The sequence below is a fragment of the Protomyctophum bolini genome (assembly GCF_963924005.1).
Source record: "Protomyctophum bolini genome assembly, chromosome: 24".
NCBI lineage: Eukaryota > Metazoa > Chordata > Actinopteri > Myctophiformes > Myctophidae > Protomyctophum > Protomyctophum bolini.
The window spans coordinates 15,738,306-15,949,658 of NC_137885.1; the positions used below are offsets into that span (position 1 = coordinate 15,738,306).

General features: G+C 43.4%; 5 protein-coding genes across 10 annotated transcripts in view; 3 read left to right on the forward strand and 2 right to left on the reverse strand.

The window, feature by feature from the left end:
• The window catches only part of creb3l1 (cAMP responsive element binding protein 3-like 1), a 55,792-nt gene extending 48,032 nt beyond the window's left edge, over positions 1–7,760 (forward strand). For both annotated transcript variants that reach the window (XM_080758402.1, XM_080758403.1), the window contains 4 exons: positions 2,774–2,876; positions 3,085–3,268; positions 4,143–4,311; positions 4,448–7,760. In XM_080758402.1, the coding sequence (XP_080614528.1) occupies positions 2,774–2,876; positions 3,085–3,268; positions 4,143–4,311; positions 4,448–4,484 (493 nt within the window). In that variant the 3' untranslated portion in view covers positions 4,485–7,760. The remainder of the gene's footprint in view (positions 1–2,773; positions 2,877–3,084; positions 3,269–4,142; positions 4,312–4,447) is intronic.
• Positions 7,761–11,282: 3,522 nt separating this feature from the next.
• harbi1 (harbinger transposase derived 1) lies at positions 11,283–17,028 on the reverse strand. The gene is made up of 7 exons (XM_080758770.1): positions 16,974–17,028; positions 15,870–16,035; positions 15,236–15,438; positions 14,683–14,770; positions 13,091–13,298; positions 12,360–12,535; positions 11,283–12,184 (listed from the first exon to the last, which is right to left on the reverse strand). Exons 2-7 carry the CDS (start codon positions 16,032–16,034, stop codon positions 11,984–11,986), a joined length of 1,041 nt encoding a protein of 346 aa, XP_080614896.1. The 5' UTR covers position 16,035; positions 16,974–17,028; the 3' UTR covers positions 11,283–11,983.
• A 694-nt stretch (positions 17,029–17,722) lies between these two features.
• atg13 (ATG13 autophagy related 13 homolog) lies at positions 17,723–34,284 on the forward strand. Of its 2 annotated transcripts, XM_080758794.1 has the most exons (18): positions 17,723–17,906; positions 18,773–18,859; positions 19,780–19,860; positions 20,544–20,663; positions 21,646–21,692; positions 21,840–21,980; positions 22,151–22,191; positions 22,319–22,415; positions 23,074–23,181; positions 24,032–24,122; positions 24,476–24,565; positions 24,886–24,972; positions 25,068–25,177; positions 27,789–27,948; positions 28,686–28,760; positions 29,348–29,458; positions 29,960–30,091; positions 30,371–34,284. In XM_080758794.1, the coding sequence occupies exons 2-18, from the start codon at positions 18,785–18,787 to the stop codon at positions 30,446–30,448; spliced, it is 1,644 nt and encodes a 547-aa protein (XP_080614920.1). In that variant the 5' UTR covers positions 17,723–17,906; positions 18,773–18,784; the 3' UTR covers positions 30,449–34,284. The 2 variants fall into 2 exon arrangements, with proteins under 2 accessions (XP_080614920.1, XP_080614921.1); XM_080758795.1 differs by lacking the exon at positions 24,476–24,565.
• A 13,306-nt stretch (positions 34,285–47,590) lies between these two features.
• Positions 47,591–51,199, reverse strand: LOC308311980 (ras-related and estrogen-regulated growth inhibitor; the record flags this gene model as incomplete). Its single annotated transcript, XM_080758812.1, has 7 exons — positions 47,591–47,702; positions 48,354–48,425; positions 48,778–48,871; positions 49,778–49,916; positions 50,468–50,541; positions 50,864–50,920; positions 51,148–51,199. The coding sequence occupies 7 exons, from the start codon at positions 51,197–51,199 to the stop codon at positions 47,591–47,593; spliced, it is 600 nt and encodes a 199-aa protein (XP_080614938.1).
• A 5,194-nt stretch (positions 51,200–56,393) lies between these two features.
• On the forward strand, positions 56,394–196,822 carry dgkza (diacylglycerol kinase, zeta a). 4 transcript variants are annotated; one of them, XM_080758791.1, is made up of 36 exons: positions 56,394–56,505; positions 57,224–57,357; positions 122,529–122,637; positions 123,504–123,599; positions 124,167–124,244; positions 128,832–128,888; positions 129,266–129,334; positions 130,286–130,357; positions 130,832–130,948; positions 131,206–131,277; positions 131,423–131,521; positions 132,258–132,340; positions 132,917–132,977; positions 135,266–135,379; positions 135,749–135,886; positions 136,125–136,203; positions 136,322–136,377; positions 136,630–136,692; positions 137,380–137,453; positions 137,786–137,897; positions 138,136–138,222; positions 138,436–138,548; positions 139,033–139,133; positions 146,023–146,102; positions 152,035–152,101; positions 157,138–157,178; positions 158,332–158,474; positions 161,125–161,217; positions 172,054–172,143; positions 172,351–172,407; positions 177,221–177,270; positions 184,964–185,013; positions 187,086–187,206; positions 187,471–187,507; positions 187,639–187,738; positions 195,808–196,822. In XM_080758791.1, exons 2-36 carry the CDS (start codon positions 57,308–57,310, stop codon positions 195,922–195,924), a joined length of 2,946 nt encoding a protein of 981 aa, XP_080614917.1. In that variant the 5' UTR covers positions 56,394–56,505; positions 57,224–57,307; the 3' UTR covers positions 195,925–196,822. The 4 variants fall into 4 exon arrangements, with proteins under 4 accessions (XP_080614917.1, XP_080614918.1, XP_080614919.1 ...); XM_080758792.1 differs by lacking the exons at positions 56,394–56,505; positions 57,224–57,357 and adding an exon at positions 86,432–86,644; XM_080758793.1 differs by lacking the exons at positions 56,394–56,505; positions 57,224–57,357 and adding an exon at positions 87,985–88,096.
• The last annotated feature ends 14,531 nt before the right edge of the window (positions 196,823–211,353 follow it).

The window sequence follows — 211,353 nt, forward strand, 5'->3', positions numbered from 1 at the left end:
CTAGTTTTGAATTTGAATCAACGGTTTTGGACAAAAGCGGGTTTCCACCTGACAGAGGCAATATGAGACTTAGTTGGTTAAATTGCGATGCCAAATGAAAGTCTGTGCTCCACACAGGAGTATTGTCTAGCACTGAACAGATGCGTGTACACACACACACAGCCACACACACACACACACACACACACACACACACACACACATTTTAATATCTTGTAATGTAACATGATCGACTTGAACTTCATGACTTTATTTGCCTGCTCAGGTATAGTCAAGTACAGTATGCACACAAAAACAACAAAAATAATCATAATTAAATATATAAAATAGTAATAAATATGTTGCATTATATAAGTATGTGCAGAAGGTGTGAGTGCATGTGCACGCTGTGTGCGTCTGTGTGTGTGTGTGTGTGTGTGTGTGTGTGTGTGTGTGTGTGTGTGTGTGTGTGTGATAGTATAGTATAGTGCATGTATGCAGACCTGGTTCGCTCATTTTGTTCCCACTTCACCAAATGTCTTTGCCATTAATAGTAGCTCCACAAGCTCCCAACACATCACGTTGCGACACTTTGTGAGCTTGTAGATCTGCTATTTTCACAGAATGTTCACCTTATTAAGTTTCTGCATTCCCAGAAGTGACAGCTGATGGCAAACATTTCAATAAATGTTTCTATTCTCATTTCTGTCCTTCAAAACAGCATGTGCTGTCTCTGTCTCCATCTAGTGGCCATAGGCTGTCATTAACATTGAGCGGTCTCTGGATACCATTAGAACCCTGCTCCCCAGATTCTACTGGAAACCTCCATTGACTTCTATTGTTGACGCCGCCGTTTCTCAACGCCCGGGGGAGGGCCCACCAGGGGGTCCTAATGGACCCTTACGGGTCTGTAACTCTGCGAATGTACAAACGGAACCATTTTTGGAAATCTTCGTGACCCCAAATCTACACTGTAAAATCCTCAGTGTTCGTTTAACTCAAATATAACCAAAGGGACAGGTCCCTTTGGTTCCATTCTTACGCTCGCAGTTACAGACCCGTATAGGTCCGCGGACAGGACATTAAGAACCACCTTTTAGAGTCATGTTCAGCTCAGTTCTATTGCCATGTAGACCCGTTCTTTCTTAATTGGGAATACTATTTGAATCCTCAATGAGACTGCACTACTGTCTGGAACCCTGCTCTCCAGATCGCGTTGCAGTACTCCGTTTAATCTGAACCGTCTTCTCTTGCTGATATCACTCTTAAGACTTCTATACGGATCAAGCTTCTGGAACCCTAAAGAACAACCTCTGCTTAACCCTATTTTAACTCTAAAGAACAACCTCTGCTTAACCCTATTTTAACCCTAAAGAACAACCTCTGCTAAACCCTATTTTAACCCTAAAGAACAACCTCTGCTTAACCCTATTTTAACCCTAAAGAACAACCTCTGCTTAACCCTGTTTTTGGGCAAACATTTTCAGATTGTGGTTCAATGTATCTACTCAACTCTATACTATTACTATACTATACTAAATTAATTTACCCGTGCGAAGGCCCGCTATACTACTGATACCGTGTGTGTGTGTGTGTGTGTGTGTGTGTGTGTGTGTGTGTGTGCACGCGGAGTGGCATGGGAACCCTGCCAGAGCCCTGCAGAGTTCCCTCAATGTGTACAATAGTGGACCGGGTCCAGATGTGTAAATCCCACCATGGCACATAGCCTAGTGATTATCAAGAATAAAACCCCTTAAGAGAGAGAAGAGAGCATTCTTTCCACACACCAGAGAGAGAGAGAGATGTGTGTGTGTGTGTGTGTGTGTGTGTGTGTGTGTGTGTGTGTGTGTGTGTGTGTGTGTGTGTGTGTGTGTGTGTGTGTTGCGTGTGCGCGCATCCTGCCTCCTCCACACCCACCACTAAATACAGTATACGCTGAATGTATATAGCCATCTTAAAACCACAAGAACACACATGCAAACTGTACACTCACACACACACGCACGCACATACGCACGCACGCACGCGGGGGCTCTGCATTATGTAATTTCCCTGTCCTAGTCTGCTCTTTTTGTCTGAAAGCTGAACTGCAACTGAACTGAACTGAACTGAACTGAACTGAACTGCTCCATATTGCAGCCCTCTCTCTCCTTAAAGCCAGCGCCGCATTCTTGCCATTCCTCAGTGACACCAAAGACATAGCGCTAGGCTAGCTCTCTATGCTAACATCGGTTTCTAATGAGCGGCAGTTTAGAAATGCTAAAGCGATTCGCACTGGCTGGACGACGACGATCAGTTGAATGCCTGAAGCAGGGATCTTCAATGTTTTTCAGGCCAAGAACCTCTTTAAGCTGAGAGAGCAGGAACCCCCACTACATATATTGTATTTAAAGTTTTTTAATATAGATTTCATAGATAGCTTCATAGACTTGTTTAACAGCACAATCCATGTGTGGCATTGTCTTGGATTCATGTTGTGTATATTTCAGACAGTTAAACCACTTAAACCCTTTGGTCTGCTCTTTTTTTCCCCCCATGCAAAACCTCTTTGCCGAAAGCTCACAGTGAAGCGTTGTGTGCTTTTTTGATTTTTGGGCTAATGTTCCCCTCAGAACATGGATGCTACGGTTCAAGTTGTTAACGTGAAAAAGGTTCCTATCGCACGAAAATCTGGCGTTACCCCCGACCCCGTAGTAGCCCCTGTTGAAGCCTGGCCTAAAGTGTAAATTGTAATTGATCTGGACATGCAGAGAAACATCTCTCACTCTCTCTATCTCTCTCTCTCTGTCTACAGGTCTCTCTTACAACAGCTTCAGAAGCTTCAGTTATTGGTTTCAGGGAAGGTCGTTCCACGGTCCTGCAAAATGGTCTCCACTCAGACTGGAACCTGTCTCATGGTAAGCAGTAAAGCACGCAACGCACGCACAAGGCCATGCTCATCAAACACGGACACGGCAGAGACATACTGTATATAAGCTGCAACAATGCCAAACGTACCATTATCATTATTATTGCCACTAATAATGACGTTAGTATCATAATTAAAATTCCTCTCAGCAGTATAGCAGTATGGTGACAGTGTTGCTGTGCCCTGTCTTTGTGCAGATGGTGGCGCTGTGTTTTGTTCTGGTGCTGGGATCCTTCTCCCCCTCCTGCCTTCCTCCCCTGTCCTTCCTCTCTTCTCAGTCCTCGTCCTCATCCTCCTCCTCCTCGCCTTCCCCTCTCTCCTCCTCCTCCTCTCCTCCTTCCTCCCCTCGTCCCTCGGCGGACCACTACACCACCAGTCAGGGTAGGTGTAGAAAAAAAACCACCCAACTCATGCCGTCAACACTGCAGGCAACAGATCAACATCTGTTTTGCTCAGTTGTGGTTATTGGTTAGAGTAAACCGTTGCACCATAAGGATATTGAGAGACGTCAGGTGAGACAGGCAAACTTGAACAGGTCGCTGACGATGATGTTGTGCAGGCATCGAAAATAGACGATCAACAAGCTCACAATGGTTCCTGAGTGTACCTGCTTTAGTCGTGCGGAACTATCGCACGGCAAAGTATCAGTTGGCCTGACGCTTTCAACTCCTTTCATCTGCAAGGATGAAAGTGGATGGTGTCCTCTTTGCATTGCGCTGGTTCCAGGTGTCATGCCCGGAGTCCTGTGTTTGTGTGTTCATTGGTTCAATAGAGCAGTGGTTCTCAAAGTGTGCTGTGACGCAAGTCCAGGGGTGTCGTGGAATAGTTTAATAATTTTATCACTTCAGTCTTTAGACCCTCTGAACTTTGTGAAACGACCCTGGGTTGCACTGTACTTCAATCTTGCAATATTTTTCAGTCTACAGTAGAGTAATCACCAACAATGAAAATCTCTTTGGCTCATGTTAGTCACAGACCTTATTTCCTTTGGAAATCGTACAAATGCTTTAAATAAACAAGAAAATGGCTAAATAATAAGCTAAACAGACAAAAAACTAACATAACCAAAATACAGCAATGAGTCACAATAAAACGATTAATACATCAGTAAGAGATACAGTAGACAGTCACCGATGGACCCTTGTTTTACAGTCCTCTGACATTTAGTTTTATAATGCTATTTTGGGTCATGGGTGGGATGGCCGACTTTATAGTATCAATAAAGCGTCTGTGTTGTTTTGTGTGTATCGTATAGTCCGTTCCCGAAGCCTGCTCTTCTACGACGAAGGCTCGCCATTGGAGGAGAGTTTTGTGACATCAGAGGGGGAGGGCTCTCAATCATCAGGCCACTCCCACATCCAGGGCAGCCGCAACATGGGTGATGCCAATAGCAACCAAACCACTGGTCCTGAATATCACAAAAGGTATGCATGCATGCACACACACATGTTTACAAGCAAACATTTGCACGCACGCACGCATGCACACACACACACACACACACACACACACTCTCGACATGTATCTGACAGTTTGTCCATCTTCTCTCTGTCTCCCCAGAGAAACGCTACCAGAAGGAGCGACAGATTATCTCTGACAGACACCCCGGTCCCCCCTCCTCCTCCTCCTCCTCCTCCTCCTCCAATGACCAAGCACCTCTCTCCTTTGACCCCTAAAGACCCAGTGACACCTACCGACTCCTCAACCCCCCCATCACCTCCTCCACCAACAAAACACTGACTCCTCAACCCAGAGGACATGTGGTCTCCCCCCCATCACCTCCTCCACCAACAAAACACTGCCACCACTTTTCAACTTGACCAAAATATGAGAGACGAAGTTTAACCTCGCCCTCCCCACAAAACACAAGTACTGGACCCCAAGCCCCCCCCCTGCTCCTTAAAGACAAGACAAGGGACCCTACAGGCCTCCCGTAGAGTGCCATATCCTGTGGACATGTCCTGTATTCTGCACTGCGGCTGTTGTTTCTCCAACTGACCCCACACTTCAGCGTCAAAGGGGGCATTGTAGTATAGCAGTTTTATTTTTACGTGTAATGATCGATGACGGATCAATTTGTCAGTTAATTGGGGTTTGTTTGAGTGGCCTGGTTTACAGTTTTTACCGTGCGTTATTTAAAAAGAAAAAGAAAAAAGGCATATCCATAAAATGTGTGAAGTTTAAAAACAAAAACAAAAAAACGATGCCCATGAAAGAAGAAGACATTGTGACGTGTTTTGGAAATGACACTTCCGAAGAATGAGTTTTGCCACAAGGTCTGCATTTTAAAAGGAAAAAGAAATATTTTCAACCTGGTCCCGAAGTGCCTTCTACCTGCCTCAATCCAGTAACCAGAATACATACACACACACGTTTGAAAAAGCAACTGTATACTGTACACTGGAACGATGACAGTTTTTATTTTTGTAGTCCGGGTACAGTTTTTATTTTTGTAATCCGGGTACAGGTACAGTTACCAGCCAACGCTGCTGTGTGTTTTACTTTGTCACAGTTATTTTTAGGGGCCCTGTTTCCACGCCAGGAGACCACATACCACGGTTGGGAAAGCCTGGTATAAAAGGTATTTTTTATTGAATCTAAAATCATATATATGTAATGTAATATATTCTCAGCATCCACAAAAAAAGAGCATATTTATTTTATGCAACCAAAAAAAAAGAAGAAAGACATAACTTGTTTGTGCGTTCAGTTGTTTTTAAATTGTCTTTTTATTTTGTTTTTCTTGGTTTATTTTTATAAATTCAAATCTCGCAAGTGGAAAAACAAAACAAAATGTACAACTGAGACTACTATAATATATTCTGAGCATCAAAAAGAGCATATTTATTTATGCAAAAAAAAAGAAAGATACTGAAGCTTTAGTTTTTTTTTGTTTCGTTGTAAAACGTTTTTTTTTTTTTTTTTTAGGATGATGTAAACTTTTACACAGCCGACAAAAAAAAAAGAAGAAAAACAACACGGAGATGCAACAGTTCACCGTTTGGCACGGCATGGTGTCGCTATAGGTGCACTGCCAACGTGTTGAAGTCTTGAGCCCAATTCATTCTTCTTCGCACAACGGTGCGGCTGACAATGGCTGCTCTACAAGCTCACACATTGTGAGCTTGCACATGTGCTATTTTCAGAACGCCATCGTGCAATGAAGCATAAATTAGGCATCACATAGCATCCTAAACCATTGGTTCTCAACCTTTTTAGGCCGCAACCACCCCCCCCCCCCACAACATCATGTTTGAACTGGGGACCCCCGACCCTGATAAGCACTTGGGATGTAGGAGTCAAGCCAGTACATTTTATTTGAAATTGGTTCCATAGATCTACAAGCAGATCTACAAGCTCACAAAGCCTCGTGTTGCGCGCATTGTGAGCTTGCAGATCAGCTATTTTCACACATTTATTTCTTCTTATATTATTTGACAATTTGGCCAATGTTTGACCAATTTTATAGTATAGCTTCTTGATTACTTTTGATGCAGTAATGGTCTTTTGTTTTAATTAGGTATTAAAAAGGGTCTTAAAAGTCCTTAAATAGTCACTTTACTGTCACTGGGGGGAATCATATGGGGACCCTGCTGGGGGTTCCGACCCACAGGTTGAGAACCACTGTCCTAAATGTTTACTACGTGATCTGCTTGTGACTGTATTACAGTGTCTGACTGCTGTCGCTTGAATAACTCACTCAAACCTCCTTTTATTCCTGCAAGTAGACCACCATTTAAAGTGTTGCGCTGACCATGCAATCTGAAACGTACTGAGTAATATAGATATGGGAAAAGGAAATCTCAATTCTGGTCTGAAAATGAGGTCATTATTCTTATTTATTTAGTTGAATGAAATGTTTGCATTGAACGTTAAAGCACTGAGTGTATTGACCCTAGGGCCTGTTCAAAAGTAGCCATATAATTTCAAAATCGCAATCGAGTGTTTAATGAATTTGCCCATCAAAGGAGCACATTTGCTATAATGTACAAATGTATCAACACGGCATACAATAGACTCTTAAAACGTTGACTTTTTTATTGTGAGGTTTTATGCGACAGCAGTGTATGATGTATTTATTCCTCTCTGTAGAAAGTATGTATATATTGATAAAGACAATCGGGGGGGGGGGGGGGGGGGGCTAATCCATTCCATCAACACAGATCACCCAAAACTTAGTTTTCGCCACAGAATGTAAAGGAATATCTTGACGTTTTATTTTTTTTACAATTTTAGGCTTTTTCCCCTCATCTGTTTTTCTCCTGTTCACCATGTGTAGGAGAAAGTATCTCCATTTGGCATTAGAAGTAACCTAAATCATTCCATAAACATTTGTCATTCAAACTTCAACTGAAACAAAGTTGTTCTCAGGGCAGCTGTCAGGCAAATGTAGAGCATGTTTCGTCACCGTGAGACGGGTGCCTCCAATTCTAAACATCAGAAGCATTCCTTTAGATAAACAATCTGCTGTTCTTTTTTTAATTTGATCATTTGTCAGATTCCTTTGATGTCGATCTTCTAGGCGAATCGGACTTCTCTTCCATCTGGAAGCAGAACGCTCAAAAAGAAAGTCACATTTTGACCTTTTATTGAAAAAAATAAACATAAAATGTTTACAAATCGTTAAAGGTTTTCTGTTGAAAGAGCGGAGGCCATCGGTTCTCGATTTCAGCTTGACATAAGCTCCAGTGGCCATTTTGTGCCTGTCGTCCAAAAATAATAGTTTCATTCAACTGTGGACACAACATGGTGTGACTACAGCCCACTGCACGAAAATATCCCTTACAAATGTTCTTTTTTAAATTTAGTTTTACGTTTTCCCTGCAGCTGTCTTGGCGTCTTAATGTACATAAATGATCAGTGTAACTTGCAATTGTGTAAATAGGGGCATTGTTATTTTGTAATGTGACACATTCACACATGTTAACCTGTGGATCCACTGGGCAAGAGGGGAGGGAAGGGGGGGGGGGGGGGCTTAGGAAGGAGATAAGGGTTGGGAGGAAAGGGAAGGGTGTGATGGAGAGAAAGAGGATGGGAGGGAGCAAGGTAGAAGGGTTGCTCTGTCCAACTGTAAAGCGACCCTGGCCGCAAGAATGGCTACATACCGTTTCAAAACAGTTTTACATAAAACCGCGGTGTGGAGCACCTGATTTGTGTCACCAGTCAAGTGATGTGCTCAACTGTTTTTTGTTTTGTTTGTCGTCGTTGCTCCAGATCAGGGATGGGTGACCTTTTTGGGCACATGGCATGAACTCAGTGCCAGCTAGTGAGAAACACCACTGGTTTTACATACAACCATGTAGGCTGTTAAATAGGATAGAATAGGTCAATAATATAATAATAAACCCTAATAAAGGATGAATTTAATATGAATAATGAAGGTGAGATAAATTCAGACATTTTATGCACATCAAATAATTGTTATTAATGGTTGTCTTTTAATTAAGTAAATTGGCCAAATCAATTGCCCAATCTGATCAACTAGTTCAAAAAGAGTGTTTCCCACCCCTGCTCCAAACCGTGACTGTTTTGAAACTGTATTTTGGTCCATGTTGCAGTCCAGATTTATGTTGTATAAAGAGTCCTGCATGTTTCTGCATATATCCCTAATGTATCGTAGTCTAGTCACGTAGAGTAGAACCGAGCAAAATATTAAAAACTGCATCAGCAACACTGTGTTTGTGGTCCATCTTTACCATGCCAGACTATTTAGTGAACCGCATACAGTGCACCCCAGTAAGGAGGAGGAGTCGAGGTCGACCCAAAACCACCCGGCAGTGGCGACGAACCGTGACAGCCGAGCTAAAACGGATGAACCTTAATTGGGGCGAGGGAGGCACAACCTTATATACTCTAAGGGCACAACATGCAGCACAAGACAGGTCCCGATGGAGGCAGATTGTGTCCCACTTGGGATGAAGAGGATATTGAGTAAGAAATACAGTGCATGGATGGTGAGAATAATAATATACAACATAGGCCACAGACAAGTGCTCTCTCTCTCACCACCACACACATTATCTCTTGGTAATTCTCTCCCTCTCTCTAAGGCCGATTCTACGAATGCCTTCTAAAGCCGTGGTTCTCAACACTTTTCTAAGGGCTCCGACAAAAATAGCAGATGTATATATATATTTTTATGATGGTGATAGTTGTAACTTGATTCAAATTATGATTTTGGGTGTCACGGCCTGAAATGGTTGAGAAGCCCTCCCCATGCTACTTCAGTCTGGGTGGCACATTGGCATCGTCGTATGAACGTCTGGCTGGGACGGCGACCTGGACGTACGTTTTGGGGTTGGGTTTGTAACATACTGCATGTATTTACCACCACACGATGGCACTGTCGCACAGACTACCTGTTACCTGTTGCACACTGGTATAGTCCCGCGAGACTTCGGGACGGGAGTTCATGCGAGGATGAGATGATATCCAAGATGGCTGAATAAACAAACCTATGCTGTTACACCTATGTGTTACACACGTCTTGTGTTTATCATTATAAAAGGTTCACAACCCAACCAAAGGGTAAACTAATACAGGGTTTAAAGAGGTCTGTTTGACGTCGTATGGACGTCCCGTCCCGTTGGTTATGCGCTCAGGTTGGCGTTTACAGAGAGGTCTGTTTGACGTCGTATGGACGTCCCGTTGGTTATGTGCAGAGTGCATGTCGTAGCTGAGGAGTTTTGACTGTCTGTCAGTCAGGTCGTCTCGAAGACGTCGTATGGACGTCGTATGGACGTCTGGCTGGGACGGCGACGTGGACGTTTTGGGGTTGGGTTTAAAGAGGTCTGTTTGATGTCGTATGGACGTTGTATGGACGTCCTGTTGGTTATGCGCTTATTGAGGCAGAAAGGATGTCAGTCAGTATTGTATATTTTAGTTTTTATTGAAAATTAAAGTTTGTGATTCCAAAAATCAGGCACAGCTAGGCGGTGACAACCTAGCCAGCCCCAGCCTGGAAAGTTAAGGTGAGACATGGTAGGTGAATAGGGAAAAAAAAGTTTAATAATAGATATCACAATGAAACTTCTCCAGTTGATTACTTATATTAAAACTAAGATTTTTTGTATTACAAGTTTTCTGAAATGATATGTTTAAATATGCAAATTAGGCATTATATGCGCTAATTTGCATACATTTCGGGACTTAAATCTGAAGATCGGATAAAGCCAGGTTCTAAATTATCATTTCATTTTGTTGACACATTAGAGACAAAGAAAATTACAGATGGGATTTTAGATATCTCTAATTATCACTCCACAAGTCAGAAAATAGTGTCAACAAGCATAAAAAACCCAATTTTCGGCATGTTTTTAGGTATAAAATGTGATGTAAATCAGGCTGTGAATAATATATCAACAAATCCCTGGCATGCCACAGGCATCGACATTGCGTTTTTAAAAAGTTACTTTATCTTTCTAGGCATTCACAGTTGTCTCTCATTCCCCTATACCCTTAAATATTGTCCATTTATACCATTTGTCCTCCATCTTTTCTTCTTGTAGCCTCAGACTGTGTGTTAGTTTTTCCATAAAATGAATCTCCTGAATCAAGTCCTCCCATTGTTCCTGTGTTGGAGGTTCCATCTGTCCCCATTTTCTTGTGATAGCTTTTTTTGCTGCCGCCAATAAAATGTTTATCAAATATCTATCCTCTCCTCGTATCTGACCCCCCATCAGGTTTCCTAAATACAAAACATCACACTTCATAGGCACCTCGTATCCCAATATCTTTTGTATCTGCTCATGTATCATTTTCCAAAACACATCCATTTTGGGACATTTCCAAAAAACATGTGAGTGACCCTCTGTAAATTTCTGCGGAATATAGTTATGAATAAGACTGGAACGTTTGGTGTTTGTGAGTTCAACTGAAGTGGAGATTCTTTGTCCCAGGTATGAGGAAAACTCATTTTGAGAAAACAGCCTTTAAAGATTTGTATTGTAAAATTCCAAAACGTTTTATTTGAAGCCACTATTTTGAGACAAAATATCTCATCCAAACCTTGGGCATGTAATGGCATATTATGTCATTGGAAAGGTCTGGACCTCGACCAAATATGGTCACTTCCTCTTGTACCAACAACCAATCATGAAAATAGAGATGGTGGATTTTCACCCAGAAAAACGACCACATTGGCTAAAATAAACTATCAAAACATCTAAATCTGTATTTTTAATGTTTTTTTTGCTTTAGTTTGTAAGAAAACATGTTTAGGAAGCAAAATAGCACAAAAAAAAGAACATATCATGATTTCACCTGCCATGTCTCGCCCTTAAATCAATGATTATTTATGATACACTGACTGAAAGTGGGATTTGAACATGGAACCTTAATAATACAAACAAATGCTTTCCCGGTTTTAATGGGGATACATAAATATGTACACTCGTTTGAGAAAATGAAAAACTTTAATGAAGCGAAACTTTGCATTGCATTGTCATTAAGGCCCATGGAACTTTACAAAAAGCAAAGGGGGAAAAAAAGAGGTTTAGTTCCAACACCGCTCCTGTCATTCGCACAAAGTGATCAGCAGTGATGATGTGCACCTGCACACTGTCACCTCCTCTTCAAAAGAAACAGACACTTCCAACTCCACACACTGAAGCCCGGAATCATATCCTGGAACGTTTGTCATTTTGTTATGTTGAAAATAAGAGTCTAAAGTCACTCTTGCCACTGTGCGAGCCAGTACCTTTTATTTGATGTTGATCAAAGAGGATGGCACGGTGGTTACAAGAAAAGTATTGTGAGAGGGTTTCTTCCCTCAACAATTGGTAAGTTAAATAAATGTTCAAATGTTCACATGACTGCAATGTTTACGTCCAGATTTCAGTTCAGTGGCTTGGTGTGTGGCTCTATGTTGTACACCCCCCCCCCCCCCAAAATGTAATTCTTTGGCTGGAATCAATGTGTACTTCTTGCTCAACGGCACTTTGACAGTAGTGGTGTCTTAAAATGCTACAGGGTATTGAACCCGAAGCGTTGTCTCTGACACACCTGGCAAATCTGATCCGACCTTAATATTAGCATTACAGTGACACAAAACATTACAGGTGCATTGCAGGCTTGCAATGCCAAGACGGGTGAAGTTCAGCTGAAGTTATTCAATATGAGCTCCTTCCGTCTGGCCTCCGCCTCTGGGTCCCTGTCTTCAGGACGCTGCTCCAACGTGTCGGGTTGTTCCAGAGGGTCTGTCCTCTCCAGCGTCCAGGCGTCCAGTCCGGACTGTAGGGAGGCGTTGTGGAGGACACAGCATGCCAGCAGGATGTCCGAGCTCTTCTCTGGGGAATACTGGAGGAGGAGAAGGTCATGGTGAACACTAAAGCAGTGGTTAACATTGGTGGTCTGATGGAGTCTGACTGAAGGATTATGGAGATTCCATAATCCTCGTGTAATTAATAGCAATAGTCCATGGAACTAATTGGCAAAAGGAAATAAAATAAAAAACTCTGACAGAATAGTGCACCTGCAGGTATCCTTTGCAGCTGTCCAGACATCTGAATCTCGTCTGGATGGCCCGGAATGTTCTGTCCACGATCTCATGCGTGGCGGAATGAGCAAGGTTGTACTGGACCTCCGCCGGGGATTCTGGGCAGGTGACTGGAGTCATCAGCCACTTTTTGAGAGGGTAGCGAAGGTCACCTACATGAGGATTCGGAGAAGGCTTTTTTTTTTTTATAAACTATTTTTGGATCCCAGCTGTGAGTGATAAGAGACTTCACCTCCATAAATAATATCCCTCTCCTCTTTCTGCGTAAGCCAGGGGTGGGCAACTTTGACGATGGAGAGGGCCACTATATTTCCACACTCACTCCCTAGGGCCATATATTACTGTCGTAGCAAAAATAGCCGATCTACAAGCTCAAAACGCAACGCGACACGTTTTGAGCTTGTAGATCGGCTATTTTTTGCTATATTCGAATTTAAATCTTGAATTATTTTTTGCTCTTTTTGAATTGGAATTCTGAAAATTAACTTTTATGTAATTTCAAATGCCTTTAATTATACTTGTGTTGAGCAATGAGCTACTAATTTAGACTGAAGTAATTAAAGCAGGTCATGTTTGCATGTTGCGGAATTGTAACAGCTGAAATCAATAATATATCAGAATTCTGAGGGCCACATTAAGTGAAGGTGGGTGCCGCATGTGGCCCCCGGGCCGCCAGTTGCCCACCCCTGGTGTAAACCGTGACTCACCCAGTAGCCAACCTTCCTCCGTTCCCTGCAGTGTTTTGTAGACGTGGGAGCGTTCCAGGACCTCCGTGTCCTTGAGTCCACCGGGCCAGTGGGTCTCGGCGCTGAGCAGCAGTCCCCTGGCGTCGCACACCAGCTGACAGCTGATGGAGTGGAAACCCTTTTTGTTGACGTACGCAGAGTCCTCGCTGTTGGGAGCTTTGATGGCCACCTGGAACAGAAGAGGACAGAGAATGGAGAGGATGAGGAAGGATGCCGCCTTCTCATCTCATTCTCCATATTCTAACACAAAAGCATCCAAAGTATCAGATCCACAAGCTTCAAAATGCAGCGCGAAGAGACATGCTTTGAGATTGCTACTACTACAAAGTAACAGTTTTGGACAAATGTGTGAGAAAGAGAGTGGGTGGGTGAAGAGGGACAAACATGAGGGGTGAGAAGAGCAACGGACACAAGTACAGTGCATCCGAGTATTCACACTCCTTCACTTTTACTACATTTTGTTTTGTTACAGCCTCATTTCAAAATAGATTAAATTCGTTTTTTTCCTCATCAATATACACAATACCCCATAATGATGAAGTGAAAAAAGTTCTCAAATATTTAGTTAATTTATAAAAGATAAGAAACTGAAAAAACATAACGAAAGTATTCACACTCTTGACTTAGTACTAAATTGAGGCACCTTTGGCAGCAATTACAGCCTTAAGACTTTTTGGGAATTATCCTACAAGCTTGGCACACTTGAATTTGGGGTATTTTCCCCCTTTTTCTCTGAAGATCCTCTCAAGCTCTGTCAGGTTAGACGGGGAGCGTCGCTGCACAGCTATTTTCAGGTCCTTCCAGAGATGCTCAATGGGGTTCAAGTCTGGGCACTGGCTGTGCCACTCAAGGACTTTCACAGAGTTGTCCTAAAACCAATCCTTCATTATCTTAGCTGTGTGCTTGGGGTCGTTGTCCTGTTGGAAGGTGAATCGTTGACCAAGTCTCTCAACTCTCAGACCATCATTAACAAGATTCTCTGGTCTGATGAAACCAAAATAGAGCTTTTTGGCCTGAATGCCAAGCGTTACGTCTGGAGGAAACCAGGCACCGCTCATCACCTGGCAAATACAATCCCTACGGTGAAGCATGGTGGTGGCAGCATCATGCTGTGGGGATGTTTTTCAACGGCAGGAACTGGGAGACTTGTCAGGATAGAGGGAATGATGAATGGAGCAGTCTACAGACATCCTGGATGAAAACCTCCGACTTGGTCAACGATTCACCTTCACAACAGGACCAAGCACACAGCTAAGATAATGAAGGATTGGTTTTAGGACAACTCTGTGAAAGTCCTTGAGTGGCCCAGCCATAGCCCAGACTTGAATCCCATTGAGCATCTCTGGAAGGACCTGAAAGGTCTGCAGAGAAGAAGGGGGAAAATACCCCAAATTCAAGTGTGCCAAGCTTGTAGGATCATTCCCAAAATGTGGTAAAAGTGAAGGGGTGTGAGTACTTGCACTGTACGTAGGATACAAAGACGAGAAAGAACGGCATATATTCTGTTCCATCGTTATAGTATAGTATACATTATATTAATTTACATTACATACCTGAACACAATCCAGCACTCCAAGGACCCCTGGAACCTCTGCCACTCTCTGAAACTCTTCTATAGACTGATCTCGGCTGTTCGGGTCCCTGATGAAGAAAAGGCTTTAAAATGAACAGGCATGTGTGGATCCTGTCGCATTTACTATCCTATGGCCTGGTTGTGGAACTTGAACTTTGACAGCGAAAAGCACCATATAGTCTGAGCCAGGAGGACCCCACATTTGGGCCATGGGTACCATCTGGGGGGAATAATTCTCATAGTGATTTTTGGGAAGATATAGTCCTAGTGCTAGGGAATGTGTGATAGGCATGACATTATGAGTATATAATGTACAGTATACATCTGCTGCTATAGCCTATGCTCACATGTCTTATCTCAGGTACTGTTACGTGTAAATATGTCTATTTTTTTTGTTTTGTCTTGTATTATTGTCTGATCCCCTTTCCCACTGCCCCCCCTTCAAATGATAGCAATGGTGGAAATTGAAGAAGTACGTGGCACTGGTAATAGTAGTGACAATAGGGGTTCATATTTCTTTGTCTGTTGCTTACCGGTTAAGTGTAATAAATTCCGGAGCCTTCTCCACCAGCGCTCTGGTGACATTGGTCACACATCTGGACATGGACGCCTGGCTGATCCCTATGGCGTCTCCCATGGAGGTCTGGAAGGAGCCCGAGGTGTAGAAGCCCAGCGCGGCCAACACCTGAACCTCAGGACTGATGGCCCTAGACCGCTGGGTACGCCTGCACAGAACCTGACACACACATGCACGCACACGCACGCCAATCTTACAAATGCCTTCTAAATCAGTAGTTCTCAAATTTTTTAAAGATTGTAAAAAGATGCTCATAATTCCAACAGACAACAACAATAGAGGGTATGAGGGTGACATCATCATTCATCATACCCGGAAGTTATGCAGGAATGCCACTTTATGCATGCGCATACCCTAGTCTATTCCAACACTTACACCTCACATTGCGAGGCACATTGAACCTAGTCAAATGTATGCCTCAACTCCTACAATTCCAAGTTTGTCAGGGTTTAGGTCCCCGGTTCAAATATGATTATTATGGGGGTATAATAATTGACCCAACAGTACAGCTCACACTATTCAGCGATAGAGAGTGAAGAACTCTTCACAGTCAGGACTCCGGAGAACGGAGTCAAACGGAATCAACTCACCTCTCTGAGTAACTCCACCAGATACAGTATGAATTCCCTTGGGAAGCCAAACGTGGTGAGGAGGAAGTGATCAGAGACAGAGTCCAGGTCAAAGCGGTCCAGAGTCTTATGTCCTCGCCCATGGAGCAGCAGGTCACAGTCCAGAATGGCAATACCTATAGCCATTCTGTGGGACAGTCACACAGGAGGAGACTTCTACAGTACTGAATTGATATCTTACATTCTGTATTAACCTGCCTATGTACCACCCCATTCGCCATGGCAAATTGGCAATCACCAGCCTCCACTTAAACATTTTGGAGCTGTAGCCAAACAAAAATAAAAGCCTGGGTACCGAGGCATCCACTTAATATCAGTGTAAAATCATTTCTGTGTTAAGGTTTTGAACTTTGATCACAGCGAGTCATGTCAAGTCCTAAGATCGCTAAACATATTTAAGTTAAAGCATGATGAAGTAACGGAAGTCAACGGTTCATGAAAAAGCATAAATATCCACAGAAAGATGAACATGTTGCAGTGTGAAACTGTGAATCAGGATTTCTAGGTGAAAGTAGCCTAGGAATAGTTAAGTGACAAGTTTTGAGGGGATGTAATAATAATAGAGGGGATGTAATAATAGTGAGAAGAACACACAGTAGGTGAGCAGTGAGCACACTGATGCCCAGAAAACCGAGATTTTGGTGGCTTTGTCCATGGTAGCTCTGGTCCTAAACCCTTAAGGACCTATGGACCAGAACTACGCCCATGGCCTTTCCTATAGCGCCACCACCAGGGCAAACGTTCAAATGAGCTCTAACCCGCTTGGAAATCTGCAATGTATTCATTGTGCATTAAATGAGTATACAAAGTCATGCCTTTCGGTTCCAACTTAGATTTCAAATATAATCGAATTAATCAATTCAATTAGGCAGTTATCCAAATGCGGAACCCAAATCTAGCAAGCCCATTTAGCTTCAATGCAAATATCTGTAGCTATGATGGGGGGGGGGGGGGTCTCAACTTCTCAAGCAACCAAAACATACAGCTTAATGTTAATTGTTAATACAGGTTAACCGCCAGTAATCGAAATTCTATATTTGTATGCGATCAAAGGAACAGCCTTACCTTTAACGAAGAAGCAAACCGTGTAAACAAAACGCACTTGAGCAGAATACATTCACTGTGATTGGAAATCGCTGTTTCGGTGGATCGTGGCGTCAACAATAAATAAATAATAATAACATAATACAAATATATATACCGGTATACACATTGTTTGGTTACATGAGCATGATACGTCAACATGTACTTTAATAAAGTCCATGTTTAAAATGTTAAATTGTTTTTTTCCCCTCCTCGAGTACGTTGAGGAGGTAGAGCGAAAGTGCTGTTGCGAATGTAATGCTAACTAAACACGTCGTCAAGCAAAGTAAACCCAATGGCATAGGGTACTTATTTTCCCTGAATATATTTTTCCAGACATTTGTATTTCATGTATTTTTGGTCTACATAAACCGTAGAGGACATTGGAATGTATGTCGTCTTTATTCTTATTATTGTTGTTGTTGTTGTTGTTGTTGTTGTCCTCTTTAACAATCGATCCACTGCATAGTGGAATGATGAATTGAAAAATGTGAAAAGATTGTGCTTGAAATGTACTGTAAATTGTTAATAAAAACGTAAATCAATCAGACTAGTCACAGGGATTTTCTTTCAGAGTCATGAAGCAGCAGGGAATGTATCTTTAGGTTAATGTTTCTTTAATATTCTACTATAATACAGGTATCTCAATTTGCAGAAGGAAGGGAGTCTTGCAATAAACTGATATGGGAAAAAACGTATCTCATGCGTGTATTTGGTTTGGGCCAGCTGAGCTCAGCTGGGCAGAAGAAGAGCTGCAGTGTGTTTGTGTTTATTTTATAGTCTCCTGTTCTCCAGTCATGTAACCGTGTGTAATATAGACATATCTCGTTGTTTTCTGTATTTAGATACTATATTGTGTTGCACAGGTTCAACACGGGAAGACAGACATCAAAGAGATTCTCTCCTTTGTGATGTGTAAGTAACAAAATAAAACGCTGCTAGCATGATGCTAACGTTAGCCACCACGGGCCACCGTTGGTTGGTTGAACAATTGAGCAATGTTTACACAACCACCAGGAGCTAATAATAGTAGGTATAAACATGTAAACTCTTTGCCAATGTCTTCACACACTAGTCCATTTCGACAAATTTACCCTGCAATGCTACACTGTGGTGGTACTATATATGATTTGACCCACGTCAATGATTTCCATTATTATTGTTTATCATTTTAGCATAATCATCATTCACAATCACAACCCTGGATTTTCTGCCATTTAAATCTTGAGACATAATGGTAAATGTATACCACAATGGAGCTATATATGGGTTATATATTATTTTGATGATGTAATGTTGCACACAATAATATAATTTGTATGTTTATAATGCATTATAGACATGGGATAAGTGTTACCAAAAAAGGGTATTCACTGGGTTCTGTAGGTGAAGTGATTCAGTAGTTTTTAGGCACTTATTTAGAGCTATTGTTGAGTTATTGTATAGTAAGTGAGAGTAGACTTTATACAACGTTGACGTCATGTCTATTATTCTTTTGGATTCCTCCCGTAGAAATGGAGAGGAGACATGTTTGAACAACAACAACCTTGACGAGCAAGATTTTGACTGTTAAAATGACTGTACAATATGAGTTGTCTTAGTGTTGTAGTGTTCCACACGTCCAAATAATGAAATTCAGTTCAATAAACATGGCTACAGTACAAATAGTTTGTATTCCTTTAAAGAGAGAAAAGTCTTGGACATGGCAAATTGTGAATGTTGGAAGAATGTTCTCCCTGATCGACTTATTTTCGTTTTGTCATGATGTGGTGTTGTGCCAGGGTTGTGACATCATGGATGGTCACGGTGACCTGAGCTCCCAGGACAGGAAGGACCTGGACAAATTCATCAAGTTCTTCGCCTTGAAGGTCAGAGAAGAGATGGCATTTTCTTGGATAAATATTGTTGCCGTTCAATTGTGACTTACTTTTGGAGGGATGTCTATCGTCTGCTAATCGATAGATTATTGCTATCTTCTGTGCTCTCACGATGTATCATTAACTTTGAATGAAAGACTTTTCCCCCCTTGCCTTCAGTTTTACTCTGATGTTTCTGTTTACAGTTGCTATGGTTATGTGAGGGTATTTTATTTTATTTTAGACCACCTGAAAATATGTGCTAAGAAAACGCCTTTATTTATTTTTGTTTATACAACATCACTGTTGTTCTGACAGATTCACACTGGGTCTTTTGAGAGGCACAGCGTCTTATCAAGTGACTGTAGATCAAGTAACTGATAAATTAACTCATCTAAACCTTGTGATTGCACTGAGGGAGAGCTCACAACGTAAAAACAAAACCTTTGTTATAAATAAATGAATACAGTTTAAACCACATGATCCCTGGTAGCATCTCATTTGGCAAAATAGCAGGTCTACAAGCTCACGACAATTCGCAACGTTGTGACAGTGAGCTTATAAATACATACATATTCTATTTTCAACAAAGAGATTTGGTGTGTAGAGGGGGAAAAGGGACCAGGGTCCTGACTCCTGGAGAACCCTGGTCAACAATGCATATACAGTAGAGTTAAAGTTGTTAATACATTTTGGCACAATGGACACAATTTAAATGACTTAAACCTGTTACTTGATTCTCTATTTGTGTTTCTAAGCAGTTCCAAGTCCAGGTCTTTCTGTGTCTTTGTCGAGAATGTGATTTTGAGATGTGTACTGTGTACTGTAATTTCATAACTGGTATGCGCATTTCCTGTGTTATCTGTTCCCGTGCCGTTATTGGTCGGTGTGTTATTTCCTGATTGGTGAGACCCTTCATTTCCTGTTCTCAGACTGTCCAGGTGATCGTCCAGGCTCGTCTGGGAGAGAAGATCTGCACTCGCTCCTCCTCGTCACCCACCGGCTCCGACTGGGTAACCACGCTATTCGTAACGTAATGTCTCCTTCAATGCTGTCCTTAAGCCCTATGTCCTTCATTCCTATCTCTCATCTTTGCACCTCTCTTCTCTGGAGGAAAGCTGCCAGGCTGTCTATTAACCACATACTGTGAAGATATATCACATCTACAAGCCCACAACTTGCAATGCTGTGAGTCTGTAGATTGGCTATTCTTTGCCGAAGAGATTTGGTGTAGAGGGGAAAAAGGAGAAGGCCAAGAAGGCCAACCTCTGTCAGCAAGGTATAGGGTTTAAGCTCATGGGGGAAAAAAATAACGGGACTCGAGTTTGCTTTTATAGGCCTGAAATCGTAATGGAAAACAACAAACGCCCAGAGAGTTTGGGAAAAGCTTCCCCTCCACCCATTCATTTTTCATCTCATTCCTCCATTCCATCTATTCAATCCACCTTCACTTTGAGCAGGTTAACGTAATACGCAACACACTGTAGTGTCAAATGATAATGCAACCGTTATTGCCTCATGACTCCAATGGACATAGATCCATTTGCACCAGCGCTTTCTCTCCCTGTCCTGTTTTCGTCTCTGTTTTCATGTCTATTTTGAAAGGTCTTCCAAGTTAAGGGTATTGTGTTACCCTTCTCGGCTTTCCACCCATTCCCTATTCTTTGTGTCTCTCTGCCCGTGTGCTTTCCTCCAGTTCAACCTGGCAATTAAGGACATACCGGAAGTAACTCATGAAGCTAAGAAGGCCCTGTCCGGCCAGCTTCCAGGCATCGGTCGATCCATGTGTGTAGAGATCTCCCTCAAGACATCAGAGGTAAAGATCCGATTTTTGCGAGAGAAATAAAGCAGCCCTGTCTATGAAGACGAGCCCAAAATAAGCGGCTATTAAAGGCACACAAGCACTTTAAACCTATATGCATCTGCTATTTGAACAAATCTACAAGCTCACAACGTGTCACATGGAACAAAAAAAACATTTTAAATACACAAATCTGTTGGCCAGTGTAATAGAGGTAAAAGTGGGTCCATACCTTCTGTCTTGACGTGTGTGAGGCGTTCACATACTTGTGCGCGGACATAAAGAAATCTCTTTATTTTGGGGTATGCTGTCACTTTTATGAATGTATATTTGTTTTCTGTGCTAATGTCTACCTGTTCTTTAATGTGTGTGATTCAGTACCCCGTAGGGACAGAAGCAGTCCAGCTGGTGGTAGTGCGCAGCTGCACAATTAATCGATAAAAGATTCGAGATCTAGACTCAGACACCTATGAGATCTCATTTCTAAATTTAAGCAAGAATCGTGCAGTTGGCTGTCCAATTCATTTTAGTTGCTCTTATGGTTTTGCTACTATACAAGAGATATTCTTTAAGAGAGGTTTAAGTCGAGCACTTTGATGTTGTCTGTTTAAAGCCACAAAAGACAATAATATATTAATGGTAAAAATGAGAATCGTGCAGCACTAGCTGATAGTTGTATAGCCGGATTGACACTAGTTCTGGTCCACAGCCTTGCTGTTATGTATCAATTAAGAAACACCCCATGTACTGTAATTGTTGTTGACTGGTTTGAAATGAGAGAATTGAGATTGTGGGCCGGCCTGCTGTCAGCATGTACAAATAGTATGAAGCTGATTGAAAATAATGCAAACACACATGGAAACAGTGGTTTCATTCTAATTAAGTCTCTCGCTCTCTCTCTCGCTCTCTCTCTCTCTCTCTCTCTCTCTCTCTCTCTCTCTCTCTCTCTTTCTCTCTCTCTCTCTCTCTCTCTCTCTCTCCCTCCCCCCCACACCAGGGTGACTCCATGGAGTTGGAGACTTGGTGCGTGGAGATGAATGAAAAGTGAGTGGGGTTTATTCATTGTGTTTTTCACCAGTGGCCTTGACACTTGACACAGCAGCTAATGACAGTAACAACACAAAGAGTATTCCTGTATGGTTGCAGTGTGTACAGAATTGTCACATATATGTTGTTTTTGTCCCTCTGTAGATGCGATAAAGATATTAAGGTGTCTTATACTGTGTACAACCGTCTGTCCCTCCTGCTGAAGTCACTACTGGCTATCACCAGAGTCACTCCTGCATACAAACTGTCCAGAAAGCAGGGACATGACTATGTCATATTATACAGGTATGTACTTACTGTGTGTGGGTGCTTGTGCACATAAAAGAACAGTGGTGTACAGTAGTAGGTCTGTAACTATTGATTATTTTAGTAGTGATTATTCTCACGATGACCTTTTCTTCTTTCTGAAGAATATCTTTCTGATAATTCTTGTACATATTTCTCCATGCATCTAGGATATACTTTGGTGAGGTCCAGCTCAGTGGACTAGGAGAAGGTAACCTTGTTCTAAACCTCCCTGTCTGTCCTGCACACACCAACACGAACGCACGTTTGTTCAAGGATGTTTTCAGTTTCTGTTCGGCTTCATCTGAAAAGGTCTGTTGTGTGTTTTTGTTGTGTAGGTTTTCAGACGGTACGTGTTGGTGTAGTGGGCACCCCCATTGGCACCGTCACCCTGTCGTGTGCCTACCGCACTAACCTGGCATTCATGTCGAACAGGTAACACACACACACACACACACACACACACACTCTGGTCAGTCATACAGACTGACATCGTTTTTGGTAGCAATGCACTGTACAGTATGTATAGTGTGTGTTGGTATGTGTGGCTCTATAAACTGTTGCATGACCCAATTGTTACATAGCTTGTATCAGCACTAGGGCGGCAGTGGATCAGCAAGTGGGAAGGCATTCTGGGAAATGGGAATCGGAAGATCCTCCGTTTGGTTCTCAGCTCCTCCAGGCTTTGTGACAAAATTACCCTGACACTGCAAATAACCTTATTTCTAGCCCACTAGCTTTCTCTCTAGCCATCATTTCATTGGTTTTCTTTTCAGTGCAGGCGAGGACCTTTGTGTGGATTTGTAGAAGGCATGGATTACGACTGATTTCAATAATTTGCATTGAAGCGTGTTGCGCAGCGAAAATAGCCAATCTACAAGCTCTCAATGCGTCTGTGACATTTTGTGAGCTTGTAGATAGCCTGTCTTCGGATTCAGCATTTGTTTAATTGTTGAATCAACACTTTGGTGTGGGGCTCCTTTCACACTGTTTTCATCACACATTAGGTCATGACATTTTATTTTGCTTTAATCCATGGTAGAAGCTGATATTCAGTCAAATGTCCTGTGGTTTTGTACTGCTTCGTCTGCAGACAGTTTGAGCGCTCGGCTCCCATCATGGGGATCATCGTGGACCACTTCCTGGACAATCCCTATGGCAACCATCTTGCCCACCACGCGGGTCAGCCCTGTAACTACAGGTACTAGAGATCATAGATATTAAACAAATAGATCCTCATTGGCCGCTGCAGTTCGTTGGAGCCATGTGTGTCGACGGGAGGGCGGAAGAATTTTCACTGGGGGAGGAAGTACGCCGGAAGAGTGGAAGGCACGCTACGTCACGCTGCCACTCAAGTGACTACAGGCTAATCAGAGCGCATCTTTTCCGGGACTTATCAGACCCGAACATGTGCTCTGTAACGCACACTCATGCTTCCGCGGTGCTTCACGAGGAATCTCGGGAATCTTTTGCCCTCCCTTGAACACATACGCTCCACAGCCGAAAGGGGCGTCTACCTTTATATAATATCTATGCTGGAGATGGTACCCATACACAGCGTCAGCCCATGTACGAGGCCCTGTCAGTCTTATCAAGTGTGTTCTGTTCACTGACCTGTCACTATTGATCTGAGGTAACTGTTTGGTCATCCAAACACTACGGTACTGTACCCTCATGGTGACTGTACTATGAAACAAAAAATCGGAAACCTCCTTACATCCCTCCATCTTTTGTGATCTTTTAATGATCGTACATTGTCTGAGCAATGTGCCTCCCTCTGTACCAAAATTGTGTTACTTGATGGTTGCTACACACACACACACACACAGTAAAATTCATACTCTTATCTTACGTGTACATTTTAGCTCTCCACCGAAGCGGCGGCGGTATTGGAAAGTGCCAAAAATATGTTGAATGGGTGGTGGGTACACTGTAGCGTCCGGTTGCAAGTTGTAGAGCTTTGAAAGCCGATGATCAAGCTTGCTTGGCTACCTTTACACTCATAGAGATTTCTCTCACGCGTGTGTTTGTGTGTGTGTGTCTGTGTCCAGAGCCCCGGGCGAGGAGGAAGGAGTGTTTGGAGCAGTTGAAGACTCCCAGGAGGTGTGCACCACCTCCTTCTCCACCTCCCCTCCCTCTCAGGTATGTCAAACGCACTCTAACACAAGCAGTGACAATCACGGACTCTTTAGTTCTCTTCTTCACAAATCTATATTCTGTCACCTATTCTTTGTCTTTTCCTCCCACTGTTTTACGAATGTTTTTCATCTGCTGTTTTTCTCTCTTCTGTCTGTCCCCCTGTTTGTGTATTTTCCTTCTCTCTGCCTCTGTGAATTGCCTGTCTTTGTGTGTGTGTGTGTCTCTGTCTGTCTGTCTCTCTGCTGTGCATCTGGGTTTGTGGTCTGTGCGCGTGTCTTTGTCCGTTCATCTCTGCTGTGTGTGCGTGCGCGCGCGCGTGTGTGTGTGTGCGTGCATGTGTGTTTGTCTTGTCTCAGTGTGTGTGTACGTTGACTCCCTCCCCTGCAAAGGCGTCTAAGCCTCTCCCCTTGGACAGTTTGCAACACACCGGACCTGTCACTCACACTGTGAGTCTTATTGTGTGTGTGTGTGTGTGTGTGGGTGTGTGTGTGTGTGTGGGTGTGTGTGTGTGTGTGTGTGTGTTGTTTTGCACAAATCTGTATGTAAACGATTAGCGTCTTCGCCATTTGGTGTCTAGACTGAAGTATGAATAGAGATCTCTGTTAAGTTAACTCTACAGACTGGTCAGCCGTCCTCTAATCGTGTTATCTCTGGCTTTCCTCAACCCCTGTTTAAAATATCCTTGCATGTGCTCTCTTTTAGCCCTTTTCTGTCTCTATCTCTCTTTTAAATACGAGTTTGTCTCTCTGTCTGTCTGTCCCTCCAGTTGTACAGTTCAAGGTTGTCATATCAGCCCAACGCTGTAGGGGGAGCTGCTGACCATTTTCACCCTGGTGCTGTCAACCTGCACCAGGTAACACTGACACACACACACTCACAACTCACTCACCCACCCCTTTGTATTTGGCCACTCCTGGTAACTCTCTTCATCTTCCTTCTCCTCGCAAGGTGATGCATGCTGGGAAGGAGGGCGGGGTTGCGTTGGGTCCTGTCCAACCAGCTCATGGGACTGATGCTCATGTGACCGTTGACCACGCACCCAACACTCCTGGCAGCAGGTGAGCGGTTTCTTCTACCATTTGACGATATTAGGGATGTATAATAAGTTGAGTCTTCTTGCTTGGCCCCCAGAGATTACTGTCAGCAAGTTAAGGGGCCATCTTTTTTATATCACCTCCATTGAAGTTGAAAATTCACCCCACATTTTCTGCCACTCTGAAAACTCACTTGTTAAGACTAACACTCCTCAGCCCTTATATCCCTTCTGTCGCACACTGTAAAACTCTAGTAGTGATCGAACGTTAACCAAACGAGCAAAACAATATATATATATATTTTTTTAAAGATTTATTTATTGAAAATGCAGATATTTACAACAATGAATTACAGAATCATGTTTTTTTTTGTTTTTTTTTTTAAACAAGACAAGACAAACTCAAAAAGGAAAAGACAAAAAACAGTCAAAACAAACCCCCCCAACCCCAGAAAGGAAAACTACACAGCTCTCATTACTCTGTATTGTACACAACACCTCTTGACAGCATCAACTCGGAAAAATATATGAAAATAACAATATAAATAAAACTAAATCAACCCAGAGGAGATATTGAAGGTAGAACCTCAAAGAACCTGCCCCATATCTTTTCAAAAGTATCCATGCCTTCTTCTTACATTGTACAGTATCTTTTCAGGGGTACAGTATGATGAAAGCTCATTCAGCCAGTGTCTCTGTGAAGGTGATTTTTCAGATTTCCAATTAACCAAGATGATTTTCTTCGCAGCTGTACTGGCGAGTAACACAAAGTATGCTTTGTTAAAATTTGTGTTGATCAATGTAACGTCACCCAGTAACCAAATTCTTGGATCATGTGGTATTTCAACCTCTATGATTTCCGAGGTGATAAGAGTGCAAAACATGTGATCCTCCAGGGGGGATTTTTCCGGGATATTCGGGAAATCTATAGATTTAGCTTGAATCCAATGTCTAATTTGAAGATATTTAAAGAGGTCATGGTTACGTAAATTAAACTTGGCTGATAATTGTTGAAAGTTTGATACTACATTGTTGCTGTATAAATCACCCACAGTCCTGATTCCATTATTAACCCATCTCTGCAATACACCATCAGCTATGGGATAAGGAATATTAGGGTTTTCCCATAATGGGGTCTTTCTCATTAGAGATGTATCCATCCCAGGGGGGCAGTCAGACGTATATTTTGTGAAGCCACTAAGGAAATGAAAGTTCATATAATGGCCTGTTGTGGCGCTCTCATTGGGCTCAAAAAAACCCATAGCCCCATAGAAGTCCATGTATTTGGGCCCAACTTCACCTAGACTGTATTACCTTAATAAACATGGTCATGAATACTTTTTGCTTCCAGTCACTAGTTTAAAGTCTCATTTCTAATGTCATAATATTCTTTTTGGAAAATTATGGTCCCATTTATTAGAAAAATTACCGTAAAGTCGCGCATGTTCTGAGGGGCGTGGCTACCGTTACAGTCTATGAACGGGATCCCCCACCCACTCGAGTCAAAATAAAAACCAACGAAGAAGAAGGGGGAAGTCCCGCCTCGTTGTCTGGGCCAGCCAATGGGCCAGCTGGCCTGAACTGGGCCAAAACGGATCTAGAAAGATGGCGACTTCCATTGCAAGGACTGACAGGCTTCATTTTACGTTCACGTTAGACCCGCGGAACGCTTTGTCCATATTTTTTACAGTCTATGATCTATCCCCAATAATTTATGAGATTCCTGCCATGCTTCAAAAGCGCTCAATATAATAGGATTTTTAGTAAGCAAAAAAGGTACGATTTTCAGGGGAGTTAGGCCCAGGTCTAGTTGTTCTATACGTAGCCACCTAACCTCACCAATTTCAGGGTGCAACCATATCCATAAAGGACGGAATTGCGAGGCCAAATAGTAACATCTAAAATTAGGGAGATTAAGGCCACACTTATTGTAAGGGGCTTGGAGCGTACTTAATTTGACCCGCAGCGTTTGGCTCTGCCATAAGAAGGAGGAAATAATTTTGTTAAGATCTTTAAAAAACCTTTTAGTTATAGAGAATGGGATGCATTGAAATAGATAAATATATTTTGGTAACACTATCATCTTAACTGTATTCACTCTTCCGATTAGAGACAAAGGCAAACCAGCCCACCTTAAAGTGTCAGACTAAGTCTTCTCCATAAGAATTAAGTAATTGTCTTTAATTACTTTATCCCGCTCTTTTCTGATATTAACTCCCAGATATTTGAATCCGCTAGGACACATTTTCGGAGGATCGATAAGATCACTTACATTTAAGCAAAACAATATTTCTTCCCACAGAAGTCAGGCATCTATAAGTCTATAACTAAAACAAATATCACTAACACAAACATTTCTAATTAGTCACTCAGTCACGCTATGTCACGATCAGAAGCAACATTATTGTCACGTCCCAGTAAGTAAAACTGTGGGTGAAATTTGTTTTAGTGCTTAGTTCCCACAGAAAGTACAAGTAAAGCATTTCAGATCATTTAGATTCGAAGCTTGATTCTCTTAATATCTTATCTGTAGTGAAACACAAAGTAAAGCAGGTAGTTATTAAGCCGTATCAAGCAGTGGAAATGTGACATTAGTCTTTGACACTGATGTAATCAGTCTCTGGTTCTCTTTCCAGTGGAGATGACGAGGGTCTGTCCCAGAGCCCAGGAGGGAGGAGTGATGGAAGGAGAGATGAAACGGGGAGGAGGAGTGCGTCTCCTTTTTGTGACCCGGTGGAATCACTGTCCGCGTTCACCAGGAGAGTTGGGGCGTTCGTCAATAAACCCAACGCACAGGTGGGTCTCAAACCATTTCATGTCAATGACCCCCAAATTGATTTGATATGTATTTGGTCGCGGACCACCATCTGAACAGGCTTTGTGCCAGGGACCTCCAGAAGATAAGATTTGTGTTAATAAATATATATATATATATATATAAAAATCCTAGATTTAAATAATTGCCAAAGGGACTTTTGTTGTGGCAGACTTTATTTGTCAAGCTTGGGAAAGAAGACAGAGTACTCTGTATGAATCTGAGGTGTAATATAATGAATTATGTAATGTAAACATGCTGGAAATGTGTGAATTATGTAATGTAAACATGCTGGAAATGCAATTGTGAAATGGTGTCTTATAAACTCATGAGGGTTGGGCACATTGTGTGCAGGACACGGAAATAAATAAACAATCAATCAATATATATATATATATATATATATATATATATATATATATATATAGTAGACAAAGTTAAAGAAAAGTCATATTGCATTATGTTGTTGGGAATATCAGTTTCTGTACTGTTATAGAGATACAGTGTGGTTAAATAGGTTATATTATTATTAAGACTTGGTCCAAAATATACTTAATATAACAATATTACTCATCAGTCATAACGTGACATGAAGCCTCAATATTCCATACCATTAAGTAGTATCGTATCACAAACCTTTCTCGATGTGTGTGTGTGTGTGTGTGTGTGTGTGTGTGTGTGTGTGTGTGTGTGTGCGTGTGTGTGTGCATATGCGTAGGTGGCAGCAAGTCTGGACTTGCCGTTTGCAGCCTTTGCACCCAGAGGTGTGGACAACGAGGAGAATGACCACATGGTAACATTTATTTCCATTAGCCTCGTGTTATTGACTTCACCGCTCGACCAATGAGTGTCAAAATTATTTTGCACACCGTCAGTATTCCGTTTGAAATATTTACTGTATTGTGCCGAATATAAGACGACCCACATTTTTCAAGACTCATTTGTGGAAAAAGAACATTGACTATGAAGTAGTCTAGTCCCGGTTATAATACGACCCTATTTTTTAGGATATTTCCATTGAAAAAATCTTATATTCAGGCCAATAGGGTATCTTATTTGAGAACGTAAGCCAGGGGCTCTGTTGGGGCTGAAACCATGCCTGAATTTGGAGCCGTGTATCATATGACTCAGTATGACAAGTAAGACAATTGACATCACATGCTGGGCAAATCTTGTTGAAAATAATTCTGCGTCTACAAGTCGGTGTAGTATTTGCAAAGTATGAAAAGTTTTAGCGGCAAGTATGTCATAGTTGCATCAAACTAAGGAACATGTTAACAGAAATGTATATCGATGTGAAGCAGGAGAGAGCCTTATAGTGTAGACTAGAGTGACACTAATGTGTGTGTGTGTGTGTGTGTGTGTGTGTGTGTGTGTTAGGTTCAACCCCCTGACTCCCCTCAGGCGCCCTCCCCCCTGCAGGGCAGTCTGCACTCCCAGGAGTCTGAGGGTTCGGGACAACAACCAGACGACTTCGTCATGGTGGACTTTGTAAGGATCTCTCCCTTTCTCTGCATGGATTCATTGTATCAATTGATGGTAAATTGATTGTGGTCTGCATCGTTATTATATCCAATAACGAGTGGTAGAGGTGAAAATTTCCATAACTCCAAACGGAGAGCCCCCAGGAGCTCAGAGCATGCGCGCTGGGTCATACATAGGCTTGTTCGCCTTTTTACAGAAGCCCCTTTGGGACAAAACACTGCAGCGTATTTGGTCATTATGAAAGACAGATGTATGGTGGGGAAAAAAAGATTTAGCGTATGAGCCAGTGCGCCCTTTTCACCTCTACCACTCGTTGGATATCATCAGAGACATGGCCAAAGTACTTTTGGGGTCCCCAGCCCAAAAGCTGATAACCCCTGTTCTAGAGCAGGTTATTTAAGACTCATGTATAGGGTAGAAGTGGTGAAACAACCAGAAAAGCTGGTAAACTGTAATTAGGCGAACAACGGACAGTCGCTGATGTTCATCCTTGGTTTATTCTGTCAGAAACCGGCCTTCTCCAAAGATGACCTGTTGCCCATGGACCTAGGCTCCTTCTACAGGGAGTTCCAGAACCCCCCACAGCTGGCCAGCTTGTCCCTGCACATCAGCTCTCAGGCCTCTATGGCTGACGACCTGGTATGTATATTGAAGCAAAGCCATTTTATTTTGGGTGTGAGGCGCATTGGAACCCCGTTTCAGGTGCTGCCAGCCACTAGCCCTACTGCTGCCAGTTTGACCCCCCCTGATTTAAACGGTACAAGCTTTATCGGCATTGAAAGAAGTGCAGAACGAGTGTGTACACATCGTTATGGAGGCTATTATCTCTGTCTGAAACTAGCACACACACACATTCTACACACAATGATAGTAGGGCTACTGCTACTGTTAATCCACTGCAAACGTTTCTCCCTCCAGGACTCCCTTCCAGAGAAGCTGGCCGTCTACGAGAAAAACATTGATGAGTTTGATGCTTTCGTGGACATGCTACAGTAGCGAAGGAATGACTGGTTTGTATATACTGGTACCAACTGGTTTTGTATACCGGTTTTAACGGGGGTATGAGAGGACCCGAGAACTTTGTATAGTGTGTCTGCAAAGGAACACCTCTCTGTGTATGTGCGTGTCAGCTTGTATAGAAGAGGCTTCTCTTACATGTAAATAAACTCTCTTATTCACACACGCTTAGAGCTTTATTAGAGGATGGTCAGTCTTTTTCTGTCTGGTGGCAGTTCCACACAACTCATGAAGTGATATAGCCTGTATCTTTGATAAATCAATCCTTCTGCACTGCTATCGGCTGCATAGCATAATTCGGTATGTATGGAACAGGCTGGTTTGTCCACTCTCAATACATTGTTTATCTAAAAGTACAAACTATAGGAATTATCTTTATTTAAATACATGACCAAACGGGAAGGGGCAAGTACGTGACCGCGGTTGAAAAACAAAAAGAAAAAAACAGGGCCCACCGGTAGTCAGCAATCGCCATAGTTCTTCTATTGTCAGCAGCGGTTTCACTCCAAACATTCACTGTACCTATACGAGTAAGACGCGGGAAGCGAATGCAGCTCGTACATATTTGGGTTTTGGACGTATAGCTGCTTTGGGGACTCCTTATATGGTGCCCCTTTTGTGCCCATATATGGAGCTGAGTGGACCTGGCCCCTTTTGTGCCCATATATGGAGCTGAGTGATTGCTGATGCAACACACTCCATATTTGGATAGCGGGACAGACACACACACACACACACACACAGACAGACAGACAGACAGACATGATCTGCTAGGTCTCATAGTAAGTGCTCACTGCTTCGCAATCACTGCGTTCGCAATAAATGAGTCACTGATAAATGCAATATAATCTCTCTTTTGTATATTATTGTGTGTTAGCTGTATGATTGTTATTGCTGTATATCACATTAATTTACATGCCCCCTTTGCCTTAAAGCGGCAGTATGTAACATCTGTATACTAGTATAATTTATACAATTGCAGTGGTTGTATTTTGTCTCCCTGCTCTTCTGTGGAGGCATTTAGATTGTGTCAAAGATTGAATTTTATCCCCTGAGCAAGCAGGCAGGCTCTATTAGCTCAATGGTAAAAACAATTCAGCACTTCTTCACCTCTGAATCCTCAGTAGCCCCCGATACAACTGGTTTTCTACATTAAAGAATACCAGCTAGCTCACCAGCTGAATTGAATTTAAACTTGCTATTAAGATAGAAAAGCAGTGGTCAAGAAAGTGAAGAATCCTGGTTTGAAGGGCAAAAGTATTGAGAAGGCAAATGACACCCTCATTGCACAGCTCTCAGCCATAGATGAGTTATGCACAGTAATCACACTAAATCACACAGAGCATAAATTAAGTATTAGTGCAGTTACACTAACCAAGAGAGGACATCAACAAACATACACATTACAATTATTTTGCTAATACATCAGATAAATGATGAATTGAGTGGAGTGTAAACCAGCCAGTGAAGTTCCATACAGACGGTATTAGCTGGAGCACCACAGAGCTGATGAAGTATAGGGTGATAGACAAGGGCAAAACAGATCATTGGTTTCTTGTAATTTGCTTCCCCCCCCCCCGCCCCATCTAATTAGTTGGCAAATATCGTAAAGTACTCTGCTCTGAAGAGAGTACTTAAACATAAGTCAAGGCCTGCAAACCACTTGAACTCCTAGCATAGTTCTGAACTCTGTGCCTTAAGACTCCCTTACTGCTGTTTTTCTATCCTACCAGAAATCTTGCATTGATTGCAGTCATGCGGTAGTCCTATGACACCAGGTGAATTATGTCGTAGAAATATAAAACCAGCAGTGGTGGCAGCGTTAAGAACCATTTAAATGAGGTGTCGGCCTACAATCCATCTGCCCTGGTCCAGTGCGTTAGCGTGTCTCGCCAACGCCCTGACAGGAAAGCCTCTGCTGCACACGGGTAAAAAATTCACTGCCGCGTGCGAGGGGTCCAACTTTACGGAAAATAAACAAAACCATTTAGCTACTCGCCGAAACAAAGCCTGCTTTGTTTTGGAAAAAGTCTATTTTCTAGGCTGGGAAGCATCTCAGGTCCCCAGCTTCTCTCTCTCAAATGCACTTTGTGGCATTTTAATAAAGATATCTACCGGACAGAGTAACTTCTACTACTACATTTCCGGGTTGTGCCTGCACCGATCCAATTGGTTGCATTTTATTTCATGACAAAAACAGTGCTAGAAGCTGGGGCCTGGAACGTGAGACGCTCTGAGCCAGCCTGGAGAATATACTTTTTCCAAAACATAGCAGGCTTTGTTTCGGTGAGTAGCTAAGTGGTTTTGTTAATTTTCTGTAAAGCTGGACCCCTCGCACAGCTATGGAATCTTTACCCGTGTGCACTGTGCAGCTTTCCTGTCAGGGCATTAGTGAGAACTCTCTAACGCACTGGACCAGGGCTATCTACCGACCAGCCAGTAGATCAGTATGACAGACTATTTTCAGACTATGGTAGGCCAAATCATTTGGATGAGAGTACATGAATATACTTACTGTAAGTTGAGCATTACTCATGTTTTATTTCGTTACCACAGCATCCAATGTAGCTGGGTGGACGATGTCTTGAGTACACACATTGATCTGATCACTAGCGAATGGCCTATTACATTACAGGAGACAGCATGAAAGTCTGTCCTCTCTGTATTACGTCATCTTATATTCCGATGGGACCCCTAACAATACTGCCTTTCTATTATCGGAGAGAAAATTTACCTGACATTTTTGTCACTCAATTCTGTGAGTGGTTCGACTTGAAACACCAGGTGATTACACTTAAAGAGGTTAAATGAAAAATGCGTTTAACCCTTTTTCGATCACATCCCATTAAAGTTTTGTTCTATTCCGTTTTCATGTATTTTTTGTATCGATATCCAATTATGATTTCTTACAGCAAAGGTGTTTCCCTGTTTAATTATTTCAAAAACTGTCAAATGATCAGAAATGGTAAAAAAAATCCATTGATTGATTGAACAATACGTGATACAACATTGTGCTGTTGCACAGGGGTCTTCAACAGGTGTTCCGGGACCCCTAGAGGGTCCTCAGAGTTACTACAGGATCTTTGGGTGATAGGAACTCTGAGACAAGCAGCCACTTAGCCACATATTAACATGAATCCAACACAACACAACGCCACACACACAGGCAGTGCTCAGACAAGTCTATGAAGCCATCTATGAAAAAGTTGAATCTGCAACACAATTTTATACAATATGTAGTGGGGGTCCCTCCCTGCTTCATCTCTCTCACCTAAGGGGTCCCTGGATTGAAACACCATTGAAGACCCCTGCTGTAGCATATTCTCTGCAGCCAACATAAAGGAGACACCTTGGTAAACGAGCGGGGTAGAAAGCACACGTAGAAAGCACTGTTCTCTTCTGGCCATGGACATTGTGTCAAAGTGTCCTTGGTGGCTTGCATTGGTTGCCTTTGCTATGTGGGGAAATCTCACATTCTAAAGCGTTTTGGATTAAGGCGCTATAGAAATGCAGACAAAGTATGCATGTACATTTTCTTCTCTCATCTTACCATGGTGTTTGCTCTATTTTGTTTGCAGCTTAGCTGTACACTAGGGTTTTACACACTGAGACATTCTGTTTGTAATGCAGCTTTTAGTGGTGAGTCAGCGCTGTTTTCTACAAGCAGCCCAGGTGCTAACTTGGTTACAATGCTATTGTTAATCTGTCTGAACACAGAGATCTTCAACTTGCACTTTCATTTTTCTGCTGTTATTACTAGATGTCCTTACACACAGCATGACTGATCTGTTCCATTTCAATAAATCTACTCTTAATTCACCTGACTTCTAGTTTCTTGTGTTTGGTTCTGTTTGCCCATTTGCAATTACCACCTAGTTAGGGCAGATGCACACCGAGTCTGATTGAATCGAAGTTTTCCCGAAAATGATTGCCTGGTCCCCTCCCTGCTGGCCATGATTCACATTGGCCTTTTAGTACGGATGACTTTCACATGGCAGGGCTCCGTATCCGAGTACACTTCATTCAGTCCATCTGCCAGTTGGTCCCGAGTGACACAGCGAAGGAGGTGGTGGTGTGGAATGTGGGTCCTCTCCTGTTGGACTGCACGTGACTGAAGGAGGCACTGGAGGGGACTGATCCTATGCTGCCATACAGTCTCTGCAGCATGGCGCGTGTGTTGGGGAGGAGGGAGATGGCCTTGGGTGGTCATCAAAAGGTGGTTTCCACCAGGAGGATAGGAGAGTGTGATGTTTGGTAAAATGTTTAGGAGTAATTTAAACATGTTTGTGTGTGTGTGTGTGTATGTGTGTGTGTGTTTGTGAGACACAACTTGGCCTGTTGTAGTGCTGATATGAAAACTGTCAAGTGGTATTTCTTCCTCAGCCTATAGTGGGAATAGGCATGCACGGCTTGTGATACACTGCCATGTCTTCCTTCTCAGAATGCGTTTCTTTCATGTGGATTCCAAGGGATTTGATATCCCAAAAGTTGCGTAACTGATCTGACAGTGCCTGTTCCTCTTCGAAGCTGATGTGAATCACTTCAATGTCCACAACTTCAGTTATGATATTTAGCGTGGTGACTTCTCCTTGCACCAGCCATCCAAATACACTTTCCAGTGCAACTAGTCCTTCATTCAGTCTCTCCATTTCCCCTGTGACCATTTTCCAATATTGGTCTCCGCCAATTAGGACTCCTAATTCCACTGCATCCATCCCTATGATGGTAATTGGCAGCCCTGATTACGGGCATACCAACATCATCTGAATATCCTGGGCATATCATAATTCTGAAAATATGGTTGATAACATATTAAGATCTCATCTTATTTATCTTATTACTCTGTGTTCACAATGTGATACCATATATTCTTCATTACATGAGGAGTAATGGCCATCTTTAGATAACATTATATGTATGTTTGTTTTTAAATGAAGTTGTTATTTTTATTATTTTATTGTAAAGCACTTTGGTACAACTTGTTATTTAAATGTGCTATAGAAATAAAGATGGTATGGTATGGTAACATTACATAACATTTGTGCTAGCTGTTACAGTGTCAGTGGATATTTACATGGACTTACATGGATTTTGAATAATGCATGATTAAGCTGGACAAATATGTTTTTCTGTTAGACAGCTGAATAATCCTGTAAAAATAGACTTTCTTTTGAGAAAGTTGGCAGGTGGATCCATAGACATACCGGTATATAAAGGCTAGATGGCTCAAGGCGGAGTCCCTGACGTAGTTCACCCGCGGCCATCTCGCTGAGGGGCTACAGTACAGTATGTTCAATGGCAGCTCAATCAAAAATAGTCATAACTCTTTAATACAAACGTGGCTATGATTCAGGACGCTTATCTGCTTAATTTTTTTATATATATAAATGTCATATAAGTATGTGGACGTCTCTGACGTTTATAACAAACCAACCCGTTTGAAAATCGGTTGAAAATTAAGCAAGTTATGGTTATTTAAAAAGTATATGCCCATAGACAATGTTATGCTGCAAGGCAAGCAGCGCGGGTGAGCCTATCTATGGGTAGCCTCGATGCCCAGGCTTTCATTTCTGGGTGGATCATCAGCTACCGGCCTCGAATTGTGATTGGCTGAGACAACATTTCGAACCGGAGTGCGTCGGCCGCCATTTTGTTTAGCGGAGCAGACCAATAGGAACGGCGCCCGGGTAGCAGCGGGCCAATAGGAAGGCAGCTAGCAGGCTAGCAGCGGACCAATAGGGAACGGTCCGGCGACTCGAGCAGGTGTTCAAACTAACTGTCTTGCTTCAGAATCAGATTTCAGACTTCTTCAGTGCGCATCAGACTCTTGTTGGAATCAGTTGTGCATTTTCAGAGCTCCGCCAGATAAACCGTTTCACACGACTTACTGCCTGCTTTCATTGTAGTTTGTCATCCACCGTTGTTATTGTTTCAGAACTTATTGTTTCAACTTGTAATTTCTGCTAATTTGTACATTTACTAAACACCTTTTTAGTTTTTTGAATTCCATCGTCTCCAGGTTAACCAACAGAGGTAAGTTGTTTTATTTTTCAAAACGCTCTTAACGGATGTGTTTGTAAAGTTAATGTACACCTTATGGCCTGTCTGTCTACAGCAGTTGTGGATAATTTTAAATTTCAATCGTTGTGTTACTTGTGTAGCTACTAGTATCTAGTTGTTTTCATATGACTGAAAGCCTTAACTTGTCGTTATCATCCCTCAAGTTGTCCTGTCGCTCGTCAAAAAGACCAGATCTAAGCTAAGCTTTGTAGATCTGTTTTTATCTTTGATTTGGGGGTGAATTTTGTTTATTTAAAAAAACGTTAACGGGCGGTCATCGCATTCTGTATATCCAACGTTAACCACTGCCAGGATGCAGACGGTAGTTAAGCTTTAAATAGAACGTTTGCCGCATATTGTCGTACGAATTAAAGCTAACAACTGTCACTTGTTAGTTTGTAGATATCTTCCTTTATGCCAACCGTCACGGTGGTACTGCGGGCCGGAGGTTTAAGTGGGCTGTGAGTCAAGTGCACCGTCCGGCGGCCGCCATGTTGCATCACGTTATGATGACCAACCGAAAATAATATGCGACCATAGTGTGGACTTCATATATATTAACGTCGATGTTGTAAACTAATGTTGTTTATTAACAGAGTCAAACCTGGTCGTGTTTAGTCCACCACATTTACACAATACAGCTTTCAGTTGTGGAAGAAGTAGCTACTTCATATTTTGGTTATTAAAAATAGTTGTGAGCTTGTAGATCTGCTCTTTTTTAAAGTAGTTTACTTTGGTAATATAAGTATATTTTGTTGCTTGTACTTTTACTCAAGTAACATTTGGAATACAGGAATTATACTTGTAAAGTATTAGTAGCCTACTATATACAAGTATTAATATTTTTTTTTAAATCGTTTAGTGTTTTGTCTACATTTGAAAAGTAACTAGTTATGTTATGCGTTTTCCAATGAGGCCAGCATTGTGTTCTTGTCATCTTCTTACAGCTATGCGTGTTTACTTTTTACTGACCTTTCTTTCTTTCTTTCTTTCTTTCCACAGCTAAAGGAATAAGGAGGACCTAGCAGACACCAGTAGGTCAACACACACACACACACACACACACACACACACACACACACTTGGTGTTTCAGAGGACAGCCATGCTACCTCTGCAGTGTTCCACTGCCACCCTGTGCCTGTGGCACCTGTCCGAGGTGGATGACAGTCTGACGAGCCTGCAGTGGCTCCAGGACTTTGTTGTCGGTGCCAACAGCGGAGGCCCCCAGCCAAGCGGAGGCCATGGCCGGGAACCTCTGCTGTCCGGCCACCGTCACCAACCACCACCTCCCCTCTCCGTCCCGGTGGCTTTGTCCCCTCTGGTGGGGGACATGGCGTCCGTGGGCATTCCCCCGGTCCTGCCCACACCAGTCGTGGTGATGCACGGCCACTGCCCCGGTGGGGTGGATGCTGGTGAGAAGCCGACCCAGTCCTGTTCCACACTGCTCTTCATGGCCATACAGGGCAGCGAGAGTGGAAAGCTCACACTGTCCGCTATTTACGAGTGGTTCAGAGTGAATTTCTCCTACTACCGCTGCACAGCTACTGTAGCACAACCTGGAATTGCACCATCCGGCACACTCTGACCGCGAACAAGGGCTTCATCAAGCTCCCGAAGGAGAAAGGCGAGTCGGGAAAGGGGCGCTTCTGGACGGTTGACCCGCAGCATGTCGACCACTTCCGATGCCATGTCGACAAAGTCCAGATCGACCTCCGGTCCGGCTCGCAGCAGCTCCCCGGGCACTCTGATGACGTCACTTGCGCGGAACGGAATCTGCCGAGCCAGGCTGTCAGTGGGCGCAAGAGGAAGCGGCCACAAGATTCTCCAACTAGCCTGGCCAAGGTCACTCGTCGCTCGACTCGCTCTAGCTCCCAGCTGCTTCGTGGAGACGAACAGAAAGAGCTGGAGTCGGTCAAGGAGCACTTTGACTTGGGCGCCTTTGTGAAGTGGGCCTCGGGCAAGGAGCCCAGTGCAGACAGCGGGGAGCCACTGTCTGGACTGAGCCCCACACACCCTCCTGTCCAGTACCAGTTTATGGAGCTCTGCAATGTGGATAGCTCTGCTGTGCCTGTGCCTCCTTCCCCTCCTAGCTGTGCCTTGGATTGGCTCCCACAGAGTCAGTGCACCATGCCCATCCTGGATGACCTGGTGCCTGACTTTGACTGGGACGCCGCCCTTGATTCAGTCTCGAGCGAGGAGTTGAGCCAGGACAGCGGGGAGCCACTTAGCTCCGTCCCCACAGAGGAGGTTGAGATGGTGAACTTCAACCCGATGTTCTGCCTCACTTCTCTCTTCCCCGGGGAGCTGATTCTGGACAGTGGGGAGCTGCTGAGTCCCATCTTCTAAGAGGAGGACCCTGGCTGGCTAGTTGAGTTGAGGCTTGCTGGAGTTTTCCTCATTGATGTCCTGCGGGCATGTAGGGTCTGAGGTCAGCGTGTCATGATGGGATTGGGTTGGCGAACACCAGGGCTTGTCCACACACCGGTGGGCCTGCGCACCTCGCCTCTGGGGCCCAATGCTGCTAAATTTAAGTTGGCTTAACAACATATTTTCAAATGGGGGCGGAGGCATATTACATATAATTTCTGGGGTCCTTGACATGAAATATTGAGCACCACTGATACAGAAACATATGGTTTTTCAGAGAATTGACAGGATTTTGAAGATGTCAGGCCTAAATGGCTTAAACAGGTAAGTAAGAACCTACATAGAGACACTTGTACGTCTGTCTAGTGTCTATCGTGGACCACGCAGGTGTTTCCCCCGACTGGAGGCGGAGGTCCCCCCAGTCGAAGTCGGTCAGTCGAGCCTCACTCCTGATTGCTCCTGGTGCGCGTGGACGCGCTTCCAGAAAGGTTTGTTTGAAATAACCTGAGGTAAGAACATTTACTTTAGTTTGTTACTTTATATGGTTTAAACGTTTTAACATGTCTGGCTGTTGTGTACCACAGGAGTTTCCCGGCACTGGAGGCGGAAGCCTCAGTCGATCAAGGTCAGTCGAGCCTTGCTCCTGATCGCTCCTGGTGATGTGCTTCCAGAAAGGGGGGGTGACTAATGCAAACAAGGAAAAAATATTCTGTCTGTCTCACATAGGAGTTTCCCCAAACTAGAGGTAGAGGTCCCCCCAGTCGATGTTGGTCAGTCGAGCCTTGCTCCTGATCGCTCCTGGTGCGCGTGGATGTGCTTCCAGAAAGGGGGGTGACTAATGCAAACGACAACGAAAAAATATATACTGTCTGTCTGTACCACACAGGAGTTTCCCCGAACTGGAGGTGGAGGTCCCCCCAGTCGATGTTGGTCAGTCGAGCCTTGCTCCTGGTGCGCGTGGACGTGTTTCCAGAAAGGGGGGTGACTAATGCAAACGACAACGAAAAAATATATACTGTCTGTCTGTCTGTACCACACAGGAGTTTCCCCGAACTGGAGGTGGAGGTCCCCCCAGTCGATGTTGGTCAGTCGAGCCTTGCTCTTGATCGCTCCTGGTGCGCATGGACGCGCTTCCAGAAAGGGGGACGACTACTGTAGGCATAGGCCTACTGTGTTTGTTTTAAATAACCTGAGGTAAGCAGTAAAGCAGTAATTACTGTTACTTTATAGTTTAACATCAAATTGTCATTAGCATGGTAGTAAAAGATTATGTAATGGTACAATGTAAAAAAGAAAAAAAAAAGAAAATATATACATAAATCAATTTCCTTATGTCTATACTGTATCTATATTGTGTGTGTGTGTATGTGTTTGTGTGTATACAGTATTCATATACGGTATATCACGCAGACACAACATTCTGGGGCGTCTGGGTGTGGTGAGGCAAAACGCTTCCCCACCACCGCAGAGGCCTGGGTTCAATACCCAGTAGCAGCAGCGGTGCATTCAGCGTGGCTGGGCGCTCCAACAAACACAATTGGCCGTGTTTGCGGGTGGGAAGCTGGTGAGGATCAAGTGATCAGGTCCTTTTTGCTGCACTGCAGATGCATATCAAGGTTATTATAGTTCTGAATACTTTAATTCGTTTGTATTTACTTTTGACTTATTTTCAGTTTAGTTGTAATTAGTTTATTTTAAAGTGGGTTTGCTAGATTTTTTTTAATGCTGACTGGATAACTCTGCCTTGTTGATGACTCGGTTTAGTTTTACTTACTTACTTGGTTTGTATTTAGTTTTAATTTTTATAAGAATTCGTTTTTAAAGTGGGTTTGCTAGATCTTTTTTATTTAATCTTTAATGCTGACTGGATAACGCTGCCTTGTTGATGACTCTGTTTAGTTTTAATTCGTTTTTAATGTTGGCTTGCTAGTTTTTAATTTGTTTTATGCCGACTGTCGACTGACTACCGGTAGCTGACTTTGCTAGTCCTTACTGAGGCCTATACATCTACAGGGTAACACTGTACATATAGGCCGTTACATTGCCGCTCGCTAGCGAGCCTGGGTCTTTACCCGACTGATAACATACACACCTACGACCCCAGAAATCCTGGGATCGTATTTGTCAGGGCTGAGAGATGAAGGGGTTCTAGTTTTGTTCTTTTGCTCATTTCATTTACCTATAATAACCTTGATGCATGTAGTAGTTTATACCTCCACATGTGAGTGGAGGTGGCAGCAACAGGGACTCTAGGATACTTGGGGGCAATTGGGAATTTGCAACGACTAAATTGGGTCTCCTCTCATGATTGTCACCTTGCCGTGGTGGAGGAGCTTGTGTTATTCCTGTGACCCAGAGGGCTAAACTGGCATGGTCCAACCATGCCAGACGGCTCACAAGGGTAGGAATACAGACTAAGGACAATCCAACAATTCATATCCCTCCTTATTGAGGGTTGGGCAAGACGTTAACAACTGTCCCATTATTTTAAATGAGTGGGTTACAGAAATCAAAGCACTCCAGTCCAGACATCCAAGGAGATGCCAGCCACAACAACACAACCATGCTAGTATCCCCACCTAGGAAGCCTTGAGCATGAAATGGAACCTCCTGGACCCAAAAGAAACCATCAAAGATTGAGCATTGAATGTAAGGACTATTATTTAAACTCATGTCATTCAAAATAAGTTTTGAATAGTTCAACTAGCCGGCTATTGGCTATTTTAACTATTCAAATGGGTTTTCAAATTAGTAAAATAAGGCAAAGTAGTTTAGGGATAAGGGGTTTAGCATGGACAAAAATGGAGCCCCTTGTGCCTTGGAATTCTGCACTTCTAGTCTAGCAGTACTGATTTTTGTCATACACTACTATGCTGCAGTGTTTTCGCCAGCAAATTTTGATTTTAGTCATAGTCTCTTCAATAGTTTTTATTTAGTTTTAGTCACCTGGAATGTTTTGGTGTTAGTTTAGTAGTTTAGTCGACTAAATCTACAGTTGATTTAGTAGACAAAAAAAAATGTATATATATATATATTAAAGTATTTTGGCGGGCCTTGATGCAGTCTTTACACTTGCTGAAAATTACAGATCTACAATCCCGCGACGCGTTGTGAGCTTGTAGATCTGCTATTTTAAGCATGCAACTAATTGTCTAGTTTTTTGTTGACGATTGTCAGTATATTTAGTCATCAGCTTAGTTTCGATTTGGTTTTCGTCAGTGGAAAAAGCTAGTCGACGAACATTTTTCATCTTAGTTTTAGTCGATGAAAACAACACTGCACTTAACCATACTTTTTTTTTCTTCCTCTGTCTGTTGTGCTCCAATGTCCAGGCTCCTCCCAGTTCTCTCAAGGTTGATGGCTGAAAGAGTGTCCTGAGAGCTCATCTGGATGGAGAGATCCCACACCTACCAGACAGGTCATCATCATCATCACACACACTGACACTGACTTGGTGACTACACACTGGGTATCTTCTGTAGAGTCATACTAGTAGATGGAGGTCATCACACACTGACTTGGTGACTACACACTGGGTATCTTCTGTAGAGTCATACTAGTAGACGGAGGTCATCACACATGTTGCTCAGCCAACTGCAAAATTAGGCTTCGTCTCATTCAATGTGCCGTGATTTATGGCCGTTTTCATGGTCGTCGTTCTATGGTGTCGGTCAGGAAAATGTTTGATTTGCATTGTATTGTGTGTTAAACCCAGGGTACAGTAATGTTTATTATGTAAAAGACTAAATGAGTTGGCGTGTTTTTTGCATCCCTGACATCCCTGTCGTCCTGCATTCATTCATTCACCTTACATAAACTTTCTGTGTGACTCTTCAGTCTTAATATTAACCCATTTAGGGGAAGATTCTACAAATGTCTTCTAAATCCTGACGGTTTTCTGAAAAAACCTGTTTCTGTCAGTAAGTTCTCAAACAATTTCACGTCAAGGACCCCCAAAATTATATGTACTTGGCTGCCGTCCCCAATCTGAAAATATGTTGTTCCAGGGACCCCCCAGAAGCAAATATTTGGTTGTTCGCTCTGAAATAATATATATTCAAAGATTTGCAGCACATTTTCACGATTTTTCAAAAATAGCAGACCTACAAGCTCGTAGTGCGGCACTCAGTGCCGCTCTATGAGCTTGTGGATCTGCTATTTTTCAATGGATAAAGTTTAAAATAATGGTTGACACCAAAAGGCAGACATGCAAAAGTGTAGCTTTTCGGCGAAAATCGCCGTTTTTATCCCAAATATAGGACCTGTGTGATTCATGCAAATCCGTTAAAAAAATGTTTGGGGGGGGTGAGGGGGTCTGTGGAGCCCGAGCTCGCTGCCCGGAGAATTATCTGACAGACTACTCTCGTGAGTCACTAATGATTCTGAGCGATATTTCTGCTTGCATCTGGGCGGCATGATGTGCGCAGCCGCTGGTCGCTCCGCGGAAAAAAAACCTGTTTGTGTGGACTCGGCATGAATTTTGACACACTGTCTGTGACTCGCCAGTCGATCCATTAGTTTAGCTGCTACAGTTAGCATTAGCAACGTTAGCACTTTGCGTTATACTGTCTGTGGTGTGGACGCGCCGGCGTCAGTTTCTCTCGCTGTGTGTGTGTGTGTGTCTGTCTGTGTGCTCGTGTGTGTGCATGCATGCGTATGAGTAAATAAATAAAGCACGCGTGTGTGTGTGTGTGTGTGTGTGTGTGTGTGTGTGTGTGTGTGTGTGTGTGTGTGCGTGCGTGCGTGCCAGCCAGGGCTTATACTAAATGGATATATTAAAAACGAAAACATGCAGCTCAACTGTTGAATAAGGAGAGGATGTTACTCTACATGTCTTAAATTGACTAAGGCTAAAATAATGAAGTAAACTGACCCTGTTGACTAAACCATCCCAAAACATTTTATTTGTATTATAATTCATTATTTTGCCAGTGAATATAATTTTCTATTTTACATGATGTGAAGAGTGTAACTGTAAGGGATTTTGAGATGGGAGTGTGAGTGCTGGACCAGTTTCTTTCTTTAAATCACACCTGTGTGAAGTGACCCTTATCATCATACATCATCCATTCATTGTCATTTTTGTGACAATGAATGTGTAGGATTGTGTAGGACAAAAATAGCCGATATATGACAATTCATTCATTGTCAATGGCATTTAGGACACAAATCTACTGAATATAGGAGGGGCTAGTGCTCCTCGAGGGGCTAGTGCTCCTGTTGGAGTAAATTAATTGTTCTATGACTATCAGGACATGAATGTTAACATCTTGCTCAATACTGACTAGATTTGTACTGATTTAGTAAATAATCATCTGTCATTTTTGAGTGGTGCAGCCACTCAACCACACTATAGACAGCTACAGTATGTGTCCCTGTGTCTGTCCCTGGCTGGGTCCCTGTGTCCCTGGCGGTGTCCCTGTGTCCCTGTGTCACTGGGTCTGTTCCTGGCTGTGTGCCTGTGTCACTAGGTCTGTCCCTGGCTGTCCCTGTGTCACTAGGTCTGTCCCTGGCTGTCCCTGTGTCACTGGGTCTGTCCCTGGCTGTCCCTGGCTGTGTCCCTGGCTGTGTCCCTGTGTCACTGGGTCTGTCCCTGGCTGTGTCCCTGGCTGTGTCCCTGTGTCACTGGGTCTGTCCCTGGCTGTCCCTGTGTCACTGGGTCTGTCCCTCGCTGTCCCTGTGTCACTGGGTCTGTCCCTGGCTGTGTCCCTGTGTCACTGGGTCTGTCCCTGGCTGTCCCTGGCTGTGTCCCTGGCTGTGTCCCTGTGTCACTGGGTCTGTCCCTGGCTGTCCCTGTGTCACTGGGTCTGTCCCTGGCTGTGTCCCTGTGTCACTGGGTCTGTCCCTGGCTGTCCCTGGCTGTGTCCCTGGCTGTGTCCCTGTGTCACTGGGTCTGTCCCTGGCTGTCCCTGTGTCACTGGGTCTGTCCCTGGCTGTCCCTGTGTCACTGGGTCTGTCCCTGGATGTGTCCCTGGCTGTGTCACTGGGTCTGTCCCTGGCTGTCCCTGTGTCACTGGGTCTGTCCCTGGCTGTCCCTGTGTCACTGGGTCTGTCCCTGGATGTGTCCCTGGCTGTGTCCCTGTGTCACTGGGTCTGTCCCTGGCTGTCCCTGTGTCACTGGGTCTGTCCCTGGCTGCCCCTGTGTCACTGGGTCTGTCCCTGGCTGTGTCCCTGGGTCCCTGGCTGTGTCCGAGCACGAAACATAGCGTTATAGCATTTGTTCACCACCAAGTGTCACTGTTGCACAGCCTAACACACAGACACACAGGCCGGGAGGAGGGCTAGTACAGTACAGTGTAGTATATACTGTCCCCCATGACACCCCCCCCCCCCCCCCCCCAAAGTGGGTTTAGTACCGATAAACGCTTAAAAGATTTGCGCCGCGGTTTTGCCCGCGGCACAGCGTTGGCCCCGCACACTGTCACCTTTTTCACCTTGGGCCTGTTTGCATGCCTGAAAAGGGGTTCCCAGCCCAGAATGGGTTAAAGAAAGGACTTTTATTAATTATTTTTTTTGTTCAATGGGCAATAGGCTCAATTTCAATGTCATTTTGTATATAATTTGCTTAGCAACTCAGTCAGTAGTGAGTTTCTACTTCATTATATATTACCGTATGTTATTATATCAAAAATAATAATAAAGACTCATATCAATCTTGAGATTATCTAGCTCCTGCACAAGCAAACTAATGGGGAGCTGTTGCTGGGAGGTTGGAATGTGAACAGTGATGGGAGAAGATCTCTTCTCAAGACGTGACTCACTTGTCTCCCCAGGTTTTACTCCTACCACAGACGGGGGGGGGGGGGGGCACACACACCCACTAAGACACATGTTCAGAGTTCAGACAGAGGTCAATCATCATCACACACTGTGTACATTATACAGATGCCCTCCTAATCACTCCATCCATTGTGCAACTGAGAAACATTACCGTAGATCCCCCGTTTCCCAAGTACTCTTTGGAGATAATTTGCCAGGATATAGTTTTTTTTTTTAAATATGTTTTATAATGTATTTATTCACAGTGGAAACATTCTAACATCTCAATTGTTAAACATTAAATGTCCAGTGAAGTTTTGATTTATTTTACCCCCTTGAGCTGCCCAACAGACAAAAAAATGAACACATGCAAGTATACTGAGCTGAGGTTTTCCCCAACCTCAAGACGCAATTGGAAACGAGAATAACAAATATTATGTCTAAAGGAGGGGTGATGGACTCAATGCATATCCGTTCAACTTCTGTAAAGTAATGACGTTTACTACTAACCTGTGTAGGTATAGATGCAAAATAATCCATGTGGGGTTGCCAGACTTTCACAAAAAAACCTGCTTATTAATGTTATGATTTTAATGTTTAATCTAGAGGGGTGAACAAATATGAAATGGTAGGATGGAAAGAAGGCTTCCTAAGTTCCTATGTATGTCATACATTTCTTGGCGTTCTCAATAAAATGAGAAATTGCATCTGAGCCAGTCTTGCATGTTTTATTTTGGAATGCTCTTTTTTCCCCACTTTGTTTTATGAGTAAAGTACTGTACATGGGTCTGACGATATTCCTTTTTATATTAATTCATATTTAATATATATTTTTAAATGATATGTTTGTATATTAATGGTTAAAACGAGTGTTGCATTGCTCTATAATAATCATTGCTATAGCGTTTTTTTTAATTAAACACTAAAACAGAACAAACATTTTCAGGTCAGGATATTGATTTCATCAAATCAGAAGAAAGAACTCATACTGTACAATGATACAGGGATAAACTAGTGAAATTGGAAGTGATTGAAAAATAAATGAGCAGACAAATTAGAACCATACACCATCTGCAATTTAACTAGTGTACCTTTTCTGCATACTGTTAACTTAATACATCTTTCAATCAATTACTATTAAAAGCCCTGATACTCTAATGTAATTATTTTCTGTGAATATTTGAATCCAGCTTGATTGAATACTTATTAGACAAATTGAAAAACAGCACAATTAAGGCACAGTCAGACATCTAACACTAAAAGCATAACACAAAAAGTCCTCTTTACATTGTGTAGTGTGTATTCAATTCAACAAAATGAAGTCCAGATAAATAAACGGACATAAAAACTACATGTGTGCTGTGGCTAGTCAACCAAAAACCAACATGCTAGCCTGGAGGAGAAGGGAGACATTTCTCAGTGAGTATGGACGTTAGCTGAGACTAGTGAGAGTTCTTATGAGTTATGACATGAAAATGTATTAGTTAAAGGATAACATGTTTAATAGTATTGTGGAAATTGTGGTGTGTTGGATAGTATGCTTCAGGACCCTGCTACCAAAGCTGTTGTATTACACTCAATGATGCTTGCAGGACTCTGCCACCCCATTCGTTTCTGATTCTGGTAATTATCTGACCGCATCATCACTATCGTGCAAATAATGGTAAAAGCACTAAATGAAATCCCTTTGAGGGTCCCCAGACCCCACATTGTGAACCACTGACTAAGGACCGCTATGGCAGAGAATGATACAAGCCACCATTTTTACCTCTATATTAGAGTCCTATCGTTTGTCCTGCATGGACTCATGCATGGTAACTTTCATTTCACAACATTGTATTTAGGCTTCATGCGTTCTCAATAACAAGCCAAACATGGCAGCCATAAAAATAAAAAATAAAGTCTCGCTAAAAGTACTGCCATCATGATCATGGTCACCATTGCATGGTTTTGGAGCGGATTAGTTTCCTAGTTAGAGCGTGTCTGACGCTCAGCATGTAGGAGCGACGGTCAGACGATAGAGGGCGATGTTGTTCCAACACCAACCTAGAGAGAGACAGGATTCAAACAGGGTGTGTTACTTGTGTGGTACTTGGTACTTGTCATTTTTTGGACAGTCTCTACAGAACTTTACTCAGCTGGTTTTGCCCTTAGGGTATATATTAATATATACTTTTGCCCAGCAATAAACCCGTGTTTTTAATCTGCCGTTTGTTTTTAACCTGAACTAGAAACTTCTATTTATAATGCACACTATATTTTCGTCCATGCTAAACCCCTTATCCCTAAAACGACTCACGTGAGCTTGGCTATTTTAGCTATTATTGTTTTCTTCAAAATAGTAAAAAAAAAAAAAAAAAAAGACAGAGGTTTAGGCATAAGGGGTTTTGCATGGACGAAAATAGTGCCCTAAATCACTTATCCGAAAACAGATGATGTACAAGCTCACAATGACACGTTGTTGTGAGCTTGTAGATCTACATCTGCTGAATGTTCCCCATCAGAATGGAAGGTATGCACGTGACACCATCATACGCGGAAGTTATGCGGGAACGCCTACCGAGTGGCAAAAACCTACTTTCTGGCCTTGACAGCCCATACGTCCAAACAGAAATTTCCCATGTAATTGCATTAAAACGACATTAACGGAGGCAGCTCAATAAAGACAGCCTCCATTAATATGCGACGAGAACACACCTTATCAGCTGGAGCACTGCAGCTTCCACGGTAACCACAGCTTCTGCTACTGACAGCTCAATGAAACCACATCTACTCGCGCACACACACACACACACACACACACGCACGCGCACACACACACACACACACACACACACACACACTTGCCATGCATACAAAAAGTAGACGGGTTTCACAGGTTTAATATTTCTAACTTTTAAATTTATGCAAACTTAAATTATATCCCTATATCCTCCAATAGCCCACTGTGTGTACGAATTATATTACAACACAAATCGACACAAATTATGAATATAGTTGGATACAGTATGATAAATAACACACACATTAACGCAGGCATCCAAACACGTGCACACACATGCACTCACACACACACACACACACACACACACACACACACACACACACACACACAGCATACCTGAGATCCTTGGCTAGTTTCTGTCCTTCCTCCACTGTCACCTCTCTACCAATCTCCATGTCAGCTTTGTTGGCTACCACTACAGTAGGAACAACTGGCGCATGCAGGCACACACACACAAAGAGGGACACCGAAAAGTTGGTCTACCAAACTTTAAAAGCCTGTACATTTGTGTGTGTGTGTGTGTGTGTGTGTGTGTGTGTGTTCTATTCAAATGACCTCCAGTGACCTTTCTCAAAGTTGAGTGAATAGCATTACTATTCATTCCTGTAATTATTAATTCCATTATTATGTGTGTGTGTGTGTGTGTGTGTGTGTGTGTGTGTGTGTGTGTGTGTGTGCGTGCGCATGTGCGCGCACGTGCAATGCTGTGCGTGTGCAACGCTGTGCATGTGTGCACATGTTTGCTGTGAGGAAGATGACAGCTTACAGAAGGCACAGACGCCCATGCAAGATGACATGCAGGTCGTGTGCTGAGGCAGAGCAGAGACACACAGAACACACTGTTCCTGCTCTTAAAGATAACATCTGCACACATCGCGCCAGCGTATGCACTCTGTTTGGAAAGGACTCTCTCCAAACGTTGGAGAATGCCTACCAGTCGCTAGAGTAGCTAGTTAATCAGCCTGTTAGGTATAGGCATTAGTGGGCTCTGGCAATGGATGTTGTTGTTGCTCTCTGTTGTTCAATGCGAATCATTATGTTGTTAAAAAAACGAAATGCAGTGAGTGAGTAAACACCTAGCCATATACTGTACTTAAGCTATATATATATAAAGAGTATGCGCATGCATAAAGTGAGTAGCAAATCGAGTGGCAATTTGAGTGGCCAAGTGAGTCATTTAATGCAATCAGATAGGACTTTTCTGTTTGGATTTATGGGCTGTCATGGCCAGAAAGTATTTTTTTTGCCACTCAGTAGGAGTTCTCGCGTAACTTCGGAATATCATTCCCCATCATTAGTTATGTCCTCTTTTCAGCACAGACGGTGGTGTTATTACCGAGGCTCTGCTTGGTGTCGTCTATGAGCTTCTTCATGCTTGGAAGCTCCAGGAAGCTGAGGCGCTGGGTGATGGAGTAGAGGAGCAGGAATCCATCGGCCCAGCGGATGGAAGCCTCCAGCGAGGCCAAGGAACTGTCCTGGAATGGTAAGTGGAGGACACTCATTTTCTCTTTGGCAAAAAACCACATCGTGTCATATTGCTAAGAATAGAATAACTGGCATGTGGTTAACTTCTTAAACCCCTGCATCCATATTTTGGTTGAAACATTAGCCAAAAATATAGCCGATCTACTAGCTCACAAGCTACACCAAGCGTTTGGTGTAAAAGAAAAAAGTGGTCCAAGAGCCAACTCGGGTACAGTTGACTATAAGTCAACAGGGTTTAAGTGGTTAAGGAGTAGTGATTGTGATATATATTTATACCTAATGAAAAGTGTATCTTTGAAATACAAAGAAGAGGTCCCACACACTGTCAGACACTTGCCAATGACAGACTGTCCTGATGAAGGTCTAAGCGACCGAAACGTTGACCTAAGAAAGAGCAACATTTTTTGTGTCTGACAGTGTGCGGGACCTCTTCTTTGTCTTTCAAAGATACCCTTTTCATTATGCTCTATTACCCTACGCACCTGTCACCCGCCTTTAGAGGTGTGCATCGGCCTTTTGCTATACAATTATTGTTATATACCTGACAGGCTGTGTCCAAGATCTCCAATTCAATAGATTCCTGGTCGACCATCCTCCTACACCTGTAGGTCACCTCTATAACACGCGCACACACACACACACACACACACACACACATACCGCACGCAAGCAAGCCAGCACGCACACGCACGCACACACACAGATACATGATTAATTGCAGGTGGTTGCAGTCTAGCAGCTCTTCCATAAAGAACAGCGCTGTGTTATTAACATCTCGATTCTTTTTATGGTCACATTCTCCTTCCCTCTTTCTCCAAAAGAAACACGCACGCACGCAGTGCCACACACACACACACACACACACACACACACACACACACACACACGCACACACACTCAGTCACACGCACACATGGCAAGATAGCATCGTCGTTACCCTTTTTATGGTCATATTCGCCGATGAATCGCTTCGTTAGGAAACGAACACACAGGGCTGCCAACACAAAGCAGACACTGTCACTAGAGAACACACGCACACACATACACACACACACACACACACACACACACACACACACACACACACACACACTCACGTGCTCTCAACATCACACACACACACACATGCTGTACAGAAATGTGTATGCATACACACACACACACACACACACAAACACGGCAGATAGTCAGCAGTGTGTGTGGTTTAGTGTTCATTTGAACCTGTTTTCCCCGTGTTCTGTGAACCCAGGACGAGTAACTTGACTGGAACCATTTTCCTACGGATTCCACTTGTACACCTAGACGGGAGGAGAGAGCTTCTAGTAGAGGTGCTTGGTTCACATTTTTGAACCCATTTGATTTGGTGTTGCGACCACATGATGCCCTCGCTGATATCGACCCCAGGCAGGCAGACAAAACACATGCCAAATTGTCTCCTTGATGGACTGCATGGCGAAAGGATATCTAAATTGTGTATCACAATAATAAAAGAAGACTACAAGCCCCACTAGTAGCCCTCAGTAGCTGAACCAGAGAGGTTGGGTGTGGAATATTACAGTATACCTCTATCACACCATCAGTGGACATTTTGGCTTGATGCAAAATGTCCTTACTGAGGGTACTTCCTCAGCAAGTACCATGGCCATCTGCCAGTTAGATTGTTGAGATTCATGAGCTATCTTATGTACAAGTGGAAGATTTCCCCCAAGATGGGGTGCTCAGAAAATGTCTTGGCAATCCAAGCACTCATTTCTGAGATATGTTGTTTGGGTCTAAAGAGTTGGTTGCTGACCAACCATCTGACATTGCTGTGCTTTGACAATAGATAGAGGAGAAAGTATGGATGTAATATTGTAGCCATATTATATAGGACAGGTAATTCTGCAGAACAAATGCAGCACACAACTACACATTAAAAAATATATAATTTCAGATATTACACAATCAATTAGTAGAACTAACACTAAACGGTGTCATTGCAGAATTTACAGTTATGCATATATATTAAAAAATAATATGTCATTAAAAAATCATGTACATAAACTGACTAGTAGGGAAAACATCATCCAGAAAATTCTAAAGAAGCCATGACAGAAACCTTTCAGTCAACTGGCCCCATGGTTCATAAATAAACAATTTCAAGCACTATAGGCCTATGTATATATAAAATATTAGAAGTTTAAACACTGATTGATCAAAGGTTTACATACCTGGAAAGACTTAGCAGCCACAGGCAAACTTGACCAGTGTTTGGTTCACAAATGTAGCAAGATGTGCTGTAATGTTACGCAGCCTTGTGAAGCTGTGGCATCTGGTGAGGCTCAGCCAAAGGAAGTGCTGAAACGTTGAACGCTGTGTCCTGCTCCAGCCAATGAACCATATGCAGAGACAGAGAGGAGAGAAGGTTCTGCGTCTTCTGTCCTGTTACAGTTTCTGCTCTCTTCGCCTCACTCCGTCTCTGCTCCTGTTCAGTGTCACTATAGGCTGTTTATCTATAGAGAAGGCAGGTAGAACTATTTACGAAATATCTATCTAGTATCGTCTGTCTGTCTGTCTGTCTGTCTGTCTGTCTGTCTGTCTGTCTGTCTGTCTGTCTGCCTGTCTGTCTGTCTGTCTGTCTGTCCATAGAATGATCTATCTTGATTCATTGCCTTTTTTGCTATTACCGGTATTTAAAAAAAAAATGCTTTGTTGTTAAATTCTTTTAGCTTTTTCTGTAAAGCACTCGTGCTTTATCCTTGTTCTGTACTTTCATCAATCAATGTGTGATTTTTATTATTTTTTTGCTTTCACTGTAGAATTCATTCAGTGTAACAGGAACAATAATGTATTTTTAGCCACTTTAACAATGTCCTGTCCTGGGAATCATTTTTCAGACCTTAGCAGTTGCATTGGCGACCTCTAGTGGTTAAACATCATATTGTAATGTAGGTAGGGTTAACAGGGGCCAGCAACCCCTGCTGCAACACTCGCAATAGGGCACCACGCAAGCTACAGATCGTACAAATGAGCAATACCCCCAGAGTCTCCCGAGAGGACGGGAGGAAGAGAGACTCGCTAGGACAGATTCAACGGCAACAACGACAGTGACACAGACGCAGAGAAGGCTCAAACAACCCACCTTGACTCAACAACACCAGAGTAAGGCCAAGTGTGGACAAGGACGGATCGATGCATGCACATCGCACAGACTTCTAGTCTGGTGAGACGTAGGAGGACCCTAGGCAGGACGTAAACTACAGTCCTAAGTGCCTGCAATCCCCCAAGAACACACAAGGCAGGTGGAACCCCATGTTGGCTCTGGCATAAGAGAAAGGACAATTGCTGGAAGCCTGGATGAGAGGGGCAGTGATTTGACCAATCACTGCTGACCCACCAACTGGAGAGTGTTTCTGTGTTGTCGTTGAGGCCCTCAACTTGAGGGTCGAAACACACAGAAGGTTGGGGACCACCTGATGACCTCTCTTCCAGGCCAAGGTTTTATCCATTATAGATCAATTATAATTGCATCTTTGATGTATTTACAAACAGCAGTAGTATAGTCTACACTGTAGACTATACTACTGCATATCCTGCAAGAGATGCACCTGGATAGGTTAGCTCCGCCTGAAATATGGGGGACTGAGATTGTGTTTTTGCGTGCGCGTGTGCATGTGCTTGTGTGTGTGTGTGTGTGTGTGTGTGTGTGTGTTTGTGTGAGCTAAACTCACAAACTACTGCTGTACTGAACAGTGGCCACTGGCCAGACATAATGCATGCTGCCAGTAGGTGAAGCATTCACTCCACCCCAATTGTTTTTAATACGATTTCGGACTCATGGTGACACTAGAAGTTCATGCTTCATGTTTTGGCAAAATGTTTTTGCTAAATGTTGGTGTGGCATGTTTGGCAAGACTGTGCTATTAATAGCCGTACAATATACCGTACGTACATTGTAATGAAAACCTAAGTAAAGGCAAAAAGGAAAAAATATGAGATTAGAAATAAGGTTAAAAGGTGCAGATTAGACATTCACTTAAACCTCTTAGCGGTGCTGCAGTATTGGGTAATGTGCAATTGGGGGAGAGGGAGGGTGGGTAAGAATCTGGTAGTGCCACAGTGTGCCACGGGTTCGACTCCTGATCCCGACGGCCTTTACTGCATGTCTTCCCCCCATCTCTCTCTCCCCATTTCCTGTCAGCCTACTGTCTGTCCCTCCATAAAAAATATAAAATAAAGGCGAAAGCCACAAAAAAACATTAAAAAAAAAGAATGTGTGGTGAGATAAGGTACACACGCAATCGCATACAACGTATACAAGTACACTCGTCTTACTTAGTACAACAATAGTGACAAGCATAGTTATAGATGCCTGTAATTGCATGGATTCCAAAATAATGCTCAAGGTTTATATTTTATTTTGACCAAAAATGCCCTATATATAGGAATCATCCAAATTGACACCAAATTGGGAAGTCACATTGAGGGGCATCTATATAGTGAAAGCACTAACAACCATCCAAGTGGCACTTGTGTTTAAACGCGTGTCGTAGGAGTGCTGTATCACCCCTGCGTGGCTCATTCGGATCTTGGCTGCAAGCCTGCAACCCACAATTTACACATGCAGCTCTGACCTGGCAGAGGTTATGCGCTCGACGGAGTACATCAGGGACATGCACACATAGATAGCAAAGGGGGCTTCGGCCCCTGCCCTTTTACCCGTCTGTAAAACAACTGCCCTCTCCAGACCACGAATGCAGCATTTACTATGGTGAAAGAAATGCACATGCCCTCCTCTCCTTTCCATGCCATACCGGAAGGCAGCATTCAGGAGAATAGTTTTTTTTCCCGAAGTCTCCTGAACCCATTTGTTTCAAAATCCATTCCGTACACCGCATCTCCAGTAGATAAAGAGTGCAGCGTTGCGCCCCGAAAATAGCTGATCCACAAGCTCTCAAGAAGTCCATTTTATTTCATTTCAAGTGAACCTGTAACCATGTGACAAGATGGAGAGATCCGAGGGTTATTGTCACATGGTTACAGGTTCACTTTTCATTCATACAACCGGGTTTACATACATAAACCTATGTTTTTCTCCAGCAGCCTAGGAGCAAACACACACACACACACACACACACACACACACACACACACACACACACACACACACACACACACACACACACACACACGACCAGATATTCCTAAACGTAACCTATATCAGTAAAATCATATAACCACTTGTCCACTTCAGTACACGATACAAACGTGTATTTGCGTCTTTGCATGTGAACACGCTTAACAGCCCCGTGTAGGTCATCAGGCCTGGTGGAGATATACACTCTGTGAAGCACCCCTTTCTAGTTATTATTATTATTATTATTATTATATAATGTAATTCAGACATTGATTATTATTACTATACCAATGGAAATCAATATTGCCTCATATCTCTTCTCATATATCTCTTCTAGATTATTTAGAAAGAGCCCCGGGTGTATTGTGTAATACATTATTACACAATAGACTGTATTATTACTTATAATATACAGTGTACTGTACTCTCTCTCTCTCTGTGTGTGTGTGTGTGTGTGTGTGTGTGTGTGTGTGACTGTGTGTGTGTCTGTCTGTGTGTGCGCGTGCGTGTAGCCTGTGTAAGGCGGAGGCGTGGCCCCACACAGCTGCAAATATCTTAAGTATTTCCTCACTCTCTTGTCTTTACACAACAAACAAACAGTTCACCGTCACCGACCTCTACAGAGAAAAGGGACAAAAAAAACCCTGCACGTGTTGTGTGTATGTTCAAGGGAAAGGGGGACCTTTGATGACATTTTCTGGAAGTTCAAAACTCAGCAAAACAATGACTGACTGTCGGAATTAACGTAAAGTTTGCAATATTCGCAGAAGAACTGTTTTTTTTGCAAGCAGAGCAGCAGCAGGGGGGCTGCAACAACACAACACCGTCACCGACCAAAAACCGTATCTTCTTGTTGTGTGTGCAGGTTTATTATGTGGTTTCCGGGGAGTGAATCAGTGAAACATGTAGGAGAGAGACTAGAGAGGCAGATAGAGAGAGAGAGAGGAGGATCGATGCGGATTCTGATTTTAAAATAACTCAACCCGACTGTATGTCAGTCCGCCTCCACTGACTCGCCCACACGTACCACTTGATGCACTGGCAGCAGGGGAAAGCAAAGCAGCAGTTTTATTATCTGCCGATTCTTTATTTGCATTGCATTTACACCTCAAATAAATAATACAGCTAAACAAAGAGTAGACTACTACTAGTACTACTGTAATTTGCCAGCGCTATACTTCCACAGAGAAAGCTGCCTCGGGAATTTATCTCCCCCCCCCCCCCCCCAAAAGAAAAACGAAGACACCTCCGTCGAGGGCGGCAGCCGGGAATCCAGCAGAAGAAGCACCGACCGACCGTCCCTGTTCGGGATGAGTGGCCGCGAAGCCCACAGCTCCACGGACTCCGGTGGTGCTCCCGTGCTGGAGCGGCCCGGGCTGGAGGACGTAGCCGAGGAGGAGGACGTATTCCACGGCGACGCGGGCTCCCCGTTCCCCCTGGAAGAGACCCGCCGCGTCTTTGAAGTGAGGGTCTCTCTCTCTGTGTATCTCTCTCTCTTTTTAATTTGCTACGGATGTTAAACATAAACATCAACTTCTCTTTTGGCCCGCTAATAGTAGCATATAAGTATGTGGTCATAGTGGTTAGCTGCCATGAGTTTTTCTTTATTATCATTATTTTATTGTTAGTTAGTATATAGTTCTGTTTTTCATTGTTCCTACTGTAAGTCTGTTATTTATTTATAATGCACAGAAGTGTGAAGTGCAGGTCACTGACCTGACAAAGGTTAAAAATGTCTTCAGTAACTCTCTACGCAAATTATTGTTTAATAAATTGTATACACACACACACACACACACACACACACACACACACACACACACACACACACACACACACACACACACACACCTCATACAGGTAGCCTATATACTAGTGTTTTTTACATCATTCATTAGAATGACAAAGTCAGACAAAAATGTTCCCAACTTCCCAAACCTCCTAACTCCACCTGAGCTGTATTTGGGTAAAGTGATACTAATATAAGCCAGGACACATTGAAGTATCTGACAATGTATTAAGTCACTGTATCAACTTTGATGAGGCAAGAGGCAGTATTATGTTGTTTCTTTACATGTTTTATATTTTTCCATGTCCTGAAAAGGGGCATAGATGGTTTCTGCCTTCAACAACCACATACTACCGTACATATGATTTATTATACTGTATAATTTATTCCAGATACCTGGAGAAAAGAAGGAGACGGACGTGGAGAAGAAGAAAAACAAGGAAGATGCTGATGGGGGGAGGCTGTCGGTGTCCCAGATGGAATCAGAGTTCCTCCACCTGCCCATCAGGAAACAGGTGTCTTACAGGTAGGACAGCTGGTATACAGGCAGTACAGTGTATAGTAAGGCTGTCACGATTTATACACACTAGACCTGTACGTGCCCATCGCAGTCGGCCACCGGCCGTTTTAACTGTCAGCCGGTGTCCCACATGGAGATCTGTGTATGTGCCTGTGTGTGTGTGTGTGTGTGTGTGTGTGTGTGTGTGTGTGTGTGTGTGTGTGTGTGTGTGTGTGTGTGAAGACTGTAAACTGAAAGGTGTACTTGGCAATCAATTCAGCCCACTGGCAGAGCCTGATTGGTTGAGCCTCAATTGGCTGAGGCAGAGGCTGGAAATTGCACAGGTGAAAGGAGTTGGCCCAAATAACTGAAATATACCAAGAAATGATTGGCATTGTTTTTGTGGAAATTGTATATACGTTAAAAAAGATACTTTAAAATTCCGCTTTTTTTATGAACATCTTTCAACATGGAAAGACTATGACAAAACAATTGTGATTAGACAATTATGTATTGATTGTGACAACGCTACGGTATAGGAAACAGCTGTTATACATACAGGTACTGTAGGATGCTGCAGGGAGTCCACAGTGGCTCCAATGTGGGAAAGGGGACTGCTTTCTAGTTGACGGACATCAAAGCACCAGCTGAGAGTGTGCTGGTCCGCGATATTCTGTACCTGGTGTCTGGGTTGCAGAGAGTATGTGACTAGATTAGCTCTATGTGCAAGCGTCCTGAAGCTGGACAAAATCTGTCTGTGGGCTGTATCTGTCTAGTTTCTCGCTGTCTTCCAATTTCTCACACTATCTTCCATTTGTTGTGTACTTTCTCTTTCTTTTTTTTTTTATAATATTTGTTTTATTCGGAAAGTGCAGTATAATTGTACATATAGCATTTCTACAAACGATATAAGAGCAGTTCCCAAGATTTTCTTCTTTTCTTTTTTTTCCCCACCCCTCTTCCCTCCCTCATCCCCCCTCCATGTGGCAACATCTCCAATGTCTCTGTATAGTATAGTCCTTTTTCCTATATAAGACATCGAGTCCACACTCAAACAGAGACAGGCACGTCAGTAATACTTCAGGTGGTACATTTCAGGAGGACAAAGAAAAAAGAAAGAGTGGGCGGAAAAAGACATAAGAAACAAAAAACAACAACAACTAAAGTATATACATTTATGCTGAGGGGGACAAAAACAATATAGCTTTGGTCTTCGACCACGAGAGGAGGAGAGGTGTCTTATACATTTTATATTTATACAATCAAACAGCAGGCAATGAACCAGTGAGATTACACGAAGTCCGCTCTCAGGGGGGCAATATGCACAATCCAGTTGTTCCAAATTTGGTAGAAATTGTCTAATCTAGTTCTTAACATGTATGTTAATTTTTCCATTTTGAAGATGTCTAGGACTATTCCATGCCAATCGTCCATTGTGGGTGTGATTGGGGATAGCCATCTTCTTGTTATTGACTTTTTGCTGGCTGCCAAGAGAATCTGCAGTAGCTTTGTGTATCTCGACTGGTTAAGACATTCAATGTGGCCCAGGTACATGGTTGTGAAGTTGAAAGGTATTGGAGTATTAAATACTGAGCACAGTGATTTGTGAATATTGTTCCAAAACACCCCCAATTTGGGGCACCCCCAGAAAATGTGGAAGTGGTTGGCTTTCTTTGCCCCACACTGCCTCCAGCACAGCCTATCGTCCCCTTTGTATTTTTCCTGGTATGGGGTCTTAAAATATCTAATAATATTTTTCCAACAGTGCTCTCTCCAGTCCATAGAACAAGTTGAGGTAGACTGGAACTCCCAGATCCCTCCCCATACTTCCTCTGAGAGTTCAACTCCTGCGTCCCTCTCCCATCTCTCTTTGATGTACAACGTGCTTTCATTCTTAGCATCTGAAATGGCGCCATATAACTCAGAGATGGACTTACTTGGCTCCACTGTGAGAGCTGACTTTAATATGAAAAAGAATTCTGATTCAACTGCAGAAAACTCTTTGAATTTGCATTCTTGATTGATATAGTGCCGCACCTGGAGGTATCTGTAAAAGTCAGCCTGTTCCAGATCATGTTTGACTTGTATTGATCTGAAACTATCAATTTCAGTTCTTTGCATAAATGACATGTAAGTTGTGATTCCTTTCTCTATCCATGACTTAAATCTAATGTCGCCTCTATTTGGGACAAAGTCTGTGTCGAAGGCACACCATCTGAAAAGTTTCAACATTTTTTTTAAACCACATGACCTCACAACCTTTTGCCACACATTTAACGTATGGTTTATCCATGGGTTATTGATCCTCTCTAATCGGTCCGCCAAACCCCTGTCCCCTATTGCAGCCTGCAGAGGGAAGTCAGCAACTAGACCAAGCTCCAACTCCTTCCATCTCGCTTTATACCCCCTGTTACTCCAGTATAACAGAGGAGTTATCTGGGCTGCATAATAGTAATTTCTTAAACAGGGAAGAGCCATGCCCCCTTTGTCCTTTCTCAGTTGTAGGGTGCTATATTTAATTCTTGGTTTCTTCCCTTGCCAAATGAACCTAGAAATCCATTTGTCCCATTCTCTGAATTGTTTATCGTCCACTTCTACTGGGAGATTTCTAAAGATGTAAAGTAAGCGGGGAAGAATGTTCATCTTGACTGAACTTATTCTTGAGTTTAGGCTTAGGAAGGGGATTAGGTTCCATCTATGTAAATCAGATTTAATTTTCATCGATATGGGACCATAATTAGCTTGCCTTAACTTTGAAGGATCTTTCGTCACATTTATTCCCAAGTATTTGATTTCTTCGTTGTCCCATTTCAAATCATATTTTTCCCTCAGTCCCCTTGGGGCATTAAAGTTTAGAGCCATGACCTGTGTTTTAGAAGTATTGAGCTTATAACCGGATAGTTCACCATAACCTGTTAGTAGTGACATCAGTTCGTTAAATGACCTCTCAGGGTCCCCCCCTAAGTACACGAGGACATCATCTGCGAACATGGCAGCCTTGTGTTCGATACCCCCCATACTTATGCCTTTGACGGCTTCACTCTGTCTTATTAATTGGCCTAGGGGTTCAATAAATAAGTCGAAGAGGAGAGGCGAGATTGCGCACCCCTGCCTCGAACCACGTTTCAAAACGAAAGCATCAGACAAATCTCCATTAATCTTGATACGAGCTGTAGGTTTGTCGTATAGGGTCTGAATAACTTTTATAAATGTTTCATCAAAACCAAATTTCGCCATTACTTTGTAAAGGAAGGTCCACCTTACGGAATCAAAGGCTTTTCTTGAATCCAGGGCTACTAGGATTGCTTTGGATTTGTCCTCAGTGGTTTGACTTAAGATGTGTAGTGACCTCCTAATATTGTCTGAGGTTTGCCGGCCGCACAAAAACCCTGCCTGGTCCAAACTTATGATGGAGGACAAAGTGTTCTCCAGCCTCCGGGCCATAATAGAGGTGAAAAGTTTATAGTCTAAATTTAAAACACTTATCGGTCGATAATTGTCACATTCTAGTTTATCTTTTCCCTCTTTTGGAATGACTGAGATAATGGCCTCCTTCCACGAGGGCGGGGCATCGCCTCCCCGCAGGATCCCATTGAAAGTATTGAGCAACAATGGTGACAACTCCGCTCTCAACGTTTTATACCATTCTGTGTTAAAACCGTCTGAACCCGGGGACTTCCCTGCTTTTAGCCTGGAAATGGCTGAGTCCACTTCTCCGCTTGTAATTGGTTTTATCAAATTTACATTTTGTGGGTCAGTAAGGACTGGTAAATCCAGGGAGTTCAAAAAAGAATCTATCTGGGTTTCATCTGCTGCTTGGGGTTGAGAATATAGTTCTCTGTAGAAAGTTTCAAAACACTCTTGGATTTTTTCTGCTTTGTTTTCGATATCCCGGGACACAGGATTTCGTATTTTATAAATTGTGTTTTCTTCTTGTTGTTTACGCAGTTTATAAGCCAGATATTTAGCTGATCTACCACCCGTCTCATAGTATCTCTGTCTTAGGAAAAGAAGCTTTTTGTGAGTTTCTTGTGTATAGATGTCATTAATTTCCCCCTGCGTTTTCCTGATTTCCTGTTTCAAGTTGGAACCTGCAACATTACTGTCAGCCACCTGCAGCTGTTTTAATTTATTTTCTAGTTCCAGCAGCTTTTGCCTCTTGAGTTTTTTTTGATACGAGGTTAGAGAAATGATTTTCCCCCTCATTACAGCCTTTAATGCGTCCCACAATATTGCAGGTGAAACCTCCTCCGAGGTGTTCAGCTCTAGATATTCTTTAATATCTTTTTTAATCTTTGTCAATGTAGTCGGATCATTTAATATGTATGAATTTAGTCTCCAGAGGGTTTTTCTAGCTTTCCTCTCCAGGAGCAGGGACAGATTAACTGGACTATGGTCTGACAGGTCAATTGTTGCAATGTTGCAGTTCCTTATCTTGAATCTGTCTGAGCTGAACATGAAAAAATAATCTAGCCTAGCATATACAGAATGTGGGCATGAGTAGTGAGTGTACTCTCTATTGCTAGGGTGCAGTTCTCTCCACACGTCAATAATACCCAGTTCCACCATTAGTGAGTTCACCTTCCTACTAATGGGGTTGTTCTGATTTGCTGTGCCTGAGGAGTCTTTTTTAGTTAACCGTATGTTGAAGTCACCCCCCGACAGGACCACCCCCTGAGAATTAACCATTAAATCAAAAATACGTCTGTATAGAGCCCATTCGCTTCCCGGTGGGATGTATACATTTATTATTGTTATCAATGAACCCTCTATTTTTCCTGTAATCTTGATAAACCTTCCCTCGTCATCCCTGGTTTCTGAAATATGTTCGTAGTTAACTGAGGCTGAGATGAGGGTTGCAACCCCTCTCCTATGGCTTGGAATATTAGATGATGAAAACACATGTCTAAAACCCATCTTTTTTAATTTTTCGTGCTCAGATTGATTCATGTGTGTCTCCTGAAGGAGAGCGATCTGTGCCTTTTCCCTCCTTAATTTAGCTAGTATCTTAGACCTTTTAATAGGATTCAAAACCCCATTTACATTGAAAGAAATTATTTTCACCGGCTCAACCTGCATATCTGTTATTATGTGCAACGGTCAACACCCCTCCTCTCTCCTTAAATAAACAAAAAACCCTCAGCATAAGGAAAGAAAAAACAGTCAAAATACACACAAAATAATAATACCGTACTTGGTCAAAAAACATTGTAAACCTGAGTTCCAGCAGTGGAACCCTTCCACTGCCCATTCTCCTAATAAAGGGAAAACCTCTCCCTGCTTGTGCTAGAGGGCCCTTATCCACCCTGATGACAGCTATGAAAGAAAGATCTTGCATAGTAGTTTGTCTCGGTCGTATCAGAACAAATGCAGCAATGTTGTGTCTATTAGAATATAACCCACCCCCCCCCCCCCCCCCCCCCTATTTTATCAACTAGCTTTCAGTGATATGACATTCCACATATTTAGTCCCACTTAATTTCAAGACAGTGTGTTGAAACCCATTCCTTCATTCCCCCAGATTATCAGTTTGATTTCAGTGATATATTAGTGCCCCGGACACACACACACACACACACACACACACACACACGTCACTCATCCCCCCATGTTATCGGTTAAATTTCAGTGATATATTTTTGGTGTTTTGGCTCCCCCCCCACACTCATTCCCACATACCCCCACACACACACACACACACACACACTTGTCATTTCAATTGCATCGGTACACCCCCCCCCCCCCCCTTTTTTTTATCCCTTTGGAAAGAAAAACAAAGGAAGATTAGTCTGTGTCTTCACGTCTGAATACTTGCAGCCTCTCTCTGTATCCTGGAACCCCGCTGGCCCGCGGTGGGCGCGCTCCCCCTGCCGTCTGCCACGCACCTCTCCTGATCCTCTCCCAGAGCGTTGTTGGTTTCTTGATCACTGCAACCGCCAGTCCACGCCTCGCCAGGTCTGCCGTCGCCTCTTCCACTGTAGCATATGTCTTCGTCCCATCGGCGTGGTGGACTCTTAGTCGTGCAGGAAACAGCGTCTGGAACCGTGTGTCTTTTGTTTTCAGAGCTCTCCGTGCCTCAGCATACTCCTTTCTTTTGGCCAATATTTCGGGTGCATAATCATGGTCCAGGCTGATTTTACAGTTTAGCCATGTAAAGCCCTTCTTCTCCCAGGTCTGCTTAATCACTTCTTCTTTCATGGTGTAGCTCAGGAACTTTACCACGATCGATCTGGGTTGGGCACCATTTGGGGGCGTACTTTCTCTTTCTAAGTGTGTGTGTGTGTGTGTGTGTGTGTGTGTGTTGAGAGACGAAGAGAGAGAGAGAGAGACTGTAGTGAATGGAGTGAAGAGATGGATAGGTTCACATAACTCATATTGTTCACTCGTTCATTTTGGACGAATGTCGAATAACCAGTACGTTGAACCGGAAGTTTTAAAATACAGTAACAGAACAGGCTGGTGAGGTTGGAAGCGTGTCCTTGTATCAGGATGAATCATGAGGCCGTTACAGCTGACAAAAGGTCATTCGCGGCGATGTCACTGTGACACAGATCTGATCTATTCCGGTGGGGAAAGTGCGCCAACATTTTGTGTCACCGAGTGAAGTTTCACATTCGTATATTTGGATAGTTAACGCAGTAGAAGTAAGTCATGATGCAGTGTGGTGTGTGGGAGGGAGGAGAGGTGGGTGGAGGCTTGGTGGAGGAGAGCTCAAGATGCTTGGAAGTGCTTCGAAAAAGATGCAAGATCTGTTGTGTTGACCTCTTCCCTTCCAGCCATAAGTCATTGTGTAACAAATGAAGTCTTCAGCAGGAAACTAAACTAAGAGTTGTGCATAACTGGTTCATATAGTTTGCATATATTATATTATAGACCTTTCCATAACCCGATTTTACAAATGCCTTTTATGATAAGGAAAAAGATACACTCGCACACTGATTATCTGCTCGGTACCGGAGGGACCGAAACGTTGCCTTCATTAAATAATTAACTCATGTACCGAGCAGATAATCCGTGTGTGGGTGTATCTTTTTCCTTGTCATTTGGCCTACTGGCCTACGCCTTATCTCTAGGTGTGTGGAAGTTTGTTTCTACAAATGCCTGTTTTTTCAAAATCAGTATTGTTTTCAAATGTTCTCGTGCCATGATGCACCCCCAAAATGCTATATAATGTACTTGGCCGCGGAATCCTATCTGAAAAGGTTTTGTGCCAGGGACCCCCAGAAGAGAAGACTTTTGTGTAAAACATTCAAAATGATTCAAAACAAACAAAAGTAGCAGATGTGGCATGAAGTCAAGTGATGACGCAATGTGAGCTTGTATATCTACTATTTTTGTATTTTGCTACAGTATATATACACTGGTAGCTAAAATCTAGTTTTAATCATAGAGCTATAAAGGATAGAGACCTTAATTTCAGTGGAAGTTGCTCAGTGGCGTTTTGAAGCACTCAGTGGCGTTTTGAAGCACCCGGAAGACTTCCGGAAGTATAATTATAACTCAATGGCTCGAGCGAGCGGAAGATTAGCCTAGCCTAGCCCCGGACCAAAGTTTTGAGGTCCGGGCTTACGCACGTGACGTCATGACAACGTCCGTCCACTTCCATTAAAGTTCCACATTTCACCAGTAGGTAGTGGCATCTTCAACGTTGGATAGCCTTACTGGGGGCTTGGTTTTAATGGATATTGAAACAAGAAATGTATTGTGCTGGAAAACAGCCAACGGTTACCTACAAGCCCGTTATTGCTATTGTCAGCAGTTAAACGGTAAACTGTTAATTATGTGGACTGGAGTAATGCGGGATTGCACTCTATCTCGGTCTCTCACCACATCAGTTTCATTGCCATGTCAGATTTGCCATGTCACGTCGTCGACTACTGCTCTAGGTATAGTCTGCTCATCTGCTGTGATGGTGGCATCGGGAAGCTATTCTGGATCTCATTAAAAGGGTATCTTTGAAAGACAAAGAAGATGTCCCGCACACCGTCAGACACTTCACTAGACCTTCATCAGGACAGATGATGACTGACAATTGTCTGTCCTGAGGAAGGTCTACTAAGCGACCCGAAACGTCGACCTAATAAAGAGCAAATTGTTTTCGGCAAGTGTCTGACAGTGTGCGGGACCTCTTCTTTGTCTTTCAAAGATACCCTTTTCATTATATGCTCTATTGCCCTACGCACCTGTCACCAGCATTTAGAGGTGTGCATCGGCCTTTTGTTATAAAGGTATTCTGGATCTCGCCAGGTGGTTGTCTTTCAATGCATTGTTGTCTTTCTTGTATTGTTCTACATATCCTGTTTTATAATAATAATAATAATAATATATTTTTAATAGATTGCATTTTTGAGCCTCTGCTCCAATACACAGCTATGTGTGTCCCTGTGTATGTTTGTCTGTCTCTGTGTCCGAGCACGGACAGCTGAAACACCTCGGCAATACCACTGTTGACACACACACACACACACACACACACAGGCCAGGAGTACATTACGTATACAGTTACACCGCTCAGTTCACACAGGTGGATTTTATAGCACTTTTCCATGGTCCATTCATTCACACATTGGGAGGTGAAGCGGCAAACAGTCAACGCCAGCGTCCTCACTTCCCAGTTCCTACATTCACACACCAATGTTGGCAAGCTACTGTGCGAGGCACTGACCGACTCATTGGAGGCAATGTGGGGGTTCAGTGTCTTGCCCAAGGACACTGCGACATGTGGACAGGAGGACAGGAGGAGCCGGGATTCGAACTGCTGACCCATGGATCATTGCACAACCTGCTCTACCTCCTGAGCCACAGCTGCCCCTTAACCCATTCTGAACGGGAACCCCTTTTGGTGTTTTAAGCATTATGTTATGCTTTAGCTGTTGAAAAATAGCAGATCTACAAGCTCATAGGCCCTGAGTGCGGCGCTACAAGCTTTCAGGTCTGCTATTTTTGAAAAATCTTGAAAATGTGGTGCGAATCTTTGAATATATATTGTTGCAGAGCATTTTTAGCTCAAAGCTTCTGGGGTGTTCCTGGAACAACATATTTTCAGATGGGGGTCGGCGGCATATTACATATAATTTTTGGGGGTCCTTGACATGAAATATTGAGCACCACTGATGTAGAAACATGGGTATTTCAGAAAATTACTATACTCTCCACAGCAATGGGCAGCCTTTTCTGCCTTGTCAGAGAACTCGTATTTTAATAAGATTTTAAATTGGTCATTATCTCTCTCTTGAATCTGCTGCAACTATATTAAAAAAAAACCAATTTATTTTGTTTTGTCTTATACGCAATTGTCCTATTTTTTACGCTTCTAGTCAAAATGAAGCATTTCTCATATTTCTGATTATTGTGTGGACCCCAGGGAGCCTAGCTGTGGTTGCTATGGCTGCCAGCTAATGTGGATCCGTAATAATATAACATAAAATCTGATCATAACAAATCAAATCACATCTAATCTGAACAAGCCTCTGTTCCTCTTGACAGACGGTACACTACAAAACCCTGAGTGTTAATTTGACAAACTCAGGGTTTTACTGTGTAGTGAATCACTAAACCATAGTTAGTACCATCCTCTATTCTTTAGTTTACCCACACAGACAGAACAAACAGAACAAACATTTCAATATGCTGTTGCTCAGTGGCTTCTATATCCACCTTTCAGCTGGTAGGCCTTGAAGAGCAGTCGTTTGATTTGCATGTGAAACACTGCCAGTATTTCATTTTGTTTGTTTGTTTGTTGCTTCAGTTGCTGTTTTTTTGAGGGGCTAGCCCCTTAACCCATAGACCCGTAGACCTGAGGACGATTCCACAAATGTCTTCTAAATCATGACAGTGTTCTGAAAAACCCTATGTTTCTCGTCTCAAAACATTTTCATGTCAAGGACCCCCCCAAAAATATATGCTGCTCTGAAAGAGTTCGCTCTGAAAGAATATATATTCAAAGATTTGCACCACATTTTCAAGACTTTTCAAAAAGCTTGTGAGCTTGTAGATCTGCTATTTTTCAATAGCTAAAGTATAACATAATGTATTAAACACCAAAAGGGGTTCCCGCCCAGAATGCGTTTTTAGTGTCGATTTTCGTCTTACACAAACATTAAATTCCTATTGACAATGAATGGAGAATTTATGTCAAGCCTGTGCTCTGGCCACTCCGGGCCAGTATTACGTAGTTGCAGTATTGTGAAAATAACAGATCGGCTATTTTTCGAAATGGTTTCCCATTTCTTATATTATTTGACAATTTGGCCAATGTTTGACCAGTTTTTGTACTAGCCTATAGTTTGTTGATTACTTTTGATCAAATCATGTGGGGACCCCCCTGGGGGATCCCGACCCACAAGTTATAGAGGACATGGGGCCCCCATACCTTTCCATGACACGGGGGGCCCCTCATAGTATTTCTTTCTATGATTTCTTTCCCCCCTTGCCTTTCCAGTTGTGCCCCTGGTCGACCACCACTTTGAAAGCCTGCCATGTAGTGGGCGGGAAGGGACTCAACTATTGAGCCCCTGTCTGTCAGAGAACTTCCCCAGTGTTCAAATGCTTGTCAATACATGTCAGAAATACAAACAATGCAACTTCTGTGTTCTTCGAAACCTAGACGGATGTCTGTCAAAGGGATTCATGCTTTCTCTGCGATAATTCAATCATACTAGAGCTTGTTATCAGCCCGTGGAAAAGAAAAGTACAATAGTCCACGGTTTCCCAAACAGTGGGCCTGAACCCATCTTTGGGTCGTGGACCAATTTGTATAGGTCACGAGTAGTCAACTACAGAGTACAGACAACTACACATTGCAACACATTCTTCCATATATAGACATGCTGTGGAACCCAGAGTCATTTCCAGGAATTACATGTTTGACATGTTTGCACCACTCGGTTCACACGGGTGTGATTTCTTTCTCAGTGTATGGATTTTTGGCCAGGCAGAATTGGATTTCGACAGGCCTGTCCTCGCCTTATTGTAGATGCGCCATATGGTGGCAACGTAGCATTTGATAAAACATCACTTCACTAATGTTCCAAAAATAAACTATCCATATGTCTGCAAACTGAGTTTGCATTTACATTATGTCCCAACATTTGCAATGCTTTGCAAAATTAGTTAAGCAGCAAGTGTGCAGGTGATAAAGAAAAAGCATTATTACACTGGTGTGCAAGATACCTTTTATTTTTATATGATGTGCAACCTGAGTCTGCTAGTAGTGCCACATATTCATATATCTTCTAGCCCACAGGTTTTCAAAGTGGTGGCGACCAGATGGCACCAGTCGGGGGGGGGGGGGGGGGTGTGTGTCTTTAAGCCATTTTGCAATAGGGTGGCCGCAGCCCGTGGCTATGGCTATTTGGGGTTCCTTGGCATGGAAAGGTTCTGGATTATTGATTCATTAAGCTTCGGGGTTCTACAGTAGCTAGCTACGACTCCTTTTTTCCCCCTCCAAACTGTTTCTCTTGACGTTGCATGCATGCAGAAGCCCAATTAAACAAACACCGAATTGCTCACGAACGCGTGGTACCAGCCTCGTGCAAGTTAACTTGCAACAGGATGTGAGTCATCATCCCATAAACAGCAGTGGTGGTGTTACTGATAAGTGGTCTGTTGATAACAACTGAATCCGAGTTATAGGATGTTATTCAGAAATGACATTTATCACAGCAGAGAGGGTGGTCTACTCACTCTCTGAATTTAACCTTTAGATTCGGATCAACCGTTAAGTGAGTGGGGACATTAAATGGGTGCATGATGGGCGTACGAGGTCATAATCTGTTTTACAAGAATTGCTCAAGTGCTCAAAGTGCTTTACAATGGTTCATCCATTCATACATTGGGAGGTGAAGCGGCGAACAGTCGACTGCACTTCCCACATTCACATGATCTCATTCTATTAAGAAAATATAATTTTTTTTGCCATTCTGAAAAAAGGCTTATAAACTCTGAATTTAAAAATGTTCCAACTTGTTGACTCTTTTGAAAGCTTCCCCAGAAAACATTGATAACATTTATTTTCCAACGTAATTATTAGAAAATAAAATATCTGCTTAAACCAATATATTATTTTACCGATTACGATTACCAATATCAGCCGATACCGATGTGTTTGCCAATTCATCTCCCATCACTAGTTACATCACGAGTGGCTATTTGTGCGCCTTTTCATGTCACGAACAGCCGTCAAGCCACACATGATGCACTGCACTGCACAGCACACGGCCAGTGAGCACAATTTGAATCCAGAGAGTAGACCCTGTGTTCTGGATCATGGCGTGCTGCCGCGATTAGCATTTCGGCGCCATGTCCTGTCGCTGCACGGCAGATCGTGCCGGCTCCGTTTTCCACGAACATGATTGCCTGAGTATCACTGGGCTTATCAGGCGGGGATACTCTTTTATCTGGCCAGAGGCCGCCTCTCTCTCTCTCCACAATTAGGTGTGTCTACATCAGTCAACAATACACCTCTCTCTCGCCACTGTGGGCGCTTCAATGTGCCACTCGAGCTTAGGTCCGTCGTTGCTTTGTTTCCATCGCTTCTCCTCGGTCTGGAGTGTGTAAACATACGTTGCCTAACCAGGGTTAATTACTTACAGTAGTTATCCGTGTCACAGAGGTCAATGGGAATGTGAACATGTATACCAAATGAAAACCGACCCATAAGGATGCTGTGGATTAGAGTTCGTGTAGTGCTTGTCTAGTATGTTAGTTATGTTGCCTTTAAGCCCTTGTTAACACGCAGATCCCCTGGTCATCCCACTGGGGGCGTGAAAATGTAATAATAACACAACATACCGGTAAATAAAATACTAAGTGCTTTTGTTTTCACCACAGCTCTTAAGAACAGGAAACAAAACGGTAAATTAATGAAATACCGTGAATAAATGAAATGAATGTCCGAACGAACGTCACGGTTTAGGGATTTTCGTGCAGCAAAGCCCACGGGGGATGAAAATGTTTATGGTTTTAATCCTATGGCGGATAATCAGACCATTGCTAGGCCATGCATTCATTCATGTCATGCGTTCATTCATCACAACATGAGCCCACAGCTGTCCACACGTCTTTACCTGAAGGCCACCAGGGCTTTCCCTGTGGTTTCCACAGCTGTGTGCACAGTGTGAGTGTTTGAGTGTGTGTGTGTGTGTGTGTGTGTGTGTGGGGGGGGGGACTGTGTGTGCAGGGCTGTCACGATGAATCACACACGACGATCGATTAGCATACAAATAATTGCAATTGACGATTTGACTATATTATTGTCGTTGAACACTGGAACATATCTGAGTGTCCGTCCGTGCACACGCTGTCAGAGACTAAAAGCAGACGAACAGACAGACAGAAGGCTGCATAATCTAATTCTAACTGGGTTTAACCAGTAATCCCGATTGTGTGTGTTTGTGTTAGAGACCTAGGTACTGTGGTCGATTTTACCGACTCACCACAAAAGTTACATAAGGATCAGTTGTATAAAGTATGTGGTACTGCAGCACTCTCTCTCTCTGTCGAACAGCTTGTGGGTATTGCGGAGTGTGAAGCACAAGAGATGAGAAGGCAGGGGGAGACCATGTCGACGTGGTACATCCTCATTAAATATAGGTCCTCCTGGCTCAGAAGTGAATTAGGTTGCTTATAATCTAAAACAGATGGCAACACCACTAGGCCAGTCAATCTAAAGCTAAAAAGGGGCGTGAGTCGTGACCCACAATAAATTGGAATAGTAATCGTTCAAGGTTTTTTTTTAATGATCCTTAGGGTCATCCAAATAACATACAGTATTAAAAATGGATTATAATATACATTTTGGATCATGGTATATTCAGGGGTTAGCATGTGGCATGTCAAACTAGGGGTTATTCATGATTCTGAATCCATTCCAAGCATTAGTTTTGCACGAAAAACACTCACATTTTTGAGGGGCGCTAGCCCCTCCTATATACAGGTTTAATGTTTGTTTTTAGTTCAATGTTTGTTTTAAAAAGGCCATTGACAATGAAGGGAAGATTTACGTCATATTGTCCCTCATTACGTCATATTGTCCCTCATTACGTCATATTGTCTCTTTATTGTTAATGGCGTTTAATGTTTGTGTTGGCACTGTTTGTTTTACATCACCATTACATCACCTAATCAACATGAGTTAGACTTTAATATATTAGCGCCCCTCACTTCACACAGGTGTGATTTTTTATGTTATTTGGATGACCCTATTAGGATCATAACAAACCTTGAATGATTACTATTGCAATTTATTTTGGGTCAAATCTTAGATTTACTGGCCTACGCCATCAACAGCCATACTTGGTTAGGCAAGAGTTCACAAGTTCTCCCTAACCAATGTCATTTCAGGGCGCTTGTTCCATTAAGAGTTCAGCCGCTCTTTTCAGCTCTCAGCTTTCATACAGTATGACTTATCCTATACTTGTGATCTATGCACAACTAAGTATGAATCAGACGTTATGCTCCTTATGTAATACGTTGTGGTGGGAGACAAAGTAGGAGGAGGAGGAGCAGAGAGGAGAGGAGAGGACAGCGGAGGAAAGAATAGAACAAACTCAAAGAGAACACATTCAAAAAGCAGATATCCGCAAATTACATTTGGACTTGGATAACTCTATCCCCCAGAGAGGCAGTCGATCACACTCCCGTCAGCTAACTGATGACGTCTTCCTCTGCCTTGGATTGAGTACATTAGGCACACAGAATAACTCTTAACACAATCCATGTCAGTACACTACAATAGAAACGCAGACCAGTGGCCAGCGTTTCTAAAAACAAAAACAAAAAAAGATTTGAAAAAAAAAGAAAAGTAAAAAAAAATCAAAGACCCCCATAACTCTGAGTTAGAGAAACTCTGAGTTACACGCCTGTACGGGCCGTTTGGAACGCACTCAAGGACACTTTGAGTGTTTCCAGTGAGCCAACATGGACAATATAGCAGCACCCTGACTGTTTGACCAGAATGGAACAGAGCCTTCATTAGTATCATCGGTAACACCTGTGAAGGAAGAAGGGAAGGGGCCCAAGTTCTTTCCAAAATGGCTGCATAGAGCTTATTCAGCGTGGTATGAAAATCAATACAAATAATGTGTAGAGGAAACCTTAAACCTTTAGGACCCCCAAATTGATATGTATTTAGCTGCGGAACCCCCATCTTAAAAATAATTTGTGCCAGATTTGAGAAGGAGAATCTCAAAATAGTCACTGGAGGAAATATGGATTTGAGCAAAATTCTGTGATGTTCTGTTGCATTTCAGTTCAGTTCCCCCCAGGGGTGCTTGAGGCAGTTCCAGGGGGTCCCCAGCTAATTGATAGTTTGGAACTAAATGGACCCTTATGGGTCTGTAACTCTGAGAGTGTACAAATGGAACCAAATGGACCCGCTCAGAGTTACATTAACACTGATTTTACAATATAAATTGGGGTCTCACAGATAGAAATGCCATTGAATGGGGGCACGTAGACCTTGAAATTAAACGGGTAACTTGAGAATCACTGCTAGAGCCGTAAAAATTGTCTTCTCCTTGGCATATCTTTTCAATTAGGTGTCCGCGGTCTACTTTGTGTCAATTTGGAGGTCCTTGACATGAAAAAGTTTGGGCTAGACGGGGTCATCCCTATATGTTCCCCAGCTTCTATGTTCCCCACTTGCCTTAGGGTTTAGGGTTAGCGTTATAGGTTTCTGGTTTAAGGACTTCAGTGTTTTGTCATCTTTGTTGAAGAGTCTGAGCAATTATGTTTTAGTTTATTTTATGCCAATGTTAATTTTTAGTTGGCTTACTAGATAGTTTAAGTAGCCTAGGCAGGCCTAAAGTTCAATGGATTGTTCAAAGACTGAGCTTAAATCAGAATTTGCTACTAAAAGTAACACTAAGACTAAGTTGCTAAAATACGTTTAGTCTTACTATAGAATTACTAAAATGACTAGGTTAGGTTTCTGGCTTAGGTTTAGGTTTATGTGGGGAACAAATAACCTTTTGTTGCATGGTGGTGGGGAACATAGAACCTGGGGAACATAGGTACGCTCCCGGTTAGACCCTTCACTCAGTCCGAGTGCTGCCACTCACACCACCAGGCTCCTGCAGATCCAACCAGTACTCTGAAAACTGATGTTAATATAGCATATAAATAAATAATACATATAAATGTCTTTTCATTGCATCAGATTAAGGCTCAGGATGCCCATTTCATCATGTTTCCCTCTTCCCCAAATCTGTCAATTTTGAATAATCTTTCTTCTGTCGGTCCCTGGCACAAAACATTTTCAAATGGGGTTCCCGTGGACAAACATAATTTTCGGGGTCCTACTTGGCACCAAAAGGTTTGAGAACTACTGATTTAGAAGGCATTATTTTGTAAGTTAAGTTAATGGCATTTATGTATGTCCATTATCCAGTTGAATTACCACCAGGCCACGTCAGTACCCACAGCTAAATAACAGCACAGTAGATGAATTGTAAGTGTCCCTGCTGGCTACTTAATAAACATGATGAATGTGTATATTCATTCAGACGTGTACCGTAGCCTCCCCTCCCCCAGTGCTGAGCGGAGAGGTGTCTGAGGCTGGGTGTATAGTGTTGTACATCAATGTAGGCTAATCAATAGCATTGGCCCCATTTACAGTAACACTGCAGTCATGTGGCGTTAACGTTTACGCTATAACTTTCCTGGACGCTTTCATTATGACAGAAATATTGAATCGAAGTTAAAGTAGAAATGTCGATAAAAAACAAAGCCTGCATAGCGTACAGTAGGCAGCTGTCCTTTTGTCCTTTTTGTGTGTTGTTTTTGGCAGCAAATTTCTATTTTAGTTTTAGTCATAGTCTCTTGAATAATGTCACATTTTAGTCACCCGGAATGTTTTAGTCTAGTTTTAGTCGACTAAATGTCATGAGATTTTAGTCGACTAAATCTACGGTTGATTTAGTCGACTAAAATGTATTTGGACGGGCCTTGATGCCGTCGTAATGGCTGATTTTACACTTGCTAAAAATAGCCAATATACAACCTCACAACGTGTCGCAGCACGACGAGTTGTGAGCTTGTAGATCAGCTATTTTCAGCATGCAACCAAGTGTAAAATGACTTAGACTGGATCTTGTCCACTAGTCCCTTCCTAACATTTTAGTCTAGTTTTTATTTATTGACGTAATTGTTGATATATTTAGTCTTAGTTTTAGTCATCATAGCTTAGTTTTCATTTAGTTTCCATTTAGTTATTGTCAGTGAAAAAAGGTAGTCTAAGAACATTTTTCGATTAGTTTTAGCTGACGAAATCAACACTGGTGTACAGGACTGGACAAGAGCTCCACGTGTCAGAGTTTGACTTAAATAAAAATAATGTGGGTGATGAAATGCTTTGTACCGCAAGCTCCCGTCATTTGCAGTTTCAAGAAAGGGGTGAGGTTGAGAGAAAGAAAGAAAACAAGGGAAACGGATCGGTCAATCTTTCCTAATATGAGTAGAGTGAAATATATATATATATAAGGTGCAAACTGCATGGCTAAAATAAGAGTTCATCATCATTTAACAAGTTTATATAGCAGCCGGCTCATCAGTATGGTGGATAGATACAGTAGATCAGGGGTGTCGAACTCAACTTGGGGCGAGGGCCGCATTGGTCAAAAGGTCACTTGATGGGGGCCACAACCAGTTGCGGACGCACGCTCGATGTCTCAGTCAGTCACTGCTATAATATCTATCTATCTATCTATCTATGCTCAGACCCAGCCAGCCAGCAAGCCACACACATAGTGCTCAGACCCAGCCAGCCAGCCACACACATAGTGCTCAGACCCAGCCAGCCACACACATAGTGCTCAGACCCAGCCAGCCAGCAAGCCACACACATAGTGCTCAGACCCAGCCAGCCAGCCAGCCACACACATAGTGCTCAGACCCAGCCAGCCAGCAAGCCACACACATAGTGCTCAGACCCAGCCAGCCAGCCAGCCACACACATAGTGCTCAGACCCAGCCAGCCACACACATAGTGCTCAGACCCAGCAAGCCACACACAGATCCGTAAGGGAGTGGTTGCACCACTCAAAAAATCTTCAAAAAACTGAAGAGGCTACTTCTATTTGGACATGATCTGATGCAGGACAATGTCACTATGACAGAAAGAGAAGATGGGTCTTCACACAGACACACACACACACACACACACACACACAACTTTGTCCCTATAATGTGCACGGGCTACTGGCACCGTTCCACTTCATCATATCACGCAAGAGACGCCACACACCAGTATGGAAGAGAGATAGTCACTTACTCACTTGTTGTAACTTGTAGGGATGCCACAAAGTGACCATCAGCCAAATCGAATAGTCGACAGCTCTGCCGATTGATAATCGATTAATTGAACCCACCCCCCATATTAATCAATATCAGATAAAACGTATAAGATTTTATATTATGCTCATGCCATGGTCACATAACTGCCATTCAGGATGGAAAATGAAATCCATTTGGATTTGGGGAGAAGTAGTTTCATAAGGGGCTGGTACGAAGTACTTGATAAAGAGAACATGTTCAGTTCACTAGTCTACACTCTAATCTACACCTGCCTTCATTTCATCTGATTGTCTGTCTGGCATGCACTTAACAAGCGATCGTTAACTGTGTCTGCTAGAGAGAGGGGCAGAGAAGAGTGGCTTTGCTCAACTTGATTTATACTTATATTCTCGACTCTGATGAAGGTACATGTTCGATATATCATGCAGCCTTACTTATAAGCCTATATTTTGGCAATTTTTTGCTTGAGGCAGGCGGGCCACATAAAATGACATGGCGGGCCACGGCTTTGACACCCATGCAGTAGATGGATAGATGGATAGATTATTTCTTTGCAGAATAGCATCAAGTTTGATAATGGACTCATCATCCAATTTCAGTTAATTTGGCAGAGAGAAATGCACGTTAATTATATTGTGATGTATTTTTCTTGATTGGATTGCGCACGCGCACGCACGCACACACACACACACACACACACACACACACACACACACACACACACACACACGCCAGCCAACAAATAAGTGAAAGGGGGATGGAGCTCAAACACGAAGAGGCATATTCAACGACGGAGCGGTTGTCATGACATTCTGAGCATTCTATGAGTAACAAGCTACTGATTGGCTGCTAACAATAGAGGGCCTGGCCGCATACGGATTACAGACTGCTTTTACTGACTGACTGTCAAAAGTAGTTACGACGATAATGACTTTCTGCCAGGCTTGTTAAGAGAGGACTTGTTGACATGAGGTGGTTGGGCACAGTGCACTCGTTCATAGCGTGGGGTCCAGGCCAGCTGGGGACTTCTAGGGGTCTTTTGAAGAGGTCCCAGTCCGTCCCCAGCTACATGTCCCATAGTTAGGAAAGTTGGAAAGTTGGAAAGTTGTTCCATTATGTACACTGACAGAGTTAAATTAAAGGACCACTTCACCAATTTTCAACCCATCTTCATATACAGTAATTGGCCCTCACTAATGTAATCTACGTGGCCTGTGTCTCATAAGAGGCCTGTGGACAGTTCAGAAACCCGTCCACCAGGCAGATTCTTTTTGAAAAGATATTTACATTTGTATTATCGTGAGCTGAGAACGATAGATTCCATTTTCACATTGCAACTTTTCAGGAATAGAAAGCCTGCAGTTTCTATTAGCTTGGATTCCCCATCGATGATGTCACTGGTGGACGGGTTTCTGAACTGCCCACAGCCCTCCCATGAGACACAGACTGAGTAGAAAATAATTGTGTCATTTTATAATGAGTATTAGTGAGGACCAATTATATAAAGTTAGCTTGAATAGTGGTGAAGTGGACCATTAACACGGAGGGTTTTGCAGTGTAGATTTGGTCTGAGAGATTAAAAAAAACAAATAACATAAAATATAATTGTATCAAATGAGGGGTCTGTCTGTGGCATGGCCTAATGAATAATAAACTAATAAAAAAGGTTGATCAGCAGTGGTTTCCTGTTTCATGTACTTTAGTGTTGACATTTCAGGGTTAGGCCCTGGTCCAACCGAGGGACGAGACACCGGCTGCATCTCCCCAAAACGAAGCGTGGCTTTCATTATTGCTGCCGTGTGAGATACGATGGAGCTTTAAACCATTTAGGCCTGACATCGAAATGTTATTTAGAAATGTCTTCTAAATCCTGACAATTTTCTGAAATACCTGTTTTCTATATCAGTGGTGCTCAATATTTCATGTCAAGGACCCCAAGAATTATCTGTATTTGGCCGCCGACCCCCCATCTGAAAATATGTAGTTCCAGGGACTCCCCCGGAAACAGAGATTTGAGTTACAGTAAAAAAACAAAAAGAATATACATTCAACCATTTGCGCCACATTTATACGATTTTTCAAAAATAGCAGATCCACAAGCTTGTAGCGTGGCACTCTGGCGATCTGCTATTTTAGTAGAATGGGGATATTGGAGCGGTATAACAGCAGGCAATGCCAGGATGTGGACACAGACGGATAGCAGCAATAGTACGGGAGATGGAGCGTGTACACATCTGACGTCTCGGCAGAAAAGATAAAAACGTCGGGAAGGTTGGATGGAAATGTTAAGTGAGAGCGCAGATGAGCAGAGGACAGTGATTATTTATTTATTCATCTCCTAGAATGTTATTAGACGGACTGAATGCTCTCATTGGAGTTATGGGGGTAATATTGCACGGCGCTCTGGGCCATGTGTGTCTTAAGTGGAGTAATGGTCATACAGTCAGTAGCAAGGTATTAGCTGCATCCATCATTTTATCCACAATTCCCCTTAGAACCACCCATAGGCACACTGTGTGTGTGTGTGTGTGCGCATGCGCGCGTGTGTGTGTGTGTGTGTGTGTGTGTGCGCGTGCGCGTGTGTGTGTGTGTGTGTGTGTGTGTGTGTGTGCGCGTGCGCGCGTGAACAATGAACAAAATGTGTGAGTTTTGAGTCCATGTATTTTTGTGTGTTGATGCAGGTACATGTATGTGCAGCACATCCACCTGTGTGTGTGTGAGTGAGTGTGTGTGTGTGTGTGTGTGTGTGTGTGTGTGTGTGTGTGTGTGTGTGTGTGAGTGTGCGTGTGCATGTGCGTGTGTTTTACCTTATTAGGTGGTAATGTATGGGTCCGTTGTATAACATAAAAGGACACAATTTTGGTATAATTCTGCAGATTCTCATTAGGATAATGGTCATGGCAGCTTTTCAGTGTGAATGGTGGACTGACTGATCTAGTCAACACAATTATCTGGGTATATGAAAGGCGGGAGCGGGGGGAAAGTGGGTCATTTGTGGGTGGCGCCGTGGGTGTTGTATTTTGGTAAGTGTTTGAATCGCCCCCCCTGTTTCTCTCTCCTGTTCATCCTGGCGGTGCATCGTGTGCCTGCTATTGCTGTGGAGTGATGCAAGTCATGCAGAGACTGAGTGGGTGTTGGAGAGAGAGGGAGAGAGAGAGAGAGTGGATGGACAGGAAAGGTCATCCAATTGGGGTGGATAGGAAAAGAACCATAAAAAATGACAACGATATTACATACTAGGGCTGGGTTTTGCCTACAAACTCACGAACGATATGTATTTTACAATTTACAATGTAGGCATTTAGCAGACGCTCTTAATCCAGAGAGACTTACATAGTAGTTATCATGAAACATGTGTAAACTAAGAATGTAACAGTGGAATATCTATATACTGAAACTATACATATAAACTCAGTGGCGGAAAGTTCTTATAACGGCAGGGGGTTCATGCAGCCACGCCCCCTCCCCCCAGCGGTGGAAAAAAAACGAGTTTTTTTTCTTTCGGTTGGTACCTTATTTACAGTTTGTTAATGAACACAGTGTTTCAGTTCACAACGAAGAACACATTAAATTGTTTCAGCAACATTTCAACATGATCAATGATAAACAGTGGGTTCAGTCGCGCCTTTGCCAAAATGCCAGGGGGTTCAGTCGCGCCTCTGAACCCACGGAGTTTCCGCCCCTGTATAAACTATACATAATTGCATACTATACTATTCATATATACTATGAAGTGCTATGCAATTCTAGTGCTGTCTACGTAACATGCTATAAGTCTGATGTATCGCGATACGATCGATATGCATCACAATACGTGTTGATTTTGAATGTGTGTCCTACTGATTTTACTTTTGCCGATGTCTTGACAAATATCACAAAAAGCAAGTAGATAATACAATATATATATATATATATATTGATGGATAAATTCAAAAGGTTTATATATAATAACTGTCGGGCATAAACCGATGCCGAAAGCCACGTCACACACGGCATGTCCTCCCGTATGGATGTGGTATAGCCTCTGTACCGAGGTCACATCCCAGGCTAATTCAACGGGTGCTCGGAAACAATAAGAACAAACTGCAAAAGAAAGAATACGTTTTGAAAGCTCCCCAAAAACATTATTTACCAAGGCGGCGGGGGAAAAAAAACATACAACGTTGATTGATTGATTGATTGAAATATTTATTAACAGTTTGCAGAATTACAGTACATTTCCAGGACAACTCAATACAAAGACTGTTAACTGTGAGTGGGCCCAATAAAGCATTACACTTGTTTACAAGAGGGTCCACCTTGTTCAAATCATCAAAACATTTAGAGACAAATTGAAAAAGAAAAAAGAAAACAGGAATTCATCATAATGGTCAAAATTTAAAAGAAACATATTCAGTGAGTTGGTGGCCATTTTATCACCGGAAAGATTAGCCTCTAGGATGAAACCTAGGTAGGTATATATACCTGACGAAGGTATATATACCTGACGAAGGTATATATACCTGACGAAGGTATATATACCTGACGAAGGCCACAGAGGCCGAAATGTTGTGTGTTTGTTCCCCCGCCTTGGTAAATAAAGTTTTTGGGGAGCTTTCAAAACAGCGTGCAGACTTTATTCTTTCGGCAAGGAAGTGCGATACGATTATTGCCGTATTGATTCATTGAACCCACCCCTAATAATTACAGTATGTGTATTCCTTCTGTACACACAAATGGATCAGATGCCATTGAATCAGTGGCGAATATATGGACCGTGCGACCAGTCAGTGGTGTTTTTGGCAGCAAATTTCTATTTTAGTTTTAGTCGTCGTCTCTTGAATAGTTTTCACTTAGTTTTAGTCACATTTTAGACAGTCACCTGGAATGTTCTAGTGTTTAGTCTAGTTTTAATCGACTAAATGTCATACGATTTTAGTCGACTAAATCTACAGTTGATTTAGTCGACTAAAATGTGTTTTGACAGGCCTTGATGTCGTAATGACATATTTTACACTTTGGTTGCATGCTGAAAATAGCAGATCTACAATCTCGCAGCGCGACGCGTTATGAGATTGTAGATCTGCTATTTTCAGCATGCAACCCAGCATAAAACTGGATCTCTTGTCCACTAGTCCCTTCCTAACATTTTAGTCTAGTTTTTATTTGTTGACGAAATTGTCAGTATATTTAGTCTTAGTTTTAGTCAAGCCACAATATTTGCACTGGGGCCCATTGCCAGGTCCTTTCGCCACTGCATTGAATATATTACTTCAAGAATTGCTTCTCCTTATCTATTTTCCAGAGGCAAAAGGGAAATGTTTCATCTTGTATTTTTTACTGTTAGTTCGTTTGTAGTTTGTTTAAGCTTTGTGCCTACGATACTTTGACTGCAAGTTGCGATGTTACACAGCTCAGGGCTGTATCTCTAACTTGCTTTACCAATGTACATTCATTGGCATGTTTCCCATGCCAATAAAACCCCTTGGGGGGAGAGAGAGAGAGAAATCAGAGTTAGGAATAAATACCTAATTAAACCATTTTGACCTGAGATCAGATTCTAAAAATGTCTTTTACATCCTGACAGTTTTCTGAAAAAGCTATGTTTCTATGTCAGCTCGTAGCGCGCCACTCGGTGGCACGCTATGAGCTTGTAGATCTGCTATTTTTCAATAGCTAAAGCATAACATAATGCTAACACCAAAAGGGGTTCCCGCCCCAAAATTGGTTAAATGTTATATTGTAATCACTTGACAGAAATTAACCCTGACACGCTCCATACAAACCCTCACCTGAAATAAATAACCAGAGCAAATTTTAAATGCCATTTCAGAATCTGAATTTGACTCTGAACAGAGAATAAAAACACAGTGGCATATAATACCTATCTAAGAAACCAAGAAAATCCTTAAAAGCTTACTTGATCTTGAGAGATTACGTGCGCACCATGCAGAAGAAGCCGCACCAGACAGCCCTTAACGCATCCTTTTGGTGTTTTAAAGCATTATGTTATACTTTAGCCATTGAAAAATGGTCCCCCCTGGGACAACATGTTTTCAGACGGGGGACAGCGGCCAATTACATATATGTTTGGGGGTCCTTGACATGAAAATGTTTGAGAATGACTGACATAGAAACATAGGTTTTTCGGAAAACTGTCAGGATTTAGAAGGCATTTATAGAATCGTCCTCCAGGTCTAAATGGGTTAAGTTCCAAGAGAGGACGAGACTGTGGGCACGCATTGCACATAAGATGAGGCGGAGACACCGAGCTGCACATCCTAATGTATATATCAGGCCGTCAGAGACACACACATGCCTCATGAAAAATGTACAACAAATATTTTGTAATTAAAACATCCCGTATCTATCTTGGTTTGTGAAGTACAGCACAGGTCGAACACACCAGCAAGATTAGTTATGCGTCACCGAGAACGGTGGTCCCTTATTGGCCAAGGGTTTCCGCCGACATACAGTCGGTTTGCTCAGACAGTAAGACACATAATTCTCCATTCATTGTTGTCAGTGGCATTTAATGTTTGTGTTAAGAGAGAATCTACACTATGGCTGTTTATAGGAGGGGCTAACGCCCCTCAAACATATGTCCAATGTATTACCTGATCTAGGTGCATAGACCCCCCTAAGCAGATAGACACCTCGAAACCCATGGAAAGTAAAGACAATTTACACAAGCTGTTAAACATGTTCTGCCTACTATATTTGATTCCTTCATTCTAGTACTATATCTGATTGTACAACTTCTTGTTGAGGGGCGCTGGCCCCTCCAATTCCCATCTTTGTCTGTTTGTGTGAACACAAACACGATGATTTGATTGGCTGATCACCCCTTAGCGATGATTTGATTGACTGAGCATTTTGAGTGATAAAGGTGAGGGCAGAAAAAGTGAAGACCCCAAAAGAGATTGGGCGGAATGGCATTTATGATTGATGATTTGATTGGCTGAGCACGGAATGTGATGTATGATGATAAGAGCACACGCGCCACGCACACGGCATCCCTCAGTTCACACGTTGGTGTGATTTTTTTTCCTAAAGTGTTCCTCACGGGAGGAAACCAACCAATCACATCACACAACCCTCCCTCAATAATGGATGTATTAAATTAGAGCTGTCAACTGAAATAATTTCCTTGGCAGTCGGTGGTGGCGATGGATGCAATCCTGTCATTCTTAGCTCGCTGTAATCAAACCGCTCGCTCGACCTAAAAACACCCCTACCTACCTCTCTCTGCTGCCTGGGAAAGGCTACTTATTGGTCTTCAGTCCAAGAAGCCCACAAATTAATTCACAAAAACAAAAAGCAATTAACTTAATTATAAAGATTTTATGCATAGCATCCCTGCAGTGGTTTTCGATATCAAGGTCCATTATTTATTCTGTATTTGAGCCACGGAGTCACGTACGGATATTTATTTTGTTGTCGTTGGATTTTGTCCACAATTCCATGCTGTGTTGATGTTGGCATACCATGGGAGAGATAATAGGCACAGTGGAACACAAATAACAATTATTCTACATTCTCTAATTGTGAAGACTTCTTTTAATGATATAATGCAGAACAGATAATTTCAAACCACTGCTGTCGTGTAATCATTAGTCTCACAAGACATGGCCAATGTTAGATTTTGTTAACAATTGAGTGGAGTCCAGTCTGGCACAGATAATGCTTATGGCGCACTCTGCTGGGCAATCTATGTAACAACGCTCGTTCAAGATGTGAAGAAGCTTATACTGTCACTTTTCATACGTCTACAGATATATCTGCTACAGACAAATATCTGCCTTTTTTCGGGGATTTTAGTTTTTTACTTTGTTTGTTTGTGTTTGTCTGTCTTGTATTTAGATTGATTTGATTAGCCAGCATTTTCCTTTCTGCTGCTTTGCATCTCATTCATTCTCAGACCTGACATATTGCCCCCAAGCTTGAACATTGTTCTGCTCCTCTGGCCTGGTTAACCACTCCCCCAAGGGGCAACGGTTAACCACCCTAGGCTATTGTTCCTCTAGGTGAAGCAGCAAGACCATAACATGAAGGCCTTTGAAGTTAAACCAATATAACATCACACAGCAGCAGCCTCTCTACCCCATCGTGTGTCTCTCCACAGCACACAGCGTCAGTGTCTGGAAGGCGGACAGTATGGGGGCATGGTGGCACAGTCGGTAGTGCTGTCGCCTCACAGCTAGAAGTGGTCCTGCATGGGTTCGATTCCCGCTGGGGACGCTGTGGTGGACGCTGGGGGGCGTGTTCTCTCCTTAGTTCTCTCATCAGTGCCCATACCCGAGGCGAGGGTTGGCGAAAGGGCCTTTCTGTGTGGATTTTGCATGTTCTCCCCGTGTCCCCTATAGGGTAGGTAGTAGGTACCCGTCGCATCGCGACGCATTGTGAGCTTGTAGATCGACTATTTTCACAATATTTTGAACACATTTGAATTTGTGAAATGGGACGTTCTGCAACACGAGTACTTTTACTTTTAGTACTTTAAGTACATATCAAAGCCCATACTTTTGTACTTTTACTTGAGTACATTTTCAATACGGGACTTTTACTTGTAACGGAGTGCATCTACATTGCAGTATTTATACTTTTACTTAAGTACTTTTTTCACCACTGGTAAGGTGGGTGAAAAACTTGGTTGGTTTGGTAAAAGGAGTCCCTATGAACCCATTTCGACCGAGACCGATTCTACAAAATGCCTTTCTAAATCATGACAGTTTTCTGAAAAACCTATGTTTCTATATCAGCGGTTCTCAAACTATTTCATGTCAAGCACCCCCAAAAATATATGTATTTGGCCGCCAACCCCCATTTGAAAATATGTTGTTCCAGGGACGTGCTATGAGCTTGTAGATCTGCTATTTTTCAATAGCTAAAGTATTTAGCTTTTTGTGCATCAGACTTAGCTCTTGTTCAGCAGTCTAATACATCTGTTGCTAGAAATCAGTTTTTTTCTTGTCGCAAGGAGTTGCATTGGTGCATGTGGACTTGGACTTTACTTTGAGTGTGTGTGTGTGAAGGGCGGGAACCCTATGATGCGGTTATGGCTATAATCCAACGTGCCGCGTTACACAACACTACACTAACACACAGTCTCAAACAGGACACGGGCTTTGTTTCTTTTTTTAAACACTTTGTGTTCCCCGTGTCAGTAACGTTAGATAGACCGCTTCTGTTACCTTTAGTATACTTTCCTGTCTGACCTACTAACAGAGTGGCTAAGAATGCACTGCCACCTCCACCAGGATGTTGGGTAAACCACCCATTCTGGGCGGGAACCCCTTTTGGTGTTTTTAAGCCTTGTGTTATCCTTTAGCTATTGAAAGAATAGCAGATCTACAAGCTCGTAGCGCGGCAGATGGGGGTTTGGCGGCCAAATACAGTTTTTATAGAATTTTTACGTTTCTTCCACGTAAAGATGAATCGTAAATTGTATACAAATAAAGTAAGACAAACTAGAAAAGTGTAAATTAAAAGCACAATACAATGAAAGAGACAAGGAAAACAAAAAAAAGAGGAAAGGTCGAGCAGCACATACACAATACAGTCAGTTATTCATTAGGAAAAAAATTTTTTTTATACACAACACACATCAGAAGGCATTGCACAGCGGGGGCTCTCTAATCCCTTCCTTTATAAATCAGAGTAGATAGCTCCCTGGGCAAGTGATCTGTCAGCAGCTGCCATATATCCCTAAAGTTGTTTTCGCTCTCTTTTAACCCATTTTGGACTGAGGCAGATTCTACAGATTCTTGAAAAACCTCATGTTTCTGTGTCAGTTACTCAAACATTTTCATATCAAGGACCCTCAAAAATATATGTAATTGGCTGCCTACCCTCATCTGAAAATATGTAGTTCCAGGGACCCAGAAGCAAAGATTTGAGTTAAAAAACATTCACTCTGAAATAATATATATTCAAAGATTTGGGCCACATTTTCACGATTTTTTCAAAAAAATAGCAGACCTACAAGCTCGTAGCGAGGCACTCAGTGCCGCGCTATGAGCTTGTAGATCTGCTGTTTTTCAATAGCTAAAGTATAACATCATGTGTCCAGACCGTCCACTCTGGTTAACCACTTCCATACCCTCTGGCTCTCACTGGTTCCCTAAACGTTTTAGCTTGAGACCCAATAGATAAATGTGATGATCTCCCCAGCCAGGACCCAAAATAGTGAAAATAGCAGATCTACAAGCTCACAATGTGCCGCAAAGTGACACCTTGTGAGCTTGTAGGTCTATTCTCTATTGCCACGACTTCTCAAGCATTTGTTTTCTAAATTCTAATTTATGGAACTTCTTGGTATTTTCTTTTTTTAATCATGAAATGAAAATAGCCCATCTGCAAGATTGTAGAATAGATTGGCTACTGTATGGTACGGTGAATGATCCCCTCAGAATAGGCCTGAATCAAGTGGTTTACGGGGAGAAGAGACGGTTATCAGAAGAATCTGACAGGTTGTCTGTCAGACAGACAGACAGACAGACTCTCTGTCTGCTCTGTGAAAGCCATGGACTCCCATTGAAAATTAATTGCGAGCTGCTCCCCCCCCCCCCTCTCCCCCCGGAACAGAGAGAGCCATTTAGTTTCAATAGTGTGTCAGACTGTCAGTTATAGCTCAACCAAGTCGGCTTATATCAATCAGTGAAAGAGTTTTGAGACAGGCAGCTGATTGGGACAGCTAAAGTGGGGGGGGTCCTGACTGTTATGATTCTCTGCTTCCTGGTTCTAGCCGGGTGGCTAGAGAGGATCTGTTAGGGAGAGCGTGTGTGTGTGTGTGTGTGTGTGTGTGTGTGTGTGTGTGTGTGTGTGTGTCTGTGTGTGTGTGTGTGTGTGTGTGTATGAGCGAGTGAGCGAGCGAGCGTGCGTGCGTGCGTACGTGCGTGCGTGCGTGCGCGAGTGTGTGTGTGTGGGCACAGGTCGAGCGCGAGTAAGTAAGTGGACAGCAGACTGCTCCCCCGGGCAGCACGTTCATCTGTCAGCGCGCGACTCGGGTTTTGTGTGCGTGTCAACGCGGGACTCAGATGTGAGTGTGTGTGTGAGTGTAATTAACTGCCTGACAACTAGACACAAGTAACAAGAGCATAGGAGAGGGAGGGAGGGAGGGAGGGAGGAAGGAAAGAGAGAGAGAGAGAGAAGAGGAAGAGAAGAAAATAACAAGAAGAACACGACAAAGGAAGAGAGACACTGGGACAGAGAGAGAGAGAGAGGATAATAGCACTGACTGGAGGACTGGGGAAGTGTTGGAATAAAACTATTTCTGCTATTCTGCAGTACTGCTACTGATGACGGTTGAGACTGCAAGCGATTCAACAGGAAGACTGGAGAGAGAGACCTACAGAGAGAGAGAGAGAGAGAGAGAGAGAGGAATGCAGGCAGGGATTATGTCCCTCAGGGCTTTGTGGTACATGGACACTAATCACACACACGCCTCGCCTTATGGCTTGTGAAGAGACCTTTGCCTCCTAATATGTCGTGTGTGGATTGTTGACTTTGTAGGTGGCAGCCATGTTTGTAGTTCTCTGTGTGGTCCTGTAGTCCATCTTTGTGTGAGTGTACAGCTGAGGCCACCAGTTGACTTTGTCGGCCGTGGCGGTTGCGCCCTGGGAGTGTTTATCTGTCAAGACACCATGCGGCTATTCAAACTATTCAAACTCCGCCCTTAGAGGGTCGTTTGTAAAAAATAAAAAGGGCATTGGTGTTCAGCACGAGCACCTTTATTGACACCTGTGGCTGCTTCAGATTGTGTCCGGTGATTCAGATTGTGTCCGGTGCTTCGGTGGAAATTGAACCGGGACGTCTTTTTATTAATTATTATCTTATTATGCTGAACATTTCCACCCGGTTGGTCCTGGGGGGGATGCACGCCAGCGGAACCAGGGGGCCAGAGGCCGGATATGCTTCAACCACCCGGGAACGTTCCTTTTAGTTCGTGTTACGAAGAGTCGCCTCGAGTCTCGACAGGAAACAATCCGAGGAAGGAGGAATAATTCCGCGGAGAACACATTCAAGTCCCTTCGAGAGCTGGACGACGTCGGGACAAGATGTGAGACGGGGAGTGGGGGGGGGACGCACGCGTCGACAGACACGCACACTGACCAGAGACACAACCCCCCAAAAAGAGCTTTAGCAAACAGCAAAAGTCCCCCCCCCTGTGAATTCACACTTGCCATGCCATGGATCCTAAGACCCCAGCAGGCACTCCGTATCCTAGTGGGGACGGCCTTGGACCCGAGGCCTTGGAACCCCCCCCGGCTTCTACCCAGGTGGTCTCGGGTGGTGGTGGTGGTATCGCGGCTGAGATAGGAGGAGGAGGAGGAGGAGGAGGGACAGTGGAAGACAGAGAGAGAAGCTCAGCGTCGTCCTCGTCCAACTCGTCCTCGTCCAGCCTGCCCTCGGTCGCTCTGCTGGCCTCCTACCTGCCGGAGGGCAAGGACAGACACAAGACCTTCACTGGACTCAAGCTCTTCTCCAGGAGGTATAACACACTGTCTCACAGCCTGCATACATGTGCTGCCCTGCCTGAGTATGTGTACGCGCACGTGCGTGCTGGAGTGTGTGAGTGTGTGTGTGTGTGTGTTTGTGCGTGTGTGTACTGGTTGGCAGATCGTATTTTACTGGCTGGATAGCTGGTTGGAAATGCAGTGTCCAGTTTTAGTACCTCTGTCTGTCTAAAGAAAAGTAACTCTGTACCTCTGAGTCTGCCTGTCTCTCAAAAATGATAGTGAGACACCCCCCCCCCCCCCCCCCAAAAAAAGAACAAAATACCCTAAATGACCCTCTGCCCTCATCTAACACATGGCTGTAGTTGCCTAATCCTACCAGCAGGTGGCACAATTGGAACATGTTGAGTTCCACTACACTACAAGAGCATTGTTGTAACCATCTCCTGAATGCACGCGTGCACGCTTGCACACACACACACACGCACACACACACACACACACACACACACACACACACACACACACACACACACACACACACACACAGTCTGTCTCTGTGTGTTTGTTTGTTTGCGGCTGTGTGTCTGGGTTTGTCAGGGCCAACCTTGCCCATGGGGGTCTCTGGTTTGACGTGATCGTCATGGCGACAGGACAGGGGGGTATTGTTGTTATGGTGACAGAGGGGCATGATGATTGGCACGACAATCAGGACACGACTTCTAGCCAATTCCCTTTTTCTCCCCTTAAACTAGAAAAAACAGACCTAGCAAGAAGCTGGCAATACAATAGTAGTAATGCTTAAAAAAATAATACTACTTTTAGTGCTTTTAATGTCTACACACTTTGGAGGTGGGTGGGGCCCATTGCTATACTTAAGGAAATGTTTTTGCCTTAAAGTTCAGACAATGGAGGGAAATGAGTCGAAGGTAACTCGCTTTCCTGTTGTTGCACCTCGGCTGATCATGCCACCACTCCTGATCAGAATTTCCAGAAGGCAATAAATACCTCCTAGGCAGGTAAAAAAAAAAGTTAAGAGTACTTCAAAGAATGACCCAGTGTGACACTGGTGTGGGCCAATTAACCCATGTTGGCCTGAGTCGCCTGACCTCAAAATAAATAAAAAAACCTTCTAAATCCTCCAGTTTTCTGAAATAAATATTTTCACGATTTTTCAAAAATAGCAGACCTATACAAGCTTGGCGCACTATGAGCTTGTACATCTGCTATTTTTCAATAGCTAAATTATAACTTAATGAGAAAACGGAATTGACCACGTGAACCCCAGCGTCTGTTCCAAAGTCAAGTGAGCCATTGCATTCACCCAAATTGACCAAGGTTCTAGACTAATTATAACATATTTCCTCTAGCTAATTAACAAAGGTAGAAAATAAGTGCATTTGCAAAAAAGAAAAAATCAACCTTTTATAAATCTGATACTGTACTAATGACTCAAATCTAGCAAATATGTGAATGGAAGAGTTGTCCACCATGTTTGAAAGATGTTTTCTTTTTAGTCAAATTGTAAACAGCATGTGGTACAGTAAGTCATTAAGGCTAATCGGTTAGCATTAAAAAAAAGAATCCTGGGGATCAACAAATCCAAACGTTATATGTACAAAGGAGGAAAAGGGAAATCCAACGGCTCCTTTCGATGGGAATTTACATTTTAATAATAATAATGAATTGCATTTGATAGCGCTTTTTCTAGTGCTCAATGCTCTTTACAATGGACAACACAATCACATATTTATTACAAGAGCGCTCCTGGGGAATGACACAACACCAAAGTATCGTGGCACCTCCCAATTACAGTTTCACGCCCTCTCTTATACACTTCGAGAGGTCCCAAAATAAAAACACACATAGGTTGCAAATAAATAGAACACTCATTTAACACATGGCCTTAAATGGCTGTTCTTCAAGTAGGAATCCCTAGAATAGTTTCTTGACTGCTGGCACCAGGTGAAAGAGTTTTATGACTCCTCTTGTCTCAGTTCTTGTCGGTAGTTCTCTAAAGACAGACTTATATAGATATAAATGTCATACACAATTAGAGAACGTAGAAGAATTGTTATTTTGATCAACATTTGCCAAAAAAAGTGTGGAATTGGAGACAAAATAGTAAATAATGGACCTCGAAATGAAAATGGTTGAAAACCACTGCTTTAATGGATGGTGTCGGCGGGGCATATTCCACATTGTGCATTGAATGCAATACAGTCTTAAGGGCACTGTGCTGCATGTGACTGTGCTGAGCAGGGGTTTAGGTCAGGTCTGTTTGGAATAACGGCCCCCGGAGGTACTCTGTGAACCCATGTATCCTCGTCAAAGTCTTCACTCTCTGCTGTCAAACTGTCGCGATGAGCATCCTCAGTTGACAACATGTCTCCTTTTTTCCTTTAATGATTCTCTCTCTCTCTCTCTCTCTCTCTCTCTCTCTCTCTCTCTCTCTCTCTGTGTCTCTGTCTCGCTCTCTCTAACTCTGTTTCCCTCTTCCTGCCTTGCAGCCAATGTTTCACACATGAACCCGAATAGCAACGTGTGTGTGTGTGTGTGTGTGTGTGTGTGTGTGTGTGTGTGTGTGTGTGTGTGTGTTCAGAGAACATGCACTTGGCTCATAAAGGAAGTATGCAAACGGCTATTTCGTTACTCACCCCTCACGCTCCCCTACCTATCTCTCACTTCTCTCTCTCTCTCTCTCTCTCTCTCTCTCTCTCTCTCTCTCTCTCTCTCTCTCCCTGTCTCTCTCTCTCCCCGTTTGTCACTCCCTCTCTCACCTTCCTCTTCCAGACTTGCTATGTCATACACTGAAAGCGCACAAAATGCTTAGCCTTCTCTCTCTCTCTCTCTCTCTCTCTCTCTCTCTCTCTCTCTCTCTCTCTGTGCCCCTCCCTCTGCCATCCCCTCTCGCTTGCACTCTTGCACTCTCTCTCTCACTCACACATGAGTGCTAGCCGTGAGCCGTGCAGTTGAGAGTTGAGAGTGTTGAGCGGCAGATAGATAAAGCCATAGATTCAGCTAGATAAAAGCCATAGATCCAGATAAATAAAGCCATAGATCCTGGAGAGTTGGGCCCAGACAGGCATGGATGGATAGCGTTCTTCTCTCTCATCAGGTTGTACCTTCCATTCAATACTATCTTCTCTGAAGCACTTTATAGAATAGCAGAAATATCGGTCGTTCCATGGACCTTTTCACAATTATAATTGCTTCTCTGAAGCACTTCTTTAAATAGAATAGCAGAAATATTGGTTGTTCCATCATGGGACCTTTTCCCAATGCATAATTGTAGCTGGTAATTTGTTTTTGCAACTGTCACAGTGGTTTTGTCTCATGATGCAATGATAGATGTGTTTGGTTAGTAGTGTGACACATGTATTCGTTATTCAAAGGTTATGCAAATCCACCGTCAAGGTTTCAGATAAGGGAAAAAACATTGCATGCACACGTTTAGCCCGCGCGGATAAAACTTTCGAAAGTTCTACTCGCTTAGTCTTTTTAGCTCGAAAACCGCTCTTAGATTAGCCCGTTTCATCGTTTGCCTCTGGTGCAGTGCTGTGGTCTTTCTAACGGACTCTCTGCTATTTCTGTTTGGCGTCTCTTTGGAGCTGTAGTCCTGTAGACATCCGACGATGATGCAGTTACTGTATTTTGATCCGTTCACCAAGAAGAAGAAGTTGTCATTTCTTTCCTAAAACCCCCAGGATTCATATTGTGTGCAGGGGGGCGAAACAAACCGTTGCAGGAGAAATAGCCAAGCTACAAGCTCACAGTGCGGCGTCGCCTGCTTGTTAGATCGGCTATTTTCAGCTACGACATTTAATGTGGAGTGAAAACAGAAAAGTCGTTTGCATAGAGCCCTGAGGGACTTTTGTCAACCAAGTATAGGTTTTCAGTGGTATACGGTTCATATAAGACACGAGTACTTTGTGTCTGTGGGTGGAGATGTCGCCCACATGTTAGACAAGCATTATTCAGTAGGTAGGTATGACGTTATTAACGTAACATATCCCAACCAGATTTATGCCATGCAGCATTTTCTTGTACTTCCTTCCTAGACGCACAGAATTCCCCCAAACGGGGATGGTTGGATAATGGATTATCAATACAGTATAAGCGGTGGTCTAAATATATATATATATATTTTTAAATGTTTTGTTGTGGCTTTCGTCTTTATTTTATATTTTTTATGGAGGGACAGACAGTAGGCTGACAGGAAATGGGGGAGAGAGATGGGGGAAGACATGCAGTAAAGGCCGTCGGGATCGGGAGTCGAACCCGCGGCACACTGCCAGACTGGATTACCAGCCAAGGTGCCCAGGCCGGTGGTCTAAATATTATTGAGCTTATATTTACACAAGTGCATGCACACTTGGCAGCTACTATCTCAGCTGAGGCGGTTACGGTGTTACGGTGCTCTTATCATGTGAGGAATGCGACTGGTCTGCGTTCACATCATTCCTACTGTTCAGCCGTGTAGACTGCTAATGCTCACGTCACGGCTGCTGACTCCTGCACTTCAATGTGTTGGCTTAACAGAATGTCAAATTAACCCAACCAATTTACAGTCTTAAGAATAGTTACACTAAAGGACCATATTACTGCCCCGGTCTTTCATATTTAGTCCATGTGAGTCATATGCCTTGGACTATGACTCACAGGCTCCTTTTCCACCGGGCTTGTGAACCGGTTCCCTTCTTTTTTTTCCTTTTTTTTCCCTGCCTAATTTTGAACCAAAATGAATTGGGTCAGGTCCCTAAAAAGTTGGCCCTGAAGTGGCCAGCGGGAACCAAAGTGGTGTGTGTGTGTGTGTGTGTCACTATTCAGGTTGGAAGATTGCAAGATGTGATGTAATGTAAACCATCATGAAACCGGTTCTAGAACCAAAGTTATTTTGAAAATTTTGTGGGAAACGGAATACTTGACAGCAATGACAGCCATTTTCCAAACCATACCGTAGTTGTTTTAAAGTGATGTCGAACTACCTAATTCTGACACAGTGGTCAGATGTGGATAATTATAAATGGGCCCTGGTTCAGAAAAGGTTGAGAACCACTGCTTTAAGCTAATAATATTGCATTTTGTATGGTAAGGCTAGATTGCTTGCAGTTATGACTTATTATGAGTAGATGACTTTCGGCATTTTTGCATGATAGGTCTAAGCACAGCAAAGTATAGACACCAAAGGCAAAAGCCCTCGGGGGCCAGAAACAAAACAAAAAAAACTTCTTGATCCCAATGACCCCAAGATTCTAGATCCCATGGCCTGGGAGGGAAACTCGTCCGTGCGGTTATTAACTAATAATTGATTGTCAGGACTCAGGAAAACTGCTTGTTTTAGCTGATACAATCTGTGATTTTGCACAAACAACTACTTCTAGTCATTCACTGTATTTGTGATAAAAGAAAAGTAATTATAGCTAACTTTACTGATCTAAAAAGAATGACAGAGGTTGCCCTCTGTTGTCATTGTAAGCTGCAGTATAATGTATTCAAAATGTCTCATGTCACGTCATGTGTATTCTTCAGTTGTGTTCATATTCTTGTCAAATTGTACAGTACAGCCTAAGTAAGCCTACCTGTTTGCTTAGTCATGCATAGAATGGAAGAACAGGGCCTATGGGGACTGATCTGTACAGAAATGTGTGCTACACCCCTGGGGAGATGGCTTATGCTTACGTGCAATAATGGCAGGAGCTGTTGATCAGACAATGACAGTGTATTGACAGAGGTGTGATCCTTTGAATTGGCCCATTTAGACCTGAGAACAGATTGTCTACAAACCGTCTTCTAAAGACAGTTTTCTGAAACTCCTCATGTTTCTATACGTCAGTGATTCTCAAACTATTTCATGTCAAGGATGATCCCCATGAACGATGCCCCCCCCCCGCCCCTAGAAGCAAAGATTTGAGTTAAACAAAACGTTTGCTCTGAAAGAATATATATTCAAAGATATGCGTATAAGTATAACACCACAATGCCATTTAGGCCTAAGGCCGATTCTAAAAACGCCTCTAAATTCTGACCTAAGGTTTCCGAAAAACTTCAAATATTTATATAGCAGCATCAAAAGAATTACATTTTTGAATACTGTACATACTGTACAGAACCCAAATATGGGTGCCCGGCCTGAGGGGGTAAGATACCAATATGGGTTCCCGGCTTCCCGCCCAGAATGGGTTAAAACATCCAAAAGGGGTTCCCTGTCATGAATGAATAAAGGTGCGGGGTGGGTGGGTGCGGTGCCAACCTGTCAAAAATGTATAATTTCTATTATTTAGAGTATTGAACGAAGACTTTCAAAGGTGTGTGTGTGTGTGTGTGTGTGTGTGCACGCGTGTGCGTGCGCGTGCGTGCATGCGTGTGCATGTGCATTCGATTGGCCAATTCACATTTCCCACTGTCAAAGGACATCTCGGTTCCTATTATGTTCTGTTTTGTGGTTTACGGTGTGATTATGAAAGCATGATTACCGCTATTATATACATAAAGCAATCTCCTGAAACAAATTAATACAAAATAAAACTCCTGTCCAAGCCAGGGCAGGCTATATTTTCTGACACTCATTTCTCAGAAAAGAAGAAAAAAAAAAGGTGCAGGGATCTGGAAAAAGAAATACTGGGTTTGATTGAAAAGCATTACGCACCGCAAAACAACAATTTCGGAGGTGTGATGTCATAGAGGAACAAGTTATGTGTGTGAATGTGAATCAAACAAACTCTTTAAGACTGTTAACGGTTAAGACTGCACCTGGTACGGTCTTAACCCATTTAGACCTGAGGACGATTATTACAAATGTCTTCTAAATCCTGACAGTTTTCTGGGAAAAACCCATGTTTCTATGTCAGTGGTTCTCAAACATGTCAAGGACCCCCAAAAATATATGTGATTGGCCGCGGACCTCCATCTGCAATGTTGTTCCAGGGACCCTCCCAGAAGCAGAGATGTGTGTTAAAAACGTTCACTCTGAAAGAATATATATTCAAAGATCTTATGCCACATTTTCACGACTTTTTCAAAAATAGCAGACCTACAAGCTCATAGCGCGGCACTCTGTGCCACGCTGTGAAACTGAAACTGAAACTGAATACCGAATATAGGCAGTGCACATAAAGGGAATTGGTTATTCAAACTCAAGTCGTTTCTGCATCTGTCTTGTTAATGAATGCAACAATGTTCTTCTGTAGTCCATGCAAACTGTGGGAGGGAGCCTTAAAGCTACCTGATTTATGGCAAAATAAATGGTTATGGCAAAACTTAACTTAACTTAAATAATAAATACTATTATGGGTCCATAAAACATTTATTCAGCTCTCTTTTGAATGCATTAATTGCATACACTATTCAGTGATATATTTTCTGCCTTTTCGGACCAAAACTGTATCGGCTGAAAATGCATTTTTAGCCATTTTCTGCCAAATATTTTCTGCGGCCGAATATTCGGTACATCGCTAGTCTGTATGAATTGCTAAACATCAACTTCATGCTGGTGGTGTTTTTTGTGTGTGGCTGAAGTGCAGTTTCCTCAGCTGAGACGGTGGGGGAACAACACAACTATAGTCATTCTGTGATTTAAAAAATGCTGACAATTTCACACTTCTCATGCCACACGAGAAGTTGCGAGAATGTGGCCCATGCAGCCAAAAGTGGAAACCTCTGTATGTACTTTAAGCACGCAGATTCATTTGAGTGTAGTTCCATGTTTAACCCATTTAGACTTGAGAACTTCTAAATGATGACAGTTTTCTATGTCAGTGGTGCTCAAACTATTTCATGTCAAGTAGCCCCAGAACTGTATGAAATGTATTTGGCCGCGAGCCCCATATCAAAATATGTTGTTCCAGGGACCTCCCAGAAGCAAAGATTTGAGTTTAAAAAATGTTTGCAGCCACATTTTCACGATTTTTCAGAAATAGCAGATCTACAAGCTCGTAGCGCGGCACTGGGTGCCGCGCTACGAGCTTGTAGATCTGCTATTTTTCAATAGCTAAAGTATAACATAATGCTTTAAAACACCAAAAGGGGTTCCCATCCAGAATAGGTTAATTTAGTCTGCGTCGTCGTACGATGGCACCGCGCGCCAAAAACTAGCTCATAAACGCGCCGTGATGCGACGCATTGTGAACGTATATAGAGTTATAGACCGTCTATATTTCCTTCGCACGGCCCACGACCCACAGTGCTGATATACAACATGGTCACAACATGGTCACTGCTGCTGGCTAAATATCCACTGTTTAGACTGACGACACCACGACAGAGAGTGAGTGAGGCAATGTAAAGGTACATAACAATATGTTTTCTCGTGCCAAAGAAAGCAAAAAAAGACAGCACCAAGGCCTGTAAAAATACATTTTAGTCGACTAAATCAACTGTAGATTTAGTCGACTAAGATCTTATGATATTTAGTCAACCAAAACTAACTAAAGTTTGCCTAAACTTGCCTAAAACTAAATTAGGTTGCATATCCAAAGACTATGACTAAAAACTAAAATAGAAATGTTCTGCCAAAAACAAGACTGATGTCTGCTGCACGTCTTCAGACGTATTTACGCAGGCATGCGTTCTCTCTCGCGACACGGACACAAGCGACGCTTTGCACTTACGACTGCTTACCCTTTACCTTTATAACGACGCCTTTATTTAACCTTTCGTTTACACTCAAACATTCGCTGCGCTCGGCGACGGTGAGAAAAACCACACGAGGACAGTCGGGGGCGAACACATCACAGCAGAGGTCAAACGGGGGGCGAGGAGGATACGTGGAAAAATATGGTTGTTTGAAATGAAATAATTTGAGTCGCCACAGTCATAGTCACATACCGGTATGAGAGTTACTTGACAGAAAGACTGACTCACTGATCAACTGGCTGGCTGGCTGGTTAAAGATTAAGATAAGATAAGATAAAGATTTCTATTCTTGTCCTTGGAGGCAGCTGCATTCATCGGGGTATTGCTTCCTGTGCGCTTAAAGAGTGCCTTGAGCTGCTCAAAACACCCCACAAACGCACACATGCCGTGATCTACTCTGTCATTTCAGAGGGATGTCACTGAAGATCACTATCTCTAAAAGGCTGATTTCTGGGTAACTTTAGGCTTTGTAGATGTTCACAAATATTTGTGAATATTCCTTTCCTGTATTAGAGTGAGAATAGCATCACATGTACGGTGACAAAGCTTAAGTGTGTGTGTGTGTGTGTGTGTGTGTGCGCGTGCATATAAGCAGTGGGTCCACATCACCCATGTCAACAAAGTGGACTTTGTTATGTTAATTTATGGTACAACAGCTTATCTTTCTTGCTGTTGAGCAGAAACGTCCAAATTTTATATATATATATATATATATATATATTATTTTTTTCATAAATGTATGCGCTATTCTATGCTTTGTCATTTGACATTGTAGTGCTACCAAAACTAGTTTACTACAAGCTAACGGGGCCTCACAGACACACGTGGGCTTGTAGATCTGCTATTTTATTTACATTTTTAGTTTAATGACATGCCCAAAATTGGGACACCGGTTTGACAGTGTTTAACCCATTCAGGAACCCCTTCTGGTGTTTTAAGCAATATGTTATACTTCAGCTGTTGAAAAATAGCAGATCTATACAAGCTCATAGCGTGGCACCAAGTGCCGCGAATATATGTGGGGACTGCCATTTGATTTTTTTAGAATTTGGCAGGCTCTCAAAATCTGGTCACATATATTCTTTCAGAGCGAGCGTTTTTAACTCATATATCTTTGCATCTGGGGGTCCCTGTAACAACATTTTCAGATGGGGTTCGGCAGCCAAATACAGATAATTCTGGGGGTTCTTGACATGAAATAGTTTGAGCACCACTGACATAGAAGACATGATTTAGAAGACATTTTGTACAGTAGATTCTGGTCTCGGGGTTTAAGAAATTGTCCAAATATTTAACCAAAGAGAAAAGTGTTAACAAGAAGAGCTTGTGACTAAATAATTACATTGGATGCATAACTGTTTTGCACTGGGCGAAAAAAATAACACCTAGCTACATCTACACCCACACACACGCACGCACACACACACACACACACACACACACACACACACACACACACACGCACGCACACACACACACACACGCGCGCACACACACACACACACACACACACACACACACATTTTTTTTTTCATTCATGAGATATTCACTTTTTTGGCAATGTTGTTTTTTTTTTCTTTGTTTTTTTTCAAATGTTTTGAAATAACAATAGTAGGAAACACATTTTTGTAGGAAACAAAAAATAAAATAAAAATATGTCCACGACCCACAAATGTGTCCCGGACAACCTCAGTGTTTTGGGAAGCAGTGGTTCAGATGGGAGCAACGTTTGGGTTTATTTTAGAGAGAGGTTTGTGTGTTCCCTTTGGGTCCTGTGGGAGACCATTCACGTCCTGTTTAAGCCCCTATAGTCTCCATGGGTCAGGACCGTAATATCGTCGCTGTCAGGGTGCGAAACATCTTAACTCCAACTTCAACTTCTTATATGTTTTCATGTCGTAGATAAACGGCCCCTATGTCTCATGCGAGAACGACGCAGTCAGAAGTAGTTGGGGAAAATACGACGCGACCCCGTCGTTGATCTTGGGGGATCTTATCTGCCGTTTTTCTCTGCTTTAAACTGTTTTCCAACATAATACAAAAAAAGGACAGTTTTTTTTTTTTGCACATGCAAGGTTTCCGTCCGACATGGACCGTATTATGACTTCATTTAGTTCTACTGCTCTGCTCCCTTTGCCTGCGTTCTGCGTTCATACGAAGAATGCGGTCGCGGAGAGAGGCAGTTTGGGTCAGCGCGGACGTGGCGTGACGAGGCTATTTTTAAAGCGTTATTTATTAAGATAGTGGAGGAGAGGGGGGGCTAATGTGGCTGCATGCGTCACAAGCCAGATTTTAAAGTCGGGGACTCGATTGTGAACTTATTTGGCGGAGTCACCAGGACAAGTGTTCAATTATCCACTTAACCCATTAAAGGGGCTATATTTCGAATTGCAGCTGCCCGTATATAAGAGCTCTTTGCTCTTTTGTTGTTGTTTACCCCCCTAGAAGCAAAGATTTGAGTTAAAAATGTTCGCTCTGAAAGAATATATTCATAGATTTGCACCACATTTTCACGATTTCCCCCCAAAAATTCAGATCTACAAGCTCGTAGCGCGGTGCTGCTGTTTTATACATTAGTATATTGTTGTCACAAGAGCTTGTTGTGACTAAATAATAACTACACTGAATCAATTGGAACACAGGTTCTTTTTTTTTTGGACATTCCAACCGCAATGATTATACCCACAGGCCCTAATGTTTGGCCCTGTCCTTTTTTCTCTCTCGGCCTACATCTAAATATTTTTCCCAAACGGGGCCGATCCTATATGGCTTTAACCCCTTTTGGTGTTCTAAGCATTACGTTATGCTTTAGCTATTGAAAAATAGCAGATCTACAAGCTTGTAGGTCTGCTATTTTTTAAAATAAATTGGCTTTTTATCTGTACAGTATGTGCACTGACACTTGGCTGTGTGTGTGTGTGTGTGTGTGTGTGTGTGTGTGTGTGTGTGTATGCACGTAAGCACCCACAGCGCTGTAGCGGCTAGCATAAATATTTACATGAAGAACAGTAGGATATAGTGTCCAACACCCCCACGCACACGCACGCACACACACACACACACACACACACACACACACACACACACACACACACACACACACACACACACACACACACACACACACACACACACACACACACACACACACAAATGCAGTCATTCAGACACGGAACCCTTTCCACGCCATAAACAACCTCTTTCCATTTCCAGCATTTTCCCTATGGAGCAGGTCAATGATCAACCCAGACGCCCGCTTGGAAAATCTCTCTACTACTACACGCATTTACATTGTACACGCCACTGATAGCAGAGCGGAAAAGCTTGTATATATGTCCCAAAACCGATTGGGGGGGGGGGGGGGGGGGGCGTCATGAGGTCAGAAGGTCAGCTGTAAGTTCAGAAGGTCAGTCCTTGCAACCACAATGTTTCCAGCCAGACAGGTCTAGTCCAGAATGCCACTTAAGCACTATATACTTTTTTGTACAACAAATAGAGAAAATAGTTGACCTACAAGCTTGTAATGTATATCTGTTTGGAAAATGTGAAAGATTTAGAAAGCTTTTGCCTATAATGCCATGTTGAAAGTGGTTATCACTTAACATACCTACACCCGTCCGCACAGTATAATTGGTATGAAGTGTAACTGAATATCGCTGTTTTAGTATCCCCATTTTGACCTGAGATCAGACAGTTTTCTGAAAAAGCTATGTCAGTCGTTCTTCGATTTTTCAAAAATAGCAGACCTACAAGCTCGTAGCACACCACTCGAGCTTTTCCTGCCTATTTGGGCCAAAACCGAATAGGCCGAGAATGCATTTTTAGCCATTTTCTGCCGAACATTTTCTGCGGCCGAATATTCGGTGCATCACTAGTTAAAAGAAAGTAGTTAAAATATAAATCCATGACGTTTTGAGTTTTATTTCAATAATAATAAATAAAGTGTGGTTGTCACACCGCTGCTCCAGAGGGTCAAATGAGGGGACCAGTAAAAATAGAAGCGGTAGAAGAGGGTTTATTAAGATCCTCCACTGACTGCCAAGACCATGAAAAATGGGAGGGGCGAGACGTTCTCATTCGGGGGTTTGGGGGGGTTGGGCTGGGGGTGGAATTTCTAAAAAGGGATTGCCTTGATGATGCGATGCTTGAAGGAATGATTTCCATAAAAGATGGGGTGCCGTGATCTTTGTAGTTTTTTAGTTGTTGTTCTTATTGTTACACCTGCATCTCCACTAGCTAGAGTGCTGGGGTTGCGTCCCGAAAATAGCAGATCTACAAGCTCTGTGAGCTTGTAGATCTGCTATTTTTGTCCAAAAGTGCCCTCTTTACGGGATTTCTCTCCGACGCTCTCTGCACGTCCCTGCCGACACCCATGATCCAAAAAACTTGACTTTATCGTAAGGCATAGTAGCATGGCATGATTCTGTTTGTGATGAAAGAGAATGAACTCTTTAAGGCATAGTAGCATGGCATGATTCTGTTTGTGATGAAAGAGAATGAACTCTTGCACAATGAAAAGAAAATAGTTTGACAGGTCTGAGCCCTGGAGCGCCAAAACGTTATACCCTAATCACAAATGCGGGAGTATACTTAATTCACTGATGTGCAGATTGTGTTCTTTTACATTACACGTCAAGCTTTTGATCCAGCCTAGTATGGAGGGCTTGTTCTTTTCTCTTTTTCCCCCCATCATAATGTTTCTCAAATTTCATGCAGTTAAGAAGGGAGTTGTATTTGTCCAAAAGGTCAGTCCAATACATTCTGTGTGTGTGTGTGTGTGTGTGTGTGTGTGTGTGTGTGTGTGTGTGTGTGTGTGTGTGTGTGTGTGTGTGTGTGTGTGTGTGTGTGTGTGTGTGTGTGTGTGTGTGTGTGTGTGTGTGTGTGTGTGTGTGTGTGTGTGTGTGTGTGTGTGGTTCAAATGTATTGTCAACAATACCAATTACAAGTAAAAGGCACGTGAAATTCCTTGTGCCTTAAAAGCCAACTCAACAGCTACAGTCTAGTGTCAAGAGTAATCTATGTTGAAAACTAAGTTGCTTTTAAATAACTATAATCTCTAAAACTATACCTTAAGTGCAAGAGCTCTTGTGCAAAATGCCATTATGTTAGCCACAGACATATGGCCATAGGCCGTGTGTGTGTGTGTGTGTGTGTGTGTGTGTGTGTGTGTGTGTGTGTGTGTGTGTGTGTGCGCGTGTGTGCGTGTGCGACGCGTGTGAGTTTACTAGGTGAGCTGTGATGCTGAGCTGGTCTAGCCCATTTTGGGCGGGAACCCCTTTTGGTGTTTTAAGCATTATGTTATACTTTAGCTATAGCAGAGCTACAAGCTCATAGCGCGGCACCAAGTGCCGCGCTACAAGCTTGTAGGTCTGCTATTTATTTTCAAAAATCGTGAAAATGTGGCACAAATCTTTGAATATATATTCTTTCAGAGCGAACATTGTCCCTGGAACAACATATTTTCAGATGCGGGTCAGCGGCAAATTACATATATTTCTGGTGTCCTTGACATGAAAAAGGTTGAGTCCCACACTCCCACTGACATAATATAAAAACATAGGTTTTTTAAAAGCCATCTTTCTAGAATCGTCCTCGGGTCTAAATGGGTTATAGGGGGAAACCTTAAAAGGCACGTGGGACAGCGTGTGAAAACGTGTTCAGTTAGTTGTTGGCGAGGCTGACGTTTAGTTCGCACATACTGTACCACACAGATAGACAGGCACAGAGCCCAGATGATGTCACGCGCATACCCTCTGTTGATTTATTTTTCTGATGGTTGTTCCTTTTGTAATTTACCCTGATTTATAATGTGTTTGATGTATTGTTTTGTGACCGTATTCTGTGTATTGTAAACCTCGGCTACATTGAAAATGTAATTTCCAACTGAGTATAAATTAAGGTGAGAAAGAAAGGAAGCTGACGAACTGACTGCATCGTGTAATGTCAATTACACACGCCCCCCCCCCCCCCCCTCTCTCTCTCTCTCTCTCTCTCTCTCTATCTCTCTATCTCTCTCTCTCTCTCTCTCTCTCTCAAACACACACATACCTTAAGTTCCTACTGTGGCTCTTGAGAGTGCACGTTCAATAAGAACAGAAAGTGAAAGAAGTCGAGCCCTGGTTGCTCCTGGTTGCTCAACCAGTTGTTTGGTTGTGATGGTTTATGATAAGAGTTCAGACTAAGTTTGCTAATCCAGTTTAAACGGCGTCAACGTTTCACATCACAGGAAACGCGGTGTCAAGGTCAAGTGACGGAAACTGAGCTTGATGACAGCATGGGAGACTAATGGGGTGAGATTGGGTGATGGTCAGACTCCTCCATGTTGTACTTGGTTGTGAAGTCTCCCCAGCTGAACTCGGTCCTGACAAACTGCCTCTCAGCTTTGATTACACTGCAGACTGTAAAGACCTCATGAGGGTTTGTGTACGATTCGTCTTTGCTCATTATGTGTGTGTGTCTGTGTGTGTGTGTGTGTGTGCATGCGTGTGCGTGTGTTGGTGTTATGGAGCTATTTTTCAGACAGTGTCACTCTGTTCTCTCTCTGAGTTTTCATAACCTCATTTTCCTTCTCCCTCTCTCCCCCCCCCCCCTCTCTCTCTCTCTCTCCCTCTCTGTATGTCTGTCTGTATCTCTCTCTCTCTCTGTCTGTCTATCTCTCCTTCCTATAAAGCACTTGTAGAATTGGCTCTGAGTATGAAGTGTTCTACACAGATCTCTCGTATGTATTTCTCTCTCTCTCTCTGTCTCTGTCTCTGTCTCTCTCTGTCTCTCTCTTGCACGTCTCTCTGTATCTCACACGTCCCTCGCTTGGCCCTCTCCCTCCATCTCTCTCTCTCTCTCTCTCTCTCTCTCTCTCTCTCTCTCTCTCTCTCTCTCTCTCTCTCTCTGTCTCTGTCTTGCACGTCTCTCTGTATCTCACACGTCCCTCGCTTGGCCCTCTCCCTCCATCTCTCTCTCCTCTCTCTTCCTCGCTTGTCTCTCTACGTTTCCTCTCTCCTCGCTCCCTCCCTCATGTCTCCTTAATTCCTCCTCTACTCCCGCCGTTTCCATTCCGTCTCCTCACCAAGCCTCCTTTGCTCTCCTGTCATTCTCTCCTTTTCCCTCCCTCCCTCTCTCTCTGTCTCTCTTTCACCAAATACACCCTAACTTGACTAGCATGACTGTGTGCGTGCACGTGTGGGTGTGTGGGTGGCTGGGTGCGTGCACATGTGTGTGTGTGTATGTGTGTGTGTGTGTGTGTGTGTGTGTGTGTGTGTGTGTGTGCATCCTGTCTAGTAGTGTCAAGTAATAGTATTTTTCTCTCTCTGTGTGTTAAGCATGTGCAGCAGTTATATCTGGTTGGACCATATAATGTAACCTAATTCTGATCAGTGTTTGGGTCTATTGTATTGCGCCTCTTGTGCAGATCCAAATAAAATAATTCAAATGCGTGCGTGCGTGCTTGCTTGCGTGCGTGCATGCATGTGTGTGAGTGAGATATTTTGTGTGTGATAGTGCTCCAGTTTATATCCTCCCAGCAATGCCAATATTCACAGTCAGTCACACAGCTGTATGAATTGTGTTTGTGTGGGCTGCATGCTTGTAACCATTCGTTCTACATCTGTGTGTGTGTGTGTGTGTGTGTGTGTGTGTGTGTGTGTGTGTGTGTGTGTGTGTGTGTGTGTGTGTGTGTGTGTGTGTGTGTGTGTGTGTGTGTGTGTGTGTGTGTGTGTGTGTGTGTGTGTGTGTGTGTGTGTGTGTGTGTGCGCGCGCTGGGATTTTGTCCTCAGCCCTGACCTACAGACTGTAACCGTTTACATTACAGAGAGAGAGAGACTGAGATAATCAATCTAGAATACATTAAACCACTTAAAACCTTTCTTCATTGGCTAGAGATGTTTATACTTTCCACCCTTGTTCTAACCCCTCTAGCCCAAATCCCTGAAAATAGCCGATCTGGAAATCCATTGTGACCTTGTAGTAGATTGTCTATGTGTTATTCACCTATTTTCCACAGAACCTTCGCCTTTTACGACATGCCCAGAACGGGGACTCAAAGCTCTCAAAGTGGGTTGTTGGAATTTTAAGAGAAGGCTCAACTAAAATAATCCCAATCCATTTCAACTCATTTTGGACTGAGGTCGATAAAAAAAGGCTTCTTTTCTTTCTGAAAAATGTTTCTATGGCAGTGGTGCTCAACCTTTTTCATTTCAAGGACCCCCAGAAGTATCTCTATTGGGCCACGGACCCCCATCTCAAAATATGTAGTTCCAGCCAGGGACCCTCCAGAAGCCAATATTTTAGTTAAAAATGTTCCCTCTGAAATATAATATATTCAAAGATTTGCGCCACATTTTCACGACTTTAGCAGATACACAACCTCGCGACGTTGCGAGCTTTTAAATCTCTTTATCTTCCCTGAATGTCCCCCTCCCCAGAATAGGCACGCTAATTAACGTAATTAGTTTCCGATGCTAATCTCCTATTTCTAATCCCAAGATTCCCAACGTGCATCACCGCCGGTGACTATAGACCCTATTACGGTCTGTGATCGGGGCAATGAATGAACCATCATATTTGGTCAGAGCTGCATTTAGGCCTGACGTCGACATTTAAAAAATGTCTTCTAAATCATGACAATTTTTGGAAATACCTGTGTTTCTATGTCAGTGGTTCTCAATATTTCATGTCAAGGACCCCAAAAATTATATGTAATATGTCTCCGCCCCCCCCATCTGAAAATATGTTGTTCCAGGGACCCCCCTCCCAGAAGCAAAGACTTGAGTTAAAAACGTTTGCTCTGAAAGGATATTTATTCAAACATTTGCACCACATTTTCAGGATTTTTCAAAAATAGCTAAAGTATAACATAATGAAACACCAAAAGGGGTTCCCGACCAGAATGGATTAAAACAAACAAAAGGCTTAGCTCTTGTAAGCTAATAAAAGAGAACACTTTTGGAAACCGCGAGGCAGTGAGAAACACTGTCCAGAAAGACGGACAAACTGTTTAGTTGTGGTTTGGGCTATAGGCCAGTCCACACCAATGCAACTCCCCTTGCGCAACCATTACCTCCAAATGCCACCAATCTAGACGGTTTGTTGCAAGAAGTTGCATTGGTGTGGACTGGCTTGTAGCGCAAACCACAACTAAACAGTTTGTTCGTCTCCTTTTTCAACTCATCCTCACAGAAAAATACGTTTATTTTACGACCACCAAACTTTATCAATTTGCCAGTTAACAAAAGGTGCTACACAAGTATTATTTATACTCACCAAAAAAAACAGCCCTTTTTTGGCAAACTATATTGAGTTTTAGTCATAGTCTCTTGAATGGCCTTTCATTTAGTTTTAATCACCTGGAATGTTTTAGTGTTAGTCTAGTTTTCGTCGACTAAATATCATAAGATTTTAGTCGACTAAATCTACAGTTAATTTACTCGAACAAAATGTGTTTAGGCGGGCCTTGATGCCATCGTGACTTTTTTCACTCTCGCAATGCGACGCGTTGTAAGCTTGGCTATTTTCAGCATGCAACCAAGTGTAAAATGACTTATACTGGATCTGTTGTCCACTAGTCCCTTCCTAACATTTTAGTTTGTTGACGAAATCGTCAGTATATTTAGTCTTAGTTTAGTCATCATAGCTTAGTTATCATTTAGTTTCCATTTAGTTTTCATCAGTGGAAAAAGGTAATCTTTCGTCTTTTGCCATAAATCAGGTAGCTTTAAGGTACGGCCATGACAGCAATGGTAGGACAAAAGATATATGATATTTGGATATTCAGTATTCGGTTTTCGGCCAACTGTTTGCTATATTCGGCCAAGAATGTCCCTTTGGGTGCATCCCTACTAAACGGTATGCAATCTAAAGATTGCAAATTAACTCAACAAATGAACCTGGGCGTCTGTCTACATAACATGCTATATCTAACGTAACTAACCGTAAGGAAGGATGTTTTCTGTGCCTGCTGTTTTCTGTGTGCTATAGTCAGCTCAGCTGTGCTGTTACGGCCATGTCCGTGTGCTTTGTGTTTGGCATTGTGTCGAGGGCTCACCCTCACCCGTCTCTGCTAGCCCATTTAGACCTGAGTCTTCTAAATCCTGACAGTTTTCTTTCTATTTCCGAAAATATATGTAATTGGCCACCGACCCCTATCTGTGCACTCTAGCCCAAAATGGGCTAGAGTGCACAGAGAATAATCAGTTAGTTATCCCGAAGAACCCCCAGTATTGATGACGACGAGAGAGCTGTACCAAACTAATCTCCGGTTCACGACCTCGCCTCTCCATCGCCACGGCCTCACCAAGGCCTCCATTGTAGAGAGAGAGAGAGAGAGAGAGAGAGAGAGAGAGAGACGGGAGAGAAACAAACACATCGTCTCTTGTCGAGTGGGAAAACTCATCATGTCCAAAACGTCGGTTTTACTTTTCACTGCATTCAAATAGACCCGACACCGGATTCTGAAAAATGTTTTCCAAATCATGACGTTTTTTTTTGTTGAAAAACCTATGTTTTAATTTGTCAGTGGTTCTCAAAGTTTTTCATGTCAAGGATCCCAACAATTATATGTACAGGGACATATAAGAAGCAACGATTTGAGTTAAAAAAAAGTTCGCTCTGGAAGAATTTATATTCAAAGATTTGCGCCACATTTTCAGGGTTTTTCAAAAAATAGCAGATCTACAAGCTCTGAGTGCCGCACTATGAGCTTGTAGATCTGCTATTTTTCTATAGCTAAAGTATAACATAATGCTTAATTAATTAATTATCTTACCAACAGCGGGATGCATCCATCCACCACAACACCCACTGTCCACAGGCTGTCGAGAGCCACTGTTTCATGTTGTACAGCATTCATTTGAGACCGTTTCCTGTTCTTCTCCCTCGTTTTATTATGATTTATTATTATTATTTCCCTGTTCAAATAACGCAGCATGCAGAATTTTTGTCACTGCTACATGAGGATATACAGACTGCTGCGTCTGTTTTACAAGGTTTCTCTCTGCGGTAGTAGTTTGTGGCTGAAGTGTTGCCGGTGCCGCTGCGACATTTATGCAGCGCTGCTTGTCTCATGCTGCCCGTATAGGTGAGCATGATATGCACATTTCCAGTGCCTAAAAACTCCTCTAGTGCCGGCTGAGATTCATTTAAGTCCCAAAGACATATTTTATAGTCCCCGACTCCCCTGGACGTACGTAGGGCCTCCCTTAGTCTGCATGGGGACTGCAACGCTCTATTGCACAAGTCCATGAAGTGTCCACTGTCCAGAGTGTCCACTGCAACAGTGAAGGTGGTGGGTTGGGAGTTTCTACCCGACATACACAGTAAGATTAGGTAGTAAATATATCAGCCAATCACGCTGGCTGTACCAAGTCGTTCTTCTAGAAGAATCTAGACGGACAGACATTCAGAGAAAGACTACTGTGTGTGTGTGTGTGTGTGTGTGTGTGTGTGTGCATAAACATCCAGATTGGATGAGTTTTCCATCTGCCTTATCTGTAGACTGTTCCTAGGAGGAAGTGTTGCCTTTGTCTGCCTCTCTCCTCTCACACGCACGCACGCACACTATTGCATTCTAATTATACTTGTTCGAGAGGGCACAAAAACAACCCCAAAAAAACCCATCAGTCTGACACTTAAGTAGCCAACATGACTCACATAAGCTGTTATCATTTACATCAGATGTCTGCCCGGTTAGCTGAAGGACTGTAGTTAGATGCACGCACGCACACACGCACGCACGCACGCGCTCTCACTGTATTTTGGTCTTTTCACTGTTTTGGTAGCCCAAAAACACCCAAGTTTACAATTTACAATTTAGGCATTTAGCAGACGCTCTCAATCCAGAGCGACTTACTGAGACATGGTGATACATCAAATGCATAACAATAGTTATCATGAATCATACGTATGCTAAGAACCTAACAGTGGAATATCTATATGTTGAACTATGCATACATACTGCTATGTCTACATAAAATGCTAGTTGAGCCTTTGCATACGCCTGTAAGGTCGTCGGGGCAACGGCAAGTGCTACGGCTAAGATGGAGTCTGAAGAGGTGGGTTAGGGTTAGGGACTACGGCGGAAGATTGGGAGTGAGTCTGCAGTTCTGTTTGCAATGGGGAATGCATTCCATGTAGTGTCCAATGGTGGAAAGTACAGTAACTAAGTACTTTTACTTAAGTACTGTACTTAAGTACAATTTTTTATTGTTTTTACTTGAGTATTTCCAATTTCCAGTACTTTTGCTTCTACTCCACTACATCTCGGAGCCAAAATTGTTACTTTTACTCCACTACAGTTATTTGAAAACTTTAGTTACTAGTTACTTTGGCGATTTTAATTTTGATTAGAAAACATACATTAACCACTTCAACCCTATACATTTTGGCCATTTGAAAATAGCTGATCTACAAGCTCACAATGCGTAGCAATAGATTTACTTTAAGTAAAACAATTGAGTACTTTTTCCACCACTGATGGTGTCTACCAGAACAAACAGCAAACAACAGTGAGAGCCTGGGCACTGCAGTGTGTGTGTGTGTGTGTGTGTGTGTGTGTGTGTGTGTGTGTGTGTGTGTGTGTGTGGGGGGTACACACCACCACACTAGCAGCAGTGTTGTTTTTGGCAGCAAATTTAGATTTTAGTTTTAGTCATAGTCTCTTGAATAGTTTTCCTTTAGTTTTTTTGTCACATTTTAGTCACCTGGAATGTTTTATAATGTTTTAGTGTTATTCTAGTTTTAGTCGACTAAATATCATGAGATTTTAGTCGACAGTAGTCGACCAAATTTTATTTTGGCGGGACACGTTGTGAGCTTTTCAGCATGCAATCAAGTGTAAAATGACAAAGTATACTGGATCTCTAGTCCACTGACTAGACCCTGCCTAACATTTTAGTCTAGTTTTTATTTGTTGACGAAATTGTCAGTATATTTAGTCAACATAGCTTAGTTTTCATTTAGTTTCCATTTAGTTTTCGTCTGTGAAAAAAGGTAGTCGACGAAAAAAAAATCGTCTTAGTTTTAGTGGATGAAATCAACACTGACTAGCAGTCCACTCCAGTGAGTGTGCAGAGTCTGTGGTCGGGAGCCTGAAAACCCAGTGGAACCACACTACTTCTGCTGGCATAGAGGAACAGGATTTGGTCAAATGAAGCAATAAACCACAAGAGGTCTCAGGTTACCGTGCATTTTACAATGGGTGAGAGGCGTGGTGAGACACACCCTCTCAGCCATTGTAAAATACCCGGTAAGCTGGGGCCTCGCGTGGCTTATTGCTTGTCTAAAACGGTTACAAACATATAGAAATATTAAAACCCATTTAGGCCTGACGTCGGAGGAAAAAAAAGTCTTCTAAATTCGGACAGTTTCCTGAAACTCCTATGTTTCTGTATCAGTGGTGCTCAATATTTCATGTCAAGGACCCCCAAACATGATATGAAATTGGCCGCCGACCCCCATCTGAAAATATGTTATTCTGGGAACCCCTCAGAAGCAAAGATTTGAGTTAAAAACGAAGGAATACATATTCAAAGATTTGCGCCACATTTTCAAGATAAAAAAAAAAAAAGCAGATCTACAAGCTCGTAGAGCGCCACTCGGTGGCGCGCTATGAGCTATGAGGCGCTATGAGGCGCTTGGTGTCTCTACGAGGTCGTCCGGAGATACACATTCACACGTCGTATGAGCGCGGGCGGTGCTTAGACGGCATGGGCTTGTAAGGCAATCAAGCGAAGAATCAAGTATTGGGACTAACCGTTTTAGAACGGAAAATGTATTTAGTGTTTTGTTAGGGTACAGGCTTTAGTTCCTACACTATTATTGGTTCGACAGTCATTAGAGCGACAACCTACCTCAAACCCTAAACATAACCGCACGCACAGTCGAACGCATGTTCGAGCACTAGTCCGACCGCTGTCGGAATTACCATCGGATCCCGTTTTGTTACATAAACAACACGGGGAAAAGTCACATATAACATAACTGCTTTTAAGTTGAGGTTTATTTAGTTTGTCGTGCTGCCGGTTCCTGCTTTTCATACTCTGTCTGTGGTGGATTGGGGGTCCCATGTGTGAAACGAGATGCTGAGTCAGGGGAAGTGAATGTGGGAAGTGAGGACGCTGGCGTCGACTGTTCGCCGCTTCACCTCCCAATGTATGAATGATTGTATGACCTTGTAAAGCGATTTGAGCACTTGGAAAAGCTCTGTAAAAATGCAATTAATTAATTATGCATAAACTAAGCATTACGATCTCTGATCTCTGTCTTGTGGAACAAAAACTAGCTACTTTCCAAAATTCTAATTCAAAACGCAGCAAAAGTAGCTCAAAACGCTTCGCTTGCCGATCTGCTACTCTTAATGCTTTTTGCGTGACGCTTGTATAGTATGATCAAGTTGGGCCCTTAAACCCATTCTGGACGGGAACCCGTTTTAGGTGTTTTTAAGCATTTATGTTATACTTTATAGCTATTGAAACATAGCAGATCTACAAGCTCATAGCGTGGCACCAAGTGCCGCGATATGCACTTGTAGATCTTGAAAATGTGGCGCAAATCTTTGAATATATTATATTCTTCCAGAGTGAACGTTTTGTTCCAACGTTTTCCCTGGAACAACATCTTTTCAGATGGGGGTCGGCGGCCAATTATATATAATTTCTGGGGTCCTTGACATGAAATAGTTTGAGAACCACTGATATAGAAACATGAGGTTTTTCAGTAAGCTGTCAGGATTTTAGAAGACATTCGTAGAACCTGGTCTCCTCCAATAAATGGGTTAAAACATGGATAATTGGTATATAAGAGGTTTCTTCCCGACAGCCAACGGCTGGTGTTGTGAGACATTGTGCTCCTCCTCGCAGGTAGAAACCAGTAGTATTTCATAATTGAATGTGTTCCTTTCTTTCTATTCATAGTATTATGTAAATGCGTATCCCTCCAGTCTATCTAAATATGTAAATGTTTTTCTGCCTCTATTCAAAGTCCTTTGTTGCTCGCCGGCAACGAAGCACGGTGTCGCATGTCGTCGTCGTTGTCGGACGGAAAACCTTGTATCTCCACCAGTTGTTGATTTTGTCAACTAAAGCTAAGACGAAAATTGTTCGTTGACTACCTTTTTTCACTGACGAAAACTAAATGGAAACTAAATAAAAACTAAGCTATGATGACTAAGACTATTAAGACTAAATATACTGACAATCTCGTCGACAAATAAAAACTGGATGGACTAGACTGAAAGTGTAAAAACAGTCATTACAACGGCATCAAGTTTTTGCTGCCAAAAAAAACCACTGATCTCCACATTTCAACTTTTTAAACTCCCCCCCCCGTAAATTACCAGTACCCTACCAGGCTTGTTTCACTAAAAAGGCCGATCTACAAGCTGGATACTTGTAGATCGGCCTGTATACCTGCAGATCAGCTATTTTCACAGTTTTAAAATCTTGTTCATATAATTATAAAAAAAGGGCATATGGTTTTGAACATAGAATGTTTCCACCCGACAGCAATTAACAATAATGAAGTACTTTACTAGTATGTATGTGGATGATGGTTGAGCTCTCTCTCTCTCTCTCTCCTGTTATGGTAAGGGATTATCATTGTAGAGGCCTAGAGGGCAGTTGTTGCATAACTAGATATGAGACCCCCCCCCCCTTCCCCCCCCCCCACCCCCCCCCCCCCCACACACACACACACACACACACAGAGGGAGAGAGACAACGGAGAGGGGAGTTAAAATAGACAATCTACAAGCTCACTACATCGATGTAGATTGGCTATTTCACCCAAAAATGTTTTTCAAAATAGTAAAATACTGGCAAAGTAGTTTAGGGATAAGTTTAGCATGGACGAAAGTAGAGCCCTTCATCTTTCACGTTGCACGCGCACACACACACACACACACACACGCTCACGCTCACACACACACACACACACACACACACCCTTACAATTGGTATGGACCCTCCCTCCTGCCCGCCAGGGACAGAGGTAAACACAAGGAAGGAGGCGTGATGTCTTTCCACATTAGAGGTGTGTGGTGTTTGTGTATGGTGGGCAGAACCACACAGATGACAGGGCGAGCAATGAAACTAATATGGAGCAGGGAGATTAGCACACACGCACGCACGCACGCAGCCGCGTGGTGCGGATGAATGTGTGTGACCGTGAGAGACGTGTGAAACCGGGGCTGCTTGCCAAAAGAGCACAGATGCAACCATCGACCTTCCAGTAATACAAATACAAAATATAGTTTAACGCTCATGAGTCATGACACTATAATCGTGGCGAATTCAATTAATTTTTTATTAATCTATTTTTTAGAGTTGTCTTGATACCATTTTTTTAATTATTTTAATAATTTTTTGTTCATTTTTGACCCCTCTATTACACGGAACTATGTTTTTGTGTCCATATCACTACGCCCAAAAAATAGTTCCATGTGATAGAGGGGTCAAAGTTGAACGAAAGTTGTGCTAATATTTTAGAAATAGGTCAACAATACAATGACGTGGCCCCTAGTGCCCCCCACAAAATGATCGGAACTACTTAATATTGACCAAAACCAGAGCAGAACTCCCACCACGGGACTCGGGCAATCAATTAATACAGTTGCAACCACTATATTAATGGCAAGTATTTCATACAGCTTAAGTTAAAAATAAATCTGAACTATCCCTTTAACCCATTTTGGGCGCGAACGCCTTTTGGTGTTAGCATTATGTTATGCTTTAGCTATTGAAAACTAGCAAATCTACAAGCTATTTTTGAAAAATCGAAGAACGACTGACATAGAAACATAGCTTTTTCTGAAAACTGTCATTTTCAAAGAAGAATCTGATCTCAGGTCAAAATGGGTTAAGTTTTAAAAGCACATTTTGATTGTCGCAATTATACTATCGACATTTATATGTCGATGATAATTGCTCCTGATATGGAATTACTGGTTACTTAGCAACAACCGTTGCAAAGGCGGGAGGCACAAAGGAGAGCTACAATGTCTCAGTTGTCGTGCTACTATAGCCTATTTGACGGCATCACGACGTGAGAGAGAATGGAAACACCTGCTCGCATGCTGCACGGAACACACCCCGTTGTAATGGTTCTGTGGCTATACAGCTGTATTGATGGGGAGAAACACCTATATATAGAAGAGGTTTTACAGAGAATGCAGGACATAGCAGCACAGAACGCCTCGCAACCGTAAACTGCACAACAGAATGGAATATAGAATAACAATAGTTGAATACACAAAAGGGCATGCTTATTTCCCGTCTGTCGAGCGAAAGGTCATTTCGTCCATACAGGGCGTCCTTTAACGCTGAATTATTAACCCATTTAGACCTGAGGCCGATTTCTTTTTAAAAACGGGCTTCTAAATTCTAAGTTTTCTGAAAAGCCTGCGTTACTATGTCGGCGGTGCTCAACCTTTCCATGTCAAGGACCCCCAGAATGATCTGTATTTGGCCGCGGACCCCCATCTGAAAATATGTTGTTCCAGGGACCTCCCCCCCCCCCCCCCCCAGAAGCAAAGAATTTAGTTAAAAACGCTCGCTCTGAAAGAACATATATTCAAAGATTGGCGCCACATTTTCACGATTTTTCAAAAAGATTGTAGATTTCAGAAAAGCTTGTGGATTTTTATGAAGGAAACGTTCACTGCACAGGATAATTTCTGCCAATCTAAACAGGAGAAGAAGGGGGAAAAAAACATGTTGGGGTAATCCCACCGCAGCTGTACAGTACAGTACATGTCCAGAACAGCTGGTGATCCAGGAAGGAAAGGATCAGCGGTGCTAGCCACTCCTGTGTGTGTGTGTGTGTGTGTGTGTGTGTGTGTGTGTGTGTGTGTGTGTGATTGTTTTCTTTACTGGATTATTTCTAATATTGAATACTTATCAGGGGCCAATCTTGTACTTTTTAGCCACTACAATTGTTTGAAAACTTTAGTTACTTTGTAGATTTAGAATCCTACTTAAACCACTCCTTTCAGCCCCCTTCTATATATTTTGACTAATTGAAAATAGCCGACGTACAAGGTCCAAACGGAGCACAATGTAAAACTTTGTGAGCTTGTAGATCTGCTATTTTCAACAGATTTATAATCTGTACACGTGTGACTTGGGAAAGTCTGCGTGATGACTCGAGTACTTTTTGGTGTTGGTTTTGGTGTTTTAAACATCATGTTATAATTTAGCTATTGATAAATAGCAGATCTACAAGCTAGTGGCGTGCTACGAGCTTGCAGATCTGTTTTTTTTTTTAATCGTGAAAATGTGGCACAAATCTTTGAATATATATTCTTTCAGAGCGAACGTTTTTAACTCAAATCTTTGCTTCTGGGGCGTCCCTGGAACAACATATTTTCAGATGGGGGTCGGCGACCAATTACATATATTTGATATAACTATATAACTGATATAGAAACATAGGTTTTTCGGAGAACTGTCAGGATTTAGAAGACATTTGTAGAATTGTCCTCAGGTCTAAACCCATATTTTTAGCATTTCTACAGTATTTCTACATTGCGGTATTGTTACTTCTATATACAGTTAAGTAAAACAAAAGATGTAAGTATGCTTTTTTTAATTTAATTTATTTAGTTGAACAAAAATAGGAATGAGAAAAGACAAACGACACCAAAGGGAGAAAAAAGATATAACAAACAAGTAATTGCACAAGCAAGAACAATGGTGGTGGTGCGCAACAGCAGGGGACAATCTCTCTCCCTCGCTAATGCCGTCACCCTAATACAACTAATTCTATGTGCTGTAGGTCACATGCGATCAAATGCAATATTATGGAAAATCCCCTGTGCATTGTCACTCTGCGCCTCTCTCTCTCTCTCTGTGTGTGTGTGTGTGTGTGTGTGTGTGTGTGTGTGTGTGTGTGTGTGTGTGTGTGTGTGTGTGTCTCTGTACCACGTGACCCATAGTCGTGGCCCTACGCTGCCCGCATGTCATAATAGGCTAAAATAATAGACACACATTTTGGCAGAAGTAGGCCAACATTCTGTGAAAGCAGCAGGTCAACGCCTCGCAACCTTGAGGCAAATTTCTTTTGCCCTGCACGACACAAACGTGTCATAATGACATGGGTGGTGGGGGCTTAAGCGCAATGCCGGTAACCATGACGATGTCTTTGTTGACAATTTGGCCGTTTACAGACGCGACCTAACAAAGCGTGTTTTCCGTTGCCGATGATCATCCACTGGTAATGAACGTCGTGTCTGGCGTCCTGAAAGGTAGACTGCATCGTTTAACCCATTTAGACCTGAGGACGATTCTACAAAATGTCTTCTAAATCCTGACAGTTTTCTCAAAAGCCCTATGTTTCTATGTCAGTGGTGCTCAAACGTGTTCATGTCAAGGGGCCCCAACATTATCTGTATTTGGCCGCCGACCCCCATCTGAAAATATGTTGTTCCAGGGACCCCCCAGAAGTAAAGATTTGACTTAAAAACATTCGCTCTGAAAGAATATATATTCACGATTTTTTTTTTGCAAAGAAGCTCACACGCAAAGAAGTTGCGTGTGAGCTTGTGGATTGGCCAGCACAGGCAGTGGGTGAAAGTGGCAGTGGGTGAAAGTTTTCCTTTGCTGAGAGGAACGATGAATTTGCTCGCCACTTTATGGTTCAGAGAGTTTGGACATGAAGCCCATCGCACATGATTTCTTCAGGAGGAAAACGGGCGAAACGTACTAAACTCATCTATATGACCTTCTTGCACACCTAAGTGTCTGTGCATCTTCCCTCCAGTTCTCAATGTGACTCACAGTGGTGGAAAAAGTACTCAATTGTTTGAGTAAAAGTACAAAAGTATCGGCATCAAAATGTACTGTACATAAAGTACAGTACCAAAAGTAAAAGTACTCATATTGCAGAATGTACCATTTCACAAGTTTAAAATGTGTAAACAATGTACTGAAAATAGCCAATCTACAAGCTCACAATGTGTCGCATTGCGACGCATTGTATGCTTGTAGATCAAATGGCCAAAATGTATAGGGTTGAAGTGGAGTAGATTGTGATGAAATCCTATGTGTTGAATCAATAATCATTTTGAATAGAGAATAGTTTTGAATCTGGAAAATCGTTTTTGGATTGAGAATCGATTTTGAATCGAATCGTGACCCCAAGAATCGGAATGGAATGGAATGGTGGGACACCCACAGATTCACAGCCCTAGGCCTTATAGAGCTTAGTTGAGGCTACTGGTTTTTCATGTTGCCCCTTTTCCATTTTCTTAGATCAATCCATTTAGACCAGGAAAGCATGTATGTGTTCATACCTTTTTGAATCCAGGAAAGCTTCTGTGTATATACAGTATATTGACATGGAGTCCATGGGCTGTGTTCTTAATTCAGTTGTATAAATGTTTTCATCCGATCTATAGTCGAAAGGCTATACTCACATTAGCTTCGGATGGCTATCTGTTGTTAGCCTTAACACTGGACTTTCTGCCATCTTTTCTGTCTGTCTGTGCATGTAGGCCTACATCAGTGGTTCCCAAAGTGGGGTCCGGGGACCCCCAGTGGTCCTTGAGGGAGTTCCAGGGGGTCCCCAGCTAAATGATAGTTTGGAACCAAAATTACCAAATGGACCCTTATAACTCTGAGAGTGTACAAATGGAACCAAATGCCTACTGTCTGTCCCTCCATAAAGAATAATAAATAAAGGCAAAATAATTGATTTTACACAATAAATTGAGGGTCCCAGTGATTTAAAAATATATATCCGTAGACGAATGCATGTCATACTGGGGGTCCATGAAATTAAACGGGTTGAAAATCACTGCTTAGAGCCGTACAGATCTTCTCTTATGGGGGGTCCCTGGCATATCTTTTCAAATGGGGGTCCCTTGGGGATAATTAGTGTCAATTTGGGGGGTCCTTCACATGAATAAGTTTGGGAACCACTGACCTACAGTAGAGGGAGGGGAGCGGAGTGTCCGGTGTGTCTTTTTTCTTTTGGGTGTCAGATGTACTGGAGGTCATGAGGTTTCTGGGTGTGTAAAGGTGACCGGTCCACAGAGGAACCCGCTGTGTCTATATTTAGCCACCGCACTTCAGGTGTACCGTCTATAATTGTCTCTCTTTCCACCCCATCCTTTGTATGGAGTTGCATCTTCGGTGACGTGCTAAAAGTCACTACCTTGTGTGTGTGTGTGTGTGTGTGTGCGTGTGCGTGTGCGCGTGCCTGCTATGCTGTACTTTCTCCAGACTGCTGGCGGGATAGAATTACACACCATGAGAATGGGGGTTACAGAGCAGTCAGAGGGGGGGCGGTATTTTTTATTTATTTTTTAGGTCAAATGACCTCGGTTGGCGTTCGATTACTCGTGGGACAAAAACAAAATCACGGTTTCTGGTGGCCTCGGCGGGGCCCAATGAATGAATGAATGAACGTGAGAGGTTTCTGGTGGCCTCGGCGGGGCCCAATGAATGAATGAATGAACGTGAGAGGTTTCTGGTCGCCTCGGCGGGGCCCAATGAATGAATGAATGAACGTGAGAGGTTTCTGGTCGCCTCGGCGGGGCCCAATGAATGAATGAATGAATGAACGTGAGAGCGCGTTGATGTATTCACCAGTCAACGGAACCTGTGGTTTGATACGTCTTTGACACACGTCGGCCAAGGCGTTAGACGCAGCACTGCATCACAGAGGCTACCGGATTAGATGAATAATTGAGGTGGATAAACATAACATAGGAACTAACTATAATACAACACTGAAACCACTGTGACAGCATTTATTTGGTCTAAATCCTGAGGTGACCGTTAGTAGTGTGGCAGCTAGTCATTTAATCCTACTGAAAGATCTGTGTTTACTAAAGGAACTTTGTCCCGTGACAGTTTGATTGTAACCTCCAGCGTGTCCATGAGGAGGCCTTGAGGGGGACAAAGACGAGGCACGAGAGAGAGAGAGAACAGAACAGGAGGAGAGGAGGCTGACTCAGACGAGGACAAGAAGAGTTGGAGGTGGTTATCAAGTTGTCTGAACCGTCCTCTGCATGCATCTCGCTCTGTTTTTCGGATGCGGAGAAGAGGGACTGGAAACGTAAAACACAACGATTAGAATCACAATTCACCGACCACCTCCTGTCTGAGCGCCAGCACACATGACGTGAACCCGCTTCCATCCATCGTCAACGAGCGACAACAACGTCCGCTTCCCTGCTCCTCGCCATGGACACCTTCTTCCGCCGCCATTTCCACCGGCGCTGCAAGGCCAGCCGGCCCAGCCCGCCCGCCGTGGCGGCCAGCAAGGCCAGGCGGCGCTCCAGCGTGGGCCTGCCTTCGGCCGGCCTGGCCCAGCAGCGGAGGAGGTCGTCCGTGGCCGCCCCCCTTCTTCCTCCTCCTCCTCCCGGCCAGAGGAGGCGCTCCAGCGTGGGCGCGCTGGCGGTCAGCGCACATAGGCGCCGGTCCAGCGCTGCGGCGGGGGTGCAGGGGCTGACGATCACGATGGGAGAAGGAGGAGACGAGGGAGAGGAAGAGAACGACGTAGACCGAGGAGGAGGAGGAGGACGGCGGACGCTGGGTCGGAGCAAACCGCCGCACTGCGCTCGCCGCGGGCTGGCGGTGCGACGGAGGCACCGCGGCCTCAAGCTGAAGACCATCGAACCCCACCTGCTGGGACCGTCCATGCTGCTCGCCAGTCTGGTCCAGATGGGGGGGCTTGGCGGCGGGGAGGAGGAGGAGGAGGAGACGGAAACGTCCCTGTCCTCCTACTCGGCGTCGGACGAGGAAGGAGGCGGAGAGACGTCGGGGACGCACCGCCACTGCAGCACCGACAGGCCTCTGTCCTGCGCGGCTACGGCGGCAGCGGAGTGGGCCGTGGCTCGGCCCCGCCTGTCCCACCAGCCGGCCGCCGCCATAGAGAACATCGGCGCCCCCCGCCACTTGCTCCGTGCCCCGCGCTGCCTCCGGCGGAACTCCTCCCACCTGCTGCCGGCCGACTCGGTGCGCCACCACCACCACGCGGCGGCCTACGGCGTCTACGGACGCTACAAGAAGCGCCGGTCGTCGGGGGGACAGCAGCAGCATCAGCGCGCGCTGAGCCGCGTGCTCCTCCAGACCTCCAGCACCAGCCCCGACCTCAGCCACTGGACGTCCCCGGCCCTGAGCTCCTACCTGGGGGTGCGCGAGGCCGACCTGTGCCCCTCTCTGATGCACCAGCTCTGCAGGAGCAGCTCCTCGCCACTGCAGGGGGAGGCCGTGATGTACTATGACCCTAACCTGGATACCTGGGACAACTTCATATCGTATGTAAATGTCATGCAGTGGGTTTCCAAACCTTTTCATGTCAAGGACCCCCAAATTGACACTAATTATCCCGCGGACACCCATTAGAAAATATATGCCATTTCTACGGCTCTAGCAGTGATTTTCAGCTATTTTAATTTCTCAGTTTGACATGAATTAGGCTACGGCCCCTGTTTAATGGCATTTCTATCTCTGCGACCCCCAATTTATATTGTAAAATCTATGTTTAATTTATAGTGTACAAATGGAACCAAACCATCTGCACACTCTCAGAGTTACAGACCCATAAGGGTCCATTTGGTTATTGGTTCCAAACTCTAATTTAGCTGGGACCCCCTGAAACTCCCTCAAGGACCCCCGGGGGGTCCCCACCAGACCCCACTTTAGGAATCACTGATGTAATGTCACCCACTCACACACACACACACACACACACACACACACACACACACACACCCGTAGAGTGCGACACTGTGAGAGAGAGAGAGTATGGCTCACTGTGTCACTGTGAATTTCAATTTACTGCATCTGCGTTAGTTTGTGTGCCGTCGCGAGTCTGTGAGTATCAAAGTGTTTTATGTGCCAAGCGTGTGTAGGTGCCATGTGTGCGTTACGTAAGTTACGAGTCACGTCCCACGGTAAGAACCCCCCCCCCCACAAAAAAAAAGATGATACACTTCCAGAAATACATATATTTCACCTTTTTTTTGGAGTGTCACTATCATATTGATTTAACTGAGGAACCTGCCATCAAGTTTATATACTTTATAGGGCAAAGAGGGCACCCAGTCCCAGTTTAGAAGAAGTGCACCTGCTACCCATTGCTCTATGTGTGTGTGTGTGTGTGTGTGTGTGTGTGTGTGTGTGTCTGTGTGTGTCTGTGCGCGTGTGTGTGGTGCGTGTGCGTGCGTGTGTGTGTGTGGTGCGTGTGCGTGCGTGCGTGTGTGTGGTGCGTGCGCGCTAAGCAACTGGTGTACGACCCCTGACCTGGTTGCACGTAGCGGATGACTCTCCTATGCAGAAACATCTGTGTGCGTGCACGTGCACGTGCACGCATCATACGTGGGGTCTGTTGGCGGACGAGGATAAGCTGTATTAATGCTATAAAGCTGCAATCCATCCATACGCTTTTATGTGCTGCCCCTAAACATCTGCCACTTAACCTGAGGCCGTGATTCTACAGTTTCCTGAAGAATCAGTGGCGTTTGGCCGCGGACCCCCACATCTCTAAAATAAAATACATTTGTTCCGAGGAGGGACCCCCCCCAGAAGCAAAGATTGGAGAAACGCCCCCCAAAAAAAACATATATATATTCAAAAAAAAAAATGCGTTTTTTGTGAGGGTAGGTACCCTCACAAAAAACATGCAGTAATCCTGGTCACTAAACTGCCTCCCCCTGGCCAGCCGGGGCGCCTGATGGAGGGTAAAGGAACTGGTTGGAATAACGTGTTCCTTCCACGCACTACGTCCAACCAGGGAAACTCCCCCCTGTCAGGTGTAAAGGAGCAACTTGGACACTCATGAGTTCAAGTCCGTTGCTCTCCTCTTGTCCCCCATATATGGGGACTAGGTTGGTGGAGGGTGTGTAGAGCCCAGGATCACATTAGATGATTGACACAGGGGTGAAAAATGGGTTACAAAATCGTGGGATAAAAAATATATTTAAAAAGAATATATATATTTGCGCACATTTAAAAAAAATTGTAGATCCACAAGCTCTATGGGCTATTTCTTTAATAGCCAAAGTATAAAATGACAGAGATGCTATCCGACTCCTGGATCCAAATGTCTCAAATAACCATCTACAAGCTTGTAGATTGGCTAATTTTGGCAGAATGTCCGTCTATTATAATACCGTATGTCCAAAATAAGGACACTATAGGGTTCCTGTGCTTAATTCTACCATACAGAGTGGTTAAAACAATGTTTAATCCAATTAAGCTCCGCATTGCACTTTTAGTTTTAACTATGACATGCAGACGGCAAAAAGAACGCCACCTTTGTGCCAACAGCCATACCAGTAGCAACACAACGATTGCTCTCATGTCTGATGTGGGTTGTTCTTTCACTTTGTTCTCCTGTTATCGTGTGTTCAAACCAAACACCGTCCTGGTTGGATAAAAGATTATTCTTTATTATTCTTTGTGAGTTAAAATGTAGGGTATTTATATCATATATATTTTTTAAGATAATAAGTAGTTGAACTGACTGTTGGAATTTGGCAATAGGTGAGTCAAAACTCCAAATGTCCTACTGTGTGATATGTGACACTTTGATTGATTGAATGATTGATTTATTAACAGTTTGCAGAATTACAGTACATTTCGAGTACAACTCGATAGTACAAAAAGTGTTAACTGTGAGTGGACGACACCATAAAGCATTACACTTGGGACATGGTTGTGGAATGAGGACAAACCGGAATGAACTAGTTGAATGAATAGATTTTTTAAAATGTGTTTGAACGCAATAGGAATGCCCAGTGTTGTCATTCACCATTCCCTCTTGTTGCTCTCCTCCAATCTCTTCTGTCTCCTCTTCTATCTCTTCTCTGGCCTCCTCTTTCTTCTCCGCTCCATCCAGGAAAGCGATAGCTAAGTCTGGCCTGCATCACCTGCCATGTCAGCCCAGCACGTCCAGTCTGAACAGATCTGACCCCGAACGAAATGTACGCTGCACCGTGGACTGGACGGTGAGTTATCTCTCTTCTCTTCTCTTCTCTTCTTCTTCTCTTCTCTTATCTTCTCTTCTCTTATTTATTTATGTGTTTATTTATTTATTTGACAGGGACAAAGCTCATTAATCAACATGTCAGTTTTCACATCAATGTAAATGGGCCAGAGTTAGGGCCGATTCATACTCCTATTTTACCGCTGTTTCGGCGCTGTAGTGCCGAAATGATTTCGGCTCGTCAGAAATTTTCAGCAGCACAGAAGAGCCGACTTTAGGACGGTACCCGCCCCCCCGAACCTCAAATGACGTCAAATTGTAGGCTCTACAGCGCCGAACCGTCTTTTATTCGGCTCTAAAATAGGAGTATGAATTGGCCCTTAGCCAAAGCTAAATGTCATCTGTAGTCCCTGGGCAGGCTCTTAAAAAATGAATGATAAAAGAAAGACAGAGTGTAGGGTGCCTGCACACAACACCATGTGTTGATGCCATGTGTGCATATGTGCAAGCACCCAACACCATGTCCATACAAAAACACAATACAATACAATACAATACAATACAATACAATACAATACAGGGACAGATCAACATGGTACAGGGTACAGAACAACTGCAAAGTGAAGTGAGAAATGTCACCGGTGATGAATACTAATTAGTGCTGATAGTTACTCATGATTACAGATTTGAATTGTTTTTAGCCACCTTTTCTCCTCTCCTCTCCTCTCCTACAACACCGCAAAAGCATGGAAGAAAGCCAGCTGGAACACATTTTTCACAGCAGCAAATAAATAATGTATTAAATGTGTACTAGAACTACATTACATACCGTTACCCTCCCTCTAACATCTCTCTCTCTCTCTTGCATCGCTTGTTGTTTTCCCCCAGGACTCAGCATTGTATGGAGACCACATCTGGTTTGAGACCAATGTGTCTGGAGACTACTGTTATGTCGGGGAACAACACTGTATAGCCAAAACACAGGTTAGTAATCATCTCTCCTGTTCCGTCTGTGTCCCTTTGGCTTTGGTCTGCATGGCCATATTGTCACTGCAGCATCCGCTAGTGGTGCGAGACTGACCTCAAGTGGTCAGATGTGGCATTGCTGTTTTATACAGACTGCACCCTGACCATGGGGAAAATATAAGATAAGCCTTTATTGATCCCTATGTTGGGAGGGGAGGGGAGGGGGGGGACACACAGTCTTGATGAGTTATGAACATAATATTATACACAAACAAAGGTTTCAACTTAACCCATTTTGACCTGAGGCCGATTTTCTTTTTTTTAATGATTTTAATCCACAGTTTTCTGAAAGAACCCTATGTTTCTATGTCAGTGGTTCTCAAACTTTTTCAAGGACGCCAAAAATTATATGTAATTGGCTACTGACCTCCATCTGAAAATATGTTGTTCCAGGGACCCCCCCTAGAAGTAAAAAAAATTGTTGCTCTGAAAGAACATATATTCAAAGATTTGAGGCACATTATTTTTCATTCAAGCATTCGTTCATCCGTCTCTTTTCTCCTCTCTCTCTCTCTCTCTCCCCAGCAAAAGTCAGTGAGTCGCAGGAAGTGTGCGGCCTGTAAGATCGTGGTCCACACCATCTGCATAGAGCAACTGGAGAAGGTAACGTTACACCTGCGAGATCCGTCTAGGAGGCCATTATTCACCCCGGAGTCACAGGAGTCACCCACCACTGTTCTCACTTTCGTTTCACCGTTGGCACTCCGCGCCGTCGTATCAATTAGCGTTTCCGTCATCGACAGCCGGCGTCGTCTTGTTCCTTGGCACGCCGGGCGCCGGTCTAGAGCACCTGGTTCCCAAACAGTGGGTCGGGGGCCCAGTGTTGTTTTCATCGACTGAAACTAAGACGAAAAATGTTCGCCGACTACCTTTTTCCACTGACGAAAACTAAATGGAAACTAAATTAAAACTTGGCTATGATGACTAAAACTAAGAGTAAATATACTGACAATTTTGTCAACAAATAAAAACTAGACTAAAATGTTAGGAAGGGACTAGTGGACAAAAGATCCAGTATAAGTCATTTTACAATTAGTTGCATGCTGAAAATAGCAGATCTACAAGCTCACAACATTGTGTTGAAATAATTGCCATGAGTGAAAAGCGAGGTGCGTTCATGAAAGCGTTTCTTTCCCTGCCGGCTCACGAACCAGTGTTGTTTTTGGCAGCAAATTTCTATTTTAGTTTTAGTCATAGAATATAGTCTTGAATAGTTTTCACTTAGTTTTAGTCACCTGGAATGTTTTAGTGTTGGTTTAGTTTTAGTCGACTAAATCTACAGGTGATTTAGCCGACTAAAATGTATTTTGGCGGGCCATGATGCCGTCGTAATGACTGTTTTTACACTTGCTGAAAATAGCCGATCTACAAGATCACATCTCTCAACGCGTCGCGCTGTGAGCTTGTAGATCTGCTATTTTCAGCATGCAACCAAGTGTAAAATGACTTATACTGGATCTCTGGTCCACTAGTCCCTTCCTAACATTAGTCTAGTTTTTATTTGTTCACGAAATTGTCAGTATATTTAGTCTTAGTTTTGGTCACCACAGATTACTTTTCATTTAGTTTCCATTTAGTTTTCATCAGTGGAAAAAGGTAGTCGACGAACATTTTTCGTCTTAGTTTTAGTCCGAAACGGAACCAACACTGATTGGAGCCCGTGGGTGGAGACGCGTCGAGTTGTAACCCTTCCCCACCGCCTCTACCTTCCCCTCCCGTCCACCGTCTCAGCTTTCCCCTCCACTGTACCGCGTCAATAAAAGAGAACGGGCCAAACAAAGGCGAGGGCTCAACTGGCTGTTCTCGCCTTTTCTTCCTTGCAAGGAAGCAAGGCTCAGGTTTCACTGTACCAACACACCCTCTCCAGGTCCCCTAGCTCTAGTTGTTCTGTACCAACACACTATATATGACCCTCTCCAGGTCCCCTAGCTCTAGTTGCATTGTTCTGTACCAACACACCATCTATGACCCTCTCCAGGTCCCTAGCTCTAGTTGCATTGTTCTGTACCAACACATCATCTATGACCCTCTCCAGGTCCCTAGCTCTAGTTGTTCTGTACCAACACACCATCTATGACCCTCTCCAGGTCCCTAGCTCTAGTTGCATTGTTCTGTACCAACACATCATCTACTGCCTCCCTCTCCAGTAGAGGGCAGCACGGGTCCATGCGGACCACCGAATACCCGAGAGCCGAACGGAGAACCGAGCCGGTTCGGGCCCCAAAATAAATATAATATGTCCCTCTCGGGCAGGGTCGGATCCACTCCAAATTGCCGCGGGTCGTCTGGGTCGGATCGTCTGAAATGCAGTTAACCGAAATTACCTGTGAGGATCCGAGCTTTATATATTAAACCCTTCAACTTTAAAAATAGGTGTTCAGAAATAGACATGCGTGCGTTGTAATTATTACATTCTAAAGTTTGTCTGTTGAACAGAGTCAACGAGGGCTGGGTCTCTCATGCACCTCGACATGAGCGACATCTCTCTCTTTCGCTTTGTCTCTCTCTCTCACCCCAATCCCAACAGCGCACACGCACACACACACACACACGCACACGCACTCACACACACCGCTGGCTATATTAATGCAATCATTGCGTGGTGAAACGCTCCCTCCCCTGTCAGGTGTAAAGGAGCGACTTGGACACCCATGCATGAAGGAAGCATGAGTTCAAGTCCGTTGCTCTCCCCAGGTTGGCGGAGGGTGTGTAGAGCCCAGGATCACATTAGATAATTGACACAAGGGTGATAAATGGGTTACAAAATGTTGGGATAAAAATTATAAAAAAAACCCCACACATCATCTATGACCCTCTCCAGGTCCCTCGCTCTAGTTGTATTGTACTGTACCAACACACCATCTACTTTATATGACCCTCTCCAGTTCCCTAGCTCTAGAGCCATTCTCCTGGATGACAACCTGCCGGCCAATGACCCCAGCTTTAGAGTGAGCTACCAGCTTCCTCACCCTCCTCGCCCTTCTCTCTCTCTCTCTCTCTCTCTCTCTCTCTCTCTCTCTCTCTTTCCCCACTCGGTCTTGACGTGGTGTCGCCCGCCCCTCGTTCGTGTTCAGGGTGGAATGCTCTTCCTCGCTAGGCTGGGTTTTAAAGGGTTCACTTTTAATCCAATCAATTCAAATTGAGTAGGGGGCAAATGGATAATCACCTCCCACCCGCTGTCGTCTTTTTCCAACTTAATAATACAGTATAACCAAACACCTCCTCTTCCCTATACTGTATATGTGTCATTTTGGCTGTCTCATGTCAAGGTGGCGGTGTTGTTTTTGACAGCACATTTCTATTTTAGTTTTTTTAGTCATAGTCTTTGGAATGCAACTTCATGGCATATTGTAGTCACCGGCTGGAATGTTTTATTGTTAGTCTAGTTTTAGTTGACTAAATATCATGAGATCTTAGTCGACTAAATCTACAATTGATTTAGTCGACTATAATGTATTTTTACAGGCCTTGATGCCGTCGTAATGACTACGCTGAAAATAGCAGATCTACAAGCTCACAACGCGTCTCGCTGCGACACATTGTGAGCTTGTAGATCGGCTATTTTCAGCATGCAACCAAGTGTAAAATGACTTATACTGGATCTCTTGTCCACTAGTCCCCTCCTAACATTTTAGTCTAGTTTTTATTTGTTGACGAAATTGTCAATGTATTTTCATTTCATTTTTATTGAGTTTTCGTCAGTGAAAAAAGGTAGTCGACGAACATTTTTCCTCATAGTATTAGTGGACGAAAACAACACTGCAAGGTGGTGCTTTGGTTGGATGACTTTTCACTCTTGTTGATTTCAATCAATGATTGATTGATTGATGATCGATCGATTGCCGTTAATCATTTTCTGAATCTGGGTGCTTCTGGGCGTTTCATGGCACGTAGGGCAGGTGACTTTCTGAGACAACGAGGCTGCATTATTGCGTTTGCTCCAAGAAACAAACAATATCAAAGACAACGTGATACCGGGTGTCCTGTCCTTGCGAGGCTGTAACAAGCCTGGGTGTCATATCAACAAACCAAAATGTGAGTTATATTAGGGCTGCAAACAGAAAGGTCACATGCAGGTTTGTTCCTGTTAAGCACATGAATGAACCTTCTTATTCCTATTCTGGGGCATGTCACAGTAGATTGAAGATTCGCCACAAAAAGACTCAAATTCGACGCGCTTCCGAGCAGAGGGGGAAAATGGAGATTGTCCCAAGTATAGACCCCTGGGGGACGCCATTCAACAAAGTATATAAGGTTTATGTGGTTAACGAGTGTGTTTTTTGTCAACTGGAATGTTTTAGCTAGTTTTAGTCGGCTAAGTGACATGCAATTTTAGTCGACCACATTTACAGTTGATGTAGTCGACTGAAATGTATTTTGGCGGGCCTTGATGCCGTCGTAATGACATATTTTACACTTGCTGAAAATAGCCGATCTACAAGCTCACAGCGCGTCGCAGCGCGACACGTTGTGAGCTTGTGCCTCGAGACCGTACCGCTTTGACCGACATCTTCTAACCTTCCCCGACCGAACCTATTCCAGACTCAGACTATAGCGTCGCAGTCCCGCCCCCTTTCATGACAACGCCAGGCCCAGGAAATAGTTCCCAATGCATTTTCCCCATAGACATTTCCAAACGTATTTATTTAAAGACCTTATAAGCGTCGTACAGAGCCAACTCTTGTCGTGACAAATCATGACAACAAACACAATATTTTGGACCAAACAAATAATTACAAAGAAGAAAAACAACAAAAAAGTGTTAACATGCCGTTTTCTTCTTCTTTCTAATTATTTATGCAGCCCGAAAAATTGTGTTTGTTGTCATGATTTGTCACGACAAGAGTTGGCTTTGTCCGCAGCGTAAACGTCTTTAAATAAATACTTTCTGAAAAGTCTATAAGGAAAATGAACGGGGATTTATTTTCCGGGTGTCTCGAGGGGGCGGGGCTGCAACGCTCTATAGCTGTGGGGACAGCTGTCCACTACACAGTGGTGTTGTCCTGCCGCCGTACAGCCTACAAGCATTATGTTCTGTTTGGGGTAAAGACGGGATCAGCACTTTATCAACTAAAACTTTCCTCTCCTCTCCTCTCCTCCCCTCTCCTCTCCCTCTCCCTCTTCCTCTCCTCTCCCTCTCCTCTCCCTCTCCTCTCCCTCTTCTCTCCTCTCCTCTCCTCTCTCCTCCAGATTAATTTCAGATGTAAACCATCCTTCCGAGAGTCAGGCTCTCGAAACATCAGAGAGGTAAGTTGTGGAACATTTCTTTATGAGAGAGAGAGAGACATTTGCTGAATAACTGAGGCTGAGGTTTTGTTCAATATTTATATTTCAGCGTAATCAGTGTAGGCTTACTGCCTGGCAGTGCACAATACATTTAAATCTCAGACAGACAGACAGACACGCCGTTATATGATAATAATTGTGTGTCCGTTAATTGTTTATAGGGGTATTAATAGCCAAAGTACATTATGCAGATAGAATTTGTCCTACTGCATTTACCCATCCTAACTATTGGAAGCAGTGGCATGTATTGTTGTCTAGAAAATGATAAAGTGTGTGTGTGTGTGTGTGTGTGTGTGTGTGTGTGTGTGTGTGTGCGTGTGTGCGTGTGTGTATTGCAGCCAATCGTGGTCCGTCACCATTGGGTGCATCGACGGAGACAGGAGGGGAAATGTAAACAATGTGGCAAGGTGAGAATATTTGCTCATTAGAAAAAACACGTCATCCAATTATGACGTAACCCTAAATGGCAAAGCCAGGTAGAAAGTGCTTTTTTTGGGGGAGGGGGGGGGGGATACATCATTTACTCTCTGTATTGGGAAATGAGTGATTTTGAAAATAAAAATCTTTTGTCACAAAATTCCCCACAAAAAGTGCACAGACATAAGCACAGCGGAGGTTTGTGTGGATTCTGCTGACGATGACTCCGGTGTGATATGACTTATGACACACGGTACAGTCTGCTGCAGCTTGGTGTGTGCATTAGCTGCGCCACCGGGGATGCCATTAAAGCAGTTACCGATGAAGAGCGCTGTGTTCTCGGGTGTGATTACGTGCTGTACGACAGCGGGATGCGGGCCAGAGTGCCGTCGACCACGGAAAGGCGGCCTGTCGCCACAGAGATATTATTCGCTTTAGTGGGACATGTGTACCACGGGAACCGTTTTTGGTGTTGTAAGCATTATGTTATACTTTAGCTATTTCAAAATAGCAGATCTACCGTACAAGCTCATAGTGCGGCACCGAGTGCCGCGCTACAAGCTTGTAGTTCTGCTATTTTTGAAAATTCGTGAAAATGTGGTGCAAATCTTTGAATATATATTCTTTCAGAGTGAACGTTTTTAACTCAAATCTTTGCTTCCCTGCAAATCTTGTCCCTGGAACAACATATATTCAGATGGGGGGTCTGCGGCCAAATTCAGATAATTCTGGGGGTCCTTGACATGAAAAAGGTTGAGTACCCCTGACAGAAACATTTATTTTTAAATCGGTATCAGGTCTAAATGGGTGAAGTAGCCGTGTAATAAGCGGGATAACATACAGTAAAGCCTGGCGTTCTATTGTAAAAGAAAGAAGTGATTATCCCGAACCTCTTTTGACTCCCCTCTGTGTCGGCCTGGCCTCTCCTCTCTCCCCTGCAGGGTTTCCAACAGAAGTTTGCCTTCCACAGTAAAGAGATTGTTGCCATCAGTTGCTCCTGGTGCAAACAAGCTGTAAGTACCTTGTAGGGGATTGTGTCCTACAAGAGGGGGTTGTGGAGCAAGTATTATTACGTTGATATTATTATATCCATGTCGTGGTTTGAGGAACTGGGATTTTGGATGTTGTGAAATGGGCATTGGGCACTTCTCTCAAAGCCGTATTTTTGTGGTTTTTAAAGTTTGTCTGGGATTTTCTAAAATAGTGAAAAGCAGCCCATCCACAAGCTATTTTCAATACATTTTATTTCTTGGGTATGTTGAAGGAATGACCACAAGACTATTATCGTCACCATTTGGTCAAACATGTTGTGATATGGGATTTTGACTCATGCATTTTGACTCATGCAGTCACTACTCAGTACAGAACATGCTCTAAATATAATTAAATGTTCCATAGTACAAAATACATGGAGTCTTCCATCACGTGTGTGTGTGTGTGTGTGTGTGTGTGTGTGTGTGTGTGTGTGTGTGTGTGTGTGTTTCCAGTACCACAACAAGGTATCCTGCTTCATGCTGCAGCAGATCGAGGAGACCTGCACAATAGGAGCTCACGCTGCGCTCATAGTCCCGCCCACCTGGATCATACGAGTCAAACGACATCAGGTACACCTGTCTGTCAATCACTCCCACCTGGCTGTACTGTATGTGTTTATCTCTGTGCTCAGCTCAGGGACTGCTTTCATTGAGTGTCATGGGACAAACTGAATGAAGTCTTGTCTTTTGGTGCCATCTAGTGTTTTCTATCGGAACAACAATTCTCTTCTCTTCTCTTCTCTTCTCTTCTCTTCTCTTCTCTTCTCTTCTCTTCTCTTCTCTTCTCTTCTCTTCTCTTCTCTTCTCCTCTCCTCTTCTCTCTACAGTCATCTATAAAGAACAGTAAAAAGAAGAAGAGAACATCGTTCAAGAGGAAAAGCAGTAAAAAAGGAGTGGAGGTGTGTATCGTTATTCGCATACAATATGCAAGCACAACAGCAAAGAGATGGATCAATTGTTCCGTCAACTATCAATACATGTACACAATCTACACATACATATGCACATACATACACAAATATGTTGTACTTCTTGTCTCCGCAGGAAGGGAGGCTCTGGAAGCCTTTCATCATCCGACCCATCCCCTCGCCGCTGATGAAGCCTCTGCTGGTGTTTGTCAACCCCAAGAGTGGAGGGAATCAGGTATGAAAACACGTCTGGTTTGAAGATTCAAAGGGCTTTGTTTGTCACTCACTCACTCATACGAGTGCACGCAACAAGATTTAGTTGTCTTTTGGATAGGATTGTGTCCACAATTCCATGCTGTATTGTATGTTGGTACCATAGGCGTGGATTTAACAGGCAAACATTGATCCAAATAACAATTATTCTACATTCTCTTAACCCACTTAGACCTGATGTCGAAATTTAAACAATGTCTTCTAAATTCTGACAGTTTTCTGAAATACCTATGTTTCTGTATCAGTGGTGCTCAATATTTCATGTCAAGGAGCCCAAAAATTATATGTAATTGGTCGCTGACCCCCATTTGAAAATATGTTGTTCCAGGGACCTCCCCAGAAGAGAAGCAAAGATTTGAGTTAAAATGTTCACTCTGTAATAATATATATATTCAAAGATTTGAGGCACATTTTCACAATTATTAAAAAATAGCAGAAGCTCGTAGCGCACCACTCGGTGGCATATATATTTGGTGGCCAACCTGTAGTTACTCTGAGGTCATTGTTGAAGATCCCTCTAAGTCTAAGTCTATTGGTTGTCCCGGCAGAAGATGAATCTGTCATTACCCCTGCTGCTAAACCTTATAATATCTACGATAGATAGATAGATGGATAGATAGATAGATAGAGAGATAGAGAGATAGATAGATAGATAGATAGATAGATAGATACTATTGATTGTCGTGCGTTTGTTCCAGGGTGCCAAGATCCTGCAGACCTTCATGTGGTACCTCAATCCAAGACAGGTGTTTGATCTCAGCCAAGGAGGGCCCAAGGAGGGGTGAGTCACGCACGCACGCACACACACACACACACACACACACACACACACACACACACACACACACACTGTACTGTAGGTGAGTAGGTACAAATCCCATCAGCAGAATTTGGAGTATGGAGGGAGAAGAAAGAATGTGCCAACATCAGACACACAGCTTGGTAAGCTCAGAAAATGTTGTCACTCTCCCAAGCTACTGTGCCATGATGTGAGAGCTACACACTAGACTACAGTGTTATGCAGCGCTCTCTTATGTTAATCATTCATGGCCATAATTAAATAAAAATAAATAACACAGTTGGAGTATTATGGTGGTGGGCGATTAACCACACACGCACGCGCGCCCACACATGCACTTGCGCACGCACACTCACCCAGACAAGCAAATACATGCACACGATTTGAAAACAAAATATATGTGGTACATCCTGGATACTGAAGAAGTGTGTGTGTGTGTGTGTGTGTGTGTGTGTGTGTGTGTGTGTGTGTGTGTGTGTGTGTGTGTGTGTGTGTGTGTGTGTGTGTGTGTGCGTGTGCGTGTGCGTGCGCATGTGTACGCTTGCGTGTGTGTCCTAGCCTGGAGCTGTATCGTAAAGTCCACAACTTAAGGATCCTGGCATGTGGAGGGGATGGAACGGTAAGTAATCACACTCTGTTCTGTGTGTGTGTGTGTGTGTGTGCACACACACACACACACACACACACACACACACACACACACACACACACACACACACACACACACACACACACACACACAACACACACAGAGAACACACACTGACTTCTCATTGCATTCTGTCCCTCTGAGTTAGCACGGGTTCCTTTGACTGCTGTTTGAAGCTAGCGGTACAGAAGTCTGTTCTAGACATGGTGTTGTCAAACACGATTTGTTTTGCTGTGGGCCAGACGGAGCTAAAAGAGCCCATTCGTAACGAGTGCTCACAGCCTCACATGGCCTTCGTTGCCTTCACTTTTTCAACCTGCTGTCTTCACACATTAACCCATTTCTAAAAAAACAACAGTTTCTGTGTCAGTGTCAGTGGTGCTCAACCTTTTTCATGTCAAGGACCCCCAGAATTATCTGTATTTGTAGTTCCACGGTCCCCCCCCCCCCCCCCCCGAAAAGCAAAGATTTAAGTTTAAAATTGAAAGAATATATATTCAAAGATATGCGTCACATTTTCAAGATTTTAAAAATATTTAAAATAGCAGATCTACAAGCTCGTAGCTATAGTGCACCTCAATAATCACAATCACGAGTTTAGCCCACTCAATCAAGCTGGATAAATCCACTATAGTGCCAGAAGTTCATGGTGTTCTGTTCATTTAGATGTCTGGTGGGAGTCGCGAGCGCAGCTTAGATTTGTCAATGTTCGTTATGGAGAGCGCCTGCTTCACAGAGATAATTATATTCTCCTCGACTACGGCAAAGGTCCTTTGGAAGCAAATTGTCACCTTGGGGTACATCAGTTTGAATAAAGATGAGTGCAGAGTACCCGCAGTCTGAAACTTAATTTTCCAATCAAAGACACACTGAACCTCAATTAGTTACGGTGCTGGGCCTGCGGGCCACCTTGTTAAACAAACAGGGCGCGGTGATGACAGCGTTACGATAAGAGATGAGATCAACTTGCATTGATCTTATAGCCCAGGAGCCATAGACGCAACAGCAGTAAGCATTATTAAACACTAGAATAGGCCATTCACAGCAAACGTGTCCTGAATCGCCCTGACTATAGCAACACTCAGACCAGCTCAGTGGCTCAGGGAGACATAAGGGAGTATTTGAAACTGTGAGCAGTAAACCTAGTAAACTGAAAACAACGGAACCAAAAAAGAGAGACATAAGTATAAGACAGAATCATTCAATCCTTGCTGCTACAAGATCTGGTTGCAAAGGAATAATTTATTCCACCCAATTAGACCAAAACTTTATACATTTCTCCTTCTGCAGTCTGAGAGAGAAAGTGATCTGTTCCATATTATAAATATAATGTACTATATCTATTTTCTTTCATGGTGGGGGGCCTCAGGAAGCAACCAGGGTCGTGTAAATACTTTTATACATGCGGATATCAGAATACAGAATAGGTATTCATCAGATCTTCCCATCTGAAAATGTGCATGTCCTAAAAAATAATGTAGTAAGCTCTAAGGGCAAATTAGCACCCAAATATTGCATTTATTGATCTCTGAAATTCTGTCCAGAAGCTTCTAATCACTGGGCACCCCCAGAGAATATGCCAATGGTTAGCCTCCCGAGACCCACACTGTCTCCAGCATGTTGCCTCCCCATTCCAGAAATGTGCCTTCTGTTTCGGCGTAATGAAGAAACGGACAAGACATTTCCTTTCTACCCAAATTCCCTCCATACATGTGAATTAGTACGGTACATTTCCATTGGAATTTACATATCTCAGACCACTCATCGTTTGATATATGATGTTACCTTCTGTTTCCCACTTTTCTTTAATATATTTTGTATCATGTTGTTTTCTTTCCATGAAGCCGTCATAAAAATCTGAAATAATACAGTACCTTTAGCTAAGTAACTCAAACATTTCTAACAAAACCTTAGGTCCTTAACCCATTTTGGGTGGGAACCCCTTTTGGTGTTTTAAGCATTATGTTATTATGTTGGTCCCTGGAACAACATATTTTCAGATGGGGGTCGGCGGCCAATTCCATATAGTTTTGGGGTTCCTTGACATGGAAATGTTTGAGAACCACTGACATAGAAACATAGGGTTTTTCAGAAAACTGTCATGATTTAGAAGCCATTTTGTAGAATCGTCCCCAGGTCAAAATGCGTTCACTCATTGACATGAAAAGGTTTGAGAGACCTAGCCTAAAGAAGTGTGTGTGTGTGTGTGTGTGTGTGTGTGTGTGTGTGTGTGTGTGTGTGTGTGTGTGTTTCTATAGGTGGGCTGGGTGCTATCCTGCCTTGATGAGCTGGGGTTGCACCCTCAACCTGCTGTTGCTGTTTTACCACTGGGGACCGGAAACGACCTGGCCAGGACCCTTAACTGGGGAGGGGTGGGTACACACACGCACACGCTCACACACACAGCTAATTTTTATTTAGTTTAGTCATATTTTAGTCACCTGGATTTTTTGGGTTTTTGTCTAGTTTTAGTCAACTAAATGTGAGATTTTAGTTTACTAAATCTACAGTTTATTTTGTTGCCAAATATACTTGGCGTATAGGTGGCGTAATTTGATCAGATTTGGTTAACTTGCTATTTTCAGAGCGCAATACAACCAAACATAAAATGACTTATTTTTTAGTTCTACTGCGCTCTTCTGAACTAGCCCCTCCCTAACATTTTAGAGAAAACATTTATCGGCATAGTTTTAATAGACACTATTCTATTAATTCTCCTTCTCATACCATGCATATTCCAGGGCTACACAGATGAGCCGGTGTCAAAGATCCTGTCTCACGTTGAAGAGGGAACTGTGGTCCAGTTAGACAGGTGGAATCTACGGGTTGAACCCAACCTCGGTGCAGGGGCCGAACACGACGAGCAGCAAACCGACAAGGTCAGTTTAGAACACGCACGCACGCATGCACGCATGCACGCATGCATGCATGCACGCACGCGCACACAATGTGTGCTTTTTGGCAAAGTAAAATAGAGTCTGTGTTCAGGTGTGTGTGTCTGTGTGTGTGTGTGTGTGTGTGTGTGTGTGTGTGTGTGTGTGTGTGTGTGTGTGTGTGTGTGTCTGTGTGTGTGTGCGCGTGCGTGCGTGTGCGCTTGTGTGTGTGTTTTCTCCCCAGCTTGCCCTAGATGTGTTCAACAACTACTTCAGTCTTGGGTTCGACGCTCACGTGACCCTGGAGTTCCATGAGTCGAGAGGTAAGGATCACATGATCCCATCACTGTGGATTCAACCAAGGAAGTTACAGATGCTAAACTACTTTTTGTTTTTACGTTGCCTCCTGTGCTAAATGTCTTGTCGTTCTCTGTTTTTCAGAAGCCAACCCTGAGAAGTTTAACAGCCGTTTTAGGAACAAGATGTTCTATGCTGGGGTGAGTGTAGTTTAACTGCGGGGGATTAAACAATGGTGTTCCAGATCTCCCTGATTGGTTTTCATTAACCTTTTGAAGAGCCACTGTGCTGACATGATCGTTGCTTTTCATGAAAATCCGCTTTAAAACGGTGTAATCGCTTGTCGCGGTGTTGAAAAATAGCCCAAAGTGGCGACAACAGAGCGGAGGAGGAATGCGCGCGCCACCGCCGCCATCATCTCAAACACTGTTTTGTCTTTCTGTCTCCAACAGACGGCCTTCTCAGACTTCCTGATGGGAAGCTCCAAGGATCTCTCCAAACACATCAAAGTGGTGGTAAGAGACTGATCAACTCGTTGCTCTGGCACTTATCACCGTATCATCATAGCCATCATCATACTGGAGTTATTCTGTTCACTTAGATAATAATTACATTATTTAGATTGATGCTTGACGGTGTATGCGATTTGCGCGAGCGCTAATTCAGTTCTGTTGATAGACGCTATATGGTAGGGCATTAAGCAACTAGTCAACTAGTTTACTAGTCGACTAGTTTATCCATAAGTCGACCTTGTTGGTACTAGTTGACTAGTTGATAAGGAAAAAAGAACATTTATTTTATTTTTTTTCCCCCGATTTTGTTGGCCTCAAGATCAGGTAGATTATAGTTATAGTCACCAATGTACACAGTTCTTTTTTTTTTTTACATAATAGGTAGTTATACTAGGCAACTAGTCAACTAGTAAAAATGACTAGAAGTGAATGCCCTACTATATGACAGTGGGCATGCTGAGATACTGCTCTAGGTAGTCTGTGTCATTTAGATAGATGCTACAACAGTTATGTTGATGGATGCTAGGTACCGGTAGCCAGTTACGTTTTGTTCATTTTCGACGTCCCGATTTATTAAGTGGTTGATGCTGGTACAAAAATGACGATTTAACCCGAAGGACGTAAACAACAAGTAAACCTGGTCTTGACCATTTTTGTCTCCGTCCATCTGTCCGTCCGTCCGGCCCCCAGTGTGACGGGACAGATTTGACATCGAAGGTCCAGGAGCTGAAGCTACAATGCTTGGTCTTCCTCAATATCCCCAGGTCAGTATACTGTAACTGGAACTCCAGTATAAGTCATTTTACACTTGTTTGCATGCTGGAAATAGCCGATTTACAAGCTCACAACGCGTCGCGCTGCAAGTGTTAAAACAGTCATTACGACGGCATCAAGGCCCCGACAAAATACATTGTAGTCGACTAAATCAACTGTAGATTTAGTCGACTAAAAACATATGACATTTAGTCGACTGAAACCAAACGCACTAAAACATTCCACGGGTGACTAAAATGTGACTAGTACTATTCAATAGACTAAAAACTAAAATAGAAATGTTGCTGCCAAAAACAACACTGCACAACACTGCCCCCCGCAGGTACTGTGCGGGCACCACGCCCTGGGGGAACCCCGGCGAGCATCACGACTTCGAGCCTCAGCGCCACGACGACGGGTACATCGAGGTCATAGGGTTCACCATGACGTCACTGGTAACTCTCAACTCCTATTTGCCCCCCCCTGATCATACTGTACTGTAGCCTGAGGGAGGCCACACAGCGGCAGATTGAATATCACAACCATCTTGTGTGTGTGTGTGTGTGTGTGTGTGTGTGTGCGTGTGCGTGTGCGTGTGCGTGTGTGTGTGTGTGTGTGTGTGTGTGTGTGCGTGTGTGTGTGCGTGCGCGTGCGTGTGTGTGTGTGTGTGTGTGCGTGTGTGTGTGTGTGTAGGCTACCCTCCAGGTTGGAGGACATGGTGAGAGGTTGAACCAGTGTAGTGAGGTCATCCTGACCACGACGAAACCCCTCCCCGTACAGGTACGTCATGCTCTAGTCTGTTCTGGTCTAGTCTGGTCTAGTCTGGTCTAGTCTGGTCTAGTCTACTCTGGCCCATTTAAATAAATAAATACTTTTTGAAACGTCCACCACTGACATAGAAACATGTCAGGATTTAGAAGGCATTTGTAAAAATCGACTTCAGGTCCAAATGGGTTTTAATGGATGGACTGGGTTTTGTCTGTGTGTCGGCAGGTGGACGGGGAACCCTGCAGACTGGCGCCCTCCGTCATCCACATCAGCCTCAGAAACCAGGCCAACATGGTCCAGAAAACCAAACGACGCACGTCACTGCCACACCTCAACGAGTAAGGGCGCATTTGAATCCTTTCATTTGCATCCGCGCAGAAAGCAGCGTAACACATCATAGATCAGTCAGTCTCTGATCAGAAGACGGTTACATTTACGGTCAAACACCAGATACAACTGCTGCACATGCTTATTCACTCTGACAGATGTTCTTTTTTATTTCCCCCCTCACACTCACACATCATTTCTTTATGACTTTGAAACAAATCGTAAGCGTTGCCTTTGTTGGGTTTATTTCATATGAACTAGGCCACTAGGGCATTCACTTCTAGTCATTTTGACTAGTCGACTAGTTGCCTAGTTTACTATTCGACTAGTTGTTTAACTACCTATTATGTAAAGAAATATACTGATGGCGGTTTTGAAGCGCTGCCACAGTGCAAATGTAAACGCAACCCAACAAAGACTACAACTCGAAATGATTATGGAGATATCATCCTCTCTGTCCCGCTGCTGTCTGTCTGTCTGTCTGTCTGCCTGCAGCCAGCAGCCCGTTCCAGAGAGGTTGAGGATCAGAGTGAGCAGGATCAGCATGCACGACTACGAGGCTCTGCACTACGACAAGGAGAAACTACGGCAAGCATGTACGGAACACACGCACGCACGCACACACACACAACGCACGCACGCACACACGCAACTCACGCAACGCACGCACGCAGCACGCAAACCCATAGTGCGTTGTGCGTGCAACGCCGTGTGAGCTCTTAGGTCGGCAAAACGCAAGGTCAGCTGCGCTGTCTGTGTGCGTGTGTGCATGTATCTGAAAATGTTTGTCTCATATGAAAGATAAATATGACTGCAAAGCGCAGTGCGAAATCCTCTCTCTCTGTGTGTGTGTGTGTGTGTGTGTGTGTGTGTGTGTGTGTGTGTGTGCACGCTGTATCAGCAGACTGAAAGAGTAAACGGCACAGTGGGAAATCCCCCTCTTGGCTGGAGGCTTTGCCAGCGTTGGCCTATCATTGTGTGTCTTGTTTGATCCCGAATCACTGGCCTTGTTGCTGCTCTTATCTGTGTGTGATTATGATCACACACACTCGCACACACGCACGCACACACACACACACGCACGCACATGCACACACACTGCCCACTGCCTCTTATTGTGCCCATGTTTGATGGAAGATAAAAACTTTGCGCTTGCTTTTATCTTTTACTCTCTCTCTCTCTCTCTCTCTCTCTCTCTCTCTCTCTCTCTCTCTTCTACCCCATACCCATTCTGCTTTCATTCCTTTGTTCTCCAGTCCAATTATGCTCACACTTTGACTTGGTGCTTTATTTACAATAAACACGCACACGCACATTACGTGTGTTCTTAATGTTCACCACAAGGTGCCACTGTGTGCACTGAGAAAGCGTGTGTGTGTGTGTGTGTGTGTGTGTGTGTGTGTGTGTGTGTGTGTGTGTGTGTGTGTGTGTGTGTGTGTGTGTGTGTGTGTGTGTGTGTGTGTGTGTGTGTGTGTGTGTGTGTGTGTGTGTGTGTGTGTGTGTGTGTGTGTGTGTGTGTGTGTGTGTGTGTGTGTGTGTGTGTGTGTGTGTGTGTGTGTGCGTGTGCGTGTGCGGGTCGTATACTGTTGCCAACCCAAACTTTGCAAATGTGGTTTCTTGTCTTACATCTAATTAGGCACTCTGGTACAGTGGTTTGCATTTGCCCTGGAGACACTCACAGGCTGATGCTTCAGACTACCATTGACTGTCACAATTATACATTTAAGTTAACGATTAATTGTCACACAAATAATTACAATTGATTATATTTGTTTATATTTGTTTATATTGGTGGAGCGGAGGTGAGCGGGCGGGGTCGACATATGCCCTTAACTGGGCTGCATTCAAGACACTTGCCTTGTGTCTGAACACAGCTTTGATGAATGTGTTCTGCCCTGCCCCCCCATCAAACAAAACGTTTTGTCAAGCCATATGGGCTTCCATATGGGCTTCCGAGGCCATTAAACACAGACACAGGACAAACACAAGACAGGTGTCTTGAATGTGTGAACGCAGCCCAGTAAGGGCATAATGTCGACCCCACCCGCTCACCTCCGCCCCACCCCCTCCTGGTGCTGCGGCCATCTTGGATCCTAAACACAATATAAACAATGAGGGGTGGGGCAGAGAAAGGCCCTTATTAGGGGTTCAGTGTCTTGCTCAAGGAGACTTCGACGCTAACTCTGGGGGAGCCCACGTTTGAATGAAGCAATATTACACGAGAGGGTGTTGTTTAACATGATTTTTGCCACGACAGTGATGCGGTCAGGAACGAGACGTAGTCGAGTTCCGCAAGCATCACTGACTCACCCCTAGACTCACCATGCTTTCTATGGCATAGGCAGCTCCCGGCAGGATCTGCCTGGAGAAACCAGGCACAGCTGCGCAACATGAGACTAATTAATTAGAGCGACAGAGCGAGAGAGAGGAGTGTGTGTGCGTCAATTTAACAAAGGTGCAGACGATCAGAAATCGGCAGAGAATGAGCGACGTTTGCGCTATTACTGTATGCCGAATTGAAGTGAACTTTCTCCCTGGAAATAAAAAGGTCTAGGTTTCCCAAGGCTATACTGAGCCACTGCCGCCCGATCTGTGGCCTAAAGGGATTTATATATCTGCGGCTCCTACTAGAGGCATTGAACTTGTTGTGAGTGTCCTAAATCGAATCTCTCCTGAACTCCACTCAAATCCCCACTCAAATCCCCCGCCAAGTCAAATATGAACTGAAGCCATCACTAAACACCGACACGTAACCCTCTTCTAAAACCCCTGGAAATGCCCCCAAAGGCCGGATCCGCCGGAACTGGCACCGATAGCATCCTATCAACAGTCAGGCAGCGCACGCGGCCCCGTCTGATGTGAACAACCCAGATGGATGACTTGCTCCTCCAACCCCGAGGCGCGCGCGTTTGACAGCCGGCAGTGCCGTGCGTGCCGCTTGCCACCAGCCTCCGCGGCTTCAAACGAATGCCACTGCGAGTTTTAAAATAACCCATTCAGGACGGAGCGGATCTATGAGGGGGGGGGGGGGGGGGGGGGGGGTCAGGGGGGGGTCAGGAACAAATAATTTTTAGATGGGTGTCCGCAGCCAAATTCAGATAATTCTGGGAGTCCTTGACATGAAAAAGGTTGAGCACCACTGACACAGTTAAACTATTTCAGAAAAGTGTATGGATTTAGAAGAGTTTTATTTTTTAAATCTGCCTCAGGACTAAATGGGATAAACACTGGCTCCGGAGCCACGGGAGTCATTCACAGCGACGACGAGTACATAAAAGTATAACCTCTTATCTCCACATTTCAACTTATTTTTCTTCTTTCATAAAATGAAACAAAGCATTGTACCCAGTCACAAGTGCCCGCCTTGTTGTACAAGATAGGCACATAACAGTCAGTAGCACAAAATGGATTGTGAGCTTGTAATATCTATTCTACATTTAATCATTCGTAGCACGGCTCCTTTTTTCCATTTCCTGAAAAGCAACAGCTTTGGGCATACAGCTTTCCACTCGACAGGGATGATAAATTGATGATAAATTAATCCATTTAAGCCTGACGTAGAAATTAAAAAATAATATGAAATAGTCCGCTGACCCCCCATCTGAAAATATGTTGTTCCAGCAAATATTTGAGTTGAAAAGTTCTGCTCTGAAAGAATATTCAAAGATTTGCGCCACATTTTCACGATTTGTCAAAAATAGCAGACCTACAAGCTCGTAGCGCGGCTTGAGCTTGTAGATCTGCTATTTTTCAATAGCTAAAGTGTAACATAATGCTTAAAACACCAAAAATGGGGTTCCCGCCCAAAATGGGTTAATCCGGGAAGCCCAGGCTGCATGCTTCCTGTTTTGTTTCCGTCGCAACTAATAAGGCGGCAAGGCAGAGATGAGCTGGTCGGGTGAAAGAAACGGCGTCAAAAGTACTTCCAAAAGTATCTGTAAAAAAACTTTTCACATTATGCGTCGTTGATGCCCTACAGTTGTATCTGCCCGCGTGGGCTTACTTTCAACTGGAATCTGTTTTGTGTGTTTGTCAATATGTCTCAGGCTTTACCGTGTTTTTTAGCTCACTGCTTCTCTACCAGCTCAGTGGCCTTGTGGTTAGAGTGTCCACCCTGAGACTGGGAGGTCGGGGTTCAATACCTGGCCGGGTCTTACCAAAGACTCTAAAAATGGGACCCAGTGCCTCCCTGCTTGACACTCAGCATCAAGGGTTGGATTGGGGGTAAGTCCCTGCGACATACTAGCGTCATGTCCAGAGGGTGTACTTGTACATCAAGCTGCCTCACGCTACAGAAACAGGAGATAGACTCCTGCCGTATGGGCCTCATGGCTCGGCAAGGCTCATGCTCCCTTCTATGCATGAGGAGTCCAAGCTGCTTTTCACCTGACAGGGGGGAAGGAACACGTTATTCCGACCGGTTTCTTTCCCCTCCATCAGGCGGGGCTGACCAGAGGGAGGTAGTTTAGAGACCAGGATTACTGCATGTTTTTTGTGAGGGTACCTACCCTAGGGTACACGGGGAGAACATGCACACTCCACACAGAAAGGCCCTTTCGCCAACCCCGCCCCCAGCGTCGCCAGCGGGAATCGAACCCAGGACCTTCTAGCTGTGAGGTGACAGCACTACCGACTGTGCCACCGTGCCCCGACCTAAATCAGTTTTCTCAACAGATAATTGTCCTTGTGACCACCGCATTCTGACCTATTTTACTTGGTTACCCGTTCAAGTCAACCAACAAGAAAGGTGATGGGTCGCACACGTTTTCTAAAACAGTTGTCTGAAAAACCTTGGCTTTATCAGTGGTGCAGGCAAAGGAGGCTGAAAACCAGTCAAAGTGTCTGGCTGTGTGCCAGATCAGAAACAGAGATAGTTCAAGAATAAAAGAGTCCCGCAATTTCTGCTCCCAGATATATCTTTTACTTCAAGTGGTAATGGCTCGAAACGTTACCACTTAAGATATAATCTGGGAGCAGGAATTGGTGTGCAGACTCTTTTCTATTCTTGAGCTACTGCTGTACTGTCAGTGCTGCTCAAACCTTTTCATGTCCAGGACCACCTCTAAATATTATGTTCAGTTCCAGAAGCAAAGATATGATTTGATCATTTTCACTTAAAAAATATGTGTGGTGCAACGCACGGGTCCTGGCGGCACTCCTGGTGAGAGCAGGAGTGGACCTGGTGAGGGGGGGGATACATATAAACTTTACTTAACTTTTTTGCAATATGTAGTTTTATGTCCATCTGTCAAGCTCCCTCAGTCTGAGCCTCTTGTTGAATTTGCTGTCTGTTATGTGTCTGTCTGTCCGTTGTCCACACTCATACATACACACACATATCATGTGTAATCATGAGAGAGAGAGAGAGAGGTGGAGACAGAAAGAGGGGGTGACACAGGAGTTGAGAGGGACAGGTGAGGAGTAGCCTCGGTACCCAGGCTTTCATTTTCGCCGGCGCAAAAACATGAAAGCCTGGAGGATCTCATTGGCCGCTCTGGTCTAGAAGTGGGAGTCGACCCTTCCGGGTGGGCGTCGCTCCAAAGGATGTGACGACCTATAGTGCTGCGATTTTGCCAATCGGGGCGTGCGCAAAATCTCAGCCGCGACCCGCCCACTCTAGACCAGAAACCTTAACACATTAGCTCTGGCTATAGGAGGATTGTGTTGAAACACAGAGAGGGAGAGGACAAGTTGAGAAAAGAGGAGCATAGAAAGGGAAAAGAGAGAGAGAGAGAGAGAGAGAGAGAGAGAAAGAGAGAGATGGAAAGAGAGAAAAGCAGATTTACCCCACAGAGGAATTTAGCTGTTGCCTAGCAACGGTCGGGAAAAGATCTGTCCTCAGTTCAGCTCTCTATATATCTCTACTTTGTTACTCTTTCTTTCTCTCTCTCTCTCTCTCTCCCTCTCCCTCTCCCTCTCCCTCTCCCTCTCCCTCTCCCTCTCCCTCTCCCTCTCCCTCTCCCTCTCCCTCTCCCTCTCCCTCTCCCTCTCCCTCCCTCTCTCTCTCTCTCTGTCTCTCTCCCTGTCTCTCTCTCTCTCCCTCTCCCTCTCCCTCTCCCTCTCCCTCTCCCTCTCCCTCTCCCTCTCCCTCTCCCTCCCTCTCTCTCTCTCTCTGTCTCTCTCCCTGTCTCTCTCTCTCTCCCTCTCCCTCTCCCTCTCCCTCTCCCTCTCCCTCTCCCTCTCCCTCTCCCTCTCTCTCTCTGTCTCTCTCCCTGTCATCCTCTCCCTGTCTCCCTCTCTCTCTCTCTCTCTCTCTCTCTCTCTCTCGCTTTACATCCATTGATGCTTTCCAGCGCTCTGTCTACATTGTTGTCTCTCTGTCTGTCTGTCCTTCACTTCACTTTCCCGTGGCTATAATTTTGTGTTATTTTCTTGTTTTTTCCACGGCATGGCTTTGAAAGAAACTAGTCATCGTGTTTATTTATATATAAAAAAGTAATAAATCACACTTGTGTGAAGTGAGGGGCGCTCTTATCATCATACATCGTAATCCGTCACATTCCGTGCTCATCAGCCAATCAAAATGTAATCCTCACAAAAGTAATTCCCGGCCAATCGCTTAATGTTGGCTTCTTTTCACTTTCCTGCCCCTCAACTTTCATCTCCAATGTGTACTTTGCCAATCAAATCGTCCCTCGAGCCACTGTTTGTGTTCACACAAACCCGGAAAGCTGGGCATAGGAGGGGCTATAGCGCCCCCTCCATAGGAGGGGCTATAGCGCCCCCTCCAAAACGCACGGAACACTTTACCGCTCATCCATGGGGAAAGAAACAATAACGGTGCCCTTTACTCTTGAGTTAACTTTTGTGGACGTCTCAGTTCTCCACTTAAAAGTTTGTTCTTTAACTTTTATCCATCGCCCCCTTCCTCTGGCTCCATCCCCTTTTAACATGGAGAGTTGTCATCGAAAAAAACTAACAGTTTTTTAGCTGCTTCAATTGTTTGAGTCTCCCAGGTGCAATTACAGTTAGCAAACGGTACTAATTAAGTTAGGCTAGCTGACTTGTTACTTGTTATGTGGACGTCTATCATATCCACACACACACCTGCAGACTTTATGATGATGACACACCGTACCCTTAGGCCTCACTCACACCTAAGACACACTTGTGTCCTGTGTCTTCTGTGTGTCATGGACGCCTCAATGCATTTCCAATGGGAGTCACATGGTTTAATGACACAAGCTTGTTGTCTTCTAACTAAAACGAATAGGCGAGTGCACTCCCGGTTAGCAAAATCTGCTTTCAAGTGCTGTGCCCCGCACACTTGGAACGCCTTACAGACGTAGTACAGCTCTCCTGTTTCCCCCTATAGGTCGCTTTCAGTCAGACATATCAACTTCAATCTCACTCCATTGATGTCGATAAACTATGCGATGAAATATTCCCTTTATTCATAATTGTTTTCTTTGTCGGGCACGTTTTAAATGGAGATCATCTCTCTGTCTCTCTCTCTCTCTCTCTCTGTCTCTCTCTCTCTCTCAGCCATCCCGCTGGGACTGATCGTGGTTCCTGGAGACAGTGACTTGGAGACGTGCAGAGCTCACATAGAGAGACTACAGGAGGTGAGACCACCCGGCGGCCCCACTTTGAAAAGCATGTGTGTTTACAGAGCAGTGGTTCCCCAGTGGGTTTCATGTCAAGGACCCCCAGATCGACACTAATTATCACAGCTCAAAAAGCATGGAATACGCTTGAGTATATTCCATGAAACACCCACCCATCACCCCTGTATATTACTGTATATTACTGTATATTACTGTATATTACTGTATACAGTATGTCCGCTAAACTTGAGGTTTACGGGTAAATCTAGTGCCCATAATTGGCGGTTAATCCCTCTTTTCACGCAGTGTAGCCCGCGGACCCCCATTTGAAGAGATATGCCAGGGACCCCCATAAGTGAAGCTTTTTACGGCTGTAGCAGTGATTCTCAACCCGTTTAATTTCAAGGACCCTCCCAGTTTGACCTGCATTACTCTACGGACCCCCCATTTAATGGCATTTCTATCTCTGGGAGGGACCCCCAATTTATATCTTAAAATCAATGTTATTTTAACTATGAGAGTGTTTCCATTTGGTTCACTCTCAGAGTTACAGACCCATAAGGGTCCATTTGGTTCCATTTGGTACAGTCTCAGAGTTACAGACCCATAAGGGTCCATTTGGTTCCATTTGTACACTCTCAGAGTTACAGACCCATAAGGGTCCATTTGGTTCCATTTGTACACTCTCAGAGTTACAGACCCATAAGGGTCCATTTGGTTCCATTTGGTACACTCTCAGAGTTACAGACCCATAAGGGTCCATTTGGTTCCATTTGGTACACTCTCAGAGTTACAGACCCATAAGGGTCCATTTGGCTACAAAATACCCCCTGGAACTCCCTCAAGGACCCCTTGGGGGGGGTCCCCGGACGCCACTTTGGGAACCACTGTGTTAGACAATATTCGGGGTCGCTGATGCTTGGGACCTGCTCTTCCTCTTCCTCCTCTTCCTCTCCAGGATTTTTGCTTTGTTCGTCCCTCCTCGAGATGCTTGGCGGTGCAGGTTGGTAGTCGGTTGACGCTGGACCGCTTGTCGTGTGATTTTACCGCCGTGCTCAAGAGACACACAGGGGGGGGGGGGGGGTCTGATCATCATCATCACCTTTATTTATACCATTCTGAACTGAGATCAGATTCTAAAAATGTCTTCTACATCCTGACAGTTTTCTGAAAAAGCCATGTTTCTATGTTAGTCGTTCGGTGGCGCGCTATGAGCTTGTAGATCTACTGTTTTTCAATAGCTAAATCATAACATAATGCTAACACCAAAAGGGGTTCCCGCCCAAAATGGTTTATACTCGGAGATACAGTTGAGGGCAAGCCCTCATTTTCAACGCAGCCGAGGTTACAATACAGTCAAAAAACGATACATCAAACATTATAAATCAGGATGGAACTTTATACGGAACAACAACCATCAGTAAAATAGATGGATAGATAAATACTGAATCAATACAATAGTGAATGAGACGATAAAAAAAAGTACCCCAAACTTTGTTTGAAAGTGAAATAACAGCCGTCTGGACAAAGAACTTTGTGGAGCTCCTAATGGGCTGCTAGTGCAGTGAATCTGTCTGATTGTATTCAAAGTGTACATTTCTCAGACCAAGGGGGAACAAAGTAGACGGAGCAGAAAAGATGTCCAAGTAAATTCCCGTGGAATCTCCATAATTATGCTTTAAATTTGGACGTGTGCCCAGCTGGCCCACAGCTATAAGACAACACGCTCTCTCAGAGGGTTTGCGAAGCTCACAGCATGACTGCACTGACATATCAGCATTAAACAAAGCACACACACACACACACACACACACACACACACACACACACACACACACACACACACACACAATGGCAAAGCTACAGTATGGAAAAACCAAACACCACAGAACTATTCACTATTTAAATCTCAGCTATACAGCATTATTCTTTACAGAAGGTCCGTGTCAGCCTTTCGACCCACAGAACACTATGAAACATCCCCCCCCATTGACTCGTATTGAGTTCCCTTCCAGTCGTATCGACTTTTCTTTTTTTGGGGTGGGGGCTTAGACCTCTATATTGGCCTCTATACTTAGACCTCTATATTGCCGGTGGTCAGCGAGAGAAGGATTCTCTTACAGGGATCAATGTTGTCCCTAAAAAGGGGTCACGGGAGCATCCTGTTGGATCAATCGGTCGGTATTATATTCTACGCCACACGACCACACGGACACACGGTTCCTCTCAAACCCGTAACCCGCCCGCCCTCCTGTCACACCCCCTCTCTCTCTCTCTCTCTCTCTCTCTCTGTACTGTACCGTACCTCGTGACCCCGTGACCTTTTCAATAAAGTCGAGAATTGCCTTGAAAACCTTTTCTAAAACGAGGGCGATGTTTGTGTCACACGGAACGGCAGGCCATGAAACGAGCAAACACAATCAGCGAGGGCCACGCACACACACACACACACACACACACACACACACACACACACACACACACATGCACACCTCACAACATTTTTTAACGCACATACTGTAGCACAACAAGTTTATTTACAAAATGTATCTATTTAGTTCCCTTTTCTCCCAAATGTAGTCGTTTGTTCCGCAGATAAATATTGTGTTAAATAACTGATGTACACAGTGTTTGCCTAATACACACGCACACACGCACGCACGCACACACACACACACACACACACACACACACACACACTGAAAAGGTGTTAAGAAGGCGTTTAAATGGAACCAAATGGACCCGCATTTGGTTCCATTTGTACACTCTCAGAGTTAAATAAACATTGATATTACAATAAATTGGGGGTCCCAGAGATTGAAATGCCATTAAATGGGGGTCAGCAGACTAATGCATGTCACACACACACACACACACACACACACACACACACACACACGCACGCACACAAACGCACAGTCAGGTCTGCTTCTCATCTGTTTTCCCATGCCTCATCCAACTAGAGTCGGCTCCCTTTGATCAGATATTCCCTCTCATCTCGTCGTAACGTAGCAATGGAGGGAGACGGACGAGCAGCGAGGACGCAGAGGAGGGGAGAATAGAGACAAAGACAGAGAGATTGATGGGAGGGCCCCGGGGGAGGGGCCCGTTGAATGAATTCCTCAGGGGGTGAAGGTGGAGATGTAACACTCCATATACCTCCACAGATCAAAGTTCTCGCGGCACGCGTCGACGCATGCCACGCAAACATTGTTGACATCTAATAGAGGGAGTGCACACACACCCACACAGACACGTGTCAAGTCAACGCTAACATCTGTTTACTTACACCTTGTAGCCAAACAGTGTTGATCTTTCGTCGACTAAAACTAAGACGAAAATTGTTCGTCGACTACCTTTTTCCACTGACTAAAACTACATGGAAACTAAATGGAAACTAAGCTACGACGACTAAAACTAAGACTAAATGTACTGACAATTTTGTCGACAAATAAAAACTACCGGTAGACTAAAATGTTAGGAAGAGATCCAGTATAAATCATTTTACACTTGGTTTGCATGCTGAAAATACGCAGCACAACGCGACGCGTTGTGAGCTTGTAGATCGTTGTAAAAACAGTCATTATGACGGCAAAATACATTTTGTTCCGACTAAATCAACTGTAAATTCAGTCGACGAATGCACACGCACGCACACAAACACACACACGCACTCTGTGGATCATGGTAGAGATGCTTCCCCTGTGTGTCTCTTCGTGGAAGCATGAAGGCTACTGTAGGTGAATTGATAGTGTTTCGCGTGTGTGTACTGTGTGTGTATGAGCGTGCGTGTGTACTGTGTGTATGAGCGTGCGTGTGTGCGTGTGTACTACTGTGTATGTATGAGCGTGCGTACGTGTGCCATTGTTGACTCGGGCCGTGCTCTTCGTAAGTCGCCCTGCCGAAGTACATAAATATGTCTCCAAATTGTAAGCATGATGCACGGTTTTTGTTGTGGTGTGGATCTCTTAATAATACAGTCGAGGGGCTTGTTGTGAGTTGTTGAGAGTGCATTTTCGTGCACATGCGTGTTTGCGTTTTGGCAGTTTGTGAAATTTAAATGTGAACAGAAAGTAGGCGGAGTTACGAGACAAACCGGTACTTACTGTATGTGCCATTATCATTCTCTTTGGGCAGCTAATGTCCAGGCTGACGTGTGTGTGTGTGTGTGTGCGTGTGCGTGTGCGTGTGTGTGCGTGTGCGTGTGCCATATTGTGTCTGACTCTGGATTGATTTGTTTATTTTTGGAAATGTGAAGTCAAGTATTGTCTTTTTATTTTGTCATTTTTAGAAACGTGTTTGCTTTGTTGTGTTTTCCCTTACATTTTGGACAAAATAATGAGGTCTCCACCCGACGGAGACGATAATAGAGACATGTGGAGAAGAGAATATGACAAGAAATGTAAATGATCGAGAGGCAGAGGGTTCCTGCTTACTGATGCCTGTGTCCCTATTTGTCAGCTCTGTAGCACTGGCCGGCAAACTGTGTTCTTCTGGATGGGACTAGTGAAGAAACACGGGGGAAGGTTGCCGTATATTAGATTAGTCGATGGGTGGCTCTTCCAAGACAGGTTTTGCACTCTCATTAGTGGAATAGTAAGAGAGTGGCGACACACTAGTTCCAAACATTGGAACTATCCCATTGAGATAGAAGGCGGGTGTAAGTGCCATTCAACGGAGCAATAGTAAGAGAGTGAGTGAGCATTCCCTTGCATTTCTGCGAGTATCTTGTCAAGATGCAAAGCATGTCTGGGGAGTTTAAAAGAAAACTCCACTTCTCATTTTATTAAAGTTTTGTTTATTAGAGTGACGTTTGCAGTAGCTTTATGTCATGACTCAGACTACCATCTGGGAACCCATTTGTCATAATAGGAAAAACAAATAAAACAATCTTTTCCTGTCAGCAGAATATGTCTTGGGGGGTGGGGGGGGTGGGGGGGAATTATAACTTTACCAGACATTATTCTTTGCGATCGTCATGCACTAGCAAAAAAGACAGCAGAAGTGCCACTTCTGCTGTCTTACCTACCTACTACCTTTATTTGTAGTTGTTATATTAGGGGAAATAGCCCAATAATGCACTTTTGCACAAAAATAACACATGGACCTCTTTTGGTGGGGAGGTAACGACTACAAATAAAGGTAAGAAAGCCTTCTAGCATGGAATTCTCCTGTAAGCTGTAGTCGCATGGCGGCCAGACTGGAGACTGAACTGCAGGCCGTTTTGGGGAAGAAAAAAACGCAGAGCGAGAGTGCGTTTATTTGTGGTCATTTAGTATCATCTTGCTGGACTTGAAGCTGAATTGATCCTTTTATGTTGTAATTCAATCTCTGAAAGTGTCAAATCACAACAACCTGTCTCAAGATGCTTTACATGGAGACCCTGAGCAAGCACGTTTCGCAACGGTTGGAAGAAACGTCAGGCAGGCCCAGGGCAGGCACCATGTTGGGCAGCCATCTACCTCGACCATGTCAGAGGCAGAGCGAGAGAGAGAGAGAGAGAGAGAGAGATAGTATAATCCGAGTGGAATAGTAAGAGAGTGGCGACACACTTTGATCTCGCCGCAAAGCGGGTGCCTACAGTATATGGGCTATAGTTCCAAACATTGGAACTATCCCATTGAGATAGAATGAGCACCTCCGCGTTCCATTGTTACAATGGGAGTCAACGCTCGTGTCGCCACGTACTCTCTTACTAGATTACTCCGAGTATAATGTAGTAGTTAGGGACCCGTTGTACTGACTTGAGTACACAACATTTGTACTTAAGAACAGATTCCACCTGGGGACCCGAGAGGTTGCACTCTTACTTCCGGATTAAAAAGGGCCGGTCAAGGCCCCGCGAAATGACCTCATTTTGTAGTTTTTTGCCTGGAAAGGTCTACTGAGGTGCCCGAAAACATGCCGGCACGAAAAGTGTTTTAACGTGATTGGTCTATCTGTCACTCAGGAGGAAGCGGACAAACCCAAGATCCTGTCCTCGCAGAGACTGTCTCCCAAATGGTGCTTCCTGGACTGTAAGTATAGAACCCTCTGACCGTCTCACACAACTCTCAGAACCTCACTGTAACTATAGAACCCTCTGACCGTCTCACACAACTCTCAGAACCTCACTGTAAGAATAGAACCCTCAAACCGTCTCACACAACTCTCAGAACCTCACTGTAAGTATATAGAACCCTCTGACCGTCTCACACAACTCTCAGAACCTCACTGTAAGAATAGAACCCTCTGAGCGTCTCACACAACTCTCAGAACCTCACTGTAAGAATAGAACCCTCAAACCGTCTCACACAACTCTCAGAACCTCACTGTAAGTATATAGAACCCTCTGACCGTCTCACACAACTCTCAGAACCTCACTGTAAGTATATAGAACCCTCTGACCGTCTCACACAACTCTCAGAACCTCACTGTAAGTATATAGAACCCTCTGACCGTCTCACACAACTCTCAGAACCTCACTGTAAGTATATAGAACCCTCTGACCGTCTCACACAACTCTCAGAACCTCACTGCGCCTGGTCGCTATTTACAATTTAAAAAATGTTTGGCATTTAGCAGACGCTCTTAATCCATTTTGGGCGGGAACCCTAAGCATTATGTTATGCTTTAGCTACAGTATTGCAAATTGCACTACATTTTCACGATTTTTCAAAAATAGCTACGAGCTTGTAGATCTGCTATTTTTGAAAAATTGTGAAAATGTAGTGCAAAGCTTTGAATATATTCGTTCAGAGCCAACGTTTTTAACTAAAATCTTTGCTTCTGGGGGAGGTCCCTTGAACAACATATTTTGAGATGGGGGTCGGAGGCCAAATACATATATTTTTTGAAATAGTTTGAGCACCACTGACATAGAAACATTTTTTCAGAAAACTTTAGATTTAGATTTTGTAGAATCGAGCTCAGGTCTAAATGGGTTAATTTACAGTGAGCAAGGACGATAAATACATCGAATGCATAGAAATCTGTAGTCCTCTAGGACTACAGATTGGTTCCTCATGAGGTCCGCCCATGGCTGTCATTCTAAACCTGCTGAAGCACTGCTGCTTCCCGTATGCTCTAGCTCGACGCTGCGACATACTGTACCAAAGCCTACACGGGTTGTGCAGTCGACGCTCTGCGATTGGCCAGTCGCTGTGATTGACAGCCTAAACCTAACCCTAAACCTTAACCTCAGTAAAACTATACCTAAACCTAACCTTAAGCTCAAGAAAACTATACCTAACCCTAACCTCAGTAAAACTATACCAGTATACCTAAACCTTAAGAAAACTACCGGTATACCTAAACCTAACCTTAACCTCAGTAAACTTAACTTGCCCGGGGGCGTGGTTATAAGCACAACCCGTGTAGGAATTACTATGTAGCCTCGACACCCAAGAGAGCTTGGGCTCTCCAATGCAGAGCCCAAGCTAGTCACTAAGAAGGAAAAGGATCCCTGTTCAAGCTGTCTATGATTCAAATGCAATTTCCATGTTCAATTTGGCCCAAATCCATTCCAGGGTCAGTGTAACCTGTCATTGTAGCCCACACACACACATACATACATGTCATTCTGTCCCTCTCCCTCCCACTCCCTCATTCTGTCACATCAAATTGTTCACCATGGGGTTTACTTCTCCACCTCTCATCGACAGAAACATTGTCATATTCCCCAAACTGCCCTTTTTTCTCCGTTACATACTGTATGTCTCTCTCTCTCTCTCTCTCTCTCTCTCTCTCTCTCTCTCTCTCTCTCTCTCTCTCTCTCTCTTCCCCTTGTGGTGCAAAGCTCCTACAAATTCATCTTTGTAGGACAGACAGACACGTCACACACATGCACTCATGCGTGTGAAAGTACACATCAAAATAGCTGATCTACAAGCTCACACTTGGCCACGTTGCACCGCACGGTGAGCTTGGGGATCTGCTATTAGGTAATTTGTTCTTTATTAAGCCCTAATAACTCTTGAGGCTTTGAGTCAACAGAATGCTTCCGTCTCTCTCTCCCCTCTCTCTCTCTCTCTCTCTCTCTCTCTCTCTCTCGAACCGCAGCTGGTGTCAAGGGGACGGTAAATTGAGTGGTGTCTTCCTTTAAAGTGTTGCTGTCTCCCTTGTTAAGGAGGAAATGATCTGTGACTGTCTTGTCTAATTGACTCGGGTCAAAGTGGGTGTGATCGCTCGCTAATGGGATTAGCCTGGAACCACTGTTGGCGTCTGGAGAGAATCAATGAAACCGCTGCTTCGGAGAGCGGCGGGCCGCTTCGCGTGCTCGCTCGCTTATTTCTCTGTCTCTCTCTCTCTCTCTCTCTGTCTTCTCTACCCTTTCAAGCTCACTCGTTCCTTTGTAGATGGCTGCATCTCTCTCTCTCTCTCACCTCACGCTGTCTCAGTGCAATTATATTCCGGTTGGCTCTCTCCACTTCTCGTTTGCTCGCTCTCCCCCCATGTCTTTCTCGCTCTGATGTACTTGTCCAATTAATTCTAATTTCTCCCTCTTAATTCAAATTCTCTCTCTCTCTCTCTCTCTCTCTCTCTCTCTGTTTCCCTCCACCAATCTCCTGTCAACCTCTCTCTCTCTCTCTCTCTCTCTCTCTTTCTCTCTCTCTCTCTTTCTCTCTCTCTCTCTCATGTTATACATTCATGCTCTTTCGCGTGTCTTCCCTGTTTGTATGCACAGTATAGTTCTGTGTACCGAGATCAGTGCGGTGCAGATGGTGCAGCCAGGCAGGCATACATACATACACGTGATGAGTGACAGTCTTATTGTGGCGGATCGGATATCTAATAAAGTTCCACTTTAATATAATTAATCACAATGAGTTGTGATTCTCTCTCTTTTGTTTTCTCTCGCTATATTTACCCATTTATCTCTCTCTCTCTCTCTCTGTTTCTCTCTGACACTGTCTGCCTCTGTTCCTGTCACACTCTCTCTCTCTCTCTCTCTCTCTCTCTCTCTCTCTCTCTCTCTCTCTCTCTCTCTGTGTCTCTCTCTCTCCCTATCTATCGCTCTCTCTCTCTCTCTCGCTCTCTCTCTCTCTCTCTCTCTCTCTCTCGCTCTCTCTCTCTCTCTCTCTCTCTCTCTCTCTCTCTCTCTCTCTCTCTCTCTGTCTCTTTGTCTCTCTCTGTCTCTCTCTAATTATTCAGAGCTGTTTTCATCTCGCCTCAGCCCTAGAGCTCTGCTCCGTTCCACCGGGGCTGTACTCAAACATACACGTTTTTTTGTGTATGTTTTCATGTGCACAATGTGTACATGAATGGCAGAGGGCCGAGAGAGAGAGAGAGAGAGAGAGAGAGACCGAGATAGAGGGAGAGAGAAAAGGGCTGTTTGGGGAATGTTCCTGCCAATGAGACGTTGTTGTTGTATCATCTTCTGATCCATGCACACACCACGTCTACATCGTATCGCTGGATCTGATGAACATGATCCTCCATTTATAGAACTAGAGCGGTGCCCGTTGGGCCAACTGGCCTACTTGGAACGATGCAAGTTGGAAATGCATGCCTCACCCAGATATTATGCGCTGGAGCCTCTATAGCGGTGCCCGTTGGGCACTGGCCTACTTGGAACGATGCAAGTTGCCTCACCCAGATATTATGTCCCTTTAATGGGCATTATGTGCCCTTTTATGGGCAGGCACCTCGACAGTGGGTGCAGGGCCAATAAGGCAATTATGGAAGGAGGTAGGGCCCGCACACCATTCTTTTGGTAAAGAATTACTTTATTGAAATCAACAACATCACGATCTTCGTCAGGTCATTCTCCCTTTCATGCCCATGCATGGAGTTCTGTGTCAGGCATGCCCAAATATGGAGTGTTGTGATGTCAGAACAGGCCAGCTCCATATATGGACCCTGGGGCAGGGGCCCTGTCCAGAGCCCTGTCCAGCTCCATATATGGACCCTGGGGCAGGGGTCCTGTCCAGAGCCCGGGCAGAGGCCTCTTTGGGGCGGTTCTGGACAACCGTGGGTCCGACCGACTCGACAGCGGGCACTGCACTCCCTGTGGGGGTGTGGAACGAGCGTGTCGAATTTCGCGTTTCTCGAGTTACGTGGATTACACACACACACACACACACACACACACACACACACACACACACAGAAATTCAGCATTTTTTCAATCAATTTTTTATCTGTTATTTGGATGACCCTACGGATCATAACATAACCTTGAACGATTGCTATTGCAACTTCTTTTGGGTCAAATCTTAGATTGACTACATGGCCTAAAAATTACACGGATGCCTTCTGGGTTTCGACGGCTTAAAACCCAAAATACGTGTAAAGCTGTCTTCTCTCTGTCACCGCAGCCTATGCTCGTTCATCATCATCAACGACAAACACCTGGTGCGTCCAACCGAGATTCGCGCGGCGCATTCCTGACGACCGCACACGCCCGCCCACTGCCTGGCCTCTTTTTATTCTTCTCCGCACACGGAGCAAATAATACAACCTGAGGACCATTCTAAAAAAGAAAATGGCTCTAACAGTTTTCTGATAAACCTACGTGTCTATGTCAGTGATGCTCAACCTTATTCATGTCAAGGACACCCCCCACCCATTATAACATAATGCTGAAAAAACACCAAAAGGGGTTCCCGTCCTGAATGGGCTAACTACAGTAACTACGATCTACAACCCTACAAAATATACTGTAGGGTTTAAGCCAGGGTTTGTAACTTCAGTAGGGTTTAAGCCAGGGTTTGTAACTTCAGTAGGGTTTAAGCCAGGGTTTGTAACTTCAGTAGGGTTTAAGCCAGGGTTTGTAACTTCAGTAGGGTTTAAGCCAGGGTTTGTAACTTCAGTAGGGTTTAAGCCAGGGTTTGTAACTTCAGTAGGGTTTAAGCCAGGGTTTGTAACTTCAGTAGGGTTTAAGCCAGGGTTTGTAACTTCAGTAGGGTTTAAGCCAGGGTTTGTAACTTCCGTAGGGTTTAAACTCCATTTTAATTCTTTAGATTTTATTAATTTAAAACGCAAAAAAAATTGGGAACCAGAATGATCTAGATTCTAGAAGATATTGCACTGTATTATGTATTTTTCTTATAATATCTCTCTCTCTCTCCAGCTACAACAGCGGATCGTTTCTACAGGATAGACCGTGCGCAGGTAAGAGTCTGTTTGGGTCTCAGAGGCGAATTACCACTGGCAATTCACCTTTAGCTAAGCCCCGCCCTCTCCCACTTTGACACTCCCACTTGGACACTTTCCAGCCGGGCTCATTCATTCCAATGAATAAATATAATTCATATAATGTAAATATCATGGATTTTACACATAGAATACTGGTTCATATTTGGATCCAGACCTTCAAAATCTCTTCCAAATCCGTAAACCAGGCCCTGCCATACAGTATATGCACTGGAAAAATATGTGCGTGACATTTATTTTTATAAAACAATGTTTTATCATATAGGAAAACTAAATGTGTGGAGAGGTTTGTCTAACCCATGTTATGCTTAGCTGCAATTGGACCATAGCAGTTTAAGGAGGGTCTTGGCTGTATAGGTCAATAGAGGGTATGCACGTGACATCATCATCAAACCCCGAAGTTATGCAGGAATGCCTACTGAGTGGCAAAAAGTACTTTCTGGCCTTGACAGCATTAAACAACATTAAACAATATTAAACTCGCTTTGCCACTCGATGTGCCATTCACTTTAAGCATGCGCATACCCTCTATAGTACTGTGTACCTGCTAACATTAAGGTCCTATACATATAATACATTTTCTATACCCCTGAGGGCTATTTGGTCATTTACAGCATCCAATATAATGGGGTAAAGGATAAGATTTAGCGGTGTGCTTAGTTCACACTGCCAGGTACACAAGATACAAAGAAGAGCAGAATATCCGTTGCTGTAAGATGCCTGTTGACAACACTTTGTCGTTTTGTAGCATTGAAGCTGAAGTTAAAGCCAGCTCAGCTTGGGAGTGTAGCTTTGTACATATTATATAGGCTTCGTAGCAGCTACAAATGTCTGGTGTGTAGGCGTTGTTGTATCTTCATGTCGCTGGCTGCCATTGAACATTCATGATAGGCTGCAGCTGTGTACCTGCCAGTGTGAACACGCCATTACGACGGCATCAAGGTCCGCCAGAACACATTTTAGTCAACTAAAACACCATCTGAGCCGTCAAAAGGCCACTCCAGCAATTAGTAATTGGGTGTGTGTGTGTGTGTGTGTGTGTGTGTGTGTGTGTGTGTGTGTGTGTGTGTGTGTGTGTGTGTGCGTGCGTGTGCGTATGCCTGTTCATCAGGAGCATCTGAACTACGTGTCGGAGATCTCCCAGGAGGAGCTCTTCATCCTGGACCCCGAGCTGGTCGTCATGGCCACCGTGGGCACCTCCCCCTCCACCATGCCCGACTTGGTTAACCCCGCCTCCAGCCAGGCGGAAAGCAGGTGGGTGTTTGAGCGGTGCAGCCACTCCAATGACCAGCAATGTCTGTCCCTATATCTATGTCTGTCTGTCTGTCTGTCTGTATGTTTAAGGTACCAACGGGTGACAAAGTGAGCACTGTTGAGCTTCACACTGTGCACAGGTGCATGATGGGAAGCTGAGTTTTAGTGTAACAGTAGAAAATGAGGAAGTGGACCCAGGCATGACACAAAGGCCCAATCCCAATTCGTTTTTTAACCCTACCCCTCAGCCCTTGCCCCTTCCCCTTGTCCCTACATAATGAGTGTCAAGGGGTAGGGAGATAAATCATCCCCCTAGGAATTGGAACGTCCCTAAATATTGAACGTCCCTTGTAGATATTGATATACAACCTGTTCTCAGAAAATAGCTCATCTGCAAGCTCACTACAGGCCAGTGGTCCCCAAACTTTGATGGCATTTCTGTCTCTAGGACCCCCAATTTATATTGTAATATGAATGTTAATTAACTCTGAGTGTACAAACTATCATTTAGCCCATAACCCACTTTGGAAACTACTTTCCATTTGATTTAAGCTGTAGAGATGGAACGTAAATATAACATTGCTGTGGTTATGATGAAATAAATATATTGTAGTTTTGTCTCATGTTGGTAGCCCACCATGCAGGCATGCAGAATGTAATTCAGCTAGATATAGCTCATTCTGACACCTGCTCAACAGTTGTACCTGATTCATTGATTATTGTATTAGCAGTTTGTATAGCATGGTAGAAAAAGGAAAAACAATTTACAGTATAGAAAGAAGGGCCTGTGGTCACTGGTCATTGTTTTTAATATCATTAAGAACAGAGTAATTTTCTATCAATGAAAATGCCATCGTGATTCATCTCCATCCAATGTACAGTCTGCACAGCAGCTTGCAATCTGTTTCCATAGCTGGTTTGCCTGGGGAAAAAAACAACAAGATTGCTAATTAGTTATGTAAGTTTTGCAACTTGTGGGGATTAGCTTAACATTGGTCATGATAAAACTATAGCTATCACTGCAGCGAGTAGCCAACGTTATGCAGCGACAGCGTTATGTAGGTACAGTAGGCTATTTCACGGCTTTTAAGAGCTCCAAAACTGCAGAATGTTGACATATCGTGGTCAGGGGGGTCGGACTGATGCCTGCTGATAAGCTAGCTTGCTTCCGAGTTGTATCACCGGGGCACCGGCGATAAATAAAAAATAATAAAGCGCCGATGCGGCGATGCGGCGCCAAATGAATGGGTAACGTTGTATGAATGCAACGCCGTAGGCTATCATATCGTTAGTTCACGTGAGGTAACGTTAACCTTTGCTAGAGATTGCGATATTTTTGGCAATGCAGATTGTTAATACATTCAAATAATATTGGTTATTATAATATTTTTTCATAATAAAGGACATAAAAGGCTTCTTACCTCGTCCGCCTTTCAGCCCTCAGTGATGTTGCTCCGTTTTAAGTCCCGTCGAGACATCCCTTCAAACGAAGGGGATTCTACCCCTCGCCCTCGGCCCTACCCCTAGCTCCACAGACAATTGAGATAACCCTTCCCCCTCACGTGAACGCGCATAAGCAAGGGCAAGGGCTAAGGGCCAGGACGAAGGGAGGAATTGGGATTGGGCCAAAGACAGAACCATCCAAACCCTAGATCCCTGGTCCCCAGTTAAATGATGGAGAGTTGGTAATGGTAACCAAATGGACCCTTATTTAGATCTTTAACTCTTGAGAGTGTTTCATTTGACTCACTCAAGAGTTAAATTATTGTCAAACACCTGCATTAGGCTACTTTTAAACAAGAAGTCTACACAATTAGAGCATGTCAAATCATTCTTATCAACATCTGCCTTATCTCTCCTAATGGTACCAACATCAATACAGCATGGAATTGTGGACCAAATGTTATCCAAACGACAACAAAAAATGTTTTGTCGTTTTGTGTCTGGAGGCTAAATGTCATCACATGGTGGGCCGTGGCTCAAATGCTGAATAAATAATGGGCCTTGATATGAAATTGGTTGAAGTACCACTGCCCTACTGTATATGCATCACCGTACAACAAACAGTGCAACGTAGCCAATCAATCTACGACTTCATAAAGCTTGCAGAATGCAGATCAATCTGCTATTTTCGCTAGTTTTGACACATTTGCCGAGAATAGCCAATCTAAGAGTATAAAGCTCAAGCGGTGTGTGAGCTTGTAGTTTGCCTATTTTCGGTGAAGAGATTTGGTGTAGGGACAAAACGAGTTTGGAGTGTTTAGGTTCAATGTCTGAAATACACATGGACATTGATGATTGTGCTGTCAAAGTCTGTATCTATGAAAGCTTTTATATGCAGCACAATTTTATACAATATAATGGGGGGGGGAGGGGGTCCCTGCTTCAACTCTCTCTCGGGTACTTGGTGAAAACCATTTGAAGACCCCTGCTGTTTCTCAACCAGTTGAAAGAGTCACTAAAGTACTAAAGTGGACAAAGCGTTTGCGTTACTTGTGACTTTTCATCTTGCTGCACACAACACTCTAAATGTACAGTATCCGTGAGTCGCCTCGTATAAGGTGCCCAACGAGGCCTGACAGCGCGCGACCTGGCTTTATGGTGTTATTAAATTGTGTTTTGTATGTTTGTTCTGTTTAATTATCCTTAGGAAAAGTCCCTCCCATGACCAGCCCACAGGTCAAGGCTTCGTGTTCCCCCTTCCCTCCCCTTCCTCGCCCCCATCTTCACCCACCGCTCCCAGGTACACGCACGTACGCACGCACGCATGCACACACGCACGCACGCATTATTACAAAACATTACAGTAACATGACACTTAACCCATTTTCGGGCGAGAACCCATTTTGGTGTTCTAAGCATTATGTTATACTTTTAGCTATTGGAAAATAGCAGATCTACAAGCTCATAGCGCGGGACAGAGTGCCGTGCTATGAGCTTGTAGGTCTGCTATTTTTGAAAATGAGGTGCAAATCTTTGAATATATATTCTTTCAGAGTGAATGTTTTTAACTCATATCTTTGCTTCTGGGAGGTTCCTGGAACAAGGTATTTTCAGACGGGGGTCGGCAGCCAAAAACATAATCTTGGGGGCCGTTGACGTGGAATAGCTTGAGGACCACTGACATAGAAACATGAGGTTTTTCAGAAAACTGTCAGGATTTAGAAGACATTTGTCCTCAGGTCTAAATGGGTTAAGTGTACAACATACACTTCAAAAGATAATTTTTAATACATTGTACTCATGTGCTAACTTGTCAATCGGGACATTCTGCTTAATGGGTACTTTAGGTACTTTAAGTATATTTGAATGTCTAATACTTTTGTACTTTTACTCAAGTAAATTCTGAATATCAGACATTTGCTTGTGTCAGAGTATTTTTACATTGTGGTATTGGCACTTTTTTACTTCAGTACAACATGTAAGTGCTTTTTCCATCACTGTATAACACAGAGACACGCGCACATACGTGCATGAGCCATGCGCAACCACAGAGTGACAAATACAATGTCACGTACCTTGACAGATTTATCATGACATGAAATAATTCTACGTTTCATTTAGTATGTTAATCTCTCACCGAAGCTAAGGCATTGCGTGCGCGTGTGTGTGTGTGTGTGTGTGTGTGTGTGTGAGAGACAGATAAAGCTAAGTGTAATAAATGTGTATATGTGAACGCATTCTGTGACGGTGTGTTTGTGCGTGCACGTGTGTTCAGCAGAATGGAACAGTCTTCAATTAGCTGTGTTTGGAGGTGTGTGTGTTGGTTTTGCTGTCGCACAAGGCTCCCCTTCTATATGTCGGTGTGGCAAAAACCAATCACTAAAACACACGTGTTGCGTGCGTGCTTTCATGTTCTCCTCCACCATTCAAACACAAGTTCCTACATTGAGAAAGGGAGATATATCTTTTTCTATCAGTGATTCTCAAACTTTTTTTAAATGGGCAATGGACCCCCCATTTGATACGTTTCTTATGTCCAGAACCCCCAATGTACACTCTCAAATCCTCAGTGTAAATGTAACTGTACATGGATCCAATTTGAGCACCCTATAGTTTAGTTTAGTTTATAGTATAGTTACATAAGAGTACGTTTGGTCCCCAGAAGGTCCCCAGACATAGAACCTAGAACCATGCATACGTTGGCTATCTATCATAAACCAACTGAAAAGGCTGCATGGCGTGAATCTACGCCATCGGCGCTTAACCGTTGGATTAGACTAGACGTGAATCTACATCAACGGCCGGTAAATGTGTCAATACTTCGTCTTGCATTCTACAAGCTCACAACACAACTAGCATGCTACGTGTGCTGCGACCTAGAGAGAATGCGGTGACTGTTAATACGTACATTTTGAAAGGAAAACGCGAATTGTTTTACGCCCACAATGGATTATCTTTTAAGGGGTGCTAGCCCCTCCTATGCACAGCTTTGTGTGTCTTTCTGTATGAGCGCGGAATGTGCTCAACTGATTGGCTGAGCACCGAATGTGACCTATGATGATAAGAGAACCAGACAGCTTTTGTTGTGTGTGCACAAACATTGTCCTAACATTCAATTCCCATTGACAATGAATGCACAATTTGACGAGTGCATGCCTTTTGTCCGAAGGGGCATAGGTCTGATCCATTGGTCCCATCGACTATACCTACCCCAAACCCTCACCCTAAGCATAACACACCTAAACCTAACCCTCACCCTAACCATAACACACCTAAACCTAACCCCAAACCCTCACCCTAACCATAACACACCTAAACCTAACCCCAAACCCTCACCCTAACATAACACACCTAAACCTAACCCCAAACCCTCACCCTAACCATAACACACCTAAACCTAACCCCAAACCCTCACCCTAACATAACACACCTAAACCTAACCCCAAACCCTCACCCTAACCATAACACACCTAAACCTAACCGAGTCGGACCAATGCTCCTTCGAACCAATGGTCCGTCGGACCAAAGTATGCCTCCCCAATTTTACATCCTAGTGTCTATTTTATGTCGTGATGATGTACAATGATGAGAGCCACGGGTGTGATATTATCTATCTATTTAATCGACTTTGATTTAGTTTCATATGATACAATTGCTCTACAAGATGGTCTTGCCCCTTAATTAGCCCATTTTGGGCGGGAACCCCATTTGGTGTTTTAATCATTATGTTATGCTTTAGCTGTTGAAAAATAGCAGATCTACAAGCTCATATGAACTTCTGTCTGCTTGTCTGCTATTTTCAAAAAATCGTGAAAATGTGGCGCAAATCTTTGAAATGTTCTTTCAGAGCGAACGTTTTTAACTCAAATCTTTGCTTCTCGGGGGGTCCCTGGAACAACATATTTTCAGATGGGGGTCGGCGGCCAAATACATTATAATTCTGGGGGTCATTGACATGAAATATTTTGCGCCACCGATACAGAAACATGGGTATTTCAGAAAACTCTGAGGATTTAGAAGACATTTTAAAGATTTCGATGTCAGGCCTAAATGGGTTAGGACACCCACTGTGTAATAAAAAAAAGAAACAAAGAAATACAGTAAAGACGTGTGGAGTTGATTGGTTGTCTGGTTAAACCCCTCTATACATCATAAACTGGACCGCTCTTTTCCCCCCCTTCTATACCAAATGCCTTTTCATCCCAACAGTCCTCGCCACCTGAAAGTAGGCCGTGATGCCTTCAACTGGCACCAAATGTCATTCCCCCGATCACCCGATCACCAAAACGATCTCCATGGGGTTCCGATTGCCGCTCAGGTCGATCATGGACTTGCTGCAGTCGGCCTCCAGGTCCAGCCTGACGTTGCGCTTGGCCCCGTTGCTGTGGTACTGCAGCACCAGCTTCATGCGCGGCTGCGGGCAGCGGATGTGGCTCTCCACAAACTGCTGCAGCGTGGTGCTCTTCAGCACCGTGAACCTCCGGGGCTCGCGCTGCGCCGCGTCCTCTCCCCGCTCGCTGTCCCTCTTCGTCGTCACCTTGACCACCATGTAGCGAAACAGCTCCTCTCTCCGCTGCGCCTCCGCCCTCCTCTCCTCCCGCGCGCACTCCGCCAGGTGCCGGGGCATGTCCGCGTCCGTCAGCGGCCGGAGCACCTCGTCCAGCTTGGACTCGCGGACGTACACCAGCATGTAGGCGCTCTTGGCCTCGTGCAGGCCGCCGTAGTTGTGCTCGATGGCATCCTCTTTGGCGCACCGAGACACGACGTCGTCGTCGAACTTGCACCATTTTCCGTCCGCTTTGGGGTCGACGTAGACGAAATAGTGCCCTCCTTGGTTGCCGCTGTGCACCAGCACCGCGTGCAGGACGTAGTCGGCCGGGTCCTCGGAGTCCGTCTTCTGGAGGAACTCGTCCAGGCACAGCCTCTCGGAGAACTCGAACCTGTCGTTGATCTTGACGTTTTGGTCCGTCTGTGGGTCGTACATGCTCCTCATCAGCGGCAGGTGCAGGACGGGAGGCAAGGTGAGGAACTTCACCCCCTTCTCTGCGTCCTGCAGGCCATGCTCTCCCGCGTCGTACTTGTTGTCTCCGTCCAACTGTTCCGTCGCTACGTAGTCTTTGAAGGACTCGATGGTGTTCCTCTTTCCTTTGATGCTGAGCTGGATGTCGTAGTAGTCCTCCGTGCGCTCTGACCTGTAGTCCACCTGCTTACACTGGATGTAGGACACCATCTCTCCTTTGAAGAGCTTGGGAATGGTCCCCTCCACGCAAGTGCCCTTCATCTTGCTCTCCATCTTGTTCATGAGCACTCTGCACAGCTCCTGGACGTCGTGTCCGTGCATGAAGCTGTCCAGCGTCTCCCACTCGAAGGCCTTGGTGAGCGTCTTCGTGCTGACGGGCTCGTCGCTGTGCTGCAGCTCGTAAAAGACCATCTGCAGGGCAAGGGGGATGCTCTTGGACGAGTCGTCGCCCTCCGTGGGCATCAGGTACACCGCCCGTCTGAGCTGATTGGTGAAGAAGAATGTCTCCAGGAGGCTGCTCATGTAGCAGGTCGCTCCTTCGTTCTCCATACCCACGTAGCCCGAGAGCTTCTTGGAGTCCCACCCCGCTCCGTGTGGGGCGTCCGCCTTGACGTGGACCTGAAAGGTGACTTTGTCGTCCTTGATGAAGCCCCTGTCCGGATTGAGCAGGTCTCTCCAGGGCATGAAGACATTGGAGCCACTGTTGGGGTGCTTGTGAAAGAACACGTGCCTGAATCTCCGAACGACGGACTTCTCGTCGTTTTTGTGGTTGACGATCGTCATCGTGGCCTGGGCTTGGCACGACCACGACGTGGATTGGGACTGGTCGATGTTGCACAGCAGATGGAAGGCGACGTCGGTGGCCTGGTCACTGTAGTGCGCGCAGTAGGGCGCCACGTGGATCCTCCAGGGAAGGTTCCTCACCATGACGATTGGGCTCCTCACGGGCGACTTGAGGCGGCTGACACCGTCCACCACGAACGTAAACACGGCCTCGGACTGCCATCTGGCGTCTTCTTCCGCGGCGTCCCGCGTCTCGTCGCGTGCGCCTTCCGTGGCCGCGTGGCCGTCGATCGGCGGGTCGGCTGGGAGTCTCGGGAGGCCGTCCGTGTCGTTCCGAGCCTCGGGTGCACCTAGCTGCTGCTGCTGGCTGTGATGATGATTGTTCATGTTGGCAGATGGCGAGGTTGTGGTGTGATTGTCCCCCTCCTCCTCCACCATATTGTCCGGGGTCGGTTCTTTGGGCTGATCCATAAGTGGGCTAAAGGCAACACGAGGGGGGCAGGCAGAGACGCAGTTATCCGACAGTACTTCAACAAAGGGGTGCCGGCGGAATGAGCTAAATCAAATCGGGACTTGACACAGAAACGTCTAAAACAAGTCACAAACACAAGCTGCGATTGGACAAACAAATACTTAGACTGGGCAGCCGAGCAATGATGTAGATACTAGAGACAATATGAAAAAATCTATTTGCCTGTGACTCCATATATACCAGGTATATGTGACGTGAATTTCATCATCGGATAATGTCATGACATCGCGTTAGGAAGTATGACGTAAGTGACGTAAAAATGGCTCCTTTCCCAGGGCCACTGACATCAGTGGTGTGTGTGTGTGTGTGTGTGTGTGTGTGTGTGTGTGTGTGTGTGTGTGTGTGTGTGTGTGTGTCATACGTCACTGATGTCATCCATAGTATGAGTGATATCAGAGGCTGGCAACATCAGGTCAAAGATCAGGATGGGAGCCATGTCGTTCTCAATGTGCAGTGGTGGAAAGTAACATTCTAAGTACATTTACTTAGGTACGGTAGTTAAGTACAATTTTGAGGTATTTATTGCGACTGAAGGTCACAGCTAACTATGAAACCTTGCGTTTTTGACACCTAACCCACTTTCCCCGTCACTCTGACACGTCACTCACCCCAGACAAGCCCCCAGGTTAATGTCTACTTGGGCATGTGCATTTACTCTGCATATACTATATATATATATATATATATTATTATTATTATTATTATTATTATTATTATTTTGGGCCGGAAACTTTTTTGGTGTTTTAAGCATTGTTATGCTTTAGCAATTGAAAAATAGCCGATCTACAAGCTCATTGCACGGTGCCGCGCTACGAGCTTGTAGGTCTGCTATTTCTGAAAAATCGTGAAAATGTGGTGCAAATGTGGAATATATATATTCTTTCAACTCAAATCTTTGCTTCTGGGGGGGGGGGGGGGGGTCACTGAAACAACATATTTTCAGATGGTAGTCGGCGGCCAATTACATATATTTTTGGGGGTCCTTGACATGAAAATGTTTGAGAACGACTGACATAGAAACATAGGGTTTTTCTGAAAACTGTCATGATTTAGAAGACATTTTGTAGAATCGTCCTCGGGTCTAAATGGGTTATATACTGTATGCATATAGTTTTATGCATGCACTGACTGGTGGTACAGTACTTGTGTGTGTGTGTGTGTGTGTGTGTGTGTGTGTGTGTGTGTGTGTGTGTGTGTGTTCTGCTACAGTGCAGCGAGTGGGCAGATTATGATGATGATGATGATGATGAGAGATGATGGAACAGATAGAAAAACGTGTCCTGATGAAGATTGCAGGTCTAAAGAGAATTGTGCTTTCCCTCGTTTAAACACTTGATCTTGTTTTTCTTTCTGAATTTGCCACAGGCTCTGTGCATAACTAAACGCATGTATTGCATAATATAATACAAATCCAATATTTATCCAGTACCCAGCTCCGTATTTTATTTATCCCATTTAGGCCTGACGTCGGGGGAAAAAAAAAATCTTCTAAATCCTGAGAGTTTTCTGAAATACCTACTGTATGTTTCTATATCAGTGGTGCTCAATATTTCATGTCAAGGACCCCAAAATGTATTTGGCCGCCGACCCCCATCTGAAAATATGTAGTTCCAGGGACCCCCAGAAGCAAAGATTTGAGTTAAAAACGTTCGTTCTGAAAGATCATAATATTCAAAGATTTGTGCCGCATTTTCACGATTTTTCAAAAATAGCAGACCTACAAGCTCGTAGCACGGCACTCGGTGCCGCGCTATGAGCATGTAGATCTGCTATTTTCTTTAAATAGCCAAAGCATAATAACATAATGCTTACAACATCAAAAAGTGTTCCCGCCTAAAATGGGTTAATTCATGTCTGTTGATCCCAGTTGGATTGGCTTACATCGAGGACCTCGTTAACATACACCGTTCAATTCCGCTCAGCGCTAATCCCATTTGTTTTTACCTATTTATCTTATTTCTTTTACATCGTACAGCGTGTTTTATCTTCCTCCCCCTCTCATCTGCAGTTCTTCTTTCTTCTTCTTCTTGTGCGAGTCAGATTTCTCCCATGGTGAACATTCTTGGTCAGTAATCAGATTCAGATTTGTCTCCCCGAGGGGAGTATGTCTTTATATAAGATTTATATAAGCTGGCTGGCTACTGTATATCACTCTACTCTATATCAACCCCAAGCAGGGTTTTAGTGATATATGGAGAGCACAGAAAGTACATCAACTGTACCGTATTGACCATGGAAAGACTTAATTATTTGTAGGATCAATATTGACAATAATATGGACCTCGTCCTCTGATTTCAACCCCTCCTATCTACAGTGGTGTAAATTAACTAAGTACTTTTACTTAAGTACTGTACTTAAGTACAATTTTGATGTATTTATACTTTACTTGAGTATTTCCAATTTCCAGTACTTGTACTTCTACTCTATCTCGGAGCCAAAATTTTTACTTTTACTTCACAACAATTATTTGAAAACTTGAGTTACTATAGTTACTTTGGAGACTTTCATTTTGATTAGAAAACATACATTAACCACTTCAACCCTATACATTTCGGCCATTTGAAAATAGTCGATCTACAAGCTCATTGAGAGCTTGTAGATCGGCTATTTTCAATAGATTTTCTACACTCCAGACTCCAGAGAAGAAGGGAAGATATAACCTCCAGGGAGTGTATTTGTATTTGTATATTAGACATACTAGTGTCATGTCCAGGGCGTGTACTTCATCAAGCTGCCTCACGCTACAGAAACAGGAGATAGGTCCTGCCCTGTGGGCCTCATGGCTCGGCAAGGCTACTTATTTATACTCCGCCCGGGGTTGCAAAGTTAATATGTGTCTTGAAAGCCTGAGGATTGAACCGGGGAAACATCTGTCTCCCACACAGCCTTTATAAGCCTATGGGATACTTAAGTAACTTAACCCATTTAGACCTTGAGGACGATTCTACAAAATGACAGTTTTCTGAAAAACCTCATGTTTCTGTCAGTCGGTCAAGGACCCCCAGAAATATATGTAATTGGCCCGCCGCCCAGAAGCAGTTCAAAACTTTCGCTCTGAAAGAATACATTCAAACATTTGGGCCAAATTTTCACGATCTTTCAAAAACAGCAGACCTACAAGCTCGTAGCGCGGCACTCGGTGCCGCGCTACGAGCTTGTAGATCTGCTATTTTTCAATAGCTTAAAACACCAAAAGGGGTTCCCGCCCAAAATGGGTTAAAGACATAAAACACATATATTATTCAAATGATGAAAAAAAAAGAAGGAAAAAACTCTTGAGACTGTTGGTTTTCTTCATGACAGATGTGTGGAAAAGGACGCCACATTCTCTTGGGTAGTGTGCAGCTCGGGCACAGCATATCCTACGTCTTATATCCAAATTTTAACTTTTTTGTGTTTATTTCGTAAATCAACGCCCTACTTGATCACACAAAAGTAGCAGTCGTGGACAGTGGTGGAATGTAACTACCGGTAAGTACTTTTACTTCAGTACTGTACTTAAGTACAATTTTGAGGTATCTGTACTTTACTTGAGTATTTCCAATTTCCAGTACTAGCCAACATTTGTACTTTTACTCCTCTACAATATTTGAAAACTTTAGTTACTAGTTACTTTGGAGATTTTAATTTTGATTAGAAAACATACAGTAACCACTTCAACCCTATATACATTTCGGCCATTTGAAAATAGACGATCTACAAGCTCACAATGCGTCGCAAGTTCGCAGCGCGACGCATTGTGAGCTTGTAGATCGGCTATATTTCAGTGCATGACTCGGCACGCAAAACAATTCCATATCGGGGATAATTGTCTCATGGTGCAGTCGATGGCTGTATTGTAATTGTTGTGTCGTAGGGCTGTGAATCTTATTCTGCTATCTCACGATTCGATAAAAACATATCTATAATGTTTTAATACATCCATCTCCGAGCTCATACCGCGGTATGAAGTGACTAGTGTTGTGGTAATAGTGTGCTGTGTGTATATGTTACTGTAATGGTACTATTGATACAGGAGAAAAAACATCAATGTTACAGTTCACAGTGGAAGAGACCGTGTGAGCTGTTATGACCACACACACACGCGCACACACACACACACACACACACACACACACACACACACACGCACACACCATAGACATGTATGTTGTACTGTACATCCAGCGGCTCATTAATGAGACGACACAAGGACTCTGAGTTCCTTTGGATGTGTGTCTTCCTACCTTTACATACTGTAGGAAGTGTGTGTGTGCGTGTGTGTGTGTGTGCGTGCGTGTTATTCCTCTGTATATATAATATGGGCAGGTACCAGGACTCTTGTGTCTGATCTCCCACCCCATAAACTAGTCCCTTAGGGAACACATCTTTCTCTCTCTCTCTCTCTCTCTCTCTCTCCTTGCTACTGTATTAAGGTTCAGGAACGGAGGATCGTTCTTCTGAAAGGAAACGCAAATTAGCGGGTCTTGTCGAAAGCCCCAGAGGAGCATGCACGCTTTTATTTTTAATATTTAACTTTTTAGACAAAGCAGCAGGTCTCTGATCAGCTCAGCTCTGTACACTGCTCACAAGTTTAGCCTTATAAACATGTCTGCCGCGTCTTTGTGCCGCCGGTATTCACTTTGTTGCTTTTTGTTGTGGTTTTTTTTTTCTTCTTTTTTTTTGTACATTATTTTACTACGCTTCACCCCCACGTTTCAGCTGCTCTCATCCTGGCTGACTTCAAACGGCTGTTTAGAATGAATGTGGCTAAATCCTTCAGTCAACAATGTATATACAGATGCAGTAAATACCGTAAACACACTGCCATTCAGCATGCTAATCTCTCACCCACTGTGTGCGTGCGTGTGCGTGCGTGCAAGGACAGCCAGTGAGGGAGTGAACTGGCAATGAAATTGTGACTATAGCTCCAACCAAATTAACCAGAGGCGTAAATTACTCATTTTGTATTACTGTACTTGTGAGGACATCACATTTTTTTAAGACGGTGGTATTATGAATCAATCAAAGAAAAGCATCGGTATAGCTTGGAAGAGACACGAGCCAACTTCATGGGTATACACACACCTCTGACATACAGTATATGCTCTTGTGGCTATTCATCATCATTTTCCGACCGCGGTCGAGATTCATGGACTTCACAATGCCACGTCAAGCTTTCCCTTCATTGCCATGCTCCTGCTTACTGATGCGTGTGTCCCTATAGCGATGACGACAGTTTTCCACCTCTGGTCTGCTTTGAGGCAGGATTCCAGAGAAGAAGGGAACATATAACCTCATGATAAGCTCTGTAGCGGTGGCCGGCAAACTGTGTTCTTCTGGATCGCACTTCTGAAGAATCACGGGGAAGGTTGCCGTCTTATTAGAGAAGTCGATGGGTGGCTCTTCCAAGAGAGATGTTGCGCTCTCTAATGTCTTTTTTATTCATAAACACAACCTATCGGTAGAATAAGTAAGTCAGTAGAATACGAAAACCTCCATAATACCTCCGCCACAAATTCCCCACAGCGTGTCGCGGTCGCGATGTTCAGGTATATATACTATAGTAATTTTGCCACCTGTTGCGCTTCCAGCAGTGCTGCTGGCTGTAGCGTAGCCTACAGCATTGCTTGAGCGAGTTTGTCAGACCCATGTTTTTTTCGGCTGTTCTACTGGAGTATGCAGCCATCTTCGGTTGCTTTACTTAGTGTTTTTAAATATATATACGGTAGTTTTTTCCGCCACGCAATATTGAACCTTGAAAAAAACAGGTTGTCATGTGGCTGATGTTCAAATTATTATCATTGTTTGTGTTCAACAGCGCCCCCCAGAGGCAGAGGGTCAGCAGTGACAGTTCTGTGGCTGATGTGCTGTCTCACAATACAACCCAGGTCCCCCGCAAACTTATCAGGTTAGTACACATGCACACACACACACACACACACACAGTTAGAAAAGAGTCGAAGAAAAACAGCTTGGTAAATCAATCAATTATATTTCAGCTTGTCATTTTCATCATGCCTGATAATCACTCTTCATTTAACACGACTTTGTTTGCTTACTCGTGTTTTTTGTTTTGTTTTGTTTGTAATTATTTTTGTACGTGGCGGTGATGAAGGGCGGGGTGTGTTCATCGCTCTAACACCACTGCTGCTGATTTCAAACCGACAGTGAGGTCAGTACGCGTACACACACACACACACACACACACACACACACACACACACACACACACACACACACACACACACACACACACACACACACAGAACACACAGTCATACTGTGTCTCTGTTTAATCATCTAACATTCGTTGAGTGTGATTTATACTTAGCTGGTCTATTTAACATGGCAGATCTACAAACCTCCGATCTGCTATTTTCTGTGGCTGACACCGGTGCGCAACCACGTATAATATCAGGGGTTACCCAGAAACACCCAGATAACACAATCTAAAGTGTCACAATATATTTGCCTCTGTCATATTATTTTCATTTCTCAAAACCAATTTTTCACAAGCGATATTTCATACAGTACAATGTCAGTACACGCACACACACACACACACACACACACACACACACACACACACACACACACACATGCACGCGCACACACGCACTACTTCCTCACCTTTCTGTGCTTGTGCTTTTGGAGGTGAGCTTTCACACACTGGTCTGATGTGAGGTGTCTCTCTTCTAAAGGGACGATCAAGGGACACTATTGTGAACATTTAAGCTGCCAGTACAAAGAGAGAGAGAGAAAGATGAGAGGAGAGGAGAGTGAATGAGACTTATAAAATGGCTGGAAATTGGACGGAAATTGGTTCGCGAGCAAAACTGAAATGACAAATTATTGGGTTTCCAAGAAAACCACGTTCCCTAAGCATCCCAAAATGAAGTGGCTGGTTGAGGTTTACACCCAGAAAACTAGGATTATTGTGCGTGCGTGCCTGCGTGCGTGCATGCGTGTGCACGTCTTCAGTGTTCAAAGAGTTCCGCTGTTTGTTTGTTTTGGCTTGGTCGGGGAGGGGAGGGAGAGGAAACAGAATAATGAATCATCATTGTCACCCTCGCCAAACACACTGCTGATGTGTTGTTGCGCTGCACACGTAGCTTGCATGGGTTTGCATCAGTGTGACCTAGCTAGCAGGCACCGTTCATGAGATGGCGGCGTTATATGATGTATCTGCAGGGGCTCAGGGATCGGCCATGTTGTCTCCTTATATGTTTGCAATGCTCTTATTTGGTCCCAACGGTGTTTATATTGAGACTCTGAAAGTACACATTTGCATGAAAATACCGTCTCTATAAAACCACCTTTTTTGAGAGGGGGGGTAACTTTAAGACAGTTTTTCGCAAACTTTTTCAAGTCCAGGAGCCACAAATGGATATGTGTTTGGCCGCGGACCCCCCGTCTGAAAAGGCTTAGCCTTTCGTGCCAGGGATCTCCATAAGAGAAGATTTAAGACAATACAAATTATTCAATCTTTTAAAAGATTTTTTAATCATTTTCAAATAATCAAAAATAACCAACATACAAATGGATTAATTGGTTAAAATAGCCAATAGCTTGAGAGCTACTTTAACCCATTCTTTGGTGTTTTACCTAAGCATATGTTTTACTTTAGCTATTGAAAAATAGCAGATTAAAAAGTAAAAAAACAAAACATATGTCTACGCTTATGAACGTAGCTGGCAAGAACAGGTCCCGGGGGGGGGGGGGGGGTGGGGGGGTGTAATGTTTATAAACGTAGATGGCAATAAAATAATTAATACAAGTGGCATATGCCCTTTTTTACATTTAAATAATGCATTTTAGAGCATGTCATGCGGTCTTACCAGGCACAGCCTTTGTGATCTACTGGTAGACCAGCTTTTGGGCACCCCTGCTTTAGGCTATGTTTGCATTTACACAGTGGTTTGGGGGGGGGTGGGGATGGGTCTAGAAAACAGAACGGCACCGCTCTGTTCCAAATGGGTTTTTCAAGTTGAACCAAACCGCCGGTGAGTCATTTCTTGACCACAGGAGTCTTTTATACTTTGTGTAAATGTTGTACACATTTGTTTCCAGTTGAGAAAACAAAGCCCCAGAACAACAAACCCCATGCAGTCAAGGGTAACAGCTGAACACCAGTGCACAGGCAATAAAATAATATACACCAGGTTGTTATTGATACTCATGAGGTGTATAAATGATCTTGTTCATGATTGCATCCTTTAATAGCAGCAGTGATCCGGCAATCTGTTTCGTTCTGCCCATAAAGGTTGATATTTATTAGATTCATGGAGTGGAATTCATTCCACCCCAGAATACACTACATTAATCCTTAAGTGTGATGTATTTTGTGTACCTCTGTTGTAGCCTACATAATCATTAAATGATCAGAATTAGTTGTTAAATCACACACAAACACACAGAAGTTTGAGATGTGTCATTCGGCTTCACAGTGGCAGCATAAAATAAAGACAACGTGAAGCTGTGCATAGTTGAGACCTTTAATTTGGGTTGTCTGATAGTGTGTTTCAGCCCATGTTTGCTTTGGTGTTTTCACCCCCCCCCCCCCCCTAGCTTGTTCACTGTGTTGCTTACATGAACGGTGGCTTTATAGCCCCTGCCAGTTTGGACAAAAGTGCCTTCTCCGTCTTTTAAACCCATTTTTCACCCCTGTGTCAATTATCGAATGTGATCCTGGGCTCTACACACCCTCCGCCAACCTGGGGAGAGCAACAGACTTGAACTCATACTTCCTTCATGCATGAGTGTCCAAGTTGCTCCTTTACACCTGACAGGGGGAGTTTCCCTGGTTGAACATAGCGCATGGAAGGAACACGTTATTCCAACCAGTTCCTTTCCATCAGGCGCCCCAGCTGGCCAGGGGGAGGCAGTTTCGAGACCAGAATTTGAATACATATTCTTTCAGAGCGAAGGTTTTTAACTCAAATCTTTGCTTCTGGGGGTGGTCCCATTTTCAGATGGGGTCGGCGGCCAATTACATATATTTTTTGGGGGTCCTGGACCACTCATTTAGAAGATTTTTTTTAAAGAAACGTCCTCATGTCTAAATGAGTTAATGGCTTGGCAGAGTTCCAGAGCATCAGTTGAATGTGGTTCTACAGTACTTAGTCATGTTGCTCCCAGATCCTCCACAAGCCTTAATGAAGCCCCCACAGACATAGCCATTGGACAACATCAGTGGAAAGTCTGCGGTCGTGTGTGTGTGTGTGTGTGTGTGTGTGTGTGTTCCTCGCGTCTTTAAGAGACACAAGGAACAAAGTTCAGACACTGTGTATGTGTGTGTGCGTGTGGGACAGCGGGCAGCCAACGCACTTTTCGCACGTACAGTAACTAGAATTAAAGGCATTTGAAACTTTTCAGGATTCCAATTAAAAAATTACGAAACAAGCTCAAATACGACATAAATATGCAATGTGGGGAAACGGTGTACTATTCACGATTCACATTAAAAAAATAGCAAAAGTAGAGGATCAGCGAGCTACTGAACTCTTAATTACAAAGTATAATTGCTCAACTATATTTAGTTGTTTTCTGTTATTGCTTTTATGCGTGTACGTTTGCACAAGTGTCCAATTATGTTTATTGTTTCTGTGATTGCTTGGTGGATTCTGGAGCTTTGGGAGCGAAAATGAGCACGGACAACATGAACAAAGGCAGGAGAGCGCACACACGCGAGAGAGATGTATGTTGTTTATTGACATCATTATTTCTTCTTGACTACATTAAAACGACATAACTTTGTACAGGATGACGGTCAAATTCGAGTTTATTTCTCTTTCATGTTTTGAGCCTCTCCCTTATTTCTATGGCTGGTAGCTTGACTAAAATGTTGTTGTATGTTGTATTGTTGTATGATGTATATTGCATCATATCACACAACAGATGTCGTCTCTGTCTCTCCCCAATCTTCCACTCAGTGCTTCCCCCCCCCCCCCCCCCCCCCTCCCCTGACCTGCACATCTGAAAATGTGGAAGAAGTTAGTGCTGCTGGGGGGGGGGGGGTATTCGGTGCTGCTGGGGAGGTATTCGGCTGCCCATCTTGGATTGGATCAGAGCCTGATTGGCTACCTCTGGCGTCATTGCTGGAAACTTTTGAGGATTGGTGGGCGCTTTGCTTGTCGTGGCACGGGCCACACGGGAACAATTTTGGTGAAATGTCGATGTGCGCACGCTTCTCCCAGCGAGAAGATAATGGTCAACAGTTGGGCTGAGGTTGAGGGAGGATGTTTTGTACGTTGCGCCGCACGCAGTTGGAAACAAATCACAAATCACTGAAACCCCACTTCAGACAGAACTCTCTCTCTCTCTGTCTCTCTCTCTGTCTACTTTGCAGTGCATTTAGTCTGTTGTGGACTATGACTCACTCTATCCCTGACATTACTGCAGTTCAGTCAGGACAACTCAAGAATGGATGGAATATGTATTTAGTGAATATAAAATGAGCAATATATTTATTATAGTTTGGCGATGAAGGTACTCGGATCAAGCGCATCAGTCCCGACCATAGGGAATCCCCCCCGTACCTAAACAGCAGATCCAAAACGACAGGTGGTAGCTGGGGTGGAGGAGGGTGAGCAGCAAAGGTTTAAGCAGACAGCAGTGCAGCAGTATCAGTGTGTGCAGCAACAAGCAAGCAGGAGGACGAGCAGTGCAAACTTCCAGTTTAAATAGCCGGTGTGAAGATGGAATGAGTGTGTGATTGGATGAAGTGAATCATGTGAATGAGAACGTGATGCTGAGGCGGCCCAATGAACGGCAATTTGCGTGAAATCTTTCACATATTTTCCTACTAGGCTGAGGAATATATCCCACCCTTTTCACATTGGCCTGTTGCCACCAACAGGTGGATGTTGCAAAACACATGACCTGGCCTAGTGGAGACCTGTATCGATGGCTGTATGGACCCTACTGTATATACTTCATTGACTGGCGTCTCTCTCTCTCTCTCTATATATATATTTTATCTCCAGGCAGGAAAAGATCCAGGCAAACAGCGGAGCGGGCAGAGAGACAGAGAAAGGTAACACTCTCACAGAGACACTCGGGCACTCCCCACACTTTGCAACCCCCGGAATGTGTTCAGCTCTTGGCCTCAATCAAAACGTGAAATGTTTCAGTGAGTTAAGAAAATTCACCTAAAGAGATTTACTTATATGTTTGTGACCCAACCTTCGTTGCTTTGCTAAGTTGTATTGCCTGGGATTTTGCCAGAAGTATCCGGAGGGAGGGAGAGAAATAAATTCTCCCTCCGTCGTACAGTACATGGTACATGTCGTACACGGTACATGTACTCGGGGGAGGATTCTGACACATTCCTGTAACGGTACGAGCACACACAGCACTGGAGGGAGGTCAGCCGGTTCGGCATTGAGCACGCTGGAGAGTTCAACAGAGCAAGTGACGTGTGTGTGTGTGTGTGTGTGTGTGTGTGTGTGTGTGTGTGTGTGTGTGTGTGTGTGTGTGTGTGTGTGTGTGTGTGTGTGTGTGTGTGTGTGTGTGTGTGTGTGTGTGTGTGTGTGTGTGTGTGTGTGTGTGTGTGTGTGTGTGTGTGTCTCAAGGGTTGGAGTTGTACTGTAGAGTATGCATGAAGTACTTCTTGGAGCTTCTCCTCAAATATTCTTCTCTTCTTTTTGCCTACTATATATGTTTTTACTTTCTGTCTACCTGTTGAATACCAAATGACTCACCCCTTTACCAACTCGCCCCTGGTGTACAGCCGGCGGAACTGCGCGGCCTGGTATTCCTATAGTAACCCAAGTACATTTATGCTTAAACGGTTAAACCTAACCTTATTCCTAACCTTATAACCCCTGGCAGTAAAACTATATGCCTAAACTTAACCCCAGTAAAACTATGCCGAACCCTAAACTAATTTCTAAACTTATTCTCAAAATAAAGAACAAAAGAACCGTCGGACCGAGCGGTCGGCGTAAAGATGGAGGGGCGAGATGGTTTACCTACTGTACCTGTTCCATGTTTTGTTTTCTATGCAAAACATGTTCATGTTTGTAGGAGTAAGTGTGTTTCGCAGTATGTGCAGTGCGTACGTCACTACGTCACAATGAGCTGTGGCTGTTGTCTCCCTTCGCCGAGCATGTGTGCATGTGCGCGCGCGTATCCGTGTTTGTTTGTGCGTGCGCGTGAGACAGCGCACGTTTGTTTTCCCCTTGTCTTACAGCCATAAAACCTCTTAGAGGATTTCACAGTCTATTAACGTGTGTGTGTGCATGGGCATAAACATGTGCGCGCGTGCACACACGCACAGCCTAACGTAATTGGATTAGGCCTCAACTATTGGAAGAGAAACAGACAGAGATTCACAAAGAGTGTATTGAGGTCAAACTAATAAGTATTCATGTCGTGGTCTGGTCTGTCTCCAGGGATGTTCACAGCTCAACCAGTGCAGCCCAGACCATAATGACATCATGTTTGTCACGTCGTAGCGGTGGTGGACATGTAACAAGTACATTTACTCAAGTACTGAGCCAAAGTATACAGCCTTGACGTACTTTGCTACATCTCTGAAGCAAATATTGTGCTCCACTACAAGTCTTTGACTGCACTGCTTCTTGTTAATAGTTACTTTCTCGGATTTAGATGAATAGAAAACTTAGATTAATCACTTAACCCATTTTAGGCCTGACGTCAAAGTAAATAAAAAGTCCTCTGAAAGAACATATATTCAAAGATTTGTGCCACATTTTCACGATTTTTCAAAAATATCAGAACTACAAGCACTCGGTGGCGCGCTACAAGCTTGTAGATCTGCAATTTTTCAATAGCTAATTTTTTTTTCCATCTCTCTTTTTTTTGTACTTTTACTTTGGTAAGTATATCTTGATGCCAATACCTTTTTGCGTTCTTTTTGCGTACTTTTACGCAATTCAGAATATCGGCCTTTAGTAGAGTATTCCTACAGTGTGCTATCGCTACTATTTCTTCCACTACTGCATTTTTTTCTCACATTTCATCTTTTGGCCGAATGCCCTATAGAGGTGACGACGGTAGCTATGATGGTGGTGAGGCTGACAAAAGGCCTGTTTTCTTTCCTGTGATGTATTAGTTTTTCATTTTTCCCGTCCTGACAACCTGGGACGTGCTCCGTTTGCGTTGGCCAAGCTCCCAGACGGGTTCACACGAGTCTGTCCATCCCCACTGGGTTTTATACCACAAAAGCACCACCTGGATCCACTTCTGTCGAGGCCAGAGTCCTCCGAACTCGGTGCTTTTTCAACGCAGTGTTAATTTTGACAGCAAAGGTTGATCTAGTTTAGTCATAACACTAAAACTTTTGAATAAAACTTAAGTTTAGTCATAAATGTTTTTTTTAACATTTTTATAAATGGCAGACCTACATACAAGCTCTGTGATCTTTATTGATCAGCTATTTTTAAATTGGAATAATGTGGTTAATACAACATATTTTCAGATGGGGGTCGGTGGCAAATTACATATATTTTTGGGGGTTAGTGGGTCCTTGACATGACATATTGAGCACCACTGATACAGAAACATAGGTATTTCAGAAAACTTTCAGGACTTAGAAGACATTTTTTTAATTTCAACGTCAGGCCTAAATGGGTTCAGAACCACACAGTGTAACTGACTGACTCTCTGTCCCTGCTGCAAAACACCAGCGATGTGCTTACTGTCTGTTTTATTGCTTTTGCTGACGGCATGGAAACACATGAGTCTCCATTATCCCACAGCCCATGACGGGACACGACTCATTTATGCTCTTGTAGAATGATTTAGCATTTCCAATCCCGTGCAGGATATTTAATTAGTCCTCCCTTTCCCCACTCACAGATTTTATTATGTTATTGCTGTCGGGCAGAAACCAATATCTCCATATTTTAACTTTTTGTCGTAAATGAACGCCCCTGCTCGATCATCATACTACATGCGTTGCACAGAAGCACCAACAGTAGCAGATCTGCGAGCTCAAAACGCGGGCGCGAAGCGAAGTAGATCGGCTACTTTTGAAATGTGAATCCTAAAAAGTAACAGTTTTATGGACATGGGGGTTTCCGCCCCGACAGAGATTACAGTACTGAGGGTGTAAGTACGCCCCTCTCAACCGCAGCCAGTGGTTTTGAGAGTGTTTGGAACACTCTATTAAAGGGACACTTTATGTTTATATGTTAATGACGTTTAGAAGATCTAGAACACTTTCCTGGGGGTCTTTATGTGGTTTTAGATTTTTGATTCTTGATTTTAGCAGTGAGCTCACTTACTTCCTGGACTACAATTCCCATAATGCTTTGGTGCACTGCTCGTCCTTCTGTATAGGGGGAGGGCTGTCTTACTGAGACAACATGTAGTCCAGGAAGTATATGTGAGCCCATAGTCTCGATGACATCAGAGACACTGGGCTCACTGCTGAAATCTGAAATATCTATAACCACACCACAAAGTGTTCTAAATTTCCTAAACGTCATTAACATATATTTTTTTGCAAAAAGGGTGAAGTTTCCCTTTAAGGGACAGCCTGCTGACACCATTACTAGACATGTCAAACAGCGATTCTGCCATCCATTGGGTCGTGAGTATATTATTGCGATGGGGGGATAAAAAAGTAGAACATCCAACATTTAAAAGGCCAGGTGCAGGGCAAAATGAAAATAGTGTCCGCACACATGCAGGGCCATGCTCCAAAAAGTTAAACGCTTTATTACCAGCTCCGCAGCGTGACGTTTGGAGTCTTGTGGCCTCTCAGGTAGAGCCACAAGATAGTTGGCACTGGATGAAAAACCTGGGTTGCAAAATCGTGGGATAAAAATTATAGGAGAAAAAAAGTTAACCAACACTGTGGATGTCCTGAAAAACACCCAAGGAAACGGGGGTGTAAGATCCGCTCTGCGGCAGCCAAACAAACTGGGACAGAGAGAGACACTCTGACAGGGTGTGACAGACGCACATGCAGTACACACACACACACACACACACACACACACACACACACACACACACACCGATGCAAACACAAACAGCCGGTGCACATGAAACATTCATACACAAATGATACATGATATCCCGCATGGGGCTGAATGAATGAATTGTACACAAAGAAACGCTAATGAGTTTTTGTGTACGTTTTATAATTTTACATTTAGTTATTATGGACAGCCCATGTTAGATGTTTTGGAGATAAAGCTAGTGAGTGTATCGGTAGAAGGATGGTGCTGAGGGCAGGAGGCCAAGGGGAGGACCAAAGAGGAGATTGAAGGATGTATACAGTAGCTAGTGGACATGGGGAGTGGGTTGGTGTGAAAAGAAGAGGAGGGTAGAGAACAGGGTGAGATGGAGGCAGATGATTCACTGAATAGCAACCTGCGGCGACCCCCGAAACAGCCCCAAGGAAAAGAAGATGATATATTAGAATTGAATATCATCAATACACTGTACTGGCCTAGGGTTGTTTATCAAACATAAATATCAAACATATTGGTTGGTATTCCCAAAAGGAAATGCTTGTATTGACTTCTGTCTCGACAAGAAGCAGGGGTAAATAAAGCATATCCCATGGGCCACCGCACATGAAAATGACTGACCAGAGCACATAGCCCCCCCGACCCAAATGAAACCTGGCAAACAATACATCTCAGAATAAGATATGTAACGCACATCATCCTCCATTCTTGGTGCTGATACGAGCCAAGCTGTTAAAACAGACCGACGTAGAAAAAAAAGCAGGCGCTCACAACTCACTTTATGAAACAATATAGCTCCAGCTACTGTATAGGTTTGATTCCACAGACCTGTGACATGTTCGTCGCCCTTTCTGCCCTTCCATTCCATTCCAGTCTTCTCTGAATCAGTGGCTCTCAAAACTGAAACTATAGATAATTTATCATCAACATCAGTTTAACCATAGATATGTTTTTATTCTTGAGTTTGTATATGTGCTATTTTCAAAACAATCTTGATTTTCTTTTTCTTTTTTAAATGGGGAATATATTTTACGACACAATTCTTATATAGTAGTCCCTGTCACAATTCTTGTTCTTGTCACGTGGCACTGAACCAAGGCACACTGCATGATGCCACGTGTTTCACTGTCTCTTAGCAGCGCTAACAGCAGCATTATTGTCGTTGTCGTCCGTTGTCGAGGAGACGACAATGACCAAGGTCCTTATATTGTCTGACAAAAGGTCTTATACTTGTGACAATTTTGTCACAAATAGACACTAGCAACATTGCACGCAGTCAATGCTGGCAGTGGTGAAAGTAGCAATAACCCCAATGTAGAAATAGAAATACTCTGCTAAAAGTGTCTGCGTATGTGCCTTTATGTTCATCCTCACATGTTCAATTATGTTTTGTTTTGCCTGATCAGATATAGTATTATTTTCTTGTCATATACATCCTCATCATTCTACTCATTAGCATTGTTTTAGGGTTAGTTGCCGTATATATTCACATTTTACCTTTTGTTACAGTTCTCACCATTTCCTTTTGTTATAGCCTCATAGCTTTACGCTAGCTATACGTTTGTATTCAGGGAGTTTGTTTTCACATCCCCTGACCAAGTTTGCATTTTACATGCACCCCTGGGACAGGCACACCCGAGATAGCGGGGCATACACACCAGGTTACAAATGGCACCCAGACAACAGTTGGTTGAGACTAGTGTTGTTTTTGGCAGAAAATTTCCATTTTAGTTTTAGTCATAGTCTCTTGAATAGTTTTCATTTAGTTTTAGTCACATTTTAGTCTTAGTCTAGTTTTAGTCGACAAACATTTTTCGTCTTAGTTTTAGTCGACAAAAACAACACTGGTTGAGACCTGCTCATTAATTATTCAACAGTTTAGTTCATTGCTAAACACATGCTTGCCACGTCCTGTTATTGGTCTGATCCTTCTAAAAGAGTCACATGACTCCAGTGCTCCTTGTATAGAGCGTCCCAGCCTTCATCCAATCAGGATGAGTGCTGTGCAGCTTGTAGATCTGCTATTTTTCAACAGCTAAAGTGCAACATAATGCTTAAAACACCAAAAGGGGTTCCCGCCCAAAATGGGTTAAGATGAAAGTACCCCAAGTATAGTTCTTAGATTGGCTAAAATGTCTCCTCTTTATTTGTGACGTGTGAACAATATGGACAGTGGCGACATTGAGGCCTGTCAAGCTTTCTTGTTGAACAATTTTGCTTACATGTTCCTGTCTCTCTGAGCAGCAGGCCTGTCTCAACCGTTCTAATTTCAAGCCAAGGGCACCTCATTTCATAATGCATTAGTCCAGTGCTTCTCAAAGTGGGATTTGGGGTTAATAACATTCATATTATGGTAATATTACCATATTATGGCATCACAATCATTTTAACCATTTTATCCATTTATAATGTTGGGTATTCAAATAAATGGCAGATCTACAAGCTCACACTGCGTGCTTGGGCATATGCAAAAAAATAATATATATATATATATATAATTTTGAAATATTTTATCTGGCCAAAGACATGTACATTTTGGTCCTTGTTTTTTTAGAACCACTGAATTGATAAGCCATTTGTGCTAATAATAACAGGATGTCTGAGCCAGTGAGCACCTTTGATTGTTGTTATTGTTCATGTCATGTGTATGAATTGATTGCATAGGGCCTAAATGGAAACAAGACCGCAATGACATTTGTTGTTGTTGCTGTCCCTTAGTGTTTGACTGTATTCTGTTGAAGTTGTATACATTCTGTCTAATAAACTATTCAATCAATCAATCAAAAAACCTTGATGGTTGAAAGGTGGGAACAGTGCAGGCATCGTGCTGTGTGCGAGCCCTGTTGTCTGTGCACATGGTAATCAAATGGCGCTTATCAGCTCAAAAGGCCTTTTCTCGGTGGACGCGGTGGCCCCTGAGGGTCTTATTTGGTCCCCTGGCGGTTCCCCACCGACCCGACATTGAGAAACGTTGGTTTATGCCGTTGTGTGTGATCTCCACACACAGTGGAGGAACGCGGCCGGCCGCCAGAATCAATGACTCGGCACAAACCGGCGGCGCGGGATGTCTTGAGTTCCACAGGGTCAGAGTTCAACGAATGTGAACTCCGACCTTTTGCATCGGTATGCTGTCCATGCTTTGTCGCCCCGGCGTGATTTATTTTAAGTCCTCGTTCACCCGGGTTCGCAAACTGATTGGGAACCGATTCCTGTGCTGCTAAAGTGCTAATCGAGATGTCATTGCATCTTCACGTTTCCCACTCGTATAAAACATGCATGGCCAAAGACAACTTTAAAAAATGTAATCGATTTAGGGCAGCTCACAGCCTCACACCAAGCACTATAGCCATAATGATAACTTAACTATATTGTTCACAATTGTCTTTTTGTTGTTGTTGTTATAGTTGTGGTGTGGACCCTTTTTTAAAAGAATATCTTTATTATCGTTACAGTGATTAGTGTGAAGGGCCCTTTGGGGCTCAATAAAGCCTCTGCAGATCAATAACATTGAACTACATCTTAATGAGGTATAATAAAAGACCGGGCCCCCGAGTCCGATACCAAACCCAATTTATTGTACGCCCTCGAGGGAGGAAAGACATGGGGCTATTCTTTTGTAAAGGATACGTTACTCATTTGCATAGATAATTTTTTTGTCTTCATATTTAACGGTGTCTGTCTGTCTGTCTGTCTGTCTGTCTGTCTGTCTGTCTGTCTGTCTGTCTGTCTGTCTGTCTGTCTGTCTGTCTGTCTGTCTGTCTGTCTGTCTGTCTGTCTCAGTGTCTCCAGAGATGCTGGTGGAGTGTGTGCAGACCAAGGACCACAAGCTGGTGAGTGTGAGTGGTGAGAACCCAGCTCGACCTCTAGGGCTACGACGGTTAATCGAAACTAATCGAAGTAATGAATTATAACGTATCTTTATCATGTTTACTGTGCATAATAAATAGCCGTTGCGTCGTGATGTTTCCGTTGTTTTTGCACGACAACGTATAAAATAAGGCTTAAAGCTGCCATAAGCAATAATATGTCCATTTTAATGACCTTTTTTATATTTATTTTTTGGGTATTCAGACAGCCAGCAATGAGTAAAAGGCTCCCAAAAAGATTTGACACATCAAGAGGCCACAATCTGCATTCAAAGATGTTCCTACTAGAAGCTTTGTCATTGGTCGAAAAAAAAAACCCTGGTCGCAATGACTAACCCAATCAGGAAGTAGACAGGCAAATCGACCTAGGAAAATCTTTGAATGCAAATTGCGGCCCCTAGATGAGTCACAGAGACAACTTTTCTTGGGAGCGTTTTACTCATTGCTGGCTGTCTGAATAATAAAGATTAAAAAAAGGACATTAAAATGTTGACATATTCTTGCTTATATATAACCCATAAGACTTCTTCTACAAATGCCTTCTAATCCCAGTAGTTCTTTCAAGATTTTCTTTGTACAATATCGTGAGCTGGTAGATCTGCTATTTTTGAATGACCAACACCAAAATATAAAATGACAGATGCTTTCCCAGGTTTTGATGCGTTAAGTGACTAATTGATATAATCGACAATTGATATAATCAACAATAAAAATCAATCTGTTCACATCACTTTACGGCAAACCAATAATCGATAGTTGCAAGCACTTCCTTCGTTCCAAAGTTTTGTCTGGAAAAAAAAAACGGTTGTGCAGGCATTTTGAGAATCATCATTTATTTTATTATGTTGAAGTTTGCTTTTGAATGGAGACCCCCAGGGACGGTAATTAAAGCTTTGACCCGAGACTCTCTCATGGAAAGTATTGACTACAATTCCAGTTGCTTATGACAGAGGGAGTATTTACTGTTCTCCCTGGCGGTATGGGGAAATTACTTTTACTGCTTAACCCAGTGGATGGACTGGCTCGGGAAACACAGAGACTGGCTTTTGAACCGGCAACCATTCCGATTCCCAGACTGCCCCTGTCTGTCTGTAGCCACTGGCCTGTGGCCGTGTGATATAATACTAAATAATAATATAATATATGCATTAGGCCAGTGGTTATCAACCTCTTCTGGATCAGGGTCGTCTTGAAAAAATCCCGACTGAACGATGAATCAATCGATTATCTTCTGGCTTGGATCAATGGAATTAACCTTTGAATACTTTAAGTTCTTATTTATTGGTACAGTATCACTATGTTTTTTTAATGTTTCAGTATATCATTTTTTTTGCCAATTATTTGTGGGCCCACTTGTAATATTCCCTCGCGGCCCACAACAAAGGCCTTCTGAATCCTTTCTGAAAACCTATGTCCTATATAGCAGTGGTTCTCAAACTTGTTCATATCAAAGGACCCCCAAAATAGTTGCGGACCTCCATCTCATAATATTTTGTTCCAGGGACTGCCCAGAAGCAAAGCTTTGAGTTAAAAATGTTCTCTTCAAAAGAATATATATATTCAAAGATTTGTAAAAATGTTAAAGATGAAAAATAAAAAACACACACCTGTGTGAATTGGGGGCGCTCTTATCATCGTACATCATCACGACGTAAAATAGACACTATGAGTGAGGTAAAATTGTCCATTCATTGTCAAAGGGAATTAAATATTTGTGTAGGACAGAAATAGACACTAAGCCGATTTGCTTGTCCTCATATGACGTAAATTCTCCATTCATTGTCAATGGGAATTTAATGTTTGTGTAAGACGAAAATCTACACTAATAGCTGAATATAGGAGGGGCTAGCGCCCCTCAAAAATAGCAGATCCACGAGCTCATAGCATGGCGCTAAGTGACGTGCTATGAGCTTGTATATCTGCTACTTTGAATAGCCAAAGTATAAAATAATGGGGGTTTTTTTTATCTCAAATCTAAAATGACACTGATGCTTTCCGGGTTGAATTGTGTGACCTGTTCCTTCCCTGCCATACAGCTGCGGGAGCTACACCTGAAGGGGGCGGACCTGACGGCCTTGGACCAATCGGGGCGCAGCCTGCTGCACCACGCCGTCGACACGGGAAGCAAGGAGACGGTGCGCTACATCCTGGACAACGGTGACCACCTCTTATTATCTCCATCCAATGCTGGCAATTCATTCCTCACTCCTGCCTCAAGGTTATATTTATAAGTTGTAAAGTTTAACTCCACCGCTGGATTGTTAGCCACTTAAACCGCTGTAAAACCACTGCAATCATTATTATTTAGCCGAGACATCCGCTATTGTTGCAAAATAAATTACAAAATATTCGGGATGCCAGTGTTGAATTGATTAAGCAACTGTCTGTCTGTCTGTCTGTTTGTCCGCCCGTCTGTGCCAGCTCCAAGTGATTTGCTTGACGTCACGGAAAAACAACAGTAAGATTATGCTTTCCTCTTAACATAACATAATACAATGCTGTGAGTACACAATGTGAAATACTATGTACTGTACAGTATGCCACTAACTGTGTGTGTGTGTGTGCGTGTGCGTGTGCGTGTGCGTGTAGTGGAGAGACTGTGCTGCACAGGGCAGCCTCCATGTGCCAGAGGACCATTTGTCACTACCTGGTAGAAGCAGGAGCATCGCTGATGAAAACAGACTTACAGGTAAGACTGTTTACACCTACAGCAATTCAAAATGTACTTGACTTGGCATGGGCCGTGGCTCAGCGGTCCAGGCACCTTGGCTGGTAATCCAGTCTGGCAGTGTGCCACGGGTTCGACTCCCAATCCCGACGGCCTTTACTGCATGTCACTCCCCCCATCTCTCTCCCCCATTTCCTGTCAGCCTACTGTCTGTCCCTCCATAAAAAAAAAAGTATTGTCATCAAAATGTACTAAAACCGCCAAAATTAGAAAGTACTCATTATGCAGACTGTCAGATTTCACAAGTTTTAAAAAATGCATACAAATCTTTTGAAAGTGGCACATGTGCAAGCTCACAATGCGTGGCAATGCGAAGCATTGTGAGCTTGTAGATCGGCTATTTTTCAAATGACCGGAATGTATAGGGTTGAAGTGGTTAATGTATGTTTTCTTGTTTTGTAATGATAATCAAAATCTACCAAGTAACTATACTAACTAAAGTTTTTAAATAATTGTAGTGGAAGTAAAAAAAATATGACATTTGCCTCGGAGATGTCGTGTAGAAGTCAAAGTAATGCAAATTGGAAATGTTCTGTTGAAGTCAAAATACCTCAAAATCAGACTTAAATACATGAGTATCCCTCCCCCTCACTCATCTTGTCATAATAATAATAATAACTTTATTTATATAGCACCTTTCTAGGCATGAGCCACAAAGTGCTGCAAAGGAATAATAACAAGAAAAATCACAATAGAAAAATAGAAAAAACAAAAATCATGTGTTTGGCTTTCACAGCATCTGACAACTCTCTTTTGTTTTGGTTGAAATTAACAGTTCGTCTTTGGAGACCTTCCCTCTCTCTGTCTGTCTGTTTCGACACTCATATCCTCGTGTCCTAAATTCCCAGATCCGGCTATTAAAAAAACCCCAATAAAACATTTAAAAAAAACCCTGCTCCGCTAAGGCTTCGGCTCGTTTACCCCGCTGTCTTAAGATAAACGAGGCGGTTGCTTTTCAAGGCGGGCCCGTGAGCCAAGAAGGTCGCTGAGTCATCGGTATCCTCAGATCAGCTGAGACTAAAGCCTAGTTCGTAAATGTGTAACAGAGGTGATTTATACTCTGCCACATAATGCCGCGCGCCGGAAATAGCCGATGTACAAGCTCGCAATTCAACGCATCGCGATGGGTCGGGAGCTTGTAAATTGGCTCTTTTTGGTGTGTGACACAAATATATAAGGCTTTAACTCATTAAGTCTGAGACAGATTCCACAAATGTCTTTTAAATCCTTTAAAACCGTTTTCTGAAAAACTTCAAATTGTTTCACGTCACGGACCCCCAACATTATGTATTTGGCCGACCCCATATGTTTGTTCCACGGACCCCCAGAAGCAAGAATGTGCGTTTTAAAAATGTTCCCTTTAAGAATATTTGCACGCATTTTAACGATTTTTCAAAAATAGCAGATCTACAAGCTCACAGCGTGGCACAAAGTCATGCCCTACGAGCTTGTATATCTGCTATTTTTTTAACAGCCAAAGTATAAACGAATGGATAAAGTGGTTGTAATCTAAAATGACAGATGCTTTCCCGATCGTAATGGGCTAGACTGAGACAAGCTCCCGCTCATAGCTATGGGCATTTACACTCAGTGACAAGTGTTCCGTGTCCAAGGCAAGAACTTAATTTCTCAACTCTCATATCCTTGAGCAACGTGGAGCGCTCTGTATCCCCCGGCCAGTCGACAAATCAAAGCTTTGCGACGGTAATGACCCAGCGTTATAAAAGTGCCAAGTGGCTTGGAGCCTTTGAGGGTGTTCCAAATGATGTAGAGAAGAACTGTGGCTCACAGGAGTTCTCTCGCACAGTATATCAATTAGGCATAACCACTTTCATACCCTACAATACATACTGTATATATCCCAGCTGTCTGTACTTGGCTCTCCCCCTTTTTTGTCCTGCCTCGAAACCCGAATCTCTTTACGGAAACATAGCGGATCTACAAGCTCACAACGCGTCGCAAGTGCCACACGTTGTGACCTTGTAGATTTGCTACGCCTTTTATGACATGGCCCAGAATAGCGATGCGAGGGTTCATTATGGTTACGGTAAATATTATTGTACCATCAAGCTTTCTGGTGATGTTACAATACATTCAGACGACTTCCCTCTCATCTGTGATGTAATGTCGGTTGGGTTCTAGTATGACAGGACTGTGTGTGGGGATCACAACGTAATTCCGACGGAGCATTAGTCCGACATGCGGGAACAACGGTCGGACTAGCGCTCGAACATGCGCTGCTTGCTGTTAGGCTTAGGTTGTCGCTCTAATGACCGTCGGACCAACACACGTGTCGGAACTTAACTTAGTACTGCACCCAATTAAAGTCCCGCTTCTCTGGGGCAAACATTCAGCAAAAATAGCAGATCTATAAGCTCACAACGGTGTCGCGTGTAGTATGGAGTAGTAGACCGCTGGGGGGACTCCAGTCAACAAAGTATATAGGCCCTCATTTATCAACCGTGCATACGCCAAAATATGGGTGCACGCCGAAATTACCGACATTTACCATTTCCGGCAAAGCTTGAAATTGAAGCAGCCTTGTCTGAACTGCTGACACGCTGTCACAGGCATCTAAACATATGTTTTCACTCCTAAAATGTTAATATAAAACGGTATGTGTATGTAAAAAACAAAAGAGAGATTTCCAACTTTACAAGTAATTAAAATCGCGCAATTAAAAACAATATAACATGTTTACAATGTATTAGTTTGTGCTTAATCAAACAGTGCTTTACTGGCCTTGTTATGCGAGCGCACTTGTGAGATGATTTTGGAGCGCATGCGGTGATGCGGCATATGTGATTATGATATTATTTTAAAAAAGGCATAAATGGACTGCACGCCTTTATTTCCAAGTGACAATGACAAGCATACAGCTTGCCTATTTGTAGTAAGTACTAGCAGGCTATAGGCGTAAGGGGCTTAATCATTCACCATTTAAATAAGTGCTTAGACAGGTTTTGACAGTTTTGACAGTTCAGATAAAAGCGAGATCATTTTCGGGGGTCGGGAGGACGGGACTGCGGCGTGCGTCGCCAACATATACCAGCACACATGCAAGCAAGCCTTCATCCATATGTTTATAATTCGTTCATCAATGATCAAATCACTACATAAACATTGATTATGACTGCCTTGACGACATGATAGCCTATCTCTCATGCAGGCATCACTGAGTCACCCACAGGACTTTAATATCACAGCAGTGCGCAGTATCACGCCTTCGCCGTGCACTGCGCACGTATGGGTAAAATGTATATAGGCCAACTAATTCCATTCATGGCGATGCGATGTCGATGTACGTGTCATGTAGGTACGTGCGTGCGTGGACATGACAGCAAGGCAAGCAAGGTGAGAGGGAAACAGACAGGGTAGGCCTACAACTTTATTTAATTCGTGCAGGTGTTCGTTCTTTATTTATTTAACAAGACACCAGTTAGTTGGGCTTGCAAGTTGCGTGTGCTTGTGTGTGTGTGTGTGTGTGTGTGTGTGTGTGTGTATGAGAGAGGTGGGTGAGGCGGGCAGCAAGGCACGGGAGAAACTTTTTTCCCATGGTTTCCATGGTTCCCACAGGTCGTATTTCATGTGTTCAGTCACAAAAATGAGGGCGAGGCTTGATTTCATAGGGCGTGCCAGATAGATTTCAGCCGTCACATTTATTAACGTCAGAACGAAATTAAGGAAGGATCAGCTGTTTGCGATCACTTTATAAATGCCGTGGCGACGTGGGTGTACTACGAAACCTGCACTCGAATCTGTGGCAGATTTTACACTCGATTGATAAATGAGGGCCATAGAGTGTAAGTGAGCTGAGATCAGCTATTTTTGGCGAAGAGGTTTGTTGGAAAAAAGGCCCTAGTATAGACCCACACCCTCAGGGACAATGTTAAATAACATTAATTAATTCACAGAGGAACATTATTTTTTTTTCATTAACACAGGACTTTACTGTGCAGGAAAATGGAACTAATTAAACATTTCATTGACAGATCAAATCGCGCACACATCGCACAATTAGCCCTAATGAGAGTCCTGCCTCTGTTTTGTCTGTTGTAAGAGCTTTCCATTTTTCTGTCCAGTTAGTCGATGGGGGAATGCGATTGCGGTGAACTCACCCAGGAAAATATCAGAATGGCCCGAGCATGACTGGCTGTGTGATAATGGGGGAAAAGCACTCATTTCTGTGTTTGTCAGGTTCAATGGGTCAGCCCTGAGGTCTGGGGCTGACTATACTATGTGTTTGTCAGGTTCAATGGGTCAGCCCTGAGGTCTGGGGCTGACTATACTATGTGTTTGTCAGGTTCAATGGGTCAGCCCTGAGGTCTGGGGCTGACTATACTATGTGTTTGTCAGGTTCAATGGGTCAGCCCTGAGGTCTGGGGCTGACTATATCTATGTGTTTGTCAGGTTCAATGGGTCAGCCCTGAGGTCTGGGGCTGACTATACTATGTGTTTGTCAGGTTCAATGGGTCAGCCCTGAGGTCTGGGGCTGACTATACTATGTGTTTGTCAGGTTCAATGGGTCAGCCCTGAGGTCTGGGGCTGACTATACTATGTGGGTAACTGACTGACTATAAATACTGTGGCCAGATCCACTGCCAAATCGAGGATCCACTGCCATTGGATTTTTTTGAATTTTCGATTTTTCTCATGTCAAATGAAAGCATGGGAATCATAGCTTCAAATTGACATATTGGTTGTTCAGTTTGACCCACCAGTTTTTGAGTTGTGGCTTATAGAGTAATGTCTTGCAGAAAACAGCGAGTTGAGAAAACAGGCTTGAAAGGTTCACTTCTGTGGTCTCTAACATTACACCTAGCTACATGTTTAAGCATTTATTTCGTATTTATTTTATATCAGTAAATATGAAATATGATATTTATTTCAGACATGCTCTGGTATGTGAAGAGTCTGCCTGCCTATTTTCTATAGGTTGAGCAAGTCTTTTTCTGTCAAAGTTTCCCTTATGTTTTTGAGACCACCGCTACCGTAGTCAAGTTTGAAAACAAAGGACGAAGAAAGGCGCAACAGTTTTCTCAGTGCTTCAGGATAAAATATAAATAAATTCAGTTTTTTCTCCTCTGGTGGAAATCTGGAAATCGTTCTGACTGTTCTAACTTTTTGTGTTTTTTCGTAAATGAACGCTGTACTTGATAACACTACGTCGTCACGACTAAGCATCAAAAGTATTGGCTAGGTCCGCAAGCACAGCGTTTTGAGCTCGCAGAACTGAATTCGAATTTGAATCTTGAAAAGTAACGGTTTTGGACATTATGTGGTTTTCACCCGACAGATTAGGCGATACATATATAATATAAGGAATCAAGGATAGATGTTATGAAAAACTTGAAACCAAAAAAGTTCCCAGTGTTCATTATCAGTCTTTTTTAAATGGAGATTGAAGTCCACGTCTGCAGAGCTTTCATGTTGGGATGAAAAGCTCAAGGCCCAACTGAGATCTCTGTACGGTAATGAGAGAGAGAGAGACACAGAGAGAGACAGAGAGAGAGAGAGAGAGACACACACACAGAGAGAGAGACGGAGAGACACACAGAGAGAGAACACCAACAGCACCATTAGAGATGTTTGCACTGCACACATTTCCAACCAGTTGTCTTGCCTAAGGACAGACTCAGACATGCACGCACGCACGCACACGTGTACGCAGCGGCGATGCAAGCACATCTTCACTCAGTTGGAGGTGGTAGAGTTTCATTAAGTGCTTCCAGATATGAACTCTCTGTAGAGACCTGTAGACATTCTGTCCGATGGTCTCTCTCTCTTTCTCTCTCTCTCTCTCTCTCTCTCTCGTCATTTCATGGGTCCTGTCTATTTTGCTGTCTCTCTGTCTGTTTATCTTTTGCACATGTGCGCCCACAAACAAACACACACACGCACGCACACACACACACACACGCACACGCACACGCACACACACACACACACACACATACACACACTTTCCGTTCTGCCTTTCTCTCACTGTCCTTATTTTTTCTCCCTATATCCATTGCCCCCCATGTCTCTCTCTCTCTCGCTCTCTCTCTCTCTCTCTCTCTCTCCTCTCAGTGGTAAATATAATCTGCAGGATATTGGTAGCACTCTTTTCCTTCACCCTCTGGCCTTGATATAAAGCTTAGCATAAATCTTGCTTTCCTCTCTCGCTCTCTCCCTCTCCCTCTCTCTCTCTCTCTCTCTCTCTCTGTCCATCTCCTTTGGCCTTGAGTTATCGCTCCATTAAAACCTCTTTCATTCTACATTCTGTTTTATTTTCTCCTTCTCCCCCTTTGACATATTCCCTTTATTTGCGCTGCCCTGATTTCCTCTGCCTACCCTCTTTCATCAACTGCGCACGCACGCACGCACAAACATTCTCTCACTCTCTTTCAGTCTCGGTTTCTCTCTTCCTACAGTCATTTAACCCATTATGACCCGAGTCAGATTCAGACTTCTAATCCAGTAGTTCCCGTACTTTGACTTTCACGGTTATTTTCCAAACAACAAAGAAATAGCAGCTCACAGCCGATGTGAGCTTGTAGGTCTGCTATTTCTGAATAGCCAACGGTGGAGAAATCTAAAACGATGGAGATGCTCATCCCGGTTTCAATGAGTTCAAATCAAATTTGAAGATGATTCTGAGTACCGCCCCAAAAAAACACACATGCACGCAGACATGCACGCAGACATGCACGAGCGGTGAAGTTGATTGATCATAATGTCCACTCCTCGTGTAAACAAGAACCAATTAGTGTGTGCGGACACACACACACACACACACACACACACACACACACACACACACACACACACACACACACACACACACACACACACACACACACACACACACATTTTTGTCTTTTCATACACACATCCTGTTGTTTATTCACATAATCTAAATCTATTTACTTTCTATATTGTGTTATGTGACCATGGCATTCTGCTCCGCGTGCTAAATGGGGTAATTGTTGTGCTGTCTGAATGCGGACGTGCTTTCTGGATGATTATTTACCGTCTCCTGAATGTAGCCCACACATAGCTTTGTTTGCTTACCACTTACAGGATTCTGTTGGCAGCAGGTCGCTAACAATGTGTTCGTCTCACGATAAAATGCTAAGCTGTTTAAGTGAACACAATGCCACGTGTGTAATTGGCATAATATCTTCGAGGGGTAGTTCACACAAAACAAAATTACTTTCTCTCTATCCAGACCATTACTCACCAAATTAAGTCCCTTTCAGTTTTTGTGGATGAGTTAACAAGAGCAGTACTTGTGGGTGCTGGCGGCGTGTTTCCTCCTCCGTGTCATCAGTGCCCATACCCGAAGGCGGGGTTGGCGAAAGGGCCTTTCTGTGTGGAGTTTGCATGTTCTCCCCGTGTCCCCTAGGGTAGGTACCCTCACAAAAACATGCAGTAATCCTGGTCTCTAAACTGCCTCTCCCTGGCCAGCCGGGGCGCCTGATGGAGGGGAAAGGAACTGGTTGGAATAACGTGTTCCTTCCACGCGCTACGTCCAACCAGGGAAACTCCCCCCTGGTGTAAAGGAGCAACTTGGACACTCAAGCATGAAGGAAGCATGAGTTAAGTCCGTTGCTCTCCCCAGGTTGGCGGAGGATGTGTAGAGCCCAGGATCACATTAGATGATTGACACAGGGGTGAAAAATGGGTTACAAAATCGTGGGATAAAAAATATATAAAAAAAAAAAAACAAGAGCAGTACTATAATGAAAACATCTGCTATTCTGCTACGTTGACAGTGGTAGTCATCTTTAATCATTTTTATATTGCCTTTCGCCTTGGCCTCCTATTTACCTCAACCAATCAAATTATTGAAATATTGTAACAGGAATGTGACAAATCTCCATGAATTCAAAGCTTCACATGTGAGTGATTGATAGAGAGGGAGATAATTATCACATGTTGTTAAACTTTCTCGCTCTCCCTCTCTCTCTCTCTCTCTCTCTCTCTGTCTGTATGTATGTCTCTCTCTCTCTCCCCACGTCTCCATTCATGGTACCTTCCGTCAGGGCGACACCCCAAAGAACAGGGCCGAGAAGGCCCAGGATGCCGAGCTGGCGGCCTACCTGGAGAACAGGCAGCACTATCAGATGATCCAGAGAGAAGACCAGGAAACCGCCGTTTGATAAAACTGCCGCTCTCTGATTTGCATGTGGGCGTCCCTCAGTACTAAGCAGAGAGAGAGAGACAGAGAGAGGAGATGAGCTGTCTAGTCCCACCGAGAAGAGAAACGCCAGGAAGATGCTGTCGCAAAACAAAACGACAACCAAAAAAAACACGGGTTTTTTGGCGGCCGCTCGTCGGAAATTCCTTCCTTCCTCTGAAAATGTCTCGCCCCCAGTGAGACCAGCCGATGAGTGGGCGCCACCCTCGGCGACCCTCCGAGGAGCCTTTTCTGCGGGCAGAGTGAGAGGTCTGAAGCCCGGCACTCAAAGGTAACGAGAGTCTGTTTATTCTGGGATGTCGTTAAAACGTCACTGCTCATGTTGTCACTGAACGCAGCCCTGACGCCCATTAATGGCGGAGGATTGAGATGAACGGATGCCATTTTGCGGTCGTGTTTCTTTTTATTTTATTTTATATAACACACCATCTTTCCTCTTTGATCCACACTTCTTTCCACTCATCTTCACAACTTATGGCGCTGCGGGGGAGAGTATGTCAAAATAAATTGCTAAAATGAATTGGGACCCAGTGGAATTTTAAAGGTCCTCTGCTTTGCTGCACAAAATATCACTGACAGGAATGTCCGTTGTGCCAAATGGAATTTGTAATTTGCGACGGTATGATGCGTTTGATGATGATGATATGCTTGCGGTGATGACAACAGCAAAAACAATGACAGTGATGAATGTGTCCAGATGACAATGGCTAAGCTTCATCATGTCAGCCACATCCATTCATCCATCCGTTCAATTGGGATTGCTCTCCGACACACGAGGATCGTTGGCTTTGTGGACGAGACGCTCACAAAGCGTCGGGAACGAGTCCGATATCGACTCTGTTGACGTGATGAATGTGACTCCGGGGAGGCAGAGGGTGGGGGGGGCGTCTTTGTGTGACCGCTTCGTCAAAGAGAATTCATATCGTAAAGTATTCCAAAGATTTCAATCAATTTATGACAGTCAATGTGACACATATAGGCGATGGAGACTAGGGGGGGGGGGGGGAGAGAGAAAAAAGTTGCACTGCACTGCCAAGAAAGCGCCCTCCTGCTGAGGAACATTGAACTTCAAGTATGTTGGAACTGTTTATTTACTGTTCTTATTATTATTATTTCCCTTCTGTTTAAATTGATTTTTATTGGATGTCAGTTCAGAGCGGGCTTCATGCACAGCAGCCAGAGTTACACACCCATATATGGGGCTATTTGTAACCCCCTCAAGGAACCATGAGGGTCCCTGGACCAAGGTTTGAGACGCACTGGTGTAACGGGAGTCTTTCCAGTGAGCAAACATGCACAGTATATCGGCACCCTGAATCTGTTTTACCAGAATGAAACAGAGCCTCCATTAGCATTAGGAAGGAAGACAATGGAGCATCACATGGTTGAAGCCCTTTTACATTTTGATGTGTCTGTTACATCTTCGTCAGGTCAAGATGTAACCAACACATCGTCATTTTGTTTACCTGCACCCTGTGAATTAAAAAGGGCTCGAACTGTCTGTGATGCTCCACTGTCTTCCTTCCTATTCGTCAGTCCTGCCTCTGAGACGCACCAGACTATAGCCTACCTCAGGCTTGAGGCGCGGTGGAACCCCCTTTTCCTTCGTTAGTATTATTGGTAACACCTGTGAAGGAAGAAAGGAGGAGGCCTGTTGTGCATAGAGCCTGGGTGGCCCCGGAAATGCTGCTTGCAGCCAGTCGTGGGCTAAGTTAATAAGTGAACCAAGAATCTCAAATAACCAAATCAAAACTTGCAGAAAAATTAAACAAGTGGCCACCATATTATGGTTGGCAATTTTCTTCTCTGTCCAGATAAAGGAAAAAAAGTGCAAACAAACATTCCTGCGTGTTCAAATTCTACCAACCATGAGGTAAAACTAGATTATTCTAGATTCAACTACATTCATCTATTACAAGCTACAACATAAATATTGCATAGGAACCAAAAGAGGCATAATTTACACAAAACTATTGCAATCTTCAAAATATTATTGTGCCAGTTTAACCGCCTTCAACCTGGCATCCTATTTTGCGAATGTTTCAAAAAGAGCAGAAATGACATCTACTGTACAAGCTCACAGCATGTTGCGTAAGTGATGCATTGTGAGCTTGTTAGATGGACTTCACTATTCTCCCTTTGTATAGCCAAAGCTATTTCATTGAGAATGCAAAACACATGTTTTAAGAAGCTGCATTCATTTGAATATTGTTCATTTATTTAACAAAATATATTGTAAAGCATAACATACTGTAAGTACCTAAGAAATAAGTACAAACCATTACAAAAATAAATAAATTAATCTAAATTATTTAGAAAATAGACGATTTTATGAGTTTGTGTAATGTTCAAATGTATTTTTTTCAGTTTCCCACTGAATTCGGGCCAAAGTCAGCCAGGACAATATGTCAGACCTTGTACCCTTTCAATCAGCAGTGCTTTTGCTGTAGTTGCACTAGTTTTGGGACAGTATATTGAACAGAATATACCGTAAACCATAACATAACTACCTATATAAGAAATAAGGACAAACCATTATGAAAATAAATTTACATCATTCTTAAATTATATTGGAAATAGGCGATTTATAAGCTCACAATGTGAGCACATATACTAACAGCACTGACGATGCCCTCACTCTTTGTGAGGCTTTTTATTTAGACACCCAAATCATCATCTCAATACACGCCCATCACACGTGGCAGTCAATGGTCTTATCAATTATCGACTCAAACGGCTTAAATAAACAATATTATTTTGGCCGTTATACAAAATAAAAACCAACTGCTGGGACTACAGGTTGCATCGTTGCATCAAACAGTCCATTATCTTAGTGTAGTTCACACCAGTGTCGGTGGGGACAACCAGAAACGTTTTGGATGAATTCCACCAGGTTCAGCCACTTGGACGCACTACCCATCTCAGATAGGTTTTTTTCTCTTTCCTTTTCCATATTTGATCACAAAGGATATCGGGTTGAAGACGGGCTCATTAGTTAACTGTGTTATCCTCTTGTACCAGAACTTGGCTTTCATTTATATCCACAACGTCACTCTCTGGACTCCCTGCTGTTGTTGTTGGCAATGCTGTGTGATCGCCATGAACTGCCTTCATGTTGGCTTTGATCCCAAGTTATTTTGCAAGACTCTTGCAGCTCGGCATATACAGTATACTTCATGGAGTCCAGGTCCATTTTTCAAAGGGTATTTGTATTTTTGGACATAGAAAGCATAACTCAGAAAGCCAGATAGAAATTCCATTCAGTATTTTTTTTTTTTTTGTATTTTAACGCAGTTCCAAAACCAGATTGTCAATACAGCAAACGCCATCGTAGTTTGACTCAGCTGAGAATGAGGTAAATAATCGTTTTTGGAAGAAAGCAAAGGAGGGCACGCTGACAGGCAGGCAGGCGTGGATCTAGGACCTCCACGGCCACGTACACATACACACACACACACACACACACACACACACACACACGACAGGACGCATAGGACCCATTATATTGAGTCTGTCTGTAATCAGTAGACACTAGACACGCATGATTTTGTTTTGTTGCATTTTTTTTACAATGGGGGGGGGGGGCGGATGGCATCCAGAGGCTATGGCTACACGGGGGTCCTTGGCATGGAAGATTTAGGGACTCTTGCCTTACTGGAATCCCAGATCTGTTTCAAATGCTATATCAGTTTCAACATCGGTCTTGTAATTTCACCTCAACGCGTATCACTGTATCCCTTACACACTGTACAGATTACATTGACGTATGTCGTATTATCTATATAGGAACAATATTTATAAGTTTGCTGTTTTTTTTTTTTCAATTTGTGTATAATTTAATGTTTTCGGGGGTTAGTAACTCAGGGCTAGAGACCAGTCGCTATACGACAAATCAAATCATTTATAGACTAGTATTCTAAAGTATTCACTCTTTAATTGTTTCTTATTGGGTTGCATCTGAAAACCAGACAGTTTCCGTTATGGAGGGAATAATGAATACGGTTATTTCCTGAATTGAGTGGATCTTGTCAGTAAACCGATCCCAGCCCTGTTTGATAAAAATGTATTCTGTGCCCATATGGACTTGTTGTGCATGAATGAATGTACAAAGAAATATTGACGAGCACTGATACTTTGATGTTATTAGTCAAGGTCGCTGATCTCAGCCAGTTGTTTTTTGGTGTTTGTGCATTTTGGCTTCCCAAAAATACATGTTCACTTGGAGGCATCCAAAATGGCAGCCGCAAAATAACCTAAATGGATTTTCCACAGCCCTTGGCTGTGTTCAAAATCACGCCCTATAGTGCAATATACAGTATAGTGGTCATGCCATTAGCAGTGGTGTCCGAATGTAGAGTGATAATTACTACACCATATATAGTGTATACTGTACTCACAGTATTATCCCACAAGACATTATGAAAAGTAGGGTACGACGGGTCACTATCATGCATTGTGCTGGAAGGAAAATGTTTATCTGGCACATTTTAACCACTTAAACGCCTATATGCATGTATTTAGTTGCCCGTAGTCCCCTGCAATTGAATCACTGCCCTGCCCTAGCTCTGGTCCATAGCTCTAATGCTGTTGCAATGCCGTTGGCCATTTAGAGCTATGTTACCGATGACTTCCGGTAACATAGCATACTTTTTAACATACTTTTTGGCCAGAAAGGGATTTTTTTTACGCAGTGGAGTAACCAGTGGAAAGATAATCCCTTTTTGGCCAAAAGGTACCTTTTATACGTGTAGTGTGGTGGGGGGCTCAGAGTTCTTCCACTAAGGAAAGTAGGCTTTCTAATGACACAACCCGCCTTTGTATTAGTGAGAAGCAAAAACGTTATTTTTATTCTCAGACGAGAGGCTGGTCTGCATTTATGCGAGCCCAGGAAGTCATCTGTAACATAGCTCTAAATGCAACGGCATTAGAGCTATGGACCAGAGGTAGCCATGCCCTAGTTTGAGACGATGTGAAGTCCGTGGCAGACTCCGCCTCAAAGACATTGCTGGCTAAGGTGGCTTTTTCAACGTTTCTACTTTGGCCTTGTGGCTGTTTCCATCAGGGTTGATGTAAAGATTGGAGGCTGAGCTCCTTCTCCACAGGTGATCGTCTCATTCTGATCTTAGCAGAATCCCTTTTTTTTCCCTCGACACCAAATATCTTTATGGAATATAGCCAAGCTCACAATGCATCGCGAGTCACGACACATTGTGAGCTTCTAGTTCTGCTTTTTGCGGATTGTTTGCCCCATAATAGGACTCTAGGGTCCATGTGGTTAATTGTGCGACAGCAAATAAGTAATTAATGGTGAACCGTGTTGTGTCCAGGTTTTTTTTTAACAATATTATGTTCCATTCATAGAACTATATGGAGTAGTGAATGATTTCAGACCCATGATTTAGTTTTCTTACTATACTTAATGTGAAAGTTTACATTGCCATTTATGTGCACTCGCACAAAGACTGCTCTGAATATGCATAAGCATCAGTGGAGAAAAAAAGATGTATTCTTGTTCTTCGTTCATTCAAAGAGAGATTCAAATGTACAGATTCTATTTACAACTTTATATCAAATCTTTATCGAGAAGTATTTTTTTTTATTTTGTTTTTTTTATTTTTTAACTCTTCAAATTCTTCTCGCATAGTTAGCCTTCTTCTGTGTTAAATGTCCCTAATGTAAGTCGTTTGTTGGCAGAGGTAAAACAAATTACATTCCTGGTCATTTTACAGTAACAAATACAGTACAGTACAATAACTAAATGGTGGAAGATTTGGACATTTAAAATCCATTTTATTGTGCAAATACTAGGGAGTGCTCTAGCTCATAGGCATTCCCTCAACCTTAAAAAGGACATAACATACTATACCCTGCATTCATGGCATGTCAGAAGTTCAGAACTATACATTTCACTGCCAATATGCGGGAACTCTCTCTGAAACTTCAAGTGTAATGCGGTACTAGACACTAAGTTCCAGTCAAGATGCCGTACTCAATACTAGTACTTCTTGAATTTCTGTACAGTTCAGTACAGTATGCATACATAAAGCTCAAAGGTCTGGGTTTATTAGCAGCAAATCTGCATAATGCCATGAATTCAGGTCTAGATTCTACCTATAAACAGAATAGATTGAAAGAATGTTGGATGTTGAATTTTGGATAGGAATAGTTTGGACTTTTCTACATTAAATGTAATTTATAATTAAGTCTCCTAGAGGAATGCTTTATTTAATACATTTCAGGTGGTTGAGCTCAACCACAACATGGAATAGGACTGGGGGAGGGGGGGACTGAATAGAGGTTTAATAATGTACTGTAAATATTTGAATATACAGTATATTTTGAATTACAATAGGATTTTAATACGTAAATACATGTATTTTTTATTTTGCCAGTGCTTCACTGCTTGGATTATAATTTTTCTTTCTCCACTGGGGAAATGCACAGCAAAATCCAGAGTGTTATTTCAATTTAAGGAAAGTGTACAAATGGACCTGTCCTGTGATATACTCCTGATTTTACTGTGTGCTTTGAAATGTGTTGTACGTTTCCAGTGCCAACAGGTCTGCTCCATCAATATGCTGCATATAGGCTTGCGACTATACTTTTCATCATTAAAAAAAACAAAAAACACATTTTAAGCTGACTTTTGAAATATCGGGCAAAAATAACCTGCACAATTCAATGCATTTCCACCCGCTGGAATGAAGTAAATTGGATTATGATTTGGCACATTGACTTACTGTATGTTTTGGTAAGCAAACAATGAGATATTGCTACATAGTTATGCATTTCCATCGATACGGTGACCTTTTTTGAGGTGCTGAGCAGATTTGATGAACTTGTCTTACTTCTGTTAAAGGTGCTAGAGACATAAACAGAAGAAATAAGTGTGTTGAACACTCTGGGCTGTATTTTGCGTGTCTTAAGTACCTGGTCTTATTCCCTAACTTGAGTAAACTAAAGACCTGGAGGCGTGATCAATGCTCTTTGGCCACTCAGAATAGCCAAATGGCATTGATCACGCCTCCAGGTCTTTAGTTTACTCAAGTTAGGGAATAAGACCTGGTACTTAAGACACGCAAAATACAGCCCTCTGGCTCCAGCAATTTATTTGATTAACGTTAACATTTCCTTCCTCCCTCCCTCAGAATGAACAAAGGAAGGCCAACATACTGAAACACTAATCAAATAAATCACTGCATATGGAGTGTATAGACACTTTTCTTCTTTTGAGGTTCTCGAAGGTCAGCACCTCACCACCTTTGGTGTGCGTTACTGTGCCTGCTAAAGGTGCAATAGGCGGCATTCTCAACACGTGTTTGCAGTGTTGTGAATGTGGCGGCCCCTCCAAGCTTCAAATTGTTATTATTATTCACCACCTTTATGCTCTGCTATGTGATAATGATAATAATTATAGTTTGTGTCAGAGCACTCGGAAGAACATGACAGTGACAGAATATGGAGCACGGTACTCGGAAGAAAATGAAAACCTCAACGGCAAATCCTTGTCAACCATGCACAGCATTCATTCAACTCCACAACACATCCAGTGGTTTGCAATTTAAAAAAGTCAAAGCATTCTCTGATTGCTAGCACACTGCCTCCAAAAATGTTAGCACAAAACAAAATGACAAAAGAATTGTGTTTGGGTTTATATAATATTATTAGTATACCGCATCATGTGAGGGTGTCTGTTCTCTTTGGCAAGCCACACCATCGCATGATGGAGTATAACTTAGGCTTCATTATTTTGCATTCAGATGCTCTTTGTGAAACAACTTAAAAGTACAGTACTTGTTTATCAATGTGTCATTCTTTGCGGCCAATCTAGTCTTTTTTTCTAATGTTTATTACATTGCTTTAAATATCTTTTTTTTGCTAATCTAGTCTTTCTATCAGTGGATTCTTGAATATTATTATGCTGTCATGTTTATAGATCTTTCTTAAAAAAAAGAAAAAATACAGATTTCTGTAATTTGTAGATGTGTATATATATATATATATATATATATATATATTTTAACATGTCTTTTTTGTGTGTGTTTGGGATATTAACTGATATAAAGATGTATATTTGAGAACAGTATCTGTGAGAGTGATTTTATATTCCTGTGTCCTTACAGTTGATTTGCCTAAAACCGGGAACGCATATCTTTGGCATTTCAGATTTTACCGTTGGCTATTCAAAACATTGCCGATATACAAGCTCACATCGCGTCACTGCGTGCCACACTGTGAGATTGTACATCTGCTATTTTTTTTAGAAGGAATTTTGTAGAATCGAACGCAATCGAACTGATAAATGATATTAAATATTAAATACAGTTTTAAAATGCGTGCATGGTATAGTTCCTGTAATGCTGCGTTTCTTTTGTGAGGCTTATTCTTAAAGCTAAAATTCTGACGACCCTTGCCCTTGCGTGGAAAAGGACTACAGCATTAACATAAACGTCTCTCTACCTCTGCTAGTGAAACAATTTATTCATTTTTTTATTTATAAAATGCTAATGATGTTCCAGTTCCATGTTTCTGCATAATGTTGACTTCAGACTGCCGTACTACCCCTGATAGAGCCTCCTCCACATAGCGGTTCAGTTTCTGTTAGCAGTCATCAGGATTGTTAAACCAATGAGCACTTCCATCCTCGAGCCCTTTCTCCTGATATGACCTGTGGGGCGGAAGAAATCTATCAGGGAGGCACGCGGAGAAAGAACAGAACAATGAGAGGTCAACTCCCCACGCAAATTGATTTCCAGCAGAGCTTCGACAACAACAGCGTTCAATGTCTGCTTTCTATCCAAGCACAGATTGTACAATCACTCGGTTAGGAAGACTTACTGTACATCTGTACAAAAGTCAATGCAGTTTGTTTGGTCCCAATTTTGGGTTTGTAAGCCGTCTTGGTAACTTTATTATGATAAATGGACATAAATGCAGACTGGGCCTGTGCTTTATTTTTTTTGCGGTCGACTATCTGATTGTGATTAGAAGAATAAATGCTGACTGTGACATAATTGAAGCATTATGGATGGATTTTCAGCGGAGGCAGACACTGTCTTTTATTCCATACGTGGGGGGGACGTACAGCAGCTCTGAAAGGCTTTTTCACAGTCACACCATGCTGTTGTTGCCAGTCAACGCAGGCCGCGTGAGCATTCATCATCGGCTCCATTCAAAGTTGCTCCACGGATATTACGACGACCGTGCTAGCTCAAGGGAAACATTACATTGAGAAATGCAGGGAAAAACAGGGTGGAGAGAGAGAGAGAGAATGAATGGCGACCCTCGGAGCATATCGACCAAAACGGAGAGCGATCGATCAATCCATTTGAGAGGAAGTAATTAACTAGCTCGGGAGCCCTTGAAGTATCACTGACGCTCCTACTGTCGCCTTTTCGATCTATGGTATCATTCAACAGGAACGGGATCTGTCGTTGACATTGCTCGTGCTCTCTCATGTCATTGTAGGGCTGTGAACCCTGCCAATGGACTGGCAATACATTTGCTGTGCACCTTTCCTACTGGAGGCTACACGGTGCTGCGTTGCTACTAGCACCATTGGGCCTAGGCTCTTTAGTTGACCGGTAACGTACGTGCCTGTGGAATAGGGGTCCTGGGTTCCGGCCTCCCGGCTGTGTCTACATTGGTGGCAGCGGTGTAAATGTACCCCTGGTTCCTCGGCGTTACAGACCTTAAATTCGTTTAAGGTTGCTACTCGCCAATAGAGCACAGAAGTCTGACGTAAATATCGGTAGAGGGTGCAAATCCACGGGTTCATGTACTTTTTATTTGCATTGGAATCCCCATAGGGAGATTTGTTTGAAAAATAAACATGTCATCCCGGCCGTTTCACTCATATGGATATGAAGAATCAACTGACTGAGAGAAAAACGCTATTGTTACTGCTACTGAATTAGTTACATTTTCGCTAGAAACAGACTGTATTCATACGAGTGAATGACTGTCAAACGATACAAATGAAAATGAAAATAGCAAATCTACAAGCCTGTTACGACACAATTAGTCTAGGGGTAATTAAGTGTAACATTGAATGGTCTTATGACATTTAGTCGACTAAAACTAGACTAACACTAAGACATTCCAAGTGAGTTTTCGTGTGTTTATGTAAGTCGATACATATGAGATGTGTAAAAGGAGAGCTTTGGAAATAGCTCTGCTGGTCCTGTGGATCATTGGATCCTTTGGAAGATGTTGCTCGGTCGAACTTTTGACAACACAAACCGGTGGCGGGAAGATCCGTTTGACTGTTCCTGCCTGATGACTACAAAACAATGACTACAACATGACGTAACGATATCATCTGTTCCAGACCGGTTCACACGGCACTTTTGGAAGAGAGACCAAAAGCCTGGTGAGGCGAGGTTGGTGACCTCAGAAAGGAGGACACTTTTGCGGGGCTCGCTCCCCAGCCCCCCCCCCCCCCCCCCCCCCAACAGACACACACAGTGTTTAGAAAGCGCTATAAAAATCCCAGATATTATTATTATTATTATTACTACTACTACTACTATTGCACGCACCTGATTTGCACCATCATCTCCAGCAGTATGTCCACAGAGAACATATATTTTCTAATTCAATTAACCTTTTTAAATTATAGGGTAATAATCAATTTATTTTATTTCATGTTTAGATATGTTTTATGTTGAATCTCTTTCTTGTGGGGGTTTTTATACAGTCTTATGGTCATCAGTGTGGGACATAGAATGAAGCCAGTAGCCTATATGTTCACAGTGCTTTAGCCTCCCTTTCTTTATGATGTCGAGTTCCTTGCTCCATTGCTCATTAAATGTAGTTTTTCATTTCGGCATATTTGGTTTATTTATCTCTGCATTAACTATACTAAAGTGATTGTGAGAACACACCACCAAAAACAAACCGACCATCCCACTGGCAGTGTTGACAGGTTTTGGAAGAGAAACAAGCAACCATGTCTATGAAAACAAGCCCAAAAGAAGCCTGACTAGGCTTAGTAAGCTATTGTATAAAACAAGGCCAAAGTCGCTTATAATTAAGCGGACATGGCAACACTCCGAACCTCTCCTCTCTTTTGTGGCTGGCTGCCTGGCTCGCTGCGGAGATTTTAATACAGAGACGACGTAAATGACAGTTATGACACAAGCACTGTATATCACACAAAAACGGACAATTATGTGTCCGGCCAGAGGTTGAGGTGGGAGGTGGGTCTAAAACCGGACGTCTGGCCACCCTCTAGTCTACTACAGTACCTGCAGTGCTGCACTAATGAAGCCCAATTGAACTGAGTCAGTTCAGCTGTTGAAGTTGGAGACAGAAAAAAGCCACAGACAGCAGAGCACAGAACAGAGAGGAAAAGTGTGATTCTAGAAGAGTTTTATGAATACAAACCATAGCGAAGCAAGGTAACTCACCAGATAAATAAGTTAATTTAAGAGTAACAAATAATTTGAAGTTACTTTGGTTTTCGATGAGTGGTGTTGTTTATTTACATTATTTCTAGAAAACATTGTGGATTCACTGGGGCAGCCATTGCATTTGTGCCCAACCTGAGCAAAATCGGTAAGACAGTTCATTTATTTTCAATGAAGTTGAAAAGAAAGTTAATTGTGAACACTTTGAGAGTGTAATACTTTAAAAGGGAGTTTATGTTTTGAGGATTTGTTTACTAAATGGATGTAATCCATTTCACCATGCACTTTATACAAGATGTACTGAATTCATGTGAAGATGTTTTTGCTTAAAATACATAATGTTGAAAGAAGTATGTAAAAGGTTTAAAAATGCACAGTGTTGCATACAGTTTGAACATTTATATGCATTTAAAAAAGTTCATGTATTGCACATTTCGTGGTTAAAAACTTAATTGACAACAGACAGTTGATACTATGATACTAATTAGATTTCTCTGACCCGGCCTGTCTGATGACAGGTCAGGGTTTTTTTTGTTGGATCGTTTTCCAGTTGACCATTCCAATAGATGGCGAGCTTCCCACCAGGATCTAGAGATTGACCGACAGCGAGTATTCCCCCATACTCTGGTGACCACTGGACAGATACTGCTGCACTCTACAGTGTGGTAGGCCTAATCTGCAGACTCCCCCACTCAGCTTCAGTGTCACCCTTTGTCAGCCTTTCTGATTGGTCCCTGACTGACCAACCAGCAGGCTCTTTCTGCCTTGTTCTGCCCTGGTTCCACCTTGTTCATGTTGAATTTGCTAAAACATATTTGATACTAAAAACAAACATGATATACCCAGTCACCATGCTGCACCTTTTTTACTGACACCAAGTGTAAAATAAGAATTGAGTGCACAGAATGTCAATACGAAGCAACTGAAAAACACCTTATTTCAATGGTAGTGGATGGAGAGAGAGGATTTTCGTCCAACCACGGAACGGCAACCAATGGGGCAGAACCAGGACTTGACAAAGGGTGCGCACGCACACACATTCATGGAACTCTGTTACGTACAGTTTTGGAAACCATATGGAACTTTTGACACATACACTGATACATGCCCTCCTGGTTTATCCTTGGAACTCTGAACCCTAAATGTTTTGTCCTATTTTGATTATGTGATTTAACTGGAACAGAACAAAACTTGAGTTGAAGGTTTACAGGAGATAACTGAGGATTCAGGTTAGAAGGGTGCACCCTTAAAATAGGAAGACACGGTGAACTGTGAGAATTGAAAGTGGCCAAGCAATTGCTACTAGAATTGGTACCAAATACTTCTGTCTCTGTGCCCATTTTCCCTGCCATAGCTGCTTATCAGCCAACCTTCCACAAACCCCATCTCACTCCTTCTCCCAGTCCACCCCCCGCCCCTCATAATACACTGCTATAGAGCGTCGCAGTCCCTCCCCCTTTCAGAATGGCGAGTGGCCCAGGAAATGAAAAGCAATGCATTTTTCCCATAGCCGTTTCTGAAAGTATTTATTTAAAGACGGTTACGCCGCGGACAAAGCCCGGATCGTGTCAAATCATGACAATGAACACAATATTTTGGGCCGATCAAATCATTAGAAAGAAGAAAATAAAGGCAGGAGACAAGACTATTTGTTTTGTTTTTCTTCTTATAAATTATTTGATCGGCCCAAAATATTGTGTTCATTGTCATGATTTGTCACGATCCGAGTTGGCTTTGTCCGCGGCGTAACCGTCTTTAAATAAATACTTTCAGAAACGGCTATCCCGTTAAATTTCAAGGACCCCCAGTTTGACATGAATTAGGCTGAGGACCCCGATTTAATGGCATTTCTATCCCTGGGACCCCCAATTTATATTGTAAAATCAATGTTAATTTAACTCTTGAGAGTGTACAGGTTCATTTGGATCCATTTGTACACTCTCATAGTTACAGACCCATAAGAGTCCATTTCCAAACTATCATTTAGGTGTAGGGGACCCCCTGGAACTCCCTCAGGGACCTCTGGGGGTCCCCCCACCTTGGGAACCATTGCGTTAGGGGTTGCAGTGCCCTTGGCGACCTTTGGTAACATAAGTTGACAAATCATGAAGAAGTATATTCTTTTTTTTTATTGGTTGATGTACGACGACAAGAGCACCTCTCACTTCACACAGGTGTGATTTTTGTTTATTAGCCGACAAGGATATATCCAAACGAGCGTTTAAATTGCTTATTTATTCCATGCTTTTCAAGGAATTTGTGACGAGGAGGAGGCAGCATTAGCTTCATCAAGAAAATACTATACCAGATATCAATGCTAGGATAGGGAGGTATATTTACAGAAAAACAGTAGGCTTGTCTATAGGTCCTGTTGTAAATGGCAGACAGGTGCTCTTTTATGGCAATTGTGGTAGGGAGTCTCACTTTTTGATGGCCTTTGTGTGCATTACACATGCACTGACCTCACCATTTTATAGGATTTTTGTCCCTGGGACCCCAAACTAAACTAAGGTTCCATGAGTTACAGACCGGCCGTAATAAGGGGCCCATTTTGATTCCTAACTCTCCAATCATTTGGCTGGAATAGGTTGGAATAATATCATTAGTCTTCTGCTTATCCTCCGTACAGAGCGAGTCATCCATCACCCTATACTCCACCTTCTGGCATTCTTCCTCTTCCGTCTCTCTCGCTCTCCCATCCCTCCAGCATGGCCCGTCTTTCTCTCCTCCTTGCCCTATTATTACCCTCCATTCTCCTTCCTTTCTCCTTTAGTTTTATCATGTATTTTCGCCAAGGTCACAAGGAGTAAAAAGGATCAACTCTTTTGATGTGTTTATGGTGTGCTGCACATGTAGTCGTGTACATTAAATTGAACATGTCCGAGGTCTGTTCTTTTCTTAGAAGCCTGACATTTGGGAATGTCGAGCTTTGATCGAAAGTCCAGGGGCCACCCTTGGGATTGGGGGTTCCAAATGAACCCTTACAGATCTCTGTAACTCTGAGAGTGTGCAAAATGGAACGGGTCCATTTGGTTTCATTTGTTGACTCAGAGTTATGGACGCTCTTGAAATGAAAACCGTTTGAGAACCATGATTGGTTCTTGACACTTCTTGTTCTTTTTGAGGGGCGCTAGGGAAAACTAGGCAAAACTAGGGATGCACTGTAATGGAAATGTTGGCCCATATCCCACCATCATAAACAGCTTGAATGTAGTATTTGTATTTATATGTTCCAACTTGTTTTTGCAGCCTTCATCATCACAAAAGGCTTTTTTCAGGCTTTTTGTATACATTTTTCATCATTTTTAATTATTCAAATAATAAAATATCTGCTAAAACGTTTCGATATCGATGTGATGACCGATTAATTACCCATCCCTATGTTTTTGTGTGAATGTCATGCACATTAAAGCATGCTGCACCTTTATTTTAGTTTTAGTCATAGTCTCTTGAATAGTTTTAATTTAGTTTTAGTCACATTTTAGTCACCTGGAATGTTTTAGTGTTAGTCTAGTTTTAGTCGACTAAGAGTTTAGTCAAGTGTTTTTTTCACTTGCTGAAAATAGACTATCTACAAGCTCACAACGCGTTGCAGTGCGACGCGTTGTGAGCTTGTAGATCGGCTATTTTCAGCATGCAACTAATTGTAAAATGACTTATACTGGATCTCTTGTCCACTAGTCCCTTCCTAACATTGTAGTCAAGTTTTTATTTGTTGACAATTGTCAGTATATATAGTCTTAGTTTTAGTCATCATAGTTTATAGTTTCTATTTAGTTTCCATTTAGTTTTCATCAGTGGAAAAAGGTAGTCAACGAACATTTTTCGTCTTAGTTTTAGTCGACGGAATCTTAAAGGTGCTTTACTAGAAATGCACACCATTTACACACACAGCAGTCATACACACGTACATGTCTAGTTTGTCTACAAAGAGACACGTGCCTTTCTTCTTTATATAGCATAGCGAAAGACAGCATAGA

Coding starts and splice junctions, on each gene's coding strand:
- harbi1 (XM_080758770.1), bottom strand. CDS start 16,034: ATGGCTATAGGTATTGCCATTCTGGACTGTGACCTGCTGCTCCATGGG. Junction 12,536..13,090: donor GGAGGAAGGTTGGCTACTGG/GTGAGTCACGGT, acceptor ATCCTCATGTAG/GTGACCTTCGCTACCCTCTC. Junction 12,185..12,359: donor GCTGCAAAGGATACCTGCAG/GTGCACTATTCT, acceptor CTCCTCCTCCAG/TATTCCCCAGAGAAGAGCTC.
- atg13 (XM_080758794.1), top strand. CDS start 18,785: ATGGATGGTCACGGTGACCTGAGCTCCCAGGACAGGAAGGACCTGGAC. Junction 21,693..21,839: donor TGCGTGGAGATGAATGAAAA/GTGAGTGGGGTT, acceptor GTCCCTCTGTAG/ATGCGATAAAGATATTAAGG. Junction 29,459..29,959: donor ACTTCGTCATGGTGGACTTT/GTAAGGATCTCT, acceptor TTATTCTGTCAG/AAACCGGCCTTCTCCAAAGA.
- dgkza (XM_080758790.1), top strand. CDS start 119,849: ATGCACCAGCTCTGCAGGAGCAGCTCCTCGCCACTGCAGGGGGAGGCC. Junction 131,522..132,257: donor CCAAGAGTGGAGGGAATCAG/GTATGAAAACAC, acceptor CGTTTGTTCCAG/GGTGCCAAGATCCTGCAGAC. Junction 136,378..136,629: donor ACAAGATGTTCTATGCTGGG/GTGAGTGTAGTT, acceptor TGTCTCCAACAG/ACGGCCTTCTCAGACTTCCT.